General features: G+C 43.8%; 1 protein-coding gene, 1 long non-coding RNA gene and 1 other non-coding gene across 5 annotated transcripts; all 3 read left to right on the top strand.

Moving 5' to 3' along the window:
• The first annotated feature begins 65,765 nt into the window (after positions 1-65,765).
• Positions 65,766-104,475, top strand: LOC117358738. Its single transcript, XR_004539070.1, has 3 exons — positions 65,766-65,884; positions 66,934-67,007; positions 103,955-104,475. It is a non-coding gene; the product is annotated as an uncharacterized LOC117358738 (long non-coding RNA).
• On the top strand, positions 65,866-65,945 carry LOC117360175. Its single transcript, XR_004539382.1, has one exon. It is a non-coding gene; the product is annotated as a small nucleolar RNA SNORD45 (small nucleolar RNA).
• A 20,516-nt stretch (positions 104,476-124,991) lies between the features above and the next one.
• On the top strand, positions 124,992-261,859 carry EXOC3L1 (exocyst complex component 3 like 1). Of its 3 annotated transcripts, XM_033942399.1 has the most exons (14): positions 124,992-125,273; positions 145,844-146,004; positions 155,803-156,022; positions 164,230-164,905; positions 176,114-176,231; positions 194,007-194,132; positions 194,442-194,542; positions 194,622-194,732; positions 214,841-214,982; positions 238,240-238,362; positions 246,028-246,183; positions 257,409-257,533; positions 260,153-260,225; positions 261,110-261,237. In XM_033942399.1, the coding sequence occupies exons 1-13, from the start codon at positions 125,237-125,239 to the stop codon at positions 260,181-260,183; spliced, it is 2,127 nt and encodes a 708-aa protein (XP_033798290.1). In that variant the 5' UTR covers positions 124,992-125,236; the 3' UTR covers positions 260,184-260,225; positions 261,110-261,237. The 3 variants fall into 3 exon arrangements, with proteins under 3 accessions (XP_033798290.1, XP_033798287.1, XP_033798289.1); XM_033942396.1 differs by lacking the exon at positions 260,153-260,225 and having other exon boundaries at positions 261,110-261,859; XM_033942398.1 differs by lacking the exons at positions 194,007-194,132; positions 260,153-260,225 and having other exon boundaries at positions 261,110-261,859.
• Positions 261,860-283,180: the final 21,321 nt, after the last annotated feature.

The following is a 283,180-nucleotide window of genomic DNA, read 5'->3' as shown; positions in this document are numbered from 1 at the left end:
GCAAGCAGGTAGTGTGCATAAGCTGAGCAAAAGTTTTAGTCTGTTCTCCCAGAGCTCCCAGTAGCATGGCCTGCTGCCTCAGCATGGCTTCCTGACTTCCTTTCCAAAGTTCATGGTTTGCCTTGAGGATTTCCTGCAGGTCATCACTCTGTCTCTGTCTTTCGCCTGCCAGAACCGCTCTGAGCTGCTGAGGATCCATGATGGTGACCTGAGGACAGAGAAACAAAAAGAAACACCACCAAGTTTGATATCTTTGGACCAGGTTCACCCACTCCTATTAGGCCCAGCTAAAATAGCAGCTGAATGGGCACTAAGGACAGAGGAAGGAGGAACTTTGGGCACTAAGGACATGGGAAGGAGGCACTGTGAGCACTAAGGACATGGGAAGGAGGCACTGGGGGCACTAAGGACATGGGAAGGAGGCACTAAGGACATGTGAAGGAGGCTCTGGGGGCACTAAAGACACGGGAAGGAGGCACTGGGGACACTAAGGACATAGGAAGGGGTACTAAGGACATAGGAAGGAGGGAGGGAATAGAAAGTGACAATTGGGCCTGAATGCAGAAAAAAAAAAAAGAAAGGCTGCACAGTCAGAAGGAAAACAACCAGAGACTCATGAAATCACCAGACAGCAAAGGTAAGAAAAATGATTTTATTTTCAATTTAGTAATCAAAATTTGCCAGTTTTGAGAATTTATATCGCTGTCTATATTTTGCACTATATTTGCCTACTCTATCCCTGTTGCAAAGGGATGACAAGCTCAGGCTCTCAGGTAAGTTTGCTACCAGCAGGCCTCATTATCCTGCTAGCAGAAAGCAAAAAGAAAAAAACAACCCTGGCTTTTAAACATTCAGCCAAGACTGCAAGTTCCAGAGAGTTCAGTTCTTTCTGGGCTGCTTTCACAGTCTAAGCAGGCCCAAAGAGAAATTATCATTAAGAAAAAAATAAATCACAAAAGAAAAGTCCAAACACTAGCACTGACAAAAAGGTCACAGCTCAACAAGGTGCCTGGACTTTAGTAGTCCAAACCAAGTCCTCTTCACCTAAGGTGACCATACATCCCATTTTGAACGGGACTATCCCATTTTTAGATCGTCTGTCCAATTGTCCCCACACACAGCTTCGGGATGCCGAAATGTCCCGTTTTTTAGGGACAGTCCCGAAGCTGTTCGCGGGGACAACTGGACAGGCGATCGCTTCCTCTCCCTGCTGCACACAAAAAAATAAAAGCCTCCCTCTAGCGCCCAATTCAAACACCCCCCCCCCCCTCCGGTCCGCCGCCGCTGCTGCTCTCCTTACCTCTCTTGAGCGCCGATTCAACACCCCCTCACTGTTGCTAATTGCTGCCCATAAGCCTTCTTCTCGATGTCAATTCTGATGTTGGAGAGGACATTCCGGCAGTGATTGGCTGGCCCAGAACTTCCTCTCCAATGTCAGAATTGACATCGGGAAGAAGGCTTCTGGGCGGCAATTAGCAGCAGCGGTGGCGGGTTTGAATTGGCACTAGAGGGTGGTAATGAGAGAGGCTGGCAATCAGCAGTAGCGGCGGACCGGGGGGGAGGTTTGAATCGGGCGCTGGAGGGGAGAGAAGGAGGGAGGCTTTTTTCTTTTGCGCAACAGGGAAAGAAGGTGGTAGGCAGGCAGGTAGGCTGGCTGGCTTCGGGGTATGGGGGTGGGACACAGGCTGGAAGGCAATGAGGGGGACATAGGAAGGAGGCACTATGGGCACTAAGGACATGAGAAGGCGCACTAAGGATATGGGAAGGAGACCCTGAGGGTACTAAGGACATGGGAAGGAGGCACTGGGGGCACTAAGGACATGGAAAGGAGGCACTGGGGGCACTAAGGACATGAGAAGGAGGCACTAAGAACTTGGGAAGGAGGCACTGTGGACACTAAGGACATGGGAAGGGGCACTAAGGACTTGGGAAGGAGGCACTGGGGACACTAAGGACATGGGAAGGGGGCACTAAGGACACTAAGGACATAGGAAGGAGGCACTAATACATATGAAGGAGGCACTGAGGGCACTAAGAACATAGGAAGAGGCACTAAGGACATAGGAAGGAGGCACTGAGGGCACTAAGAACACAGGAAGGGGCACTAAGGACATAGGAAGGAGGCACTGAGAGCACTAAGGACACAGGAAGGTGCACTAAGGACATAGGAAGGAGGCACTATGGGCACTAAGGACACACAAAGGGTCACTAAGGACATAGAAGGAGGCACTTTGGGCACTAAGGACACAGGAAGGGGCACTAAGGACATAGGAAGGAGGAACTTTGGGCACTAAGGACATGGAAAGGGGCACTAAGAACATGGGAAGGGGCACTAAGGACATGGGAAGGAGGCACTGTGGGCACTAAGGACATGGGAAGGAGGCACTAAAGACATAGGAAGGAGGCACTGGGGGCATTAAGGACATGGGTAAGAGGCACTGGGGGCAATAAGGACACGGGAAGGAGACACTAAGGACATAGGAAGGAGGCACTGAGGGCACTAAGGACACGGAAGGAGGCAATGGGGCACTAAGGACATAGGAAGGAGGCACTAATACATACGAAGGAGGCACTGAGGGCACTAAGAACATGGAAAGGGGCACTAAGAACATGGGAAGGGGCACTAAGGACATGGGAAGGAGGCACTGTGGGCACTAAGGACATGGGAAGGAGGCACTAAAGACATAGGAAGGAGGCACTGGGGGCATTAAGGACATGGGTAAGAGGCACTGGGGGCAATAAGGACATGGGAAGGGGGCACTAAGGACACTAAGGACATAGGAAGGAGGCACTGAGGGCACTAAGGACACAGGAAGGAGCACTAAGGACATAGGAAGGAGGCACTTTGGGCACTAAGGACACAGGAAGTGGCACTAAGGACATAGGAAGGAGGAACTTTGGGCACTAAGTACATGAAAAGGGGCACTAAGGACATGGGAAGGAGGCACTGTGGGCACTAAGGACATGGGAAGGAGGCACTAAAGACATAGGAAGGAGGCACTGGGGGCACTAAGGACATGGGTAAGAGGCACTGGGGGCAAAAAGGACACGGGAAGGAGGCACTAAGGACATAGGAAGGAGGCACTGAGGGCACTAAGGACACGGAAGGAGGCAATGGGGCACTAAGGACACAGGAAGTGGCACTAAGGACATAGGAAGGAAGGAGGGAGGGAATAGAAAGGGATAATTGTTAGGCCTGAATGCAGAAAAAAAAGAAAGGCTGCACAGTCAGAAGGAAACACAACCAGAGATTCATGAAATCACCAGACAGCAAAGGTAAGAAAAATGATTTTATTTTCAATTTAGTAATCAAAATGTGTCAGTTTTGAGAATTTATATCGCTGTCTATATTTTGCACTATATTTGTCTATTTTTCTATAATTACTGAGGTGACATAGAAAACATCAATGTAATGTAACGTGACATTGCATATTTTAAAGTCATCTGCCTTGACATCTTTGAAACCCCCCCCAAATATAAATGATAATTAACATTTTCTCTACGTATAGTGTACTTTGTGGGTTTTTTTAATTTTATGGTTACCATTATGAATTAATAAGATATTATGTGTACATGAAAAATGAATGGAAGAAATTAGGGGCGGGATTGGGGGGCGGGGCTGACATTTAATAGATGTCCCGTTTTGATGAAAAAAATAAATGGTCACATTATCTTCACCAGGCCGTTGCATACATTATCAAACAAACTTTCAACAAGCTAAGTCAGTTAATGGTCTCTGTCCAAAAGTTTGGAAGGAAATAGGAGATTCTGCTGTTGGGAGATTTCAACCTGTCGGATGCGGACTGGAATGTTCCGTCTGCGGAATCGGAATGAAGTAGGGAGATTGTGGATGCCTTTCAAGAGGCTCTGCTCAGACAAATGGTGACGGAACCCACAAGGGAAAAAGCAATATTGGATCTGGTCCTCACAAATGGAGACAGTATCTCTAATGTTCGAGTGGGTGCTCACATGGGAAGTAGTGATCATCAAATAGTTTGATTTGATATAACGGCTAAAGTGGAGAACGGCCGCACGATACTTAAAGTCCTAGATTTCAAACGTACGAACTTTAATGAAATATAGAAAAATGCAAAGTGATGCACTTGGGTAGGAGAGCGGATGTGGTCCCCATTCATAAAAGTGGTCACAAGGATGAAGCAGGAAACTACAGGCCGATGAGCCTCACTTCAGTTGTTGGAAAAATAATGGAAGTGCTGCTGAAAGAAAAGATAGTGTGCTTCCTTGAATCTTATGGGTTACAGGATCCGAGGCAATATGGCTTTACAAAAGGTAAATCATGCCAAACGAACCTGATTGAATTTTTTGATTGGGTGACCAGAATGCTGGATCGAGGACATATGCTAGATATAATTTACTTAGATTTCAGCAAAGCCTTTGATACAGTTCCTCATAGGAGGCTGTTGAACAAACTTGAAGGGCTGAAGTTAGGACCCAAAGTGGTGAACTGGATTATAAACTGGCTGTCGGACAGACACCAGAGGGTGGTGGTTAATGGAAGTCGCTCGGTGGAAGGAAAGGTGAGTAGTGGAGTCCCTCAGGGTTCGGTGCTGGGGCCAGTCCTGTTTAATATGTTTGTGAGTGACATTGCTGAAGGGTTAGAAGGAAAAGTGTGCCTTTTTGCAGATTATACCAAGATTTGTAACAGAGTAGGCACCACAGGGGCATCAACACCTTCTTCTTTCTACTGGCTATGCCTCTCTTTATACAGCCCAGCATTTTTCTGGCAGCAGCCACTTCCTTGTCACACTGTTTTTTCGCCTTTAGATCTTCGGACACTATCACCCCAAGGTCCCTCTCCCTGTCCATGCATATCAGCTTCTCTCCTCCCAGCATAAATTTGGGGATTAATAATCAGAAGGAACCGTTTATGCTGGGAGGAGAGAAGCTGATATGCATGGACAGGGAGAGGGACCTTGGGGTGATAGTGTCCGAAGATCTAAAGGCGAAAAAACAGTGTGACAAGGAAGTGGCTGCTGCCAGAAAAATGCTGGGCTGTATAAAGAGAGGCATAGCCAGTAGAAAGAAGAAGGTGTTGATGCCCCTGTACAGGTCATTGGTAAGGCCCCACTTGGAGTATTGTGTTCAGTTTTGGAGACCGTATCTTGCGAAGGATGTAAGAAGACTTGAAGTGGTCCAGAGGAGGGCGAAGAAAATGATAGGAGGCTTGCGCCAGAAGACGTATGAGGAGAGACTTGAAGCCCGGAATATGTATTCCCTAGATGAAAGGAGAGACAGGGGAGATATGTTTCAGACGTTCAAATACTTGAAGAGTATTAACGTAGAACAAAATATTTTCCAGAGAAAGGAAAATGGTAAAACCAGAGGACATAATTTGAGGTTGAGGGGTGGTAGATTCAAAGGCAATGTTAGGAAATTGCGAACGACTGGCTGCGAGGATGGTGCTAGGAGATGAACTTCGGGTTTCTGCACCATGGAGAAGCATTGCAAGGACTACAGGGACAAGATGGGCTACACCTAACCAGAAGAGGGAAGAATGTCCTTGGACACCGCCTAGCCCGCCTACTCCACAGGGCTTTAAACTAGGTAAGTCGGGGGAGGGTACAGGCACAAACAACATACCAGGCGAACTAAAATGCCAATACATTTATGAGGCTGAGGAAAGTAGACACCGAAATTCTGGGTCAGGGGTGAGTGCACACACTTTTGAGTCGGGAGTAGGGTCACATCATATTTATGGGTCACATTGTAATTCCGGGTCTAGGGGGAGTACACTCTGTAGTTCTGGGTATATGGGGAGTACACATTGTGGTTCTGAGCCTCAGGAAAGCACAAATAACACAAACAATGCTAAAGGTGTTCAAATAGCTCAAACAGGAATATCCCCACTGAGACATAACAAAAATATAACATGGAGGGCTATGTACGTCAACGCACACAGTTTAGGAAACAAGATCCTGGAATTGGAAACAGAAATAAGGAATGCCGACCTGGATGTGGTGGCGATATCCGAAACCTGGCTCACAGACTCCCACTGGTGGGACATGGTCATACCAGGTTACAACTTGCTTCGCCGGGACAGAGAGGGTAGAAAGGGAGGGGGTGTAGCATTATATACTAAAGATGACATTAAGGTCACGAGAATCTCAGATGTCCAGTATACTGGGGAATCCCTTTGGGTTAATTTGGCCAGAGGAAAGGACAAATGCTTGTATCTTGGCGTAATTTACAGACCCCCAAGACAACAGGATGACCTGGATATGGAAATAATCGAAGATATAGAAAATATCACCTTGCGTGGGGACACAGTATTGCTAGGTGACTTCAACATGCCTGATGTGGATTGGGTTACACTTACCTCTGCTTCCGACAGCAGCAGGAGGCTATTAAACTCTATGAAAGGAGCAAGCCTCAGGCAACTGGTGTTGGAACCGACAAGGGATCAGGCAATACTGGACCTGATACTTACCAATGGAGAAAGTGTCACAGAGGTCTCGGTGGGCGACACATTGGCCTCCAGTGACCACAACATGGTATGGTTCAATATCAGGAAAGGTTTCACTAAATCTACTACACTAACCAAAGTCCTCAAATTCAAGGACACAAATTTCAAAGAAATGGAAGACTTCGTTCACCAGGCGCTACAAAGCCAAGAAGAAACCGATAACGTGGAAGACATGTGGTCGACTTTGAAAGCAACCATACAAGAAGCAACAAACCGCTATGTAAAATCAGTAAGTAAACGGCGAAGGAACAATAAGCCACAGTGGTTTACTGCGGAGATCTCAGACCTGATCAAGGAGAAGAAAAAAGCATTAATCTCTTACAAACAATCAGGGAAGCAGGACTCTAGAGCAGACTACCTGGCCAAATCAAAAGCCGTCAAAACAGCAGTCAGGGAGGCTAAATTCCTCATGGAGGAGTCTCTAGCAAAGAACATCCAGAAGGGAGATAAATCCTTCTTCAGGTATATCAGTGATAGAAGAAAAAACTCAGGCGGGATTGTACGTCTTAGGAAACCAGACGGAGACTATGTGGAAAAGGATTCGGAAAAAGCCCAACTATTAAATGAATACTTCTGCTCAGTCTTCACCCGAGAAGCGCCAGGGCTCGGCCCTCAGCTACAGACAAGGGTTGGCTCAGTTGACCCGTTTAGTAACTTTGAGTTTACGCCCAGCAGTGTCTACGGTGAGCTGTCAAAGCTCAAGGTTAACAAAGCAATGGGGCCGGACAACCTGCACCCCAGGGTGCTTAGGGAGCTGAGTGATGTCTTGGCGGAGCCACTGTCCGCGCTCTTCAACCTCTCCCTTAGTACAGGCAGCGTCCCGTTGGACTGGAGGACGGCTAACGTCATTCCACTCCACAAGAAAGGCTCAAAGATGGAGACAGCAAACTACAGACCAGTGAGTCTAACATCGATAGTGAGCAAACTAATGGAAACTCTAATCAAACACCAATTAGATAAGATCCTGGATGAGGAGAATCTACGGGATCCCCGACAACATGGATTTACTAAGGGGAGATCCTGCCAATCCAACCTGATCAGCTTCTTTGACTGGGTAACGGGGAAGCTGGATATTGGGGAGTCCCTGGACATCATGTACCTGGACTTTAGCAAAGCATTCGATAGCGTACCACACCGCAGGTTACTGAGCAAGATGAGTTCTATAGGATTAGGTAACACATTGACGAAATGGGTTGGGAGCTGGCTTGGAGGTAGGCTCCAAAGGGTGGTGGTGAACGGCACCCCCTCCGAAATGACGGAGGTGATTAGTGGAGTACCACAGGGCTCAGTCTTGGGCCCAATCCTATTCAACATCTTTATAAGAGACTTGGCAGAAGGGCTTCGAGGTAAAATAACATTATTCGCCGATGACGCCAAACTGAGTAATGTAGTGGGCAAATGCACAACAGACGAAGATTCAGTGCCCGACAACATGATGCATGACCTACTCCTACTGGAGCGATGGTCTAGGACATGGCAACTCAACTTCAATGCCAAAAAATGCAAAGTTATGCACCTGGGCAGCCAGAATCCATGCAAGTCTTATACCCTTAATGGCGAGATCCTAGCAAAAACGGTAGCAGAACGAGACTTGGGGGTAATCGTCAGTGAGGACATGAAGTCTGCCAATCAAGTGGAGCAGGCTTCGTCCAAGGCAAGACAAATCATGGGCTGCATACGAAGGGGTTTCGTCAGTCGTAAGGCGGAAGTCATTATGCCATTGTATAGATCCATGGTGAGGCCCCACCTGGAATACTGTGTGCAATTCTGGAGGCCGCATTATCGCAAGGATGTGCTGAGACTGGAGTCGGTGCAAAGAATGGCCACCCGGATGGTCTCGGGACTCAAGGATCTACCATACGAAAAACGGCTTGACAAATTACAGCTATACTCGCTCGAGGAGCGCAGAGAGAGGGGGGACATGATCGAGACGTTCAAGTATCTTACGGGCCGCATCGAAACGGAGGAAGATATCTTCTTTTTCAAAGATCCCACGACAACAAGAGGGCATCCGTTGAAAATCAGGGGCGGGAAACTACGAGGTGACACCAGGAAATTCTTTTTCACTGAAAGAGTGGTTGATCGCTGGAATAGTCTTCCACTACAGGTGATTGAGGCCAGCAGCGTGCCTGATTTTAAGGCCAAATGGGATCGGCACATGGGATCTATTCACAGGGCAAAGGTAGGGGAGGGACATTAAGGTGGGCAGACTAGATGGGCCGTGGGCCCTTATCTGCCGTCTATTTCTATGTTTCTATGTTTCTATGTTTACTTTACGGAGAGGGTGGTGGAGAGTAAAACTGTGACTGAGTTCAAAGAAGCGTGGGATGAACATAGAGGATCTAGAATCAGAAAATAAGATTAAATATTGAACTAAGGCCAGTACTGGGCAGACTTGCACGGTCTGTGTCTGTATATGGTCGTTTAGTGGAGGATGGGCTGGGGAGGGCTTCAATGGCTGGGAGGGTGTAGGATTTAACGAAGATTTCGGCAGTTGGAACCCAAGCACAGTACCAGGTAGAGCTTTGAATTCTTGCCCAGAAATAGCTAAGAAGAAAAAATTAAAAAAAATTTAAATTGAATCAGGTTGGGCAGACTGGATGGATCATTCGGGTCTTTATCTGCCGTCATCTACTATGTTACTATGTATACCTGCCTCTCACCAGCATTGGCAGGTGTCAGCTCCACAGAGCTAATTGTGTGGCCTAAAGTTGCTGTGTAGTTTTTATAACTTTTTCTTCAGATAACAATACAAAAAAAAGAAGCCCACAAAAGAAATATATCCCACCCGGATTACACAGCATACACAACCACAACTTTATGCACTCCCTAGCATTACCAAAATACTGCGAGGCTTTGGATAACCAAAAAATGAAACTCCAAAGAAACAGTTCAATGCTACCAGCAAGAGGAAATACTGCTAGCAGCACAAGTCTTTCAATCAGTTCAAAAGGTTTTAGCAAGGAACCACAAAACAAAATCATACAGAACTCAGTCTTTCTTTCTAAGGCAGGGGTCTCCAAAGTCCCTCCTCAAGGGCTGAGTCCAGTCAGGTTTTCGGGATTTCCCCAATGAATATGCATGAGATATATGTGCATGTACTGCTTTCAATGCATATTCATTGGTGAAATCTCAAAAACCTGACTGGATTCGGCCCTCGAGGAGAGACTTCGGAAAGCCCTGCTCTAAGGCAACAAAAAAAAAACACAACTCCAAAATGGTTATTTGCCCACTGTGCATAGGTTTATCATATTGTTAGTTTTTATTGGTCACTTACAAACGTCATTACATTTATCAGTTTATTAATTTACCAGGTTTACCAGAAAATCTACCTTTTCCCCGCATATGCCGTTTTAATCATCACTGTCAGCAATTTCAAGCCATCGGCCAGTAAAAGCATGCCCATCACAGGATATTCTTGCAAAATAATGTATTTTTATATTCTTGGTCTTAATCCTTTTATGATATCATAGCAGATGTGGCGCTTGTTGTCATGTGGAAGGATAAGTTTCGCTTGACTTGCTTCAGGGCCGCCATCAGGGCAGTACTACCAGTCCTGCATTCAGGGGCCCGGAGCTGACAGGGGGCCCAGGCTCCCCAGTGTTCTCCCCAGCGCTTTTCAGCCGGGCGCAACGCCCAGCAAATTTAGATGCCCGCCCGGCTGTCATCTGCCAAATCCTGCTGCCGCCACTGCTTAATGCGCAGCCTGAAGAACCGCCGAAAAACCCGCTGGACTTTAAACAAAAAAACCCCCCAGCAAGCTACTCGAACCCGGCTTCCCTCCGAAACCGGAAGTTACGTCGGGGGGGGGGGGGGTAGAGAAGAGAAGCCGGCACGGACCATTAGAGCCCCGGAGCATGCGGGAGATAGGCCAGCCAAGGAGGGAAGCTTACTTGCTCTTGCTTACTTCGGGCCTTTCTTGCTGCCGGGTCCTGCCTACTTTCTGTTTCCGTGAAGGCAGGACCCGGCAACGAGAAAGGCCCGAAGTAAGCAAGAGCAGCAAGTTGTAAACTTCCCTCTGTCGCTGCCCTTTGGGAGATAAGTCAGCGACCAAGGGAAACTTGCAACTTGCCTTTGTCTGTAGCGAATCTGCCGGGTGTGTGAGATGGGGGGGGAATGGGAGGAGTAATGCTGCTGCACCCAATTAGGGGGGAGGGGGAAGAGAAATGCTGCTTCTGCTGTACCCAATTGGGGAGGGGAAAGAGAAATGCTGATGATACTGCTGTGCCCAGTGGGGGAAGGGGGAAGAGAAATACTGCTGCACCCAATTGGGGAGAGAGAGGGAAGGAAGGAAAAGGAAGATCAGGAAAAGGAGGAAAGAGATGCAAAGACCATGGGAGGGAGGGAAAGGAGATACCATACAATGGAGTGGAAGAGAGAGATGTCAGAGCATATGGGGGGGGGGAAAGCAGGGCCAGATTAAAGGATAGGCCCAGTAGGCACAGGCCTAGGCCCGAAATAGTCAGGGGGGGCCTGCCAGTGCTGTGCTTTGGGGCCTCACCTTTTCTGGATTCGCTGGCAGCAGCAGCAGCCTCATCATCATCCCGAGCGACCCCCAACCCGATCCGACCCTCCTATCTCCCTCCTTCCCTCATCAGTGACGTGCCAGAGGAAATCACGGCAGGAGAAAGCCCTGAAGCAGCCTGCTTAGAGTAGAACAGTGCTGTTTAGAGTCTCGTGATGGGAGGGAGGGAGAGATAGGAGGGTTGTGGGGGGGGGTTGAGTAGCAGTCTGCCCCGGGTGTTCGATCTGGCGTCATGAACTTCTTCGGCTAACATCAGCATTTACAATTCACTGCTGTTGCCAGCTTCAGGCCTTCCTCTCTGCCGGGTCCTGCCTACTTCTGTTTCCATGAAGGCAGGACCCGACAGAGAAGAAGGCCCGAAGCTGGCAACAGCAGCGAATTGTGAATGCTGCTGCCTGAAGAAGTTCATGACGCCAGGTCATGGGTGACAGAAGGAGGAAAGGGAGCAGAGGGGGAGAGACTTGCTGCATCCAACTGGAGGGAGAAAGAAGATGAGGGAGGAATGAAAAGAGATGCCAGGGATTGGAGGGAAGGGAGGGAGGAAGAGATGCCAGGGCATGGAGGGAAGGAGGAAAGTATGCCAGACCAAGGGAAAAGGAAGGGGGAAAGGAAGGAGGAGATGTCAGAGCATGGAGGGGGAGGGGGAGATGGAAGAAAAGGAAAGGAGATGCTAGAGAATCAGGTAAGGGAAGATACCAGACTGTGGGGTGCGAAGGAAAGAAAGGAGAAGAGAGAGAGATGCCAGAGCATAGGGGACGGGGTGGTGATAGAGAGAGAAAAATGGAGAGGTGGCAGAGCTGAAATCAATCATGTACAAAGGAGAACAGAAGGGGCACAGGATAGACAGTTTATTGAAGGAGCATAAAAAGAGGGAAGATGCCATATTGGACGGGGAGAGGGCGGACAGTGGATGGAAGGGGCTGATGCTGTATGGAAGATAGAGCAGACAGATGCTGGCTAGAAAGAAGAGTGAAGACAAGATGATTAAAGCAAAAACGACAAAAGGTAGAAAAAATTGTTTTGTTGCTTTACCTAGAATCAAGTAGTATTGTATCTATTGATTAAAGTTTATAAATAGGAAATGGAAATAAGGCAGTTTTTTGGGGACTAAATCCCTTTCCTCAGGTCAGGACAGGATACCATAACAGCAGGGGTGCCCAAATGGTCGAGTGCGATCGACCAGTAGATCGCAAAGGTAATGTGAGTCAATCGCGTTGCCTTGGCAATCTTTTTCTTCCTGCCTCCCTGAGCCAGGCCAGGCGCGTAGAAGCGCCGGACTCACAAGACTTCACTTCCGACGTCAATTCTGACGTCAGAGATGAAGTTCTGGACCAGCCAATCGCTGCCTGGCTGGCCTGGAACTTCCTCTCCGTCGTTAGAATTGACATCAGAGGTGTAATCTTGTGAGTCCGGCGCTTGTACATTCCTGGCCTGGCTCGTGGAAGCAGGGAGAAATTGGCATGGTGGCTTAGGGGGTAGGGAAAGAATCAGGGAAGTGGAGAAATTGGTGCGATGGCTTGGGGGGGGCAGGGGGAGAGAGAAAGAAAGAGAGACAAAAAGAAAAGGGGAGGGACAGAAAGAAAAAAATATTGGATTTATAGTCAGAAGAAGGAAGTGCAAACAGAGACTCATGAAATCATCAGACAAAAAGGTAGGAAAAATGATTTTATTTTCAGTTTAGTGATCAAAATGTGTCTGTTTAGAGAATTTATATCTGCAATAGCGGTTTTTAGCGCAGGGAGCCTATGAACATTGAGAGCAGCACAGGGCATTCAGTGCATCTCCCTGCTCTAAAAACCGCTATTGCGATTTAGTAAAAAGGGAGGGGGTATATTTGTTTATTTTTGTATAGTTGTTCCTGAGGTGACATTGCATAGAATCGTCTGACTTGACCTCTTTGAAAACCCGCGGAATATAAATGATAATTAACATTTTCTCTGCATACAGTGTGCTTTGTGGTTTTTTAAAAAATTTTATTGTTGGTAGATCATTTTGACTTGGTCATTTTAAAAGTAGCTCGCAAGCCCAAAAAGTGTGGGCACCCCTGCTGTAGAGCCATTTCTTGTATGACTGGATGAGCTATATTTATCTTTTTTTTAGTTGTTTAAATTCATGCAGAAATAAATGGCTAGATTGAACCTAATGACTTCATTAATGCCTGTCCCTTTTTTTAACTTCTATACCATTTGAAAGAGGGCAAATACTTCTTAAATTTAGTAAAAATATTCTGGCACAAGTGTCAAACCTTAAAAAAGGAAGTCATATTGAGCATTGGAAAATAATAATAATAATTAACTAATAAAAATAGGGCTCCTTTTACTAAGTTACGATAGTGGCTTTAGCGTACGCCACGCGCGCTAGATGCTAACACCAGCATTGAGCTGGTGTTATTTTTCCCACGTAGAGCAGGGGTTTGTGCGCGCTAGACATATGTTAGTTTAGAATAGATAGATATAGATTAGTTTGTTATTAGTTCAGTATTAGACATATGTTAATTTAGAATAGATAGGTATAGATTAGTTTAGTTTAGGTTAGGTTAGGGCCCTGCTGAAAGAGTCTACCTTGACGTGGTTGCAGGCTTACAAATCTTTTGGTCAAAGAGTGCGGTGACAGAGAAAAGTATGTGTGTATTCGGCCCATGGAAGAAGGGGGGTCGGGGGGGAAGGGGTGCGTGGGGGGCCCAATAGGATTGCTCAGTAAGGGGCTCAGAAATTTCTGATGGCGGCCCTGACTTGCTTATCTTAGCATAAGTTTTGCTTCACTTGCTGCTCTCAGCAGGTTATTTTCCATATTTTGTGTAACAACTGAACATTATAGTCAGAATCTTTTAAATCATTTTAGACCTTTAATAAAATGGTTCATTATATCAGGGGTTGGAGGCAGGGGCATTTCTTCCATTTCTTCACCTTTAGTTCTACCTAAAGGGCTTATTTCTTCACCTGTATCAGTACAAGGACTTACCTTTCCCCCTCCTCTTCTCAGTAGGGGGGGCCTGCTGTAGATACAAGTAGCAAGACCGACTCAGCTTTTTTTTTTTTTTTTCAAACAGTGACGGCCCCCCGGCATCCATTGAAAGCAAACCCTGGATCTCCTCCCTCAGCTTTGACTCTTCTTCGTTCGGTGGGAAGGGGGAGGGACACAAAATGCACATTTATGCGCATAACAAAAACAAAGCATCCCAACGCTCTAACACGACACATTTACCCCCCCCCCCTAATCTGAGGCGGGACTCATCCCACGGATGTCCCAGTTGCCCAGTATCATTGCGAACTTTGGTTGTGGCGTCCGAGGCGAGGAAAGTTTTTGGAGGAGGAGCCACATTCCACCCCGCCCCTTCCCCTCCACCCGGCCGTCGCTGCTGGGGTAGGCCCAGTATGCATGTGCCTAGGGCCTGAACTTGCCAGGGGAGCCTGCTGAAGAAACAACAAATAATAAAACGAATTAGCTTTTTTTTCAAACAGCGATGGGCCCCCGGGAAAGATCAGCAGCATGGGCACCCACCCTGATATCGCCCCCCTGACATCACCCCTCCCCCCAGCTTCGGTGGCAACTGTTCTGTTGCAAGCGGTGCTCATCCCAAAACTTCCCCTTTGACGCAGCTTCCTGTTTCCGCCTGGGTGGTTTGCATCAGAGGGCAACTTTGGCCAAGCAGCAGCACCGCTTGCAACAGAACAAACGGTTGCCTCTGATATGTGTGTGTGTGTGTGGGGGGGCCCGTGTTGCTGAATTTACGTCAATGCTGGGACCTGTCCCTGTTTTAAGAAAAAAAAAAATCAGAAAGGTGAGTGGTGACTGATCCATGCAAAGGAGAGGGAGATGGGCCTGGGGTGGAGCCGGGAGAGAGAGACAGTGGCACTGGCAGTCAGTCGGGAAGATGATGGAAGTGGAGAGAACTTAAAGGAGAGAAAGAAGGGGGCAGGGCAGATGATGGAAGTGGAGACTGGAGAAGGGGGCAGATGATGGAAGTGGGGAGAAGAGAGAGAGAGAAGGAGGTAGATGATGAAAGTGGGGAGAACTTGTGCCGTCAGCATCAGGCACATATGGGAAAGCAACAGCAGTAGTAAGGAGGTGAGGGGCCCTCACCTCCTCACCACTGCTGCTGTTTTCCCACATGCTGGATGCGGGGAATAAGATAGAGTTAGAGAGATAGTGGAAGGGTGAAGGAAAGGGGTGGCAAGCTGTGAGTAGACATAGTGAAAAGAGGAAAACTGAGGACTGAATAGTAAGAAAGAATTTTAGACGGAGTCAGAAAATAGAGAAGGAAAGGGAAGAGAGAGGAGAGAGATGCTAAAAACCACAGGAGGGAGGGAAGTAGATATGGAAGGAGAGAGATGCCAGACCATGAGGGGAAGGGGGGCAGGGAGAGACAGTTTCTGGAAGGAGCAGACTGGATGGAAGGAAGAGAATGACAAGAAGATGAGGAAAGCAGAAACCATATGACAAAGGTAGAAAAAAATCTCTTATTTTATTGCTTTAGAATAAAGTAATGTTGTAGCTGTTTTGATAAATGGTTAGAAATAGAAATATTGATCCTTTTATTGGACTAATTTTAATACATTTTTTACTAACTTTCAGAGACCAAATTCTCCTACCTCAGGTCAGGACAGGATACACAGCAGTAGACTTTACTGACCTAAGTAAAGAGGGTTTGACTCTGAAAGCTAATTAAAAAATGTATTCATCCAATAAAATCGTATTATCTTATTTTCCATTTTTTGTTTTATTTTTATTTGTTAATTTGGTAAAGTGATTTGTTATTTTTCTTTTTCAAATTTACATCAGCTATCTTTATATTTTGTTCAGTATTGGGGGATATGCACCACTGTTTCTTCACCCCCTAAACTGTACCGTTCCGTCGGTTTGTAGCACAAGCCAGCATGCTGAATGCTCTGCACTGCTTCGATGGTCATAGAATTCTTATAATCGTCAGAACAGCGCATAACATTCAGCCCACCAGCCAGTGCTAAAAACTTCTTCTGTGCTTTTGTAAAAAAGGGAGGGGGGAGTTTAGTTTGTGATTACTTATTCCATACTGGGTGAGGGTGGTTCTGTGTGTATGAAAGACATGGTTTTCTGTTAGCATTGACCAACCTTGTTTAGTGAAATACATCAGGCACGGTTCCTGGGAGTAGAAAATGACACGGTGACAAAATTCATCACCGTTCCCGTCCCCGCGGATAACCGCAGGAAATAATCCCATGTCATTTTCTAGTGTCTATTTCAACCTCAGTCCTTCTACACCAGCATTCTTCAAAGCAAAGCTTGTGGGTCAGTGGTTGTGGCCATTCATACTCTGATTCTTCCCTCTCTCCTTAAAGAATGACATGAAGATGGTTTCCCGAAGTTATCCGCGGAGACGGGAACGGTGATGAATTTTGTCACCATGTCATTCTCTACCTGGGAGCACCTTGAATAAACCTGTTTTAAATCTTCTTATTGTCAGTCAATCTTCTTTTGTTCCACGTTGGATTCTTTGGTGGACCTTGTTGTTTTGTTACAAATTAACATACATGGAGTGGAACATACCAGAGAAGTTACAGATTTGGCTGTTTATACATACATATGGGTTAAAGTTGGACGACATAGAGTGAGGCAGTTGAGAGGAGTTGCAAACTTTGTTATTAATATAGACTTATGTTTCGGATAGTATTACTGCTTTACAATGCATTTGAACACTTTTATATATGTATGGAAAGGGTTCAGAAGTCCTGGGCAAGTAGGTGGGAAGGGAAGGAAGGGGGGATTTGTTCAGAGATGTTTGGTGCATGCATAGAACTAAAACTGTACACTGGCACGGGTTTGATAATGTATGTTGTTTGTTTTGAATTTAATAATAAAAGAAAAAAAGAAATTCAAGTGGAAATAAAGAAGTAAATAAGAAAACGGGTAAATAATTGGGGGATGGAGCAGGGGGAAGGGGCATGAGTGGGGCTAGGGGGCCCTGTGTACTTGTGTGCCTAGGGGCCCTTGAAGAATTAATCTGCACAAGGGGATGGGTGAGGGGAGGAAAGTTGCTGCATATGTGGGGAAGAGAAAGGAAATAGGAATAATTGGGGTGGAGGAGAGGAAGGGAGAGATAATCATTGTACATAAAAAAAAATAAGACCTCCCCGAAAATAAGACCTAGTGCCTTTTTTTGGGCCCAAAATTAATATGATTGTATCTTATTTTCGGGGAAACACGGTATGTGTTTGCTGTTTTACTCTCCTGTTCAGAGTATTGTTACTGTTGCATTTTAGTTTTTCTTAGTTCTGCTTGGCTATTCCGCAGACTGGTTTAGGAGGGGAAGTCTCAGATAATATATTATAACCAAAGTTTTGGTCTCAGTCTCCACCTGCTAGTCACAGTAAGATAATACCCATCAATAAAGAACTGTACCTGTCTAGAGAAGCTAACAGAAAATTAGCAGGTAAGAACCTAATTTCTCCTTCCTTTAATTTGCTTATATTCTTGTCATCTTCCCCTCCATCAGATTGTGGTTTAATGGAATATGCCATGCTAATTAGCATGTATTTAATTTTTTATTACACCCTCTCACCAAAACAGCAATAGGAATCTTGCTCTCAAAACCTCCAAGAACACACCTGACAAAGCCATCCAATTTAAACTGACCACTTAAAAATGTTTGCATCTACATATTCCAGAATACAGTACCTAATTTGATAGGGGGGGGGGTTGTAAGAAATTTTTATGCTTTTGACAATGGTTTTCAGACTAAGGAGGACTAAGTCCAAGGTACCTTTCTGATCTTTTGATATCTTTTGTATCATCACACAAACAGCACATAAAGAAGGGCAAAGCCATTGCTGACAAACTGAACATGCATCTGTGTTTACCAAAGAGAATATGCGCAACATGCCAGAAGCCAACAGGCTATACACAGGAAATGAAGATGGGAAACTGACAGGGTTGACGGTCAGACTAGAAGAGGTATGCCGGCAGATTGATAGGCTTATAAATGATAAATCCTCAGGACTGGATAGCATCCATCCGAGGGTAATCAAAGAACTGAAAGGGACTATAGCTGAACTGCTTCAACTGATAACCAATCTGTTGATCAAGTCGAGTAGGGTTCCGGAAGACTGGAAGGTGGCGAATGTTACACCAAACTTCAAGAAAGGTTCAAGGGGAGATCCAGGAAACTACAGACCGGTGAGTCTGACCTCGGTACCGGGAAAGATGGTAGAGGCACTGATAAAGGACTGCATCATTGAGCACCTTGACGGACATGATCTGCTGAGGACCAGCCAACATGGCTTCAGCAGAGGAAGATCTTGCTTGACGAACTTGCAGCACTTCTTCGAGGGAGTAAACAGGCAGATAGACGAGGGTGACCCGGTCGACATTGTATATCTGGATTTTCAGAAGGCTTTCGACAAGGTTCCACATGAACAACTACTTTGAAAAATTGCGAGCCATGGAATCAAGGGTGAAATACTCACATGGATTAAAAATTGACTGGCAGATAGGAAACAGAGAGTGGGAGTAAATGGACAATACTCGGACTGGAAAAGCATCACCAGTGGAGTACCACAGAGTTCGGTGCTTGGACCCGTGCTCTTCAACATATTTATAAACGAACTGGAAATTGGTACGACGAGTGAGGTGATTAAATTTGCAGACGATACGAAGTTATTGAGAATAGTGAAGACGCGGAGGATTGTGAACATCTGCAATGTGACATAAAGACGTTCAAGAAATGGGCCACGATATGGCAGATGAGGTTCAACGTGGATAAGTGTAAGGTGATGCATGTTGGTAACAAAAATCTTATACATGAATACAGGATGTCCGGGGCGGTACTTGGAGAGACCCCCCAGGAAAGAGACTTGGGAGTACTGGTCAACAAATCAATGAAGCCGTCCGTGCAATGTGCAGCAGCGGCAAAAAGGGCGAACAGAATGCTAGGAATGATTAAGAAGGGGATCAAGAACAGATCAGAGAAGGTTATCATGCCGCTGTACCGGACCATGGTATGCCCTCACCTGGAATATTGCGCCCAGCACTGGTCACCGTACATGAAGAAAGACACGGTACTACTCTAAAGGGTCCAGAGAAGAGTGACTAAAATGGTAAAGGGGCTGGAGAAGTAGCCGTACAATAAGAGATTAGAGAAACTGGGCCTCTTCTCCCTTGAAAAGAGGAGACTGAGAGGGGACATGATAGAAACATTCAAGATACTGAAGGGAATAGACTTAGTAGATAAAGACAGGTTGTTCATCCTCTCCAAGTTAGGGAGAACGAGAGGGCACTCTCTAAAGTTAAAAGGGGACAGATTCTGTACAAACATAAGGAAGTTCTTCACCCAGAGTGGTGGAAAACTGGAACGCTCTTCCGGAGGCTGTTATAGGGGAAAACACCCTCCAGGGATTCAAGACAAAGTTAGACAAGTTCCTGCTGAACAGGTAGGGCTGGTCTCAGGGCACTGGTGTGCCTCCTGAGATTCCAAGTGTGCCATGCCTCACAGGAGGAAGAGAAGCGCCAGCAAGCTGACTTGCCTCTCGCTGCAAGGCACCTCCTGTAGTGCCAGCACAGCATCTTCCTACTGCCGTCGTGTTTCTCTCTGTGCGCGAACCCCCCCTCCCCAGCAGCATCTTCCTACTGCCGTCACTTTTCTTTCTGCGTGCGAACCCCCCTCCCCGGCAGCATCTTTCTGCTGCTGTTGCGTTTCTCTCTGCACCCTCTCCCACCCCATGACCAGCAGCGGCAGCTCCGTGTGCTTTTTAACTTGGTTACACAGCTGCCACTAGGATTTAGATGTGGTTTCATCCAGGATCCTTGGGGCCTTTGCTAGGCTGGCTGGCATCATCGAAATGGGCTGGCTTAGCAAAGGCCTCGAGGCTCCTGGATGAAACTGCATCTAAATTAATCCTAGCTGCAGCTGTGTGACCAAGTTAAAAAGCACACAGTGAGCTGCTGCTAGAGACGGGAGAAGTACTGCTGGACAAGGGAGGAGGGAAAGGGAAGGGAGAAGGGGTACTGCTGGACCTGGTAGAAGGGGAGGGAAAGGAAAGATGCTACACACTGGAGAGAAGGGTGAGATGGTGGATGGGGAGAGAGCATATTAGCTGTGAGTGGGGGTTAGGGGGAGGGAAGGAAGGAAAATTGTTACAGGATGAATGAGAGAGGGAGAAATGGACATGGGGTGGAGAGGGAGAAATGATGCATGGGGAAAGAACATGGGTTGGGGAGTGGGAAGGAAGGATGTCACTCAAGGGAAGAGACAAGGAGAGAGAGAAAAAGTGTGCAGGAGGCAGAAAAGGTTGGACTCATGGAGAGGGCGAGATGGATGGGGAGGACAAAGGAGGGAAGGAGAAATGCCACACTCGGGGGGAGGGAAGAAGAGGGAGAGGACAGAGAGTGAAAAGTTGGACTCAAGGAGGGAGAGAGAGAGATGTTGGTTAGGGGAGGGAAGGAGGATGGGAGGAGAAGCATGCAGGAGGAAGAGAGAAAGAAATGTTGGACTGGTGGAAAGGAGGGAGAAATGTTGGACTGGGGGGGGGAGAGGAGAGATGACTAAAGAAATGGAGAGATACCAGACCAGGGAATAGAAGGGAGGGAGGGGAGTCTGGTAGCGCAATAGAAATAATAATAGTTATAGTAGTAGTAGAAAGAGATGCCAAATTATGGGAAGGAAAGGAGAGAGATACCAGACTGGGAAGGGGGACCGGAAGGAGAGAGATGTTGGACCACTGGGAGGAGGAAGGGAAGGAGAGAGATGTCGGACTACTGGGGGAAAGGAGGGGAGAGAGATGTCAGACCATGGAAATGTTGAGGGAAGGAGAGAGAGAGAGGAAGGGAAAGTAAGACATGGAAAAGTAGATTTTGAGAATAAAGCAGAAAATTGGAAAAATTGAATGTTAAGTTAATGTCAAAGATGGATACAAGGCAGAAAGTGAAGAAGGAGAGAAAAACAGTCAATGGATAAGAAGGCACTGGAAACATAGTTAAAAGCACAGAAAAATAAAGTCACCACATAAGAAAAGTAGGGAAAATGATTTTATCTTCAATATAGTGATAGAAATGTGTCAGTTTTGAGAATTTATATCTGCTGTGTATATTGTGTGTATATGAAAAATGAATGGAAAAAATTGCATTACAATCAATAAAGGGGCGTGATCTGGAGAAGAGCTTGGGTGGGTGTAGGGTGGAGCTTGGGATGTCTGTGGTTGGGATACTCAGTTGATATTTGTTAGACTTCCCTGCTGGCATACCCTACTGGCTTTTCAGGGCCTGTCTGGAGGGCCTCTGAGCATGCGTGGATGTCGACGTGATGATGTCATGCATATGCATGATGTCATCATGATGATGTCTGTGTACTTCCGGGTGCCTCAAGCCATGGCCACTACCTTTAGTGTGCCCCGGCTTGAGAAAGTTTGAGAGACACTTTACTATTAAAATACCTTATTGACTGCAGTGACCACAAAATTGGAAGAAAAGCGCAGATACCAGCAGATACTCCAAATTTACCCAGCCCAATTAGTAATATTGAATCTCCTATCCAGTGATTTGGGGGGGAGGGGGTTACTCAGTTGTGGGAAGCAAGCTTATAGATTTGAACACTGTGCACAAAAATCTAAAACTAATCTTTTTGTTGCTTGCTGTTATTTTTTTTTTTTCTTCCTAGTCTCACCCCTCCTGCCACTTCCATCCCTTTCTTCACCCTATAGTGCTTCTTCCCTGCAACTTGATCATCTCAGAAGTTTTCTCAGTACCTCTCTCCAATCAGCTTCCTCCTATTTGAATCCCACATAGAAACAGAAAAATGATGGCAGAAAAGGGCCATAGCCCATCAAGTCTGCCCACACTAAAGATCCCCTTCCCTAAATTTATTCTCCCAGATATCCTATATCTCGTCAAGTCTGCCTATTCTGATGATCCTCCCCCCACTTTTACCCTCTTAGAGATCCCACATGCGCATCTCATTTATTCTTAAAATCTGGCACGCTGCTGGCCTTGACCACCTGCACAGGAAGTCTATTCCAATGATCAACCACTCTTTCGGTGAAGAAATACTTCCTGATGTCGCCATGAAATTTCCCGCCTCTGATTTTTAGCGGATGCCCTCTTGTGGCCAAGGGTCCTTTAAGAAAGAAAATATCTTCTTCCTCCTCAATATGACCGGTGATATACTTAAACTTCTCAATCATGTCTCCCCTCTCCCTACGTTCTTCGAGAGAGTACAGCCGCAATTTATTCAGCCTCTCCTCATATGAGAGATCCTTGAGCCCTGAGACCATCCTGGTGGCCATACCCTGAACCGACTCGACTCTCAGTACATCTTTATGGTAGTGTGGCCTCCAGAATTGCACACAGTATTCCAGATGAGGTCTCACCATGGTTCTGTACAATGGCATTATGACCTCGGGCTTCCGGCTGACGAAATTTCTACAGATACATCCCAACATTTGTCTAGCCTTGGATGAAGCCTTTTCCACTTGATTGGCAGCTTTCAGGTCTTTACTAATGATTACTCCTAAATCGCGCTCTGCTGCGGTCCTAGCTAAGGTCTCACCATTTAGGGTGTAATTCCTGCACGGATTTCTGCTGCCAAGGTGCATGACCTTACATTTCTTAGCGTTGAAGCTAAGTTGTCAAGTCGAGGACCAACGTTCCAACAAGAGTAGGTCTTGTGTCATACCGTCGGGCAAAGTGCTATTACCTACTATGTTACACAGTTTGGCGTCATCGGCGAATAATGTTATTTTACCTTGAAGACCCTGAGTCAGGTCTTCTACGAATATGTTGAAAAGGATCGGGCCCAAGACTGAGCCCTGCGACACTCCACTGGCTACCTCCGACGTTTTGGAGAGGGTGCCATTAACCACCACCCTCTGAAGTCTACCACTTAGCCAATCGTTGATCCATGTAGTTAGGGTTTCCCCTAATCCCACCGATTTCATCTTGCTTAATAACCTACGGTGTGGAACGCTATCAAAAGCTTTACTGAAGTCCAAGTACACGACATCTAAGGACTCTCCCAAATCCAGTTTTCTGGTGACCCAGTCAAAGAAACTAATTAAATTGGATTGGCAGGACCTACCCTTGGTAAATCCATGTTGGTGGGGGATCCCGTAGATTCTCTTTGCTCAGGATCATATCTAATTTGTGTTTAATTAGTGTTTCCATGAGTTTACTCATTATCGATGTGAGACTCACCAGTCTGTAATTCACAGCTTCTGTCCTGCAACCCTTTTTGTGCAGTGGAGTGACATTGGCCGTTTTCCAGTCTAAGGGGACTCTTCCCGTACTTAGGGAGAGATTGAAGAGCACGGATAACGGTTCTGCTAGGACATTACACAACTCTCTGAGCACCCTGGGGTGTAGATTGTCCGGTCCCATGGCCTTGTTCACCTTGAGTCTTGATAATTCATGGTAGACAGCGCTGGGTGTAAATTCAAAATTCCGGAATGGGTCATCCGAGCTTTGCCTTTCCTTCAACTGTGGACCGGCCGGTGCCTCGCAGGTGAAGACTGAGCAGAAGTATTCATTTAGAAGTTCTGCTTTATCGGAATCTGACTCTACATAATTCCCTTCTGGTTTTCTAAGGCGTACTATCCCGTCTGTGTTTCTTTTTCTGTCGCTAATATACCTGAAGAAGGATTTGTCCCCTTTCTTAATGTTCTTTGCTAGATTTTCCTCTATTTGAAGTTGGCCTCGCTGACTGCCATTTTGACTGCTTTAGACCTGGCTATATAGTCTGTTTTAGCCTCCCTTGTTCCAGATTTTTTGTAGGAAATAAATGCTTTTTTCTTTCTTTTGACGAGGTCCGAGATCTCTGTGGTGAACCATTGGTGTCTGTTGTTTGTTCATCGTTTGCTCACTGTTTTTATGTAGCGGTTCGTTACTTCGTGTAAGGTAGATTTCAGGATTGACCACATCGCCTCCACGTTATCGGTTTCAGCTTGGTTTTGCAGTGCCCCAGTTCTCATGTTTTTCTTCAGCCTGTTCTTCACCCACTTCTCTGTCACAGCCCATGGCCCCTCCCCTAGCTTCCATTCATTTCAGCTCTATTCTCTCTTTCACAGTCCATAATAATAATTTTATTTTTAATAATAATAATAATTTTATTTCTTGTAAACCGCTATACCGTGAGGTTCAAAGCGGTTTAAATAGATACAGAAGAGATGCAATTAAATAAGATAATTAAAATGAAGAAAAAGTACTTAGAGTTCCCTGACTGTCCCAAAGGCTCACAATTTTGCTAAAGTACTTGAGAAAAATAAATAAATTAGGCTAGAAACAAAGAATAGAAGAAGGCAGGAAAACAGTACATAGTAAAATTAATTTAGAATATATTATATAGGAGTTTTTTTTCGGATACGATATATGGGAAGGATTTAACATATTAAATATAATAAATTATGTATCATTAAAAAATTAAATCTAGTAACATTACAAAGATGCTAAACTGAATTCCTTACATTGATTGAGTAAATGGATTAGTAAAAGATTTTAGAAATTGAAATTGGTTACATTAATTAAGAAAATTGAACCAGGTAGTAGACTAAACTTGGGAATATAAAGAGGAGATAGAAGGAGAAGAGTTTAGGTAGATTGAATATGCTTAGTGAATAAGTGGGTTTTGTTTTCTTTTCGGAAGGCTTTGATATTAGATGTTGTGATCAGCAATTTAGAGATTGAAGGATCAATTTTTGCTGCATGTGTTGCTAGGAGGCCATCATAAAATTTCTTACGCAGGGTGCCTTTGAATGATGGGTAGGAGAATAGGGTCTGTGACCTCCTTGTTCTGATTGGAAGTAGACGATTTAGGCGATTGTAAAGATAGGAAGGTGCCGTACCGTAAATTACTTTGAAGAGCATACAGTATAACTTGAAATGAATTCTGGCTCGGATTGGTAGCCAGTGTGAATCTAGATAAGCGTTAGTTATATGGTCAAATCTTCCAAGAGAATAAATCAATCTAGGAGCAGTATTCTGAACAGTCTGGAGTCGTTTGATCATATAAATGGGGCAAGGTAGATAGAGAATGTTACAATAGTCTACTAGTCCTAGTACAAGAGATTGAACCATAATCCTGTATTGGTCTTTATCAAAGAATTTTCTAAATTTTCTTAAATTGCGCATTGTGAAGAATGCTTTTTGGGTAGTTTTTTTTAATTGAGTCTGCAATGTGCAGCATCTGTCTATTAATACACCCAAAATTTTAAGGGAGACCTGTATTGGATACTTAATTGTTTTGAATTCCAATTCAGTTATGGATGGTTTTTTGTCTGTTTCAAGCATAAGGAATTTGGTTTTATCTGCATTTAACTTCAATTTATGGTTGGTCATCCATTTTTCTACTTCCTCCAGAATTGTTTCCAGATGACCTAATGAGTCTTGGGTATCATAAGGGAAGAAAATGGTAATGTCATCTGCATAGCTGAATGATGTTACGTTTAGGTTATCTAAGTGATGCCCAGAGAGGATATAAAAAGATTAAATAAAATGGGTGATAGAGGGGACCCCTGAGGAACTCCACAAGAGTTAGACCATGGGTCTGATTTAAGATCTTTTTGTTTGACTCTATAAGTTCTTTTTTTAAGGAAACCTTGGAACCAGTTATGGACCTTGCCAGAAATCTCAATATCATATAATATCTGCAGCAAAATAGAGTGATCTACAAGGTCAAAGGCGGTGGAAAGATCTAGTTGTATTATAAGGATCTTACGTCCTTGGCTGAGGTACTGTCGAGCAATGTCAAGCAGAGTTGCTAGTAGAGTTTCAGTGCTATGATTTGTTCTGAATCCTGATTGAGAAGAATGTAGTATATTGTGGTCTTCTAGGTAATTGGAGAGGTATTGTGTCACAAGACCTTCAATCAGTTTGATGTACAGAGGAATTGAGGCAATGGGTCTATAATTATTAGGAGTGTCAATAGGGCCTTTTTGATCTTTCAATAGAGGGGTAATTATAATCTCACCTAGGTCATGTGGGAATTGACCTTAATTGAGTGTAGTTTGAATCCATTGCATGAGGCAAGTTTTGAATTTGAGGGATGCATTTATAAGTAGATAAGATGGACAATTATTCAGGTCACAAGATGTGTGGCTATATTTTTTGTAGAGATGGTTTAAGTCAGACCATTGTAGAGTTGGAAAGGTAGACCAAGTTCTATCTGCAATTATGGCTCCTTCTATTGAGGGGGATGATTGTATCTCGTCTAGGTTGGTTGAGGAGTTGTTGAAGGTAGATCTGATTGAAATAATCTTATTTTTGAAATAATCAGCTAATTGAAAGGCAGATGGTGGTTTGTTACCTTGGGTAGCCAGGAAAGGTCTAGTATCGGTAAGTTTTTTTATTAGATTGAAAAGAATTTTAGTATCTGGAGAGTTAGTGCCGATTAGTTTAGAATAATATGCTTTGCGTTTTTCCTTAAGTTTGATGTTATATTGTTTGATTAAGCTTCTCCAAGCCGTTCTGGTTTGATCTAGATTATTTTTTCTCCAGGCTCTTTCAAGTTGTCTGCACTTCCTTTTTAGAATAAGAAGTTCGGAGTCAAACCATTTATCTGAAGGTCTACATATTCTGTGTTTGATTTTTTCTGGAGCTAACTCATTCAGGGTTGTTTCATTTAAGGTACGCCAATGTTTTATAAAGTCTATATGGACATTGGAGTTAATTGCAGGATCCACCTTATCCCAAAATGTGGCAGGATCTATTTTTTTCCTAGATATGAAAGTTGTTTTTTGGGTCTCAGTTTTTAAGTTTTTATGAGGCCATTTGATGGTAAAAGTATATTTATAATGGTCTGACCAAAGTGAAGGATGCCATTTGCCTTTAATGATGTGAATTTTTGGTGTATGAAGGTTATCAGATGTGAAAGCAGCAATATCAAGTTGGTGACCTTTTTTATGTGTGGGTTCAGGATTGAGAACCTGGTGAGAGAATTTCCTCTACTTGTTTGGAAGTATGATCCTCAAGGAGCAGATTTATGTCTCCGAGGAGTATATTATATGTAGAGGTTAAAGAGAACTGGAAAATAAATTCTTCAAGTTCATGTTTAGAGGTGTAATATAACATGTTTCCTGGTGTAATATAACATAATAGACAGTTCAAAGTACCATTGAGTGTATCATCAGAGAGTTGACAAGTGAGAAGATCTAAATGAGGTGTATGTTTATGTAGGACTTTTAGAATTCAAAGGTTTTTTATTAAGTTTCCAAAAACACAATACAAAGGAAAACAAACAGAAATATAATTACAAAGTACATGGTCCAGGCATACAGAACAAATGACGTTGAAGTCGTGAGACAAGTAAGCAGCTATGCAAGCATGTAAGGAATAATGCAGATTACATCAATAGTAGTACAATGCAAGCAGTTCATCATTTCACAAGAAATATATAGGTCTAAGAAGGAGAACTGATTCAAATTTATACATTCAAACAGTAATGGTGTATGGGAGACCAAACAGAATTATATTTGCCAAGGGCATTTCTTTTTTCAGCAAGCACCTGTTCATATTTACCATGAAGGCACACAGTGTTCCACCAAGCATGGTATTCAACTTTATCCAAATTTTTCCAACAAAATAGAACATTTTGTATTGCTAAAGACATCATAATGGTCAGAAGGTGTCCTTTATGTTTATCTATAGGTAAGGTCAAGCCATGAGACATTAAAATCAGGATTCTGAAAGTTATTGGTTCAGAGATATCTAAAATAGTACATATTGTATCCCATATTTTATTCCAGTAAATACCTAGGTGTTTACAATTAAACAACAAATGTTCTAAGGAGCCATCTACACTGTCACAAGACCAACATTTAGGTGAAGAGGAGGGGTCTATTCTGTGAGATAATGAGGGAGTCCAGACAGCACGATGCATCAGAAAGAAAATAGACTGTAGCACTGAAGCGGATCTGATGGATTTGTGTATGGTTAGCCATACGGAATTCCAATCAATGGCGTCAGAAGGTAAATTCAACACATGTTGCCATTTTATTTCAGAAGACAAAGGAACTTTAGCAGGGGTAGATTGGATCATCTTATACCAGAATGAGGCTTTACTGGTGAGTACTGTAGGCTTTTCTAAAAATGTACTCAAGCTCAGTTTCTCAACCATAGACTGCAGATCTGGGATAGCAACCCGTAAGCAATGAGTGAGCTGGATCCATGCATAGAGCTGATTTTTGGGAAGCCCCCAAGTAGCAGACAGCTCAGGGAAAGACATCCACCCCTTGACATTCGTCAAGTCCTTAACCATCTCAATGCCTTTTGCTCGCCAAAGGGGCCAAAGGAAAGGTTTGGACTGTATCAGAAACCTCGGATTGTTCCATATCGGTAGGAGAGTGGATTGTTCCCAACTATGAGACATGGTGGATTCAAGGACCTGAAGAGCAGATTTATACGACAGTAGAATGCGATCCTCTTTATCCAGGCGAGAAAGAGTGTGGCCAGGGAGGAATTTCATTCGGGACACTCCATATAAGAAATTCTCCATATCAATCCATCCTGGCCTATCCACATATCTGTTGTCAATATGGCCATGCATCCATTGTCGAATGATAAAAGCACTGTGGTATTTATAAAAATCAGGGAAATTCACCCCCCCTTCTTCCTTTGCTAATTTTAGTTTTCTAAGTGCAATACGAGGCTGTTTCTTGTTCCAAATAAATTGTGTGAGGATAGAGTCTACCTTATTGTAAAAGGAGCGAGGCAAGAAAAATGGCAGCATGTTTAGAACGTAATTAATTTTTGGTACAATCATCATGCGCACCGACTCCAATCTGCCCCACCAAGAGAGGTTTAGGGGTGACCAAGTAGATGTTGCGTGTCGAGCAATCTGTAGCAAGTATTCAATATTGAGTTGTGTAGTTTCTTCTAAAGAGGGTCCAAAATAGACACCCAAGTATTTCATTTTCGTGGCGGACCATTGCACTCCAAATGTTTCCACATCAGATTTAACTTCTGGGCAGTTAAGAGGCATGACCAGTGTCTTATTCATGTTCAATTTGTATCCGGACATGGCCGAGTATTGCCGAATCGATGTTAATAAGTGTGGAAATGAAGCAGGGGTGATGTAGAGGAGTATGTCATCAGCATAGGCCGAGATTTTAGTCTCAGCGCCTCTATATTTGAACCCTTGAATTAATTTATTATCACGGATCGATATTAGTAGAGGTTCCAGTACCAGATCAAACAGCAGGGGAGATAAAGGGCACCCCTGACGGGTACCACGAGACGGATGGAATGTAGATGATAGTGTTCCATTTATATATGTTCTAGTTGACGGAGATGAGTATAGTAACTTGACCTTCTTAATGAAGTCCGCAGAGAATCCATACCAATCCATGACTAAAAAGGAAACCCCATTCGACACGATCAAAGGCCTTCTCAGCGTCTAAGCCCACCGCCATAAGGTCTTGGTGGCGATCCTGAGTTTGTGCAATGATGTGTGAGAATGTTCTCGAGTTGTCTGTGGCAAACCTCCCGGTGATGAAACCACTTTGATCCGTCTTGATTAATTTGGCTATAACTCCTTGCAGCCTATTAGACAGAAGTTTAGCATAAATCTTCGCGTCCACATTTATGAGAGAGAGAGGTCTGTAGTTTGAAACAGAACGTGGATTTTTATCCGGTTTTGGGAGGACTATGATATGAGCTTCAGTAAATGAGCCATGTATTTGTCCTGAATCAATGACAGAAAGAAGAAATCGTAGATAGTAAGGGTTAAGTACATCCTGAAATTCTTTATAAAACTCTACAGTGAGCCTTATGTGATGCCATAGAATCTATCACCTGGGAGAGCTCTGTTAAATTCAAGGGTTCATCTAATTTATTATTATCATCCTGGGATAATATGGGATGAGAGAGGTCGTTCAGGAATTGTGAATCAGGCTCCTTATCGGCCAATTCAGAAGTGTATAATGTTTCGTAGAAGGATTTGAAAGCTTGGGAAATATCTTGGTTGGTGGTTAAAATATCGCCATTATCTAGTTCAATGGCAGCAATATTCTTTTTATCCGCTCTTTTTTTAAGATAAGAGGCCAGCAAATGCCCACACTTGTTGTTGTCCGCAAAATATGAGGCAGATTGCTGAAACACCGAGTAGGACTTTTAGATTGAAGTTATTTTTTACTAGGATGGCAAGTCCTCCCCCTCGTTTATTTTCTCTGCAAACCAGCTCTAGTTTATATCCATTGGGGCAAAATTCTGTTATGTAAGGATCAGAGTACGATGATAACCAAGTTTTTGCTAAAAAAAGACAGCTTAAGTTGATCTTTAACCAGCCAATCTTTAATTAGATTTGCTTTAGGGCCAATTGATCTTATATTCATATAGGCACATGTTATTAAGTTGTGTTTTATGGTAGTTTTAGGTATACAGTGTGGGTAAAGAAGATTTATTGGTGGAAAATGTTGATTTTGAGCATTAATATTGGGTTTTGTTTTTGAGCATTTGTTTAGATGTTTTTTTCCCCAGGATATTGGTAATGTGTTCTTGGCTAGTCAATTGGCAAGGAGTAAGATATTTGGAGTTGTGCATATTTCTAGAAGGAAAAGGTAGTATATGAATTGATTTATGAATAGGGATATAAGATATGTGAGATTCTAAAGTTAACATTTGCTATTACTATATTATCTTTAAACATCTATTAGAGTCTGTAGATTAGGTATTAAGTCTTAAATTTTTTCAAACCAATGAAAACTGATCCTAGACAAGATCTTGACACTTGTGTATAGCGGATTAACTCTCCATATTGAGTCGTTTCATCAGATTTTATACTGACTTGGGTGAAGGAGATATCAAGTCTCAAGACGCTCTCTTCTAAGGAGATGTAAGTGACTCCAGTGATTAGACCCTGAATTGAAGGAGTTTAGACAATGTTATACAAGTAATATTCCTAATAAGCTTCCCTACAGACTCTTCACAAAGGTGCTCATTAAGGCGCAATCGCCTTTGTCACATGCCTTCGTCTGCGCACCGAATGGCTGTGCGCTGTTAGCGCTGTTTAAATTTAAATGCCGGGTCCCCCGCTGGTCGGGAAGAGGGGCGGAGCAGAGTTCCCACGCTGCCTCTTCAATAGCAGACTCCAAAGTGAGTTGGTTCAGCTGTTCAGTTTGAGGAGTCTGAGCCGGGCGTCACGCGCCTCTGGCACTGTTTAAATTTAAATGCCAGGTCCCCTGCTGGTCGGGAAGAGAGGCGGAGCAGAGCTCCCACGCTGCCTCTTCACTAGCAGACTCCAAAGTGAGTTGGTTCGGCTGTTCAATTTGAGGAGTCTGAGCCGGGTGTCACGTGCCTCCGGCGCTGTTTAAATTTAAATGCTGGGTCTCCCGCTGGTCGGGAAGAGGGGCGAAGCAGAGCTCCCATGCTGCCTCTTCACTAGCAGACTCCAAAGTGAATTGGTTAGAAACATAGAAACATAGAAAGATGACGGCAGAAAAGGGCTATAGCTCATCGAGTCTGCCCACTCTAATGACCCCACCCCATTAAGTCTGAGTGCTAGTGACCTAGTTCCTTAACACGACCCTCGTAGGGATCCCACTTCCTATATTTCATAGCTTCCACTTACTATATTACATAGTTTGGCATCATCGGCGAATAGTGTTACTTTTCCCTTATGAATATGTTAAAAAGGAATGGACCCAGGACTGAGCCCTGTGGCACTCCGTTAGTCACCTCCGATGTCTCAGAGAGGGTGCCGTTGACCACCACCCTCTGAAGTCTTCCACTCAGCCAATCATTGACCCATGCAATTAGTGTCTCACCTAACCCCATCGATTTCATTTTGCTTAATAGTCTGCGGTGTGGGACACTGTCAAAAGCTTTACTGAAATCCAAGTACACTATGTCCAGAGACTCTCCCGAGTCTAGCTTTCTTGTTACCCAATCAAAGAAGCTGATGAGATTGGATTGGCATGACCTACCCTTAGTGAATTCATGTTGACTGGGATCCCTTAGATTCCCCTCATCCAAAATCTTGTCTAATCTACCTTTAAGTAGTGTTTCCATAAGTTTGCACACTATTGATGTGAGACTCACTGGTCTGTAGTTCGCAGCCTCTGCTCTGCAACCCTTTTTGTGCAGAGGAACGACGTTAGCTGTTTTCCAGTCCAGGGGAACTCTCCCCGTACTTAGGGATAGATTGAAGAGCATGGCTAACGGTTCCGCCAGGACATCGCACAGCTCTCTGAGCACTCTTGGGTGCAATTTGTCCGGTAGCATGGCTTTGTCACCTTGAGTCTTGACAGTTCGCTGTAAACATCAGCTGGCGTGAACTCAAAATTCTGAAATGGGTCTTCCGTGCTTGGTATTGCTTCCAGCTGTGGCCCGTGCCCTGATGCCTCGCAGGTAAAGACTGAGCAGAAGTAATCATTCAGTAGTTTGGCTTTATCGGAATCTGTTTCCACATAATTCCCGTCCGGTGTTCTAAGGCGTACTATCCCGTTTGTGTTTTTTTTCCTGTCACTAATATACCTGAAGAAGGATTTGTCCCCTTTCTTAATGTTCTTTGCTAGAGTTTCTTCCACTCGAAGTTTGGCCTCTCTGACTGCTGTTTTGACCGCTGCAGACCTTGTCCTGTATTCAATGTTAGCTTCTTTTTCTCCCGTGCGTTTGTGTGAACGAAATGCTCTTTTCTTCTCCTTGACTAGGTGCGAGATCTCATCAGTAAACCATTGGGGCTTCTTTTTCCTTTGTTGTTTATTTACCGATTTTATGTAGCGGATAGTTGCCTCGTGTAGGGTCGATTTCAGGGTTGACCACATAGCTTCCACATTATCAGTTACTTCTTGAACCTGCAGCGTCTGATGGACGAAATCTCCCATGCGTGCGAAGTCAGTGCCCCGGAAATTGAGTACCCTCGTTTTTGTTTGCGATCTAGGGAAGCCCTTTATAAGGTTGAACCGTACCATGTTATGGTCACCTGTGGTTAGCGTTTCTCCCACCGAGACTTCCGAGACACTTTCCCCGTTCGAAAGTACCAGGTCCAGGATGGCATGGGCCCTAGTGGATTCCAGTACCATTTGTTTGAGCTGTACTCCCTTCATGGACGTTAATATCTTCCTGCTCCCGCAAGTTGTCGCTGAGAGTGTGTTCCAGTCTACATCAGGCATGTTGAAGTCCCCTAGCAGGACAACGTCCCCCCGTAAGGTGATATTCTCAATGTCTTCAATTAATTCTGCGTCCTTGTCCTCCGATTGTCTTGGAGGTCTGTATACCACACCAAAGTACAGGCATTTTTCTCCGCCTCTGGCCAGGTTTACCCAGATGGATTCCCCAGTGTACTTGACATCTGTGATCCTGGTTGTCTTGATGTTCTCTTTGATGTAAAGTGCTACCCCTCCTCCTAACCTACCCTCTCTGTCTTGGCGAAGCAGGTTGTATCCTGGTATAGTTATATCCCACCCATGAGAGTCTGTGAACCATGTTTCGGATATTGCTGCCACGTCCAGGTCTGCATTCACTATTTCTGTTTCTAGTTCTAGGAATTTATTCCCTAAGCTGTGTGCGTTAACATACATAGCTCTCCACTCTTTGTGTTTGCTAAACCCCTGTAGAGAGTTACCCATCTGATTTAAAGTGTCTCCTAGCAAATCTTTTGCAGTAAGGGTACTTACCTCGGATTTAAAAGTGGAGTTTTGGTTCACCACATCAGGATTGTTACTTACTGCTCTGGTATATAAGTGGGTACCCTCCCCCAAATTACTTAGTTTAAAGCCCTTCGAAACAGGCGGGCCAGTCGGTGTCCGAAGACGTTCTTACCTCTGTTGGTCAGGTGGAGACCGTCTGGTCCCTGGAGTCCCTGTAGTGCCTCTTCGTGATTCAGGAATCCGAAGTTCATTTCCCGGCACCATCGTTGTAGCCACTCATTCGTCTTCAGGATATGTTCGTCCCTGTCCCTTCCCTTGCCGCTAACAGGAAGAATTGAAGAGAATACTACCTGTGCTCCTGTCTGCTTCAGCCTCTCCCCCAGAGCTCCGAAGTCTCTAGCTATGCCTTCCAGGGTGTTCTTGGCAGTGTCATTCGTTCCGATGTGGATGAGCAGCATGGGGAAGTGGTCCTGGGGTCTGAGAAGTCTATCAAGACAGGCGGTCACATCTCGTATTCTGGCTCCAGGCAGACGTGGGAGCTCTGGTTCAGCTGTTCAGTTTGAGGAGTCTGAGCCGGGCGTCACGCGCCTCTGGCACTGTTTAAATTTAAATGCCGGGTCCCCCGCTGGTCGGGAAGAGGGGCAGAGCAGAGCTCCCACGCTGCCTCTTCACTAGCAGACTCCAAAGTGAGTTGGTTCAGCTGTTCAGTTTAAGGAGTCTGAGCCGGGCGTCACGCACCTCCGGAGCTGTTAAAATTTAAATGCCGGGTCCCCCGCTGGTCGGGAAGAGGGGCGGAGAGAGCTCCCACGCTGCCTCTTCACTGGCAGACTCCAAAGTAATTTGGTTCAGCTGTTCAGTTTGAGGAGTCTGAGCTGGGCATCACGTGCCTCTGGCACTGTTTAAATTTAAATGCAGGGTCCCCCGCTGGTCGAGAAGAGAGCGGAGCAGGGCCAACTGCTTCTTCAAATTAACTCACAGTCCAACTGCCGCTGTCAGCACTAAGCCTCTTCCGATCATTTGATATCAGCCGACTGCTTCTTCAAAATAACTCAGAGTCCAACTGCCACTGTCAGCACTAAGCCTCTTCTGATCTGTCCGTACTGTTCAGTTTAGCAATAAAAGTCACACCTTCAGGCGATCACTGGAAGTATTTACTCCAAGCTCTCATTCACAAAGCTTGGCACTGGAAGAAATACCACCGAAGATGCATTTGACCATCTTAAAAAGAAATATACACAACTCCAAATATCTTACTCCTTGCCAATTGACTAGCCAAGAACACATTACCAATATCCTGGGGAAAAAACATCTAAACAAATGCTCAAAAACAAAACCCAATATTAATGCTGAAAATCAACATTTTCCACCAATAAATCTTCTTTACCCACACTGTATACCTAACACTACCATAAAACACAACTTAATAACATGCCTATATGAATATAAAATCTCTTCTTTCAGCACTTTTTCTCTTTTTTTAAATTTATTTAAACAGTTTTATAGAATTACCAAGCATAAACATCTTGTACAGAAAAGTGCGATGAAGAACCAAATTAACTTAGATTGATTTTCAAAAATTTATTGAGGACTAGTGTGTGATCAAGTGAGTCTATTTTATGTATTTTTCATTTTTATGACTTGTGTTTTTCAAATTTTGAAATTCAGCACTTTTTCTCAAACCTATTAGTGCATGCCTGTACTATGCTTTCCTTTCCCAGTGCCTTCATCAGCACTTCTCCCCCCTCTCTATAATAGACCAAAGACAGGAAGCCTGTCTGACATACGTTGCTGTTCCTATCTTAGGAGACGTCAACCTTCCGTCCTGTTGCCTATTGGCTGGCTAAGGATTGTCTGTCTGACCAGTGGTGTCTCCTAAGTCACTAGTCCTGCCTCCTTTACAGCTTATTAGCTGGCTCAGGCATGTCTGACCAATAAGCTGCAAGGAGAGGCAGCTGAAGTAGCAGCTTTACACCTGCTTTCCCCTGCAGCTCTACATCGGGCTTTGATGTTTGAGCAGGGCTGCAAAAAAATATTGGGGCTGCTCGAATACCCACAGAACTGGCGCCTATGCTTGCCATCCAAACTGCAGAACAGTTACTTGAGCGGTAATTGGTCCCCCATGCTTCCTTATGGGGCAGCTTCCTAATGGATACGGGGGACTCCCAAGTAGGACAAGCGTTAGGCAGGAAGGTGCCCTTCAAACCGAGTGGAATAAAGTGGTTGGACCCGAACTTCCGGTCCCAGATCAGCTGTTTGGGACGAAGTTTGGTCCAGATCAGATGCAAGCTAGAGGGGAGAAGCAGAGGTAAATACTTTTTTTTTAAACTTTACAAATTAATACTGTTTACTAGGTGCAAAAGTACGGCTTCATTGTTACAAGTGGAAAGTATGGCAGAAAAATATAACTTGCTATATGTGAAAGTACTGACTTTTGTACTTAAGTATTGTAACTAAACAATTGTGCTTCATTTTTACCCAAACCTGTCGTCAGCAATAGAGCTAAAGTGATCTCTATTTGCATTATTTTTGTTTCTGTTTTTAGCCTTTGCAATTCCAAGGCCTTTAAGAATACACTTTATATGTTTGTTTTGATCTACATTGGTTTTGTATTTATTTTGAAATGTTACTGATTTGTATGTTTGAAGTTTTATCATTATTTGTTTGCTGCTAATTTGAATGGTTAAAACCTGGTTGTGCTGGGTCTCAGCTTGGGTGATACCTAATGATGCCACCCCATCTCCAGCCTGGTGTGGTGACTTTGGGAAATTCTATGAGCCAAATATTTATCTATTCAAGAGGACTTCTGGTGTAACAGATGGTTTATAGAAAGTATGACTTCTGTTTTTGTGCTGTTACTGTTTTGTGTTATTACTTATTTACTTCCCATGCTGAGAGGCTTTCTCTGCCACAACTTATTATCTGGAAAAGAGATGGCTCAGGGGAGATATGATTGAAGTCTACAAAATCCTGAGTGGAGCAGAACGGGTACTGGTGGATTGATTTTTCACGCTGTCAAAAATTACAAAGACTATGGGACACTTGATGAAGTTACAGGGACATACTTTTAAAACTAATAGGAGGAAATTTTTTTCACTCAGAGAATAGTTAAGCTCTGGAATGGGTTGCCAGAGGATGTGGTAAGAGCGGATAGTGTAACTGGTTTTAAGAAAGGTTTGGACAAGTTCCTGGAGGAAAAGTCCATAGTCTGTTATTGAGAAAGACATGGGGGAAGTCACTACTTGCCCTGTATACATAGCATGAAATATTGCTACATCTTGGGATTCGGCCAGGTACTAGTAACCTGGATTGGTCATTGTGAGAACGGGCTACTGGGCTTGATGGACCATTGGTCTGACCTAGTAAGGCTATTCTTATGTTCTTATGAACTGTCTCAGTTTTTGGCTCCTCATTGTTTTCAGTGGGATGCCTCTTCACATGGAATCACTTATCAGAGCTAAGTACTCTTACTTATGTGGCCTTCCCTGGATTTTTTTCTTGCTTTTTGGCAACACTGGTTTTGCCTGCAACCTTGTAATATGCAAGAGGTTTTTTTTTAATGTCTGGGAGTTGTTTTTTTTCCTGTTGACAACTGCATCATGAGATTAGAATTTCCTAATCTTTTCAGGTTATGCTTGGCACTGCCACTAAAAATGATTTATTTTTTTTTAAGGTTTGGGTGGAGTTCTCTCAGTGCTAACATCAGTGGTTGAGCACAATGGCATACCTGCTTCAGTTCTATGTCTGGTAAAGACAAAGACTGTGTCTGAATTCAAGAAAGCATGGGACAGGAACTTTGAGATCTCTTAGGGAGAGGAGGAGATAGTGGATGGGAAGACTGGATGAGCCATTTGGCCTTTATTTGCCTTCATGTTTTTATGTCTTCAATCTAGCTGTTCTGGCCTCAGTTGGTGCTATATTTTGGCCTGCCTTCTTCCTTACAGCTGGTCTCTTTAAACTGTCCAATTTGCTTGACCAGCCAGCAACATTCCGGGTAGTGCTTCTAGCTATCTTCTTGGTTGAGCTGTGGTAGCTGTATTAACCTCCCTGCATTTGGTTAGTTCTTACAGTTTTAAGATTGTGCTGTGAAGCTAATTATTTTTTTATTAGCGCATATTACGCACTGGTGACAGCTTTCTCAAATGTATTGTGGTGTCTGTCTCACAGAGACTTGGGTTATGTGGTACAGTGCTACTGTCCACATTCTTCATGTTTAGCTCTAGTGCCTCTACCAGTGTTCTTTAGTTTTGTTTTGGACACTTGTATCTGTTTTGCTTATACTGACACCTTTTCAGCGCGTCTACCCGAATGCACGTATACACTGTGCCACATTCAAGCCAGACTTTTGATAAAGGCACAGATGCCGAAAACTGCCAGTGTTGAGTCTATTGAACCATTGCGGCATACCCATCAATAAAGTGATATTTTGAACTATACACCCTTGGCTGATCTTTTGACATCCTGCCCTCACGACTCCTTGGTTGTGTACTTCATCTCATCGTTGTGGCCTGTCCTTGGCTTCCAAATCAGTGACTAAAAGAAGTCAAACATGAAATTGCTGACCTGCTGCTAGTGATCTGTAACCTGTGACTAAAACTCATCTGTAGTACCTGAAGATTGGAGGGTGGCCAATGTTACGCCATTTTAAAAAGGGTTCCAGGGGAGATCTGGAAAATTACAGACTGGTAAGCCTGACTTCAGTGCCAGACAAAATGGTGGAAACAATGATAAAAAATTAAATTGTGACACATATAGACAAACATAATTTAATGGGACAAAGCATGGATTCAGCCAAGGGAGATCTTGCCTCATCAATTTGTTTGACTTTGACAGTGTGTGGGATAGGAGGAGTGTACTACATGGGGAAGACAAAAAGGAACAAGAGAAAGGGAATGAACATAAAGAGGAAAAGTACCACGTACCACAAGGGGAAGACAGGAGAGACAATAAACAAAAGTCTGCAGAAGGAGAAGGGAATGGAAAGAATAATGAATCGCAAGGGAAAATAACAAGAAAACAAAAATGTCGAGACTTAAATTGCATGTACACTAACGCAAGAAGCCTGAAAATGGGGGAACTAGAAATCATGGCCAAAGATGAGAACCTAGACATCATAGCAATCACGGAAGCATGGTGGAATGATGAAAACAAATGGGACACAGTACTGCCTGGGTATAAGCTCTATCGAAGAGATAGGACACATCAGAAAGGAGGAGGAGTAGCACTCTACGTAAGGGACAGCATTCAATCGTCTGGAATGGATGCAACAATGACAAATGACCAACTGGAATCAATATGGGTTAAAATATCAGGAAGAAAGGGGAACCGAGATAAAGATGGGACTATATTACCGCTCACCTGGGCAAACAGAAGCAAAGGATGAAGAACTGAGAGTCGAGTTGAGGCGAGAATGTAAAAACGCAAACACCATAGTTAGGGAGATTTCAACTATCCTGGGATAGACTGGAGCCATGGAGTTTCAAAGTGTTCAAAGGAATCGGAGTTCCTAGAGGCTGTAAGGGACAGCTACTTAGAACAGCTTGTCAAGGAACCAACGAGAGGGACAACTATTCTGGATTTAATCCTCAACGGGCTGAGAGGACCTGCCCAAGAAGTGGAAGTAGTGGGACCATTAGGAAACAGCGATCACAACATGATCCAATTCAAAGTGGAAATAGGTATGCCACAGGGGAAGCGAACCATTGCAACAACGTTCAATTTCAGGAAAGGAAACTATGATGCCATGAGACAAATGGTAAAGAGAAAACTCAGGGACAGTTCCAGAAAGGCACAGACGGTGGAGCAAGCCTGGACTTTATTCAAGGACAAGGTAAACGAAGCGCAAAACCAGTATATACCCAGATTTAGAAAAGGGTGCAGAAAGAATCGAGCAAAAGACCCAGCATGGTTAACCAATGAAGTTAAGAAGGTGATAGGAGGCAAGAAAAAATCTTTCAGGACGTGGAAAAAGGATAAAACCGAGGAAAATTGGAAAGAGCACAGGATGCATCAAAAAGAATGTCACCGCATGGTCCGAACAGCAAAGAAAGAGTATGAAGAGAGACTTGCCAAGGAGGCACGGAATTTTAAACCATTCTTTCGATACATGAAAGGAAAACAACCAGCGAGGGAGGAGGTGGGACCCCTGGATGAGGGAGACAGGAAGAGAGTGATAGTGAAGGAAAAGGAGGTGGCGGACAGATTAAATACATTCTTCTTGTCGGTCTTCACAAAAGAGGACACATCCAACGTTCCAGAACCGGAAAAATTCTTCAAGGGGGATCAAGAGGAAAAATTATTGTGCATGGAGGTAAGCTTCGAAGATGTACTCAAACAGATAGATAGGCTAAAAACTGACAAATCTCCGGGCCCAGACGGAATCCACCCGAGAATACTAAAGGAACTTAGAGATGAAATAGCGGAGTTACTACAGCAGATTTGCAACCTATCCTTGAAAACAGGGGTAATCCCGGAAGACTGGAGGATAGCGAATGTTACACCTATCTTCAAGAAAGGATCCAGAGGCGACCCAGGGAATTATAGACTGGTCAGCTTAACCTCAGTTCCAGGGAAGATGGCCGAATCACTAATCAAGAACAGTATCAATGAGCATATTGAAAGAAATAAACTGATGAGAGCAAGCCAGTATGGTTTCTGTAATGGAAAATCATGCCAAACGAACCTACTGCACTTCTTTGAGGGGATAAGTGAACAATTGGACAAAGGTGACCCCATAGACATAGTATACCTGGACTTCCAGAAAGCATTCGACAAGGTACCTCATGAGCGCCTACTAAGGAAACTGTGGAACCATGGGGTAGAAGGGGACATACACAGATGGATCAGAAACTGGCTGGCGAACAGGAAACAGAGGGTAGGAGTAAAGGGACACTATTCTGACTGGAAAGGAGTGGCGAGTGGCGTCCCGCAAGGGTCAGTGCTGGGACCACTGCTGTTCAATATATTCATTAATGACCTGGAAACAGAACATAAGAATTGCCACTGCTGAGTCAGACCAGTGGTCCATCATGCCCAGCAGTCCATTCACGCGGCGGCCCTCTGGTCTAAGATCAGCACCCTAACTGAGACTAGCCCTACCAGCGCACGTTCTTGTTCAGCAGAAACTTGTCTAACTTTGTCTTGAATCCTTGGAGGGTGTTTTCCCCTATAACAGCATCTGGAAGAGCGTTCCAGCTCTCTACCACTCTCTGGGTGAAGAAGAACTTCCTTACGTTTGTACGGAATCTATCCCCTTTCAACTTTAGAGAGTGCCTTCTTGTTCTCCCTACCTTGGAGAGGGTGAACAACCTGTCCTTATCTACTAGGTCTATCCCCTTCAGTACCTTCAATGTTTCGATCATGTCCCCTCTAATCTCCTCTGTTCGAGAGAGAAGAGGCCCAGTTTCTCTAATCTTTCGCTGTACCATCTTAGTCGCTCTTCTCTGGACCCTTTCGAGTAGTACCGTGTCCTTCTTCATGTACAGCGACCAGTGCTGGATGTAGTACTCCAGGTGAGGGTGTACCATGGCCCGGTACAGTCGCATTATAACCTTCTTTGATCTGTTTATGATCCCCTTCTTTATCATTCTTAGCATTCTGTTTGCCCTTTTTGCTGCCGCCGCACATTGTGTGGACGACTTCATCGACTTGTCGATCAGAACTCCCAAGTCCCTTTCCTGGGAGGTCTCTCCAAGTACCGCCCCGGACATCCTGTATTCGTGCATGAGATTTTTGTTACCGACATGCATCACTTTACACTTATCCACATTGAACCTCATCTGCCATGTCGATGCCCATTCCTCGAGCTTGATTATGTCACGTTGCAGATCTTTGCAATCCCCCTGCGTCTTTACTACTCTGAATAACTTCGTATCATCTGCAAATTTAATCACCTCGCTCGTCGTACCTATGTCCAGATCATTTATAAAGAAGTTTAAAGAGCATGGGTCCAAGCACCGAGCCCTGTGGCACCCCACTGCTGACGCTCTTCCAGTCCGAGTATTGTCCATTTACCCCCCACTCTCTGTTTCCTATGCTCCAGCCAGTTTTTAATCCATGTGAGAATTTCACCCTCAATTCCATGGCTCACAATTTTCCGAAGTAGTCGTTCATGCGGAACCTTGTCGAACGCCTTCTGAAAATCCAGATATACAATTTCAACTGGATCGCCCTTGTCTATCTGTCTGTTTACTCCCTCAAAGAAGTACAGCAAGTTCGTCAAACACGATCTGCCTTTGCTAAAACCGTGCTGACTGGTCCTCATCAGCCCGTGTCCGTCAAGGTGATCAATGATGCTGTCTTTTATCAGTGACTCTACCATCTTTCCCGGTACCGAGGTCAGACTCACCGGTCTGTAGTTCCCCGGATCTCTCCTCGAACCTTTCTTGAAGATCGGTGTAACATTTGCCACCTTCCAGTCTTCCGGTATCTTTCCCGATTTGATCGACAGATTGGCTATTAGTTGAAGCAGTTCAGCTATGGTCCCTTTCAGTTCCTTGATGACCCTCGGATGGATGCCATACGGTCCCGGGGTTTATCGCTCTTAAGCCTATCAATCTGCCTACATACCTCTTCTAGACTGACCATCAATCCTGTCAGCTTTCCGTCATCGTTTCCAGCATACAGCCTGATGGGTTCTGGTATGCTGTGTACATCTTCTTCAGTGAATACAGATGCAAAAAAATGTGTTGTTTGTCAGCGATAGCTTTGTCCTCCTTTAGTGCTCCCTTTATTCCATGGTCATCCAACGGTCCCACCACTTCCTTTGCGGGTCGTTTCCCCTTAATATATCGAAAGAACGGCTTGAAGTTCTTCGCCTCCTTGGCTGTTTTTTCCTCATAGTCTCTTTTTGCCCCTTTTACCGCCTTATGGCACCTGCGTTGATGTTGTTTGTGCTTGTTCCAGTTTTCATCCGTTTTTGACCTTTTCCATTTCTTAAATGAAGTTTTCTTGTCTCTGATCGCTTCCTTCACCTCTACAGTGAGCCACGCTGGTTCTTTGTTCTTTTTCCTCTTGGATCCCTTATTGATACGCGGTATATATATATTTTGCGCCTCGGTGACTGTGTCCTTAAAAAGGGACCAAGCTTGCTCGAGCGTTTTTACAGTGCTTATCCTCTTCTTAATCTTCTTCCCTACCATGAGTCTCATCCCTTCGTAATTCCCTTTTCGGAAGTTCAGTGCCGTGGCTGTCGTTTTGGACCGATGTTTCTCCCCTGCGTCCAGATCAAAGCGGATCATATTGTGATCGCTGCTTCCCAGTGTCCCTTCTACTTCTACATCATGTGCTGGTCCTCATAGGCCATTTAGAATTAAGTCCAGAATTGCATTTCCTCTAGTATTTTCCTTGACAAATTGTTCCAGGAAGCAATCGCCTACAGCATCCAAGAACTTGGTCTCTCTAATGCAGCCGGAGGTGCTTAAGTTCCAGTCTATTCCTGGATAGTTGAAGTCACCCATGATAACTGTGTTGCCTCCCTTGCAGTTGCGTTTAATCTCATCTATCATTTCTCCATCAATTTCTTTGGACTGCCCTGGGGGTCGGTAGTAGATGCTGATCTTCGTTTCCAGGCCATTTGTTTGTGGAATTTTGACCCATAGAGACTCTAACTTATCCATCAGTTGTGGCGTGTTCTCTCCAGCAGATTCAATTTCCTCTTTGACGTATATGGCAACGCTCCCACCTTTTTGAGCCACTCTGTCTCCGCGGTATAGTTTGTATCCTGGTAGCACAGTGTCACTGGGCCACTACGGGAGCGGACTGCTGGACACGATGGACCTGTGGTCTGACTCGGCAGAGGCAATGCTTATGTTCTTATGTGGATAAAGGTGAGCCGGTTGATGTAGTGTATCTAGATTTTCAGAAAGCTTTTGACAAAATTCTTCATGAGAGGCTCTTGAGAAAATTAGTTATGGGATATGTGGCAAATTTCAGTTGTAGATTAGGAATTGGTTATTGGAGAGAAAACAGAGGGTAGGGTTGAATGGTCATTTTTCTCAATGGAGGAGAGTAAACAGTGGAGTGCCACAAGGATCTGTACTGGGACCGGTGCTATTTAACTTATTTATAAATTGGAACAACGAGTGAGGTGATTAAATTTGCAGATGACACTAAACTGTTTAAAGTTGTTAAAACATATGCGGACTGTGAAAAATTACAGGTAGACCTTAGGAAATTGGAATACTGGGCGTCCAAGTGGCACATGAAATTTAATGTGGATAAATGCAAAGTGATGCACATTGGGAAGAATAACCTGAATCACAGTTACCGGATGCTAGAGTCCACCTTGGGGGTTAGTGCCCAAGAAAAAGATCTGGGTGTCATCGTAGACAATATAATGAAACCTTCCACCCAATTTGCGGCAGCAGCATCCAAAAAAGCAAACAGGATGCTAGGAATTATTTAAAAAGGGATGGTTTGCAAGACTAAGAATGTTATAATGCCCCTCTATCGCTCCATGTTGTGACCTCACTTGGAGTATTGTGTTTAATTCTAGTCTCTGTATCTCAAGAAAGATATAGCGACACAAAAAGGTTCATGGAAGAGCGACCAAGATGATAAAGGGGATGGAACTCCTCTCGTATGAGGAAAGACTAAAAAGGTTAGGGCTTTTCAGCTTGGAAAAGAGACTGCTAAGGGGAGATATGATTGAAGTCTACAAAATCCTGAGTGGTACTAGTGGACTAAGGGACATTCGACGAAGTTACAGAGAGATACTTTTAAAACCAATAGGAGGAAATATTTTTTTCACTCAGAGAATAGTTAAGTTCTGGAATGCATTGCCAGAGGTTGTGGTAAAAGTAGATAGCGAAGCTGGTTTTAAGAAAGGTTTGAACAATTTCCTGGAGGAAAAGTCCATAGTCTGTTATTGAGAAAGACATGGGGGAAGCCACTGCTTTCCCTCGATCGGTAGCATGGATTGTTGCTACTCCTTGGGTTTTGGCCAGGTACTAGGGACCTAGATTGGCCACCGTGAGAAGAGGCTACTGGGCTTGTTGAGTCTTTGGTGTGACCCAGTAAGGCTATTCATATGTTTTTGTGCTCTAACCCAACAGCCAAAGAGATTTTGATAAGTAGAGGGGTATTGCACTCATTTTGTTTTGTTTTTAAATAATTTAATTGATGACAGTTACAAAAGCTGGAAAAAGACCTTAAGCCATTAATCCAAATAGTTTGTTATGTTTAAATCTTTTTATTAAACAAATGCACAAAATACAACAATTGCTTACAATGCCAAGCATATAAGGTTATACTGCTCTTTCAACCACCATTCTACCCTCCTGATGAAAGTGTACAGCAAAACTCAGACAGGTGAATGAATACCATAACAGATAACCATTTTAAATGTTCTGTAACCAAATATGTATTCTCAGAACAAGGGAGTCTCAAAATGCTCTCCAATATTGCTTTAAACTTTCTTCCAGGTGGAGAATCCAAATCTCTGACTTGTACCCACTCTGCTTTAAGCAAGGAAATCTGCATCCTTCATTGCTGCATTGATGGAGGTCAGGTGTCAAGCCAATGAAATAAGATCACCTTCTTTCCTCATAAAGAGGCGATAACCTCTCGGAGTAGGTATTTGCAAAGTAAAACTATCAAATAAAATTAGTGTCCAACTTTACTCCACAGTTCCAAAGGGAGGAAATATAAAAAAGCAATTTCTTTCAAAAAGCATTTATTAAATAACAAGACCAAAACATGTGTCCTAATGTAGCAGATGAGTGATGACATTTAGAACAGGCTCCTGTCAGGGAGAATCCCATGTGCCTAGTTCTCTGAGAAGAAATGTAGAATCTTAATGTGAATTTGCAGTGTTACTCCCAATGTAATACATTGTCTGACACAGAATGAAAATCCAGAAGATAGCCATTTAGCTTCAGGCAGAAGATTATAAAAAAATCCATTGTAAGCCATCCCACATTTATTATAATCCAGTTCTGTGGTAAAATCTTAGAGGAGCTTTAATTTGAGCTCCCCAAAGTATAGAAAGAAGCCTCCTGAACATCCTCATTCAAGACTTCCCAATGGAAACTTTTTGTATAGTGTTTAAATTGAAGGTATGGAAAAATATCTTTAGGTGCCAGAGAACATTCCTGTTTTAGAGCATTAGAGGACTTCATATGCCCCTCATCAGTGATCACAAGTCAAATATTGAATGCCTTTGCTCCTCCACTAATGAAACACAGAGCTCATCTGGCCTAGTAGAAAGGCTTCAGGCCTGCTGGTTCCCACCCTCTTTGGGATTCTCAAACCAAGTCCAGCAAGCCTTGAGCATGTGCAGACGCTCAAGGCCCTTCAGCCTAGCATAGAGCATCAGTGTTGGCTTCCAGAGCATCAGGACTGTAAGTGTGATGTCTGGGGCAGGTAGTGGAGGATAGCAGTGCCTAAGCCACTGTTCTTCAATTCTCCAGTGCTGCTGGTGGCCTCCTCTGTACTTTCCTTTTCCAGGGTCCACCCACCTCTGATGCAACTTCCTGTTTCCGCTTGGGTGGACTACAGAAAAGGAGTGGTGCAGAGGAAGCTGCTGGCAGTGCAAGAGAATCACTCCCACACCGGTGACCTCTTTGTAGTTTTCTTGGTGAGGAGAACATTTGGTGAACCAGGGGGCAGGGAAGAAGAAGGGAAATATGCTGAATGGGAGGGGCAGAGAGGAACAGGGGCACATGGATGGAGGGAAGGAGAAGAGTTGAAGAGATGGAAGAAAACTGAATATGGAAATCAGTGCCAAAGATGAATGTAGTGCAAAATGTGAAGGAGAGGAAAGAAACAGCAAATGCATAAGGAGGCCTTGGAAACAGAGTTAAGAGCACACATTGAACAAGATGATCAGAAAAATAAATTTGCCAAATAAAGGTAGGAAAAATGTTTTTAATTTTCAATTTAGTGATTAAAATATGTCAATTTTGAAAATTTATATCTGTTTTATATTTTGGACTCTTCAGGAAGAAGTGCATTTCTTTCTATTTGTCTTGTGGTGTACTGTGTGCAGAGTCTGGCATATTATGATTTCATTAGATAGTACTTTTAATTTGTGGGTTTGTATTTGAAAAGGGTTTTCTCTGCTTTCTGCATGTATGACTGAGGCCAGGTATTCTGGTGGGGATAGAAGTCAAGAAACTTTGGGTTGGTGTTGTGGCCCAAAATAGAAAAATATTTGTTTGCTCTCCTTCAGCTTTTTTGGACTCAACTGAAAAATTAGTGATTACTTATAATAATAATAACTTTATTTTTATATACCGCCAACTATCTTGCGACTTCTAGGCGGTTTACAATAAAGAGGAGTGGTTTACAATATAGAGAAACTGTAGTTACAATATAGATAAACTGTAGTTACAATAAAGAGAGACTGTACATACAGCGGATTAAAGGGTATAACATTGTACATCTGGTAGTTCCAACATTTATAAATATTAACAGCAGTTTGTGTGCCGTGCTGCTTACACATGATTAGAAATGTTCCTTAAATTGAATATAGTGTTCATGGTTGGTGATTGGGTTGGGGTTTATAATTTAATGATTTGGGTATGTTGTGGTATTATAAAGGGGGCTGATGTTCTGGTTCGTTATCTAAGTATTTCAAGAACAGGTATGTTTTTAGGTGTTTCCTAAATTCACCATAATTGGTTGTATATGCAATTAGTTTTTCTAAGTCTTTGCCCCATGTGGCTGCTTGGTACGATAACAGTTGTTGATGGTATCTCTTATATTTACACCCTCTAGCCGGTGGGGAGACAAATTTCAGGTGTGTTTTTCTTTCATGTCTGTTGGTTGGGAATGAGAAGAGGTCTGTGATGTATTTAGGGGCTAGACCGTTTAATACCTTGAAACAGAGACATCCTAGCTTGAACTTCGTGCGTGCCTTCATCGGCAGCCAGTGTAGGAGTCTGTAGGAAGGGGTTATGTGGTCGTACTTCTTCAACCCAAAAATCATCCTGACTGCTGCGTTTTGTATGAGTTGTAGTCTTTGCATTTGCTTCTGGGGGATTGTCAGATGGGTGATGTTGCAATAATCCAGGTGGCTTAGTATAAGGGATTGTACTAGAATTCTGAAGGCTGAAGTGTGGAAGTAAGCCTTAATAGACCTAAGTTTCCAGAGGGTGAAAAACCCTTTTTTGATTAGGGAGTCTATATGGTCTTTCATGGTTAGACCTTGGTCCAGCATTACTCCCAGGACCTTCATCGTTGGTTGAATAGGGTATTTAAGATTGTTAATGTGTAGTGATTTTGTCGTGTTATGTGCCTGTGGCGAGGCTATAAAGAATTTAGTTTTCTCTGAATTGAGCTTCAGTTTGAAGTCTGTGGTCCATTGTTCCATCATGTTTAGTGCTTCAGTTGCTGTTGGGGTGATTTCGGAGGGCGATGTATTAAACGGGATAATGATTGTGAAGTCGTCTGCATAACTAAATACTTTTACACCTCGCTGTGTCAGCTGCGTACCCAGTGAAGCTATGTAGACGTTGAAGAGTAGTGGGGATAGTGGGGACCCCTGTGGAACGCCTGATGGATTTCTCCATATTTTGGAGAGGTTACAATTGGAGCGCACTTGATAGGTGCGGGTCGTAAGGAATCCTCGAAACCAGTCCAGCACCTCGCCTCCGATGCCGATTGCGTCTAGGCATTGTAGTAATTTTTCGTGGTCTACCAAGTCGAAGGCCGAGCTCATGTCGAATTGCATGACTAAGGCTTTGTGGCCTTTGCTGAATAGGTTGCGTATGTAATCTAGGATCGCTGCAATCACCATCTCCGTGCTAAACAGCGGTCTGAAGCCTGATTGGGTTTCATGTAACAGCGAGAACTTATCTAGGTAGTTCATCAGTTGGATTTGTACTAAACCTTCCATTATTTTTACGAAAAATGGGATGGATGCTACTGGTCTATAGTTAGTTGCTGATGTTAGAGGTAGTTTATGATTTTTTGGAATTGGGGTGATTATGATGTGACCATTTTTTGATGGGAATTTTCCGTTTTTGAAATTGTTCGATATGTGAGTCCATAGTGTTATTTTAAAGTCTAATGGGGCTGCTTTCATTATGTTGGGAGGACAGGGGTCTAGGATGCAGTTTGATTTAGTGTATTTGTGATAGAGTTTTGTGAAGTTATTCCATTCTGGGTCCTGAAAGGAGTTCCAAAACATGTCAACTGGTGTTTCATTTTCATGTAGGTTGGCTATTTGCTGTTCATCTGTGTTGTTTGTTGGGCAGTTGTTCCTTAGGTTCACAATTTTTGAGTCCAAGTGTTGTGCTAGATCGTCTGCTGTTGGGAGTTTGTTGTCGAGCGTGGATCGTCTGTGGCGTGTGGTGTCGAATAGATTTTTAACTAGATTGAACAATTCGTGAGTGTTAATTCCTTTTGGACTTGTGTTGGATATTTGTATTATGGATGAGTAGAATGTTTTCCTTTTTTCTTTTATCAGTTGTTTATATTCTTTTACGTTTGATCTCCAATTGTTCCTGTCAGTCTTATCGTTTGATTTTTTCCAGATCCGTTCTAGTCTTCGTGTTGATTGTTTCATTATTAGTAATTCCGAGTCGAACCAGTTATTGTATTTGTTTGATCGGTTTGTTCTGTTTCGTTTAGGGGCTATTTTGTCTAGGATGGTTGTGCTTGTTTTTGACCATTGTTCCCAGAATTCACCCTCTTCGTTTGTCTCCTCGAGCGCTTCATAGTGGGCCCAGTATTCTTCTGGGTTGATGTGGCCCCTTGTAAGATGTTCTTTTCTTATCTTTGGGTGAGGTTTTTCTTTTGGTTGGTTCCAGTTTAAATTGAAGTAATAGGTGAAATGGTCGGACCAGATGTCATGGTTCCAGATGCCGTTCGATATGGAAATAGCGGGGTTTGGGATTTCTTTTGAGGACATAGCTACCAAATCTAGCTGGTGACCTTTTTCATGGGTTTGTGTGGGTGAAGGGAGAATGTAGTTGAGTGAGGATAGGAAGTGTTTAAGCTCGTTTGCGTCAGGGTTGTCCTCATTCTCTAAGTGTAGGTTTACGTCTCCTGCTATAATATTGTAGGATGGAGTGATTGAGTTATGTAGGATGAATTCAAAGAGGTCTTCTTTGGCCTTTGGCCAGCATTTTGGTGGTACATAAAATAGAATGCAGGAGAGGTACTCTTCTAGGTCTTTGTTGCTAATTTTGCATGTTAGTATTTCCAGTTGGTTGGTTATCCTGGAGTCTACTAATTTAAGTTCGAGTTCTTCCTTGAGAATGACTGCTAGTCCTCCCCCTCTACGGTCTTCACGATTTAACATGTGGATTTTGTAGTTATCCGGTATTAGGTCGTTTAGTATTGGATCTTCTTCGGACAGTAACCATGTTTCTGTTAGAAAGAGGCAGGCTAGCTTCTTGCGTTCGATCCAGTCTTTGATTAGGAAAGCTTTGTTCCTTACTGATCTAGTGTTGAGGTAGGCGCAGGGAATGGAGGTAGTTGTGATGGGTGTGGTGAGTGCAGTGCTTTTGATGAGTTTTATCTCTCTTGGTCTTTTTTTGAAGGTATGGCGGGGTCTATTATTGCTTGTGATTATATTAATATGATTTACTCTTTCATCCTGTTGGTTAATTAGGAGCCTAGTGGGTGTGTCAGGTTCGTGAGCAGAGTGAGGCTTTGGATAGAGTGATATAACATTTTTAACATTATTGCATAGCAAATATATCAGTAGGATTAGTAGGAGCTTCATGTTTGCTGGTTGTTGAAGTCCTTCTGGTGTTGATTTTGTTGGTTTTTTGGCATGATCCCTGACAAATGACACTCATAACCTAAATTTCTAACCTTGGTTTATATTCAAGTCAACCTTATTTCCTCCTTTTTTGGGGGGGAAAAGGTTACCTCAATTTATATTCAGATTGGTTTATATTTGAGTATATACAGTTTATCCCAGGACAAGCAGGCAGCATATTCTCAACATATGGGTGATGTCACCGACGGAGCCCTGCAGCGGACAGCCTCGAAAGCAGACTTGCTTGAAGATCTTAATAAGAGCTTCCGAGTGCTGCACCGTGCATTCGTGCGTGCCTTCCCGCCCGAACTAGGGGGCGCATCTCCTGTGAGGATCCTCAGTTCGTTATTTTCTGCGGAACCAAGAAGATGTTTTTTTCTTCAGCTCTGCAGCGAAATTTGCCTTCTTTCACCGCGGCTGTTTCTTTTATTTTTAAAGTTCGGTCGCTGTGTCTCCCCTTTCTTAGGCCCAACCGCTCACTTTGTTCGACACAGACTTTATTTTTTCTATGTCCCGGCCTCTTACCGGGTTCAAGCGCTGTCGTCAGTGTAATCGGTTGATTTCTGTCACCGATTCTCACTGTTGTTGTTTACAGTGTTTAGGTTCAGCTCATTCACCAGAAGACTGTCACCGCTGTTTCATTCTTACACCTCGAGCTTTTCGTCGTAGGTGTGCCACTTTTTGGTGACATGGAGCAATCTTCGGACAAGACTTCGGCTTCGACCCCGGCGGTGGCCCCGGCCTCGAAGGCTTCGACTCCGACGTCAGTGGCAGCTCCGGTCTCGAAGGCCTCGACCTTGGCGTCGGCTGGAGCTTCGGTCTCGAAGGCCTCGACCGTGACTTCCACTCCTGCACCGGCTTCGACACCTTTGAAAGTCTCAACAGTGACCTCGGTAAAGACGTCCTCGGTGGGTAAGGCTCCTGTGTCTCTTTCAGGTGCCATACCTAAAAAGCCGCCAGAGTCCTCCTTACGCCCTTCTTCTAAGCGTGCCTCCAAGATAAGGGAATACTCACCTTCGAGGTTGCCCTCTTTGGAGCGCACTGCTGCACCTACGAGATCAGATCCTTCTGTCTCGGTGCCAGTGCTTGAGGACATGCTCAAGTCCATCTTGACCACTCAGATATCCTCCATCGTAGCTCAACTGCTTCCAACCTCGACTCTGACTCGGGTAGATCATCCTGACATCCAACCAGATCCTCCAGTCATCGTGTCTCGAGGCAGGTCTCGTGCATCGAAGCGGTTATCCTCCAGTGATTCTTCACCTGAGTTACATTGTTCGAAGCACTGCTCGAAGCATTCGAGGCATCTTGCTTCCAAGCTTCGTCTTGAGCCCTCTGCAGTGCACTCTTCTCTAGATACCGAGACTTCTCTGCCTCGCTCTTCCACCTCGAAGCACAGGTCTCGACTGCACTCAGCCTCGACCCGAAATCCATCCAGGTCGAGGACTGCTCCTTTGAAGCCGGCTCGCCGGGACTCTTCTCCTCCTGCTTCGGCTCATTCTGTGCCTCGCACTCCGGGTGCTTCTCCATCACGGAGCCTGAAGCGAAAACATTCCATGACTCCACCTCACAGTGCAGCTTCTTCTTTGACAATGCAACTCAAGTCTGAACCAGTCTCTCAATACTCTAGGGAGGCTTCTCCTTCCTACTCGGTGGCTCCAAAGTCTCGTAGTCCTTCTCCTGATGAAGCCTCTGATCCCAAGTCAACTTCCTTTGCCAAGTTTGTGTTTGACGTGGGACAAGCTCTTAAACTGGATCTTCATTCGGACTCCAAATATACTCCTGAATATTTGGATGACATGGAACTTCTTCATCCACCTAAAGAGTCTTTGAGATTGCCCATGACTCCAGTTCTTAAACAGACTTTCATTCGTAACATGGAGACTCCTTATTCCATTACTGCTATCCCTTCTAAGCTGGAATCCCGTTATCACATTGTTCCCTGTAAGGGGTTTGAGAAGTCCCAACTCTCTCATCAATCCTTGGTGGTGGAATCATCTTTGAAGAAAGCCCATCCTTCCAAGATCTATGCTGCAGTCCCTCCAGGCAGGGAGGGTCGTACTATGGATAAGTTTGGTCGTCGTTTATACCAAAATTCGTCGTTTATACCAAAATTCGATGATGGCAAATCGAATTCTTAACTATAATTACATTTTCACCAATTATTTCAACCATTTTCTCAAATTGTTGCCTTCCTTTTATCCAGATATTTCAAAGCCGCGTTTTTCTGAGTTCAAGCAAATCTTCAAGACTCTCTCAGTTGAGACTCTTCATGTTGCAAGCCTCATATGATGCCTTTGAATTGTCTTCCCGAGTCTCTGCCTTTGCTGTAGCCATGCGTAGACTGGCATGGCTACGTATTGTTGATCCCAATCTCTAGGATCGTTTGGCAAATCTGCCTTGTCAAGGGAATGAGTTGTTTGATGACTCTATTGAAGCAGCCACTAAGCATCTCTCAGAACATGAACGCTCTTTTGCTTCTCTCATTCGCCCTAAACCCAAGACTACACCAGCTAGGGCGTATAAACAGACTCCACGTCGTTACCCTCGGAAAACGACTCCTGCTTTTTCCAGGCCTCCACCTCACCGTCCTCAGCAACAGCAGCGTCAACAGAAGTCACAAACTCCTGCTACCACCAAGCCAGCTCAGCCTTTTTGACGTTCTCAGCTTGAGCATTCCAATCTCCCTATTTCAGAATTCTCCTCTTCCCATAGGGGGGGGTCGCCTGTCCATTTTTTATCACCAGTGGGAACTCATCACCTCAGATCTCTGGGTTCTCACCATCCTACGCGAGGGATCAAGTTTATCAAGTTTTATCAAGTTTATTAATAAAATTTGATAAATCGCCTATTAGAATCACTAAGCGATGTACAAATCAAAAATATAGTAAGATAAAAGAGGTACACATTTAACAATACTCTTATGTCGTAAACAAACATGAGATTGGGAAGGAAAGGATAAAAGTTACAATTTTCAATTGGGGTAGAAGAAGGGAAAAAACAAAAGGAAATGGGAAGTAAACCACAGCATTCTTAGGAATCTAACTCTGCATTTAAATATTGAAAGCGTCTTTAAATAAATAGGATTTTAAAAGTTTTTTTAAATGTTAAACACATCTTTTTCGTTACGAATGTATTGTGGAAGGGCGTTCCACCATAGGGGACCCGTCACGGAGAATATGTCTGCTCTTCTTGTACCAATGATTTTCAGGGAGGGGACTGAAAGAAGGTTCTGACCAGCAGAACGAAGTGAGCGTTGGGAATTGTAGGGTATTAAGAGTCTAGATATGAATTGGGGTTCATCGGAGGCCAAAGTTTTGAAGATGAGCAGTATTATTTTAAAGGTGATTCTGTGACTAATTGGGAGCCAATGAGAATCTATCAGTAGTGGAGAGACATGGTCATATTTCCTGTCATTATATATTAATTTAATAGCGGTATTTTGGATCAATTGTAATCTCCTTTTTTCTTTCTGTGAGATATTAAGAAAAAGTGCATTGCAATAATCGAGTTTTGCTATTACTAGAGAATGGATTAGTATCTTAATGGAATTAGGGCTCAGGAATTTGGATATCGACCTAATAAGACGTAGTTTGAAAAAACAGTTTTTAATAGTGAGGGAAATATGATCATGGTAGGTAAGTTTTTCATCGATTACTACTCCGAGGATTTTAACTGAAGGGACTAAGTTTAGTGTAGTGTTATTGAGGGTAAATGAATTTAACAGAGTTATATCTTTTCTCCAAGTAAATAGTACAGATTTAGTCTTTTTTTATGTTGAGAGCTAATTTATTTGAATTAAGCCAGGTATGTATTATTTCCAGTTTGTGATTAATGGATTTGATTTCTTTGTCACATTTTGGATCTAAGGGATGTATAAGTTGAATATCATCAGCGTAGGCGAATGGGGTGAAGCCTATGGATTGGCAAATGCTTAGCAGTGGGGAAAGAAATAGGTTAAACAAAAGAGGGGACAAGATGGATCCTTGAGGGATACCAAATGTAGCAGAATAAGTTTTGGACATATCATTATTGAACTTAACGGAAGAAGTACGATTAGTGAGATATGAAGTTAGCCAATTTAGGACATTGTCTGTAATGCCTATTGATTCTAGCCTACGTAACAGTAAGTCATGATCTATGGTGTCAAAAGCTGCTGAGATATCTAGAGAGAAAAGGATGACGGATTTGTGATGGTCCAAATGATATTGAATGTTTGAAGTTAGTCCTATTAGTGAATATTCTGTGTTGTGAAATTTTCGAAAACCTGTTTGGTTTGGGTGTAATGCATTAGTGCTCTCTATGAAGTCAGAGAGTTGATTAAATATGAGTTTCTCTGTTAATTTCCCCAAGAATGGCAAGTTAGCTATTGGCCGATAGTTTTTTTATTTTATTTATTTATTTATTTATCAATTTTCTATACCGTTCTCCCAGGAGAGCTCAGAACGGTTTACATTAATTTATTCAGGTACTCAAGCGTTTTTCCCTGTCTGTCCCGGTGGACTCACAATCTGTCTAATGTACCTGGGGCAATGGGGGGATTAAGTGACTTGCCCAGGGTCACAAGGAGCAGCGTGGGTTTGAACCCACAACCCCAGGGTGCTGAGGCTGGAGCTTTAACCACTGCGCCACACTCTCCTCCACGTGGAATCATTTATGCTAATTTTGTGATCTTTAATGATAGGGGTAATGATAGCGGTTTTCCAGAGGGAGGGGACAATAGCTGTGATTAGACTCTCCTGAATTAGTGAGTGGATAAAAGGTCCAAAATACTCTCTTACTCAAAATATTCGCTTACTTCAGGTACCTCCAGATCACCATCCTTCCAAACAATGTCCTTCCAATCAGTCACAACTTCCCCTTCTTCTTATTCAAGAGGCCCGGGCTCTTCTTCACCTTCGAGCTGTCGAGGAGATTCCTCTGTCCCAGTGGAACTTAGGGTTCTGTTCCAGCTACTTCCTGGTTCCGAAGAAGACGGGGGATTTGCGACCTATTCTGGACCTCAGAGCTCTCAACAAATTTCTAGTCAAAGAGAAGTTTCGGATGCTCTCTTTGCCGATCTTGTATTCCCTGATGGATCAGGGAGATTGGATGTGCTCGCTGGATCTCAAGGAGGCTTATACTCATATCCCCATTCATCCAGCCTTTCGCAAGTACCTCAGATTCAAAGTGGGGGATCTTCATCTGCAGTACAGAGTTCTTCCTTTCGGCTTGGCCTCCTCCCCCAGAGTATTTATAAAATGTCTTGGTGGTGGTAGCTGCAGCTCTTCGCACCCAAGGTCTTATTGCAGCAACCCAACAGACTATTGTATTCCTCCAAAGTCTGGGGTTCCAGATAAACTTTCCCAAGTCTCAGTTAATCCCATCTCAATCTCTCCAGTTCATTGGGGCAACTCTGAACACTGTCCACCTCAGAGAGTACCTTTTGCAACCACGTCAAAATACCCTCATTTGACTTTGTCATCAGGTCTCTCGTCTTCCATCCATTTCTGCACGGCAAATGATGGTCCTGCTCGGTCACATGGCTTCTACAGTTCATGTGACTCCTTTTGCCAGACTTCACCTTCGCATTCCTCAGTGGATCCTGGCATCTCAATGGCAACAAGCCACGGACCCGCCATCTCAACAAATTACAATAACTCCTTTGTTGCAGAAGTCTCTCCGTTGGTGGATGCTCTCTTCCAATCTTTCCAGAGATTTGCTGTTCCACAATCTCCCTCATCAGAAGGTTCTCACAACCGATTCATCCGCCTACGCCTGGGGAGCCCATGTCGACGGTCTCCGTACTCAGGGTCTATGGACTTCAACAGACTGTCAGTGTCATATCAATCTGTTGGAACTCAGAGCGATCTATGCTCTAAAAGCCTTTCAACATCTCCTCCACGACATGGTGGTCCTTGTTCGGACGGACAACCAAGTGGCCATGTATTATGTCAACAAACAGGGAGGTACGGGGTCTCACTCCCTATGTCAGGAAGCTCCGAAGCTGTAGCATTGGGCAATTCTTCACAACATCTTCCTCAGAGCTGTCTACATTCAGGGTCAATGCAATTGTTTAGCGGACAATTTGAGTCGTCTTCTACAGCCTCACAAATGGACACTCAATTATCCCACACTTCGTCAAATCTTTGCCCGCTGGGGGACCCCCCAGATAGATCTTTTTGCATCCCCCCCTCAACTTCAAACTGCCTCAGTTTTGTTCCTGCATTTACACTCCTCAACGTCTGAAAGCGGATGCGTTTCTCCTGGACTGGAGGGCTCAGTTCCTTTATGCATTTCCTCCATTTCCTCTGATTCTCAGGACTCTAGTCAAACTAAAGTCAGAGCACGCCACCATGATTCTGATAGCTTCTCGGTGGCCCAGACAACCGTGGTACTCCCTTCTACTTCAACTCAGCACCAGGGAGCCTCTACTTCTACCAGTTTTTCCTTCTCTGCTCACTCAGAGTCAAGGATGCTTGCTTCAATCCAATCTACAGTCTCTACACTTGACAGCTTGGTACCTTTCTACATAACAGACGCTTCTCAATTTTCTCAGTCTGTCCACAATATTTTACTTGCTTCCAGGAAGCCGTCCACTTGACAGTGTTACGGCCAGAAATGGACTGGTTCTCTGTTTGGTGTTCCGCACGTCAGCTGCAGCCAATGTCTTCCTCCTTGGCATCTGTTCTGGACTATTTGCTTCACTTGTCACAATCTGGACTTCAATCTACATCTAGTCGAGTCCATCTCAGTGCTATTGCTGCTTTTCATCAGCCTCTTGATGGGAAACCTCTCTCTGCACATCCCCTGGTTTCCCGTTTTATGAAAGGACTATTTAATCTTCATCCACCACTTAAACCACCTCCAGTGATTTGGGATCTTAATGTTGTTTTGGCTCAACTGATGAAACCTCCTTGTGAACCAATTGACAAAGCTCACCTTAAATATCTCACTTGGAAAGCTGTATTCCTGATTGCCCTCACGTCTGCTCGAAGAGTCAGTGAGTTACAGCTTTGGTTGCGGACCCACCTTTCACAGCTTTTCACCATGATAAGGTGGTCCTCTGTACTCATCCTAAATTCTTACCTAAAGTTGTTTCAGACTTTCACATCAATCAATCTATTGTTCTGCCAGTATTTTTTACAAAGCCTCATTCTCATCCTGGAGAAGTGGCACTTCATACTTTGGACTGCAAACGGGCCTTGGCTTTCTGTCTCCAACTCACTCAACCTCACAGAACATCTCCTCAACTTTTCATCTCCTTTGATCCGAATAAGTTGGGCCACCCTATCTCGAAGCGTACCATTTCCAACTGGATGGCTGCTTGCATCTCTTTTTGCTATGCTCAGGCTGGTCTTCCTCTGCAGGGTCGAGTGACGGGCCACAAGGTTCGAGCTATGGCGGCGTCTGTAGCTTTCCTCAGATCAACTCCAATTGAGGAAATCTGCAAGGCTGCCACTTGGTCCTCGGTTCATACTTTGACCTCTCATTACTGTCTGGATACTCTATCCAGGAGGGATGGCCATTTTGGCCAATCTGTTATGCAAACTCTTTTTTCTTAAATTACCAACTTTCCCTCCATCCCATTTTGCTTAGCTTGGAGGTCACCCATATGTTGAGAATATGCTGCCTGCTTGTCCTGTGATAAAGCACAGTTACTTACCGTAACAGTTGTTATCCAGGAACAGCAGGCAGATATTCTCGCAACCCTCCCACCTCCCCTGGTTGGCTTCTTAGCTAGGTATCTGAACTGAGGATCCTCACAGGAGATGCGCCCCCTAGTTCGGGCGGGAAGGCATGCGCGCATGCGCGGTGCAGCACTCGGAAGCTCTTATTAAGATCTTCAAGCAAGTCTGCTTTCGAGGCTGTCCGCTGCGGGGCTCCATCGGTGACGTCATCCATATGTTGAGAATATCTGCCTGCTGTCACTGGATAACACCTGTTACGGTAAGTAACTGTGCTTTATCCCAGGACAAGCAGGCAGCATATTCTCAACGTTAATTCACCCCACCCACAATTGCAATCAATCAACTACCCTGATCCATCTATTTTACACATCACAAACCCACAAGAAAACACAACAAATCACATTAATGACATCTCAAATAAAAGAAGACATCAACGAACCCTCAAAAAATGAATAAGGCAAATAAAACCCATCAAAACCACTACCTCTACCGAACCTACCACATCCGCATCTATTCCCTGTGCATATCTCAATACTAGATCTGTCAGGAATAAAGCCTTCCTAATTAATGATTGGATCATTAGCAAGCAAATAGCCTGTCTTTTTCTAACCGAAACATGGCTACTATCGGAAGATGATCCAATAATAATTGACCTCCTATCAGACAATTTCAAAATCCTTACGCTAAACCGCCCAGGAAAAAAAGGAGGAGGATTAGCAATTATTCTTAAAGAAGGTTTTGAGTTCGAATTACTAGATTCCAAAGTGACGGACCAACTAGAAATTTTAGCCTGCAAAATTAGCAACTGCTAGTTAGAAGAATCCCTAGCCTGCATATTAGTCTATGTCCCACCAAAAAGCTGGCCAAAAGCCAAAGAAGACTTCTGTGAATTTGTCTTACATAATTCAATATATTCATTAACGACCTGGAAGCAGGAACAAAATGTGAGGTTATTAAATTTGCAGATGACACCAAACTATATCGCAAGGTCAATAACATGGAGGACTTCGAAGATCTCCAAAAAGATCTGACAACACTGGAAAAATGGGCCAAAAATTGGCAAATGAGTTTCAACATAGGGAAATGCAAGGTCATGCATATAGGGAAAAAAACCCCGATGTTCACTTACAAAATGGGGGGATCAGCGCTAGGGGTGAGCGACCTTGAAAGAGACCTGGGAGTGATGGTAGACACAACATTGAAGGCGTCGGCGCAGTGTGCCACGGCCTCAAGGAAAGCAAACAGAATGTTGGGTATCATTAAGAAGGGTATCACGACCAGGACAAAGGAAGTCATCCTGCCACTGTATCGTGCTATGGCGCGCCTGCACCTGGAGTACTGTGTTCAGTTCTGGTCGCCGTACCTCAAGAAGGACATGGAGGTACTTGAGAGGGTCCAGAGAAGAGCAACTAAGCTAATAAAGGGCATGGAGGACCTCTCATATACTGACAGACTGAAAAAGCTAGGGCTTTTCTCCCTGGAAAAGCGGAGACTTAGAGGAGACATGATAGAAACCTTCAAGATCATGAAGGGCATAGAAAAAATAGACAGGGACAGATTTTTCAAATTAAGGGGATCAATAAGTACAAGGGAGCACTCAGAGAAATTGAAAGGGGAGAGGTTTAGAACAAACGCCAGGAAGTTCTTTTTCACACAGAGGGTGGTGGATACATGGAACGCGCTACCAGAGGATGTGATAAACAGGAGCACGCTACAGGGGTTCAAAGAAGCTTTGGATAGGTACTTGGAAGACAAAGGGATTGAGGGGTACAGATAAGAGTAAAGGTAGATTATAGGGATGGGATTAGAGGTAAGTTACAAAATTAATCACCACTGTTCAGGCACTAGGCCTGATGGGCCGCCGCGGGAGCGGACCGCTGAGCAAGATGGTCTGACTCAGCGGGGGCAACTTCTTATGTTCTTATGTTCTTCCTACAATATCATTGCAGGAGATATAAACATACACTTAGATGAAGAGTAACACAAACGCGAAAGATTTTAAACACTTTCTATCCCTACTCAACTACAACCTCCCTTTACCCACACAAACACATGAAAAAGGTCATCATTTAGATGTGGCCATGTCCATAAAGGAAATCCCAGACCCTGTCATCTCTCTACTGCAAGGTTCCTGGTGCCAAGATATCTGGTCTGACCATTTTACTTATTATTTCAAGTTAATCTGGTCTTATAGTAAAACTAAAACACGTCCAATGATAAAAAGAGAACACCACACAAGAGGCTATATTAATCCAGAAGAATACTAGTCGCACTACGAACTGCAAACAGAGATAGAAGGAATCGATTTCTGGGATCACTGGATGATAACCAGCACATCCATTCTAGATAAAATTGCCCCCAAACGTAATAGCAAAAGCAATGGAAACAAATATAACAAATGGTTCGATATCGAACTTCTAAAAACGAAACAACTAGCGAGACGATTGGAAAGAACCTGGAAAAAAACAGGAGAATCAGCAGACCGTAACAAATGGAGAGCTATTATAAAAATATACAAACAAATGATAAAAGACAAACATAAAGCATTCTACTCCACTAAAATTAACTCATCTTGCAACTAATGCAAAATGCAGCGGTCAGATTAATCTTCAGACTAAAGAAATTCGATTATGTATCACCCTACTACCGGCAGTTACATTGGCTACCGATGGAAGCACGCATAAAATTTAAATTCGCCTGCTTCTGCTTTAAAGCGCTAAACGGACTTGCCCCTAAATACATAATTGACCTTTTCTCCTTCTCTGCCATCAGACACAAGAGAAGCTCTCATTCCTACTTCGTTTCCCCCCCAGTTAGAGATTGTAAACTGAAAAAACACCATGAAAACCTTCTTTCACATCAAGCAGCATTATGGGATAAAGACCTAGATCAACTGCTTTCGCCCACTACTTATGAGGAATTCAGAAAACGTCTAAACACTCAACTGTTCCTAAAGTATCTAGACAACTGACCCACTCATCTTCTTTCTCCTCCATAGTGATTCCTCTGTCTTATTAATCTCTTTCTTCTCAACAACGCATTTCCGGTCTTATTAACTCTCCTCTTTCCCCCTTTTAAATTCAATCAATTTGTACCTCGCTTAATCTATTGTAAACCGCATAGAACTTAACGGTATTGCGGTATATAAACTGTTATTATTATTATTATTAAGTAACTGTGCTATACGGTAATCCTGAGGTATTTGAACAAATGATCTACCCATTGCAGGGGGAAGATCCCTTCCCACATTGTGCAAACCTCAGGAATCAGAGGAAGGGCTTTAAATTTGGATAGAATGAAAAAAAAAAACAAGAAGAGTTTGCCATAATCAACTATATGGGGTACCAGAGTAGGGAGTGATCTACAAAGATCTGTCAGTGCCACTAACAAATCTGCATAAGCTAGTATTTTAACCTGGTCCAATTGCACTGAGTGTCTTGAAACAACCCCTGAGGTCGCAAGGACATGCAACAAGGGCTTCAAGGATAGAACAAATAACAATGGCAGTAGTGGACAGCCCTGCCGGGTGTTACTAATGACCAAAAATGAAGGTGTGCGACCCCATTAACCAGCATCCTTGCCTGCAGAATAGTCTATTATATTAATTGTGAGACCATCTTTGCAAGATGGCTATATTTTTTTTCTGGATCCTGAAACCTTTCCATTTAATGTTTTTTGAGACTTTAAATCTTTATTTGTGGACATTACCACAACACAACATATCCATTGAATAAATGAACATATTAAAAGGAGGAAACACAGTTATCATGGGTGACTTCAATTATCCGGGGATAGACTGGAACCTAGGCACCTCTGGCTGCGGTAGGGAGACCAAGTTCCTGGATGCTGTAGGCAATTGCTTCCTGGAACAACTTGTCAAGGAAAATACGAGAGGAAATGCAATTCTGGACTTAATTTTAAATGGACTACGAGGACCGGCGCAAGGTGTAGAAATAGAAGGGACGCTGGGAAGCAGTGATCACAATATGATCTGCTTCGACCTGGACACAGGGGCAAAACATCGATCCAGAACGACGGCCAGGGCACTGAGCTTCCGAAAAGGAAATTATGAAGGGATGAGACTCATGGTGGGGAAGAAGATTAAGAAGAGGAAAAGCACTGTAAAAATGCTAGAGCAAGCATGGTCCCTTTTTAAGGACACAGTCACCGAAGCACAAAATCTATATATACCGCGTATCAACAAGGGATACAAGAGGAAAAAGGACAAGGAACCGGCGTGGATCACTGTAGCGGTGAAGGAAGCGATCAGAGACAAGAAGACTTTGTTTAAGGAATGGAAAAGGTCAAAAACGGATGAAAACTGGAAAAAGCACAAACAACATCAAAGCAGGTGCCATAAGACGGTAAGAGGAAAAAATAGCCAAGGAGGCAAAAAATATCAAGCCTTTCGATATATTAATGGGAAATGACCCCTGAAAGAAGTGGTGTGGCCATTGGATGACCATGGAATAAAGGGAGTGCTAAAGGAGAACAAAGCCATCATCAACAAACTGAACACATTTTTGCGTTTGTATTTACCGAAGAAGATATACACAACATACCAGAAGCCGAAAGGCTATACACAGGAAACGAAGACGGGAAACTGACAGGGTTGACGGTTAGTCTAGAAGAGATATGCAGGCAGATTGATAGGCTTAAAAATGATAAAACCCCAGGACCGGATGGCATCCATCCGAGGGTAATCAAGGAACTGTAAGGGGCTATAGCTGAACTGCTTGATCTGTCGATCAAGTCGGGAAGAGTTCCGGAAGGCTGGCAGGTGGCGAATGTTACACTGATCTTCAAGAAAGGTTCGAGGGGTGGTCCGGGAAACTACAGACTGGTGAGTCTGACCTCGGTACCGGGAAAGATGGTAGAGGTGCTGATAAAGGACTGCATCATTGATCACCTTGATGGATACAATCTAATGAGGACCAGCCAGCATGCCTTCAGCAAAGGAAGATCTTGCTTGACGAACTTGCTGCACTTCTTCGAGGGAGTAAACAGGCAGATAGACAAGGGTGACCCGGTCGACATTGCATATTGGATTTCCAGAAGGAGTTGGACAAGGTTCTGTATGAATGACTTCTTCGAAAAATTGCGAGCCATGGAATCGATGATGAAATACTCACATGGATTAAAAACTGGCTGGCAGATAGGAAACAGAGAGTGGGGATAAATGGACAATATTCGGACTGGAAAAGCATCACGAGTGGAGTGCCGCAGGGTTCAGTGCTTGGACCCGTGCTCTTCAACATATTTATAAATGACCTGGAAATTGGTACGACGAGTGAGGTGATTAAATTTGCAGACGATACGAAGTTATTCAAAGTAGTGAATATGCAGTAGGATTGCGAAGACCTGCAACATGACATAAACACGCTGGAGAAATGGGCTGCGACATGGCAAATGAGGTTTAACGTTGGTAAGTGTAAGGTAACAAAAATCTTATACACAAATACAGGATGTCCGGTGCAGTACTTGGAGAGACCCCCCCAGGAAAGAGACTTGGGAGTCACCAAGTCAATGAAGCCGTCCGCACAATGTGCGGCAGCGGCGAAAGGGTGAACAGAATGCTAGGAATGATTAAGGCGGGGATCACAAACAGATCGGAGAAAGATATACCGAGCCATGGTACACCCTCACCTGGAATACTGCTTCCAGCACTGGTCGCCATACATGAAGAAGGACACAGTACTACTCAAAAGAGTTCAGAGAAGAGCGACTAAAATGGTTAAGGGGCTGGCGGAGTTGCCGTACAGTGAGAGATTAGAGAAACTAGGCCTCTTCTCCCTTGAAAAGAGGAGACTGAGAGGGGACATGATCGAAACATTCAAGATAATGAAGAGAATAGACTTAGTAGATAAAAACAGGTTGTTCACCCTCTCCAAGGTAGAGAGAACGAGAGGGCACTTTCTCTAAAGTTAAAAGAGGATAGATTCCATACAAATGTAAGGAAGTTCTTCTTCACCCAGACAGTGGTAGAAAACTGGAATGCTCTTCTGGAGGCTCTTTTAGGGGAAAATACCCTCCAGGGATTTAAGACAAAGTTAGACAAGTTCCTGCTGAACCAGAACGTACGCAGGTAAGGCTAGTCTCAGGGCACTGGTCTTTGACCTACGGGCTGCCGCATGAGTGGACTGCTGGGCACGATGGACCACTGGTCTGACCCAGCAGTGGCAATTCTTATGTTCTTATGTCATTTCCATTCAATCAATAGTCCGGAATGGAGGGGTACCTCAGTGGTTAGAGCAGCAGGCTTATAACCAAGGTAGCCTGGTTCAAATCCAAGTGTAACAGCTTGTGATCTTGGCCAAATTGCAACCCTTTGTTGCCTCAAGTACAAACATAGATTGAGCCCTCCCAGGGACAGAAAATCACTTAGGCCCAAATTCTCTAAACGGCTCCATAAGTTAGGCAATGATAGGCGCCCTACCGCTGCCTAACTTAATTGGTGTTAATCAGTGCAGTAATTGACTACATCATAATTGAATGCAGGCCTGCAAAACCATGACCTAATTTACCGGCGTCTATGTTAGACATAAGCCTTGATTCTGTTAACAGTGCCTATGCTTGATTGCTCCCTGGCTGGTGCCGTTTCTGGAAGTGCCTGCCACTGTAAGTGCCGTTTATAGAACCTAGGCCTTACTATACCTGAATATAGAGTTTCTTATATACTTCCTCCAAACTCAAAATCTAACAAATTAAAATGGTCTCCAGCTCATCACTCAAAGTGGGGCATCTATGTAACACTAATATGGGTGTCCAATCACTCTGATGGCCAGTCAGTCGTCATTTCAGCATTTCTCTCCAAGTTTTAGCCCACAAATGGTCAGTTAATCTTAGTTTTACAAGGAAATTTATCTCCTATAAATGGTGCATTTGGTTTTCCTTGTAGGTTATCTTAACAGGTAAGAAATTTAAAGCTTTTCATGATCTTGACAGGAAAAGGGGTTCAACTGATTACTCGTAATTGGAAAAACCATGATAGGATTAATTTTACTTTTTGGTGGGTAGTTTTGTGTACTACGTATAAGTATGAAAGGATGATGGCGGAACGTTTGGGGACCAATAAGTCTTTTAATGATGTAAGGAGTCCATTAACTAATTTTATTGCATTATAATTAGGATTATGTTTCTTTCTTTCTTTTTCCATTAGAGTCCTTGCACATCCAGGGAGGGTGGGGGGAGGGAAACGTATTTTGAGGAGTTAAATTATTTCATTATAATAGTGAAATCATATCATATGTATTATTGTTTTAATAATTAAGATAAGGGGAGAAAATTATTTTTTTATGTAATAATTGTATAGTTAATAGTGTGTTTTTATGCAGTTTGTATGCTTTACCATTTGCATTGCACTATCAAAGTTTAAAAATCAATAAAGATTTACAAAAAAAAAAAGAAAGAAATTTTAAAGCTTTAGCCAGTTTCATTAGGGATGTGTGAGGGTCAGTGATATGTAATTGGTACATATTGTCTGATTTACATGGTAATATGTCCTCAGTTCTGGTAAGGCTTCAAGGCCCGCTGTTCCTCATTGTGTGAGTGTTTTCCTTTTTCTTTTTTTTCTTCTTCTCCTTTAATAGGGCAGCAAAAGTGAAGGAACCATGCTATGGAGATTCCTCTCAAGATGGGTAATCCTAAGTGACTGAAGCATCTAGGCTGCCAACAACCCTGCAGTGGTTCAGTGCGTATCTTGGCATGCCAGTGAAAGCTTCAGACTGGTTGTGCTGACGAGCTGTAAGATGATTTATGGAACCTGGGTGACCTTATTTGGTGATAGAGTTCATTAATTTGAGTGTGAGTTTGATCAGGGTAGAGTCACTTCATTTTATTGGTTATTGCTGTGCCAAAGTCAGCACCTGCAGGGAAGATGGAAGAGTAAGAGAGACTTGAGAAGGGAGTGGAAGGTGGAGTTCAAATTCAGCTCTTGTCGATGATGAGTGTTTGGTATGTATTATCTGACCAAACTGATGTTGTTACTTCAGCTCTAGAATTACTCTGAGACTCATGAGCTGCCTTCTAGTTTGTGGAATAGAAAGCAAGTACATAATATTTATTCCCCTCTTGCAGAATAAGTATGGGTGATGTAACTTTTGAAAGGAGACAAGGGGGTAGTAGATGACTAGTTTTTATATCATGCTGCATATTTTGGGAGTCACGATAAATACTGTAATTTCAATAATCTAGTTTGAACTGAGTTACTTATTTGCATATGAGCATGAATTTGGATATCACATTTGAATTCTATTTTCCCCCAAACAAGTGACTGTATATCCTGAGGAGAAGGTGAGAACAGTATTAGGTGAGAGAGGAATCTTTTTTGGGGGGATGAGGTTGGGGGGGTTCTTGGTTTGGGGATGACAGCAGGCATCCTTTAGACTAGGATAGAGAAAGTTAGGGGAGGGCCTTTGTGTAGAACACTGGTTCTCAACCCAGCCTTGGGACACCCCTAGTGAACAGATTTTCAGGATATCCATAATGAATATGCATGATAAATTTTGCATGCATTACCTTCTTTGTATACAAATTTTTTCATGCATATTTGAGGATTTCTGAAAACCTGAAAGGATGCATCCTGAGGACTTGGTTGAGAACCTCTGGTATAGAAAGAATTCTGGGAAGAAGAGTCCCATTACTTAGATCAGAAATGAACAAACATTTGGCATGTATTATCTGACAATAATATTGATGTATTACTTTGATTCTCTGAGAATCTAGAATTACTCTGAGATCTGGGAATTACTCTGAGAATTACTCTGAGATCTGGGAATTATTCCCTATCCCCATTTCTAGGGTTGGGTCAAGTTTTCAGTACATATTTTGCTTATGTGTACTTTATGAGGACCAACATTTTTTTTTTCCTTCATATTATTTAATAATTGAAAAATCTGGACTTTTATGGCAGGAGGAAGGCATATCAGTAACTTATTTCCCCACAAATCCTAAAATCCAGATATTCCCTACATTTCAAGCCCAATATATACTTATATTTTCAGGTTTCTAGAGCAGGCAAGGTGGGCAAGAGAGGACACACATGGCGAAAAGAACAGACTGGAAAAACTTAGAGGAGGTAAGAAGAGGGTTAATATTATGCAGTTCAAATTGAATGCATTCTTCTAGTTTTTGTGTGTCATTTCTCATGTTTTCTACTCAAGGGTGACCACTCTTGTAAATCTTTGTGTCTGTAAAATGGCAAACCTTTTTTTTTTCTTTTTCTTTTCCTAACATAGTAGATGACGACAGATAAAGACCCGAATGGTCCATCCAGTCTGCCCAACCTGATTCAATTTAAATTTTTTAATTTTTTTCTTCTTAGCTATTTCTGGGCAAGAATCCAAAGCTTTACCCGGTACTGTGCTTGGGTTCCAACTGCCAAAATCTCTGTTAAGACTTACTCCAGCCCATCTACACCCTCCCAGCCATTGAAGCCCTCCCCAGCCCATCCTACAACAAATGGCCATATACAGACACAGAACGTGCAAGTCTGCCCAATACTGGCCTTAGTTCAATATTTAATATTATTTTCTGATTCTAAATCCTCTGGCAATGTCACAGATATTGAATAGGGGAGAGTGTGGCGCAGTGGTTAAAGCTACAACCTCAGCACCCTGAGGTTGTAGGTTTAAACCCACACTGCTCTTTGTGACCCTGGGCAAGTCACTTAATCCCCCCATTGCTCTAGGTACATTAGATAGATTGTGAGCCCACTGGGACAGACTGGGAAAATGCTTGAGTACCTAAATAAATTCATGTAAAACCATTCTGAGCTCCCTTGGGAGAACAGTATAGAAAATTGAATTTAAAAAAATAGAAACAGCCCCAGTGAACTCCCATTTACCACTACCCTACTTTAACTACCATTTATGTAGGAATGCCACAAAAGAAACACACATGCAATCTTAGAATCGGGAGGAGGCGTTAGTAAGGACTAGCTCCGAGTCCCTATTTATTATGCTTCTAAGCTTATGACATCATAGTAACTCCCTCATTTACACATCTTATGATTGGTGGGTACAAAGGTACATGGTTTTACATTGGTGGATACAAAGATAGGTACGTGCTTTTTACCTCGTGATTACCTCGTGATCATCCTCCAACTCAGCACTTAGACAAGGGCCTGATTAACACGTGGACAGGGCCTGAGTCTATGCACATATGCAATGCCTGTCAGCTGATGTCCTTACCATACCAAATAAGGACAGCTCAAATAAGATAAGCATGTGACAGTCCAAAGGTTATAATACATGCTCCTTAGCCTTAAGCTGTAGGCAAAGTCTGATTGTTGCCCATATAAGGAATGCTTAAACAAGATAAGAGAAAAAGGGTAAATGTCAGGTTAATATGTGACAAAAGTCTTCTGACAAGATGCTAGTATTTTTCCTTTACTTAGAATGGCTGCATGGCAAGAAGGGAAAGGGAATGAGAAACAGGGCCTCAGATCCAAACACAGGCCTAGATCCGCACACAGGGCTTAGGTCGGTGTGCCGACCTGGCCTGTGTTCAGAACTGCCTGTGTGTTGACCCTGCCTGTGTTCTGATGCCCTGGATCAGAACTTATCAGATCTCCATCCCTACACATTTAACAATTTCTGATCCAGTTTACCAACTCTGAAACCATCCCCAAGTTGCTCAGTTTATGTAGGAGCCTCTTATGAGAAACAATATGGGTGGGATGGAGGATAGGGAGGTCTTTTGTCATGTAGTATTATGACATTGAATTCTCTTTTGGAGGGCAAATTTATTAGAACTACATGGCTCTTATTAGTGACCATGTAGGCATAACTCAGGTTAAATCAGGGTTGCCCACATGGCTCCTGGGTCCCAACAGGAAACCAGTGCAATAAGGAACATGAAGGTATAATGGAATTTAAATGTAGCACTCTTGAGTTTTGTATCAACATTCCTTCTTAAATCTAAGTTCTAGCCCCTGAACCACAATACAATACAGATGAGCAATGAACCAGATCAGGTATTAGAAAATAGAATTAGTGTATTGCTAAAACAAGTAGCAACTGAAGTGGTCAAATAGTATGATTGAGGTGTAAGATTTATGAATTGAACAAGCTAGGATGCTTAGGAAATATAGTTTCAAGTTTATTTCAGTCTTGATGTATGTCTGAGCTGTGTACAATTAAAAAATTAAAAGGGGGCATATGAAATCAATAACAGCAAAACAAAAAGAAATAAAAAGATTAAGAAGGACACAGTGAAGCAAAAAGATAGAGGGAAGAGGGGAGGAACTACAATGTTGTGATAGGAAAGAAACTAGGGGAAATAACGTAAGGAAAGTGGGCAGGGGGTAGCATAGGCAATTTGATGTTGCAGGCTGTAAAATAACTGTATTCTTAAAAATAGCCTATTATATCTTAATGTATGCATCTTTAAAGGCTTTGAGGCTGGATTTGAATTTGACTAGAGGTTTCATGCGAAAATATGATGTACAGAAAATATGGTTTCATAGATGGTAATGTAGGTAATGTGATAAACGGAAGGTATGGTTAGGAATTTTTTTTGCTAGAATGAACTGTCTGTATGTGTTGTAGGAGCATACCCCCAGATTCTCTAACTGGCACTGAAGTCAGCAGCCTCCAGTTGCATGTCAGTCACGTGATTGCACTGGTTAGAGAATCATGCCAGGGCCTGCCATCTGCTGATCGAAGCAGGGGAATCCCCGATCAGATGACCTGGCAGGACTTCCTAAAACTGCAACTACAGGGAGTCCTGCTGGCTCAGCTAATTGGGGATTCCCCTACTGCAATCAGCTGAACCAGCAAGAAGATCCCCATTTCCTCTCTCTCTCTCCAGACCCCTTCTAAAGAGAGCCCCATCCACACCCCCGTGCCCGACACCCCTCCACACCCCAGCAACCCCTCAGCCCCCTTTCCGATATCCCCACACACTGTCCTGCCAGGTCATTTGATTGGGGATTCCCCTGCTTCGATCAGCTGATGGCAGACCCTGGCATGATTCTCTAACCAGTGCAATCACATGACTGACATGCAACTGGAGGCTGCTGACTTCAGTGCCAGTTAGAGAATCTGGGTGTATGCTCCTACAACACATACAGACAGTTCATTCTAGCAAAAAAAAACTCCTAACATAATGTAGGCCTGGGTTTTCCAGGTCTACATTTCTGATGCCTATCTTTGCATAAATCGTGCTTACAAAGGCGTTGGCCAAGCCTGCTTTGGCATTCGGTTTCCTAAATTGCCTACATAGATAGGATTACGGTGCCTTTTATTTAGGCACCGGTAGGTGCTCTATTCTTCCCATTTTAAATGGCGTTTCTCAGTTAACTTAGGCACCAGTAGGGTGCCTACAGATGCCTAAGTTTTGGCCCATTTATAGAATGTCCCCCATAAGGAATAAATAGTCTGTCTATGAGAACTGGAGTGTGGTCTTGCCTAACTTTTAAATGTAAAGTTAAAATTTTGAATGTTAGCCAGTGTGCAATTGGTAACCAGTGAGCCGAAATTAAAAGTGGGGTGACATCATATTTTTTGGCTTTTGATAGAAGTTTTATTGTAATGTTCTGTAATTTCTGAAGCTCTCACTTCTAGAGTAAACACATGATCACCCTACCTACAGGCTGAAATTCTGCCTCCAAGCATTTCCCCTAGGTATAACAGAACTACAGATGCTTTCCTGGAGAGGTGATACAGGTTAGCAGAGGAATTCTGAAGATGCAGAGCAGAGTCAGGTGAAGTAGCCAAGCAGTGGTACAAGCTGCTGAGGCAGAAACTGGAACACTTTGCAGTCCAGGTCAGACCTCTGGGATTGACAGGAGGATCAGACCCTGATGCACTCTGGAGATTGTTCCTTTATGCCCCTTGAGCAGAGGCTTATCTCAGGAAATAAGATGTACTCTCCACTACCTGACCTTGGTCACTCCAAGAATAACCACGTTATATCACTCATGGTTGCATTTCCAGGAACTTTTCTCCTCCCTAGTTCTTGAGTGGCTGGGGTTATCTTGCCTTTAGTACATGCCTGGGCAAGAAGTGTATGTTGTAATGCTGGTCTGAAGTTGAATCAATTGAGTGGCCTTAAGCAGGGCATTGCAATATAGCAGAAACATCCAATTGTGTATTTTCAGCTACTAAAGTAGTAAATTCTCTGTATTGGGGGGGAGGGGGGAGACTTGATTCTGATACCTTTAAGACTGTTAACATAAAGTTCTTAAATAGTTCCTGTGGAGACATAAACCTAGCTATCGGAAAATTAAGAATCCTTAAATTCAAATGTTATCCCAGGACAAGCAGGCAGCATATTCTCACTGATGGGTAACATCACCGATGGAGCCCCGGTACGGACACTTCAAGAACTTGGAAAGTTCTCGATAGCCCGCACTGCATCGGTTGGCCTTGGTGGGGCCTTATGGATCGCCATTTTGTTTTCTCCCCACTTCATGGCTCTTGTTCTGTGCAGGTTTTTCCTGCTCAATTTTATTCCACGCGGTTGTTTTGTTGTGGAACTTGTCTTCACCGTCATCCTTCTGTTATTTTGGCAATGTCAGGAACTCGGCCTTGCCGATTTTTTTTTTTTTTTCCCCTTCCCTTGCTTTCTTCCTCTTCAGCGCATTTTCATGTGGATCCTTCAGAAGCAGTTTTCCGTTGGCGCCGCCAAGAATCTGGCACCAGCTGTCGTCGGTGATCCGGTGCCCAGCGTCCTTTCGGCCTACATTGCTGGCTGGCTGGCCTACATTGTAAGTAGACGCAGCCACTATTCTTATTGCGGCAAGGGATCTCCCTGCCGCAATAAGTATAGCGGCCGCGGCCGCCTGTCCGATCACCAACAGGAGGGTGCCGAACCCTTCCTGCCGGAACCTCCCCAAACTCCCAATCGCCGGCAGGAGGGTGCTGAATCCCTCCTGCCGGAAAGTCGCCCCCGCCCCCCGAAACTCTAGATCGCCGGCAGGAGGGTGCCGGACCCCTGATGCTAACGACCTTCCCCCCCATGACTCCCCTAACCTCCCCCCAACTAACTTCCCCCCCAACTAACCTTTAAATGTTGGCCGACTGGACGGGTCTTGCTGCCGTCCAGCCGACAGGCCCGCCTCGTCGAAATGAGACGGGCCCATTCCTTCCCGGCCCATCCCCACTAAGTCTAAGGCCTGATTGGCCCAGGCTCTAGAAGCCTAGACCAATCAGACCTTAGGCATAGCGGGTCCGCCCATCCCCACTAACCCTAAAGTGTGATTGTCCCAGGTTCGTAGGCACCTGGGCCAATCAGGCTTCCTGCCGGAAACCCCCCAAACTCCCAATCGCCGGCAGGAGGTGTTCGGCACCCTCCTGCCGGCAATCTAGAATTTCGGGGGCAGGGATGGCTTTCCGGCAGGAGGGGTTCAGCACCCTCCTGCCGGCGATCGAACAGGCGGTCGCTATACTTATTCCTTGCCGCGATAAGTGTAGCAGCCGCCTCTACTCTAACCTGATTCTCTAACCGGCGTCTGTAACATGGATGCCGGTTACAGAATCGGGGTTAGTGTAGGCCCGATTCTGTATAGGACACCTCTCCCGGGCGTCCTATACAGAATCAGGGCCTTAATGTTTTCACCCTGCTCTCAGACTCTGTTTTATCTTGAGAGTCTAAGTGGGATCTTATGCAGTCCTTCCTGGTTTCTCCTCCTGATTTTCCTTGAAGACTTGTCTTCGCTTACTGGAGTTGGGGATTCTCCTCCCTTCTTTCTATTGATTTTCAAAGACACTGGACGACTGCTTCCTGGTTTTCCAGGCAGCCGCCACATGCTCCAATTCATATGGCTTTCAAGCTCTGCTTTTCAGTTCTACTCAGCCGTTCTATTTACCAGTATAGGTTTTGGTTTTTTTTTTCTTTCGACTGGCATTTGCTCCCAGATTCTTCAGGAGGTGTCTGATTGTGCTGGCCACATCTATTCGATTACAGGGCCTTCTCGTTTTTTCCTTTTTTAAACATCTGGTTTTTCCCCGGCTGTTTTTTCCTGAGAAATGGTTCAGACGCTTTTCTCAACCATCTCATTTTCTTTAGATTTTCAGTTTACATACCCGAATTCATGTCTCTGTTTCATTGGGGTACTCCTTGACACCACTCTTGTGAGAGTGTTTCTTCTTATCCGTTTGGGTCTGCAGTTGTTTCTTTTTTTAATCCTTTCCTGCCAGACACATGATGGTTCTTTTGAGCAACAGGGCTTTTCCTGTTTCTATTTTGCCACGGGTCGGACTACATTCTTGTACTCCTCAGTGATCTTTTGTTTTCCAGTGGTATCAGGCAAGGGCTTGTCTCTCAAAGCATGTATATCTTTGATCTGCAGTTGCTTCTATTATGGCTGATCTCCTCTGGTCTATCCGGAGGTCCCCTTTTTTATTTGTTCCCTCCTTGCCTGGTCATCATGCCTGATGCTTCTTTTTTCTGCATGGTGGGGGGAGTCCATATGGGCAGTCAGCAGCCTCAGGGTCTTTCGACTGTCAGGCCTCAAATTCCCCATCCTTTTCCTAATTTTTCAAGTTATGTTTGTAGGCCCTCATGGTTTTTCTTTTTTTGTTTTAATCAATTTTTATTAGAATTTTATAATGATGATAAACAATACAAACACCATTTGTAAACCAATCCGTAATATTACAATCTTTCAATAAAGCGTATAAAAAAAAAAAAAAAAAAAAGGGGAGAAAACCCCCTAACATAAATATATCTCACTCCCGCCACCCTACATAAAGTAAACCAATATAATCAATAATATCCCCCATCGAATAAACACCATGAGGGAGTCCTTTCGTTGTTCCTTCAAAAAGACTCCCAATGAACCACACCTCCCCTCACCCTCTATCCCACCCTCCCACCCCACATGAGGAAATAATTAAATGTACTGAAATATTTTGTCCCAAGTCCGCCTTTGTAAGTCATAATAACCATAATGCTTAGCAGCTATACATTCCATCTGTGCAAGTTTTCGCAATTTCTCTAACCATTCCTCTTCTGGTGGAGCGGCTAACTTCTTCCAATATAATGCTATTAAACATTTGGCCGCCGCCAACCCCATTCTGACCAGTTTTGTCTGCCAAGGAACTTCTCTAACATTATGTAACCCTAACAGACAAACTTGAGGTGAAAGTTGCAATGGATCCTGGATCCACAATGTCAAAGATCGTGTAACAATAACCCAAAATTTCTGAATCACCCCACAGTCCCACCAAATATGCATAAAAGATCCAGGGCTCTTACCACATCTCCAGCAAGAGTCTGAAACTTGAGGGTACATAATATGTAACCGTGCAGGTGTGAAGTACCAGCGTGTTAAAATTTTATAAGCATTTTCTTGGACCAATATACAATGAGATGCTTTCTGTACCTCCATACAAATACGTGACCAATCATCTGCAGAAAGATGCAGCTGGAGGTCCCGTTCCCACTGTTGTTTAAAAGGAAAGGAAATCACCACTCTACCGCGCAAGAACTTATAAAGAATGGAAATCGGTCTCGGTACTCTACTCAACAAAAGCCATAAGTTTTCCAAAGATTCAGTCCCCTGGGGATTCCCTTTATCCCAACTTTCCGAGATCATAAAATGTCTCAATTGCATGTATGCAAAAAATTCGCCTCTTAACCCAGGCTTCTTAGTCACCAATGCATCAAAAGTAGGTAAGCATCCCCCAACTAGTACATCTCGAAATGTAAGAATCCCCATAGATTCCCATTTCCGAAACGCCCTCCTTTCCAATCCTGCCATAAACCGCGGTTCCCCCTTGATAGGAGCCAGCGTGGAAACTCCCCTACCACTCTTTTCCCTTTGATATAAAGAACCCCACATCCGTACTAAATGACAAAAGAACGGGTTCCCTTGCCCCTGCAATCGCTCTGACAGCGAGGAAGAGATCCACAGCCAATTATTCAGTGTACAATGCGGAACATAGCTTTGTTCTATTTGAACCCCAGGTTTAAACACTGCGATCTTCCAATCCAAAATAAAACGGAGTTGTGCAGCCTCGTAATACCAGTGCAGATTGGGCACTGCCTGTCCCCCATCTTCCCTAGCAGACCAAAGTACTTGTTGACTCAACCTGGGATGTTTCCCTTGCCAAATAAAATATCGAAATTCCTTATGCAATAGCTTCAAAAGCCCCCTCGGCACCGCTATGGGCAGCGTTTGGAATAAAAATAATAGACGGGGTAAGATATTCATTTTGACAACAGCTATACGCCCCCACCAGGACAACCACAAACCCTTCCAAGCTTGCAAGTCTCTCCGCACGAAACGCACTATCTTAGAGTAATTGAGATCATAAAGACACGATAAATCAGATGGAATCAAAATACCAAGATACTTAAGATGCCCCAGTACCCGCCTCACCGGAAAGGTGTCAGCCAACCTCTGCGCCTCCCCCTCCTCCAAAGAAATATTCAAAAATTCGGACTTGTCCATGTTGATCGTAAAACCAGATAGACCTCTAAATGTCCCAAATACCTCCAACAACCCAGTCAGAGTAGTCTCCGGGTCCGTCACATAAAAAAGAATATCATCTGCAAATAGCGCCAATTTATGTTCCCGATCTCCAATATGAATTCCTCTAACTGCCCCCAAATCCCGAATATAACAAGCCAAAGGTTCTAAATACAAAGCAAACAGTAAAGGGGAGAGAGGACAACCCTGTCGGGTCCCTCTTGTAATAGAGAAGAAATCTGTATAAAGCCCATTAATTTTAATACAAGCCCTCGGTGTCAAATAAAAATTCCTTATCCATTTTTCATACATTCCCCCAATTCCCATCCGTTCCATTACTGCCCATAAAAAGTTCCAATTGACCTGATCAAAGGCCTTTTCAGCGTCTATGGATAATAGGACCATTTTACTATTTTGTTGCTGTGCCTCCCAGATCAAATGTAAAGTTCTACGTATATTGTCTCCCACTTGACGCTTCTGGATAAATCCAGCTTGATCAACATGGACAAGTCCCGGTAACACTCGTCCCAATCTCAATGCTAACACCTTCGCCAAAATTTTAGCATCAACATTTAATAATGAGATGGGACGATATGCTCCACACTGCTCCGGGTCCCGTCCCGGTTTCAACAATACTGTGATCCCTGCTTCTCCCATAGTAGATGGCAAAGAGCCCCCGTCTCGCACTCCATTACCAACCCTCACCAACAGTGAAACAATCTGCTCCCTAAAGGTCTTATAGAACACATTCGATAACCCATCTAATCCCGGAGATTTCCCTCCTTTCAAACCCCGTATGACCCCAGACACCTCCCCCTCCGTTATGGGAAGATCCAACCTCTCTTGTTCCAAATCCGAGAGCTTTGGCAAAGGGACCATATCTAAGAAATCTGAAATCTTAGATCCCTCACTCAAGTTGTCCCCACGATACAACTCTGCAAAAAATGTAGTAAACTGGTTATGTATATCCTTATCAGTCCTATACCTAACTCCATCAGTTCCACGAATACTCTGAATAGTAGCAGACATCCTTCGAGCTCGCAAATAGCGGGCAAGCATAGCACTAGACCGATTTCCATTCTCAAACATAGCCTGTTTCAATTGTGTCTTTCTAAAAGCTAAATCCTCCAGTTGCATTTGGTGTAATTCCAATCGAACTTTACTCAAGGCCTCATACACCCTAGGCCTAGGATCTAATTGATGTTGTTTTTCTAAATCCACCAATTGCACCCTCAATCCCAAAGAGCGCTTAGCTTTGTCCCGTTTTTTACAAGCCCCCCATTTAACAAAAATACCCCGAATAACAGCTTTCAGTGCATCCCAAAGTGTCCCATCCCTTACTTCCCCATTGTCATTTATATATAGATAGTCTACAATAGAATCCTGCACTTCTTGCAATACAATAGGGTCCCCTAAAAGTGATTCATTTAAACGCCAAAATCTGTTACCTGATTGTATCCTAAGTCCCTTGCATACCACCCAGACAGGAGCGTGATCGGAGATCTGAATGTTACCAATCTCCGCCTCTTGAATCCCGCCCCAAAGATTTCTATGTACCCAAATACCATCTATTCTCGTGTAAGTCTGAGTAGCATTAGAGAAATGAGAATAAGTCTTCTGAGTACCATGTAGCAATCTCCAACAATCCACCAATCCCAATAGATGCATAAACCTAATCAAGGCCTTACTATGACGTCGGAGAACCACTCGTCCCCCTTTGGAGTGATCTAATGATAGATCTGGGCACACATTAAAATCCCCTCCACAAAAAATCGCTCCCCTTGCGAAAGCAGTCAAGTCATCTGTGAGACCAGAATAATAATGTGATTGATCAGTGTTAGGCCCATATATATTAATAATAGTAGTCATTTTATCCTGTATCTTACCCCGTATAGCTAAACAGCGTCCCTCCCTATCTTTGAAAACCTCATCCACCTCCAGCCCTATCCCCTTACGAACCAAAACAGCTAAACCCCCCACCCTCTGTGTGCCTCGAGCCCTATGAGTCCACACTTGATCATAATGTTGAGTGTGCAGTAACCGCTCGTCCCTCGATCTTAAGTGAGTTTCTTGCAGCAAGCATATATCCCACTTCAGCCGATGCAGTTCACGAAAAACTATACTACGCTTTCCAGGATTATTTAATCCATTAACATTCCACGAGCCTAGGACAAGAGAACTATCATTCCTCAAGTGACCCCCCCTAACCCCCCCCCCCTACCCCCTCTCCCCCCCTCCCTCCCCCCCTGCTGTCTATACGACCCTGACATGCCCAAGATCTGGGCAGCCAAGGAGAAGAAGTAAGGTCTCCCCCCCACAGAAGGCAACTGAGCCCTTTTATACTAGCGTCACTCATCCATACCCCAAAAACCACAAATGCCCATTACAATGAACAACATCCGTAATAGTATAAGTAAAATAATAATAATCCCACAGACAATAATTCTTGTCATGGAAAACTCGTACTAAATTCTATACATAACCTCTTTCTGAATATGCAGAATCAAATTAGTCATTTCAAAAATCAATCTAAAGAACCCCTGGCAAATGCCAGACTCCCCTAAACTAGGACCGAACGTCCTAGAGAAAAACGGGGAGGAAGCAAAGAAAAAATGGGTAATAATCCCCTCAATCCATCAGGTCTGATCCTTTAAATGCCGCTTCCCCGCACGTCCAACAGTGGACCAAACTCCAGTAGAACGCTTCTCCGCCTTCTTAGATACAGGCACTGGAACCTCAGGAACATTCTTGCACCCCATTTCCTTCAGGGCTGCCCACGCCTCATCCACATCACCAACACGTTTGGATTTGCCATCAATCGTGATCCATACTCCAAAGGGAAATAACCAGCGGTAGCGATGGCCCTCAGCTCGCAGCAATTGCGTTATCTGTTGAAAGTTCCGACGTTTTTGCAGAGTGGTCCAGGCTAAGTCTTGAAAGATGCCCACCGAGATATTATTCCAGCGGTATTCCTGCTTGCGCCTCGCTATTTGTAGAATGCTTTCTTTAATCCCAAAATCCTGGAAGCAAGCAATAATGTCCTTAGGCCCTGTGCTTCGTGCAGGACCTAAACTGCGGTGTGCCCTCACCAGCACTATTGGATCAGTCAGGGAGCCATGTGCTTCAGTGAGTAAATCAGCACAGATCTTTTTCACCACTGCAGCCCCATCCTTATACTCCTCCAGCTCTGGAATGCCCTTAAAACGCAAGTTGCATCTGCGTGATCTATTTTCCAAATCCTCCACCTGAGATTGCAACATCTGGATGGAGGATGGCATTTGATTCAATTCAGCTCGCATATTCAGCAGATCTTGTGTCATCTCCGAAACGCGATCTTCCGTGTCTCCCACCCGACCTCCCAACTCGGCCACCTCAGACCGCAGTTCCGTCATTGCAGCTTTTAAATCCTGGCGAACACCCACCATTTCCTTCTTAAGATCTCGAAACCACTCTTGTAATACTTGGGGGGTGATCGCTTCAACTGGTGCGCTCTCGATGGCAATCTCTTCCTCGTCCGATTCCACGTGCGCCGGCGCCATTTTTTTTTTACATCCCGGCAGTCCGCTACTGCCCGCGGTTGCCGATTTCTCCCCTTCAGGCAAAGGGAATCGAAATTTGTCCAACTTCTTACGGGTCTCCATCTCCGCTGTTGTGCCACAGTATCATAAAGAATATAACTCCTTCGGTCAGAACGCTGCAATTTTAATATTTCTCCCGTGCCTCCACGGAGCTCTCTGTTCAAGCAGCCATCCTGTGAGCTGACGTCACTTCCCCGCCCTCATGGTTTTTCATCATCTACTCTGTCCTCAAGTCCTTCTCCCTTGGACTGTCAATTCAGTGGTTATTCACTACATGTAATTGAGCAAGGAGACTAGGGTGCTCTCCTGTTATCAGGCGACCCGCTTGAGGGGCAATTTGTTATCTGCTCATGCTGCTATTCATGGGGAGCTGAATTTCCTAGCAGACAATTTCAGCAGGATTCTTTACTCTTTTTTTTCCTCCTTCGCCTGGCCACAGTTATTTTTCTCCTGGATTGGTCGGACATATTTTTATATGCATTCCCTCCACTTCTTCTCCTGTAGAGCATTTTATTCAAGCTCACAAGAGATGTACCCACCATCCTGCTCTTTACTTCATGGTGGCCCAGGCAACATGGGTTCTCTCTTTTTCATCAACTTAATTTTTAGGGAGCCCTATTTTCTTCTAATTTTCCTACTCGGTTCACTCAGACTTGGGAATCTTTGATTTATTCCAATCTAGAGAATGACACGGTGACAAAATTCATCACCGTTCCCATCCCCGCGGATAACCGCGAGAAATAATCCCATGTCATTTTCTAGTGTCTATTTCAACCTCAGTCCTTCTACACCAGCATTTTTCAAAGCAAAGCTTGTGGGTCAGTGGTTGTGGCCATTCATACTCTGATTCTTCCCTCCTTAAAGAATGACATGAAGATGGTTTCCCGCGGTTATCTGCGGGGACGGGAACAGGGATGAATTTTGTCATCGTGTCATTCTCTATTCCAATTTTCATTGGTTTTTCCTTGGGCTGCATCCGTTTCATTTACATCTTTCTCAGCCCGTTTGTTGATTTCTGGATGTCTCCAGGACACCAGCCACTCAACCTTGTTAATATCAAAAGTGGATTCGTATTTTTTCCTGGTGTCTTTTTCATCTGCCTATTTTCACCTTCCTAGCCAGTGGTATTTTTTCTTTGTTTGATTTAATCTCGAGTCTATATCTCTGACTTCTTTTTAATACTATTGCAACCTCTTTCTGCTTCTCCTCTGGTTTCCAGATTCATGACGGGGGTTTTTAATGTGTGTAACCACACCTCATACCTTCTCTTGTCATTTGAGCTATAGTTTTTTCTTCTGGGTTTCCAGGTATATTGATGGAATTTCTTTTTCCCTGTGAAACCATCTCTACAATCTCCTTCTGTCATCTGGACTCTTCCTATAACTCTTTCCTGTTTGTTGATGCTCCCATTTTTAACAATGGTGTCAGCTCAACTTGAATTTCTTACCTGGAAACTTGATTTTCCTTATGTCTCTCACCTCTGTCAGGAGGGTCAGTGAGTTTCCTGCAATGCTAGCAGATTCATCCTTACCAGTATTTCATCAAACCAAGGTGATTCTGTGTTCATGTCCACAGTCTCTTCATCTCGCTCAGTCAGTCCTTCTGTCTGTGTTGTTTCCTGCACCTCGCAGCGATTTTCTCCCAAACTTTTTTTTCTTTTGGTTCAACCCAGTTTGGGTATCCTATATTCATGAGAATGTTTTTCACCTGGCTGATTGCCTGTCTCTTGTTCTGCTTTACTCAGACAGGCCTGGCACGGGGATATCGTCCCAGTTCCTGAGTTCGAGTTCTGGCAGCTTTGGTTGTTCTTCCTTTTAACTACATCTTTGGGGAACTCTGTACAGCTGCCACTTGGTCCTCAGTTCCTTCTTTCATTTCTCACTACTGTCTGGATTTTTTCTCCAGATGGAATGGGCACTTCGGCCATTTTGTATTTCAAATTATATTTTCTTTGGCCAACACTCCCTCCATCCCATTTCTGTTAGCTTGGAGGTCATCCATCAGTGAGAATATGCTGCCTGCTTGTCCTGGGATGATAATAATAATAATAATAATTTTTATTTTGTATACCGCCATACCCAGGGAGTTCTAGGCGGTTCACAACAGATAGATTCAGTAAAAACAGTGCAGTTGACAACAAAACGAGCAAAGCAATTATAAACAGTAACATGCTGGTTATACGTCTACAATTTAAGTAAAGGGAGCAAAAAAAAAAAAAAAAATACATGCAACATGTACAAAGAGAATAAAGTACAATAAGGACATGCATAAGTGCATGCTGTAGTACATGCAGCAGTAAGTACATGCAGCAAAATACATGTAATAGATACAATAAGTACGTGCAGGAGAACTGTATACACGCCATGAGGAAAGAGCCGATAAGGAAAAAGTATGCAAGCCGTAAGGAGGGAGCCACAGTCTTAGAAGCATGAGAGGGGTAGGTCATGTGGTATGGTTGGGATTCGGACTGTTGAATAGCTGAGTTTTAATTTGCTTTTTAAAATTGAGATATGAAGAGGCATCAAGTATAGTTTGGGCGAGCCATGAATTTAGTGTAGCCGCTTTAAAGGAGAAGGTTCTTTTGAAGAATCTTTTCAGGTGGCACGATTTTAGTGAGGGAAAAGCGAACAGGTTTATTCTGCGGGAGCTCTTGTTGTTGTGGCTCAGGTTGAAGTGAGGGTAAAGATAATCCGGCGACATACCAAATACTGTTTTATAACAGATGCATGAGAACTTAAATAGAACTCTGGATTCGAACGGCAGCCAGTGCAGCTTGTGGTAGAAAGGGATTATGTGTTCCCATTTCTTCTAGCCAAAGATGAGACGGACGGCAGTGTTTTGGACCAACCTCAGCTTCCTGGTGATTTTCTTGAAGGCGCCTAAGTATATGATATTACAATAGTCCAGGACACTCAGAATAGAAGATTGTACCAGCAGACGGAAGGAGGCGTCATCGAAGTATTTTTTTATGGTGCAGAGTTTCCAGAGCACTGAGATACTTTTCTTGAATACTAGGTCGGAGTGTTTCTCCAAGGTGAGATGCTTATCTAAAGTGACGACTAGTGTTTTTAAGGATTGCTCAGTACAGTAGTCCAGCCCATTCACATGTAGTGTGGTTTCCTTGATTTTGTCATTTGGGACTGCTAAGAAGAATTTAGTTTTTTCTGGATTTAACTTTAAACGAAACGCTGACATCCAAAGTTCGATCTGATTTAGAATAGATGATAGAGAATTTAGCAGCTCTGATGTAAAGCAGGATAGTGGCATGACAATGGTGATATCGTCTGCGTAGATGAAGAATTTGAGCCCTAGACTCTGTAAGAGGTTTCCTAGGGAGGCGAGGTAGATGTTGAAAAGGGTGGGGGACAAAGGGGAGCCCTGTGGGACCCCACAGGGGTTGTCCCAACCGTAAGAGATGATATCGTCCTTAAACACCTTAAAAGATCTATTTCTCAGAAACCCATGGAACCAATTGAGAACGTGGCCTGAGATTCCAATGGATGTCAAACATTCCAGCAGAATAGCATGGTCAACCAAATCAAATGCGCTACTCAGATCTAGTTGCAATATCAGAGCACTTGATCTTTGGCTGAAGAGAAGGTGGAGGTAATCAAACAGCGAGGCTATAATTATTTCGGTACTGTGCCCTGATCGGAAGCCGGATTGGTTGTTGTGTAAGATGTTGTGTTTCTCCAGATATGTAGTGAGTTGGGTGTTTACCACTCCTCCAGATATTTTGGTTACCAGAGGGATATTGGCGATGGGTCTAAAGTTAGAGGCAATGTTGGATGGTTCTTTAGCATTTTTTATGATTGGATTAATCATAATGTGGCCTTGCTCGACGGGGAATTTCCCTGAGGATAGAAGAAAGTTTACCCATGTCAACATCTTGACCTTAAACTTGATAGGGGCAGATTTCATGACGTTTAGAGGGCAGGTGTCCAATTTGCAGTAGGAATTAACATACTTATTGTAGCATTTGCAAAAAGTTTGCCAGTCGACGGTTGGGAATTTGTTCCAATAAAGATCGGTTCTGGCATCGTCAGAGTCTTGCAGAATGGGGTAACACCAGTGGGGCTTGGCTGGGGCTGTTAGAGAAGATCTCAATTTTTGAATTTTGGAATTGAAGAAATCAGCCAAGCTGTTTGCGGTTAAAGTAGGTTCCTCGGGAATGTCGGTGAATGTTTCGATATTGTATAAATCATTTACCAGTTTAAAAAGGCTGCTACTATTGTTTGAAACGTTACCGATTTTATGGGCATAGAAGTTTCTTCTTTTTCTATGGAAAGGTTTTTGTAGTTTTTTAATTTTGATCTCCAGGCAATTCTATGCTCTTGTGCTCCTGATTTTAACCATAGTCTTTCCGATTTTCTTAATTCTCTCTTTGTCATCAGCAGCTCTGTATCAAACCATCCCTCTAGATTTCTAAGTCTCTTTCTACGGATTTTGATGGGAGCCATTTCATTTAGAATGTTAGTGCTGTCATTAGTCCATGAGTTCATAAATTGTTCGGTTTCTTCATTTTGGTCAGATGCAATCTCATAGTGAGACCAGAACTCAACAGGATTTATCTTACCTCTGCTAGTTTGAAATTTTTTGTTTCTTGTTTTGGAGTTATTGTGTGTTGGTTTAGTTGTCTTTAATTGGCAGTCAAGTTCAAAATTGCAGAGTCTGTGATCAGACCATAGTGAGTCGGTCCAGTGTTCTTGTTTCCAGTAAATTTTGGGATTGGGCAGTTCTCTAGTAGAGAAAGTAACTAAGTCTAACTGATGGCCTCTTTGGTGGGTTTTAACTGGAGGAGGTTTGAAGTAGCCTAATGAGATGAGTGACCAAAATTCTGTAGATTCCGGTTGGTCTGTTTTCTCGAGGTTAATATTAATATCTCCACATAGTAAGTTGTAGGGGCTTAATAAAGAATTGGATAGTAAAAATTCAGAGAATTCCTCTTTGGCTAGGTTCCATTTTTTTGGTGGAACGTAGAACAGTATTGTCGTTAAAGCAGCCGCTAGGGATTTGGATGAAAGTGAGAGTGAAAGGAATTCTAGGTTGGAAGTAGATTTTGAGCTTAGAATAGAGCAGTTTAAGTGGTCTCTAAAAATTATAGCTATACCTCCTCCCCTTCCCCAAGCTCTAGCTAACGATAGTATCTTGAAGCCTGGGGGAAGGCAGTCTTGGACAATAATATCATTATCAGATAGCAGCCATGTTTCTGTGAAAAGAACAAAGTCAGGGTTGAGTTCTTTTAACCAGTCCTTAATCAGTATGGATTTGTTCCTCATGGATCTTATATTTAAGTAAAAGCCGTGTAGGTTTTGGTAGTTGGCAGGGTCAATTGGAAAAAGGTGGGAATAGGCTAGTTTTTTGTTTTTTTTTTAATCAATAAATCTTTATTGAAAAGTTTTGAAAATATACAAACCATACCATGAATATCATGGACAACAGAACATACAGCCATCAATCAGAGAGCACTGCAATAAATGTACAAATCACAGAAGTACCCCCACCTATACAATCAAGCCCCTGATACCCAGCAACAACCAGACCTCCACAAATCCCTCCCCCCCACCCCCAAGCTCCACCTCCAGCAAAGAGGGCCCCCAGTTGGTTCTTCAGGAGAGCCCCCTCAGTCCTCAACCCTCCCCCCCCCCACAGAAATAAGCTCAAGACAAAGATGTAATTTTATCAAGGATTCGTGTCCAAGTCCGGGTATAAGTATAATAATAACCATGACGCTTTGCTATAGACAGTTCCATATTACAAATAAACTGAAGTTTAACAGTCCATTCCAATTGGATGGGCGCCTGCCCCTGTTTCCAATGAGCAGCTATCAAGCATTTAGCTGCCGCCAGGCCCCAACGTCGGATCTTAGTTTGCCATGAATATAAACATACATTGTAAAGGCCTAGCAAGCACCCCTGCGGAGAAAAAGGTAACAATATTTGTAACAATTGTGATAAACACCCCACCACCTGCCTCCAGAAAGGCTGTAAGATGGGACAGGCCCACCAGATATGCAAAAATGTCCCCAAGGCCATCCCACATCTCCAACACAAAGCTGAAACACCGGGATACATATGGTGAAGACGTTCCGGCGTATAGTACCACCTCAGCACCACTTTGTAAGCATTTTCCTTAATGAGAGCACACGAGGTGGCCTTGCCTACCTCAGTGGTAATCAGAGCCCACTCCTGAACAGAAAATGTACAGTTTAAATCCAACTCCCAAGCTCACTGATAAAGAGACGGAAAGGAATAGGAGCCCCGAATATATTGGTAAAGAACAGAGATAGGCTTAGGAAGGCTCTTAAGAGTGAACCACATATGAGCAAAGGGATCATTAGACTGAAAAGATCCCCGATCCCACTCCCGAGAATGAAGAAAATGACGTATTTGAGAATAGGCTAGAAAGTCTCCTCTGGGCAAGGCAGCACTAAGCCGGAAGGTTTCAAAAGACATCAGGACCCCATTTTGAAGCACATCCCGAAAAGTATGCAACCCTAAATGTGCCCACCGCACAAATGCAGAACTCTCCCCCCCAACGGGGAACAGGGGCTCCTCCCGCACCGCCCCCAAAATCGACGGAACCACCCCCCCCCCCCCCCCAACGGCGACGGGTATCACACCACACTTTCAAAAGATGTTCCAAAAATGGGTTTCCCGGAACCACGAACCTCCTAGTACCAATGGAAGATGACCAAAGTAAATATTTCAAACAGGGGCGCCCCACAAAGTGTTGTTCCAGACGGACCGCCAACTTAAACTCTGCAATCTCCCAATCCAATAAAAGTCGCAATTGAGCTGCTCGAAAATACCAAAATAAATTCGGTACCACCCGCCCCCCACTAGCCCTGGCCGCCCACAGCGCGGCCCTAGAGATACGAGAAGGCCTCCCCTGCCAAATAAAGCGAAAAAAGCAGAGTATGCAACTGCTTCAAAACTAGAGTAGGGACCGAAATCGGTAATGTTTGGAAAAGAAAAAGCAAGCGGGGTAAAACATTCATTTTAAGAACTGCTATGCGACCCCACCATGACAACCAAAACCCATTCCAGCGTTGAATATCATTCCTAATCTGTTGAATAAGCCGCGCATAGTTAACAGTAAACAATTGGGATAAGTCCGCAGGTAAACGAATCCCCAAATAACGAATAACCCCCGGCGCCCAACGGAAAGGAAACCGGACAGCCAAACGACGTTGGTCTTCTTCTCCCAAGGTAACACTCAACAGTTCAGATTTATCCATACTCCAAGAAAAGGGCAACAAGAATCGGCAATGAATCCTCCGGGTCCCGAACATACAACACATCATTGGCAAACAGTGCTAAACGATGTTCAAGATCTCCCATCTTCACCCCCAATAAATCCCCATGTTCCCGTATACGAATGGCTAAGGGTTCCATAGAGAGAGCAAACAACAAGGGAGATAAAGGACAGCCTTGTCGAGTGCCTCTCCCTATGGAAAAAAATTCGCTATAAATCCCATTAATACGCACAGTAGCCTTAGGAGCCCTATAAAAGGCTTGCACCCAAGCCAAAAAGAAAGAGCCCAGCCCCATCCGATGCATCACCTGCCATAAAAATTCCCATGCCACTTGATCGAAAGCCTTTTCAGCATCAATCGCCAAAAAGGCAACTTTTGCAGAAGTCCGCTGTGCAGCCCACAAAAGATGTAACATTCGTCTAATATTATCACAAACCTGCCGCTTTTGAACAAAACCAGATTGATCCAAATGTACCAGAGAGGGTAGTACCTTTCCCAAACGAAGAGCCAAAACTTTCGCTAGAATTTTTGCATCAGTATTTAATAACGAAATCGGTCTATACGACCCGCACCCAATAGGATCTCTGCCCGGCTTAAGCAAGACCGAAATCCCTGCCTCCCCCATTGAATTGGGCAACGGGGAACCTCCCCGTACTCCATTCGCTATGTGGACCAATAATGGAGCCAAAATCTCACGAAAAAGTTTATAAAATTGATTAGTATACCCATCTAGCCCAGGCGATTTACCCAACTGCAAATTAGCAATGACTCCCAGAACTTCCCCTAATTCAATAGGCTCATTAAGCAAATCTCTATCAGTGTCCGAAAGCTGCGGCAGCCGCAACTCAGAAAGGTACCCCTCAATGGCAGCGGAATCTTGCCCCACCGATGGCCGATACAAGTCTGAATAAAAAGCGAGGAAGACGGAACTAATAGCCGAATCGGTACAATGCACAGTGCCCGCAGTATCCCTAATCTTTGTAATAGTCGCTCTCGCCTGCTTCAGCTTAATAAGTCGAGCTAAGCGAGATCCAGGTGTGTTATTATACTCATAAACAGTGTGGCGTAGGCGCAACCGCAAGAACTCGTACTCCTCCATCTGTAGTAAGGAGAGTTCCGCACGAACCTTAACAAGATGTTCATATACTAAGGGGTCCTGATGTCTCTGATGCAACTTCGTCAATCGCTTGATCGAAAGCCTTTTCAGCATCAATCGAGCAATGGTGCGCCCACATCTGGAATACTGCGTCCAATACTGGTCACCATACCTCAAGAAGGACATGGCAATACTCGAGAGGGTCCAGAGGAGGGCAACGAGGATGATAAAGGGTATGGAGAACCTTTCATATGCCGAACGGTTGGACAGGCTGGGGCTCTTTACCCTGGAGAAGCGGAGACTGAGAGGGGACATGATAGAAACCTATAAAATCATGAAAGGCATAGAGAAGGTGGAGAGGGACAGATTTTTTAGACTAGCAGGGACAACTAAAACAAGAGGTCATTCAGAAAAACTGAGAGGAGACAGATTCATAACAAATGCAAGGAGGTTCTTCTTCACTCAGAGGGTGGTGGACACCTGGAACGCGCTTCCCGGAGAGGTGATAGGACAGAGTACAATTCTGGGGTTCAAAAAGGGACTGGATGACTTCCTGGAAGCGAAAGGGATAACAGGGTACAGATAGAGATTTACCTTACAGGACATTGAGTGAACAGGGTATGGGTATTTTAAGTTAGGTAGGGAACACTTTCAGGTCATGGACCTGGGGGGCCGCCGCGGGAGCGGACTGCCGGGCACGATGGACCCCTGGTCTGACCCGGCAGAGGCAACGCTTATGTTCTTAAGTTCTTATGCTCCAGTTGTTCATGAAGTGCTAAAGAACGCTGCGCCCGCAAACGCTTTCGGCGAGCACCCCATTTAATAAAAACGCCCCGTACCACCACCTTCAGTGCATCCCACAGAGTCGCATCTGTGACCGTAGAGTTATCATTATGTTGAAGGTACTGAGCCACGGTCGCACCCACCTCTCGAATTACAGCTGGATCTTTTAATAAAGACTCATTAAGTCGCCAAAAGCGACGTCCCACCCCCTCCCAATAACCCGCGCAGGCTACCCACACTGGCGCGTGGTCAGAAATTTGGATAGCACCAATTTCGGCCTGTCGAATCCCGCCCCAGGAATTACGATGAACCCATACCCCATCAATGCACGCATACGATCTATGTGCATGAGAGTAGTGAGTGTAAGAGCGCTGCGCTGGATGAGACAACCTCCAACTGTCTACCAAACCCAGAGAAGAAAACAAAGATAGAAGAGCTTTTCTAGCGGCCCTAGTCGGAGAACGAGTCCCTCCCATAGAGTGATCCAGATGAACATCTGGGGTAACATTAAAATCTCCACCCAGATAAACAGAGCCTTTCACAAAACCCACCAATTCAGTTCTAAGGGACCCAAAATATTTTGCTTGACCAGTGTTGGGACCATACAGATTTATAATAGTGATGGAACGGCCCTGTAAGGTAGCCACTAGAGCCAAACATCTCCCTGCCCCATCCCGAAAGACTTGTTGAACCACTAGACCCAGTCCCTTTCTAACCAATATGGCCACCCCTCCCACCCTCTTCCCCGGCACCGACCCCTGGTGGGTCCAGATTTGATCAAAATATGGAGATTGTAGGACTGCTACATCTCGAGGCCTTAAATGTGTTTCTTGGAGTAAACAAACATCCCATTGCAAGCGTGCCAACTCTTTAAATACAATACTGCGCTTACCCGGACTATTAAGTCCATTAACATTCCACGAACCTATAATGAAAAGCTTGTCACCCTCCTTCCCTGTCCCTCTCCCCACCCTAACCCCCCCAGAGCCCACCCCCCTCCCCCCTCCCCTGCGCTATTTCGAATCCCGGACCTCAGGATTCGCCAGCGTGTAGAAAGTGCAATCCTCCCCCAAAGGCAATCATCACTCATCCATAAAGTCAATGAAACTTCCAACAAATGAATTCCCCCACTGTCACAATATGCCACTCCACCCCTCTCTATCCTGCACTCATCTTCCAAGCACTCCCCCAACCCCTCACACCCCATACTTGCAAACACTGAACCCACCGGATCCCAGACCCCAACAACCAGAGTACCATACAACTTCAAACTTATACCATGAGAACAGTACGTAATAAACCAACAAGCCCCATTCAAAGGGAGCAGTGTCAAACCAATGTCTCCAATTCTCCCACGAGGCAGATCAAAATAGTTGTACCAGTGTCCAAACACGTTCAGGTCTGGGATTTCGCAGATTTCTTGCCAGAGCGCAACGCTGTACTCCAAGGCTCACTTTGCGCAGAAGTGGATGCTACTGCCGGAGGTCTGTCCCCTTCCATCAGAGTTCCGCAGCCCAGAGCTCTCATCTCCGCCCAAGCTTCCGACACTGTGGTCACTCGGCGAGATGTGCCGTTAATGGTCATCCATATGCCAAAGGGGAATAGCCACCGATATTTATGGCCCCCAGAGCGCAGCACTTGTGTGACATCTTTAAACGCTCTGCGCTTCTGCAAAGTAGACCACGCCAAATCTTGGAAAACCCCCACTGCCAGATCTTTCCATCGGAGAGCTGCTTGTCTGCGGCCAGCCAATAAAATACGTTCCTTCAGTGTAAACTCTCCAAAGCAGGCTATTATATCTCGTGTGCCCTGGGCCTTGGGAGCTCCCAGACTGCGGTGGGCCCGCACCAAAACGATAGACTCAGGGACTTCAGCTCCATCAGCCCTCAGTAGATGTGCACAAAAGGCTCTCACCACCTCTTTACTGTCCCGAAAAGCTTCCATTTCAGGGATGCCTTTGAACCGCAGGTTGCATCTCCGAGAGCGGTTCTCCAAGTCTTCAACTTGTGCCTGTAGTTCCCGGAGCTCAGTCGATAGGCGACCCGTAACATCGGAGGTAGTGGATACTGTGGTAGTAAGAGCAGCCATGTGGTCCTCGGAAGCTGAAACACGAGTTCCCAGCTCACTGACCTCCGTACGGAGCTCTGCAATCGCCGCCCGCACATCTCCCCTCACCCCGATTATTTCAGCTTTCAGCTCCGTAAACCAGGCAGCCATGGACTTTTTCGGTGCCTCTCCAGCCTCCCCCCGCTGATCGGAGATGCCTTCATCTTCCGACTCTGACTGAGTCGCCGGCCCGGCCGCCATCTTTTTTTTTTCTCCCATGCCACTCACCACCTCCGGGCCCGATTTTTCCGGCGGATTGCCGAAAAATTTAAATTTGTCCAAGCGTTTTCGAGTCGCCATCAGCAGGGGGACCCCGGCAGCCGAAAATAGTGGCAAAGAAACAACGCTGTGGAAGCGCCACTCGCAATTGTTCACAAAAGCCCGACGGAGCTTCTGCTTCACGCTGCCGTTCAGCGAGGTGACGTCACTTCCTCTCGAATAGGCTAGTTTTTTTTGGTTTTTTTTTAATGATCGTTTCTTTGTGTATGGCTTAGTTGGTCTGCGTAGTCGTGGTAGAATTGGTATTGGAAATGGGCCTGCCTCCGTGTAATCATATAATATGCGGTGTGAGATTGGTGAGTGTTTAATCTTTGCTGTGCGAAATGTGGAGTAGAGGACTGGGATTGGGGCAGGGGTAAGTGAGTTGATTATGCAGAGTCTGAAACTAATCAAGTAGAATAGAACTAGTAACAAGCACAGTCGAGGATTTGGGTAGGCCATGATGCAGTTCTTTCGGTAAGGAGGGTTAGATTATTGATTATAGTTGTCAGCTAATTTACTTGGATTGGTCTGAGGTGACCTATGGTAGCTGTTTGGAATGTAGCTTAGACAATTAACCTTAAGAGGTGTCATTCCATTCGTGGTTTCATAAGTGGCGGCAATTTAAACCATCGAACCGTAAAGACATAATCGTATAACAAAGAAGGAACAAGAGGGGCCTACTTATTGTCTAGAGATCCGGTCTGTATGGCCTAGTCCGGATGATGAAGACGTCCACAGGAAATACTAAAAGAGGGTATACAGTACTATCAAGGACATGCAAGGCTATACTGAAAGAGGATATACAGTACTTACTGAAGGAGGATATACAGTACTACAAAGATATATAAGGATATCGGTTATGGCAGGAGCAATATGGTAATACAGTACTATCAAAGATATACGAGGATATCATAGTAACATAGTAGATGACGGCAGATAAAGACCCGAATGGTCCATCCAGTCTGCCCAACCTGATTCAATTTAAATTTTTTTTTTTTTCTTCTTAGCTATTTCTGGGCGAGAATCCAAAGCTTTACCCGGTACTGTGCTTGGGTTCCAACTGCCGAAATCTCTGTTAAGACTTACTCCAGCCCATCTACACCCTCCCAGCCATTGAAGCCCTCCCCTGCCCATCCTCCTCCAAACGGCCATACATAGACCCAGACCGTACAAGTCTGCCCAGTAACTGGCCTAGTTCAATCTTTAATATTATTTTCTGATTCTAAATCTTCTGTGTTCATCCCACGCTTCTTTGAACTCAGTCACAGTTTTACTCTCCACCACCTCTCTCGGGAGCGCATTCCAGGCATCCACCACCCTCTCCGTAAAGTAGAATTTCCTAACATTGCCCCTGAATCTACCACCCCTCAACCTCAAATTATGTCCTCTGGTTTTACCATTTTCCTTTCTCTGGAAAAGATTTTGTTCTACGTTAATACCCTTTAAATATTTGAACGTCTGAATCATATCTCCCCTGTCTCTCCTTTCCTCTAGGGCAGGGGTGCCCACAATTTTTGGGCTTGCGAGCTACTTTTTAAATGACCAAGTCAAAATGATCTACCAACAATAAAATAAAAAAAACCCACAAAGCACACTGTATGCATAGAAAATGTTAATCATCATTCCTATTCCAGGGTTTTTCAAAGAGGTCAAAGCAGATGACTCTAAGCACTATCACCTCAGTAACAACCATACAAAAATAGACAAATATACCCCCTCTCTTTTTACTAAACCACGATAGCAGTTTTTAGCGCAGGGAGCTGCGCTGAATGCCCAGCGCTGCTCTCGACACTCATAGGCTCCCTGCGCTAAAAACCTCTATTGCGGTTTAGTAAAAAGGGACCTTAGTGTAAAATATAGACAGCAGATATAAATTCAGACACATTTTGATCACTAAATTTAAAATAAAATCATTTTCCCTACCTTGTCTGGTGATTTCATGAGTCTCTGGTTGCACTTTCTTCTTCTGACTGTGCATACAATCTTTCTTCCCTTCTTTTAGCCTGTATGCTTCTTCTCCTCCAGACCTCATTCCTTCCCCCCAACTTTTCCTTCCTCTTCCCTGCCCTTTCTTTCTCTCTGCCTCCCTTTCTTTTTTTTCTGTTTCTCTTCTTTCCTTCTTTCTCCCTGCCCTCCCCCAAGCCACTGCCATTACCATCGGGGACCAGGACCCAAACGCCACCAATAACAGGCCCCAAGCTCTCCCTGCTTCGACCAACCAGCATTCCTCTCCCCGACGTCAATTCTGCCGTGGGGAAGAGGAAGGCTGATCAGCCCAAGATCGTGATCAACCTATTGGGGGAAATGCTGCCGGGTCCTGCCTTCGCGGAAACAGAAAGTAGGCAGGACCCGGCAGGAAGAAGAACAAATGCTTCACTAACCTGTCTCCCGCATTAGCCCGTAGCGAACGCTTGCTTCAGGGCTCTCAACATGTGCGTGCAGGCTTCCCTCCTCCCCCCCTCCCCCGGACATAACTTCCGGTTTCGGAGGGAAGAGAAGAGAAGCCTGCACGCACACGTTAGAGCCCGGAGCATAAGTTCGCTAGGGGCTGAAATTTCCAAGCCGGTTTTTTTGGGGGGGTTTTTAATGTTCAGCAGCGGCAGATGACAGCTGGGCGGACCGCCCAGCTAAAAGGCCCTAGGGAGAACACTGGAGAGGAAGGCTGATCGGCCGGTAGATCAGGACGGCAACACGAGTGCGATCGACTCGAGTTGCCTTCCTGAGCTACTGGTCGATCGCGATCGACGCGTTGGGCACCCCTGCTCTAGGGTATAAGAACATAAGCAGTGCCTCTGCCGGGTCAGACCACAGGTCCATGCTGCCCAGCAGTCCGCTCCCGCGGCGGCCCAAACAGGTCAAGACCTGTCTGAATCATCAGAAGGGGCTCCCTTGCCACCTTGGTTTCCCATTTAAGTCCTGCCTTCCTATCGAAGTCCTAGCCCTCCGGTCTTGCACATGCACGACCTGGTTGGTTTATACCGGTATACATATTCAGGGCTTCCAGTCTCTCCTCATACATCTTCTGGCGCAAGCCTCCTATCATTTTCGTCGCTCTCCTCTGGACCTCCTCAAGTCTTCTTACGTCTTTCGCCAGATACGGTCTCCAAAACTGAACACAATACTCCAAGTGGGGCCTCACCAATATCGGCTATGGCAGGTGCAATATGGTAATACAATCAGGATATTTTGGAGTCCAACAATACCAGCAGCTAAGCACAGGTGCAATACTGTAATATATTTGTTATACTTGGATATTTTGGAGACTGACACGATTGTCGCTTCACAAGTCGTCGCTTCACAAAGGCACGCACTAAGGCGCATGCACCTTTGCCGGTGCGCCGAATGGCAGTGCGCCGTTGGCGGTGAAGGTTTTAAAAAGAGGCCCCCACTGGTTCGGGGGGAAAGGGGGGGCGGATCGACTCCCACGCCTGCAGGATCGGTCTCCTGCTCTCCCTGCTTGCCTGCCCGCTGGTTTCAGTGCAGGAGAAAGGCAATTCCCGCTGGCGGTGATGGTTTTAAAAAGAGGCCTCCGCTGGTTCAGGGGGAAGGGGGAGGGGCGAATCAACTCCCACACCTGCAGGATCAGTCTCCTGCTCTCCCTGCTTGCCTGCCCGCCGGTTTCAGTGTGGGAGAAAGGCAGTTCCCGCTGGCGATGAAGGTTTTATCCAGGGACAGCAGGCAGAATCAACTACCTGCTTTCTTTTAAAAAGAAGCAGAGGGACTATATAACAAATACTCTAAATCCTATTGCGTTCTGGACTCATGCCCCCCAGAAATCATGAAAGCAGCACCTTTAGTATTTAAACTATCGTTGATGCAATATTTAGCTCATAACCTAAAAACTGGGAAGTTCCTCTCTAATAATGGTCACAAAATAATAACCCCAATTCTAAAAAATTGAAAAGAATCTTCAGCTATAATATCCAACTACAGACCAGTAGCATCCATTCCGTTTATTGTAAAAATTATGGAGGGATTGGTACACACCCAACTGATGGATTATCTGGATCAGTTCTCTCTCCTACATGAAACTCAATCCGGTTTTAGACCGTTATTCAGTACTGAGACAGTAATTGCGGCTATTTTAGACAATCTACGCCTACTGTTTAGTAAGGGCCTTAATGCCCTGGTTATGCAATTCAATATGAGTTCTGCCTTTGATCTAGTAGACCACAAGAAACTGCTGCAATGCCTAGACGCCATTGGTATCAGGGACGAAGTGCTGAATTGGTTCCGTGGCTTCCTTATTTCCCGCAGTTATCAAGTACGTTTTAATTATGAACTTTCAGATACCTGGAGCAATCCATCCGGTATGCCACAAGGGTCTCCGCTATCTCCATTGCTCTTCAATGTCTACATATCCTCACTAGGCACGCAGCTAACCCAGTTAGGGATAAAACTATTTAATTATGCAGATGATTTTACGATCATCAATCCCATTCGTTAATTCTATCTCTGAAACTATTCCTAAAGCTTCAGAAGCCATAAACGTGATGGAGCACTGGATGACAACCTTTAGGCTCAAACTTAATTCAGAAAAGACAACTTTCTTCGTTGCTTCACCACATCTGCTTGACACCAAATCACCACTATGTATCAATAATCTTAATTACCCTATCCAACCTACCATAAAGATACTAGGTGTAACTTTGGATCAGTGCCTAACCATGAGAGACCAGGTGGACTCCTTGATCAGAAAGGGATTTTTCACTCTCTGGAAACTCAGATCCATTAAAGCTTATTTTGATACAGCGGCATTCAGAACCCTAGTCCAATCCCTTGTACTGAGTCTACTTGACTACTGTAACATCGCCTATTTAGCAATTTCCCAAAAGAACATGCAGCGTTTACAATTGATGCAAAATGCAGCGGTCAAACTGATCTTTGGGCTGAGGAAGTTTGACCACGTGACACCCTACTACCGGCAGCTGCATTGGCTGCCAATGGAGGCGCGCGTAAAGTTTAAATTTGCCTGCTTCTGCTTCAAAGCACTACACGGACTTGCCCCTAAATATATAACTGACCTTTTCGCCTTCTCAGCCAACAGACACAAGAGAAGCTCACATTCCAATTTCGTTCCCCCCCCCCAGTGAGAGGTTGTAAACTGAAAAAACACCATGAACATCTTCTCTCGCACCAAGCAGCATCATGGGGTAAAGACCTAGAACAATTGCTTTCGCCCACTACTTATGAGGAATTTAGGAAACGTCTGAAAACACACCTGTTCCTAAAGTATCTAGACAACTGATCCTCTCTTCTCTCTCCCCTCTATAGCGATTAACTTGTTCTATTGATCACTCTCTCCTCAAAAATGGATTTCCTGTCCTATTAACCCTCTTTCTTCCTCCCCTCTTAAAGTCAATCAATTTGTACCTTTGCTTAATCTTTGTAAACCGCATAGAACTTCATGGTATTGCGGTATATAAGCTGTTATTATTATTATTATTATAATTATTATATTCTCACAACCCACCCACCTCCCCGAGTTGGCTTCTTAGCTGGCTTATCTTAACTGAGGGACCACGCGCCTACGGGTGGGAAGGCACTCGCGCATGCGCGGTGCAGGCTATCGAGAACTTTCCAAGTTCTTGAAGTGTCCATACTGGGGCTCCGTCGGTGACATCACCCATCAATGAGAATATCTGCCTGCTGTCCCTGGATAACACCTGTTACGGTAAGTAACTGCTTTTTTGTTAGTTTTCTAGGTTTTCAATCTTCCTTAAGAGCATCATTTTATCAGTCATTTGTTTGATAACCAAATTCTTTGTCTCAGTTGTTAACTTCTCTAAATTATTCAAGACTACCTGCTACTGTTGAACAGAAATCTCTAAAAGACTTATCCTAGAGATGGAGTTTAAAGTAATAGAAACAAAGTTAGTGCATACCGAGTGTAAGTTCTCATTCACCAACCAGATAGAATCCAGTGTTACTGCCTGTGGTCTCACAAGCGGCTTGAGGGGGGAGATAATTGCTAGATTTTCTTTGGCTTCTTCCCCGGAGGATAAACTCCGGGCTCTGTTGACTTCACCACCGCTGGTTCCCACTGGCTCCATGATCCCAGGAATCAGCGGCTGCAACCCAGGAGTCAGCGTTGTTGAAATCACTTCCGGGTCTACTTCGGCTGCAGAACGTGCCTCACTCGATATGCATGGTAAGCCCTCCTGCAGTACCCCTGCTGATGTTTCTCCAGGCATTGGGGGCATCCAAGCTGTGGGCTTCCCCACTCAAAGCAGCGGATACGCCCAATGTAGAAGGTTGGACTGTAAAAGCTGTTCATAAGAACATAAGCAGTGCCTCTGCTGGGTCAGACCGGAGGTACATCACACCCAGCAGTCCGCTCACACGGCGGCCCATCAGGTCCAGGACCTGTATAGTAATCCTCTATCTATACCCTTCTATCCCCTTTTCCTTCAGGAAATGATCTAATCCCTTCTTGAACCCCAAAACCGTACTCTGTCCTATCACACCCTCCGGAAACGCGTTCCAGGTGTCCACCACCCTTTGGGTGAAGAAGAACTTCCTAGCATTGGTTCTGAATCTGTCCTCTTTTCATTTTTCCGAATGCCCTCTCGTTCTTGTAGTTTTCGAAAGCTTGAAGAATATGTCCCTCTCCACTTTCTCTATGCCTTTCATGATTTTGTAAGTCTATCATGTCCCCTCTAAGTCTCCGCTTTTCCAGGGAAAAGAACCCCAGTTTCTCTAATCTTTCAGTATATGAAAGGTTTTCCATATCTTTTATCAATCGTGTTGCTCTTTTCTGAATCCTTTCGAGTATCGCCATATCCAATATTGGACGCAGTACTTCAGATGCGGGCGCACCATCGCCCGATACAATGGTAGTATAACTTCTTTCATTCTGGTTGTAATACCTTTTCTTGATAGTACCCAGCATTCTATTTGCCTTCTTAGAGGCCGTTGCGCACTATGCCGACGGCTTCATTGTGTTGTTCACTATTACCCTCAAGTCCTTTTCTTGGGTCTTTCACCCATTACCAGCCCTCCCATCGTATAGCTGTACTTCAGGTTTCTGTTTCCTACATGCAAGACTTTACATTTCTCTACATTAAACTTCATCTGCCATCTCGTCGCCTACTCTTCTAGTTTGTTCAGGTCCCTTTGTAAATCTTCACAGTCCTCTTTAGTCCCAACTCCACTAAATAGTTTGGTGTCGTCTGCGAATTTTATTACTTCGCACTTCATCCCTGTTTCTAGATCATTTATAAATACATTGAACAGCAGCGGTCCGAGTACCGACCCCTGCGGAACACCACTTAGACCTCTGTTCCCTCTAAGCTGGGCGAGAGTCCTCCAATTGCATTGCTACCATTAGGGGGCAGTGCTTCAATATTGTGTCTTCATCACTAGGTACAGGAAGTTTGCCTGGCATTCTGCACAGCATGCCTATCTCTCACTATTGAAAATGTGATAGTGAAACAGTACCATCCACTGGCACGACGACAGGTGGAGGACTGCTGCTCAGCTTAGAGGGAACAGTGCAAGTTGTGACCCTCCTCCAGTCTGAGTAGTGGCCCTTCACTCCCACCCTTTGTTTTCTACCTGCCAACCAATTTTTGATCCATCTGTGTACATCTCCTTCCATCCCATGGTTCTTAAATTTCTGTAGTAGGCGTTCATGGGTACCTTGTCAAAGGCTTTTTGGAAATCTAAGTATACGATGTCTATGGGGTCCCCTTTGTCCATCCGTTTATTAATTCCTTCGAAGAAATGCAATAAGTTCATTAGGCACGATCTTCCCTTGCAGAAACCATGTTGGCTTGTTTTCATCAGTTTATTCCTTTCTAGATGCTCGTCGATGCTGTCTTTTATCAGCGCTTCTGCCATCTTCCCCGGAACAGAAGTCAAACTTACTGGTCTGTAGTTCCCTGGGTCACCTCTCGATCCTTTTTTAAAGATGGGCGTAACATTAGCTATCTTCCAATCCTCTGGGATCACGCCTGTTTTCAGGGATAGATTACAAACCTGCTGTAGTAGTTCCGCTATTTCCTCCTTTAGTTCTTTCAATACCCTAGGGTGGATTCCGTTCGGGGCCGGAGATTTGTCAGTTTTTAATCTATCTATCTGCTTGTGTACGTCTTCAAGGCTTATCTCCATGGATGTTAATTTTTCTGCTTGATCTCCTTTGAAGATTTTTTCAGGTTCCGGCACGTTGGATGTGTCCTCTTTTGTACTGACAAAAAGAACATGTTTAGTCTATCCACCACTTCTTTTTTCTCCTTCACCACTCCTTTCCTATCTCCGTCATCCAGCGGTCCCACCTCCTCCCTAGCTGGCTGCTTCCCTTTAACATATCTGAAGAACGGTTTGAAATTTCGTGCTTCCCTGGCTAGCCTCTCTTCATATTCTCTTTTTGCTCTTCTAACCACGAGGTGACATTCTTTTTGATGCTTCCTATGCTCTTTCCAGTTTTCCTCGGTTTTGTCCTTTTTCCATTTCTGGAATGAATTCTTCTTATCTCCTATCGCTTTCTTTACTTCTTTAGTTATCCACGCCGGGTTTTTTGTTCAGCTCTTTTTGCATCCTTTTCTAAATCTGGGGATATACAGATTTTGCTCCTCGCTCACCGTGTCCTTAAATAAAAACCAGGCCTGCTCTACAGTCTGCGATTTCTTTGAGCTGTTCTTAAGTTTCTTCCTCACCATTATTCTCATTGCTTCATAGTTTCCTTTCTTGAAGTTAAAAGTTGTCGCTGTGGTTCTCTTCCCCTTCGATACTCCTACTTCAACTTTGAACTTGATCATATTTTGATCGCTGATTCCCAACGGCCCCACTACTTCCACTTCTTTTGCAGGTCCTCTTAGCCCATTGAGGATTAGATCCAAAGAGGCATTCCCTCTCGTTGGTTCTCTGACAAGCTGCTCCGTGAAGCAGTCCTGTATAGCCTCCAGGAATCCGGTCTCCCTAGCTCATTTCGAGTTTCCAAGACTCCAGTCTATCCCGGGATAGTTGAAATCTCCCATAACAATCGTGTTACCGCTTTTGCATTCTCGCTTCATCTCGGCTTTCATTTCTTCATCGTTTGCTTTGGTTTGCCCAGGTGGACGATAGTACAGACCCATTTTTATCTCTGGCCCATTCCTTCCTGGTATTTTAACCCATAGTGATTCCAATTTTCTGGTCGTCACTGCTGTGTCCACTCTGGTTGAGTGTATGTTATCCTTTATGTATAGGGCTATTCCTCCTCCTTTCTGACCTGACCTGTCTTCGTGATAAGAGTTTGTACCCCGGCAGTGCTATGTCCCATTTGTTTTCTTCATTCCACCATGTTTCAGAGACTCCAATGATGTCTAGGTTCTCTTTTTTGGCCATACTTCTAGTTCTCCCATTTTGTTCCTTAGGCTCCTTGCATTAGTATCCATGCAATTTAAGTCCTGGTATTTTTTTGCCTTCATTTTCTTTTCTTGTGCTACGATCTTCCTATCATCCTCTTCTTGATCTGTCAACTCTTGTTTTTTGCCCGTTGTGTCTTCCCAGCATTTTTCCCACTCAGTATCCTCTCGGGATACGTTCTTCCATATCGTCGACATTTGGTCGACTGTTGGCTTTCCCCTTCTTAGTTTAAAACCTGACGTTGTTTGCTAGAAGTCTAGTTCCCGCCGCGCTCAGGTGCAGTCCATCTCTCCTGAAGAGCTTGCTCTTGCCCCCAAATGTTGTCCAGTTCCTCACGAAGTGGAACCCCTCTTTCTCGCACCATCTCCTCATCCATGCATTTATTGACTGTAGTTCCGTCTGCCTCTTCACATCTGCCCTCGTACTGGTAGAATCTCTGAAAACGCTATCTTCTGAGTCCTCATCTTCAACTTTCTTCCTAGAATCTTGAACTGTTTGATCAGTGCATTTCTACTGTAGACATCATTTGTCCCAATGTGGATCATCACTGTAGTCTCTCATCTCTGCTCCTTCTAGGATCTTTTCAATTTTGTCGACAATGTCTTTTGCTCTTGCTCCTGGAAGGCAGGTCACTAGTCAATCCTCTCTCCCTCCTGCTATGTGGCTATCTAATTGCCTTAGGATTGAGTCTCCACTAGGATTGCAGACTTTCTTCTTCAGTTTTTGCTCCGGTCGCAGGTCTATGTCCTCGATGTGCCTCGCTGCTTCTTCTTCTAGGCATCGGCAAGACCTTGCCTCCCCTTCCTGCGGGATTCCTCTGTGGGTTTCTTCTTCCTTGGAGTCAGCTTCCTCTTGTTCTCCATTCCATGTGGGTGTATCTTTGTCTTTCCTCTGATGATCGTGTTCTTCCACCCTCCTCCTGTAGGCCTCCTCAACGAACTCCTCGAGCTCCCTGACTTGTTCATTGTGTGTCTCTCTCGTGAAGTCTTCAGCTGTCCTGTTGGGTCTTCTGCGATGTGAAGTCCTTCCAGTTCCTGTATCCTGTCCTTCAGTTGCCTAACTTTCTTCTTCAAGCTTTTCAGCTCCTGACACAAACCGCATACATATGACTGCCTCCCCGAGGGGAGGTAATCATACATATATGACAGACTGTGCAGAACACTGGAAAGCTTATCTTCTGGATTCTCTCTCTCTGTCTCTCTCTCTTGCAGTGACTCGCCCTTTCGCAAAGGCGCTCTCACTAAGGCTGAGCGCCGTTGGCCCCTCCCATTTTAAGGGGTGCTTCAATAGATGATGTTGGGGGTGGGCGGAGCTAACTCTCGCCGCTGCCCCTGCTTCTCCTTCGCTCCTTCTCTCCTGTTATTACAGTCTGTTGCGGTGTTGAAGAGCCAGAGGTAGGAGAAGGGAAAACTCTTGTTTCCCCCTTCTTTTAGGCATAAGAAAAAGTTATTCCCAGCAATATTAATTTAGAAAAGTTTGCCCTCAGAATGGGAGCTCTCTTCACAGCAAACTGCTCAAGACACCATCTTGCTCCAATTGTCTGAGACCCAGATTGTTGTGTTTTTTTTTTTGTTTTTTTTTGGGGGGGGGGTTGTTTGGTTTTTTTGGGGGGAGGTTAGGGGAGAGGGAGGTACAGTGGGGAGTTTTTGATGGTAGATCTTCTGAATGATTGACCTTTGTACTAGAAAAACTGTTTACAAACTGTTCCTTTATGCAGTTGTGCTTCTAGCAGTACAGTTTTTCAAGGTGAAAAAAAATGAGTGGCTACTAGTTTGCAGTTTTATTCTGTGCATCTGTACAATAAAGAATTTGTGCAGAATTCTATGCAGGCAACAGTGTCGCCTGCTTGCTCTTCACTGCCCCATTGAGATGGAGATTGCAATGGTAGGAGAAAAAGTGTATTGCCGCATATTGGATTATATTCTTCTCCTCTTCCAGGCTAGACCCTGCTGCTCATTTCAATCACGGAGCTGTGGTCAGGTCTAGGATGGCAGAGGAAGAGTTTGCAGCCTGATGCACAGCCATTCACCTTCTCATCTTACTGCTGTGATTGAGAAAAGAAGAAAATTAGTAAAACAAGGGCCCCTTTTTCGCTACCACAGTAAGTGCACCAGCCAAATACCGTGGCTTTATAAAAGAGGCCCCAAGGTAGATCATGAATGGAGGGGAAGGGAAGCAATGTTTCTATAGTTGCAAAATTTTCGAGTATGCTAATATTCTTGAGGTATCATGTAAATGAACAGATTTAAAAAAGTAAAACAAAAAAACCCTTGTTTCTTGCTGAGGAAGGGGCAGGTGGTTGCTTTTTCAGTCTCACTAAAATTTTATAACCACCTGAGAGCACTGAACTGCTACCAAACTTTCCAATGGTACAAGACCCACATTGCATCTGGACTTTGGTTCCATCCACCTCAGCCTACTTTTCGGCTATAGATTTAAGCCCCACCTTCTCAGTAGCTTTAAACCCTGACTTGCAGAAATTTTTCACCTTCTGCTTTTGACGGAGCAATTCACAAAGGGGAGGTCCTGGGCCCAAAAACTGCGAATAACCAAATTCGTGAGTAATGAAACCGCAAATCCGGAGGGAGAGCTGTAGATGATTTATTGTTATGTTCAGATAACTTAGATCAGGGGTCTCCAAAGTCCCTCTTTTGGGCCGAATCCAGTCGGGTTTTCAGGATTTCCCCAATGAATATGCATGAGATCTATGTACAGCACTGCTTTCAATGCATATTCATTGGGGAAATCCTGAAACCTGACTGGATTCGGCCCTCAAGGAGGGACTTTGGGGACCCTTGACTTAGATGCTTGTAAACATGCTGCAAAAGAATTGTTATAGTACTTACACCAAATAGGACTTAAGGTGAATAGGAGTAAACTATAGTATTGTAAAAATAAATGTCATCTTTCTGGGGCGTGTGCCTGACTAAGGAAGAGAAAAAGATAATTCCTGACAGAATTACTGCCATGTGTCTACTTTGCGCAGGTTCTTGGGGTTAAATTGTGTAGGCATTGGGTCCCTAACTTCACACAAATAGCCGAACCACTCTATGCAATGTTAAAAGATACTGAAGGGGAATTGCCAACCCCAACTAAAGAATAATTGTCAGCCTTGTACACCATACTAAAACTGTTGTAACTTGTATACTAGTGCAGAAGTTTCTGACTGGTTTGAAGCCTTTGGGGTACTTTTCCAAACAATTTGATTCTTTAGTGAAAGGGATACCACATTGTTTACAGAGTCTAGTGGCTACTGCATATGCTGTACAAATAACTGATTTCTTGGTGTTGCAACATCCCCTCAGCGCACATTGAACACACAGTCTCACAACTTCTAGCATATTGCGAATACTCGCCTTATGCATATCGAGCTTGCTCTGACTAAATAATATATTACTATTGAGAAATGTGTGGTAATGAATCCTGCCACCTTTCTCCCTACAGATGAGGGAGTGGGATTAGCAGAAGGAGATGATTGCCTGCAGCATATTACATTAGATACAAAGTCACAGGCTACTTTGTCTCCTGCGTTTTTGACTGATGCTGATCTAATATTATACACTGATGGGTCTGCTTTGAGAGACCAACAAAGGAATATAAGAGTAGGTTATGCTATGTGCACCCAGGATAGTGTCCTGGAGAAAGGGGCTCTGTCTTTCTCCAGCACACAACTATCTGAACAGTTTGCTATGAACAGAGCTTGTGAATTGAGACAGTTTAAAGCTATAGACATTTACATTGATGGTGCTTATGCTTTGGGAATTGTTGTGGACTTTGGACAAATTTGGGCACTAAGGGGATTTTTGACTTCCTCCAATAGGCTCATCAAGCATGCTGAATATGTTCAGACTATTGAAGGCCATTAAGCACCCAGCCCGGGTTGCTGTGTTAGTGTGCAGTGCATACTAGAGGGCTGGATACAACCAGTAAGGGGAAACAGTTTGCAGATCAATCTACTAAAGCAGCAGCCCTTGGGAAACTAACTCCAATTTATTTGTTACCTTTATGCCCCAAGCTGCCCCCGGAAATAACTGCGTTGGAACAATTAAAAGAACATTTCACCTCAACTGACCCCCATTAGAGAACCCTACAGTGGAGGGGTATTGAAAAAAGGGCGAGTTGGTTATTTGTCCTGATAAATTGCTTTATCCACTTGCTTTCTATTTGCATTCAGGTGAAATACTTCAGGCTACCAACAGGTAAGCCTTCCAACTGTATCTGCCTGCAACCTGGGGATTACGTGCATATGAAGGTACCCAGACCACGCACATCACTTTTGGATACCTACCATGGGCCATACATTCGACAGTAAAGCTACAAGGACTTTCCACATGGATTCATCTCTCCCAATGCAAGAAGACTGCTTCACTACCTTTCCCTGTAGCATCTAAAGATCCTGTGGAGTCAGCTACCACATCAGAAGCTTCTGTTGCAGCCACACCTGAAGCATCTGCAGCTGTAGCACCGGATGGCAGAAATTAAACTTTGTAAGCAGAATACTAGTGAGTCAGCCATTGTTTTGGATACTGTGAAGGCTGGCCCGAGGACACTGTTAGACTGGTGTTTCTCCCTCATCTGTGCAAACATAGTGCTTATAGTTCTTTTACTCAAGAATTTGATGCTTATCCAGCTACTTGTCATGATATTTTCACTGGCCACAGTGTTATGGAGAAATTGGGCATCATGTATGATCCTGGGGAGGGGGGGGAATCAGAGGGGGATTTTTTTTTTTTTTTAACAAGAGCAGTTTTGCATAAGCTGTGAAATTTTAGACATAAGAGCAGAGTTTTGCTGTGGAAATCAAATCCCTGGCAATTAAATGTTATGCTTACAGCTTGATTGTCCCTGAGAATGAAGTGTTATGTTGATTAAATTGTTTACAGTTTCATTGCTCTGTGCCCTGATAAGAAGCAAGTAAAAATGCTTGCTAATGAAATGCCCATTCCGGACATCTGCAGCAACCTTGAGGCTAAAGAGAACAAGGGTTATTAAGCAATATAGAAAGCGAACAGGGAACTAAGAAAGGGTACAACCTTTAGATGCAGAGCAGGTTGATGGGTAAACAGAATCAAATATGCTCTATTATGTTATGCACTAGTGATAACTTTTATGCATCTTCTGTGGAACATCATCACATCTGATTGCATCTAGTCCTGGTGCCTATGTTTGTTTGTTTTTCAGGCATGGGAATGGGGGTTTTTTGACATGAAAATGACGTGATTAATGACTTCTTTTATCAGATAATATGTTTATGCAATTTTGATCTAAATCCTAATAAAAGGCATGAGGCTGGCAGAGATTCTTGGAGACAGACCTGAGGATTCAATTGTACTTAAACTAACCAGGTTCTCTTTTCCAAAAGCTTTCATGGTTATTACATTGATCCTCTATATATGTGAAGTTCTTTCTCTCTCTCAACATGGGAAACCAAGGCTCTGGGTTGCTTGTGTTGCTATGATTACAATGCTGACATCCCAATATACCAGGTTCTCTAGGAAAGAAACCATATAAAACCAGACATTCAAGTTATTGGAGAAAAATCTTCCTCTGATGTCTGAATTTCCTTCAAGGCTGCACACTATACCCTATATTAATACAAAATAATGGGGCTAATTTTACTAAGTCTGTTAATAGAGGTGTCTGGTGTGTTAAGCTATGTCCTTTCACCTGTGGTCAGAAATTTGAATTTTGTTGTGAAAGTCCATAGAATGGAAAAGTCTCTGTTAGGTTTAAAGATGTTCCCAATCAGGTCAGTGAAACCACTATTTCCAAAGTCACACTGCAGACTTCAGAGCATACCCTGAAGAAAGCCACAACAGGATGGCTGAAACGTCAGTTTCTACCTGACAAAGATGCAGCGAGACTCGTAAACCTGCAACAAGCACAATGCCAGCTGCCGAAACCCTGAGAGAACATCTAACCCAGCTCCACAGGGAGAACATCTTTAAGCCTACCAGAGACTTTTCCATTCTATGAACTTTCACAAAATTCAAATTTCTGACCAACTGACTTTCCTACCAAAATTCAAATTGGTGGACTGCCCTGTTCCCAATCTGTAGGGATGAGGCTTCACACAGGACTCAGATTGGGATGAGACGTCCTTAAATGGAAAGCCTCTAATCCTTTTATTGAGTATCTTAACTCCCTTATTTACTTATCTAATGATTTGCAAGGTTACAGTCTCAACATGCATTTACAGCGCTGATTACGCCAAGGTAACTCCCTTGTTTACATGTCTAATGTAATTCTCAAGGCTACCATCTCACGTGACATCTGAATACATTATAAAGGTTACAGTAAAGTGATTCCCTTGTTTACACATCTAATGATTCTAAAGCTTACCATCGCATATGACATTCTAAAGGTTATAATGCATGCACCTCGTGATCACCCTTAAGCTCAGAGCGCGACAGAGGCCTGCTTCTGCAAAGTCTGTCTGCTGAAGTAGCTTTCCATATAAGGACTACTTAAATAAGATAAGGGTTAATTTGTGACAAAGGGGAAGAGGAAACGATTCAGCATTCTTCCACAGGGCTTAGAAATCAGTGTGCTGATCTTGCCCTGTTTCAGAACTGCATCCCTTCATTTCCCCTTTACTATTTTTAAGTTTCAAGTTTTATTTTGGTTTGATGAATCGCTTATTTAATTTACTAAGCGAAATACAACTTTAATAAAAAGTATAGGCATGCGATTAAATATGCCATTTAATTTTTAAAATAATAGGTTAGACTGACGGACTTACAGACTAATAGAAACATAAGGTAAGAAAGGGCAGAACTACAATTCAATCTTTTAGAAAAAAGAAGAGAACATGAATGGAAAGAACTTCAGGGAGGGGAGAGTGAAAACTGAGGAAAAGCTAAAATAAACTTTGAACATAATATAGAGGTAAGGCAAATCTGCTCGGGATAATTTGCGGTATCGACCATGACATGGACTTATGCATAAGTTAAACAAAGAAGACAGGCATTGAACAAAACAACAGAGAGTAATCGAGACCTATTCCAATGAGTAGATATTGCAAAAGGACCCGGATAAATTGGCCAGATGGAATCCAGGACCATACAGCATTTCACCACTGAGGTAAGATGTCTTGACGCATATTAGAGTCCAATTCATGTAGTTGCTGAATTTGTTCATTTATACTGTTTCTGTTATCGGTGAGATTGAAACAACACATTTTTAATGGTTTCGCAGCCGTGATGATGTAATAGTAAGAGATAATCTATAGCGGCTCTGTTGTTTAACACAGCTGTCCGTATTTCATTTTGCTCTTGATTTAGCAAGCTAAGTGCGTGTGAGGTATGATTTAATGTTTTTAGCTAATGCACAAGCTAATCAGGCTAAAGTTTTTTGATTATATAATGCTAACCCAGGTACACCAACTAAAGAGACAGCCAAAGAGACAATTTCAGCTTTTGAGAGCAAGTTGACATTTACTATCACACTGGTTATTTAAGGCATAACTATCAGAGGTTATAGAGACAGAGTATCTTTCTTTAGTAATCCTGGGATTAATCAATTGCTTTTTATTTACTAAGGCTGCCGCTAATCTACTCAGGCAGCATTGGGTATTGTGTGTTAAATTAGCGGGAATATAATTCCATGTTTGCTTTCCACATGTCCAAAACCATCCTGAAGGAAGAACAAGGTGAGCATTAATATATGAAATATTTACAAAATGCGAACAGTTCCATAAAGCTAGTCCATTGTTAATGCAATTTCTAGTACAATTTTGTACCCTAGCACATGACAGATTTTTGTGATTTGCTACTATGGGGGTATAAATGATCATGGCATCCCAGGATAATTTTCGGGCTACTTGTCCCCATGATGTAAACATGGTATATGATACTTCATCTTCAGTCATAAAATTGGTTAGTTGGGAAATATTTCCTATTCCCCCTGGTGCTTTACATACTGGAATTAAACAAGAACCTAGCAAAGTGTGTGCATCTATGCTTTGCTGTAAGCAAAAGTTGTCATTCTCTGAGATATCTGCTATTTTTTTCCCAAATGTTATATTGCATTCTTTGCTCCCATGATTCCCCAGCAGAAGGTAAAGGAAGACTAAGAAAAGTTAACAAACAAATAACAATCATTAAAGAATTATAAGTTAATTGTGCAAAAATAGCAGTAAAATTTTCAGGAGTCATGTTCTTGTCATTTTGTTTCAATGTGAGAATGGCTTGGTCACTTAAGCTTTTAATGTGTCCCCAAGTCACAGGATTAGTCTTAAATAACGCTTTCTTTTCCGGTCGTCTTGCTGTGGTATGGGAACTTGTGGTCGCCTTAAGATGAAATCAAACTCAGGAATGGGGTTCTGCAGATGCTTGTGTCACGACATTTCTTTCTGCTGCTGTAGCTTCTGAGATATGAACAGGCGGCGTATTAGCAGCTTCTGCTGTAGTTTCGGAGATAGGAACAGGAGGTGTGTCAGCAGCTGCGCATGCAGGTCGGACGTGTCTGCTCGGTACCCAAACCGGACCTGTAGGAGTTGAAACAGCCGCATAGCACCTCCCCCAGGTTATTAAGGGAGCAGGTCCATGCCAGACAGGATTAGGAGACAGTTTATATTTAACCAAAGGTTGTGGTAATAGAACTGCCTTTTGATGATGTTTATCATATGCAGAGTACTCTGAAAAATAGTTCAAATGGTTAATAGTGAATAAAACAATGGATAAAGACATTTGAACCTGTCTCATATTAGGAACGGCATATTTCACTGGTTTCTGTTTTAATAGATAAGATTTTAGTGTACGGTTTGCACGTTCTACAAGGGCTAATCCTGTAGAATTATAAAGCAAACCGTGAATCAATTGGATATCCCATTGTAAGCAAAACTCAGAAAAAGCATTGCAGCACCATTATCTGTTTTTAAAGTTTTCGGGTTTCCCATAACAGCAATGCATTGTAACATATGATTAATTACTTGATTAGTTGTTTCTCCAGTTTGTGACGTTACCCAAAGATAACCAGAATAGGTGTCAATAGTAACGTGTAGATATTTCCATTTCCCGAAAGGGGGATATTGTGTGACATCCACTTGATTTACTGCAAGTTCCCTGAGGTTTACACCATACTCAGCAGCCGAATGAAGCTGTGAGCATTGTGGGCAAGATTGAACTATAGTTGTAGCTTGATTTAATGTAATTTTAAACATTTTTACCAAGGCTTTAGCATTTTTGTGAAAGAATGCATGATTTTTTTTATGGGGGTAGTAAATTGTGCAAAAACCTTCCTGGTTGCAGCGTCCGCAATATTATTTCCTGCAGAAATGACTCCAGGAAGATTTTCATGCCTACGAATATGAAACACGCTAAGAGAGTGTTTACGTGTCGACAATAACGAGAGTAATTCAAGAAACAATGATAGTAAGTTGTCATCAATTGCCGAGATGACGTAGGCACCAGGAAGCTGGTAAATTAAATTACGAATGTACAGACTGTAATCAGGTTCAATGGACAATGGGAAAAGGTTTGCAGTGCAAGAATAAGCGGCTACTTCTGATCACTGAGCGGATTGTTGCGGGGGAGTGAATAAGACGTGAGAAGTTTTTTCTTGGGTCCAGTGCACGACTCCACGTGTCTTGCTGCCATCTGTATAGACAGAGCGTCAATTATAGGTATTAAGCTTAGTGCAGAATGAAAATCCAAAACGCCTTCTGCAACTAGAATTAATCGTTTATCTTTAGGATAATGATGACAAATATGACCAGTGTAATTTGTTAAGGCAATTTGCAGTTCATCATTATATTTAAAAAGAAAGTCCCATTGATCTTGTGAAATGGGAACGGTGATAGATACCAATTGCAGATGACACCAAACTCTGCAGCAGGGTTAGAGCCATGGAAGACTGTGAAGACCTGCAAAAGGACCTAACGAGACTGGAAGAGTGGGCAAAAAAGTGGGAAATGAGCTTTAATATAGAGAAATGCAAGGTCATGCATGTAGGAAAAAGAACCCGATGTTCAGCTACAAAATGGGGGGATCATTGCTAGGGGTAAGTAACCTTGAAAGAGACCTGGGTGTGTTGGTGGATACAACAATGAAAGCATCGGCACAATGTGTGACAGCCTCAAAGAAAGCAAACAGAATGTTGGGTATCATCAAAAAGGGTATCACGACAAGGACGAAGGAAGTCATCATGCCGTTGTATCGTGCAATGGTGCGTCCTCATCTGGAGTACTGCGTCCAGTACTGGTCGCCGTACCTCAAAAAGGACATGGCAATACTTGAGGAAGTCCAGAGAAGAGCGACTAAATTGGTAAGAGGTATGGAAAACTTTTCATATGCTGACAGGTTGGAAAAGCTGGGGCTATTCTTCCTGGAAAAGCGGAAACTTAGAGGAGACATGATAGAAACCTTCAAAATCCTGAAAGGCATAGAGAAGGTAGACAGGGACAGATTCTTCAGACTGGGGAACCACAAGTACAAGGGGGCACTCGGAGAAATTGAAAGGGGACAGGTTTAGAACAAATGCTAGGAAGTTCTTCTTTACTCAGAGGGTGGTGGACACATGGAACGTGCTCCCAGAGGTTGTGATAGGACAGAACACGCTGGGGGGGGGGTCAAGGAAGGTTTAGATAAATTCCTGAAGGATAAGGGGATTGAGGGGTACAGATAGAAGTAGAGATAGGTTATAGGAAAAGTCAGGGACCACCTAACAGGTCATGGACCTGATGAGCCGCTGCAGGTGTGGACTGCTGGGCACGATGGACCTCTGGTCTGACCCAGCGGAGGCAACTTCTTATGTTCTTAATCCCATAATGTCTAAGGCTGTATTTCTTGCCTTACATATTAGCGAACTATACATGTAGGGAGGAGAGCTGATATTTTTAGGGGCGTATGTGGTAAATAGATCCATTCCACTATATGTAAACGATTATCTGGGGTTAGTTGGCCTAAAACCACAATAGGTTGGTGTTTCTGCAGAAGGATTAATAAGGAAAGTGCTATATTATTCTGAATCCTATCAATATGAAAATGATTATCTGGGGTGTAAAGCCCTACAGACTATAAAGCTCTCCGTTGAGCTTCCCTTTGATATTCACTATCCCACATAACATATTGACCCGTAGTCAATACCATGCATATAATGTCTTTCCAATCTTGTGGTATTAAAGTATGCGCCCCAGCCAGGGTCTCAAATAACCCAGCTGTGAAATTACTTTGTAAATCTGTCTCTGAAATAGATTTATGAATTTCTCGCAACATTGCAAAGGATAATGGTTGATAAGTAGCTATCTATCCTTGGACAATTAGGATCTTGGGCATATGTGACTGGGTAGGCTTGAATTAAATCTTTCATATCCTCTGCCTCTAATTGCCCTTCCTCTCTGGCCTTTTTCATCATTGCTTGAAATGGTATACCCATAGCCATACCTGCACATCTTTTAGAATGAACTACAAACCAAATAAATTTACTATGAACTAGCAAGTGCAGGTATTATGCCAGTGCAGGAGAATTGTTAATGAAGTATGCTTAAATGTAGAAGTGTAAGAAGGCAAGAGAGGGAAGAGGTAGAGAGAGAAATAAGGAAAACCAAGTTTCCAAGTTTATTATAAGATTTGATAAATCGCCTATACCAGGGTCTAAGCGATGTACAGCTATAAATTACAAAGTTAGGGTAAACATACAAATTAAAAAGACTTAATATTAAAACATGTTAAAATATCATAAAAGTACATAACATAAAATCACATGACTAAACATAAGCAACAGGACTGATTAACATATATGATCAAAGAAGGGTAAAATTATGGGGAGAAATACAATTCAATATAAAAGAAACAAGGTTAAAAACATAAGGAAAACAAGCATTGACTTGGTAGTACATTATAAGTTTAGCTGTTGTGGCCTCCTCATCTCCCCATATAGCCAAACCCATACCTCCGATGACTTTTAGAATGAACTACAAACCAACTAAATTTACTATGAACTACCAAGTGCAGGTATTATGCCAGTGCAGGAGAATTTTTAATGGGGTAAGGCAGAAGTGTAAGAAGGCAAGAGAGGGAGGAGGTAGAGAGAGAAATAAGGAAAACAAGCATTGACTTGGTAGTACATTATAAATTTAGCTGTTGTGGCCTCCTCATCTCCCCTTATAGCCACATCCATACCTCCGCATCTTTTAAAATGAACTACAAAGTTGGAAAAAATCAGTGCAGTTTTTATGCCAGTGCAGCAGAATTGTTAATGGTGTGTGTTAAAGAGAGGAGTATAGTAAGATAAGAGAGGGAGGAGGTAGAGAGAGAAATAAGAGTTCAATGTACAAATCAACCACAAAGCAACTCAATGTACATACAAAGCACCTAAATGTACACAAGAACCATAAAGCACCTAAATGTACCCAACAACCACAAAGCACCTAAATGTACACAAGAAGTACAAAGCACCTAAATGTACATATGAACCACAAAGCAGCTAAATATACAAATGAACCACAAAGAAAGCTTAATGTACACAACAACCACAAAACACCTAAATGTACACAAGAACAAGAGAGCAACTAAATGTACATATGAACCACAAAGCAGCTAAATATACAAATGAACCTCAAAGAAAGCTAAATCTACACATAAACTACAAAGCAGTTATATGTACACATGAACCACAAAGCAGCTAAGTGTACAAATGAACTACAAACTAGGAACAAACCAGAACAGGTTTTATACCAGTGCAGGAGAATTGTTAATGGGGTGTGCTTAAAGGCAGGAGTGTAGGAAGATAAGAGAGAGAGGAGTTAGAGAGAAATAAGAGTTCAATGTACAAATGAAGCACAAAGCAGCTCAATGTACACATCAACCACAAAGCACCTAAATGTACCCAAGAACCACAAAGCACCTAAATGTACATAAGAACCACAAAGCAGATAAATGTACATATGAACCGCAAAGCAGCTAAATATACTAATGAGCCACAAAGAAAGCTAAATGTACACATGAACTACAAAGAAGCTGATTATACACATGAACCACAAAGCAGTTAAGTGTACAGTGAACTACAAAGTGGGATCAAACTAGAGCAGGTTTTATACCAGTGCAGGAGAATTGTTAATGAGGTATGCTTAAACGCAGAAGTGTAAGAAGGCAAGAGAGGAAGAGGTAAAGAGACAAATAAGGAAAACAAGCATTGACTTGGTAGTATATTATAAATTTAGCTGTTGTGGCCTCCTCATCTCCCCTTATAGCCACACCCATACATCCGATCACTTTTAGAATGAACTACAAAGCAACTAAATTTACTATGAACTACCAAGTGCAGGTATTTTGTCAGAGCTGGAGAATTGTTAATGGGGTGTGGTTAAACGCAGAAGTGTAAAGAAGGCAATAGAGAGAGAAATAAGGAAAACAAGCATTGACTTGGTAGTACATTATAAATTTAGCTGTTGCGGCCTCCTCATCTCCCCTTATAGCCACATCCATACCTTCGCATCTTTTAAAATGAATTACAAAGTTGGAAAAAATCAGTGCAGTTTTTATGCCAGTGCAGGAGAATTGTTAATGGTATGTGTTAAAGGCAGGAGTGTAGTAAGATAAGAGAGGGAGGAGGTAGAGAGAGAAATAAGAGTTCAATGTACAAATGAACCACAAAGCAGCTCAATGTACGCAAGAACCACAAAGCCCCTAAATGTACCCAACAACCACAAAGCACCTAAATATACACAAGAAATAGAAAGCACCTAAATATACATATGAACCACAAAGCAGCTAAATATACAAATGAACCACAAAGAAAGATCAATGTATACATTAACCACAAAGCAGCTCAATGTACACAAGAACCACAAAGCATCTTAGTGTACACAAGAACCATAAAGCACCTAAATGTACCCAAGAACTACAAAGCACCTAAATGTACACAAGAACCAGAGATCACCTAAATGTACGTATGAACCACAAAGCAGCTAAATATACAAATAAACCTCAAAGAAAGCTAAATCTACACAAAAACTACAAAGCAGCTAAATGTACACATGAACCACAAAGCAGCTAAGTGTACAAATGAACTACAAACTGGGAACAATCCAGACCAGGTTTTATACCAGTGCAGGAGAATTGTTAATGGGGTGTGCTTAAAGGCAGGAGTGTAGGAAGATAAGAGAGAGAGGAGTTAGAAATAAGAGTTCAATGTACAAATGAAGCACAAAGCAGCTCAATGTACACATCAACCACAAAGCACCTAAATGTACCCAAGAACCACAAAGCACCTAAATGTACATATGAACCGCAAAGCAGCTAAATAAACACATGAACTACAAAGAAGCTAAATGTACACATGAACCACAAAGTAGTTAAGTGTACAATGAACTACAAAGTGGGAACAAACCAGAGCAGGTTTTATACCAGTGCAGGAGAATTGTTAATGGGGTTTGCTTAAAGGCAGGAGTGTAGCAAGACAAGAGAGGGAGGAAGTACAGAGAGAAATATGGAAAATACGCATTGACTTTGTAGTACATTATAAGTTTAGCTGTTGTGGCCTCCTCATCTCCCCTTATAGCCACACCCATACCTCCGATCACTTTTAGAATGAACTACAAACCAAATAAATTTACTATGAACTAGCAAGTGCAGGTATTATGCCAGTGCAGGAGAATTGTTAATGAGGTATGCTTAAACGCAGAAGTGTAAAGGCAAGAGAGGGAAGAGGTAGAGAGAGAAATAAGGAAAACAAGCATTTACTTGGTAGTTTATTATAAATTTAGCTGTTGTGACCTCCTCATCTCCCCTTATACCCACACCCATACCTCCGCTTCTTTTAAAATGAACAACAAAGTTAGAAAAAAATCAGTGCAGTTTTTATGCCAGTGGAGGAGAATTGTTAATGGGGTGTGTTAAAGGCAGGAGTGTAGTAAGATAAGAGAGGGAGGAGGTAGAGAGAGAGAAATAAGAGTTCAATGTATAAATGAACCACAAAACAGCTCAATGTACACATCAACCACAAAGCAGCTCAATGTACATAAGAAACACAAAGCACCTAAATGTACTCAAGAACCAAAAAGCACCTAAATTTACCCAACAACCACAAAGCACCTAAATGTACACAAGAACAAGAAAGCACCTAAATATATATATGAACCCCAAAGCAGCTAAATATACAAATGAATTACAAAGAAAGCTAAATCTACACATAAACTACAAAGCAGCTAAATGTACACATGAACCACAAAGCAGCTAAGTGTACAAATGAACCACAAAATGGGAACAAACCAGAGCAGGTTTTATACCAGTGCAGGAGAATTGTTAATGGGGTGTGCTTAAAGGCAGGAGTGTAGCAAGACAACAGAGGGAGGAGGTAGAGAGAGAAATAAGGAAAATACTGATTGACTTTGTAGTACATTATAAATTTAGCTGTTGTGGCCTCCTTAACTCCCCTTATAGCCATACCCATACCTCAACATCTTTTAAAATGAACTACAAAGCAACTAAATTTAGAATGAACAACAAAGTTTGAAAAAATCAGAACAGATTTTATGCCAGTGCAGGAGAACTGTTAATGGGGTGTGCTTAAAGGCAAGAGTGTTGGAGGATTAGAGAGGGAGGTGGTAGAGAGAGAAATAAGAGTTCAATGTACAAATGAACCACAAAGCAGCTCAATGTACAAATGAACCACAAAGCAGCTCAATGTACACATTAACCACAAAGCAGCTCAATGTACACAAGAACCATAAAGCACCTAAATGTACCCAACAACCACAAAGCACATAAATGTACACAAGAACTAGAAAGCACCTAAATGTACATATGAACCACACAACAGCTAAATATACAAATGAACCACAAAGAAAGCTCAATGTACACATTAACCACAAAGCAGCTCAATGTACACAAGAACCACAAAGCACCTAAATGTACCCAAGAACTATAAAGCACCTAAATGTACCCAAGAACCAGAGAGCACCTAAATGTACATATGAACCACAAAGCAGCTAAATATACAAATGAATTACAAAGAAAGCTAAATCTACACATAAACTACAAAGCAGCTAAATGTACACATGGACCACAAAGCAGCTAAGTGTACAAATGAACTACAAACTGGGTACAAACCAGAGCAGATTTTATACCAGTGCAGGAGAATTGTTAATGGGGTGTGCTTAAAGGCAGGAGTGTAGGAAGATAAGAGAGGGAGGAGGTAGAGAGAGAAATATGAGTTCAAAGTACAAATGAACCACAAAGCAGCTCAATGTACACAAGAAACACAAAGCACCTAAATGTACCCAACAACCACAAAGCACCTAAATGTACACAAGAACAAGAGAGCACCTAAATGTATATATGAACCACAAAGCAGCTAAATATACAAATGAACTATAAAGAAAGCTAAATCTACACATAAATTACAAAGCAGCTAAATGTACACATGAACCACAAAGCAGCTAAGTGTACAAATGAACTACAAAATGGGAACAAACCAGAGCAGGTTTTATACCAGTGCAGGAGAATTGTTAATGGGGTGTGCTTAAAGGCAGGAGTGTAGCAAGACAAGAGAGGGAGGAAGTACAGAGAGAAATATGGAAAATATGCACTGATTTTGTAGTACATTATAAATTTAGCTGTTGTGGCCTCCTCATCTCCCCTTATAGCCTTACCCATACCTCCACATCTTTTAGAATGAACTACAAACCAAATAAATTTACTATGAACTAGCAAGTGCAGGTATTATGCCAGTGCAGGAGAATTGTTAATGAGGTATGCTTTAACGCAGAAGTGTAAAAAGGCAAGAGAAGGAGGAGGTAGAGAGAGAAATAAGGAAAACAAGCATTGACTTGGTAGTACATTATAAATTTAGCTGTTGTGGCCTCCTCATCTCCCCTTATAACCACACCCATACCTCCGCATCTTTTAGAATTTACTACAAAGCAACTAAATTTAGAATGAACAACAAAGTTGGAAAAAAATCAGTACAGTTTTTATGCCAGTGCAGGAGAATTGTTAATGGGGTGTGCTTAAAGGCAGGAGTATAGGAAGATAAGAGAAGGAGGAGGTGGTAATGAAAATGCCGCATCACTCTGTGGGCCTCATAAAATGGCCAGGTGGGCCAAATTCTTACCGCAGTCCTTGAGTTTGACACTTGTGATATAAAGCATCAAATAATCAGAACATGACTTGAATGAAAACATATTGTGAATAAAAACAGTGTAATTTGTAGCATGTTCAAAGAAAGTATGTATAAAACCAATCAAAATCAAAAAAACATATGACATTTAAAGCATAACATGAATAGAAGCATGGCATAATTAAACACACAATAAAAGCTTATAAACATAACAAAGAGGAGCTCAGTTATTACAGGTGAATACAACAGCGATAAAGAAACCAAAATCAAAACAGATATTAATCATCCGCTATAATAAAACCCTTAGCACGCATGCACACTTCAAAATCTGTGCATCTATGCTCCACATGAACAGTACAATAATTCGCCTGCTGCCGATCACCTGTGCCTGCTTCAGCTGATCTTCTGCTCCAATGTCTGACGCCGCTAACTTCCTGCCTTCTGCCTAAGCTGCCGGGACGCCACTTCTTAGCCCCGGACCAGCAGCGATAGCAGCCTCTGTTTCATCAAGCAGCTTCCGGGTCTTTGCTAGGCCGGCCCACTTTGATAATGTGAGATGGGCCGTCCTAACAAAAGCCGAAAGACTGCCTGATGAAACTGGACAGGGGGAGCAGGGAAGGGGTGTTGCTGGACAAGGGGAGGTAAAAGAAAGGGAGAAGTGCTACTGCTGGTCAGGGGGAGATAAAAGGAAGAGAGAAGGGCTACTGTTGGACAGGGGGGAATAAAAGGAAGGGAGAAGGGCTACTGCTGGACAGGGGGGATCAGGGAAGGGGTGCTGCTGGAGAGGGGTAGGTAAAAGGGAGAAGGGCTACTGCTGGACAGGGGAACCAGGGAATGGGTGCTGCTGGAGAGAGGGCGGTAAAAGGAAGGGAGAAGGGCTACTGTTTGGCAGGGAGGGGGTGCTGCTGGATAGGGGAGGTAAAAGGAAGGAAGAAGGGCTACTTCTGGGCAGGGGAGGTAAAAGGAAGGGGGAAGGGCTACTGCTGGACAGGGGGCAGGGAAAGGGTGCTGCTGGACAGGGGAGCAGGGAAGGGGTGCTGCTGGAGAGGGGGTAGGTAAAAGGAAGGGAGAAGGGCAACTGCTGGACAGGGGTAGCAGGGAAGGCGGGCAACGTTCCAGAATGTAAGGTAACCACTGGAGGCAGTGCAATTTGTGCATGTGTACGTAATGTCGTGAACTCTTGCAAAATTTGGCACCTCTCCTTGCGGTGACTGCTTGATATAAGATGGTGGTTGTGTCCTGGTGCTGGAGGAGGTGAGAGCTGAAGGCGGTTGCAGATGCGACCACCAGACACTTAAGGCACAAGTTTTCCAGGCACAAGTCGGATATTGATTCTCTCCTCTACAGAAAAACCTTAGAGGACTACACCAAAATCTTGTCTCTTGCATTGATACTTTAGAATCTAAATCACAATTTTGCATGAGGTAAACTCTTTATAGTTTATAAATCTTTCCTTAATTGCTTCTGATAATTTCAGCTATACACGGCTGAAAGCAGTGCAACATGCAGAAAGTGGAAAAACTATCTAAATTTCACTTTCTGCATGTTGCACTGCTTTCAGCTGTGTATAGCTGAAATTATCAGAAGCAATTAAGGAAAGATTTATAAACTATAACAAGTTTTACCTCATGCAAAGTTGTCATTTCTATAATATGACATTAACTATTTTTTCTGTGGCCCTCCAAGTACCTACAAATCTAAAATGTGGTCTTGCAAAGGGTTTGAGTTTGAGACCGCTGCTCTACACGGATGGGAAAAGGGGCAATGTCTGGAAAGCAGTATATACTAATGTTTGAAGTATGGAAAACAGGATTCTGGATCTAGAAGCTGTGATTAAAGATGAGTTGGATATAGTGGTGATCACGGAGACCCATGATTGGGATGTAGTTATACTGGGCTATAATCTGTTCATGAAGAAAAGGAGGGGGAGTAGTTATATGTTAAAGATCTTATTAAAGACTATAATCTGTTCATGAAGAAAAGGAGGGGGAGCAGTGTTATATGTTAAAGATCTTATTAAAGCCACACAATTGCAGGATCTGCAGGGCAAGGAAGAGGCAGGGCAGAATTCTTTGAGGGCCCCTAGGCACACAAGTACACTGGGCCCCCTATCCCTGGCCATGCCCCACCCATGCCTCGCCCCCAAGGAAGAGACTAGTTAATCTAATCATGGATTTGGTATAACTTAGGGGCAGACTAGATGGACCGATCAAGTCTTTATCCTCTGTCATTTACTATGTTACTATATTAAACACAACATCCCCATCCACCACCCCGTTTGCAGCCAGCGTTCCCTAGACAGGAGGATCACCTACCTGCCTGCAGCTCCCGCCCTCCCCGGATCACATGACACATTCCCTGGGTAGAGCCTCACTGACCTGCAGCTTGCCTCATTCTCCAGGCAGTAACCAGCCAAAGACACCACTGCAAGATTCACTTTAAAATCTAGTATTCCCCAGAGCAGCCCGCGGAACTGCGTCCTGTGCCACTTCCAGCCACCGCCTCCTTCTTCTTCTCCTGCCCTGCACGGTAGCCACTGCCCCCCTTCTCGCTGCTGCCACTCAATGGTATTACTATTTATTATTTTTAATTAGTAGCACAGAGAGAGAGAGGGGAGACACTGATGTCACAAGTGTGTCATTTTTTTTCCAAGGGAAAAAGCAAAACCTCAGCACAGTGACGTGCTCAGCATATGGGACACCTGGGGCCCATAATTTTTTTTGACATCCCCCCACCTGTATGAAAAACATGATTTTTAGAAACAATCCACATGTCGCACAAGAGTGTACCTAGAAAATCTGCAGTGATCAGTACATCAATACACCCATTGTAAAACTGAACAAGCCACACTAGTACAGATCAATCCTAACAGAAAACCATGTCTTTCGAACACACAGAACACAGAAAACACCTTCGCCTAGTATGGAATATGTAATCACAAACTAACCCCTCCCCCTTTTACAAAATTGTAGTGTGGTTTTTAGCCTCGGTGGTAACATAACATAAGAACATAAGCAATGCCTCTGCTGTGTCAGACCTGAGATCCATCGTGCCCAGCAGTCCGCTCACGCGGCGGCCCAACAGGTCCAGGACCTATGCAGTAATAGAATTCTGAGCGTTGGAGCTGTTACCACCATGGCCAGCAGTAAAAAATGCTCTACAGTTTTGCAAAAGTGGGGATAAAATAGAAATATGTAGGCAAAGGTTAAATTGAACCACCTGGAAAAATAGCAACACCACAGAAACAGCGATGCATCTCCCCTAAAGCAAAAAAAATAAAAACATTTTTTCTACCGTGTCTTCTCTGGTTTCTGCTTTCCTTATCTTCTTGTAACTCTTCATTTCATCCACTGTCTACCCTCTTTCTGCCCCTTCTATATGGCATCTTCTCTCCCTTCACCCCCATTGGTCTGGCATCCATTTTCTTCACTTCCCTTGCATGTCTTTCCTCTCCTCTTCTTCCCTTTCCTCTTCCACACCCCCAAGGTCTGGCATTTCACTTTTCCTCTCCCTTCTCCCCACTTCCATCAGCATCTACCCCCTTTCTTTCCCGCCAACCCAATTCCCTCCAGTATCTTTCCCCCTTATGTCTTTGTCCCCTTTCCCTACACACCAATTCCATCAGCATATGCCCCTTTCTCTCCTACCATCCTTCCATACCACCCTGCCCCCTTTCTCTCCCTCCACCACCCTTCAATGCTCCTTTCTCTCTCCCTCCAAACAAATGCAAGGTCCCATGCTGCCGGCTCTGCTCTCTGATCTCCTTGGCAAAAGGAAGCCCGAAAGCAGAAATCATTAGAACAGCTGGTGGCATGGACAGCAAAGCTGTCGACTCTGCTCCAGGAAGGTCCTGCAATGACTGAGTCTGCCAGTCCATCCCCTTCCGACGTCACTTACTTACTTCGGAAGAAGTGATGTCGGAAAGGGATGGACCGGCAGACGCAGTCATCGCGGAACCTTCCTGGAGCAGAGCTGGCCGTATTGCCGTTGATGCCGGGGGGAGGGGCTGTCACTGTTGATATCGCCGGGGGGGGGGGGGGGGGGCTGTTTCCATTTGAAAAAAAAATTGCAAGGTGAGTTGACTTTTTACCTTCCTTTAGTGGCGCCCCCTGACAGTTTTGGGCCCTAGGCCATTAATCCGGCCCTGGGAAGAGGCACTGCGGATCAATTTGGAAAGAAGGAATGGTAAATATAATTACATTAATGGGAGATATGATAGAGACATTTAAATAACTATTTATTTGGCATAAATGTGAATGAGTCAAGTCTCTTTCATTTTAAAGGAAGCTCTGGAATGAGAGAGCAACGGATGAAGTTAAGAGGTGATAGTCTCAGGACTAATCTAAGGAAATACTTTTTTACAGAAATGCTGGTAGATGCATGGAACAGTCTCCTGGAAGAAGTGGTGGAGACAGAGACCGTGTCTGAATTAAAGAAAGCGTGGGATAGGAACGTGGGATCTCTTAGAAAGAGGAAGAGATAATGGTTACTGCGGATGGGCATACTGGAATGGACTTTTGGGCCCTGATTCTGCAAAGTGCTCCTGATTGTAGGCAGCTGTATGCATCCTACAGTTGTCTAATCAGCCAATCGGGAGGCACTTTTTCTAAAAAAAAAAAAAAATGCTCCTCAGGCAAGCTGCCTATATTAAAGGCGCCTCCAGGGAGCCTAGAGAGGCCCGCAAGCCCGCCTAAGCTCACCTAATTCTAGGCGGTAGCCTTAAGCGAACCTAGCAGAATGGGAGACGCTTACAATGTAGGCTTGCAAAATGCTGGCCTACATGGTAAGTAGACGCGGCCGCAATACCTAATCGTGGCAAGGATCTCCCTGCCATGATTAGTATAGTAGCCGCGGCTATGGCTGCAAGTCTCCCCTCCCTCAAGCGATCGTGGCAGGAGGGCGCCCAAGCCCTCCTGCTGACAGAACCTGCCCCCCGACAATCGTGACAGGAAGGTGCTCAACCCTTCCTGCCGACAGAACCCGCCCCCCCGACAATTGCAGCAGGAGGGTGCCCAACCCTTCCTACCAACCCCCCAATGGCCCTCCCATGGGAGATTTAACTCTAGGAGGAGACTGGCATGGAGATTTTTCCTCAGACATGTCACAAACCTCAGTAGAGGAAATGGAGAAGTCAGCATCTGAATCAAACTGAAGATGCGGACTTCTCCATGCGGTTATGAAGATGAATTGTGATGATGTCTGTGTTTGCACCGATACCCATCAGATGATGAAGTCGAAGCTGAAGTTGGGGACCGTGGACATTTAGAAGCGTGGTCAGGAGGATGCTTCTTTTTGGATGAAGTCAGTGTGGAAGACTTGGTATGTTTACAAGCATGATGAGAAGAGTGATGTTTCTTACAAGGGATCGTGTCAGAGACCTGAGACATTGGGAAGTATCTGCAAGAGAATGGTGTTTCCTCTTGGAAGAACATTTGCTGGAATGAGAAGGCGATGATCGACGATGCCTTGATGAACTTGAATGACAAGAAAATGATGTGCAGGATTGATGAGATGATCGGTGTTATGAGGTGCTTCGATGAGGTACCGAAGAGCAGACCTCACAGTGTCATGCTCAGGCTGAGCCGGTACCAGAGCAGTCAGTGCAGAGGTTATAAGGTGAAACATGTCACCAAATTCTAAGCGGAAAAGCACATCCAGCTTTTCCCAAAAAGACAGCACCGGTACCGTCGGCTTTTCTGCCGGTACCAAAGGTGCCTCAGCTCGCCTCGGAGAGGGTGACTTTCGATGGAAAAGAAGCGAGTCATAAGAGAGGTTATCACTTGGCTGGCATGATTGGACTCAATGCCATAGTGGCCTGCAACACAGACCAGGAAGCTGGTGGCTTCTTAACAGGCTTACCAGAGGGAGCGATGTCCTCCGACACCAGTGTCGGTTTTGATGGCTGGGAAGTTTTATCGACGTTCATGCTGGTGCCAAATAACTTTTCCTGCTTTAATTTGTGGTTTTTGATGGTATGTTTCTGAAGCAATGAACAACATGAACAGGACTCAACATGATGTTCCAGGCCCAGGCACCATAGACACCAACAATGTGAGTCGGTGAGAGATATGGGCTACACCTGCTAAAGTTCTTATAACCCATCAATGGATGGGACATCGCTGGGAAGAGCACCTCAGGCAAATCAAACTCAATGACTGAGATGGACATGTGACACTCTGCTCTCTAGACTAGCCCACAAGCAAGTTTCTTCCCTGTTCCTCTTCCTCCTTCCACTGTTATGATTCCCTTACTCCCCCTCCTGCTGGTATTAATGATCACTGAATCCCTTAACACCTCACCACTCACTCTTTAAACCCATTGCCTCTCCCTTCCTCTTATCCTCTTCTCCACTCTCTAAAGATCCAACACTTTCTCCCTCTCATTCGATCATCCACTCTCTCCCTGCTTGAACCTCACCCACATCACAGCAGCAGGTGCCCCCTCACTTCTCCTACTCTCACCCATACCACCTTCACCTCCTCTAGCTCTCTGCCTGCAAGAGGAAAAAAATAAACCCCGCTTTATTATTTTTTTAAAGAAAGAAAAAAGGGAGAAAAGAAAATAAATGAGAGCGGGAAGGCAACAAGACAAAATTGAATGACATTCAAAAAATACAACTTAGCTCTGCGGAAAACTTAAAACTGAGGAGTCGCAAGCCTAGGTAGGGCAGGAAGGCACTCTCGCAAGTGTGGTGTGGTCAGTCGTGAACTTTTTAAAATTCTTAATGTGGCAATACACTTTTTAAGCTGTCTTTACCAGGGCTCCAAGGATTACGTCACCCACATGTGAGAATATGCTGTCTGCTTGATTGGGATAATGGATGTTTCCTGTCTTATAGGTGGTTGAGGGTGCTGAAACCAGATAGATGCAGCCCTTCCTGAGGTCAGAATTGCAGGATCCTGGTACATCCTGAAACATCCTGACATATCCTGTGCTTTTGATGGGGAAAGAGAGCATGAAATGGATGTTTCCTGCCTTGAGGATGTTTCTTGGTTGAGGGTGCTGAAACCAGATAGATGCAGCCCTTCCTGGGGTCAGAATTGCAGGATCCTGGTAGGTCCTGTGCTTTTGATAAGGAAGGAGTACAAAATGTGGATGTTTCCTGCCACTGTCCCCCCCCCCCCCCCGCCACCCCTTCACTTTATTTTGTATGCTATTTTTATTTCTTCTTTCTGGAACATATTGATTGTATTTAATGCCTCTTTCAGACCCCCACAATCACTCCCTGCCACAGCTTCCACTATTTAGCTTTGCAATTTGTACCAACTGTGTTGACTGATTTTCTGTCATTCTGCAGGAAGTCCCCTCCCCTTTTGCTGACATCATTGTCTTCTGCCAAGCCCACCCACAGAAGAATAGAACTGCATCATAGGGGGCGGGACTTTACAGAGAAATTCCCCACTGAAAGACAGCCTGTTGCAGTCATTAAAAAAATGAGCATTCCATTCTTAAGGTGGTCTGCCCTACATCCTGGAGATCCTGAGAATCCTGCAAATCCTGGTTTTTACCATGTTCCGTAGTATCTACATATTTCAGGGAGTCATTCTTATTTTAAAACGTTTTGCAGCACATTGTGCAGTGCAGCAAAAAGTATCTGTCTTGTGCCAACAGAACACTAATCAAGAGACTGAAAGCTTTACAAAGGCCAGCATTCAGCAGCAATGTGCTCCATTTTACTGATTTGCTGAATCATCATCATCTTTTTTTTTTTTTTGCAGGATTTTTTTTCTCTGGCCATTAGGAAGAGGAAAAGAAAAACATTAGTAGGACATCAGTCATTGTCCCAAACAGGATCACCAACTCAAAGCTCCTTTTTTTCCATTCGTCCCTCTTCCTTCCTGCCCTCTCATGCCTCTCTTGCTGGCCAATTTTCCACTATTTCACCCCACCTTACCCCCAAACTGCAGAAGTCTTGCCTTGGTCTCTAGAACTCCATAGCCAGTACCCCCTACTCTGCCTTTGCCCTTTCTGCCCTCTACCGATGCACCATTATAGGAACAGAGAATGCAGTTGTAGAATTCCTAGGACTTGCCACTCCCATGTTCCAGTTGCTTTTCTCAGCTCTGGAAAACAGCAACACCCCATCAATAATTGAATCCGCGTAATCTCTGCTCTCTAGTTCCCGCTGAAGGACAGTGCATGTAGTTGAGCAGTGCAGATGCAGCCAGCGCATGCATGCTCTCATCACACCCAATTGCATAGAACACAATGCCAGGCAACTTCCTCTCGGCATCCTGAGTATGAGGCTCTTCTCTGGAATACAATGAATCTTAGAGGATGTTTGTGTGCAATTGGTAAAGGAAGCCACATTCTCTCTCCAGCCCTTCCCCCGCCACCTTGTGCTCTGAGCCCCGGACACTGGCTGCAGAAAGCAGACTGAGAGCCGCTCTTGGGCATGTCTGCAGTGGAAGACTTCGCAGGAAGCAGGAAAGGTTTGTGAACCCACGATCCTACTGCTCGTCTCTGTTAACTTGGGAGGGGAGGAGGGGGTGCAAATAGAAAGGAGAATCTGCTCCAGCACATTTCCCTCTATTCTCTAGAAATATTTTGCTCAAAAAAGTCCCATTCTGCCTACTATTATGTTCAGTGTGCAAGTGATCTTGGTACTATCTCCTGAACTTTAGAAACATGTTTTCCAGCATCTGGAGTTATTGGGACAGGTGTTCAGACTTTGGCTTTGGGATTTGTCAGTTCTAATTTTGTTTAGTATTGTTTTAAATAATTATTGTGTTCATTTTTGCTACCTTTCCACTCCTTTATGATGTACAATGGTGTGCGTAAAAAAAAAAAAAGGAGGGGAAAAGGTAAATATTATTTTGTTCACAAAAACAGACAGGGTGATGGGTAAAATATGTCCCCAGTCAGTGTCCTCCTTTATCAGCTAATTTGTGAGCACTAGCCACAATAGAGTTAAGAACAAAACTGGGGGAGATCCAGGAATGTAATAGGCAATCTGTTAGCCATGCAGGATCACTGTGATGGATCATGGGAGGAATTTATGGGGTTCTTCTTCTTAGTCATGCTAATGATCCCTGTTCTAAACAGGGGTGTAGCCATAAAGACAAATTTAGGTGAACCAGGAAGAACACAACCCCAGAGGTGATCTCACCACATGTGCTGCCCCCTGCACTCTGGTCTCAAGCTGCTGCCCCCTCCCCCTTCCAGTATCTCATACCACTGCCCTCCCCTCCAGAGTCCTTTTAGAAAGTAGCTCTTCACCCCCAAAGAGTAACATGACTAATTAACACTGCTTGTGCTGGCCCCACCGCCTTCCGTCTGACGCAACTTCCTGTTTCTGCATAGGTGAAGTCAGAAGGAAGGTTATGGGGCTGGCACAAGCAGCGTGAATCAGTCATGCTGCTCACAGCCGATGAAAAGCTGCTTTTTAAAAGATATATGGCTTTGGTGGCAGCAATGTAGCTTGAGATTCTGGAGCTGGAGGTAGTGGCAGTTTAAGGGTACATGGGAGGGAGAGGCATCAGAATCTTTTAGCTGGTGGGGCTCGGGGCTTCTCATCAGCTAATAATAATAATTTATTTCTTATATACCACTATACCAGAAGTTTGAAGCGGTTTACAACAAAAAAAATGCATACAGTCAATGTTTAGAATGCACAATAAAACAATCAGTCTAAAATACAATAAAATAGATTGGTTAAAATATATTAAAGTTAAAACAGTGGCATAATTAAGAATATAGACAGCTGTAGGAATTCATAAACCTTAAGATAGTGACATAATTTAAGATTTAAAACTTGTCGAACAAACGAGTCTTCAATGATTTTCTGAAGTCAACATAAGAGGTAGCCTCGAGTATAGATTTTCCAAGCCATGTATTTAGTTTAGCTGCCTGGAATGTGAAAATTCTGTCAAAAAACTTCTTATATTGACTTGATTTCAGAGAGGGATAATTAAATAGATTTATTCTACGAGTGCTCTTGTTGGAACAATTCAAAGTAAACTGAGAAGCAAGGTAATCTGGTAAGCAACCCAAAAACTGCTTTGTAGCTAAAACGGGCAAACCTAAAGAGAACTCTAGACTCCACAGGCAACCAGTGGAGTCTTTGAAAATAAGGGGTGATGTGTTCCCATTTTTTCAAACCAAAGATAAGATGAACTGCAGTATTCTGAATTAGTCTCAGTTTTTCTGAGAGTTTTTTGTAGGCTCCTAGATATATAATATTACAGTAATCCAAAATACTCAAGATGGATGATTGCACCAATAAACGAAAAGACGATTCATCAAATAATTTTTTGATGGTGCGAAGCTTCCATAAGACCTATATATATTTCTTAAACAGTAGATCTGTATGTTTTTCCAGGGTTAGATGTTTGTCAAGAGTTACACCTAATATTTTTATAGTATGTTCAATTTTGTATTCTTGTTCATTCGCATGAATCGAATTTTCAATTTGAAAACTATCATCCTAAGCTCAATTTGATTCAAGATATTAGCTAAGAGATTAATAAAGTCTGACAACAGGCAGGTTAGAGGGATCACTACAGTGATGTTGTCTGCATAAATATAAAAATTGACCTTTAGGCTTTGTAGCAAATTTCCCAATGAGATTAGATAGATATTGAACAGAGTCAGGGATAGGGAGGAACCCTGTGGTACCACAACAGATATTATTCCAATTGTAAGAAAAATTGTCATCCTTGAATACTAGGTAAAATCCTTTACCTAGGAATCCCTGAAACTAATTGAAAACATTTTCTGAGATACCAATGGATTCTAAACAATTCAATAAAATAGTATGATCTACTAGGTCAAAGGCACAACTTAGGTCCAGCTGCAAAATCATAGCACTGGTACCTTGACTAAAAAGGGAATATAGATGGTTTAATAGTGAGGCCATGACCATTTCAGTGCTGAAACCAGGACTGAAACCAGATTGGTTATTATGTAGTATACTGAACCTATCTAAATAGGTAATTAGTTCAGCATTTATTATCCCCTCCATTAACTTAGCAACAAGCGGAATGTTTGCTATAGGTCTGTAATTGGATATATTCAATTCTGACGTCGGAGTGGATGTTCCGGGCCACCCAGGCACGATTGGCTGGCCCGGAAGGTCCTCTCCGACGTCAGAATTGACGTTGGGAAGAAGGCTTCCGGGTGCAAGTAGTGGCAGCAGAGGAGCAGCGGCGGTGGACTGGGGGGGAAGTTTAAATTGGGCCTGGAGGGAGGCTTTTTTTTTTTTTTTGGTGCAGCAGGGGAGAGACAGGAAGCGATCGCCTGTCCCGTTGTCCCCATGCACAGCTTCGGGACACTGTCCCTGAAAACGAGACATTTTGGTGTCCCGAAGCTGTGTGTGGGGACAACAGAAAAGGCGATCCGAAAACGGGACTGTCCTGTTCAAAACGGGACGTATGGTCACCTTACCCATAACTGGAGTCGGTTTCTTTGCAGAACTTTTGATCTTCCTCTTACCCATAGAGACCAGCTTCATCTGCTTCTGGCTCCTCAGCTGGCTCTGAAGGGGCTCCAAAGGGGCGGGACTTGCCCCTTTGGTCATGCCTCTTTGTGTATTCACCAATGACCACATGCCCATGGCCACGTTCTGCAGTAAGGGCTTCCCTAAATAGTAAGGTGGTCCTTAATTCAGCCTGATGTTATAGCTGCCCACATTGGTGCCTTTACCACACTCAAAACACTTGCATCTTCATCTTTATCATCATCGTCATGCTTTCCAATTATAAAGAAGGTTTTTACAGAGTTGGAATCACTGTCTGTTATGGTTTTAACAATTTTTCATCTGATGGCAATCTCTGTGTGATTATCTTTTGAGAATTGATTCAAGAACATTAAAGATGTGGGAACCCTTCAGTCTTAAGGTCAGACAAGCAGACTTCCTCCCTAGAAGTAGGGCTATCTTCTAATTCCACTTCTAATGCAAATGATAAAGACAATAATATGAAAAAGTATTTTTTTGCTACATGGGAGTGTTTCAGAGATTCCCTTGATTTATAACCTGCAGACCCAGTCATCAGACATCCGTAATATTGCAACCTGGCCTGATTTGAAGGAACTTTTTATCTCCATTTTCTGCTAGTACAATTGTTAAACCTTTATAGCGGTGCTGGATTGACTCACAAACACACCACATGAGTAACAGTCATTTTCAAAAAAGCAATGTGGATTTTCATTTTCAAAAAAGCAATGAATTGTAGAGTTGTTGGAATAAAAATAGTAACAAGTTTTTATTCTTTGTATTTGCAGTATTTTCACTTTTTACTCAAAAAGTATTATTCCCCCCCCCCCCCTTTTTACAAAACCGTAGCATGGTTTTTAGTGCTGGCCGGGGCGGTAACAGCTTCAATGCTCATAGAATTCCTATGAACATTGGAGCTGTTACCGCCATGACCGGCGCTAAAAATCGCACTACGGTTTTGTAAAATGAAGGTATATTAGGCAATAACTATTTTACTTTTAATTAAGTAAAATTTTGAATATTTTCTGTACTTTTACTTAAATATCAAAATATACATTTATTTTTACTTAAGTATTGTACTTTGACTTAGTACTTTCAACAACACTGATAACAGAGAGGTTCTGGCGAGTCCTATTAAAGACTTGTTCAACAAATCTCTGGAGACGAGAGTGATTCCTGGGGATTGGAGGAGAGCGGATGTGGTCCCTATTCATAAAAAGTGGTCACAGGGATGAAGCAGGAAACTACAGGCCGGTCAGCCTCACTTCAGTTGTTGGAAAAATAATGGAAGTGTTGCTGAAAGAAAGGATAGTATACTTCCTTGAATCTAATGGGTTACAGTATCCGAGGCAACATGGCTTTACAAAAGGTAAATCATGCCAAACGAACCTGATTGAATTTTTTGATTGGGTGACCAGAGAGCTGGATCGAGGACATATGCTACATGTAATTTACTTGGATTTCAGCAAAGCCTTTGATACAGTTCCTCATAGGAGGCTGTTGAACAAACTTGAAGGGCTGAAGTTAGGACCCAAAGTGGTGAACTGGGTCAGAAACTGGCTGTTGGACAGATGCCAGAGGGTGGTGGTTAATGGAAGTCGCTCGAAGGAAGGAAAGGTGACTAGTGGAGTCCCTCAGGGTTCGGTGCTGGGGCCAATCCTGTTCAATATGTTTGTGAGTGACATTGCTGTAGGGTTAGAAGGAAAAGTGTGCCTTTTTGCAGATGATACCAAGATTTGTAACAGTGTAGACACCGAAGAGGGAGTGGAAAATATGAAAAAGGATCTGCAAAAGTTAGAGGAATGGTCTAATGCCTGGCAATTAAAATTCAATGCAAAGAAATGCAGAGTAATGCATTTGGGGATTAATAATAGGAAGGAACCGTATATGCTGGGAGGAGAGAAGTTGATATGCATGGACGGGGATTATAGTGTCCGAAGATCTAAAGGCGAAAAAACAGTGTGACAAGGCAGTGGCTGCTGCCAGAAGGATGCTGGGCTGTATAAAGAGAGGCGTAGTCAGTAGAAGGAAGAAGGTGTTGATGCCCCTGTACAGGTCATTGGTGAGGCCCCACTTGGAGTATTGTGTTCAGTTTTGGAGACCGTATCTGGCGAAAGACGTAAGAAGACTTGAGGCGGTCCAGAGGAGGGCGACGAAAATGATAGGAGGCTTGCGGACGTATGAGGAGAGACTGGAAGCCCTGAATATGTATACCCTAGAGAAAAGGAGAGACAGGGGAGATATGATTCAGACGTTCAAATACTTGAAGGGTATTAACGTAGAACAAAATCTTTTCCAGAGAAAGGAAAATGGTAAAACCAGAGGACATAATTTGAGGTTGAGGGGTGGTAGATTCACAGGCAATGTTAGGAAATTCTACTTTACGGAGAGGGTAGTGGATGCCTGGAATGCACTCCCGAGAGAGGTGGTGGAGAGTAAAACTGTGACTGAGTTCAAAGAAGCGTGGGATGAACACAGAAGATTTAGAATCAGAAAATAATATTAAATATTGAACTAGGCCAGTTACTGGGCAGACTTGCACGGTCTGTGTCTGTGTATGGCCGTTTGGTGGAGGATGGGCAGGGGAGGGCTTCAATGGCTGGGAGGGTGTAGATGGGCTGGAGTAAGTCTTAACAGAGATTTCGGCAGTTGGAACCCAAGCACAGTACCGGGTAAAGCTTTGGATTCTTGCCCAGAAATAGCTAAGAAGAAAAAAATTTAAAAAAAAAAAAATTTAAATTGAATCAGGTTGGGCAGACTGGATGGACCATTCGGGTCTTTATCTGCCATCATCTACTATGTTACTATGTAACAGGGAAGCAACTGGGGTCAAAAAAGGAATAAAGGAATACATATTTCTCTTAAAGTTGAAAAGGTTTTTAAGATCATTGAAGAATGGATGTCTGAGTTTAAATTAAAGCTCAATTTGGAGAAGACAAAATTCTTTATTGCATCACCTTGTCAAAATCACACTGAGACTGCCTTGATATTAAATACTACAGCTTACCCAATTCAAACCACCATTAAGATCTTGGGGATAATCCTGGATCAGAATCTAACCATGAGTAATCAAGTTGATGCTTTAGTTTTCAAATGATATGGAAGTTGTGTAGCATAAGAGCATACTTTGGCATTTCATCTTTCAAATTATAATTATTATTAGTCCAATCTTTAGTGTTAGGCCAGCTGGATTATTGTAACATTGTACATTTTGCAGGCATTCAAAAGAATCTTTCCAGACTATTGTTCAGAACGCCGCCGTTTGATTAATATTTGGTCTGAAAAACTATGACCATGTCACCCCTTTTTTTGTGAACTTCATTGGTTACCCATTGAGACTTGATTAAATTTGGCTGTATTTGTTATAAAGTTCTAACTGGCTTAGTAAAAGAAAATGAATCTAGTAAATAATTAGGTGCTAAGTCAATGCGTTCCCATGCTTTTTTTCACTTTTCCATCAGTTAATGGTTGACAGTTTAAAAAATATCATCAACGTCTTTGCTCCTTTCAAGCAGCTTCCTGGGATAAAGATTGAAAGCCTATGATATTTAGCTTTATGTCTTACCAATATTTTAGGAAGCAACTGAAAACATATTTGTTTTCTAAATTTTAGGATACAGATATTTTTACTTAACTGTTGATTCTTAATTTTGTTAACCACATAGAACTTAACGGTTATGTGGTATAAAAATTGATTTTTATGTTTATATTTATAAGAATGAAAGGGGTTAGACATTGGACAGGGGATGAGAAAGGGGGAGAGATGCTATATATGGGGAAGAGAAAGCTATTGAAGACTGGAGAATAAGAAGCTCTGGATGGAAAGAGAGATGAGCAACAGGGGACTGGAGTGAAAAGACAAAAAACTGAATAGTGCTGAGGTGGTCAGAGGAAATATTCAACAACAGTATCTACTTAAGCCCCAATTTTATAAATGATGCCTAAAATGTAAGCTGAGCAATGCAGCACCTAGCAGCTGTCAGTCTTAAGTTAGGCACTATTTGTAGAATCAAGCCTATTGACACCTAATTGGACTTAGGCACTGGTAGGCATCAAAACCGTAGGCGCCCCCTATTTATGCCAGGGTTACCTTGACCTAAATACTGAAGCCTACAAGCAAAACATGCCCAAGATCCGCTCCTAGCCAGGCCTACTTTCTGGTAGGCACCTCAGTCTAGGTGCCTACCTGGAAGATGTAGGTGTCTACCAAATTAGGCGCCTACCATTTAATTAATGATTTTTAATCATTCTTTAATTATGATTTCAATTATGGTGCTAATTACCTAACTGAATAATTAACCCCCCTTTTGTATCAAGCCATGCTGCTAAGCAACATAAATTAAATGCCGAGCCACCCATAGGATTAGAATGAGCAGCTTGGCATTTAGCTTGTGTTGCTTGGAAGTGCAGCTTGATAAAGGGGGGTTAAGTTAGGTACCTGGATCAGCTATGCACACCGATCTAGGCACCTAACTTTAGGCATCATTTATAGAATCAGGCCTCTAAAAATCCTTCTTGCTAACTGAATAAGTACCTTTGAATATCAGCCACATTATAGCTAATTATATTATAGTGTAATAAACTGTGCTGTCATTCTTAACTTTTCCTTTTTACTCCTTAATATTTGAGCATTTTACATCTCGTATGTATTGTTGCAGAAAAGCAAATTAAAATATATGAACTAGGATCTATTGTTTTGTTTTGAGTACAACTGCTCTTTGCTTTCCCTGCCCCCTCCAAAGAATCAGCTGCCCTAGGTAACTGCCTAGGTTTGCCTAATGGTTGGCATGGCCCAGCATTCACCCCAATTTGTGTCAGGCATCAGATTTCCCCCCTTCCCTTTATCTATCTATCTATCCCCACTACTAATTAGGAGTTTACAATCTTAAAAGGTCCTATTGAAGCTTTGAGCTAAATTTAAAACCGTAGGATGTGTTTTCTTTCAAATTTCAAAATAATCAAACAACTATAAACAGTCCCTTAATGAATATAAATGTGAAGTGTTCAGTTCCCAGAACTCCTGCAAACGAGCCATTAAGCAGTTATCAAGGGGACCATCATTACACTCCCACGTCCCCTGTAATTAGAATGACCAAATTGAGGTTGAAGCTAGGCACTTATCTAGGGAGAAGGGAGAGAGAGAGAAGGGGGCAGGGCAGATGATGGAAGTGGGGAGAACTTGTGTGCTGTCAGCATCAGGAGCATGTGGGAAAGCAGCAGTAAGGAGGTGGGGGGCAGGATAACATGATAGAATTGCCTGGGGTGGAGGGAGAGAGAGAGAGAAGGGGCAGATGATGGAAGTGGGGAGAATGGAGATAGAGAGAAGGGTGCAGGGCAGATGATGGCAGTGGGGAGAAGGGAGAGAGAGAAAAGGGAAAATGGATGTCAGTTGAGATGAGAGGGGAGAGCAAATGCTGAATGGAAGAACACATACTGAATGGAGCAAATGCTGAATAGGGAAAGAGAACACATACTGAATGGAAGCACTCATACTGGAAGAAATGAGAACACATGCTGGATGGAAGGAGGGGAAAAAGAAAAAGGGCATATGATGGATGGGGGGAAGAAGATAGAGTTAGATAGTGGAGGGGTGTCAATCTGTGGATATACACAGTGAAAAGAGGGAAACTGAGGACTGAATAGTAAGAGACAATTTAATTTAGACAGAAGCAGAAAATAGAGAAGAGAGAGATGCCAGAGCAGGGGAAAAAGGGGGAAGGAGACAGAAATATCAGATTTGAGTGGAGAAAATGAGAAGAGAGAGGGGGAGGGAAGGAGAGAGATGCCAGACCATGAGGGGAACAGAGAGAATAAGATGGATGCCAGACCAAGGGGACAGGGGAGGACAAGAAGAGAAATGGAAAGATGGAAGAGGGTTAGCAGACAGTTTCTGGAAGGGGCAGACAGTGGATGGAAGGAAGAAAATGACAAGATGAGGAAAGCAGAAACTGGGAGACAAAAGTTGTTAAGTGCCATCAACTCGTGCTCGAGTCCTAGTCCAATATTAGATGAATATTGGAGAAGAGCAAAGAATACCAAAACCCTCTATACCTTTGCTTCATCAACTACAGCAAAGCTTTTGACTGTGTGGATTACAATAAACTATGGAGAACTCTAGTGCAAATGGGAATACCCAAACACATAATTCAGCTGATAGAGAGCTTATATGAAAATCAAGACGACAAAGGTAGAAAAAAATTATAGTTTTTTTGCTCTAGGATAAAGTAGTATTGTAGTTGTGTTGATATGTTTATAAATAGAAAATGGAAATATGGTGATCGTTTTATTGGACTAATTTTAATACATTTTTGACTAACTTTCAGAGACCAAATTCTTCTTCCTCAGGTAAGGACAGGATACTGTAACAGCAGTATACTTTACTGACCTAAGGAAGGAGGGTTTGACCTCTGAAAGCTAATTAAAAAATGTATTAGTCCAATAAAATGGTATTATCTTATTTTCCATTTTTGTTTTATTTTTATTTGTTAATTTGTAAAGTGATTTGTTATTTCTCTTTTTTCAAATTTACATCTGCTATCTTTATATTTTGTTCAGTATTGGGGGATATGCACCACTGTTCCTTTGGTTCGTAGCACAAGCCAGTATGCTGAATGCTCTGCACTGCTCCAATGGTCATAGAATTCCTATGATTGTCAGAACAGCACAGAACATTCAGCCCGCCAGCCAGCGCTAAAAACCTCTTTCATGCTTTTGTAAAAAAAAAAAAAAAAAAAGGTGTGTGTGATTACTTATTCTATACTGGGTGAGGGTGGTTCTGTGTCCTGTGTTTATGAAAGACATGGTTTTTGTTAGCATTAACCAGCCCTGTTTGGCAATATGCATCAGGCATGGTTCCTGGGAGCACCTTGAATAAATCTGATTTGAATCTCCTTATTCTCTGTCGATCTTCTTTTGTTCCACGTTGGATTCATTGGTGGACCAGAGGAGTTACAGATTTGGGTTTTTATACATACATATGGGTTAAAGTTGGATGACATAGAGTGAGGCAGTTGAGAGGAGTTGCAAACTTGGTTATTAATATAAACTTATGTTTTGGATAGTATTACTGCTTTACAATGCATTTGAACACTTTTATATACGTATGGAAAGGGTTCATAGTTAAAGTCCTGGACAAGTAGGTGGGAAGGGAAGGAAGGAAGGAAGGGGGGATTTGTTCAGAGATGTTTGGGGCTTGTATAGAACTAAAACTGTACACTGGCACTGGTATGGCAATCTTTGTTGTTTGTTTTAAATTTTATAATAAAAGAAAAAAGAATACAAGTGGAAATAAAGAAGTAAATAAGTAAAAAGGTAGATAAATGGGGGCAAGGCAGGGGTGGGAGTGGGGCATGGGTGGGAGTGGGGCATGAGCGGGGCAGGGCTAGGGGGCCCAGTGTACTTGTGTGCTTAGGGGCCCTCAAAGAATTAATCCTGCCCTGGTTACATTGTCTAAGTCTGGATCACAGTGTTATTTGTAAACAAATAGTGGAGATGTCCAGAGAAAACAGGTAAGCTGGTGTGTGTCACGGCTCTACTTTATCCACTCAGTGACTCGACATGTACATACATGTTTCGGCCCAACTGACCTGCATCAGTAGTCTATAACCTAAAAACACACAATTACAATCAACAAAAAGTATGCATACGAGGCTGGATCCAAGATGGCCGATGGTCCCGGACGCTGAGTAGCACGCCGGAGAAGTCTGATTTGAAAAAATTTTCTCTTTGGAGCGATTACCTACTTGAGATGCCGAAGAGGAGAGGCCGCAGCGCCGCTGGAGCCTCGCGGCGTTCAGCGGTCCCCTCTTTCGGCAATATTGAAGAGCTCCTGCGTCGGATGCAGGATATCCCGGCAGCGTCGGCACCCCCCCCGCTGGAGACGCCTCAGAGAGGCGGAAATGAGGTGATCTCCTTGGGGCTAGAGACTACGCTCAGCCCCGACGCTAGGGCACCTCCCCCACCTCCTCAGGTTACCAGCTCCCCACGAGTGGAGGAGCTCCCGGAAGGAAGCAAGCACCTACCCTCGGAGGCCAGGAAGAACAGAGAGGGGAGCGTGGAGATGGACTCCCTGAGTTTCCAGGTGAGTCCAAGAAGTACAGAGGATTTGGAAACATCAGGGATCATTTCAGCCCAGCAGAAGGATTGCCAGAATCAACTGATAACCGGTGAGACTATTCAAATTCCCAATCTTTCATATGTTATTGAAAAACCCAGAGAAGTAACACTGGACTCAATCTGGGATTTAGTTGCTGACCTAGCCAAGTCTGTTAAGCCCCAGCTTTTGCAGCTGGAAAATAAAATTACTCTTCAAGAAAATGATATAAAAAATATAAAAGTTGAAGTTGATGAATCCAAGAACTCAATTCTGAATATACAACAGGAGTTAAAAGCATCAAAACAGCTTAATGAAGCAATGGTAAAAGATAACACGAGTTTGCGCAGAAAATTGGAAAATTTAGAGAACTTTTCTCGTAATAATAATCTCCGCTTGATTAATTTTCCTAAGATAGCCTCTGTGACACCTAGAGATATGATGAAACGTTATATGGTAGAGATTTTGGGTATTCCAGAGGATACATTACCACCACTTACTCAAGTATATTACTTACCAATGAAAACTACTAAATTACCACTTAAACAACAGGAGGATAATCAACCACTTAATGTTTCTGCAATCTTGGAACTTTCGGACAGAGAGCTAGCATCTCCGGCAACATTGCTTCTTACGGTGGCCCTTGCACCAGATAAAAACTGGTTGCTTAGAATGTACTTTAGGAATAAAATGAAAGAATTTCTTGGACATAAAATATTAATGTTCCCAGATTTGGCACGGGAAACCCAGAGAAGAAGGCGAGAGTTTCTTTTGATGAAGCCAGGTGTTATATCTCTTGGAGGGACCTTTTTCCTACGACACCCTTGCAAATGTGTAATACAGTACCATATGAAGAAATATGTATTCTTTGAGCCATTCCAGTTGACAGCTTTTCTGGCAGGAACTCGACTGGATGAAGGGAAATCAAGCGAGGTCCAATTGAATAAATGATATCCTTCCTCAGCTAAGGGACTTTGTTTTCCTAATACTTGATTTGATATTTGTCAGCATCTGTTAATATGTCCGCCTCATCCATTTTGGATCTAATTTAGAGGACTTGAGCTGAATTTAAGCTAAACATTTATTTTTATTTAGTTGATTATTATGTATTTTACCTATGAGTATTATTTTTCTGCTTTTCTTCAACTTTCTGTACAAGTGGATACTTGATTTATAAAATGTAAAATTTGATAAATATAAAATAAAAAAATAAAAAAAAAAAGTATGCATACATATTCATATGAACTAAGAGTAAAAAAAACAATATAACATTAAAATTGAATTAAAAGAATGTAAAAAAAATTATAAATATACCATACATACCTTATTAAAAAACAAATCTAATATAATAAAATGCTAAGTGCACATGCGCACTCTTACCACTGTGTTGCCTGATCTGTAGTTCCGTGGCTGGCAGAGTGCGCATGCGCGCTTAAAATGACCCCACGCTTGCGGCAGCAGAAACCAAATAGCGGCCCGGGAAGAGAAGCACTGAACAAAAACACTCCTTTGCTGGCTCCCCACTCACTCGGTATGTTTTTTTCGCAGTCTGACCCTCCCATCCCTTCCCGATGTCTGACAAGCTCCCGTAGTCCCTTACCCCCCCCCCCCTCCCTTCCCGCGGTCCCGACTACAAACCTGCCGATTCCAGCAGTGTCTGCAGCACTCTACACACGCTGCTTCGGGGCCTTCTACTATCCTGATTTGCTCTGTCACATCTCTAATGATGTCATCAGGGACATGCCAGAGTAAATCAGGGCAGTAGAAGGATCCGAAGTAGTGTGTGTAGAGTGCTGCAGACACTGCTGGAATCGTCAGATTTGTTGGGACCGCGGGAAGGGAAAGGGGGGGCGGTAAGGGAATAAGGGAGCAGGCCAGACCGCGGAAAGGGGGGGTAGGGGAAATGCTGCTGCTGCTGCACAGGGAAGTGGTGTGGGGGGAGGGAAATGGAGGGGAGTGAATGCTGCTGTTGTGGCTGCTGCTAAAGATTTATGCCAAGATCACAGCAGAGAGACTGAGTGGAACTTTGGGACAGTTATGGACATAATTTTACTTAGAGGAGCTTGGCTAATATAACAAAAGAAGGATGTTTCATACATAGACTTCAGAGTACAGGTTCACATCCTTTATCCAAAACGCTTGGAATCAAATACATTTTGAATTTTAAAATTTTTCTGGTTTTGGAATGATATGTCACCAATGGCCATAGATTCATATTCGTTGCCTACTGCAGCCCTTCAGGCTTCTCTCTGCTGCCTCCTGCCTTGTTGACATCATTTCCTCTTTCCTTTCTGACTGGATGTGACAGAGAGAAGTGTGCGGAGCCACAGCTGAGCAGAAAGAAAGACAGACAGCGGAAGGAAGGGAGACAGAAAGAAAAGAAGAAAGACACAGGGGCAGGGATAGACACAAAAAAACAGACAGACAAAGGGGGCCAGGGAGAGAGACAGACAGAAAGAAAGACAACGGGAGGGAACAGACATATATTATAGCACCCGTTAATGTAACGGGCTAAAATACTAGTAATGAATATAAAACATAATATCTAAAACACAGGGAAGAGAAACTGCATTTACAAAGAAAAGAGTTTTCATACCAAAGTGAAGATTGCAAACAGAGCAAATATAAGAAAACTATTGTGTCAAAACAAAAAATAAAAATGAAAATAAAGATAGAAATAAAAAATAAAAGTTAAAAAAGGAAATGTGCTAATGAAGCCACATGCTAATGATTAGATCTGTGTATATCTCACATATAGCTGCAGTTATGTAATCGTGGGAATGCATACACATGGCAAATACTATTGCCACATTCAACATACAGAAATACAAACTAAACAATTGGAGAAAACCAGTTATGACAAAACTGAAATTTGCCAGTAGTGGCCCTGGGCAGTGGCGTACCTAGGGTATGTGGCACCCGGGGCCCATCATTTTTTGACACCCCCCCCCCCCCCCCCCCCATGTAAAAAATTTTTTTTTTTTTTTTTTTTTTTTTTTGCAATAACCATGAAATGGAATAAATGGTCAGAATAGAAACAGGCAGTGAAAATTTTCTTTTATTGAACCTCATATATGTAACCATTATTCCAAACATAACATAACATAAATTATGTCTAAATTGTCATGACATTAGAAGTACATATGGAGTAGTTGCAGGTGATGCTTGGGACAGTTCTGATTGTGTTAGTTCGGTTTTATGTGTTTTTTGAATAGAAGGGTTTTTATTTATTTTTGAAGGTTTTGCAGTCTATGGTTGATATCAATTGGTTGTAGAGTTGGGGGTCGAGTGTTGCAGCTCGAATGGCTAGGAGGTTGTCGAACAGTTTTTTTCTTTTGACGTTTTTGGTTGGAGGGTGTGTGAATGGTGCACAAGTTCTCCTATGTCTGTTTGAAGTGGATTGAATTATTTAGCTGAAGAAATTAGTTACCCCCCATTCCACACACATTAATTCTCTTCCATTTTTGTTCCCATTATAAAAAACACTGATAAGTTCCCAGAAAAAAAATACATTAAAATAAGAAGTGAAAACAAAGGCCCCTACAGATGAGAACATAACATAAGAATAGCCTAACTGGGTCAGACCAATGGTCCATCATGCCCAGTAGCCCATTCTCATGGTAGCCAATCCAGGACACTAATACCTGGTCAAAACCCAAAGAGTAGCAACATTCCATGCTACCGATCCAGGGCAAGCAGACACTTCCCCCATGTCTTAATAACAGATTATGGACTTTTCCTCCAGGAATTTGTCCAAATCTTTCTTAAAACCAGCTACACTATCTGCTTTTACCATAACTTCTGGCCACTTCATTTTTAAGTTTAGATCTTTCCTTTCAAACAGAGACCTTGCTAGATGTCAAATACAGCACAAGGTAACTTCACATGGACTTAGCTGTGCAGGAAATGTGAATCTCCTCATACACCCACCATATAGTGCAAAAATGTGCAAAGGTCTGTTTTTTTCTTTCGATCACTACATAGCCTAATGCCACACAAGCAGCGCTGTTACAAACATATTCTGTAGGTCAATGCTAAGGATAACAAAGTTTCCTTCCTTGGACCAGAAGGAGATAAACCACTGGAAGAGATCCCAAAACAACACCCAAAGACCCACTCAGTGTGTGAATCAGTTGAGTGGAGTGGACTAACTGGGGGGTGGAAATGGGCCCGGAGTTTGCTCAGCAGAATTTCCCAGACCACCTCTTCCTCTCAACACATTGACACGCTGCCACCATCACCACTAGGAACACCTCACTGGGTAGGCCAGCTATGCTATAAACTTTATAAAACACATTATTATATTTTCTTATAAAGCACATATTTTAACTGACCTCTCTGACATCCTCAGCCTTTCCATTCACAAAAATAGAAGGAAGAAAAGTTCCCATTTCCTGCTGTCTCATGTCCCCGGCCTATACAATATTTTTTTTCTGCAGACCCTTCAAAAGTCTGACCAAATCCTCGTTTCACTTGCATTATAAAGTACTGAGGATGCCATCTCTCCCCAATCCCAGGTCCTAAAGTCTAAGACAGTAGCGCAAACTAATGCTGACAGATACAGGAAAAAAAAATTTTGATTCGATTCAGCCCTATTGAATTGGTTTTTCAATTCGATTTTCCTGCCCAGTTGGGTGATTTTTTTCAAAACTCCTGGTGGGTTTTATAGCTTTTTCACCCCCTTTGGCTTCTCCTAACCACACTGGCGCTGTGGTGTAAATAAAATAAAGAAACAAAAAGGACTTTTCCTCTTTCTGTTAAATCCTAGCTCACGTTTGCAGTCCAACACCAGCTCTGGCAGGATACACATTTCAAATCTGACATGTTATAATCACAAAACAGAAAATAAAATTAATTTTTCTACCTTTTGTTGTCTGGTTATATTTCAAATCTTGTTGGTCCAAGGCTCTGGTTTTCTTCTGATAACTTGCTTGCCAGGGTCTCCTTCTTTCTGCATGCTAACCATCCATCTGCCAACTCTGTCCTCCCTTTCCATTTCCCTTCCCTTCCCAGGAAGTCTGGTATCTTTCCTTTTTTTCATCTCCCTCCACAGATCCACCTTTTCTTAAATACCCTTTCATCCGGCATCTCTCCCTCCTTCCCCACCATCCCAGAGTCCACCATCTCTCCGTTTCTTTTCCTAATTACCCTCCTATCCAGTATCTCTATCCCTCCTCCACACCATCCCTTGTGTCCAATTTCTCTCCCTTTCTGTTCCTTCCCTCCCTAAATCCCATGGTCCATCATCTCTCTCCCTCTCCTCTATTTTCAGACCCATTATTTCTTCCCCCCCCCCAAAGTTTGGCATATGCATGTCTCTTTGAACACCCCCTTCCCTCCGTGTACTTCTAAATCATGGTCCCCCCCCAAAGGCCTGTCCCCCCTTAAAGGTCTGCCTGTCCCACCTTGAAGGCCTGCACCCCCCTTGAAGGCCTGTCCCTTCCCCTTGTAGCTTCTCCCCCCCCTTGTAGGTCTGTCCCCCCTTGAAGGCCTGCCTGCCTGCCTTTCCCCCCTTGAAGGCCTGTCCCCCACTTGAAGGCTTGTACCACCCCCTTGTAGCTTCTCCCCCCCTTGTAGGCCTGTCCCCCCCTTGAAGGCCTGCCTGCCTGCCTTTCCCCCCCTTGAAGGACTGCACCCCCTTGAAGGACTGCACCCCCCCCCGAAGGCCTGCACTCCCTTGAAGGTCTGCACCCCCCCGAAGGCCTGTCCCCCCCTTGAAGGCCTGTCCCCCCCCCCCCTTGTAGGCCTGTCCCCCCCCCTTGTAGGCCTGTCCCCCCCCTTGAAGGCCTGCCTGCCTTTCCCCCCTTGAAGGCCTGTTCCCCCCCTTGAAGGCCTGCACCCCCTTGAAGGTCTGCACCCCCCCAAAGGCCTACACCCCCCCCGAAGGCCTGCACCCCCCTGAAGGCCTGCCTGCCCCCCCTTGAAGGCCTGCACCGCTTGAAGGTCTGCACCCCCCCCGAAGGCCTGTCCCCCCTTGAAGGCCTGCCTGCCTGCCTGTCACCCCCTCCCCCTTGAAAGCCTGCTTGCCTGCCCGCCCGCCCCACCCTGAAGGCCTGATGCCCCGACCCACCCCGAAGGACCGCTCGCCCCCCTGGCCTCCCCGCACCACCTATGAAGCAGCCGCAGCAGGATCGCGAAGTCAGCGTCAGCGATCCCTGCGCTGCTTCCTGCGCCACGGTCCCGCCCCTCCTCTGACGTCAGAGGAGGGGCGGGATCGCGGTGCAGGAAGCAGCGCAGGGATGCTGACGCTGACTTCGCGATCCTGCTGCGGGCTGCTTCACAGGTGGTGCAGGAAGGTCAGTGGGGCGAGCGGTCCTTCGGGGGTGGCGGGGGACTGAACGGCAAGGCCGGGAACACCCCCTTAGGGCTGGTACCCGGGGCGGCCCGCCCCCCCCCCCCCCCCCCCCTAGGTACGCCACTGGCCCTGGGACAAGTGTATATGTCACATAAAATGTGATAATTGAAACACTGACAAACTTAGGGCCTGTTTTACATAGCCGCGCGGCAACATCCCCAAAGCCCTTTAAATCTCTATGGGCTTCGGGAACGTTACCGCACTGCAGCCACTAGTGCGGCTTTGTAAAACAGGCCCTTAAATAGCTGTGCACTGGTATGTTAATCTTTGTTTGTTCAGAATTAAAAAAAATACAAGTGGAAATAAAGAAGTAAATAAGAAAAAATAAATGGGGTGGGGCAGGGCCAGGGGGCCCCAGTGTACTTGTGTGCCTAGGAGTCCTTGAAGAATTAATCCTGCCATGGTTCTGACTGCTTCCGGTACCTACTACTACTATTATTTATTATTTCTACAGCGCTGAAAGGTATACGCAGCGCTGTACATTTTAACATACAATAGAGAGTCCCTGCTCAGAAGAGCTTACAATCTAATTTAGACAGGACATTTCAGGGTTGGGGAGATTTGAACACTGTCAGGGACGGAGCACAATGTATTGATTCAGGCAGCCTGTTCCAGGCATACGGCACTGCAACAAAGAAGGGACGGAGTCTGGATTTGGCAGTGAAAGAGAAGGGTATAGATAAGAGGGGCTTGCCCAATGAGTGGAGATCTCGGGGGGGGGGGAGCATAGGGGAAGATGAGTGAGGAGAGATATCGGGGGGGCTTCAGAGCGAATGCACTTGTAAGTCAGCAGGAGGAGTTTAAACTGTATTCAAAAATGGACGGGGAGCCAATGAAGTGTCTTGAGGAGAGGGGTAATGTGAGAATAGTGGCTCTCACAGAATATGAGTCGTGAGACGGGTGCACGGAAGGCCCGAGAGAAGTACATTGCAATAGTCTAGGCACGAGATGATGAGAGTGTGGATAAGGGTTTTGATAGTGTGTTCAGAGAGAAGAGGACGGATTTTGGTAATATTATAGAGGAGGAAGTGACAGGATTTGACGGTTTGTTGGATCTGAGCAGAGAAGGAGAGAGAGGAGTCAAAGATCACCCCAAGGTTGCAAGTCGACAAGACAGGGAGGAGGATAGTGTTATCCACCGAGATAGAGAACGGCAGGAGGGGGGAGGCGAGTTTAGTTGGAAAGATAAGGAGTTCAATTTTAGCCATATTCAGTTTGAGATGGCGACGAGACATCCAAGTGGCAATGTCGGACAGGCAGGCTGAAATTCAGGCCTGAACTCCTGCTGGTCACTCGCCAGTCACCATCAGTCAAGGGTCTCTAGTTCTTCTGGCTGCTTCCCTCTGGGTCTTCTGGCTGCTTCTGGTACCATTACCAGTCTCTCTGCTGGTTGCCACCAGTCCTCTCGGTTCTCTCCGCCAGTCACTTGTCAGTCACCAACAGCCTAGGACCTCTGATTCTTCTGGCTGCTTCCTTCTGGGTCTTCTGGCTGATTCCTCTGGTCCCTCCATTGGCCACTCGCCAGTCACCATCAACCATGATACCCCCAGTGCACTGGTCCTCGCAGACCTTCCCACCACCAGTCACTCAGAGCCACAATACCCCCGGTGCATAGGTCCTCTGTGAACCTTCCTGCCACCGGTCACTTAGTCTCCCTGAGGACTCTCCTGGTCACTCAGTCACCACTAGGCATGGCTGATTATCAAGCATGAGCACTCTGGTCCCTTGGTTTCCGGGGACTTTCCGGTCACTCCAAACTCTACCAGGCATAGCTGGTCAAGGTTAGTCTTACCGAGGGTTAGGCTTTCATCAACTTTCCTCACCTTGAGGGTCGCCTGGGCTCCAGAATGAGCTCTACTGTTTTAGGTTCTTTGTCTTGTTTTTCAAATCCCTTTTTCACTCAGGGTGAGTACAGAGCTCCCAGGTGTCTTTGCAGCATCCATATGCAAATGAGCTCCTTCTTCTGATACTGAGTCTTCCCTCTTCTGGCTGGTGAAGGGACATATACCTCGTCACAGTTATTCTATAACATACATACATGTATCTGCATTCAGTGGATGTATTTTCAGGAGCAGCAGGGATTTTAAAATGTAATTTTGCATTTCCCAAACTACTTCCATTGTTTTTGTTGGAAAAGTACCTGCAGAAAAATTTAGTGCAGTTCTCTGTGAGTACTTTTTATTGCCTTTTTGCAAAGAAAAGAGTATCAGTGTCGTTTCACTTTGGAACTGATGGGAGTGTGTGGTGCAGTGGTTGAAGCTACAGCCTCAGCACCCTGAGGTTGTGGGTACAAACCCATACTGCTCCTTGTGACCCTGGGCAACTCACTTAATCCCTTATTGTCCCAGCTACATTAGATAGATTGTGAGCCCACCGGAACAGCCAGGGAATAATGCTTGAATACCTGAATACATTCATGTAAACTGTTCTGAGCACGCCTGGGAGAACGGTATAGAAAATTGAACAAATAAATAAATAAAAAGCAAAATGCATAAAGAGTACCCAAGGACTTTTCAGTGATGCAGGCAGCTTCTTAAAGGATAGTTATAACTGCCTGCTTGAAGAAAAATACACACTTTCTTTTTCCTCCACAGACTTTGGAAGCTACGCAGAATAAAACCGAGTGCACTTTTACAGTACAGCTGATGATTGCACAAATTGGTTTTCTGAGTAAAAACGTGCATAGTTTTGGAAAATTCTGAAAAGTGGATGTAGTTCCAAATCCTGACCCCACAAACAGAGTAGGCACATAAGCCAGCCATGAGGATGCAGTGGGTGCTCAGCATCCCCCAATATTGAGCATACTCCTTTATTTGTATCCAGGGAGCAGTAATTTGTACTATGTTTGGCACCCCCAATTATTTTGAAATATTGGCTCTTATAAAAGCAGGCAGTTTTATAAAATCCCATTCCTACAAGCTTATTTCTGGAAATTGCTTTGAAAATTACCCTCCCTATGTTCAAACATTTTCCCAGCTCATCACTTATAACATGATTTTTCAACTTTCAGAGCTCAAAACATGTTCCAATATGTTTGCTTTCATATCAAAGCACAGACATGAGCCTTCCCCTTTTGTGTCTCCTGGTATAGCCTCTGCTGACTTATGTTCTTTATCTGCAGATGAGAAGTGGCCAGAATTAGAGAAGGCAGAAAAGTTAGCGAGGGGGGCTGCCTTAAAATGGGCTTCTGGGATCTTCTACCGCCCAGACCAGTTGGAGGGACTTGGATACTATCGGAAACGAGAGACCCAACGTAACAATTCCATACAATCCCGATTAAAGGTAAGGAGGAGTGAGCACAGCATAAAACACACTATGGGCTCCTTTTACAAAGCTGCGCTAGCAGTTTTAGCGTGTTCTTAGCGCGCGCTAAATTGCCATTCCCATTAGACGCTAACTCCACCATTGAGCTGACGTTAGTTTTTGGCGCATAGTGCAGGGTTAGCACGCACTGAAAACGCTAGCGCAGCTTTATAAAAGGAGCCCTATGTGAGGATGCAGTGGAAGTGAGAATTTTAATCATATGTGGCCCAAAATGTAAGATGTTATATAGTTCCTTTGATAAATATACAAGTATGCTGTATTTTAATGGATTATGTCCATAATGTTTCAAGTATAATGCAAATTTGATAAAATCACTTTTTTCATGGATTACAAAGCGATGAACAATAAACAAATTTTTAAATTGGGGAGACAAACAATATTGGGGGAAGACAGACATACATTCCATAAGAGGGAGATGCGGGAAGGAACTACAATTTAGTATAGGAAAGAGAACAAAAAAGGATAAAACAATAGGAGTTATATTAGATCAGTGTTTGCCTACTTCGAGTGGAAATGGTAACTGAGCTACAAAGGTAAATTAATTAAAGGCGTCCCTATATAAGTGATTTTTTAATTTTGATTTAAATTTTTCAAGGGTCTTTTCTTCTCTTACCGGCATAGGCACAAAGTATATAAAATGCTTATGGTGTATATATTCTTATCCTAATAAATAACACCTAAATCACAAAGAAAAAAAGTCAGTTACTTTCAAAAATCTTTTTGGAGTAATGCAAATTGTATGAGCTGACCACTTATGTTAAAAAAAACTCCTAAAATATTAATGTAGAAAAAGATCATCAGAAATTATATCACTGTTTACCATGTGTGACTGAGCTTAGCATTAAGGGCTCCTTTTACTAAACAGCGCTAGAGGTTTTTAGGGCGGACCAGCGAAGTAAATGCTCCAATGCTCATAGAATTTCTTTGAGCATTAGAGCATTTACCTTGCCGGCACATGCTAAAAACTTCTAGAGCCATTTTGTAAAACCCAGTGTAAATTATCCTGATAAATGCAGAAAATTATTTTCAAAGCTCACATCACCATCATCAATTTTCTTTTTTTAAATTTTTAGTCAAGGTTTGTTTGTTGAAAATTTTTTTATATAGAAATACATATAAACATGAACTCGAAATTGTAAGTTATACATAAAAGTAGTGCAAACGTAATATAATAACAGAGAGACAAATTTAAAAAAAGTATTGATTAAAGTGACAACTGTATAACCTTGGTATAGCTTACGATAAATTCAACAGTAAATGAAAGGTCATCAGGTAGCACGAATCTAAACAGTAAAATATATATCATAAGAAAAAAGAATAGAGAATAAAGGAGGAAGGAAAACAATAAAGGTATAAATAAAAAGAAAAGAAATCAAGGGGTGGAGCAATGCAAATAGACCTTAAGAGTTCCATTTTCTCTGAAATTGAGGAAATGTTGGATGTTTTGGCTAAGTATGCTTCAAATCTATCTGTTAAACAGACTAAGTTCCACCATTGTAGATGAGAGGCCTTAGATAGGTCTTTCCAGGAACTGAAAAGAATCTTAAGAGCTAAAGTGAGTATAATATCCATTAGCGACGTATCATCTGGAAATAACTCACTTATAAATGCAGTAGATTTCAATAACAGCATCTGATATGTTAAAGATACATTAATATGAAATAAGGAGCATATTGTATTCCATACAGAGTTCCAATAGGTTTGAATGGAGGGCAGTGGCGTACCTAGCATATGTGACACCCGGGGCCTATCATTTTTTGGCACCCCTCCATCTATACGAAAAACATGATTTTTAGTAACAAGCCACATGTCACACATGAGTACCTAGGAAAAGGTAGCATCTTACATACTGCAGTGAGCAGTACAACATCAATACACCCATTGTAAAACTAAACAAGCCAGACTAGAACAGATCAATCCTACACTGTCAATCCTAACAGAAAACTATGTCTTTCGAACACACAGAACACAGAAAACACCTTCGCCTAGTATGGAATATGTCATCACAAACTAACCCTTCCCCCTTTTACAAAACTGTAGTGTGGATTTTAGCCACAGTGGTAACAGCTCTGACGCTCATAGAATTCTGAGCATCAGAGCTGCTACCACCACGGCTGGCGCTAAAAAATGCTCTACAGTTTTGTAAAAGGTGGGATAAAATAGAAATACATAGACAAAGGTTAAATTGAACCAGCAAGAAGCTGGACTCTACATACAATGCAACATCACAGAAACAGTGACTCATGTCTCCTAAAGCAATGAATAGAAAATTTTTGTTCTACCTTTGTTTTCTCTGGTTTCTGCTTTCCTCATCTTCTTGTTACTCTCTTCCTTCCATCCACTGTCTCTCTTCTCTCTGCATCTTCCATTTGCTCTGTTACTGTGCTTCTCCCTTTCTCCCTCCTTCCAAATTGGTCTGGCACCCATCTTCTTCCCTCCGCTCCTCCCATAGTCTGGCATCTCTGTCTTCTTCCCTGCCAGCGTCTTCTCCCAACTCTCTCTTCCCCATTTCCCTTCAGCGTCTTCTCCCCACTCTCTGTTCCTCATTTCCCTTCAGCATGTTCTCCCCACTCTCTGTTCCCAATTTCCATTCAGCATCTTCTTCCCACTCTGTCTTCCCCATGTGCTTTCAGCGTCCTTCTCCCCCCTCTGTCTTCCCCATGTGCTTTCAGCGTCCTTCTCCCCCCTCTGTCTTCCCCATGTGCTTTCAGTGTCCTTCTCCCCCCCCTCTGTTTTACCCTGCTTTCCTCTCCACCCCACCTTTTCTTCCTTTCTCCCTCCCTGCCCCTTACCTTCGTGGTGCTTTCTCCCTCCACCCCCGGCCCGGACAACAGGCCCGGTCTGACAAACCTCCCTGCCCTGTGGCCAGTGATGTCTAAACTGCCTTCTTACAGCAGCCGGACCATTGTAGTTTCATGTGGCTGCCATAAAGGTCGTCTCTGATGCAACTTCCGGTTGCGTCAGAAATGACCTTTAGGGCAGAAACACGCAGCTTCAATGCTGTAGCTCAGGGGTGCCCACACTTTTTGGGCTTGCGAGCTACTTTTAAAATGACCATGTCAAAATGATCTATCAACAATAAAATTAAAAAAAAACCCACAAAGCACACTGTACGCTGAGAAAATGTTAATTATTATTCCTATTCTGGGGTTTTTTTCAGAGGTTAAGGCAGATGACTCTAAGCACTGTCACCTCAGTAACAACCATACAAAAATAAACAAATACCCCCCTCCCTTTTTACTAAAGCACAATAGCAGTTTTTAGCGCAGGGAGCTGCGCTGAATGCCCAGCGCTGCTCTCGATGCTCATAGGCTCCCTGCGCTAAAAACCGCTATTGTGGTTTAGTAAAAGGGGGGCCATAGTGCAAAATATAGACAGCAGATATAAATTCAGACACATTTTGATCACTAAATTTAAAATAAAATCATTTTTTATACCTTGTCTGGTGATTTCATGAGTCTCTAGTTGCACTTTCTTCTTCTGACTGCGCATCCAATCTTTCTTCCCTTCTTTCAGCCTGTATGCTTCCTCTCCTCCAGATCTCATTCCCTCCCCCAACTTTTCTTCCTCTCTCCCTGCCCTTTCTTTCTCCCTGCCTCCCTTTCTTTTTTTCTCTCTTCATGCCCCCTTTCTTTTTCTGTTTCCCTTCTTTCCTTCTGTCTCCCTGCCTGCCCCCTTTCTTTCTTTCTCCCTGCCCTCCCCCAAGCCATTGCCGCCACCATTGGGGAACAGCCCCCCAAGTCACCGCTATCGGGTAACATGCCCCAAAGCCGCTGCCACCCCAAGCTCTCCTTCCCTGCGTCTTCCCTGCATTGGGTCGACCAGCATTCCTCTCCCTGACATCAATTCTGCTGTCGGAGAGGATGTTCCGCCCAGCTAGGCAGCGATTGGCTTGCCCGAACTTCCTTTCTGACGGCAGAAATGACGTTGGGGAGAGGCAGGCTGATCGGCCCGGTAGAATTTTCCGGACATGGCCAGCTGTGCACCCCCCTAAGGCTGCACCCGGGGCGGACCTCCCCCCACCCACCCCCGCCCCCCCCTTGGGACGCCACTGATGGAGGGGCAATAGAAAACTAAATGTTTAAGGGGTACAATCTCTACTTTGAAGGTCCAACAAGTTTGCGGGAAGGAGGGATTAATCCTATGAGATTTTAACGGGGGTCCATTGCGCCCTATGCAAAAGGAAAAACATGCATTGCATGAGAGAAGCAGACCTAGAGGTATGGAATGTGGATTTTAAGATATGAGACCAAGTACTATCCGAGATGGAAATACCGAAGTCATCTTCCCATGATCTTTACAAAGATATGGTTGGGCAGGAGTGGGTACATTTAAGCAGTTTGTAAAAGTTGGATGCATTATGAATGATTGCCAGGTATTGCTTAGAGAGGAGAAGAGGGGGGGAGTGAGTTGAGGCTATAGGGTTAAAATCCAACTTTTTGATAGAAGACCTCAGCTGTAACTACTGATAAAACTGAGTTAGTATTTTTCTATCAAATCATTGAAGGTAAGCCAGGTACCATCTGGATGACACAAGGAAGAGGTATCCCATATATGGTGTTTGTACCAGGACCATAATATGGGTTTCTTGTCTATCAAAAAGTTACATTAGCGCCATAGTGGGCATAAGGCAGATTGAAGCCAGGGGTGTTCCAAATGTTTATCAAGTTCCATCAGAATTTTAAAAGTGGTATTGATTGGAGGGTTGTGTAAGAATTGTTGTATGTGGGAGGAACCTAGCAATCTGATAAGAGGAATAGGCTGCATATAAGACACCTTGAGGCATAGCCAATTCGGGATGTCAGAGCAGTCAGGGGAGCAAAGCCATTCCGCACCTTGTGTCAATATGAATGCTTTATGATAAAGGCTAAGGTCAGGGAAATTAACTCCCAAGTCTTTTGGGGCCTTCAATTTTTGAAGAGATATTCGATGGGGTTTATTATTCCAGAGTAAAGTAAGCATTAGTTTTTTCAGTTGTTTGTAAAATGAAGCGGGAAATAGGAGAGGGAACATATTGAGCATATATGTAATTTTAGGGACTATCATCATTTTCAGCGTATCTAGTCTGCCCCATCAGGATAGGTGTAGGGGGACCATGAGGACAGTAAATCTCTAACCTGGGTGATTAATTTGGAGATAATTAGATTAGAAGTAGTTTTAATGTCTCTATAAAAGGGTATGCCTAGATACTTTATACCTGAGGTGACCCATGTGAATGGATGCGAGGAGATGGTAAATGGGGTGCAAGTATCAGTAAGGGGCATGAGTTCCATTTTGTCCCAGTTGACCTTGTAACCAGACATGGTGGAAAATACAGAAATAAAGTGAACTAAGGACTGTAACGATGTTTCAGGTTCTGAAAAGTATAGTATAACATCATTGGCGTAAGCTGATAGTTTGAATTCTATGTTAGCTATGGTGATACCCTTACTATCAATTTGGCAACAGGTTGGTTGTATAGCAGTGAAATCATATGGCTGAAGACTTCAGGAAGGCCAAATCTTCACAGCACACAGAACAGATACTTCCATTCTACCCTGTCATAAGCTTTTTCAGCATTAAGAGAAGCTACTAATAAAGGGTGGTTAGTAGACAGGGCAGAGTGGAGTATGTGGCACAACAACCTAGTATTATCTTCTCCGTATCTTCCCTTTAAGAATCCCACTTGATCCTTGTGAATCAGAGTTGGCATGATGTTTTCCATTCTATAAACAAGTATTTTAGCAAATATTTTATAGTCCAAGTTTAGTACAGAGATTGGACGATCATTTTTCACCAATTTTACATCACTGTTCGGTTTTGGGAACACAATGATGTTAGCTTCATGTTGGGAAGACGATGAGGTCCTGATAGTAGGCCAAGAGATGTGGGGTGAGTAGAGATGAGAATGATTTATAAAATTCAGATGGCAGACCATCAGGGCCTGGAGTTTTTGCAGATGCCATGGAAGAAATGGCCCAGGAAATTTCAAGAAGGGAGATTGGCTGTTCAAGTTTCAAGTTTATTAGGTTTTTTATATACCGCTTATCAAGGTTGTCTAAGCGGTTTTACAATCAGGTACTCAAGTATTTTTCCCTCTCTGTTGTAAAGTCGAATTACACTGATAGTAATTCGATTGACTGAAGAAAGTCCATAATCTGATGGTCCGAAGATGAGGATTCAGATGTATAGAGAGATTCATAGAAGGTATGAAATTCCTCTAGGATGTCACACATGGTTGTGTGTAGCTTCCCCAAAGAAGATTTGATGTGAGACACTCGATGTTTCACTCGGCCTTTGAGGTACATAGCTAACTAGTGAACAGATTTGTTAGAGGAAGTGGATCGGCGAAACAGAGAGACAGAGGCAAGGTTGCTGAAGATCTCATTATATTGGAATTTGAGATGCTGTAAATTTATGTATTCCAATGGATCAAATTTGTCATACAGTTGGGTCTCTTGCAGATGAAAGTCTGTTTCTAATCGGCGGAGATCACTCTTCCGTTGTTTAAGACGGAAGGCGGAGTAGCTGATGGACTCGCTACACAGCCATGATTTATGTGCTTCCCACAGCAAAGAGTATTCGGTAACAGAGTGAAGATTGATGGAAAAGATAGCCGCTGATTCCTTGGTGATATGAAATATAAAATCTTCGTCTTGTAGTAGTAAATTGTTCATCCTCCAGAATCTATGAGCGGATTTGTCTGACCAATTAAATGAACATGAAATGGCCGCATGATCAGAAATGGTAATGTCATGTATCTTGGCAGAGGTGGTGACGTTCACAATATCTTTGAAGCCTAGGATGTAGTCAATCCTAGAAAAGGTTTTATGCGGCGCTGAGTAGAAGGTAAAATCTTTTGTAGTAGGATAAAAGATTCTCCAAATGTCAGACCAGCCATATGTGTTCATCAGTTTGGATAGCGAGGACTGAACCCTGAGTTTGGCTGGCCGGCAGGAAGAAGATCTATCAATGAACGGGTCCATAGGAAAATTGAAGTCTCCTGCAAGAATAGTGCTGGATGACAAAGAAGATTTGCAAACAGTGTGAAAAGAGTGGAAAAAGAATGGGTCATCTGCATTAGGGGCATATATGTTGAAAATTGGTTTTCCAGCGATAGAGCCGTCAATATATGACCAACCATTAGGGTCAAATTTGTGAGAGGAAAGTTGAAAGTTGAGAGATTTTTGCCCATTTACTGGAGCTGCAAAGCAATGTTGGACCCATCCACCAGTTAGTTTCTGTGCTTCTTCAAGACTGAGGTGTGATTCCTGGATTATGCAGATGTATGCTCTGAGGTGTGTTTCCTTTTGATAGGGCTAATGATGCTCTTAACATTAAAGTTAACTAGGGTGATGAAAGCCGATGGTGAGAGGATCTCTCCAGCTGATGGAACCAAGTTTCAAGTTTATTAAAATTTTGATATAAATGCAGTATCAAATATTTCAATGCGTATAACAATAAAGTTTTTTTGGGGGGGCAAAATAAAACAATTTATACAATCGATGTACACAATTAATTAGTGATACTTAGTGAAAGAGGGGTGAACTACAATTGTTAAAGAAAGTAGAAGAACATTTAAGGAAAAACATCAGGAAGATAATTAAAAATGTTTTACAAATAAAGCTAGGTCTAAAAGTGAAAGGGAGAAGTTGTGCCTATATAGAATAAAGGTAGAGAGTAAAGAATAAAGGTATAGATTAAAGGTAGAGAGTGCAGCAGTATAGAATAAAGGTAGAGAGTACAGCAAAAAGCTCCAAAAGTGAGGGTAAGGAGATAAAGAAAAGAAAAAAAGATTCATGCTTGCATCGAACAATCTCAGTTGAAAAACAAAGATTCAAAATTGGGATTGCATACTGACAAGGTGTACTCAGCACACCTCTCCCCAGCCCAGGAAAGGAAGCAAAATGAACTACGCTTAGCCCACGAGGCAAAATTAAATAGAGATCATAAGTTCAGGTGTTTCAGTTCATGTCACTCACGTTGTCATCCAGAAATTTCTGTAGATCTGCAGGCTCATCAAAATTTCTTGTGTTACGGTATGTGATTCTCATTTTGGCGGGGTAAAATAATCCGTATTGTGCTCCAATACTTTTGAGGTGAAGTCACATTGAAAGAAAATTCTTCCGATTTGTGCAGACTTTTTCGATGGATCTGGAATGAAAAGGATCTTTTTTCCCTTCACCAATAATGAAGATTTAGTTTTCGTGGCTTGCAAGATCTGAAGAGTATCATAGGATTTTAAGAACTATTGGTCTTGCAGATTTCGTTAGGGATGGACCGAATTGAAGTTTCAGAATGTTGGGAATAAAGGTGTGCAGATGTGAAATAATATCATTACCCTCGATTCTCTCAGAAAGCCCAATTATGTGCACATTATTGTGGCACATTCTATTCGATATGTCCTCCATATCTCGTTGTAGTAAGGACATCTTGTGGAGACCACGCTGCATGTCGAGAAACTGGGTATCATGTGTTGAAAGTCTCTCTTCGGTAAGATCGATGCGTGCACTATGTTGTTTCAGTTGTAGCATAATATTACTGATTTCGGATTTGATATCAGCAGTTGCCGCCAAGTTTTCTTGCATGAGTTCGAGCAGTATTTGCAAGTCGTTAGTGATAGAGGCTTCATTATCTTTAGAGCCAGAGGAACAGGCCTTCTCAGGTGAGGGTGGTTCATGCTTAGATCATTTAGACGCATTATGCGTCGTGGTTGAACCAGATGGAAGGGAGCCCTCCAGTTTTGTTGCTTTCAAGGACATCACTAAAGATATATATATAGTCCATTGACCTGAAATGCAGGAAAAAGAGGGCTAAAATTGAATTTTATGGAGTGGGCTGGAGCGGAGAGATTAGCTAAGCAACCATCTTGTAACCAGTCACGTGATATCCCATCATCAATTTTCTTTAACTGTATATTTAACCAGTCACATGACGTCCCATCATCAATTTTCTTTAACTATATATTTAGAAACAAAAAGAATCCAATAGATACTTTTTTTTAATTGGATTAACTAGAGCTAATCTAACTATGCTCCAGTTAGTCCAATAAAAAAAGGTGTCACTTGGATTTTTTTGTTTTTGTTTTTTTTCTTTCTATTTCTACATATCTTTAAGAATGGACTAACATGGCTGCCACACCATTAACTGTGTATGAAATAAATATGTAAATGATACTAAAATCAGTGTGTATCAAAATAATAATAATGGTGATACTGGTGAAGTTCACTGAAGTATGACTGAACTTCACCAGTATCACCATTATTTATTACTTTGATAACACACTGATTTTGGTGTTATTTACACAATTATTTCATTCACAGATAAAGATTGATGATGGTAATGTGAGCTTTGAAAATGAATTTTGCATTTTCATTTACAGGAAAATTCTATAATTAGCACCTAAACTTAGGCATCGGTAGGCGCCCTGGCGAGGCCTAAGTTAATTGAAAAATGCAACATTCCATTCTACCAATCCAGGGCAAGCAGTGGCTTCCCCCATGTCTTTCTCAATATCAGACTATAGACTTTTCATCCAGGAAATTGTCCAAACCTTTCTTAAAAACCAGCTACGCTATCCACTCTTAACACCTTGTTAATTTTGGAGATGATTATTTTTTTCATGTTTTTGGAAGCAAAAACAAACAACATCCTTCAAATTGATACCCAATCAATACTCAAACTTTGAAGCCTCTATCCTGTTAGCCAATAGATATATTTCACTGCATTATGACTGCCTAGTGCTAATCATGCTTGATCATGTGTTTCTGTTTGCAGTCAGCTGTCCAATCTTACCTCGAGGGGGTCAACATTGGCCTGGGGCAGCTACGGTATGCTCTTGATGACGTGCGAGGCATTCGCCATTCTCTAGGTGAGGTGCAAGAGGAGTGGCGGGGAAAGGGCAACAACTTCCAGGGACTGGAGCAGCTCCGAGAAGTGGTAACAGAGCATGTGCAACTTACTGCAGTGGTTCACAACCTGCCTCATGTTTTCTCAGGTGAGGAGCTGCTAGCAGGACCAAAGTATGCCCTGTCTAAGAATGTTTCACAATCAGGTCCTGGAGACTCACCTAACCATCCTGGTTTTCAGCCTATGCACAATCAACATACACGAGAGATATTTTCATACATTAGAGATAAAGAGCATGCCAATATCTCATGAATATTCACTGTGACTAATCTGAAGACCAAACTGGTTAGGTGAGGCTCCAGGACTAGATTGGAAAACACCGTTTTAGAACATTCTTTCATACAATCAGATCTGTCACATGTTGCATTCCTTCTAAAATACTATATTGGGGATCATAGGCTTTAGTTAACAACCATTTGTACATTTTTTAAATTAAATTTAACCTGCATCTTTTCAGATGTAGCTGAAGGTAGTTGCATTCAGATATCCGAGTATTATGGATTTTTCTCTATACCTAATGGGTTTACAATTTAAGGCAAAGTGCAGAAGAAAGGGGAAAACTCTGCCCGACAGTCTTAGGGGCTGATTCTGGAAGCGGCGCCTGCCATGGCAGTCACCTACAAAACAGACACATGCTATGTGTCAATCACAGACAGGCGCTGCTTCCAGAATCACAGTGAGCAGGGCCCTAGGTGTCAGAAATGTAGGCCAGGGTTTAATAGGTCAGCACTTCTGGCACCTAGGGTCCTTTCATTTATTTATTTATTTATTTTAAAAAATGTGTTACCATATGCTAGATGTAATTTACTTAGATTTCAGCAAAACCTTTGGAACAATTCCTCATAGGAGGCTGTTGAACAAACTTGAAGGGCTGAAGTTAGAACCCAAAGTGGTGAACTGGGTTAGAAACTGGTTGTCGGACAGACGCCAGGGGGTGGTGGTTAATGGAAGTCGCTCGGAGGAAGGAAAGATGAGTAGTGGAGTCCCTCAGGGTTCGGTGCTGGGGCCGATCCTGTTCAATATGTTTGAGAGTGACATTGCTGAAGGGTTAGAAGGAAAAGTGTGCCTTTTTGCAGATGATACCAAGATTTGTAACAGAGTAGACACCGAAGAGGGAGTGGAAAATATGAAAAAGGATCTGCAAAACTTAGAGGAATGGTCTAATGCCTGGCAACTAAAATTCAATGCAAAGAAATGCAGAGTAATGCATTTGGGGATTAATAATCGGAAGGAATCATATATACTGGGAGGTGAGAAGCTGATATGCACGGATGGGGAGAGGGCCCTTGGGGTGATAGTGTCCGTAGATCTAAAGGCGAAAAAAACAGTGTGAAAAGGTGGTGGCTGCTGCCAGAAGGATGCTGGGCTGTATAAAGAGAGGCGTAGCTGTATAAAGAGAGGCGTAGCCAGTAGAAGGAAGAAGGCGTTGATGCCCCTGTACAGGTCGTTGGTGAGGTCCCACTTGGAGTACTGTGTTCAGTTTTGGAGACCGTATCTGGCGAAGGACGTAAGAAGACTTGAAGCTGTCCAGAGGAGGGCAACAAAAATGATAGGAGGCTTGTGCCAGAAGATGTATGAGGAGAGACTGGAAGCCCTGAATATGTATACCCTAGAGGAAAGGAGGGACAGGGGAGATATGATTCAGACGTTCAAATACTTGAAAGGTATTAACGTAGAACAAAATCTTTTCTAGAGAAAGGAAAATGGTAAAACCAAAGGACATAATTTGAGGTTGAGGGGTGGTAGTTTATATAAAACCAAAACCAAAATCAAAATAAAATACAAACATAACTCAAATACTTCAAACTCCCCCCCCACCCCCACCCCCACCCCCCGCTCACCTCTGGTATACTTCAGACTCCTAGAGAGCACTGGTGGCAGCAGTGATTCACACATGCTGCCTGTGTCTAGTCCAGTGTTTCTAATACAGCAGGGACAATGTATCAAAGGAGTCAGAAAAGACGTTAGGCTGTAATTAAGAGACTGACTCAATAAATAACACCACCCACAAGTTATTTATTGAGTCAGTCTCTTAATTACAGTGTGTCTAGTTCAGAGCATTCTCTTTGCTGCATCCTGCCCCCTCTGACAACTTCCTGTTTCCAGTGGGGTGGTATATGGCAGAGGGAAGGCTCTGGGCCTGGCTCAGGCAGCATGTGTAAATCACTGCCACTGCTGGTGTCCCCTAGGAGTTTGAATATAGATGAGGGGAAGGAATGGGAGGCTTGAGAGACAGGTGAGAGATGGGATGCTGGACTGCAAGCAGGGGGAAGGGATTGTGGTGCCTTTTATCACTGGCAGAGTCAAAGGAGGGTAAGGGGGGCTTGAGAGAAAGGGGGAGATTCTGGATTGTGAACAGGGGAGGGAGCGGTATTGGATCGCAGGTGGAGAGGGGAGGGACAATGCTAGGGTTACACGATTTTACTATTGTTAAATCCGGACTCATGGTCCCCCAGGCCTGCCCCATTCTACCCAGTCCTGCTCCATTCTGCCCCAGCCCCATCTCCTCAACCTGTTCTCATGTTTGGAGCTGCATCAGGAGGGCATCTGCGCATGAGCAGGTGTGACGTTATGATGTCACATGCATGTGCGCGACATCACCGTGTTGCATCCATACATGCACAGATGCCATCCGACATCCTGAGCTGGAAGCTTTTCACAACCCAGACAAAGTGCCAGGTTTTGAAAAGCCATCTGGACATGTCCTCTAAAAGAGGACATGTCCAGGGCACCACAGTTCCTTGAGTTAGCTCGACATCTGCTATCTGTACAGACTACCTTGTCTGGATGGTGCTGGCATCTCACCATTCTGTCTGAATATTCAATGGCAGCCACTATCTGGATTCTCCACTAAATATCCAGATTTTTTTGGCTGTGGCAAGTAGCATTTAAAAAATGCTGACCACTGTGGGTATAGTATTGTGTTTGTCTTTATTAAAATATTTGATATCCCACTAAAGCTGAAAAAGTCTATGCAAGTTACAATAAAATAAAACATAAAGGCATAAAAAGAAAGGCATGCAAATGGAAGACAGGAAAGAAAAGAGTCACTCAGAATAAAATAGGCAAGATCAGTCAAGTGCTACACTGCAGGTGACTGCCCCCCCCCCCCACCAGCAACCAGCTCCATGTAAAGAAGGGAACGGTTCAAGGCAAGGTGGTGTTAAATGCCTTTTGAAAAAATATGCTTTTAACAGATCTATGAATTTAGTGAAAGCCAATTCAGAGCGAAGGTACAGAGGTAGGTGGGGGATGGGGGAGATTATTTCAAAGAGAAGGAGACAAAAAAAAATAGGCTGCAGAAAGGTAGATTCATAGTGAACCATTTTGGCAGAAGGAAGGACAATCTGGGAATCTAGTGAATGTAGACTGCGAGATGGTATGTAGCGAATAGTGACAGTGGGCCAATATGATAGCACTCCCAAATGTAAGACTTTAAAAGTCAAACAAAAGTTTTTAAACTGACACCCATATTGAACCAGTAGCCAATGTAATTGGATCAGAAGTGGGGTAATGTTATTATGATGCTTGGCTTTACACAAAAAACGAGCAGTTGAGTTCTGTAGTGTTTGGAGACATCAAAGTAAGGGTGTAGTGATTCCACAATAAACAGTTGAAATAATCGATGCAGGAGATAATGAGTGCATGGAGAAATGTGTGAATGGAAGAGAAATCCAAAACAGAACTAATAGAACAAATGCATCACAACCAAAAGAAACACTAGGATGAGCCTTAGGTGCCTGGGCCAATCAGAGTCTTAGGCTCCTCCCAATACATCCCAAGGTACACCAGGAAGGGGGAAGGGCTGCCTTTTTGATGAGTCGGGCCTGCTGCAGGAGGGAGTGGACACCTCTCCTGCTGATGTTCCATCAAAGGTACAAGAGTGTGTGTGTGGGGGGGATGTTGGGCTCGGGGTTTCTCCTTGGAGGGGTACTGGGGGCGTCTGTCAGTGGGTGGGTGGGAGGGAGAGAGAGGAATCGGATTTCCCTGCTGGCAGTGGCGTACCAAGGGGGGGGGGCGGGAGGGGCGGTCCGCCCCAGGTGCCAGCCCTGAAGGGGTGCTCCCGGCCTTGCCGTTCAGTCCCCCCACACCCCCGAAGGACCGCTCGCCCCAATGACCTTCCTGCACCACCTGTGAAGCAGCAAGCAGCAGGATCGCGAGGTCAGCTATCCCTGAGCTGCTTGGGCGCTGCTTCTTGCGCCGCGGTCCCGCCCCTCCTCTGATGTCAGAGGAGGGGCGGGAACGCGGCGCAGGAAGCAGTGCCTAAGCAGCGCAGGGATAGCTGACGTCGCGATCCTGCTGCGGCTGCTTCATAGGTGGTGCAGGAAGGTCAGTGGGGCGAGCGGTCCTTCGGGGGTGGTGGGGACTGAACGGCAAGGCCGGGAGCATAGGTAGTGCTGCTTCATAGGTGGTGCGGGGAGGCCAGGGGGGCGAGCGGTCCTTCAGGGTGGGGCGGGTGGGCAGGCAGGTAGGCATTCAAGGGGGAGAGGGGTGACAGGCAGGCAGGCCTTCAAGGGGGGGGACAGGCCTTCGGGGGGGTGTGCAGACCTTCAAGGGGAAGGGACAGGCCTTCAAGGGGGGGGCAGGCAGGCCTTCAAGGGGGGACAGGTCTACAAGGGGGGACAGGTCTACAAGGGGGTGGGCAGGCCTACAAGGGGGTGGGACAGGCCTTCAGGGGGGGTGCAGGCCTTCAGGGGGGTGCAGGACTTCAGGGGGGGTGCAGGCCTTCAGGGGGGGTGCAGGCCTTCAAGGGGGGGGACAGGCCTTCAAGGGGGGACAGGCAGGCAGGCCTACAAGGGGGTGGGACAGGCCTTCAAGGGGGGGACAGGCCTTCAGGGGGGTGCAGGCCTTTGGGGGGGGTGCAGACCTTCAAGGGGGGGGACAGGCCTTCAAGGGGGGGACAGGCAGGCAGGTCTTCAAGGTGGGGGGACAGGCCTACAAGGGGGGGGGGACAGGCCTACAAGGGGTTGGGACAGGCCTTCAAGGGGGGTGCAGGCCTTCAAGGGGGGACAGGCAGACCTTTAAGGGGGGACAGGCCTTTGGGGGGGACCCTGGTTTAGAAGTACACAGAGGGAAGGGGGTGTTCAAAGAGACATGCATATGCCAAACTTTGGGGGGGGGGGAAGAAATAATGGGTCTGAAAATAGAGGAGAGGGAGAGAAATGATGGACCATGAGATTTAGGGAGGGAAGGAACTGAAAGGGAGAGAAATTGGACACAAGGGATGGTGTGGAGGAGGGATAGAGATACTGGATAGGAGGGTAATTGGGAAAAGAAAGGAAGAGATGGTGGACTCTGGGGTGGTGGGGAAGGAGGGAGAGATGCCGGATGAAAGGGTAGTTAAGAAAAGGTGGATCTGTGGAGGGAGATGAAAAAAAGGAAAGATACCAGACTTCCTGGGGAGGGAAGGGAAATGGAAAGGGAGGACAGAGTTGGCAGATGGATGGTTAGCACGCAGAAAGAAGAAAGATGGAGACCCTGGCAAGCAAGTTATCAGAAGAAAACCAGAGCCTTGGACCAACAAGATTTGAAATATAACCAGACAACAAAAGGTAGAAAAATTAATTTTATTTTCTGTTTTGTGATTATAATATGTCAGATTTGAAATGTGTATCCTGACAGAGCTGGTGTTGGACTGCAAACGTGAGCTAGGATTTAACAGAGAGAGGAAAAGTCCTTTTTGTTTCTTTATTTTATTTACACCACAGCGCCAGTGTGGTTAGGAGAAGCCAAAGGGGGTGAAAAAGCTATAAAACCCACCAGGAGTTTTGAAAAAAATCAACCAACTGGGCAGGAAAATCGAATTGAAAAACCAATTCAATAGGCTGAATCGAATCGAAATTTTTTTTCCTGAATCTGGCAGCATTAGTTTGCGCTACTGTCTTAGACTTTAGGACCTGGGATTGGGGAGAGATGGCATCCTCAGTACTTTATAATGCAAGTGAAACGAGGATTTGGTCAGACTTTTGAAGGGTCTGCAGAAAAAAAATATTGTATAGGCCGGGGACATGAAACAGCAGGAAATGGGAACTTTTCTTCCTTCTATTTTTGTGAATGGAAAGGCTGAGGATGTCAGAGAGTTCAGTTAAAATATGTGCTTTATAAGAAAATATAATAATGTGTTTTATAAAGTTTATAGCATAGCTGGCCTACCCAGTGAGGTGTTTCTAGTGGTGGTGGTGGCAGCGTGTCAATGTGTTGAGAGGAAGAGGTGGTCTGGGAAATTCTGCTGAGCAAACTCCGGGCCCATTTCCACCCCCCAGTTAGTCCACTCCACTCAATTGGTTCACACACTGAGTGGGTCTTTGGGTGTTGTGTTGGGATCTCTTCCAGTGGTTTATCAGTATCTCCTTCTGGTCCAAGGAAGGAAACTTTGTTATCCTTAGCATTGACCTACAGAATATGTTTGCAACAGCGCTGCTTGTGTGGCATTAGGCTATGTAGTAATCGAAAGAAAAAAACAGACCTTTGCACATTTTTGCACTATATGGTGGGTGTATGAGGAGATTCACATTTCCTGCACAGCTAAGTCCATGTGAAGTTACCTTGTGCTGTATTTGACATCTAGCAAGGTCTCTGTTTGAAAGGAAAGATCTAAACTTAAAAATGAAGTGGCCAGAAGTTATGGTAAAAGCAGATAGTGTAGCTGGTTTTAAGAAAGATTTGGACAAATTCCTGGAGGAAAAGTCCATAATCTGTTATTAAGACATGGGGGAAGTGTCTGCTTGCCCTGGATCGGTAGCATGGAATGTTGCTACTCTTTGGGTTTTGACCAGGTATTAGTGTCCTGGATTGGCTACCATGAGAATGGGCTACTGGGCATGATGGACCATTGGTCTGACCCAGTTAGGCTATTCTTATGTTATGTTCTCATCTGTAGGGGCCTTTGTTTTCACTTCTTATTTTAATGTATTTTTTTTCTGGGAACTTATCAGTGCTTTTTATAATGGGAACAAAAATGGAAGAGAATTAATGTGTGTGGGATGAGGGGGTAACTAATTTCTTCAGCTAAATAATTCAATCCACTTCAAACAGACATAGGAGAACTCACGCACCATTCACACACCCTCCAACCAAAAACGTCAAAAGAAAAAAACTGTTCGACAACCTCCTAGCCATTCGAGCTGCAACACTCGACCCCCAACCCTACAACCAATTGACATCGACCACATACTGCAAAACCTTCAAAAAGAAATAAAAACCCTTCTATTCAAAAAACACATAAAACCGAACTAACACAATCAGAACTGTCCCAAGCATCACCTGCAACTACTCCATATGTACTTCTGATGTCATGACAATTCAGACATAATTTATGTTATGTTATGTTTGGAATATAAGAAAATTTTCACTGCCTGTTTCTATTCTGACCATTTATTCCATTTCATGGTCATTACAAAAAATATTTTTTTACATGGGGGGGGTGTCAAAAAATAATGGGCCCCGGGTGCCACATACCCTAGGTACGCCACTGCCTGCTGGTTCAACTAATCATGGCAGGAGAATTCCCAATCAGCCGAGCTGGCAGGACTACTCAGGGAGTTCTGCCGCTCAGCTGATTGGGAATTCCTCTGCTACGATCAGCTGATGGCAGGCTGTGGTCTATTGTCGGGATCCCCAAGCAAAAATAGGCCTATATTTCTGTCGCTTATCTTTGTGTGGATTGTGTCTATGTAAGTGCTTTAGGCCGCCTAATGCTACTTCCAACATTGGTCATGCCTGCTTTGGTATTTGGCAGCCTAAAGTGCTTACAAAGGTGCACTTCAGCCTGGCCGATTTTTGCCGTTTCTAACGGCGTTCTTCAATAATTTAGGCATCGTTTTTAGAATTTCCCCCCTAATTATTTCCACTTCTCTGAGAGAGAGACTGCAGTGTGCAGGAAGGGGCTGCACATGATCAGAACCTTATGCTGAAGTACTGAGCATTGGGAGAGCAGTTCTGTTCTGGCACCATTAGTTGACATCAGCTACTTGTGTGTCTTACTAATCCAGCTGTATATAGAAAATATCTGTTATGGATTATCAACACTGCTTTTTCACCCAGCTTTCTGAGAATGTAATCAAACTTTCTAATGTTATCAAGTGCTTTGTTTTTTTTCACTGATTCTTTAGGGGATTACAATAAGCTAAATCCATATGTAGTGCAGTGCAGTTTGATAACTGTTTTACATAAAGAAAATTCCCTCATTACTTGTAGGTGACTCTGGAATCACAAACTACTGCTGATACCTTTTGATTTTTAGTGCTGTATAGAATCCCAACTCTGTGTACTTATCTTTCTCCCTCTCTTCCATAGTGCCTGAAATAGTCTCTCAGACTCATGGTCTCATCGACAGCCGTCAGCTACTGGAGGCTCATGCAAAGCTCATGGAACTAGAGTGCTGGCGGGATAACATTCTCTACCAGTTTCACCGTGGCAGTGGTACCTTGAGTTCTGAGGATGCAGACACTGTCCTGTCCTACTTCAGTGGGGTGCAGGAGCTCAGCGATGCCCTGGCTCGGGAGCTATGGGATGTGGTAGGGTGTGGATTGACCTTTGTTCGCAAGGACCCGGCGCTCTTTGTCTCAGCTGTTCGTATCATTGAGAGAGAGGAGAGGATCGACTCAACCATGTTGGAAGGCAGCAGTCAACATCACTTTCTCCCTCCCGGACGCCCCAAAGGCTGGAGGCAAAGATTTTTTCAAGTGATCCAAGAGGCTATTTCTGCACAATTTCGGGCAACCCAGATGGACATTAAGGGTCCAGGTTTGGCCAGTCATTTAGCTGCCCTGCAGAATAACATTATGGATGAACTGTGCGTGGTGAAGCACCTCATGGTGCAGTGCTGCCCTCCACACTATGACATTTTCTATGCCTTTCTAGCCATGTATCACCAGAGCATCTCTGGACACCTACAGGACATCATCAGCTGGGACCTTACCAAAAATGAGATGTTCACTGTGCTGAACTGGACTTTGTGTGTGTACCACAGGTCAGTATAACACGTGTTATTGATGGATAGTACTGAATTGGACATTATTACAGCAATTTCAGAATGGTGGTTCTGAAAGCAGATTTTCTTAAGAAATTCTATTCACATTCTTCATGGGAAAATTGAGTCCTCTGGCCTGTTTTGGTTGTACTTTGAAGCAGGTCTAACTACATGCAGAAAATATGCACAGGGCTTTCAAAATAAAAACCTACTGCATATTTTCCCTCCTGACCTAATCTCACCCGTTTTTGCTTCAGGTAGGGCAGAGTATGATTTTGGGTTTCAAAATGGGATTAAATGATTTCTTGAAGGAAAAGGGGATAGAAGGGATAGTTAGAGGGTTACCATACAGGATATTAAAGGATTAAGGAATAGAATGTTTTAGGTATAAGATCACTTACAGGTCATGGACCTGGGGGGGCCGCCGCAGGAGCGGACTGCTGGGCATGATGAACCCATGGTCTGACTCGGCAGAGGCCATGCTTATGCCTGTGACAGTGTGGTCCACTGTAAAGTGTGTGTGTGTGTGGGGGGGGGGGGCAATTTTCATCAACCCTATTTATGCAGGTGAAAAACTGTTTACCCATATGAAAGGACTGAAAATTGCTTACCTGTGTATTCAACAGCTTACTGCACAAGAGAGGTGACAGGAAGGAGGGGTGGTGAGACAACAATACTTAACCTTAAGATTATGGAGTCAATTCATGAAAATGCTTACTGCAAATATTTGAGTATGGAGATGCTAAATCTTGTAATATGCCTGCCATCATTACATTACATTAGGGATTTCTATTCCGCCATTACCTTGCAGTTCAAGGCGGATTACAAAAGAATTATCCAAGATGTATTACAACAAGAACTTACAAAAAAAAATAAAAATTGGTCATTTTCAAAAAAGAGTAAGAAATGGGTAAGGTTATTTGTTTGTGGTAGTTGGCTTTAGTGAGAGGTGGAGTTTGAGACTTGAGGTATTATTTCTTTTTTTCAGAGTTTTCTTGAAGAGTATGGTCTTTATTTCTTTTCTAAAAGTCTTGTAGTCGAGGGATGCCGTCAGTAGATTGGCGATTTGGTTGTCTAGTTTGGCTGCTTGAGTGGCCAGGAGGCCATCATATAGTTTTTTTCCGTTTGACCTCCTTAATTGGGGGGTATGAGAATGGGGTGTGAGTTTTCCTATGTCTGGTTGCGGTGTTGTGGATGAGGCGGTTATTCAGGTAGTTTGGACTGTCTCCATATAAAGTCTTAAATAGTAGGCAGTAGAATTTAAATTGTATTCTTGCTGGGATCGGAAGCCAGTGCGATTGGAGATATGCTTCCGTAATGTGATCATGTTTCTTTAATGAGTAGATGAGTCTTAGTGCTGTGTTTTAGATAGTTTGTAGTTGTTTTGTTATGGTTGTAAGGCATGGGAGGTAGAGGATATTATAGTAGTCAAGTAGGCCTAGTATTAAGGACTGAACTATGAGCTGGAATTGAGTTTTCTCGAAGAATTTCCGAACTTGTCTTAAGTTTCTCATGACTAAGAATGACTTTTGTATTGTTTTATTGATTTGCGGTTGCATGGTGCAGCATCTGTCGATAGTTATTCCTAGCAGTTTTAGGGTGGTTTGTATGGTGTAGTTGATTGCGTTGATTTCAATGTTGGTTATGGTTGGTATTTTGTTGTTTTCTAGGAGGATGAATTTCGTTTTATCTGGGTTCAATTTCAGTTTGTGATCTTTCATCCAGGTTGGTATTGATTTTAGTGTTTGGTATATTGTGTTCGTCATGGAGAGTTCAGGTTGATCGAAGGGTATGAGAATGGTAATGTCATCGGCATAGCTGTAGGAGGTTATGCCTTGTTTGTCCAGGTGAGAGCTGAGGGAGGCTGTATAGAGATTGAAGAGAGTCGGGGATAGAGGGGATCCTTGGGGAACTCTGCAGGGGTTTGACCAAGGTTCAGATTTTTGTTTGTCTGATTTTACTCTATAGGTTCTTGATTTAAGGAATCCTTCAAACCATGTGTATACTTTATCTGTGATACCTATTGTATCCAGGATTTGTAGTAGAATGTTATGGTCCACCAAGTCGAAAGCAGCGGTAAGGTCTAGTTGTATGAGCATCATTTTTTTTCCTGTGCTGAGATGTTGTCTGGCTGTGTCCAAGAGAGATCCTAGTAGTGTTTCCGTGCTGAAGTTGTTTCTGAAGCTGGATTGTGTGGGATGGAGTATGTTATGGTTTTCTAGGTAATTGGAGAGGAGTTTGGCAACTAGTCCTATTATTTTGACGTAGAATGGAATAGAGGCAATGGGTCTGTTTGGTCTATCGGTCCTTTGGGGTCTTTGAGGATCGGGGTGATGATGATTTCGCTGAGGTTGGTAGGGTAGTGGCAGTTTATTAGCGAGATTTGTATCCAGTTTGTATCCATCTGATTCCTAATATAAAGATATGCAGAACATACATATGCTGACAGGCTCATAGTAAAGGATGCAAACTATGCATATTATATAGGGACATGCATGTTTGTGACCATTCAGCACCTTAAATAACAGTACATTCAAAATCAATTAAACTTGTGTTAACCTGAAGCAGTGACATAGCTAAAATGGAATAGGCCCTGAGTGGAAAAACAACTACCTATAACTTCAGATTTTCCAAAGTGGTGGTGGGAGCTGGGAGGGGGGTGGGGACCACATAAGATAAGATACTCTTTCAGAAATCTAGTAAACAAACCCTGCAATAAGTAAAAACATTTTAGGCCCAAATGCTAATTGTCTAATTCCATTCCACTGTCTTCACAGATCTCTAACTTTTTGCCATCCCTGTAAGAATAAATCAGGGAATTGGTGCAAAGGGAGTTAGCTGACATGTTACATCCATAACTACTCAATCTCCCCGGAATCCGGTACCAGCCCAGTTCAAGCAGTGCTCCAAGCTACCATCGAGACCTAGAACTCGAACTCCTCACTGTCAACATTCGCGTTCCAGGAGAGCTACATCATCGAGACATTGAGGTTCTTTTTCCAAGTCCAGACACTCATCGGATTGGCATCATAGGTCATCTCAAAGTGTGTTTCTCAACACTCTCTTGCTCGCTCACATCGAAGAACATCTTGACACTCCATCTCTAAGGCAGGACATTGAAGAATATAGCTCTGATTTATCTCACCATCCTTCCTCTAATTACCCAGAGCTCTCTGCTGAGGAGTCTTATGGGATTCCATCAGACCTATCTCCTTCACCTCCTCACAGAAGATCACCACCAGAGAGTCTCTCATTTGCCAAGTTCATCAGGCAGATAGGACAATCTCTGCCAATAAAAATGGAATCAGAGTCACTATAAAGGAAACTGCATACCTTCACTCCCCCTCCAAACGCACTACCTACTCCGCTAATCCGATTCCCACCCACCTACTTGGCACTATTTCTCCCACTAACGTCCCTCTATCTGTCACATCCTTAACCTATCACTCTCCACTGAAACTGTTCCCGATGTCTTCAAACATGCCATAGTTATACCTCTCCTCAAAAAACTCTCATTAGACCCCACATCCCCCTTCAACTATCACCCCTCCTTCCCTACTTATCCAAGCTACTTGAACATGCTGTTCGCCACCAATGCATTAACTTCCTTTCATTCTAAAGCTATTCTTCATCCACTTCAATCAGACTTTCACTCACTCCATTCCACGGAAACTGCCATTGCTGAAGTCTCTAGTGACCTGTTCCTAGCCAGATCCAAAGGCCTTCTATTCTCATCCTTCTATATATCTATCTGCTTCTTTCAATACTATTGATCACCACCTACTCCTTGATTCGCTGCCCTTGCTGGGATTCCAGAGTTCTGTTCTCTCCTGGTTTTCTTCCTATCTCTCTCATCACACTTTCAGTGTATGCAATGGGGGATCCTCCTCCACTGCTATCCCACTGTCAATCGGTATACCTCAGGGTTCTTTATCTTGGGACCTCTCCATTTCTCCATATATACCCATTCCTTCAGTACACTGATCTCCTCCTATGATTTTCAGTGTCACTTCTATGCTGATGGCTTCCAGATCTATCTATCTGCACCAGATATCTCTACAGCAGTGGTCTCAAACTCAAACCCTTTGCATGGCCACATTTTGGATTTGCAGGTACTTGGAGGGCCTCAGAAAAAAATAGTTAATGTCTTATTAAAGAAATGACAATTTTGTATGAGGTAAAACTCTTTATAGTTTATAAATCTTTCCTTTTGGCTGTCTTAATAATAATATTGTAATTTATAGCTAAAGAGACATATGATCAAGAAACTGTTTTATTTTACTTTTGTGATTATGATAAACATACCGAGGGCCTCAAAATAGTACCTGGCAGGCCGCGTATGGTCCCCGGGCCACGAGTTTGAGACCACTGCTCTACATGAACACACACCCAAGTCTCAGCCTGCCTGTCTGCTATTGCTGCTTGGATGTCTCGCTGCCATCTAAAACTGAATATGGCTAAACCCGTCTACCCCCCCCCCCCACACACACACACATTCTCTATTTCTTTGGACAACACTCTCCTCCTCCCTATCGTCAGGTCACAATCTTGGGGTCATATTTAGCTCCTCTCTCTCCTTTATTGCTCAGATCCAACAAATTGCTAAAGCCTGTCACTTCTTCCTCTATAATATAAAAATCCATCTTCCCCTTTCTGAGCACATAACCATAACTCTCATCACCACTTGCTTAGATTACTGCAACTTGCTTCTCTCAGGTCTTCTAGTCAACCATCTCTCTCCCTTCCAATTCGTGCAAAATTCTGCTGCACAACTTATATTTCCCAAGAGCCTCCATGCTCACTTAGGAGACTGGAAACCAAAATGGCAGATGACATTTAATGTGAGCAAGTGCAAAGTGATGCATGTGGGAAACAGAAATTCAAACTATAGCTACGTGATACAAGGTTCTATGTTTGGAATCACTGCCCAGGAATAGGATCTAGATGTCATTGTTGAGGATATGTTAAAACCCTCAGCTCAATGTGCGGCGGCAGCTAAGAAAGCAAATAGAATGTTAGGAATTATCAGGAAAGGAATGGAAAACAAAGATGAAAATGTTATAATACCCTTGTATCGCTCTATGGTACGACTTCACCTCAAATATTGTACACAATTCTAGTTGCCATATCTCAAAAAAAGATATAGCAAATTAAAAAAGGTACAGAGAAGGGCAAAGAAAATGATAAAAGGGATGGGATGACTTCCCTATGAGGAAAGGCTAAAGCTAGGTCTCTTCAACTTGGACAAGAGACGGCTCAGGGGTGATATGACAGAGGTCTATAAAATACTGAGTGGAAAGGGTAGATGTGAATCACTTGTTTACTCTTTCCAAAAATATTTCTTCACACACCGTGCAATTAAACTCTGGAATTTATTGCCGGAGAATGTGGTGAAATCAGTTAGCTTAGCGTGGTTTAAGAAAGGTTTGGATAAATTCCTAAAAGGGAAATCCATAGGCCTTTATCGAGATGGCTTGGGCTTAGGATAAGCAGCATAAAATCTATTTTATTATTTGGGATCAAATTAGGTACTTGGGACCTGAGTTGACCACTGTTGGAAACAGGATACTGGGCTTGATGTACTTTCGGTCTGTCCCATTATGGCAGTTCTCATGTTCTTATGTACCCCTCTCCACAAGTCACTTCACTGAATCCCCATCCATTTCTGAATCCAATTCATACTCCTCTTACTGACCTTCAAGGGCACTCACTCTGCAGCCCCTCAATCTCTCTCCTCACATAGCTCCCCCTATGCTTCCCCCATGAACTCCATTCATTGGGCAAGACCCTCCTAACTGTACCCTTCTACTCCACTGCCAACTCCAGACTCCATCCCTTCTATCTTGCTATGCCATATGCATGGAACAGACTGCCTGAGTTATTACGTCAAGCTCCATCTCTTGCAGTATTCAAATCCAAGCTAAATGCCCACTTTTTCAAGGCTGCTTTCAACTCCTAAGGCACTGGCACCCCTTCTCCTTTCTGCCCCCCCTCCTTCCCATTCTTTTCCCTGCTGCGTGCGCGCTTTCATTTTCCCCCACCATACCTCTAGCTTTTTACTGACATGAGAAGCAACTCCAATCTGCTCTCTTCTTCTGGTGTCACTTCTGGATCCCGCACCTAGGAAGTGAGCTGCCGCGAGCAGCAAGTTGGTGATTCTGCTCGTATATCCCCCTCCTCTACACACATTTCCCAGCATTGCTGGACCACCCCGACATCCCTGGACCCTCCCTGACTTCCCCCCATATCTCCCCAAAATCCCCGGGCCCTCCCCAAAATTACCCCACATTCCCCAATACTGCTGGATCCCCCTGACATCCCCGGACCCTCCTCAACATCATCCCAGATCCCCCAACCATGCTGGACCACCCCTGACATCCCACCAAAACCCCCAACATTGTTGGACCCCCCATCCCACATCCCCGGACACCCCAGACCTGCCGACAGATTAGCAGGATGGAAGCCCACTCCCTCCTGCCTACAGGGCTGCGTGCTGTGAATGAAGGGCCTTTCCCCTCCCAATGTATCTTCGGATGCCTTAGGAGGGGCCTAATGCCCTGATTGGTTCAAAATGGTGATGGGGGGTGCGGGGGGTACGGGGATGTTTGGGGGGAGGGGTTTAGGGCTCCACGGCTCAGCTGATCTTGGCAGGGGGAATCCCCATCAGCTTAGCCAGCAGGAATCCCCAAAACCGGCTCAGCTGATGGGGATTTCTCTGCCGTGATCAACTGATAGCAAGCCTTCAATATGCTGGGTTTTTCTCCATCTCTGTGTGGTGGAGTGGATTGTGACCATTGAGGGAGTTAGGCGGTGGCATGCCTGGCTTAAATCCTCCAGTGGTCATCTTGTCAGTTTGGTCACTTTGGGGCACTTAGACCTGTTTTACTTTGGTCTAAGTCCCAGCTTGTACTTTCTGCCTAGAATATCCTGGAAAATCTTTGCTTATTGCTTTAGGACATCCAGGTGGAAGCCCGCCTGATTCCCGCCCATAACATACCTCCCAACATGCCCCTTTGAGCTCTGGACACACAGCAGCTTAGAAGTGCTGCTGAACATCCAGAAAGTTTGTTTTGATTATTAACACTTAGATATCCCTGCTATTAGGACGTCCAAATGTTGACATAGGCAGGGTTTTTGGACATTTTAAAGTTTTGATTATGCCCCTCAACATGTTTAAGAATACACTTCTACAAATAAGGTTGTTTTCAGCAGCTTTTTAAAATTTTGTATATTGTCCATCATCCTTAACTGTCCAACTAAGATGTTCCACATTTTCACCCCTGCCATCGAAATCGCCTTTGGCCTAGTCTCAGCATATTTCACTCGCTGCGTTCCATCTAGTGACATGTCTGTTTTTTCCTATTTATTTTAATTATGTATGTATGGTTGTAATCTGCCTTGTTTAAAGGCAGAATATAAATAATAAACTATCTCAGATTTTAACAGGCAATGTGGATGATACAATGTCATAATAATAATAATAATAATAATAATAACTTTATTTTTGTATACCGCAATACCACAAAACAGTTCAGAGTGGTTTACAGGAGAAGAGACTGTACATATACAGCGAAGTTACAGAGTATCAGAAAACAGTTCAGAATAGTTTACAGGAGATAAGAACTGTATTTATGCAATGAAGGTACAGATAATTAGTTATCAAGTGTATGGTATAAACCAGTGGCCATTACAAAATGATCCAATAACTGTTGCAAGGGGGGGTGCAGAAAGGGGATGGGAACAATAACCGGGGAAGAGGGGGAGGAAGGGTAGGGAGGGAGGCGAGGTTGAGATTAGTAGTTTGGTTGGGAGGGCGGGAGTTAGAGGAATTTATCAAAGAAGTATGATTTGAGAGATTTCCTGAAGGATAGATAATTTGGGGCAAGAGAGATGAGGGTGGTCAAGCAGTCATTCCATTTGCCAGCTTGGAAAGAGAGGGTTTTGTCCAAGAATCTTTTGTAGATGCATCCTTTAGGGGAGAGATAGGCAAAAAGGTGGACATTGCTTGTACAGAAGATGAAGTGGCGTGACAGGTATATTGGGGCTGAGCCAGATAGGGGTTTGAAGCAGAGGCAGGCGAATTTGAAGATGACCCTTGCTTCAAACGGTAGCCAATGAAGTTTTCTGTAGAAAAGGCTGATGTGGTCTGACTTTTTAAGCCCATAGATGAGGCGGACGGCGGTGTTCTGGATGAATCTTAGTCGTTTAATGGTTTTCTTGTAGGAGCCCAGGTATATGATGTTACAGTAATCCAGGATATTTAGGATTAGGGATTGGACCAGCAAACTGAAGGTGGGGAAATCAAAGTAATGTTTGATAGAATGGAGTTTCCAAAGGGTGGAAAAGCATTTTTTGACCTGGGCATTGGTGTGATCTTTCAAAGTGAGGCATCGGTCCAAGGTGACTCCGAGAATTTTTATAGTGGAATTGATTGGATACGTTAAACCATTGAGATGCAGGGTGGTGGTCGTTAGTTTGTGGTTGGGACTTGCAAGGAAGAACTTGGTTTTTTCTGGGTTTAGTTTCAGTTTGAAGCGTGTGGTCCAGTTTCCTACCATGGTGAGGACGGTTGAGATGTATTGTTCTGTCTCATGTGACAGTGAGGTGATAGGTATGATGATTGTAATGTCATCTGCGTAGATATAGGATTTCAGGTTACGGTTAGATAACAAGTGTCCCAGTGATGCCATGTAGATGTTGAATAACTTGTGATAAATATCCTGATAAATTTCCTGAAAAATTAACACAATTCTACATTTAAAAGGAAGCCTGTGTAATTGTTGCGAAAGGGGGGGAGTCACATGTCCCGACCTATCACTTCCAAAAATCATTCGTTCAGCAGCATTCTGGACTACCTGCTGTGCTCTACACTTAGAGGATCTCATCCCCAGGTACAAGGCATTGCAATCATCCAATTTCTATAATATCATACGTTGAACTACTATCTGAAAATCATATTTTGATAACATTGGCTTCAGTCTGTTCAATAATTGCATTTGGAAAAATGAAGATGTCACTGTATGTGGGTTATAATTTTCCTTTGTAGTTGTAATTAGTGTAATTGTAATTAAACTCCTCAAAGTGCCAGACTTAAGATCAAGTTACCATATACTCTTTGAGTAGTACTGGTTTCCTATCTTTCCTGACTCAAGCACATTGCATTTTTCTATTCTGAATTTCCTCTTTATATCAGTTCCTAGTTACTCCCTATTGCCTTCCTCTGCCATTATGGTCAACCCAAGTGAACATTTTGGCAAGTCTGTACATTTGTGACATGTCTCAAGGTTACTAATGCACAGTTACGGCTGTGTGTCTAACATTCCAAGAAACAAGATGTCAGGAGAGTCCTCGTGTGAATCAAGTAAAAAACTGCTAGATTTGGAGCACCATTCAGTGATAAAATTTCTCACAAAAGAAGGGAAAAAGCCTAAGGAGATCCATGAACACATGACTGCAGTTTAGGGTGAATCTGGCCCATCACCCTACAAAGTAAAAGCAGTTAAGTGGGGTAGAGTCCATTGAAGATGACCCTCACACTGGACGGCCTGTGGAAGCAACTTCCACAGAAATGTGAAAGAAAATCGAGGATTTAATTTTGTCGGACAGATGAATTAAGGTTTCCCAAACAGCTGAAGAAATGGGGATCTCAGCAGGTACAGTTTGGAAAATAATTCATGAAAAGTTGGACATGTCCAAGGTTAGTACAAGATGGGTTCTAAGAATGCTGATGCCATGTCAGGGCCACGATGTTCTAGTGCTGTCAGGAGAACTTGGAGATGCTCCGTGAAGACCAAGTACATTTTTTTCATCATTTGGTGACTGGAGATGAGACTTGGGTCTATCACAGAGATCTTGAGTCCAAATTGGAGTCAATGCAGTAGAAGAACAAGTTATCCTCCACCCCCAAAAAAGTTCAAGACAAAAAAATCTGCAGGCAAAATCATAGCAATTGTCTTCTGGGATGATGAAGAACTTTTGCTTCTGGAGTTCATGCCACATAAGACAACCATAACTGGGGAAAGACGAGGAAAACTCACAGCAGGCATGCTGCTTCTTCACTACAATGCACCAGTGAACATGTCACGACAATCACAGACTGCCATTTAAGAATGTGGGTTTCAGCAACTAAACCATCCACCCTACAATCCTGAACTGGCTCCTTCGGAATATTTTGTGTTCCAAGTTTTGAATAAATCTCTCCATGGACAATGGTTTTCAAGTGATGAAGACATCAAGGAAGTTGTGACATCCTGGTTTGAAGGTCAAACAGAAAAATTATTTTCAAAGGGGTTAAAGTCATTGCAGGAAAAGGATTTGTTTATTGAGAATGGCAAACAGCCCAGATGGGCAAGTACAACCATTATTAAATGCCTCTCATATATGGAGCTGCCTAAAGTGAGATGTAACATAAATGCCAGTATTCTAATCATTTCCAGGTGGGTATTCACATAGGTGAAGTCTGAGTAGTGCCACACTTACACACACAACTTATAGAATAGGCACCAATTTTCCTTTACCTAATACCGGTAGGCGCAAAATAGGTGCTGCTTTTTAGAATCACTCTGAGTGGATAGTGCTGAAGTAGTTAGAGTAGTTTTTGCTGGTAAATATATAACTCCTTTGGAAAATTGGCCCCATGTGTACAAGAGAAGAGAGGGAAGAATGTGTGTGTGTGTGATAGAAGGGAGGGGATGTGTACGTACTACTACTATTATTATTTCTAGAGCACTACCAGATGCAAAAAGTGCTGTACAAAGTCACAAATGAGACTGTACCTGCTCAAAAGAGCTTACAATCTAAACAGACAAGACAAACAGGATGCCAGGGTGGGGGATACAGTTAGGGGGTGATTAATCTGCTGGCTAGGGTGGTGAGCAGTGGGGAATAGGGCTAGATTAAAGTTTATATCAAAAAGGTAGGTTTTCAGGTTGTTACTTTTAAACAAGGTAAGGGAAAGGGCATGATGGACGAACTCAGGTACATGTCAGTCACCCAACACAGAATGAGGAACAAGAATAAGAGGGAGCACACAGAATGGATTTAATGAGCCAGTACTTTGTGTAATATCATAGGCAATGACTGTAACAAATGGAAGAGTCTATCCTTGTTATTGTGCAGAGACCTACTTATAATGTACTCTATGACAGAAACCTGAAGCTGAAAAACTCTTTTTTCTGTGATTTCTTGTCTCAACCAAACTTGCTGTAGTGCAGAGATGATGGGTCATCCTGACCTTTGCCCCGATGTGGATATCACCTCACTTGGGCCTTTGCTCGCTCCCGAAGTGATAGAACAACTTCAGAGAAAATACGTTAGTAAAGTTAAGGTGAGTATGAGAGAGTGAAAAAGACCCAGAGTAAGATATGGACAAATTTATGTGGCATGAAGAGGGCTGGATGGGGGAACAGAAGAACCAACTGTCTCAGGGAAATGAACAACTCTAAATCACCTGCTCATACAAACCTCCAGTCAGCATGCTTTGTGATCTTTGTAACTCCCATTTTCCAGTGGATAGATGTCCATATTATTCAATTTGGAAGTAAATGTACAACAGGTGGTAGTATCAGCATGAAGATCAAAGATTGAACAGAAACGGGGGCTGAACTATCCTCTTTCCCTTACAAGTAGTCCCGCGGGAGGACTACCAACTTTCTGGTTTCAAAAATTGGTACACTCAACTCTGTTAACATGCATAGCAGCATTTATCCAATACAAAATGTGATCCTATTGATAATAGGGACAGATAGAGAAGTTCTAAGTACCTGTATTTTATTGTAAACTGCTTAGATCTGTAATATGCTTAAGTGGTATATCAAATGTTAATAAAACATAAACATTACATTACATTACATTACATTTGTGATTTCTATTCCGCTTGTGCCTTGCGGTTCTAAGCGGATTACAATTTAGAAGACTGGACATTTCCAGTAGCTTTACAGTACATATAATCAAGGATGCGTTAAGTTACAATTGTTATTCTGGACTTTTCCAGGAGAAATTGGTAATGGATAGTAGATAGTGATAGGTTGTTTAGACGAGTAGAGTTAATAATGTCCGGGTTCTGTTGTTTAGATGAGTGGAGATAATACTGTCCGGATTCAAGGTGTTGCTGGTGGTGGTGTTAGGGTAGTCATGAGCGCATTTTCTAATACTTTTGTGAGGTTATGATGATGGGAAGTGTTTTTTGAAGAGATGAGTTTTGATTTCTTTTCGGAATGCTTTTATGTCTATTGATTTGGTCAGTAGATTGGTGATGTTAATATCGATCTTTGCTGCCTGTGTTGCTAAAAGGCTGTCATATAGTTTCTTTCGTCGTGTTCCTTTGAGAGGGGGATAAGTGAATAGGCTCTGAGTTCTCCTTGATCTGTGTGAGAGGTTACGGTGTAGTCTGTTGTTTAGGTAGATGGGTGCTGTTCCATGCATTACTTTGTATAATAGACAGTAGATTTAGTACATGGTGCTCAAAAATGTGCACTCAGCACTATTCTGCTATATAATGGGTACTCAAAGATGAGCACCCATTATAGAATAGCATTGAGTGCCATAACTTACACCTACTGAAACCAGGTATAATTCCCAGTGCCCAATTTGGGCTTACATCACCGGTATTTTACAGTGGTGTACAAAAGTCTGGAACCACTTGTGAATTTTGCTTTCTTTCAATTTTCTGATCTTTTATTTTAATTTTTTGTTGAGACAATTGATTTATCTGTGTACCACATTATAAGAGATGCATTTGGCTATTAGAATCAACTTTTTATTCTAGCTTGGCATTAAATTTCTAAGTACAGGCAGTCCCCGAGTTACAGATGCCCGACTTAAGTACGACTCATACTTAAGAATGCGGTTGCGGCTTCATTTGATTTCACTGGGCAGTGTTTCCAGTGGCATAGACTCCTATACCTCTCCTGTAACAGATTCAGGAATTATGCATGGCCACATTAAAAACAGTGTGTGGTTGTACATGCTGTACCTTAGAGGGAATACTGGTAGGGATAGTTGGCCATTTTGTCAGCCTGGAGCAGAGGTAAGCAGTAAGAATCTTAAAATCTACAAGTTCTGAGTTACATACAAATCCGATTTAAGAACAGGTTTAAAAACGTAACCTGTTCTTAACCCGGGGACTGCCTGTATGTTTGTTAAAATTGCCATGTTAATCATTTTTCTCTGTAAATTGAGTAATGCACTTCACTGGCCACAAAAGTACATACTAGAGACATCAATCCCTCATATTCATGTAGATGGCCTTGAAAAAAACCATTTTGTGCGTCAGTGATGGCTCAGTATTTGGTGGGCCACCCTCTGTTCTTGATCACCTGTCTGCACTGTGTCACCATTGAGTGAACCAGTTTAATGAGGTGATCATGGGTAACAATGTTGTTCCAGGCTGCAATGAGTGACTTAATTCAGGTTTTGATGTTGGATATTTCTTGGATATCTCCTGTGTCACCTTGTACTACAAGTTCTTGATCAGATTCAGATCTGGAAATTGGGCAGGCCAGTCGATTGACTCAATGTATTGATGCTTCCAGTTGATCACCTGTTTGGAAAGATGGCAAGGTGTCTTATTGAAACAAGAACTGGCCTGCAAATAGCTGCTGAGCTGATGCACTTTTGCAGTATTGTGATGTACTTCGTCCCGTTGACCATCCAGTTGTGCCAGTCATCAGTGGCTTGTTGCATGCTTTGGAGATCAAACTGCAGGCACCGGTGATGAACTGTTGATGAACTGACACTGACATGACACTCGTCTGTTAGTAGCTGAGGTGAGGTCAATTCGCAATTGATCAATGAAATGTTTCAAAGTGTACGGTTTTGGCGTAATGTTGATACACATGGACAACCAGATCGAGGCTTACCTACCACTGAACCCGTAAGGTTTTTCTTTTGTACAATCTTTACTACTGCACTGTGAATGCAGCCGACTTTGGTAGCACAAAAATCCTTCTTCACTCATCACTAACACATGAACAAGCTCCTCCAGCGTCAGGTTCCAAGTCTTGTTCATGGTTGATGTAGAAAGTAGAGAATGACACGGGGAAAAAATCTGTCCCTGTTACTGCCCCGTCCCCGGCCCACTGTCCCCTTCACTGCCCCGTCACCGCCATTCCCGCGGGTAACAACCACCATGTCATTCTCTAGTAGAAAGTGTATGAAACCCAAAAAGCCCACACTTTTTGAAACTTCCATGTTACCTTGACATCTGAACTGTGATTAGCTGATAAAAGCAGTCTCCTGATTGGTCAGAAATAATGCTTGCTATTTGGACAGTCTTGATCCAGTTTTGAAGCATGATCTGTAGAAGCTATGTTCCAGGATCAACTAAAATGTAAATTAGAAACAAGTGATCTTAAAAAGTTGATTCTAATAGCCAAATGTATCCCTTATAATATGGTACACAGACAAAACTATTGGGTCAACAAATAAAAGGTCAGAAAGTTGAAAGAATGCGAAATTCATAAGTGGTTCCAGACTTTGCACATCATTGTATATTACTGTGTACAAATTATAGGTATGCCCCTGATCCATTCATGTATCTCTCTTGGCCACACCCCCTTTAGAGTTGTGTGCCATGGGATTTGGGTGCACATTGTTACAGAATGGCGTGTAGCAAGATATGTGCACAAATTCAAACTTGTGCCAAATAGTACCAATTAGCACCTAATTATTAGCTTGTGAGCCAATTTAGTTGGGCACACTTCATGGATCGGTGTCGTTTTGGGCAACATATATAGAATCTGGGGATGAGTGCATAAAGTAGTTCAAAATATACAATATGTTGCCAGTGATATTTAAATGGCCCTAGATGATCTGATGGTTTCCTTTGCCTGTGGACTCTGCACTGTTTTTCAAACAAAAAGCATGCATATGCATGTTTGTTTTGAAACTTACCATTGGTACAAAGTACTCACCGATATTTGTATCTGCTTTTGGTGCAATCCGCTAAGAAGATCGACTGTCGGCTCCGGGCGGCTTTCCCGCAGAGGAGAGAATCCTGCATTCACCGTGGGCCTCATCTGGGGCAGCCTCCTTGGAGCGGCTGGGGCACGGGCAGTGTGTCTGGGAGGGAATGCATGGATGGGAGAACATCGCAGGGGAGGAGACATAGGCATCTCCCCCTTCTGCTTCTTTTCCTTTCTCTTCTCTCTTCTACCTTCCAAATTATTTAGATCAATGCTGTCTTGTTAAAATATTTATTTTATTTTTATTTTTCCTCTAACTCTACTTTTCACTTCTCTATTACCCTCCAGGTACTTTAGTTAGATTGTGAGCCTTCGGGACAGTAAGGGAATTTTTCAAGTACCTTTCTTATTTCTAATCTTAATGTATATTTTCTGTAAACCGCTTAGAACCTAACGGATGTAGCGGTATATAAGAAATAAATTACATTACATTACATTACATAAGCTTTTTATGGCAAATAGGCATGTTTCAAAATGCAATCTGTAACTGCTTGTGCCCTTGTAAATGCCTCCTTTAAATATGGCTGAAAGTAAGTGAGATGTGGAACAATGCAGAGTTTTAGCCATATTGAGAGAATGCAGTTTTCATAGCCTGCTTTGATACCCAAATTCCTGTTTACCTAGGCAAATGGGTTTGATAATTGCCCTTTATAAAGAAAAATAGACAAATATAGTACAGATATAAATTCTCAAAAAAGACACATTTTGATAACTAAATCCTATATAATAAAAGGCTAGCCGCGCATGCGCACTCCTATTTGCGTGCTTCCGTGATCAGTAGGTCTGTGGTCGCAGGAGTGCGTATGCGCGTTTATACCTCACCAGCTGCCTATCGCCTCCACAAGCCGGGACCGCAGCCAGCCGCTGATCTCCGTTCCTCCAGCGGGGAGGGGGGGATGGAGGGGTCTGGGAGGAGAGGGATCACGGCCGCTTAGCGCCCCCACCGAGGAGCCCAGCAAGTTTCCGCTGCCCGGGACCCGAGTCCTTTGCCGCCGCCCCCTTCCCTTCCCGCGGGCCCGACTACAAACCTGGCGATTTAAGCAGCATGTGCAGCAGTCTTCACACGCTGCTTCGGGCCCTTCTACTGCCCTGATTTGCTCTGCCACGACTCTGATGATGTCATCAGGGACGTGCCAGAGTACAGCAGGGCAGTAGAAGGACCCAAAGCAGTGTGTGAAGACTGCTGCACACGCTGCTTGAATCGCCAGGTTTGTAGTCGGGCCCGCAGGAAGGGAAAGGGGGGTAGAGGAAACGCTAATGCTGCTGCAAAGGGAACTGTTGTGGCGGGAAGGAAATTGAGGGGGAGGGAATACTGCTTTGGACAGACAGACAGACAGAGGGAGGAAGGGAGACAGAAAGAAAAGAAGAAAGACACAGGGGCAGGTGCACAGGGAACTAGTGTGGCGGGAGGGAAATGGAGGGGGAGGGAATGCTGCTTTGGACAGACAGACAGAGGGAGGAAGGGAGACAGAAAGAAAAGAAGAAAGAGACAGGGGCAGGTGCACAGGGAACTGGTGTGGGGGGAGGGAAATGGAGGGGGAGGGAACGCTGCTTTGGACAGACAGACAGAGGGAGGAAGGGAGACAGAAAGAAAAGAAGAAAGACACAGGGGCAGGTGCACAGGGAACTGGTGTGGGGGGAGGGAAATGGAGGGGGAGGGAACGCTGCTTTGGACAGACAGACAGAGGGAGGAAGGGTGACAGAAAGAAAAGAAGAAAGACACAGGGGCAGGTGCACAGGGAACTGGTGTGGGGGGAGGGAAATGGAGGGGGAGGGAACGCTGCTTTGGACAGACAGACAGAGGGAGGAAGGGAGACAGAAAGAAAAGAAGAAAGACACAGGGGCAGGTGCACAGGGAACTAGTGTGGGGGGAGGGAAATGGAGGGGGGAGGGAATGCTGCTTCGGACAGACAGACAGAGGGAGGAAGGGAGACAGAAAGAAAAGAAGAAAGACACAGGGGCAGGGAGATACACAGAAAGACAGACAGACATAGGGGGCCAGGGATAGAGACAGAAAGAAAGACAGCGGGAGTCGCGTCAGGAGGGGTGCGGGATGCGGCAGAGGGAACCTTTCCAATGGGTGCAACTGGGCGGCTGTCGGGAACCTCTGATCAGGGGAAGAGCAAGGTAAGTGTATCATAGGGATAAGAAGGAGGAGGGGGGAGAAAAAGGAAGGGACGCCTACTGCTGGACAGGGGGAGAAGGAAAGAGGTGCTGATGGACAGGGAGGGTGAAGAAAAGGAACGGAGGCCTAATGTTGGACAGGGGGAGAAGGAAAGAGGTGCTGCTGGACAGGGGGGAGGTAAAACAAAGGGAGAAGGGCTGCTGCTGCATAAGGAGAACAGTGAAGGGGTGGTGGTGGACACAGGGGAGGTAAAAGGAAGGGACAATGGACAGGGGGAGCAGGCAAGGGGTGATGATGGACAGCCAAGGAAAAAGAAAGACAGAAAGAAAGAAAGCGGCTAAGGAGAGAGAGAGAGAGAGAAAGAAATAAAGACAGACACACACATATATTCTAGCACCCGTTAATGTAACGGGCTATAAGACTAGTTGAAAATAAAATCATTTTTCCTACCTTTGCTGCCTGGTGATTTCATGAGTCTCTTGTTGCGTTTCCTTCTGACTGTGCATCCTTTCTTTCATTTCTTTCTTTCTGCACTCAGGCCCAACAGTTGTCCCTTTCTATTCCCTCCCTCCTTCCTTCCTATGTCCTCAGTGCCCTCAGTGCCTCCTTCCTATGTCCTTAGTGCCCCTTCCTGTGTCCTTAGTGCCCCCAGTACTTCCTTCCTATGTCCTTAGTGCCCCTTCCTGTGTCCTTAGTGTCCTCGGTGCTTCCTTCCTATTTCCCCCTCACTGCCTTCCAGCCTTTGTCTCCACCTCCTCCCCTATGCTCTGGCATCTCTCTCTTCTCCTTTCCTTCCTTCCCACTCCACCCCATGGTCTGGCATCTCTATCTCCTTCACATCTCTCTCCTCTCTTTCCATCTCCCCCTCCCACTCCATTATCTGGCATCTCTTCTTCCTTTCTTTCATTCCTCCTGGTCTGGCATCTGTCTCCTCCCCCTCCCTCCATATACCCTGATATCTTTCCCCCCTCCATGGTCTGGTAGCTCCTTTCCTTTCCCTCTCTCCCATGGTCTTGGCATTTCTTTCCTCTCCTCTCCCTGGTCTTCCTTCTCCCCTCTCTCTCCCCAATTGGGTGCAGCAACAGCACTTCCCTTCTCCTATCCCCTCCCCAATTGGGTGCAGCAGCAGCACTTCTCTTCCCCTATCCCCCCCTTGGGTGCAGCAGATGCAGCTTTTATCTTCCCCCCTCAGGTGCAGCAGCTTTACTCTTTCCCCCTCCCCCTTTGGTACAGCAGCAGCTTTTCTATTCCCCCCTCCCCCCCTTGGGTGCAGCAGCATCATTTCTCTTCCCATTCCTCCCAACGGCAGAGTCGCAAGCTTCCCTCCATCGCTGACCTATCTTCCATAGGTCAGCGATGGAGGGAAGCTTATAACTTGCTGCTTTTCCTTGCTTCGGGCCTTCCTTGTTGCCGGGTCCTGCCTTCGCTGAAACAGAAAGTAGGCAGGAGTCGGACCCAGCAGCGAGGAAGGCCCGAAGCAAATTGTAAGGTTTCCTCCGTGTCTCCCTTAGCTTCCCTCCGTCGCTGCCTGTAGTGAACTCCTGCTTCGAGGTTCGAATGTGTGCGTGCCGGCTTCCCTTCTCTTCTGCTCCCCCCCCCCCCCCGGGGACGTAACTTCCAGTTTCAGAGGGAAGAGAAGGGAAGCCGGCACGCACACGTTAGAGCCCCAGAGCGTGGGTTCAATTTGAATTCTGGAGTCAGCCCAGGAAACTAAACTAAACTAAACCTTAAGTAGAGCTCGGCACGGCACGGTTTACATGAATTGATATAGAAAGGAACTCCAAAGAAAAGTAGAAGAACTTGGTACAGAGAAGTTTAGAGACTTAGTATATCGAAGAGGGAGAGGTCGTTACATTTTAGAGAAAAGCCATGTTTTAAAATTTTTCGGAAGAGTTGGAGGGAGGTCAGACTCCGAAGCGGGATAGTAAAGCTAAACGGAAGGAATATCAACAGCAGCAGCAGGATTAGGGTCCGGAGAAAATGGCGGCAAGCAGGCACAGAGAACACTGTGGGGGTTTGGCGCTGGACCGATCGTCCCCTTGTCCCCGCGCACAGCTTCGGGACGCTGTCCCTGAAAACGGGACATTTCAGCGTCCCGAAGCAGTGGCTTGGGACAACGGGACGGTCGGTCCAATAACGGGACTGTCCCGTTGAAAACGGGACGTATGGTCACATTATCAATGACCCTCTCCCATTCCTCAAAGATGTGAAAGTGATAGTATGTACCAGGCTCTATGATGAAAATGACCATCATGTCTGAAACTATTAGAGCAGCAAACTGGTCCCAGGAGTAGCCTAGTAGCCAATACAGTAGATTGTAGAGAAAGGGACCCAGGGCCACACTGTAATTGATACATTTGTGGTAGCAGCGGCATGTGGTTAGGGCCTTCAGTGATTGCCCAACCCTATAGCTATGCTTTTTTTGTTTTGTTTACTTTTTGCTTGATGTGGTTTGATTGGTTGAATAGGCTGCCAATCAAACTGCATCAGCAAAAAGTAAACAAAAAGAAACCCCCCCAAAAAAGCATGGCTGGCTGGGAATTCTATAAAGTAAAAGTGGCCCACCCTCAGGGGATTCAGAGGGAAGTTCTGAATCAGGGGAATGCTTTGGCAGCATTGCTCTGACTGGAACAGAGAGGACAGAGCTCAGCTCTCCTCTTCTTGACCGATCCCAGTCCAGCCCCGCTGCTGACTGGGGCAGGACAGGATGCTCCCTGTCCTCACAGACTGGGAAAAACAAAACTGTCAGCAAGTTTATCTTTTTGGTTCTGTGTTCTTTCTGGAAGGCTGCACATTTGTTCTTGAAGCCACTTTTTACCTGTGTGTAACAGGACATGCAGCTGTTTGAGGGCAGCAATGTGGTTTCTGCCACTTTCCCTCACTGTACAAAGTAAGCATTAATATTCTAATGTTACAAGTCATTGCATAAAGATCTGTAGCTTGTACAAAAATGCATTCAAAAATAGGCAATAGTTTTAAATACATATTTAATCCTTTTCCTGGAGCAAGAACATTGCAGTTGTTTTCCTGGCATTTACTGCACAGTGTTAATTGCATCAATTCCGTACTGCAGGGGTACCCACACATTTTGGTCTTGCAAGCTACTTTTAAAATGATCAAGTCAAAATGATCTACCAACAATAAAATTTAAAAAATCACAAAGCACACTGTACGCAGAGAAAATGTTAATTATCATTTATATTCCGCGGGTTTTCAAAGAGGTCAAGGCAGATAACTTTATGCAATGTCACCTTAGTAACAACTATAGAAAAATAGACAAATATACCCCCTCCCTTTTTACTAAACCGCGATAGCGGTTTTTAGTACAGGTAGCTGTGCTGAATGCCCTGCGCTGCTCTCGATGCTCATAGGCTCCCTGCACTAAAAACCACTATTGCGGTTTAGTAAAAGAGGGGCCACAGTGCAAAATATAGACAGCAGATATAAATTCTCAAAAGGGACACATTTTGATCACTGAATTGAAAATAAAATCATTTTTCCTACCTTTGTTGTCTGGTGATTTCATGAGTCTCTGGTTGCACTTTATTCTTCTGACTGTGCATCCAATATTTCTTCCCTTCTTTCAGCCTGCTGTAAGCTTCCAGACCTCATTCCCTCCGCCAACTTTTTCTTCCTCTCTCCCTGCCCCCTCCCCTTTCTTTCTGTCTTCCTGTCCCCCCTTTTTTTCTTTCTTTTTCCTTCTTTCTTTCTGTCTCCCTGCCTGCTCCCCAGCCACTACTGCTGCCATCGGGGAACAGGCCTCCAAACCACCGCCGCCCCAAGTTCTCCCTGCTTCCCGACACGGAAGCGTCATGCCGACCAGATTTCCTCTCCCCGACGTCATTTCAGAAGTTGGAGAGGAAGTTCCGGACCAGCCAGGCAGCAATTGGCTGGCCCAGAACTTCCTCTCCGACGTCAGAATTGACATTGGGTGGGGAAAGTTGGTCGGCTCGGCGCTTCTGAGTCGGGAAGCAAATAGAACGCGAAGGCAACGCGATCAACTCGCGTTGCCTTTGCGATATACTGGTCGATCGTGATCGACCTTTTGGGCACATCTGCTGTACTGCATTATCATTTATTTATTTTAGTGTAAAATCTGGTTTTATATAGTAAAAATAGTCAAACAGCAATACAAAGCACAGGAAATTACATTCACAACAAACAGCAGAAGAACCAACCCCCCTCCTAGTAGAATATTTATTACAAAAGGCAATAAAAGGGAATCATAAACAGAGATCAGTACCAAAATGTAATTGCAAACTGAAAAAAAAAAAAAAAATCTTCGAAACCTGCATCTCCAACATCCATACCCCCCAAACTTTCCCGCAGATATCAAACCTAGAGTCCAGGAACACAATCTAGAAAAAGAAAAAGGGATTATAGAAGATTCAGAAAACATGTAGGGGGACAACCAAGTGTATAAGAAAAAACTGAAAGATTAAGAGATTCAGAGAGAATATGACCTGACTCAATTCCCCTAGGGCAGGGGTAGGCAATTCCGGTCCTCGAGAGCCAGAGCCAGGTCAGGTTTTCAGGATCTCCACCATGAATATGTATGAGATGGATTTGCATGCACTGCCTGCTTGAGATGCAAATCTATTTCATGCATATTTATTGTGGATATCTTGAAAACCTGACTTGGCTCCAGCTCTCGAGGACCGGAATTGCCTACCCCTGCCCTAGGAAGATGTAGCCCCCAACCTATTCATTATCTGACTTCGGGATCTCAGTGCTAGGGATTGCAAGTAAGGCTCCCAAAGGGACAAAAATAACTTCCTTCTCTTATAAGTTGTCTTAGTATCCTGTACCTCCCAAATGATCAACTGAGAAATGTGCGCCCTCCAAGTCCAATAAGGTGGTCCAGACCTGTAGTATTGTTTTATGACCCAATAGACTAAGCTTCCTAATTTATTGTAAGGTCCCCCACCCCCAAAAGATACAGTCTCCGGGCAGTCCCAGTAACAGCAGCTCAGGGGTACAGGGCACTACCTGGCCCAAGATCTGTCACATATATGCACATGTCTGCTTCCAAAAGAGGCGCACACCCGGACAGATCCAAAAAACATGAATAAAGGTAGCACTCTCAAAAGAGCACTTTATACACAAATCATTGACTAAATAACCCATGTGATGGAGCTGTGACGGAGTTATGTACACCCGATTAATAAAGCAGTACCTACATTCTCTTAAGGAGGCATTGAAACAATAGTAGGTATGGTTCGCAAACTAGCCCCCACATCCCAGTGAGCTACAGAAGTTCCCAAATCGTGTTCCCAACTAGCTTTTAAGGAAGAAAATTTTTTTTAGAGGTCTACTAGAAACTAGGGCCCGAAATTGAAGGACAATCAGGAGTAATAGCATCAAAACTGCCCTGTAATTTAGCAGCTAAATGAAAGACAACTGCAACAGAGTCTAAGGAAATAAAATAGTGTTTAAGTTGGTGAAAGGCAAAACAATGTCCCAACCCGGAAGAGCCCACTGAGAAAATTCTTGAAAAGAAGGAAACGCATCCTCAGGATCTAACAAGTGTTCTAAAAGAGAGATCCCTGAGGGCTCCCATAAAAAAGCTTTGTTCTCCATTCCCAGAGGGAATTCTAAATTCCCCCGAATAGGCAAAAGTTCAGAGACCCATGGGTTACCTCCCAAACAGAGGACCAGCATTTGCCAAGCATCCCGCAAGGGCTGTACCATCCAACTGGATCTAAAATGGGGCGGAAAAAGGCTTAACGGGGCCTGCAATAAAGAAGTGAAATGATAAGGAGCCAAAAATGCCCATTCAAAAGATAAATAGCCATAGTCTTGACTCCTTCAATCAATCACAAATATGGCTCTAAAGCAGGCATCTTTATAAGTCTGAAGACCAGGTAGTCCCAACCCACCTATCTCCCAACCTCCAAATAACTGGGACAATGGGAGCTTAGGTTTTCTACCCGCCCAGCAAAACTTGCGAAGCAGTTTGTATAAACCAACTGGATCCCCCATCCGCAGTCTCAAAGGAAGCACCTGTAGCAAATACAGCTACTTAAGGAATATAGACATCTTATAGAGACTAATCCAGACAGCAAGTGATAACGGGAGGGATGTCCAAGTCTCCAACTGCCTCCTGGTACCATTCAAAAGTATACAAATCAGCAGTCTGGCACAGGAGCAAAATTCCCAAATACCAAAAAGAGTCTGTTGCCCATCTAAGTGGGAAGGAAGGGCCCACTCCCTACATAAGTTCTTCATAAGAGACATAGCTTCTGATTTATCCAAGTTTAACTTAAAACCAGAAAAATCCCCATATTCTCAAAAAATCTCCAGTAAAATCTCAAGAGAAAGCTGGGTTCCAACAGATGCACCAGCAAATCATCTGTGAAAGCAGCCATCTTAAATTCATGATCTCCCAAATGCACCCCCTTAATTTCTAGATTGGCATAAATATCCTGGATAAGTGGATCAAGTGTAAGTATAAAAAGCAAAGGAAATAGGGGGCAGCCCTGCCTGGTGCCTCTACAAATAGGAAAGGAATCAGAGAGATGGCCACTGACCCAAAGATGAGCACAAGAATTTCAATAAAGAGTTTGAATGCCCTGCACAAAATAGCCTTGAAACCCATATGAATGAAGCAACACATAAAGGAAATCCCTGCAGACCTGATCAAAGGCCTTCTTAGCATCAAAACTAACTACAAGAGAAGGCCTGTGAGCTCTAACCGCCATCTCCATAGCCACAATAAGTTGCCGCATATTACGAACAATATAGCCTTTACAAAACCAACCGGCGACTCATGTATCAAATTAGGCAACACCCGCATCAATCTATTAGCCAATACTTTTGCTAGAAGCTTAGTTTTGTAGTTAAGAAGCAAGATGGGCCTATAAGTGGCCAGATACAGAGGATCTCACTCCGGTTTTGGCAGAGACACAATATGGGCCTCCTGAAGGCTCTCTGGCAGAGCTCAACCCTCTATACATTGGTTATATCTATTTTAAATATTTATTATCTGCCTAAACCCTATGCAGCTTACAATAAAACCATTCTTAATAACCCAAACTTATATTAAAACCAAAAAGACATGATCTGCATCATGCATACACTATAATAAATAAAACAAACAGCTCCCTTAATGCCCAGATTTTCTATGTTCAATAAAATTCCTGCACAAAGAATTACAGTCATGTGAAAAAATTAGGACACCCCATGAAATATTCAGTTGTTTCTTAAGAAATGTTCACATATCAATGTCAAATCTTTTTTTTTAATTTACCAGTATCTCTGGAAAAGAAAGTGATGCACAGGTAAACAACAAAAATTTTCCTTGATTTACTCATGAAACAAAAGATATCCATAAAAATGTGTATTCTAACTGAGGAATAAATTAGGACACTCCCACTTATCCTCCCACTTAAAGTGGCTCTAATCACACACATATGTATCACATTAGGTGCACATGATTATAACATCGTTACTCAGCATTTTGAAGATTTGCCATACTTAAACCTCAGACATTTAGTTTGATGTGCTCATGACTGCTGTGGTGAAAGTGAACACTATGGTGGGATCAAAAGAGCTGTCTGAGGTCTTCAGAAAGAAGATTGTAGCAGCTTATAAGTCTGATAAGGGATTTAAAAAGATATCAAATGAATTTGACATTAGCCATACCACGGTCCGGAAAATAGTGTACAAGTGGAGGACTTTCCAAACAACTGCCAACATGCCCAGGTCTGGCCGTCCAAGCAAGTTGATCCCCAGAGCAGACCACAAGATGTTAAAAGAAGTCTTCCAAAATCCCTAAAGTGTCATCATGGGACCTACAGCATGTTCTTGCTACTGTTGATGTGAAAGTGCATGTCTCCTACAATCTGAAAGAGACTGCACAAATTTAACTTGCATGGGAGTGTGCAAGGAGGAAACCTTTGCTCTCTAAGAGAAGCATCAAGGCTAGACTGAAGTTTGCCAGAGAGAACTTAGACAAACACCAAGACTTCTGGAATAGTGTTCTATGGACAGATGAGTCTAAAATTGAATTATCTGGACACCAGAAAAAAGGACATGTTTGGTGTACACCAAATACAGCATTCCAGGAAAAGAACCTCATACCAACTATGAAGCATGGTGGTGGAAGTGTCATGGTTTGGGGATGCTCTTTGCTGCAGCATGACCTGGCCAGCTCACCATCATAGAATCCACCATGAATTCTATCGTGTATCAGAGGGTGCTTGAGGAACATGTGAGACCATCTGTAAGAAAATTAAAGCTGAAGCGGAACTGGACCCTGCACCACGACAGTGACACAAAATATACCAGTAAATCCAACCAAGGACTGGCTGAAAAATAAGAAATGGAAAGTCCTGGAGCGGCCGAGTCAAAGCCCTGATCTTAATCCCACTGAGATGCTGTGGGGGTGATGCCATTTGACACACAGTGGTCAGTAGTATCACAGCCTCGCATAGGATGCCTAAATGGCAACCAGTAATTAGCTTAAATACTGTTTTAGTTTGTTGAATAGATTAACCAAGATTAATGAATTTTCCAGTCAACAATGAACTTGATCTTTCATTTATTTAAAAAAGAATATGTATTCCCTAGAGGAAAGAAGGGACAGGGGAGATTCAGACGTTCAAATACTTGAAGGGTATTAACGTAGAACAAAATCTTTTCCAGAAAAAGGAAAATGGTAAAATCAGAGGACATAATTTGAGGTTGAGGGGTGGTAGATTCAAGAGCAATGTTAGGAAATTCTACTTTACGGAGAGGGTTGTGGATGCCTGGAATGCGCTCCCGAGAGAGGTGGTGGAGAGGAAAACGGTGACTGAGTTCAAAGAAGCATGGGATGAACACAGAGGATCTAGAATCAGAAAATAATATTAAATATTGAACTAAGGCCAGCACTGGGCAGACTTAAACGGTCTGTATATGGCCATTTGGGGGTGGATGGGCTGGAGAGGGCTTCAATGGATGGGAGGGTGAAGATGGGCTGGAGTAGGTTTTGACAGAGATTTTGGCAGTTGGAACCCAAGCACAGTACCAGGTAGAGCTTTGGATTCTTGCCCAGAAATAGCTAAGAAGAAAAAATTTAAATTGAATCAGGTTGGGCAGACTGGATGGACCATTCGGGTCTTTATCTGCTGTCATCTACTATGTTAAAGAGGGAAAGAAGAACAGTTTTTTCTGTGCATAAAGTAGGAGAATAGGGTGCTATTAAATAAATACATTCTGTCCCAATTTGTACTTATTTTCAACAGCATGGATGATTATTATGGTACCGGGAGAGTCTCCCATACATGCGCAAACACAGCCACATTGCTTCCCTGTATACTTCTGATCAGTTTGACCAGAGGAACGTCAAAAGAGGGGGTGATTCTGTTATTTTGCAAGAAAAACAAAATCAGAGGCAGTGAACTAGTGGACTGATCTTTAAAGCACACACTTACATATCAAATATATCTGGTTTTAGCATACACAAATTAATACTTATGCTAAATTGTTAAAAACATAGTTGTGAAAAAATTAGGACACCCCATGAAATATTCAGTTCTTTCTTAAGAAATGTTCACATATTGATGTCAAATCTTTTTTTTTTAATTTATCTCTGGAAAAGAAAGTGATGTACAGGTAAACAACAAAACTTTTCCTTGATTTACTCATGAAACAAAAGATATCCATAAAAATGTATATTCTAACTAAGGAATAAATTAGGACACCCTACACCCTAATAACTAGTGTTACCCCCTTTGGCTGAAATAACTGCAGTGAGACGCTTCTTGTAGCTATCTACACCAGTCTTTGGCAAAGGTCTAAGGAAAGATTGGCCTACTCCTCAATGTAGAATTCTTTCAGCTGTGAGATATTTGTGGGGTTTCTTGCATGTACATTTTCTAATGGATTAGTGAAATTATCCTCCCTCCCATTTTTTTTGTGGACTATAATAGTTGTATATTTTGTCCTTTTGAAATATTTATTTATTTGAATTTATTTACTTCCTTTTTGATGAAATTCACTCAATGCAGTGTATAGCAAGAATAAGTCAAATATAGACAATAGACATTTACAACAGTAAAAATATTCAAATAACAATACAAACATAGAAAGGCTCTACTGATTTTATAGAAACGTAATGGCAGATAAATGCCAAATGGCCCATCCAGTCTGCCCATCTGCAGCATCCATTATCTCCTCTCCATAAGAGAATCCACATGCCTCTCCCACGCTTTCTTGAATTCAAACACACTTTGTCTCCACCACCTCTATTCCATGCATCTACCACCCTTTCTTTAAGAAAGTATTTCCTTAAATTATACCTCAGCCTATCACCTCTTAATTTCATCCCATGCCCTCTCACTCTGTAGTTTCCTTTCATTTAAAAGAGACTGGCCTCATGCCTATTTATGCTTCATAGGTATTTAAACATCTTATCATATCTCCCCTCTCCCACCTTTTCTCCAATGTATACATATTGAGATCTTTGAGTATGTCCTTGTACATCTTATGATGTAGACCACCAACCATTTTAGTCGCTTTCCTCTAGACCGATTCCATCCAGAATTGTACACAATATTCTAAATGAGGTCTCACCAGAGTCTTATACAGGGACAACAATACCTCCTTTTTCCTACTGGCTTTTCTTCTCCCTATGCACTCAACCTTCTAGCTCCCTATGCACTCTTATCCTTCTAGCTTTCGCCGTCGCTTTTTCAACCCGTTTAGCCAAAGTATGGCATAGTAAGCTATAGTACAATGCCAATACAATACACAATAAATGTTTTAATGGATAGCATAGGGTTCATGCAGAGTTGGATGATATAGATAAACATAGAATAATAGTATATGAATATAATCTCAGCTAGGGTAAGAATGGGTAAGCGAGGCCTGCTACAGTAGGTGAAGCCAGTGTTATCCAAGGACAAGCAGCCAGTATATTCTCAAAAAGCTGACTGTCACTTTAAGTCTTTTGAAAACTGTGTGTACCGCACATGCACTGATACCTTCCTGCCCAACATCGGCTCACAGGACCATAAGTTCTCAGTTGTCTGAGAAGCTGTTCTATGGAGTTTCTCCAAGCGCATAAAACAATGAGACAACTTCTCTATGAGGAAAAGGTAAAGTCTTCAGCATGGTGAAGAGATGGCATCTAGGGTGATATGCTAAAGGTCTATAAAATACTGAGTAGAGTAAAAAGGGTAGCTGTGACTTGCTTGTTTACTCTTTCCAAAAATACTAGGCATGCGATGAAGTTAATAAGTAGTAGATTTAAAACAAACTGGAGAAAATATTTCTTCACACAATGTGTAAATAAACTCTGGAATTTGTTTCCAGAAAATGTGGTGAAATCAGTTAGCTCAGCAGGATTTTTTAAAAAAAGGTTTGGATAATTTCCTAAAAGAGAAGTCCATAGGCCATTATTCAAATGGCTTGGGGAAATTCACTGCTTATTCCTAGGATAAGTAGCATAAAATATGTTTTACTACTTGGGATCTAATTAGGTACTTGGAACCTGGGTTGGCCACTGTTGGAAACAGGATACTGGGTTGATGGACCTTCGGTCTGTCCCAGCATGGCAATTCTTATGTTCTAAATGTAACTCCTTCCTGCTCAGACAATACAAAAAAACAACCCTTCTAAGTAAAGGATGTCTATCAACAGCCTATGATAAATATATTTCAAATAACCATGTTTTCAAGAATTTCCAGAATAATAAGTAACCACTTAGATATCTAAGTTTCATAGGTATTGTTGCACATCTTTACTGCTACAAAAAAATAAGAAGACTGATAAAACTTTGTATATCTAGTTCTTTTAACTGATGGCAGATGCAAAATCATAAGGTGTCTCATTCTTGATATACTGTTGTAAGCTGGAAAGATAATCAATGACATGTACTGTGGAGCCTAGCTATGTAATATCTTGAAAACTGTAGCGCATACTTTAAAATGAATCTTGGCCTGTGTTTCTAGTTCAGCTTGCACTTGCAGGATATCAGTCGCTCACATTATTTCCTATAGAGGCCAAGAGAGGTTTGTGTCTTCCACAGGCCAGCATGACAGAATGGATGCAGAAGGCATTAGAGGCCGAGTCTAGTGACTGGCACCGTGATCAGGAGCCAGAAATGGATCATGAAGGATTTTACCATTCTACCCTTCCAGCCATCATCATGCAAGTAAGTGACAATTGTATCATCCCCAGAGAATGACTTTGTTTGCTATATGAATCTTATTCTGCATGACATTTTTAGTATTTTAGAACAAAACTGGGAAAACAGTCATTGAAATGTCCATTTATTTCTGCAGCTTGAGTCCAAACACTTTTCCAAAATTTTGCAGTAAAAAATGAAGTGTGTTGTCTTCATGGCTACAGCAGAGAATTAATTTTTTTTAAGGCATATGATATGAAAAGGAAGAGGTAATTCACTGTCAAGAGTATATTCATAGTGAAATATAGGATCCTTCCATTGTCTTTTACTCCACAGATCCTAGATGAGAATATTCAGGTAGCTTCCTTGATAGGAGACTCACTACAGCATAAGATGATCTCCATGGCTGTTCATGAGTTTGATTCCTTTTTTTGCAGGTGAGTAAAGGCCCTAGCCTCACCTTGTTAGCCTCTATCCTGCTGCTCATTCATTGTATCCCTTTCAATTCATTTGCAGGTTGCGTGAAACACTGGTGGAGTATGGGAAAGAGCACCTCAAGATAAGATCTGTACCAAAGTTTTATGTACCTTATCTACTGGCAACAATAAACAACTGCATTGCTCTAAGGTAATAAATCAGGGATAATGTTTCTTCTGAAGTTACCATGTAATTTACCATTTAGTCCTAGTGCGAACACTCCTTTCTGTGTAGCCAGTTCATTGCTTTATTCCAGTGAAGCCCTGTGCCATTGTACACATTTCCTTCTATAGAACTTGTTTCTCCTTAGACAAGCAGGAAAAGTCAGCCACACACGTATGATGTCATCTGATGGCACAGTAGATAGATTAACTCTCCTTAAGGTCCCCACCCATTTCCTCTGTCTATTCTATCCTCCCGACATGTGAACGGATCTTCCTGTTCTCTTATATTTTACCTCTTCTCTTCAACTATCGTCTTCGTCTCTTGCCCATTTTCTTTTCTGTTTTTAGGATCATGTCTGGATTGAAAGACAGGATCAGCTGAAAATGTCTTTAGAATGGAGAAAAAGAACCCCTTTCTGAGGAAGATGAGGACCAGAGGCGTAGCTAAGTTGGGTGTAAGGGGAGTGGCTGCTTCCCCAAATGAACTCCCAAACAAAACGGTGCCTATGCGATTTTTATAAATCTGCATGTGCTAGCGCCTATGTTTTTTTACATTGTCTGGTCCCCTAATTCCAAAACCTGGCTACGCTTCTGGTAAGGACATGACACTAAGCCCCAGAGAACCCTCTTCCACAGTCTTTGACTAAGGGGACTTGGAGTTTTGCTGACCTTCTCTGTGACCTATGCCCAGAGAAGATGCATCTGTGTTGCAGAGTACATCGGGGCAATGAAATGCAGCTGGCCTGCTTTGCTGATGGTACAAGGCCTTCAAATCACTGTTAGATACATAGAGTATGATGGCAGAAAAGGGCTGACGGCCCAACAAGTCTGCCCACTCAAAAAACCCTCCCTTTAAAAGAACCCTCCTCCTAAGTATTTCCCCGGAGTGAACCCACATGTTTATCCCATCATCTCTTGAAGTCGAGCACGTTACTGGCTTCGACTACCTGACGTGGAAGACCTTTCGGTGAAGAAGTACTTCCTGATGTCGCAATGAAGTCTCCCATCCTTGAGTTTGAGTGGATGCCCTCTTGTTGCCATGGGACCTGCAAGGAAAAAGATATCTTTCTCCACCTCAGCACGGCCTGTAAGATATTTGAACGTCTCTATCATGTCTCCCCTCTCTCTGTGTTCCTCGAGAGAATATAACTGCAGCCTGCTTAGACGTTCTTCATATAGGAGATCCTTGAGTCCTGAGACCATCTTAGTGGCCATTCGCTGAACCGATTCCATTCTCTTCACATCCTTTTGATAATGTGGCCTCCAATACTGAACACAGTACTCCAGAGGAGGTCTCACCATGGACTTGTACAACGGCATTATAACTTCAGGCTTTCGGCTGACAAAACTTCTTCGGATGCAACCCAGCATTTGTCTAGCCTTGGTTGAAGCTTTCTCCACTTAATTGGTAGTCTTCATATCTTCACTAATGATTACACCCAGGTCCCGTTCTACGACAGTTCTTCTTAAGGTTTCACCATTCAGGGTGTATGTTTTGCAGGGGTTACCGTTACCAAGGTGCATAACCTTACACTTTTTGGCATTAAAACTCAGTTGCCAAGTATTTGACCATTTTTCCAGTAAAAGTAGGTCCTGCCTCATAGTGTCAGGAACGGTTGCGCTGTCCACTACGTTGCATAGCTTAGCGTTATCGGCAAATAATGTAATCTTACCTCGAAGTCCTTGGGGCAGGTCTCATACAAAGATATTAAATAGTATCGGACCCAAGACCGAGCCCTCCGGCACTCCACTGGTCATTTCCAACGTTTCTGAGGGAGTACCATTTACCACCACCCTCTGAAGTCTACCACTGAGCCAGTCTTTAACCCAAGCAGTCAATGTTTCTCCTAGTCCCATTGTATTCATTTTGTTCAATAACCTACAGTGTGGGACACTATCAAAGGCTTTACTGAAGTCTAAATACACTGTATCCAGGGATTCTCCCCTATCTAGTTGTTTCATTACCCAGTCCAAAAAAGCTTATCAGATTGGATTGACAAGACCTTCCCTTCGTAAATCCATGCTGTTGGGGATCCCTCAGCCTCTCGTCATCCAGAATAATATCCAATCTGTGTTTGATCAACGTCTCCATACATATATACGTCTCCATAAGTTTACATACATACTATGTTATTCGCTGATGACGCCAAACTATGCAATATAGTAAGAGACGGCAATTTACAGGATACTATGGTGCATGACCTGCGTACATTAGAAAGTTGGTCCTCGACCTGGCAGTTGGGCTTCAATGCCAAGAAATGTAAGATCATGCATCTCGTAAACGGAATTCCATGCAGAGCTTACACCTTGAATGGAGAAACCTTATCCAAAACTACAGCAGAACGAGATTTAGGAGTAATCATCAGTGCAGACATGAAAACTGCCACTCAAGTGGAGAAGGCTTCATGTAAGGCACGGCAGATGATAGGTTGTATCAAGAGAAGCTTCGTCAGCAGGAAACCTGAAGTCATAATGCCGTTGTACAGAGCCATGGTGAGACCTCATCTGGAATACTGTGTGCAATTCTGGAGGCCGCACTATCGTAAAGATGTGCTCAGAATTGAGTCGGTTCAGCGGATGGCCACCAGGATGGTCTTGGGGCTAAAGGGTCATTCGTACGAAGAAAGACTGAACAAATTGCAGCTCTACACTCTCGAAGAACGTAGGGAGAGGGGAGACATGATTGAGACATTTAAGTACATTACGGGACGTGTCGAGGTGGAAGATATCTTTCTTCTCAAAGGACCCTCGACAACAAGAGGACATCCACTCAAACTCAGGGGAGGGAAGTTTTGTGGAGACACCAGGAAGTACTTCTTCACGGAAAGAGTGATTGAGCATTGGAACAAGCTTCCAGTGCAGGTGATCAAAGCCAGCAGCATCCCAGACTTCAAGAACAAATGGGATACCTATGTGGGATCCCTACGAGGGTCAAGCAAAAGAATAGGGTCAGTGGGGTATAGACCTGAAAGAGCGGGTCAATAGAATGGCAGTATAACTATAATCAAGGGGGGTCAGTAGACTTAAAAGGGTGGGTCAACAGTGTGGGCAGACTAGATGGGCTATAGCCCTTATCTGCCGTCATCTTTCTATGTTTCTATGTTTCTACTATTGATGTGAGACTCACAGGTCTGTTGGGCCAGATGCTGCTTAACTGTTGGGTCTTGCTCCCTGATTCAGCTGCTACTGTCTGCCTTCATTCCTCACTACCAAATATGGTGGTTCACACCCTGCTCCATGGACAAGCAGAATGAGCCAGCCACACGCTAGTGACATCATATGACAGCATCATGGATAGAATAGCTCTCCCAGAGGCTAGAAAAGCCAAAGAAGCTTTTTTGAGCAAGCCACCCATTAATCAAAGTGCACACCTTTTTCAGTCTGTTCTATCCGCCCAGCCCATGTGGACCTATCCTTTTGCTCTCCTACTCATCTTTTAGTTAATGTTTTATTGTGTTTGTCTTGTTGAAACGTGTTTAGCATTTTTAAATATGTATGCATGTAATTTTGTAAACCACGTAGTTTTTATGTGGTGTATACATTTTTAAATAAATAAAATTAATTAATTAATTAATTACAAGGGCGAATTAAAAATTAAAGGCAATTGTTAAATTATGCGATAACTGGAACAGAGCTAGTGATATGAAACATATGTACTCATACATTGCCTTTTTGATAGTTCATCCACGCACAGTGCTGCACTTGGCCTTTAGTCATGTAGCAGCCACGAGGTCAGAAACATTGACGCGCCATTGCAAGATTGCACCATCGAAGAATAACATGCAGTAGTGCGCTTTCTTTGGGTAGAGGGAGTGAAACTTGTGGAAATTCACCATCGGATATTGACTCAGTATGGACATAGCACTATGAATCAATTAAAGGTTTATGAGTGGGTAAAAAGTTTTAAAGCAGGAAGAACAGGTTTAACCAACGAAGGTTGTTCTGGTCACACATCAACATCACATACACAAGAGCACATTGATAGAGCTGATGCCTTGATTAGAGAAGACTGACTGATAACAGTGTCTCAACTGACTGCAAATTTGGATATCAGCTATGGATCTGCATTTGCCAGAATGCATGATGACTTGGGATACAGGAAAGTCTGTGCACAATGGGTTTCCCAAATAGCTTACTGATCTGCACAAACAACAGCGTGTGGAGGTTGTGACCCAGTTCCTGAGACAGTATGAAGGTCTGAGTATTCTGGAGAGAACGGCCACTGGCGACGAGACATGGGTGCATCACTGCGACCTAGAGAGCAAAAGACAAAGCTGATGAAGTAAAGGAAGCAGTGTTCAACCGGCTTCAGGAGCAGAGAAAAAACTTCTCTGCAGGAATGCAGAAGCTAGTTGAACGATACAACAAATGTGTCGTCTTACATGGGGATTGTGTGGAAAAGTGATATGCTCAATTGCTCACAGTTACTTCTATTAAAGCCATTAAATTTATTTGCTTTACTCTTTGATTTACCCTCGTAATTTATTTTTTGAACAACATTACAAGGAAACAATAACATTCCAATGCAAAGAGAAACATAATAGAAAACAATACAAAAGATAAGAATGCAGCATGTTACAAATCAGCAGAGATAAAAAACTTCAATTAGGTCACCATCAGCTACTCTTCTCTGTACTATCCAAAAGTCAGTTTCCCAGCAATGCGCCCTCACACATCAGTTCTTAGCCATCAGTGTACTAAGAACCATCAACTCATTCATAAACACACTCCCACCCCACCATCCCCACATTCACGAATACAGGATGTCCAGTGCGGTACTCAGAGAGACCGCCCAGGAAATAGACTTGGGAGTACTGGTCGACAAGTCAATGAAGCTGTCCGCGCAATGTGCGGTGGCAGTAAAAAGGGCGAACAGAATGCTAGGAATGATTAAGAAGGGGATCACAAACAGATCAGAGAAGGTTATCATGCCGCTGTACCAGGCCATGGTACACCCCCACCTGGAATACTGCTTCCAGCACTGGTCACTGTAGATGAAGGGGGACACAGTACTACTCAAAAGGATCCAGTGAAGAGTGACTAAAATGGTTAAGGGGCTGGAGGAGTTACCGTACAGTGAGAGATTAGAGAAACTAGGCCTCTTCTCCCTTGAAAAGAGGAGACAGAGGGGACATGATCAAAACATTCAAGATAATGAAGGGAATAGACTTAGTAGATAAGGACAGGTTGTTCACCCTCTCCAAGATAGAGAGAGGGCACTCTCTAAAGTTAAAAGGGGATAGATTCCATACAAATGTAAGGAAGTTCTTCTTCACCCAGAGAGTGGTGGAAAACTGGAACGCTCTTCTGGAAGCTGTTATAGTGGAAACCACCCTCCAGGGAATCGAGACAAAGTTAGACAAGTTCCTGCTGAACCAGAACATACACAGGTAAGGTTAGACTCAATTAGGGCACTGGTCTTTGGCCTAAGGGCCACCACGGGAGTGGACTGCTGGGCACGATGGACCACTGGTCTGCCCAGCAGCGGCAATTCTTATGTTCTTATGTATAAATTCTAGGTTTCCCTGGAACATAGTTTGGAAGGTACGCCAAAGGATCATATAGTGCACTCTTTCTAGCAAGTGCCATTATATTATATTACCATTAGTATTCCGCCAAAGCCCTTATGAGTTCATTGCGGATCACACAATAAATTCAGCTACTGGAAACAGACCCAGTTAAACATACTATACTACCAAATTCCTTAAAATGCAACGAACATACATCATAATCAATTTCAGATAGAAATTTCTTAAATAAAAATGTTTTTAAAAGCAGTGTAATGAACGTCTGATCTAATAAAAAATGGTACATCATTCCAGATTTATGATGCCTGAAAATAAAAAGATGCATTCCATTGCGTAAGTGACCTAATTTGTTTCGGAGAAGGCAATTGAAGGTAAAACTTCTTCCTTAAATCATGTCCTGATCTACCTACTGATAAGAAGAGTAGTTCCAGCAGTTACAATGGTCCTTGATCATAATTAAAAACTGTCACACAAAGCTTAAAATTAATCTTGCATGTATTGGCAACCAATGTAATTTAATAGTACATGATGTAATTCTGTCATATTTAGAGATTGAAAAGATCACCCTAACAGCAGTATTCTGTACTGTCTGTAGTGTCAACAGCCCTTTTGCACATCCCAGGAATACTATCCTATATAATAAAAGGCTAGTCGCGCATGAGCACTCCTATTTGCGTGCTTCCGTGATCAGTAGGTCTGTGGTCGCAGGAGTGCGCATGCGCTTATACGTCACCAGCCGCCGATCGCCTCCACAAGCCGGGACCGCAGCCAGCCGCCGATCTCCGTTCCTCCAGCGCTAGGCGAGAGTGCGTCACCACAGCCTCTCTGCTCTCCACCTTGCGCCGCTGCAGTAACGGCCCCACACTCACAACTCACCTTCGTTCTGGAGCCGGCAAATAAGAGCTCTCCCCAATCAGAAAAGCTGCCTGGACTCTTTCCTCCTCCTCCTTCCTTCCTCCCTGTGCGAGTTTGAGGTCATCAGTTTCCTGCTACTGCTGCCGCCGATACCGCTGTTGTGTGCACGCTTTGCAGCCTCCGCCGCTCGCATTTCTGCCACCGAGAGGGATCTTGAACTTTTTCAGTGTTTGCAGGGCTGGAGCCCCCCCCCCCCCCGACTGCGCACGCCAAATCTGGTCATGCAGGCTCGGTGAGAGGCAGCGGAGGGGGCCGCAGCTCAACTCGGGCAAGTCTTGCTTCTTCACTCTGCCCGCTTTCCCTTCACCCCACCCCACCCAGCCTTCCAAACTTGCTATATTCACCAGCGGCAATTAAATCAGGCTGCTTCTAGCTTGCCATGGGGACCTTCACTTTGTCACAACTTTCTGTGGGCAGTATATTTCAGAGGAAAAGTCCCAAACTGACGACTGTGGGCTAGGGAGAGGAAGAAGGAGGTAGAGAGAGATGCCGGATCTGCAAGGTACAAGGAAGAGAATAGGTGAAGGGAAGAAAATAGAGAGACTAGACTGGACAGACAGGGGAGGGCTGCAGGGAATGAGAAATCAGGTTTCAAGTATTTACAATGCATCCATCACATAGGATTTCTACTCGATGTACCATTCAGTGTCCCAGTGCTCCAGAGCAGGGGGGAAAAGGAAGGGAGGCCTACTGCAGGACAGGGTATGTAAAAGGAGGGGAGAGTGGACAGGGGGAGCAGGCAAGGAGTGGTGGTGGACAGCCAAGGAAAAAGAAAGACAAAGCGCAAAGAAGAGACAGAGAGAGAGAAAGAATCAAAGACAGACACTCACACATATATTCTAGAACCCGTTAATGTAACGGGCTATAAGACTAGTATTACAATAATACAAAGAAAGTATAAGTGATTGAACTATAATTGCAAACACTGCGGTAGGTGCTGATTTTAAATTTTGTCAGTTCTTGCAATCTCGGATATCATATATGAGAAGGGGCCCTTCTGTGGATGGCCAGAACTGCAATATTACTTTTTTTTGGTATATAAACCAACTGTCCCCGTGGGAGGGAAAGCCCTTGGTTAATCAATGATCTATTGGAAATATTGCACTGTAATCCCATTCTGCCTGCTTTTGTATTGTCTTTTCAATAGTGTGATAGTTGGACATTTTAGGAAGTAATGAATCAAAATTATCAAAGTCTTAAGATTCTTAGAGCATTCCCTTCCTTTTCATAACCCCAATATGTGCCCCTCGTTCTTTGGTAATATAAACTCTATGAAGTATTTTAAATTGAGTTTCCTGGAGGTTCACCAAATTAACTATAGCATATATGTTAGAGAATAAGGTTGTTGTAGTTTCCTCTGGGAGATGGTAAAGGACATTAATACGCAGAATAAAAAAAAAAAAAAAAGACTAAAGCACGGTATACACGTTTCCAGCTTTCTGCTACATGCTGCACACCAATGCTGCTTTGCTACAAACTGCTTTCTTTTGGCTGATGAAACAAGATAAAAGAAAAAGGATTCCACCTTAAAAATCTAAATTACACAGAAATTTTTTAAAGATCCACTATTCACAAGCAGCATTTGTTTGTGTACCCTCCACTACCTTTACCCTAAGATCTGTGGGTGGGTGTATGTCCTCCGTAGCTTCCTGTTTCATAGTCACTTCACCTTGTCCATATCCATTAATAGGTCAGTGGTTTTTAATAGTTTTTATCAAATGGATAGTTAATATTTTTCAGTAAATGTGTAAGGTATGAATCTAAGGTCTCACTAGTCCACCCTCTCCCCATTGACATTGTAGACTCCCAATAGTGGTGCACTTGAAAGTACATAAGAATAGCCTTTCTGGGTCAGACCACTTGTCCATCAAGCCCAGTAGCCCATTCTCACGGTGGCCAATACAGGCCACTAGTATCTGGCCAAAATCCAAGGAGTAGCAATATTCCATGCTACCGATCCAGTAAGCCCAGAAATGATTATTAGGAATATGCCTTTTAGTCTGAATTTGTGCAAATGAGAGGAATTGCCCTTTGGAAATGCTGTTAGCAATAACCCCATGATGACATAGGGCTAGATGCACTAAAGTCAGCGTCATCGCTAAACCTGCTTTAGCGACGATCGCTTTAACTAACTCAATGCACAATGTTTCTCCCCTCAATCGACCATTTTCCGATCCAGCCATGCAAATTAGCTAAAACCCCATCCAAAGTAGCCAAGTGATTGATGCACTAACATCACTTGGTCATGCAAAAAAACAAACCAACAACCCAGGGGGGTTTTAGCTATCGGAAAAAAATGACAGGAGTTACTGACAGGTCTGCCTGGGGTTTTTTTCATTTTTTTTCAATGGCACAGATATTTTGCATGTGAGAAAATTGGCAGGATGGATGCCCACTCCATCCTGACATGATGTCCCCACCACCTCACACAAGAGAAAATTGTAAGGAGGAATGTCAACTCCCTCCTGCCAATTGAGGCCCCCCCCCACAAACTAGCCCCTAAGCTCCTGAAAAGAAAAGGCAGGAGGGATGCCCACTCCTTCCTGCCAACGGAGACCCCCCTTCCTCCTGAAAAAAAAAGGCAGGAGTGATGACCACTCCCTCCTGCCTCTGGATGCTCCCCACCCTGGTGCACCCCTTGGGAGGGGCCATAGGCGTCTGAGCCAATCAGGGCCTTAGGCTCATCCCTTTGTATCCCATATGATGCACAGGGAGGGGCCTAAGGTCTGACGTCTGAGCAAATCAGGACCTTAGGCCCTTCCCCATGCATCACATGGGATACAGAGGGAGGAGCCTAAGGCCCTGATTGACTCAGATGCCTAAGGCTCCTCCCCTTGGAAGGAGCCTTAGGCATCTGAGCCACAGGGCCTTAGGCTTCTCCTCTGTATCCTATGTGATGCACAGGGAGGGGCCTAAGATCTGATGTCTGAGCAAATCAGGACCTTAGGCCTCTCACCATGTATCACATGGGATACAGAGGGAGGAGCCTTGGCCCTGATTGGTTCAGACACCAATATGGGCCTTAGGCTGCTCCCTCTGTATCCCATGTGACACATGGTGAGAGGCCTAAAGTCCTGATTTCCATGGGCGGGCCTTGGAGCTGGAGGGACCATGCTTCCCTCCAGCTCCCAACGCCTATCAAAGTTACACGGGGAAGGTGTTCAGGGAATTGAGGGGGGGGGTGCATCCAATGGCAGGAGGGAGTGGGCATCCCTCCTGCCTTTTTTTGGGAGGGTAGGGGATGGTTTGGGGGGGGTCAGTGGTGCGGGCATCCAGGACTGGGTGGGGGCATGGCGCGGAAGTATTCAGCCAGGCAGCAGGAAGAAGGCATTCCTCCTGCCATTTTCGCTGCTGTGGGGTATTGCGGTACCAGTTTGTGGGGGGTCGTTGGAGAGGGCCATCAGCGCAGGGGGGCTTTTTTCTTTTTTTTTAAAAATGGGGCATAATGTGCATGTGTAACACATGCACAACATCTGTGCCATTAAAAAAAAGAAGCCCTAATAGCAGTGACAGAAGGCTGCTTCCCCTATCACTGCTGTTAGGGCTCTGCGCATGTGTCAATCGCTCACTGAGTGATTGATCTACATAAGAACATAAGAAGTTGCCTCTGCTGGGTCAGACCAGGGGTCCATCGGGCCCAGCAGTCCGCTCCCGCTGTGGCCCATCAGGTCCATGACCTGTAAGTGATCCTTTGTCTAAAACCCTTTAATCCCTTTTTTTTTTCCATCTATACCTTTTCATGATCCTATTTCTACCTCTATCTATATTCCTCAATCCCCGTATCCTTCAGGAACTTGTTCAATTTCTCTTTGAATCCCCTTAATGTACTCTGTCCTATCACATCCTCCGGAAACACATTCCAGGTGTCCACCACCCTCTGAGTGAAGAAAAATTTCCTAGCATTGGTTCTAAATCTGTCCCCTTTCAATTTCTCTGAGTGCCCCCTTGTCCTTGTGGTTCCCAATAGGCTGAAGAATCTGTCCCTATCTACCTTCTCTATGCCCTTCATGATCTTGTAAGTCTCTATCATGTTTCCTCTGAGTCTTCGCTTCTCCAGGATGAAGAGCCCCAGCCTTTCTAGCCTCTCTGTGTATGAAAGGTTTTCCATACCTTTTATAATTTTTGTCGCTCTTCTCTGGACCCTCTCAAGTATCTCCATGTCCTTCTTTAGGTACGGCGACCAATATTGGACACAGTACTCCAGATGTGGTCGTACCATCGCACAGTACAGCGGCATGATGACTTCCTTCATTCTAGTTGTAATACCCTTCTTAATAATACCCAACATTCTGTTTGCCTTCTTTGAGGCTGCTGCGCATTGTGCCGTTGACTTCATTGTTATGTCCACCAAGTCTCTTTCAAGGTTACCTCCCTCTAGTACTAATCGCCCCATATGGTGGCTGAACATCAGGTTCTTTTTCCCTATATGCATGACCTTGCATTTCCCTACATTGAAGTTCATTTGCCATTTATTCGCCCACTCCTCCAGTTTGTTCAGGTCCCTTTGTAGGTCCTCACATTCTTCCACAGTTCTAACCCTGCTACAGAGTTTAGTGTCATCCGCAAATTTTATCACTTCACACTTTGTCCCCGTTTCCAGGTCATTTATAAATACATTGAACAGCAGCGATCCGAGTACCGACCCTTGTGGAACTCCGCTCATGACCCTCCTCCAGTCCGAGTAGTGACCCTTTACTCCAACCCTCTGCCTTCTGTCTGCCAACCAGTGTTTAACCCATCTGTGTACGTCCCCTTCCACCCTGTGGTTCCACAACTTCCTAAGTAGCCACTCATGGGGTACCTTGTCAAAGGCCTTTTGGAAGTTGAGGTAAATGATGTCTACGGGTTCCCCTTTGTCCAACTGGCTGTTTATCCCCTCAAAGAAGTGCAGTAAGTTTGTTTGGCATGATCTTCCTTTGCAGAAGCCATGTTGGCTCGCTTTCATTAGCCCATTTCTTTCGATGTGCTCACAGATGCTGTCCTTTATCAGTGCTTCTACCATCTTGCCCGGAACTGATGTCAAACTTACCGACCTGTAGTTTGCTGGGTCTCCTCTCGACCCCTTTTTAAAGATAGGTGTAACATTCGCTATCTTCCAGTCCTCCGGGATTTTGCCAGTTTTCAAGGATAGGTTGCAAACTCGTTGGAGTATTTCCGCTATCTCATTTCTTAGTTCCTTTAGTACCCTTGGATGGATTCCGTCCGGGCCTGGTGATTTGTCACTTTTCAATCTATCTATCTGTTGGAGGACATCCTCATAGCTCACCTCTATTGTCGACAGTTATCTTTTTGGTCTCCATTGAAGATCTCTTCGGGTTCTGGTACACTGGATGTGTCCTCTCTTGTGAAGACTGACGAGAAGAACTTGTTTAACCTATCGGCTACTTCTTTTTCCTCCTTTATCACCCCCTTTCTGTTTCCTTCATCCAACAGTCCTACTTCCTCCCTCGCCGGTTGCTTCCCTTTAACATATCTGAAGAACGATTTGAAATTTTTTGCCTCCTTGGCTAGCCTCTCTTCATATTCCCTTTTCGCTCTCCTAACCACTCGATGACATTCTTTTTGGCATTTCCTGTGTTCCTTCTAGTTTTCCCCGGTTTGGTCCTTTTTCCATTTCCGGAACAATTTTTTCTTGTCTCCTATCGCTTTCTTCACTTCAATGGTTATCCATGCTGGGTCTTTTTTCGGGTTTTTTGCACCCTTTTCTAAAACTGGGGATGTACATATGTTGTGCTTCATGCACTGTGCCCTTGAATAGGGACCAGGCTTGCTCTACGGTTTCTGTTTTCCTTGAGCTGTTTCTGAGTTTTTTTCTTACCATTGCTCTCATAGCATCATAGTTCCCTTTCTTGAAGTTGAACGTTGTCATTGTGGTTCTCTTCCCTTTTGCTGTACCTACTTCTAATTTGTACTGGATCATGTTGTGATCGCTGTTTCCTAGTGGTCCTACTACTTCCACTTCCTTTGCAGGTCCCCCTAGTCCGTTGAGGATTAGGTCGAGAGTGGCATTCCCTCTCGTTGGTTCCTTGACGAGCTGTTCCATAAAACAGTCCCTCACAGCCTCTAAGAATTCTGTGTTCCTTGCACAGTTCGAGTTTCCAATACTCCAGTCAATCCCGGGGTAGTTAAAATCCCCCATACCGTCATGTTCCTGTTTTTGCCTTCCCGCCTCAATTCTGCTGCCAGTTCTTTGTCGTTTGCTTCCGTTTGTCCAGGCAGACAATAGTACAGTCCCAATTTTATGTCAAGGCCATTTTTTCCTGGCAATTTAACCCATAATGACTCCAATCCTTCCGCCTTTGTTTCCATATCCACTCCGGACGAGGGATTGGTGTCTTTTATGTATAGTGCTATTCCTCCACCCTTCTTGTGAGTCCTGTCTCTTCTATAGAGTTTGTACCCTGGCAGTACTACGTCCCATTGGTTATCCTCATTCCACTATGTTTCCGTGATTCCAATGATGTCTAGGTCCTCTTTTTTGGCTTTGACTTCTAATTCTCCCATTTTGGTCTTTAGGCTCCTTGCATTTGTATACAAGCAATTTAAGTCCTGGTCTTTTCTTATCCCTGCTGGTTTTTCTTGTGTTTTGCTCCTCTTGCCATCCCCTTTTTGAGTTGCCAGTCCCTGATTTCTGCTCCTTTCTTCCTCATTTTTTGGTGCATCTTTTTCGTCCGCAACCTGATTTTTCGATTTCGCCTGATCCTCTAATGTTATCTGTTTGCCTCTCTTATTGTTCATCAGTTTCATATGTTTCTTGGACTCCTGTTGTTCATCCTTTGCTTGTTCGCAGCATTTTTCCCGCTCAGTATCTTCTTTGGATACTCTTGTCCGAATCATCAATGTCAGGTCGACTGTTGCTTTCCCCTTTTTCTTAGTTTAAAGCCTGCTCTATTCCTCTCTTGACTTTGTTCGCTGGCAGCCTCATTCCTGCTGTGCTCAGGTGTAGTCCATCCTTTCTGAAGAGCTTGTACTTCCCCAAAAAAGTTGTCCAGTTCCTCACAAAGTGGAATCCCTCTTCTTCGCACCATCTCCTCAACCATGCGTTTATTGCTTGTAGCTCTGTCTACCTCTTCACGTCTGCCCTATCTACTGGCAGAATCTCTGAGAATGCAATCTTCTGTGTCCTCAGCTTCAGTTTCCTTCCTAGGATCTTGAACTGTTCAGTTAGCTTAGTCCTGCTGTAGTTTCTCCTGTTGACATCATTCGTTCCAACGTGGATTATCACTGCTGTCTCTTCTGTTTCTGCGCCGTCCAGGATCCTTTTGATTCTGTCAGCGATGTCCTTCGTTCTTGCTCCTGGGAGACAGGTCACTAGCCGATCTTCTCTCCCTCCTATTACGTGACTGTCCACTTCTCTCAGAATTGAGTCTCCCACTACGACTGCAGATTTCCCCTTCTTCAGCTTCCTCACTGGTCTCGAGTCTGTATCCTCAGTGTAGTTCAGTACTTCTCTTTCAGGGTACCGGCCAGTCTTGATGGTTCCTGTCTTCCATCTGTTGGTCTCTGTCCTCCATCTCGTGTGGACGTAGCTTCCTTGCTCCAGCGCTGCTGATGATCCTGCTCTTCCACCTGCCTGTAGGCCTCCTCGATGAATTTCTCGAGCTCCCTTACTTGCTCCTCAATGTGGCTCTTTCTTGTGGGGTCTTCAGCTGTCTTGAATGGTGCTTCCGAGATATGGAGCCCCTCCAGCTCCTGAACCCTGCACTGCAGTCGACCAACTTCCTTCTTCAGGCTTTCCAGTTCCTGATACCGACCGCATACGTATGCCTGCCTTCCTGAGGGGAGGTAGTCATACATATGACACTCCGTGCAGTACACTGGGAAGTTCCTCCGGGTTCCTGCTGCTTCCATTTCCCTTTCTTCACAGTCCACTAGATGCTCTCTCCCCTGCCTTTTGCGGGCTTGTGTGTGCTCTCTCCTGTGCTTGGCTCTTCCCTGCCTACTTCTTCTGTCGCTTTTAGCTTTGTGGGTCAGTTGTCCTCTCTTGGGCCTTTTTCTTGTCTCTGGAGCCTGCTGCTTCTTTATCCTTTCTTGTCTTGTGTGTGTATTTTTGTGTTGTTTTCTTTTGTGCTCTTGTGTGTATGCTCTCCTTACGTGTGTGCTCGCTTCTTCCTTACCTTCCTGCAGATCTCTGGTGTTCTGAAGTCCTTGGCTGCCTTTGCTCGGCCCTTCTCAAGGCCCTTCGCAAAGGCGCTCTCGCTAAGGCGAGCGCCTTTGCCGCTCGCCTTCGCCGCGCGCCGAACGGCTGTGCACCATTGGCTCCTTTCCTCTTAAGGGGGAGCTCGGCCTCGGCATGCTGGTGACGTCAGAGGGGTGGGCGGAGCTATCTCTCGCCTCTGCCCCTCTTTCTCATGTGCCTGCTCTCTGCTGTCCCCTGCTTATCCTCCTGCTTCCGACTCACCTCTCTCCGCTCCTGCCTCTCCCTTCTACCAGTCAGCCACCTCCGCACTCTCCTAGGCTTCCCACAGTGATCGCCACGCCGTTGACTCCTTTCCTCTTAAGGGGGAGCTCGGCCTTGGCGTGCTGGTGATGTCGGAGGGGTGGGCGGAGCTATCTGTCGCCTCTGCCCCTCTTCCTCACGTGCCTGCTCTCAGCTGTTCCCTACTTACCCTCCTGCTCCCGACTCTCTGCTCTCCGCTCCTGCCTCTCTCCGCTCCTGCCTCTCCCTTCTACCAGTCAGCCACCTCCGCACTCTCCTAGGCTTCCCGCAGTGATCACAGCGCCGTTGGCTCCTTTCCTCTTAAGGGGGAGCTCGGCCTTGGCGTGCTGGTGATGTCAGAGGGGTGGGCGGAGCTATCTCTCGCCTCTGCCCCTCTTCCTCACATGCCTGCTCTCAGCTGTCCCCTGCTTACCCTCCTGCTCCTGACTCTCCGCTCTCCGCACCTGCCTCTCTCCACTCCTGACTCTCCCTTCTGCCGGTCAGCTGCCTCCGCACTTTCCTAGGCTTCCCGCAGTGTTGGGTTTGCATGCAAACTTGGTAGCGCATCGATCGCTGGTCCACAGTCGGCCAGAGAATCAACCAACAGTGATTTAGTTGATATTACCGACTGACTTTAGTACATCTAGCCCATAGTCTTTTTGAGCCCACTGGTGAAACCAGATGCGCCCCATTTCTGGAGGGAAATTCCCATTTCCCAGCAAACATAGGATTTTTTTTCTTTTTTTGCCACCATTTCCAAACTACCTTTAAAGGTTTAAAAAAAAAAAGAAGTTTCTGGGTGTGAGTTGCTGTATAATTGTATTTCATAAATGAAAATGAAGCACTCCACCCTTTCATCCATCCCGATGGAGTGAACTGATTCAGAACCGTGACGCCCTCATGTATCAATCACATCAATGCTGCTATATTATAAAGGCCCATGTCTGGGACTCCCAGGAACCCTCCAAAGTCTTTGTCCAAAGTAAGTTTTTAATAACTCACTCAGACATATTTATATTTCCAGATAAAAGGCCCAATAATTGAGTGTAAGGATCTTTTATCCTTCTTCTCAGTTCACACTGGGATAATCTGCAATGGATAGAGTAGCTTAGATACCATAATTAATTTGACCAGAGCTATCCTACCTGGCAGGGACAATAGCAAATTCCAACAATGAAAACAAAAATCTTAGATTTATTTTCTGTTGATTTAAAATGTTGTATTTATACATAACCTTAAAGCTAGCACTGAGAAATATGCCCAGAAAACACATTGGCTTATCAACCACGTTAATAGGAAGAGTTCTATACCAGGGTTCATTCTTGACTCCCATCAAAGATAGGAGTTCAGACTTGTCGCAGTTTACTTTCAATCCAGATTTTTTCCTAAAATCTTATACTAGGATAAGAGCTATCTCAGTATGTCTAGGTACCTATCATTATGCCTTTGAGATATTTATAATGTCTTATTTTTGGCTAAAAATTCAATGGTCAGGAGAAGAAAGAGTGGTGATAGAGGACAACCCTAATGGATGCCTCTTTTCAATCAAAATACTGTTAGTTTCCCATTGGTCATTAAACAGGCCTGAGGTTGTACATATAATCTCTTCACCCAGTCCACAAATGTGCCTTCTATACCATACTGTCCCAACACCTATAATAAGTACTGCCAACAAATGCTATCAAATGCTTTTTCCTTGTCTAAGCCTGCTATAGATGATGTGCCTCCCCTCCTCCAGTGTTCATGTAATACAACAGGTCAGATTCACTGAGGCATAAGTGTTCAGTCTGCGTGCTGAATTGTCATGAAAAAGCAAAATTTTTGCATTATTTATATGAGGGCCTTCTTGGCTTTGCACAGTTCCATGAGTTTGGCCTTGACAGCATAATTTAATATGTGCACTGGATACCAATCTGGGACTGCCACCAGTTAACTTTTTCTTTTATTATAAATTCTGTACAATGTACACCGCTTTGGTAATTAAAGCAGGAGATCAAGCTTAAATAAACTTGAAACAAATTTAAAATGCAACCAGAGACTGGGAAAGAATGATTAGAAAAAAAAAAAAGTCACCAGACAACAAAGGTAGGAAAATTATTTTATTTTCAATTTAGGGCTCCTTTTACTAAGCTGTGATAGTGTTTTTAGCGCGTGCAGAATTGCCACGCACGCTAAACCCGCGCTACGCGGCTAGAACTAATACCAGCTCAATGCTGGCGTTAGCATCTAGTGTGCTAAATGCGTGCCAAAACCGCTATTGCAGCTTAGTAAAAGCAGCCCTTAGTGATCAAAATTTGTCCATTTTGAGAATTTATATCTGCTGTCTATATTTTACAGTATATTTGTCTATTTTTCTGTAGCACTTACTGAGGTGACATTGCATATTTTAAAGTTGTCTGTTTTTACATTACATTACATTAGGGATTTCTATTCCGCCATTACCTTGCGGTTCAAGGTGGCTTACAAAAGATTTATAAACGGGGGTTACAATGGGAGAAAAATTGATTTACTAGATTAGTAAAGAGTAGATCTTTTGTAATTTCTCGGGTAGTTGAGAGTAAGGCGGCTTACAAAAGATTATAAAAGGGGGTTACAATGGAAGCACAATTGTCATTACTAGGGTAGTAAAGAGTAGATCATTTGTCATTTATAGAGTTGTTAAAAGTACGTGAAGCTAGGGCTGTTTCAAGAATTTCTTGAAAAGTATAGTTTTTATTTCTTTTCTGAATGTCTTGTAGTCTGGGGTGGTCATCAGAAGGTCTAGTTGTTTAGTTTTGTGGCTAGGAGGCCGTCGTGTAGTTTTGATCGTTTTACTTCTTTGATCGGAGGAGGAATGAATGGGGAATGCGTTTTTCTGTGTCTGGTTGTGGATGCTTGGATGAGGCGGTTGTTCAGGTAGGATGGGCTGTCTCCGTTTAAGGTTTTAAATAACATGCAGTAGAATTTAAATTGTATTCTTTCTTGGATTGGTAGCCAATGTGAGTTGATGTAAGCTTCTGTGATATGGTCATGTTTTCTCAATGAGATGAGTCTCAAAGCTGTATTTTGGATTGTTTGTAGTTGTTTGGTCATAGTAGCAGGGCATGGGAGGAAGAGGATATTGCAGTAGTCCAGCAGTCCTAGGATTAGGGATTGTACTATAAGCAGGAATTGTGTTCTTTCAAAGAATTTCCAGACTAGTCTCAGATTTCTCTTGATTGCGAAGGATTTCTGTATTGTTTTATTTATTTGCAGTTGCATGGTACAGCATCTGTCTATTGTCATTCCTAGTAGTTTTATGGTGGTTTGGATGGGATAGTTGATTGAGTTGAGTTCTTAATTGGTTATGGGTTTGACTTTGTCATTTTCGAGGAGGATGAATTTGGTTTTGTCTGGGTTAAGTTTAAGTTTGTGATCTTTCATCCAGGTTGATGTAGTATATTTGTCATGGTGGACTTTGGCTGATCATATGGTATGAGAATGGTAATGTCATCCACGTAACTATAGGTGGTTATGCCTAGATTGTTCAGAAATGTTCCAAGAGAGGCAGTGTATAGGTTAAAGAGGGTAGGAGATAGTGGGGATCCCTGTGGTACACCACAGGGGTTTGACCAAGGTTCTGATTTTTCTTTGTTTGATTTTACACTGTAGGTTCTGGATTTTAGGAAGCCTTCAAACCAAGAATATACTTTATCTGAGATACCTATTGCATCCAAGATTTGCAGAAGGAAGTTATGGTCAACTAGGTCGAATGCTACAGTCAGGTCCAGTTGTATGAGAAGCATTTTTTTCCCTGTGCTAAGGTGTTGTCTGATTGTGTCCATAATGGAGCCTAGTAGTGTCTTTGTGTTGAAGTTGGTTCTGAAGCCAGATTGCATAGGGTGGAGTAGGTTATGGTCGTCTAGATAGTTGGTGAGGAGTTTGGCTACTAGGCCTTCTGTAAGTTTGACGTATAGCGGTATTGAGGCAATAGGTCTGAAGTTGGATGGTTGGTCTGGTGGTCCTTTTGGGTCTTTTTGGATTGGGGTGATGATGATTTCGCTGAGGTCAGAAGAGAAAATGCCATCTGTGAGCATGGTTTGAATCCATTGTAGAAGTAGAGTACGGAATTTTACACTGGAGGTAGTAAGAAGATATGATGGGCAGTGGTTGAGGTCACAGGAGGCGTGGCTGTATTTTTTGTAGAGTTTATTGAGTTCGGACCATTGTATGTTGGGGAATTGAGACCATGTTCTGTCTGCTGAAGTTGAATCTTTTTCTGTGGAGTGAATTGTGATTACGTTTAGGTGGGATGGGGTAAAATTGAGGGTGGCTCTGGCGTTAGTAATTTTGTTCTTGAAGTGATCTGCTAAGAGGGTAGATGAGGGGGGTGGGATATTGTTAGTGGTTGTGTAGGGTTTGGTGTCTGTTAGATCTTTTTTTTTTTTTTAAAGAGGTCAAGGCAGAATATAAATGATAATTAAAATTTTTTCTGCATACAGTGTGCCTTGTGCAGTTTAATTTTGTAGTTACCATTATGTATTGTTAATAAGATTATGTTGTGCATATGTGAAAAATGAATGGAAGAAATTGCATTACAATTAGTACTATTATTATGGGGGTGGGGTATGGGACAGAGCTTGGGCAGGGTACTCGGTTAATGTTTGATAGACTTAGAGGGTACTTGGCTTGAGGAAGTTGAGAAACACTGGTCTAGATGATAGAGGCAGCTTTTGTAGGTTGCTTGGATACTGACAGCAACCATGTATTTTTTAAAATCTTTTTCGTAATTTGTTTATTGTTAGTAGTGATTTAAGTAATTTGAAATCATTCCTATTTAAATACCTCTTATTTTAAATCCACTTGAGCTAATTCAACTTTTTCCACATACTCACTATCAGAACTGTCCCAAGCTGGAAATACACCACATGTGACAACCCCCCTAGAGCTCCTATCCTGCACATTACATCGCAGCCAAGCAGAAAGGTAATGAATACAGTTCTGGAGCCCCCAACTCCCTTGCATCCTGTGTGGCCGCATTACACACACATAGCTCGCTACAGCCTTGCTCACTATCAAGAAACTAATTTCCCTGTTTTAACTGTACCTTATTAAAGATTCCTCACTCGGAATCATGAACTCCTGAGTGACTATGGCTTTCCCCATCATTCTGCTTCTCAGTGTAAATGTTAAATTACCTTATAAACTTATTTTTACAGCTGTTTTACTGCACCAGCATTTCCATAAGTCTCAAATTATTTATTCTCCTACCAGTTCCTCCATCTCTTGTCTGAAGCAAGAGAGGTCAGTCAGCTCACCATTTGAGAAGCCACTGCCTTCTCTTCAAGCTACTTTAGACAAAACTCAGAAGAAAGCTTGCCGTCTCCTGATGGATGAACTACTTCTTGATATGCAGGTACCAGTACCCCAATTTCATAGTTATGGTATATTTCAGTGAAGCCATTCATTTTTTCCCATTGCTAATTTAATGATATAAGTACATGAAATACTTGTATAGAAAAAAATATCTAGTGTTTACAAAATACAAAATAAGAAAAGAATACTTATTATTTGTTACCCTTGTAAACCCTCCTCCAGCCTTTTCCTCTCCTCAGCATAGTATAATACAATACAATAGATATTTAACAAGTAAGAGAATAGAAAGTATCTGTACAGGCAGACGTGATGACCTAATCCATAGCCTTCCCTTTGCCTCCTACTCACGTGCCCCCTGAACCAAAAGCCAAACCAATCAAATGGGTTTTAAGTGAGGTCCTAAATTTCTTTGAAGATCATTCTGAATGGCAGGAAGGCTGCAGAGCATTCCAGAGAAATGGGGCTAAGTAGTAGAAATCCAGTTGAGAGAAGACCCAAAAGTTACAGTCAAAATTTCTAAGATTAGAGAAAACAGACTGAAACATAGGTAATTAGCAGTGAGGAGAGAGAGCATTTGAAATCCCTGAATAAAAAAAAACAACTTATGAGCAAGTATGAGAACCTTAAATTGAATTTGCAATAAAAATAGAAGCCAGTGATATTGGTAAAAGAGTGGCATGACATGATCATACTTGCATGCATGATATAATATTTGATTAACAGTATTTTAAACTGACTACAGCTGCTTGATTTGTTTATGTGGGTAATCCCTGCATAAGCAATATTGCAGTAATCAAGTCCTGCTCTGCCATTCTGCACTCACCATGCTATGTCTCACCATACCATGTTTTTGCCGTTTTATGTTTTACCATGCTTTGCTATTTTCTACCATATGATGTCTGAGAGTGTGGTGCAGAGGTTATAACTACAGCCTTGACACCCTGTTGTTGCAGGTGCAAGCCCACATTGTTTCCTGTGACCCTGATGGGGGCCACCTGGTCGCCCATTGCCCCAGGTACATTAGATAGATTGTGAGCCCATGGGGACAGATAGGGAAAAATGCTTGAGTACCTGAATGAATTTATGTAACCATTCTGAGCTCCCTGGGAGAAAAGTATAGAAAAATATAAATGAAGCAAATAAGATATATAACAGTAAAATTATGATGCTTTATCAAGATAGGTACTCTATACTAGAGAGTTGCGCGGGGACAGAAATCCCACCCGTCCCCGTGAGGAATCCCAGCCGTCCCCACCCGTCCCCGTGAGGAATCCCAGCCGTCCCCACCCGTCCCCGTGAGGAATCCCTCCGTCCCCACCCGTCCCCGCGAGGAATCCCCTCCGTCCCCACCCGTCCCCGCGAGGAATCCCCTCCGTCCCCGCCCGTCCATATAAACTTCAGAAATAGTTATTTCATTTAATTATGCTACTGAATTAAAGGCTCTGGTAGAAACCCATTTACAAATAAGCAAAAAGACTTTATTAATTTGAAAATATTAATTGGGAAGAATACATACTTTGCAAATGGGTTTCTACCAGAGCCTCTAATGTTTATAAATTTTTATCAACACAACTAATATACTACTTTATCCTGAAGCAAAATAAAAAAAAAGAAATATAATTCTTTTCCTACCTTTGTTGCCTGGTTTCTGCTTTCCTCATGTTCTCATTCAATTCCTTCCATCCACTGTCTCTCTTCCTTCTGCATCTTCCATTTGCTCTGTTACTGTGCCTCTCCCTTTCTTCCCCCTTCCAAATTGGTCTGGCACCCATCTTCTTCTCTCCGCTCCCCCCATAGTCTGGCATCTGTCTTCTTCCCTGCCAGCGTCTTCTCCCTACTCTCTCTTCCCCATTTCCTTTCAGCGTCCTTCTCCCCCCATCTTCCCCATGTCCTGTCAGCGTCCTTCTCCCCCCTCTGTCTTCCACATGTGCTTTCAGTGTCCTCCCCCCTCTGCTTCCCCATGTCCTTTCTGCGTCCTTCTCCCTCTGTCTTCCCCATGGCCTTTCAGCGTCCTTCTCCACCCCCCCGTCTTCCCCATGTCCTTTCAGCGTCCTTCTCCACTCCTTTGTCTTCCCCATGTGCTTTCAGCATCCTTCTCCCCCCTCTGTCTTCCACAAGTGCTTTCAGAGTCCTTCCCCCCCGCCCTTCCCATGGCCTTTCAGCGTCCTTCTCCACCCCTTTGTCTTCCCCATGTCCTTTCAGCGTCCTTCTCCCCCCTCTGTCTTCCACAAGTGCTTTCAGAGTCCTTCCCCCCCCCCGCCCTTCCCATGGCCTTTCAGCGTCCTTCTCCACCCCTTTGTATTCCCCATGTGCTTTCAGCGTCCTTTTCCCTCCTCTGTCTTCAAGTGCTTTCAGAGTCCTTCCCCCCCTCCTCCCGTCTTCCCCATGGCCTTTCAGCGTCCTTCTCCCCACTCCTTCTCTACCGCCCCGGGTGCAGCACAGCCGGCCAGGTCCCCTTACTTTTGTGGCACTTCCCCGACCGACTGACAACAGCCCCGGTCCGACAAACCTCCCTGCCCTTAACTGCGAATCTAAATTACCTTATTACAGCTGCTGTAAGAAGATAATTTAGATTCGCGGCTACAGGGCAGGGAGGATTGTCGGACCGGGGCTGTTGTCGGTCGGTCGTGGAAGTGCCACAAAAGTAAGGGGACCTGGCCGGCTGTGCTGCAACCGGGGCGGGGTGTGGCGGGGCGGACCGCCCCCTCCCTTGGTAGCCACTCGAACCGCGAGGCTACTCTCCTCCTTACCTGCACTGCCTGCAGCACAGAGCCAAATGGAAGTCTTCCCGACGTCAGCGCTGACGTCGGAGGGAGGGAGGGCTTTGTTTAAGCCCTCCCTCCCCTCCGACGTCAGCGCTGACATCGGGAAGACTTCCGTTCGGCTCTGTGCTGCAAGCAGAGAAGGTAGGGAGAAGAGCCGCGCGACTGAGTACATCCAGCCCCGCAGGAACCCCGCGACCCTCGGAGGCGTCCCCACGGGATCCCCGCGACCCTAGGGGGCGTCCCCATGGGATCCCCGCGACCCTAGGGGCGTCCCCACGGGATCCCCGTGACCCAAAGGGGGAACCCGCGGGATGCCCGCGGGTCCCGCGGGATTCCCGTTGTCCCCGTTCCCGTGCAGCTCTCTACTCTATACCAGTGTTCTTCAACCTTTTTACACCCATGGACTGGCAGAAATAAAAGAATTATTTTGTGGACCGGCAAACTAATAGGACTAAAATTTAAAAACCCCGTTTACGCTCCATCTCCGGGAGCTCGGTCCCCGCAAACCATCTGATCCCATCTGCACAAGCCGCAATTATGATTTTATATTGAACGTATTTTATTAAAGTATAAAAAGAAACAATATTCTGAACAATTGTGATTTTATAAATACAAATATACAGAGCACGGACCAACAAAACCCCTGTCTCCCCTCCCCTTCACATATATCCCCTCTACTATCAAGAAAACTGAACAAGCCAAGTTCATAGAAATATCATGCTAACAGAATACTGCAGCCCCAGTTATGTCTCTAGCAGGATATATATTTCAAATCTGATATATTCTAATCACAAAATAGAAATAAAATTATTTGTTTCTACCTTTTGTTGTCTCTGGTTTCTGCTTTCATCTTCTTTTCACTCTCTTTCTTCCAGCGTCTGCCCTCTCTGTCTCTTCAATCCAGCATCTGCCCCTTCCATCTACTGTCTGACCTCTCCCCCTTCCATATGGTATTTGTCTTCTTTCTATGCCCCTCTCCCCTTTCCATCCAGCCTATGCCCCTCTCTCCTTTTTACACAATTCACTCCAGCTTCACTGCTCTCTTCATTTTTATCTCTCCTACACGAGATCTAGCATCTTTGTCCCTCTCAATTTCTCTGCTGACCCCCCTTCCCATCTCATTCCTATCTCTCCCCTTCCCTTCCTCTAATCTCCCTGCAAGCTGTTTCCTTCCTTTTTTCTTCTCCCTTCCCTCCTCCCCCTGTCCAGCAGTAACTCTCTTCCTTTTCCTTTCCCTCCTCCCCTCCCAGCAGCATCTCTCCTTCTCCCTCCCTCCAGGTCCAGTAGCAGCTGTCCTTTTTCCCCCCTTGCCCAGCAGCTTCCTAGACTCCTTTCTCTCCTCCCCTCCCAGCAGCATCTCTCCTTCTCCCTCTCCAGGTCCAGTAGCAGCTGTCCCTTTTTCCCCCTTACCCAGCAGCTTCCCAGATTCCTTTCCCTCTTCCCCTCCCAGCAGCATCTCTCCTTCTCCCTCTCCAGGTCCAGTAGCAGCTGTCCCTTTTTCCACCTTACCCAGCAGCTTCCCAGACTCCTTTCCCTCCCCCCTCCCAGCAGCATCTCTCCTTCACTCTCCCTCCAGGTCCAGTAGCAGCTGTCCCTTTTTCCCCTTGCCCAGCAACTTCCCAGACTCCTTTCCCTCCTCCCCTCCCAGCAGCATCTCTCCTTCTCCCTCTCCAGGTCCAGTAGCAGCTGTCCCTTTTTCCCCCTTACCCAGCAGCTTCCCAGACTCCTTTCCCTCCTCCCCATCCAGCAGCATCTCTCCTTCTCCCTCTCCAGGTCCAGTAGCAGCTGTCCCTTTTTCCCCTTGCCCAGCAGCTTCCCAGACTCCTTTCCCTCCTCCCCTCCCAGCAGCATCTCTCCTTCTCTCTCTCCAGGTCCAGTAGCAGCTGTCCCTTTTTTTTTTTCACCATGCCCAGCAGCTTTCTCCCCTCCCAGCAACTCTCCTTACTTGCCAGCGCTGCGATTCAGTAAGGCAGCCTCAGGTCCTTTGTTGGGTCGCACCGCCTCTGAGGAAAGTGGAAGTTGCATCATCAGAGGTGGCCCAACTCAGCAAAAGCTCCAAGGCTTCCTTCCTGAATCGCTGCGCTTGTAAGGAGAGCCGCTGGGAGGGAAGAAAGCACAGTCTGAGGCTCCCCATTATCTCTCCGGCCCTGCGCTCCTTGATCTTGCCGGTCCTGCGTGGACCGGCAGGAAATTGAAGAAGTTGATCTCTGCCTGATTCAGGGAAAAAAAATTTGATTCGATTCAGCCTATTGAATCAATTTTTCAATTTGATTTGATTTTCCTGCCTAGTCGGACATTTTTTTTTTTTTTTTTCAAACATCCTGGCAGGTTTATTTTTGAACACCACTCAGGATTTTGAAGACTTCATTCATATCTCCCTTCAGCTGCCTCTTTTCCATGCTGTAGAGCCCTAACCTTTTTAGATTCAAACAATTTTTATTGGTGATCACAGTACAAACAGTATATAACACTGCACAACCATAGAAAAGAATGTATAAAGCACCACCAACTTTACAATAAGAAGCCCCTCTACACTTCCCACACCCCTTAACCATTGCACAGTTGAACTATTTTGTATTGATGACCATCTATCAACAGAGCAAAATAAACTGTACAAACAAGATATTGAATAATCAGTGCGATCAACCAGCCCCCTCCCCCATTTTAATGGAAAGAAAGTAAATCCTAAAAAAAACCCTTCATCTAGCAACCCAAAAACGTAAACTAAAGAATCATAAAAATCAGGTCTCAAAATCCCAACATAGAACAGCGGAGCAGCAGCACCAACTGTATCAAATCTCGAGGAGTGACAAGGATAGAAGGAAGCGGCATAGAGAGACATGGCAGTGAAAGGGAAAAAGAAATAATAATTGCAGGGAATCCATGGCAAGCCATCACCGAATCCACCAGACTCACAGGGAATTCAAGACTAGACTGCGAGCTTTATAAGGTAGAGAATCAATATACAGACACCAAATTTGTAGAAGGAGCCCCTCACCCGATTCTTCTCCAGAAGCATGAGAGAGTGGATTCTGTTACGCCATGTCCTAAAGGATAGTAGTGCTGCGGAGGTCCACATCCCTAAAATAACTTTCTTGGCTAGAAGCTTAGCTTTCTAAAGGAAAAGCCTAGGAGAACCAGCAGGTGGCCTAATGTTTTTAGTCTTTCCTCATACATGAGGAGTTCCATCCCTTTATCAAACTTTTTCTAGCATTGCTATATTTTTCTTTAGATAAGGAGACCAAAATTGAATGCAATACTCCAGGGGCATTATAACATTCTTAGTCTTGTTAACCATTCCTTTTTAAAATAATTCCTTGCATCCTGTTTGCTTTTTTGGCCGCCGCCACACATTGGGTAGAAGGTTTCATTATACTGTCTACGATGACACCCAGATCCTTTTCTTGGGCACTAACCCCCCCCCCCCAAGGTGGACCCTAGCATCTGGTAACTGTGATTCGAGTTATTCATACCAATGTGCATCACTTTGCATTTGTCCACGTTAAATTTCATCTGCCACTTGTACACACAGTCTTCCAATTTCCTAAGGTCTGCCTGCAATTTTTCAGTTTAGTGCCATCTGAAAATTTAATCACCTCACTCATCGTTCCAATTTCCAGATCATTTATAAATAAGTTAAATAGCACCAGTCCCAATACAGATCCCTGCGGTACTCAACTGTTTACTCTCCTCCGTTATAAAAAAAAAATGATCTATCCGATAACCAATTCCTAATCCACAGATGATCTTTGCCACCTATCCCATGACTCTTTAATTTTCTCAGGAGCCTCTCATGAAGAATTTTATCAAAAGCTTTCAGAAAATCTAGATACACTACATCAACCGGCTCACCTTTATCCACATGTTTATTCATACCTTCAAAGAAGTCAAGCAAATTGGTGAGGCAAGATCTCCCTTGGCTGAACCCATGCTGACTCCGTCTCATTAAATCATGTTTGTCTACATGTTCCACAATTTTATTTTTTATAATTGTTTCTACCATTTTGCCCAGCACTGAAGTCACGCTTACCAGTCTGTAATTTCTTGGATCTCCCCTGGAACCATTAAAAAAAAAATCGGCATAATATTGGCTACCCTCCAATCTTCAAGTACTACAGACGATTTTAGCAACAAGTTACAGATTACTAACAGCAGGTTGGCAATTTCATGTTTGAGTTCTGTTAGTACCCTGAGATGTATACTATCTGGTCCAGGCAATTTATCACTTTTTAACTTGTTGATTTGGCTTAGTACATCTTCCAGATTCACCGAGATTTCTTTCAGTTCCTCCACATCATCACCCTTGAAAATCATTTCTGGTTCAGGTAGATCTCATACATCTTCTTCCATAGAGGCCAAAGCAAAGAATTTCCTCTGGTTACTTCTAAGTCTATTTTATCTATTTATTCAATTATCTATACTGTTCTCCCAGGAGAGCTCAACAGTTTACTTGAATTTGTTCAGGTACTCAAGCATTTTTCCCTGTCTATCCCAGTAGGCTCACAATCTATCTAATATACCTGGGACAATGGGAGACCAAGTGACTTGCCCAGGGTCACAAGGAGCAGCATGAGTCTGAACCCACAACCTCAGGGTGCTGGGACTGTAGCTATAACCCCTGTGTCACACTCATATATAGTATGGTAGGAGATAGCATGGCAATCATTGTCTGACAGAGATGGCAGACATAGTTATCAAAACATGGAAAACATAACATGACAAACATGGTATGGTGAGACATAGCATGGTAAGCATAGTACTGCAGAGCATATCATGGTATTATGGCAATCATAGTATTATGAACCATGACTAACATAGTATGACATGACTTAGCAGAAATGGTAAGGCAAGCGTGCATGATGAAGTATAGCTTGGAATACATAGAATAGCAAACATTGTGTGGCAGACATGGTATGAGAGATTGTAACATGTAAACATAGTATGGTAGATATGATATATAGTATAGTATAGTGTAGGACAAAGATGGCGAATAGTATGACAGAGTATGGAGGAACATTGTATGAGAAAACATGTTATGGTCAGACATAGAATGAAGCACATAGCATATGAGACTCGAGACAGTGGAGGTCAGGGCATTTTATCAGAAGGTTTGGGGAATTTGGATCAGTATACTCTCACAGAGGGTCAGGGGAAGAAATGAGTTTTATTGCCTTCCTGAAGGTCAGTAGACCTTCTAGTGATCTTATGCAGGCAGGTAGTTTGTTTCAGAGGTGTGGTAGGTAGTGTGAGTAAGATCTTTTTCTGGCATTTTCAAGGCAGAGAGCACTTGTAGTCACTTTTCTTCTTGCAAGCGAAACGGTCAATTTGGGGTGTAGGGTTGAAGTTTGGAGGCCATATAGGCCAGTACCATGTTGTGGAAGAGCCTGTTGGTCATTACTAGGCCTTTGAATATGCATTGTTTGTTCCAGAGCTTTCTTTCAATTGAAAGATTTCCCTGCTATGTATTTATGCTATATAGGTATTTAAACGTCTCTTATATCTCCCCTCATCCACCTTTCTTTTGAATTTGCTAAAATCTAACTACACCACATCTACTGCTCACCTTTGATCCAATTCTCTGGTTACCCACTGAAAGAAATTAATCAGATTTGTCTAACAAGACCTGCTTCTAGTGAAATCTTGTTGCCTCAGATCCTGTAATCCATTGGATTATAAACTTTACTATTCCCTGTTTTAAAAGCATTTTCATTAATTTTTCTTACCACAGAAGGCAGACTTACCGGCTTGTAGTTCCAACCTCTTCTTTATATCCGCTGCTTCTGTGGAGAGGGACCACATCTGCTCTTCTCCAGTACTCCAGGACTACTCTTGACTCTAGAGCAGGGGTGTCAAAGTCCCTCCTCGAGGGCCGGAATCCAGTCGGGTTTTCAGGATTTCCCCAATGAATATGCATTGAAAGCAGTGCATGCAAATAGATCTCATGCAGATTCATTGGGGAAATCCTGAAAACCCGACTGGATTCTGGCCCTCGAGGACCGACTTTGACACCTGTGCTCTAGAGCAGTGGTTCCCAACCCTGTCCTGGAGGACCACCAGGCCAGTTGGGTTTTGGGGATAGCCCTAATAAATATGCATGAGAGAGATTTGCATATAATGGAGGTGACAGGCATGCAACTGCTCCATGCATATTCATTAAGGCTAACCGCAAAACCCGACTGGCCTGGTGGTCCTCCAGGACAGGGTTGGGAACCACTGCTCTAGAGAAACATTGAAAATGTCAACCAGCAGAGCTACCAGAACTTTAAGTTCTTTCAGTACCCTCGGATGTATGCCATCTGGCCCCCTTGCTTTGTCCATCTTTGGTTTAGCTAGCTCCTTACAAACACAGTCCTCTGAATATCATTCAAGGACTACCACACCTCCATTCCTATTGTGTTTGTCATAAGAACATAAGAATAGCCTTACTGGGTCAGACCAAAGGTCCATCAAGCCCAGTAGCCTGTTCTCACGGTGGCCAATCCAGGTCACTAGTACCTGGCCAAAACTCAATGAGTAGCAACATTCCATGCCACCGATCCAGAGCAGACTCAGTCAAATAAATATGTAGGGCAAAATTCTCTCAAAAAATTAGAGTAGAGTGATCAAATGGCAGTAGTATACATCAAACAAAAACACTCTATTGAATAAAGATCAAATTGAACAAAACTAATCAACTTATAGTGAATTAAACGTGCTCATAGATATGGAGGTGATAACAGGGCGGACCCAACACTACCACCTCACCACCCAATCATCGCTTAATTCAAAGCACCAGTTGTAAATAGTTATTAAATGTATGGCATAATTTCAGGTGCATTAAGCTACCAAACTTTTTAAAAAATAACAAAATCAACGATCTGAAACAGCAAACTTATCTTGAGCTTGCAGGTTCTGACGTGACCTAGACATGTTTTGCTCCTGTCTCAGGGAACCAATGAGAATTTACAGGGCTACTTGTACCGTGTGGGTGAGATAGAACTCTAAAAGTAACAAAAACAGATAAAACATTTAATACTTTATTGTCACTAAGAATTAAAACCTTAAACAATACTAAATATGATAAAAAGATTATTCCAGGCTATGGACAAGACTTATCACATTACTAACATATATCATTCAAATGAACGGCATTCAAAAGGAACAACTCTTAATGGGATAGCCTCCTCACAGCGTGTTGGCTAATACACCGACTCCATACCTAAATTTAAAGAACTATCGCGTCAATGCGTCATGACGCCAAGAGGAGCTTAACCAATAACATGAAGCTAACAAGGCAGGGAGATAATGACAAAGACCAAACCCAAACCAGGGCAACCAAACCACGTCAGCTGATACACTGACTCCCTACAAATGTTTAAAGACCTATCACTTCATTGCATCATGACGCCAAGAGAAACTTAACCAGTAACAAACAATTAAATTAAATTAAAAGAGCAGGGAGTGAATAACAGTAACCAGACCCAACAAAAGGAGAACCCTACTACATCCTCATATATCAAAACACCATCCATAAGAATCATAAAAACGCACGCCACTCAATTTCACTATTAAGTCCCATGAGTTGTAGTGTATCTAACTTATAGATCCAATGTTGTTCTTGGGCATAAAGCCTCGCTTTCAAGTTACCCACCCTGAGATAATCTAGGGGTATCCAAAACTGAGTACTGTAAGGTAGACACAAGATGATTCGCTTGTAGCCAGTGTTGGGTAAGTGGGGCTTCTAAGACATGCGTGGTAATTCTTGATATGTGTTCTCTAATGCGTACTCGGATAATTCTTACTGTGTGCCCTATGTATAACAACTTAATGGGCACTGGATCACATAAACAACACCGCTAGTGCTACTTTGTTTCCCCCCCAGTGAGAGGTTGCAAACTGAAAAAAACACCATGAACACCTTCTCTCACACCAAGCAGCATCATGGGGTAAAGACCTAAAACAATTACTTTCGCCCACTACTTATGAGAAATTTAGGAAACGTCTAAAAACACACCTGTTCCTAAAGCATCTAGACAATTGATCCACTCATCTCTCTCCCCCAATAGCGATTAACTTGTCCTATTGATCACTTTTTCCTTAACAATGAATTTCATGTCCTATTAATTCTCTTTCTTCTACCCTCTTGAAGTCAATCAATTTGTACCTTTGCTTAATCTTTTGTAAACCGCATAGAACTTCACGGTACTGCGGTATATAAGCTGTTATTATTATTATTATAAACAACACCGCTAGTGCTACAGTCAATAAATGTGATAGATGTACAACGATGTACCCATGCTGGCACAGATAACTCGTGTAAAGGGACTGTATATTGACATACATTACACGAAGTGCGTGGAGAATGAACACCCTTCGTAACAATACCCACAGGTACTGAACTGAACTGAGATCTCATAAGTTGTTGTTTTAAATTGCGGCCCCGATAATAAGCGAATCTAGGGAGCTCTTGGAAAGTATCATGATATTGTAGAATATGCCAGTGGGACTGAATAATGTGTTTAATTTTAAATGCATACTGTGAATAAGGTACAACGCACACTATGGAGGTTTCACTGGAAACATTTTTGTTGGCTGTAAAAGGAATATCCTGTGGGGCATAATAAACTCTTTTATAAGCCCTTTTAATAACTTTGTCCGGATACCCTCTTGCTTTGAACTGGACCTTCATGTCTCCTGCTTTATTGACAAAGTCACTGTGGGAAGAACACAGGCGATGCAAACTTAAAAATTGTTCAGTGGGGATATTATCCCGTAAATGCCTAGGATGATAGCTATGATATTGAAGCAGATTATTTCTATCAGTGGGTTTTCTATATATGGTAGCATAGAAACTACCTTCCTTCAAGGCAATATTTATGTCCAAAATTGGTAAACTATGAAGACTTGAATTAGCTGTAAAAACTAAATTGGGATCACCCTGATTTAACCATATCACAAACTCAGATAACTCAGCAGCTATGCCTAACCACACTGCAAAAATATCATCAATATACCGCTTCCATAGGAGGAATTTGGAGAAACATTCAGCTGGATAAAGGTATTCTTCTTCAAATGATGATACATATAGACAGGCAACTGTGGGAGCCATCTTAGAACCCATCGCGGTCCCTTTAATTTGAAAGTAAAAAGATTGGTCAAATTGAAAATAGTTTTTATACAAAGCTACCTGTGCTATAGTGATAAAAAAATAAATTCGCTGAGCAAAAAATAAATTCGCTGAGAAAAAATCCATTTTCTGAAACTGTTTCCTTATGATGTTGATAGCGGCCTCCTGAGGTATGTTGGTATATAAGGCTGTAATGTCAAACGTTACTAATATGGCATGAGATGGAACATTTATGAAGGTGTCCAAAAAGGTAATCATGGTCCCGTGTCCTTAATATAGGATGCACTCAAAGGAACTTGATCTTTCAACTGAAGGTCAATATATTCCGATAATGGTTTCAATACTGAACCTATTCCAGCCACTATAGGGCGTCCCGGAGGATCTACCAACGACTTAAGAATTTTCGGAACAAAGTATATGACTGGAATCACAGGGCAAGGACATCTCAAAAACTTGTACTCCCCCTCAGTAATAATACCAGACTCTAAGGCTTGCAAAAGTATATGTGAAATGCCTTCAGCCAATTCGTCCGTAGGATCATATTGCACAAGTTAGTAATAAGTCCAATCAAGAAGTTGGCGTTGCGCTTCTTGGATATAGGAGGAGGTGTCTAATATCACGATGCCCCCACCTTTGTCAGCAGAGTGAATGACTATACTCTTATCAGATGATAGTGACTCTACCGCTGCTCTATGGCAGCGAGTTAAATTATCCTTAGCAGCAAGGTTCTGAGATTCCAACAAAATTATGTCCTTTTCCACCAACTGTTGAAAGACTTGTATGTGCGGGTCAATCACTCCCGGAGGGTACCACATTGATTTAAGTCTTTTAGACGTAAGACTCACTTGTCTGTCAGAACTATCCTGAGTAGCGATATCCACATCAGCTCCAAGTCCTTGGGTAGCAGTATTTATATTGACATCCTGAAAAAACTGCTTCAATCTCAATTTGCGTATAAACTTGTGTAAACAGATACGTGTGTCCAAAGAACTATATTTCGAAGTAGGTACAAATGAAAGTCCATTATTGAGAACTTCAATTTCAATGTTAGTAAGAACCCTACTGGATAAATTAAATACGTTGGACTGTTTTATGTTTTTAGGTTCTTGTGTCTGGAAGGTCTCAAACTCCCCACTTTGAGGTTGATTGGTAAAAAAGGCTTCTTCTGAGGGACTGTAGCACTACCTGTGGAGATGGTGATACTTCTAGCAGCTTGTTGTATATCTTTTTCAAAAGATTCACTAGTAGTTTGAGCATAAGTAGGACATTTAACAGGTCTCCTTCGGGACTTGTCCATCCAACTATACACATACCCACGCTGATAGTCTACTCGTCCCTACGTAATTTTTTAATTTTAGAGCCTCTCAACTCTGTTTTGAAATCTTCAAGTTTTTTTACCAGTTTTTGAAATTGGACTGCATATGTATCCTCTGATGTAATACTTTTAAGATAATCCTCATGTGAAAGTACATCTATTTTTTATTGGTCTAATTCCAATTTTGTTGTTTCTATAATCAACAACATTAAGTCATATGAGCATGAGCATTTATTAAGAATAGCGTTCCATTTTTGTATGAAATTAGCATTGTCCAAAAACAAACACGGTTCAGTTCTCATCCGTAGCCCCCTAGGGACACGTTTTAACCTAGCCGACACGCTGTGAGGAGGCTATCCCATTAAGAGTTGTACCTTTTGAATGCCGTTCATTTGAATGATATACGTTCGTAATGTGGTAAGTCTTGTCCATAGTCTGGAATAATCTTTTTATCATATTGTTTAAGGTTTTAATTCTTAGTGAAAATAAAGTATTAAATGTTTTATCTGTTTTTGCTACTTTTAGAGTTCTATCTCGCCCACACGGTACAAGTAGCCCTGTATATTCTCATTGGTTCCCTGAGGCAGGAGCGAAATGTGTCTAGGTCACGTCGGAACCTGTAAGCTCAAGATAAGTTTGCTGTTTCAGATCGTTGATTTTGTTATTTTTTTACAAAGTTTGGTAGCTTAATGCACCTGAAATTATGCCATACATTTAATAACTATTTACAACTGGTGCTTTGAATTAAGCGATGATTGGGTAGTAAGGTGGTAGTGTTGGGTCCGCCCTATTATCACTCCATATCTCTGAGCACTTTTAATTCACTATCAGTTGCTTAGTTTTGTTCAATTTGATCTTTATTCAATAGAGTGTTCTTGTTTGATGTATACCGATCCAGAGCAAGCAGTGGCTTGCCCCCATATCTTTCTACCTTTATTTTCTGGACAGTTTCATGTTCTATTATGTTGGTTCCAATTACTTGTCTGCTTTCCTGTCTTTCTTCTGTTTCTAGTGGCTGTTGTCTCTTTTTCAATTCTACTCTCTCCTCCTGTTCCTGGGCCTTCATCTGTGAACAAAGAACAGAAATATTTGTTAAACAATTTCACCTTATGTTGTGCTTATTTAAATCTTGATATCCCGCTAAATGCTAAAACTGATCATATCTTTATCAATGGCTACATACTCGTCTCCTTCACCTTTGAGCCCCACAATGCCACTTTTGCACTTTATCTTATCACTAACATCTGAAAACAGTCATGTCCCCCCATTTTACAGTATTGGTTGACAAAGTCTCTACTTCTGTGATGAGAGGAGGAAGCCATGTGGGCCTCCCATCCCATCAGTTCATGCAGTTTATTTCTCCAATACCAGAAGGAGGGATGAACATCTGCCAACCAATAGTTCAATATACATTTTTTCCCCCAAAATATAACATTTACTCAAAAAAAGTTTTTCAGCAGAGGTATACACAGAAAACATGGAGAAGTGAACAAACAGCATATGGAGCGCAGAGAGAGGAACAGGAACATGCAACAGTTCCCGCAGAAAAGAGGCCATATACCCCCCAAAACCCTGCACACTCTCACAAAGCCAAAAGCCATGAAAATAAGAATTCACTTCAGTAATACAGGTAGTACAAAGTTGGGTGTCAACACAGCCCATATGGTAAGCTTGACTCTGGGATGTGTACGCTCTCAATATAGTGGCATTCCTGGAGCTCAGCATTATGTACTAGAATGAGGATATGTTTAAGAGGTCGGAGCAAAAGATCCGTCCCAAGTTCCCTCCCCAAATCCCGCTGCCAAGCCTCCAATATAGAAGAAAAATCTCAGGAGGGACCAGCTACTTATAAAAAAAGGAAATGGAGACTCTGGACCTGGGATCCGCTCCCCCCTCCAGAAAGGCATGGAAATGGATCCCAAAGGCCAAAGATAAAGAGCCCCTGGGCAAAGATGCCACGTAATATAACAATTGACAATGAGCATAAGCAAGCCCTGGAGGGGAGACGCCATGTTGCTGCAACTCTTGACAGGATAGGAGCCTCCCATCATCCCGTAAAACATGGAAAAGACACTCAAGGCCCCTAGCCCACCACTTACCAAAAATAGAAGGGACTAACCCCAGGAGAAAAGAAAGATTACCAGTCAAAGGCAACATAACACTAATATGGGGGTCCTGACGCCACAGCACCCAAAGGGGTCAGAGCAGCACATCACCCCTACCGGGAGGAAGCACCTCTGCTAAGTTAGCATGGAGAATAGAAAGGAGATGTACAGGATAGAAATAATCCCTTTCAAAAGAAATGTCAGTATACAGATCAGTACCCAACACCCAATCCCAAACGTGTCGTAAAAGGCAAACCTGATTATAAGAACAATATTCGACACCCCAAAGGCTCCCCGATCCCAACAGGCCAACGCAATTTAGGCTTCTTGCCTCCCCAACAAAACTTTGATAACAAAGAGTATAATGCCCGAACATCTTTCTGCAAAAGTAGCGGAGTAGTGCTGCCCGATTTCCAATTCGAATCAATTCATTGATTCACGTCAGGTGAATCGATTTGAATCGATTCATTTTATTTTTTTAAATCGGCCTGGCCAATTTGGGGCCAACCCTCATCCCCATGTCTTCAGGTCTCCTAAAGCACGAGCGGCAGCACTGCCTCTTGTTGGCTGTCCACTGCCACTCCTGCTTTAGGGGATGAGGGGGGAGGGTCAGTCGTGTAGTGTGGTGGCTGTGGGTTTCCTGTTTCGGTTTCATTTATTTGCTAATTAAAAGGGACCGAGCCTGCCTTAGAGCCGCCCATAGGAATTCATGCGCCGGGCACGGCGTTGAAGGAAAAACAACAGTAGTAGGCCCAGGAAGCGGGCGCAGGATTCCCCCATCCTATTGCACTGAGCAATATGGAGGAACTGGTGGTGGAGGTTCGGGGACCGAATGTAGGCTTTTACAAGGTATCGGAGATACGCCTACCATTTAGTTGGAGTGTTTATTTTGGTTCCTGCTTTCTGGTGGCTGCTGCTCAGGTCCCTTTGCATTCTCGCACCGCTTAGCTTGATTATAAGTTCAGCCGCTACGATCCCAGTCACATTATACTTGAATCCACAAGAGGTCCTAGAAGCCCGGCACCCCCAGGAATCTGCACATGATGAGTTGTCAGAGGATGGTGGAGGGAGACCTTCAGAGCCCCTCTCCAAACCTCAGGGGCATGTGGATGTGACCCTATACAAGTAACATTCTCCTTTTTGTAAAATTCCTTCATTCCTTTTTAAATGTGCACCATTCCACTTTCACTTTCCGTGTACTGCTATTGTCTTTTGGAATAAGACTAGAGCAAGATTAATCAAGGCAAAAGGGAACATATAAGAGGCACTTAGGCCTGGTCATAGAAGTAGGGGAGGGTGGGGGCAATAATCTCTAGCTTTGCCACAGTCATAAGGGGAGGGAGATGTATTTGAAACATAAGAAGTTGCTATTCTATCTGTCTAATAATTCTGTCATTTCTTGAATTTTTCTGCTTTGCTTTCACTCTAGTAGCTCAGGTCTAGAAGTGTATTGGCCTTTAGATGAATTGTAACATGATATGTTTCTGAGGTGGAGCTCTTTTGTGTGTGTTTCAGATGAGTTGAGTCAGAAAGAATTTACCAGACTGCTGAAGTGCTGCCATTTGTTGCCTTTGTGACATAGTAACATAGTAGATGACGGCATATAAAGATCCTAATGTGTTATGGGATATCTAGATTTTAGCTGCACTGACTTTACCTATGAAATGTTAGCACTGCAAATCAGTAACTAAACTAGAAGTCCATTTTTTTTTTTTGGGGGGGGGGAGAGGGAGGCAGCCAAGTAGAACAGCCTGCAGAGGATTGCCAGCGCTGTAGTGATCCTAGCAGGCTGTTGTGATTTGAATAATGACCAGACAACAAAAGGTAGAAAAATAATTTTATTTTCTATTTTGTGATTACAATATGTCAGATTTGAAATGTGTTAACCTGCCAGAGCTGGTCTTAGACTGTGAACGTGAGCTAGGATTTAACAGAGAGGAAAAGTCTTTTTTGTTTCTTTATTTTGTTTACACCACAGTGCCAGTGTGGGTAGGAGAGGGCAAAGGGGATGAAGAGGCTATAAAATAAACCCATCAGGATGTTTGAAAAAAACCCACCCAATTGGGCAGGAAAATCAAATCGAATCGAAAAATCGATTCAATAGGCTGAATCGAATTGAATCGAAATTTTTTTTCCTGAATCGGGCAGCACTAGTCTGGAGAACATAGAGCCACTTTGGGAACAATACCATCTGAAAGAGGTGTATCCTCCCCATCAGCGAAAGCGGCAACTCCTGTCAGGCAGTCAGAACAGAGCCAGTGATAGAAAGCAAACAGTCCACATTCTAGCGGTAAAGCTGTTGAACATTCATGGACAATTGGATCCCTAAGTACCAAAAAGAAGACCAAGCCCATTGCAAAGGAAACTCCCCTCTCCAGCACCTCCGATTTCTTCAGATTCAGAGCAAAACTGGAAAAGTCCCCATATTCCTGTATGCTCTCCAAAAGAGCAGGCAAGGATCGATGCGGGTCGGTCAAAAAGACTAAAAGGTCATCAGCAAACACCGTGACCTTGAAATGAGTAGCGCCCAACTGAAGGCCACGGATGTCTCCATTAGATTGCAACTCTCTAATCAAAGGGTCCAAGGATAATGCAAACAAAAGCGGTGAAAGAGGGCAGCCCTGGCAAGTGCCCTGACGAATCGCAAAGGGGGGGGGTCGAAAGACCTCCATTCACCGAGATCTGCACTACCGAATCACTATACAACGCCTGGATAGCACTACGCCCGAAGCACATTAAACAGGAACCCCCACCTCACCCGGTCAAAAGCCTTTTCGGTGTTGAAACTGATAAGGAAGGGGTTCCGTCCGTACCAACTTTCTCCAAAGCCAACAAAATACGTTGAATATTCTTGGATACTGGACGATCCCGCACAAATCCCACCTGCTGGTTGGATACCAAAGAGGGCAACATCCGGGCCAGACGATTAGCAAGGACCTTAGCCATCAGCTTCGTCTCAAAATTCAGCAGGGAGATGGGTCTATAGGATTCTGGCAGAACCGGATCCTGGCTAGGTTTTGGCAGGACAATAATCTGGGCCAGATTCAAATACCGAGGGAGGAAGCCCTTAGCCATACTTAAATTAAAGATCTCCACCAGCACTGGAGCGATCTCCTCAACAAGCAACTTATAAAATTCGCCACGGTATCCGTCCGGCCCTGGCGCTTTGCCCAAATGGCAGGCACAAATCGCCCATTCCACCTCTTCAGCAGTAATAGAGCACTCCAACATGTCGCGAACATAAAGATGAGGCAAATCTAAACTATCTAAGTATACCCTCCTATCCAGAAGGTCTGGGCCCAGTGAGTCATACAGTGCAGCAAAAAAATTCCGTAGAATAGTACTAACTTCTTCCGTCTTATGACGAAAAGAACCCTGAGAGTCACGTAGGCCGTAACACTGCCAGACCCACGATGGGACCGAATTAAGCGAGCCAACATACGACTACTCTTGTTAGTAAACCAAAATAGCTGAAACTTATAATGGTCCCTAGACCTCTGCGTCCCCGCAGTGAATAAGCTCATTCAGTTCTTGCTGCACCACCAGCAGCTGTGACTTGAGCGCCAGCGAAGCCCAACAGGCATAATGCCGTCTCAAAACCATTACTCCAGCGCAAGAATTGCTCTATAGTGCGCTTTAGTCTCAAAGGACACAAAAGCCATGATTTACCCCCATAACACAGCTTTTGCTGTTTCCCAGTAAAGGATGGGATACTCTCTATGAGCCTGATTGGTATGCATAAAGTCCCCCCACTTGCACAACAAGAAATCCTGAAAACACTTATTCTTATATAAATGATAAGGGAATTTCCAATGGGCACCCCCCCTGAAAGGCCCCCAACACCAACCAAGTCCCACCCACGCATGATCTGAAATTTAATGGGGCCCATCACTACCTCCTGTATAACAGGAAGCAGTTCTCTAGAAATAAGAATAAGATCAATTCGACACAACGTACCAAGGGCTCGAGAGAGATGAGAGTAATCCCACTCCACCAGGTGCAAAACTCTCCAGACATCCAGAAGATCCAAAGAAGAAGCCAACCCCCATACAAGCCTTAAGAGCCTCCCTCCCAAAGGAGGCAGAGCGATCCAACCGTGGGTCAGGAACCTCATTAAAATCCCCCCACCCCCCAATGATCTGGGGAATATTCCCAAATTGCAGCAATTGGTTACACAGCGTCTGAAAAATTTTTTTGGGGGGGGATTATTAGGAGCATAAAGATTACATAAAAGTAAGGGCTTATTATTAAGATTAGGTAGCGCCCCCCAGGATTCCAGATGACCTTATGAGTCTGCAATTGAAGACCCTTACGGATCAAAATCACCACTTGGCCCCAGAGCCGGGGCCTCCAAATGGTCACCCAACCACTAAGTGCACAGTTAGCGTGTTCTGCAGTGGACAGTCTAGTTTCCTGCAAAAAAGCCAAAGATGTCCTAGTACGGTTCAACAACTGAATAATTTTATACCATTTAATAGGTGAGTGAATACCCCCCCCTCCCCATTCCAAGAAGTTAATTTATGTTCTAGAAAAAAACAAGCGGAAGGAAAATATGCAGATACAGAAAAACCTGTATCAAGATACCAGAGGGATGTCCCAGCCCCCACCCCCTAGTCACCAGAAACTCCAAGGAGCAAGCCACACTCACACCTGAAACCAAATAGGATCTTAAATGCAACACAGATACACTTGAATCGAATTCTAAGATAAATAGGAAGCCAATGTAATTCTTTGAGCAGAGGAGAAACATGATCAAATTTACTCTTACCAAAAATGAGTTTGGCAGCAGTGTTTTGAATCAACTGGAGTCTTTACAAGCTAACCTTAGATAAACCCAAGTACACTGCATTACAACAGTCCAGACGAGCCAAGATAACCGATTGAACCAGGACAGAAAAATGTTGTGGGAGAAAACACCCTCTTAATCCTCTTACTCTCCTTAAGATACGGAGGCTGAAAAAGCTTTTTTTTTTTTTTTTTTTTTTTTTACAAGAGAATTGATTTGATCCTTAAATGTGAGTGAGAAATCAATAATGACATATAGTATCAATGATGTGAATTCAATTTTCAGGGATTCGCCCGAATCTAAGATCACAGCGGGAGTCTAACTGGAATAAGCATAAACAACATCAACGCAGGTGCCATAAGGCGGTAAAAGGGGCCAAAAGAGACTACGAGGAAAAAATAACCAAGGAGGCAAAAAACTTCAAGCCATTCTTTCGATATATTAAGGGGAAACGATCTGCGAAGGAAATGGTGGGACTGTTGGATGATCATGGAATAAAGGGAGTGCTAAAGGAGGACAAAGCAATCGTCGACAAACTGAACACATTTTTTGCGTCTGTATTTACCAAAGAGGATACCATACAAGGTAAAGATAAACTCAAAGAATGGAAAAAGGATTTGAAATCCAAGACATTCTTATTGGTGGTATCCTCAAGGTGTAAGTTAAAATCACCTATCACTAGCAATCTCTGAAATTTGACTATTTTGAAATTTGAAATTTGACTAAAGAGCTTTAATTTCAGTTACAATAGAGCAGGTTCTGTTCCATGGAACTGGAGGGTGATATAATAAAAGGATGCCCAAAGGGTACTGTGATAGTTCATCTTTAACAGATGCCAGAAGGTACTCCAATTCTGGAGTACTAGCCTTGTCAATTAGTTGCACCTTAAAAAAGGATTTAAAGATTACTGCTAATCCACCACCTCTTTTATTATCTCTAAAAGACATAAGACTGCTAAAACCAGGAAGGCAAAGCTCATTCTGTGAGAAAGTATCATCTTAAGATATCCAGGATTCAGTAATGCACATGAATCCAGGATCCAGATCACATAATAAGTCCTTAATCTGTTGTTTATTACAAACTGATCTTGCATTACAATAAAGGACAGGGACAGGCGTAAGAGATTCCAAAAGTGCTTCCAAAGCCTTATTAACAGGTAGGATTTGTTTCAATGCATTAGGGTTCCTCGAGAGTTATTTTCTTACAGTAAGATTTCCTATTGCCTATAATGACACACAACTAGAAAGGGCAATCACTTCATCAGCTAAAAACATCTCCAGAAACAGTTTTTAAAGATTCTTAGAAATACTTAAAGAATATAAAGAGCACTAGATGTTATGGCACGTATCTTATGAAAGCACTGACACAAGATTCGGCCCCACCGATGATGGCCAAGCGTTTCGCCTTGTGGCTGCTTCAGGGAATTAACAGGACCAGACCTGCAAAAAGTGTATATCCACAAACTGTCACTTATAGTACTAGAAACCAGACATCTCAAAACATACCTCATACACTTGAATAAAAATCATTTGTATCGGCACAGTTTCGTGCTCAGAAACACCACACAAAGATGGCTGCTAGATGTTTAAAGACTGCTTTATTTCCAGTGAAACCATCACGGTGTTAATGATAATTTACTAAAAAAACTGAAAAAGATTAGAAAAAGATAATAAATTTTTCTGTCAAAAAAGTGACATCACTCAATTTTTATTTAAACGTTGCAGTTCCTCCATATTCAAATTGTAAATCTACTGTTGTTCTTTACATTGCAGGCAAGCTTTTCTGTCACCTCCCCATCAACAGGGGGACATGGTCAACCACAGTATATTTCAAATCCTGCAAAAGATGGTGTTCTTTTACCCAGTGGTGTACTAAAGGTTGCTCTACTTTCTGACTAGTAATGCTGCTTCGGTGTTCCCCCAATTGGGTCCTAAATTAACGCAAAGTTTGTCCCATGTACATCTTCAAACAAGGGCAAACTATAACATAGACCACATGGTCTGTGCCATAATCAGTCTTATGCTGTAACTTAAACCTTTTATTATTGGATGGATGTATAAAATCATCAATGGTTTCCAGGGTGGATCTAGAAGCTGTCATGGAACAGGCTAAGTTGGATTTAGTGGTAATAACAGAGATGTTATTTATGGAGAATCATGACTGGGATATAGTTATACAGGGCTATAATTTGTTCAGGAAAGTCAGAGTAGAAAGAAAAGGAGGGGGAGTGGTGTCATTGTCAAATAATTTTTATTGAGCTCAGCACATGAAAAATACAGCAAACACAACCTCAAACACAAGCTCAAGTTTCCAAAACAACAGGATAACACCACCAAACCCAACCCCTCAACATCCCCCCTTCCCTTCTCCCCCCAGGGGAGTGGTGTTATATTTTAAAGATCATATTAAAGCAGGATCTGCAGGGTAAGGAGGCAATGTGAGTCAATCTGGAAAGAGGAAATGGAAAATGTATTTACATTGGTGTGATATACAGGCCTCCTTCTCAGATAGTAGAAGTGGACATAGATTTAATAGTAGACATTCAGAATATAGCTGTAAAAGGGGAAGTATTACTAATAGGTTCAGAATCTGGAGTGGATGTAACAGAATGGAAGATTAGGTTCTTACTGTTGGTAATCTTTCTATTAATCCACTACAGATTCTGTACGACCTGTCCTGTCTATTCTGAACCACCTGCCTTTTCTGCCTTGGATATTTCTCATTTCCAGGCTTGAGGTTCATCTACTGCCAGCCAGACAGCCATGTATAAGATGGTCCTGAATATGTAAGTGCATTAGTCAGCCTTTGATTCCTTTAATGTTAGTGCTTATTGCACATAACAGGTTGGTTCTTATTGCTGCTATGTTTCTTGAATGTTACTGAGCAGAGCAGAACAGAACTGTTTGATGTTGGTGGGGAAGTTCTCCATACCCAATCTTCTTTGTGTTTTGTTCCGGTGATGATCGATTGCTTTGGGACACAACTGAAGGGGGGCACTATTTTTCACTGCAATGTGGGAGGTGCTGAAAGCTGTGAGTGTCACTTCTACAATACCGATTCATGGGTTGGGATTGACCACCATTTTTACAGAATCCGTAGTGGATTAACAGGCAGAATTAATGACTGAATGGACCCTAGCAAGTAAAAGAGTCAATAAGAGAACATGAGGCAAATATTCTGTTTTCTTTCCTGAGGAAAATATTATTTTATCTTTGTACAGCCACTGTTTCTACAACTGCCTTCCCGGTCCTGGCTCATGAATTCAGAGTTCATTGACTGTGTCTGTCAGTTGATGGACCACTACTACATATATTTTTCCCGGGCCCGAAGCCCCATGTTTAAGGTAAGATTGGAGGGGTAAGGATTGTTGAGCTCTAGCTCTCATTCATTAAAAATCTCCTTCGATCTATTCCTCTTTTAAGAAATTCACTCTATGATTCTCTAAAAATTAGAATGTTTGAAACTTTCAGCCAAAGTTGTAGAGGGATATCTGCTTTTCTAACAAGTACGTTTGCATTCAGACTCTATCAAACTCAAATCCAGAAGTTTTTGTAAAGTAGAATTGATGTTTTTGTAAAGTAGATTGATGTGTGTTCATTAACTAAAATCCATTTGCTATGATTAAATATGCCTGCAACTGCCATAATTCATAATGAGGTTAATGAGGTTAATCATGTATTCCACTATCTGTATGCAGTCTTCTTTTTTTATGTTACCTGCATTGAACTGCAAGGTATTGGGGGATAGAAATGTTATATTGTGACATGACAATTCTGTCCTCAAGAGCCCCAGGCATCTCAATTTTTCAGGTTATCACAATGAATATGCAGGAGATAGATCTGAATGCATTGCCTCCTTGGTATGCAAATTTATCTCCTGCTTGGGGTGCTCAAGAACCACAATTACCTATTCTGGTCTTAGGGTGATCAGTACTGAAAAGGTTCCATGTATGGAATTTTATTTTATTTACCGTATATACTCGAATATAAACCGAGATTTATGGGCCAAAAAAATGGCCCAAAAATAAAATGGGGGTCTTGGTTTATATTTGAGTCTACCACTGTAGTTTAAAAAAAATATCCAAATTTAAGCCTATTGGGCTTTGGGGAATGGAGTCATGGGTCAGGGGCAGGCCCGACATGCAAGGCAGGCAGCTGATTCCTCCTGGTGGCTGCCGCAGTAGTCCTCCATGCTGTTTGCTGGCCACTGGGAGGAAGGGGGAGTGAGGAGTCAGTGGCATATCCAGATTGTGAGCAGCCCTGCCTTCAGTCCTGTCCTAGTCCCGCTAAACTGGCTGGGAATAACGAAGACAGACGCTGCAGGAGCCTTCCCTCATGCCAAATCACTTAAGGCTCTGCTGGTTTCAATCATGCCCCCCTCTGAAGTTACTTCCTGATTTTGAAGGGCGGGTTCGAGACTGACAGAGCCTATAGGGTGCTGAACATAAGAACATAAGCCGTGCCTCTGCTGGGTCAGACCAGAGGTCCATCATGCCCAGCAGTCCGCTCACACGGCAGCCCATCAGATCCAGGACCTGTATAGTAGCCCTCTATCTATACCCTTCTATCCTCTTTTCCTTCAGAAAGTTGTCCAATTCCTTCTTGAACTCCAATACCATACTCTGCCCTATCACGCCCTCTGGAAGCGCGTTCCAGGTGTCCACCACCCGATGGGTGAAGAAGAACTTCCTAGCATTGGTTCTGAATCTGTTCCCCTTTAATTTTTCTAAATGCCCTCTCGTTCTTGTAGTTGTTGAAAGTTTGAAGAAACTGTCCCTCTCCACTTTCTCTATGCCCTTCGTGATCTTGTAAGTCTCTATCATATCCCCTCTAAGTCTCTGCTTCTCCAGCGAAAAAAGCCCCAGTCTCTCTAATCTTTCAGCGTATGAAAGGTTTTCCATACCTTTTATCAAACGCGTCGCTCTCTTCTGAACCCTCTCGAGTATCGCCATATCCTTCTTTAGGTACGGCAACCAATATTGGATGCAGTACTCCAGATGCGGGCACACCATCGCCCAATACAATGGCAGGATAACTTCTTTTGTTCTGCTTGTAATACCCTTCTTGATTATTCCTAGCATTCTAAGTTGTAGCTCTAGCTACTGCACCACACACTCTGCATTTGCTAAGTGGGAAAAGGGGTGCAAGAAGGACTTGCTGTTCCACCAGGTCTGGCATTGTTCTGTGCTTATCCTGATCTTGAAAAGAAAAACAAAGAAGAGAGTATATAAGAAACCCAACTAACTATGAAAATGAAACATACAGTATAGCTGACAAGATATATTGGTTCTGTGGCAAAAGAAGACATTTTGTGAGAGCTTAAGAAGATAAATGTATTTATAAAGTGGCTGAATGGCCCAGTCAAGTGTGTGGGAGAGAGGAACCCACTGTACACAGGCGTTTAGCTGACAGTGGTATCAAGTTTAGGAATACAGGCCCTATAGTAAGAGAGGAGGGAAAAAGAAGACTGAGGTGTCATGGTTGGCATTATTGTTGTTGTTACATTGAAATCCTCTGCTTAGTTTACAATGGTGACCAAAAAAGGCAAATAGAATGTTAGGAATTATTACAAAAGGAATGAAAAACAAAATACAAAATATTATAATACCTTTGTATTGCTCCATGGTGCGACTGCACCTTGAATACTGTGTGCAATTCTGGCCACTGAATCTCAAAAAAGATATAGTGGAATTAGAAATGGTACAGAGAAGGCAACCAAAATTATAAAGGGGATGGAATGACTCACTTAGGAGGAAATGCTAAAGGAGTTAAGGCTTCTCAATTTTGAGAAGAAATAGCTGAGGAAAAATAAGACAGAGGTCTATAAAATATTGAGGAAAATGGAACAAGTAGATGTGATTTGCTTGATTACTCTTTTGTAAAATACAATACAATAAATCAATTTCTAGACTGCATAACCAGGTATTTCAATGCGGTTTACAAAAGATTAGTAATACGCACCGGATGAAATAGTTAAAGAATTAGTTGCCTATGTAAAAGTACTAGAGGGCTTGCAATGAAAATTACTAAGTACATTTAGAACAAAACAGAGAAAATATTTCTTCACTCAACATGTAATTAAACAATGGAATTAATAGAGATCTAAACCTCCAACTCGAAGACCATACCTCTAAGCAAGTAGAAAACTTACTTTCTTACCTCGAAGCCTTAACCTACAAGATCTTAGACCCACAAACCACACACGAGAAAGGTCACCAACTAGACATTGCAGCCTTCATGACCCAACAGCCCATTCTACCAGAGATTCAAACCTCAAATGGAAAATGGTCCAGGTCCATCTGTTCAGACCATTAAACATACACCTTCAATATCAACTGGGCCAAAGTCAAAACAAAACCAAAATCCCAAAGATTAACCTACAAATCAAGTACAGTCAAACCTCGGTTTGCGAGTAACCCGGTTTGCGAGTGTTTTGCAAGATGAGCAAAACATTCTCACAAAACTTGTCTCGCAAACCGAGTGTTGATTCGATATGCGAGCACCCCCCCCCCCCCCGAGAACCAGCATCGTGCCCCACCACTCACAAAGACCCCCCCGCTTGAACCGGCACTACCCCCACGCGAACCGGCACCCCCCGCCTGAACAACTTGAAACTTACTCAAGCCCTTCTAATTCTCCCTCTCGCCGAGATTATCGGAGATCTCTGAGAATTTCAGCGAGAGGGAGAATTAGAAGGCCTTGAGCATGCGCAGATGCATGCTCATCAAGGCCTGGCAGAGGCAGGAAGTTCTTCAAGCGGCACCGGCACGTCCTGTGGGCTGCGTGCCGGTGCCAGTTGGGGGGTAAGTTTCAAGTTGTTTGGGCAGGGGGTGCCGGTTTGCGTGGGGGGGGGCTTTTGCGAGCGAGAGGTGGGAACGTATCAAGCGAGTTTCCATTATTTCCTATGGGGAAACTTACTTTGATATACGAGTATTTTGGTTTACGAGCATGCTTCTGGAACGAATTATGCTCGTAAACCAAGGTTCCACTGTACATATATCGACCCCTCCAAATTCTGGAATAAAACAGACACTACAATCCAAGAATGTGACCCCAAAGACTTCATCTCACAATGGTGCAATATAAGTACAAGTACCCTAGACGAGCTAGCCCCAATAAAAACAAAAATAAGAATCAGCAGACGATCAGACAAATGGTTCGACAACGAACGACTCCTACTCAAAAGACAATGCAGACGACTAGAAAGAAAAGTAACCAAGAACACACAAGAGCAGCATGGAAAAAACTAAACCAACAATACAAACTAAAACTAATATAAAAAAGAAAGACATACTACACAAACCAAATAGGCATAGAAGCCCAAGACACAAAAAAACTATTCCAATTACTAAAAGAACTCACAGACTCCAGACCCTACCTAGCCAAAAACGACAACCCTCCCCCTTCAGCCACCCTTTTAGCTGAATACTTTAAAAACAAAATTACAACTGACAGGACAAACTTCGCAGGAACCCCAACCTACCTAGACGAGATCACAATGCCCCCCAAAGAAAAAGAATCAGCTGCAGCAGATAAAACCTGGTCCCACTTCTCCACAATACAATGGTCCGACCTTAACAAACTCTATAAAAAATACAGCCACGCAGCTTGCGACCTAAACCAATGCCCTCCATACCTATTAAAAACCGCCAGCCTAAAATTCTGCACTCTCCTCATGCAATGGATACAAACCATGCTCACAGATGGCCTTTTCCCACAAGACCTCTCCGAAATCATTAACTCACACTGGTTCCCAATTCAAGCAAGAATACTATTTAAACTATTATTTAAATCCATAAATGGTGACAGCCCAGCCTACTTGAACAACCGCCTAATCCAAACTACCACAACCAGACACAGGAGAACCCAGATACCATTCACATACCCTCCAATCAGAGACATCAAACGTAAAAATTGTACGATGGCCTTCTAGCCAAACAGGCAGCAAAACTAGACCACCAACTCTCCAATCTACTAATTGCGACCCCAGACTACAAAACTTTCAGAAAAGAAATAAAAACCCTGCTATTCAAGAAATCCAATCCTCTGAAGCAACCCGCTCTACTCTGTTACACCTCTGGACATGTCCAGAAATCCTCTTATGTAATTCGCCTTAAACCCCAAGATAATGGCGGAATAAAAATCACTAATGTAATGTAATGTAACATGGTAAAAGTGGTTAGTGTGTTTGGAGAAATTCCTAAAAGAAAAATCCTTAAACCATTATTAAGATGATCTTGTGGGAAATCCACTGCTTACAGTCTCTGTTTTACTCTTTGGGGATTGCCAAGTACTTATGACCTTCACTGGCCACTATTGGAAATATGATACCGAGTTTGATGGACCTTTGCTCTGTCCCAGTATGTCAATAATTAAATACTTATGACACTGGTGTGTGATGGGGGAGGGGGAAGATACCTTTCTTTCTTGCATTCTCAGCATCCCTCACCATGTATTATGCCACTGCCAACCCCTGCAAGAAGGCTATGTGGCATAACTGAAGAACATAAGAATAGCCTTACTGGGTCAGACCAATGGTCCATCTAGCCCAATATCCCGCTTTCACGGGTGGCCAATTCAGGTCACAAGTACCTGGCAAAAACCCAAATAGCAGCAACATTACATCCTACCAATCCAGGACAAGCAGTGACTTCTTCCATGTCTGTCTCAATAACAGAGTATGGACTTTTCCTCCAGGAACTTGTCCAAATCTTTTTTTAAACCAGCTACATTAACCACTCTTACCACATCCTTTGGCAATGCATTTAAAACAAATTTGAAGAAATATTATTTTACTCAAAGAATAGTTAAGCTCTGGAACTTGTTGCCAGAAGATGTAGTTACAGTAGTTACTGTAGCTGGGTTTAAGAAAGGTTTGGACAAGTTCCTGAAGGAAAAGTCCATAGCGTGCCATTGAGACAGACATGGGGGAAACCACTGCTTGCCCGGATTGGTAGCATGGAATATTGCTACTATCTGGGTTTTGCCAGGTACTGTGATCTGGATTGGCCAGATCTTGTTGGAAACAAGAAACTGGGCTAGATGGTCCATTGGTCTGACCCAGTTTGGCTGTTCTTATGTTCTTTGAAGCTTTTCTAATTCTGCTATATCTTTTCTGAGATACAATGGCCAGAATCACATGCAATACTCAGGGTGAGGTTGCATCATGGAGCACGATAATATTGTTCTTCATTTCCATGCATTTCCTAATAATTCCTACATCTAATTTGCTTTTTTAGCTGCCAGAGGATTTCAGTGTATTGTCTACGATATGACTTGGATTATTCTTCCCAATGTGTCTCACTTTGCACTTATCCACATTAAATTTCTTCTGCCATTTGTATGCTCAGTCTTCCAGTTTCCTAAAATCTTCCTGCTGTGTTAAAAATGCTCACTATTTATGTATTTGATTTTTTAGTCCATCCTCCCATAGGAACTCAGAACAGGTTACAAATCAGGTACTCAAGCATTTTCCCTATCTGTTCTGGCAGGCTCACAATCTATCTAATGTACCTGGGGAAGTGGAGGATTACATGACATGCCCAGGGTCACAAGGAGCAATTTAGGGTTTGAACCCATAACCTTAGGGTGCTGAGACTGTAGCTCTAACCACTATGCCACACTCTCCTATAATCTGCAGTCCTTCCAATCAGTTTGTGAGTAGAGACAGGTTAATGCTCTAATATGAAGGGGGACATTTGTTTTTAAAGTCACTGGCAGTCTGCATTGGTGTCAAAGTCTCTGGTAGTCTAATGGCCTCCCTCCCTTTCCCCAGCATGATTTCCCATGCCCTGACATTAGATAGATAGTTGTGTGGCTGCTGGGCGTGAGGATCGCCTGGTCACTTGCCTGTCTGGTGTGAAGGTGGCAGACCTCACTTATCACTTAGATAGGATTTTAGATATTGCTGGGGAACAGCCAACTGTCTTGGGACATGTAGGTACCAATGACATAGGAAAATACAGTTTCTTTGATTTCTATCAGCACACCTTACTCCTCCCCCAGGCCCCTCATAACCACCTGTGGTGTATCCTGAAGAGGCAGGAGTGAAACCCACAGGTTCCCACTTCTGTGCCACCTTCTTGGGAAACAGTGGTCCTGACACTGCCCGATGCAACAGGGGAATGGCGGTCAGTTTGCCAAAAAAAAACAACAAATTTTTTCCATTATTTGGTGGTCTGGGCAGAGACCAGGAGAGGGGTCAGGATGGAGGGTGTTGTTAAAACATCAGGGATTTTTTTTTTTTAATGTCAGGATGAGAGGAGGGGGCTAGACTACCAGGATTGTGTTTTCTTTTTTTAATTTTGGGGGCAGGAGAGTCAGATCATAGGAAAGATATACTTCAAAACTACTAGGGATGGTTTGGGTTTTTTAAAAAAAATTTGGGGGACAGAAAGGCTGGGTCATAGAGAGGCAGGGAGTGCCAGACTATCAGGTTGTGTTTGGGGGGCAGGGAAGTCAGGTGGGAGTAGGGATGGAGGCCACTAGACTATCAGGGATGTTTTGGGGGAGATTGGGAATCAGGGTAGATGATTGGAGGATTGGGGGTCATCTCAGAGAGGGAGAAGAGACAGCATTGGAGGTCTGGGAGGCCTGGAGGTGCTTATTAGCTTTTCCATCCTAATGCAGAGTGCAAGCTAACTCTTCTATGCTGGCTCAGACCTAGTGGTAATTTTCTCAGATTGTGCTTGCATTGTGCTTCCTTTAATAAAACCTCTGTGCATCAGGGTGGAATAGCTAATATTCTACTTCCTACATTTTAATGTCTTGTGCTCATATCTACCACATGAGCTAACTCCTGCCCCAAACCGGTTTCTGCATTGTTTGCCCATTAACACTTGTGTATATCTCTCTTTAACCATGTGCTCCTGCTCATGGTAGTTTTCTGCACTGGTTCTTTAGATTGTAGCCCTCCAGGGAAATAGCTAAAAGTTACATGCCATGATAATAAATAAAGCTCAATTAAATTAGGTATCTATTTATGTTGAGGCTCTCTATTCCTGCTTCAGTTTTTGCTGTTGGAGAGTGAGCGAGTGGTCATCATTGAGTATGTGCGAGCACTCATGCAGAAGAGATTGCTGTGCAGGAACACAGAAGAGAGACTGCAGTTCTCTGATCGAATGTCTGAAGATGCTTTAGAGCTTACTCAGCTCTTCCTCAAAATGGTGAGAACATTTCTTCTGATGTCTTAGAATATTACTATATTCTGAGAGTCTGCTGTTCAAATCAAAGGATAGCTAGAAAAGGGCTGCTCTGAGCAGGGCTGGCATTAGAGAGGGGCAAAGTTGCCCTGGGCCCCATGTCTTTAGGGGTCTTCCCGAAGACTGGCATGTTTCCCCCTTGTCTCCATCCTCATCCAGCATTCCCCTGGCCTTCCTGGTCTAACTTTAAAATGTAGTTATGCTCTGCAGAGGATAAGACTGGCATGTTTCCCGCTTGTCTCTATCCTCATCCAGCATCCCCCTGGCCTTCTTGGTCTAACTTAAAAATGTAATTATGCTCTGCAGTGATTCTAACTGGCTGCCTGCAGCCTCTGCTGCACTTTCCCTCTTCCACAGTCTACCCAGGCAAAACAGGACATTGCGTCAGAGGTGGGATGGACCGAAGTAGAGAGAAAGCACAATGGAGGCTGTGGGCAGCCTGTTAGAATCGTTACAGCATCAGCAATCCTCTGAAGAACATAATTACATTTTATTTTATTTTTTTGAAAATATGTTTATTAGCGATTGCAACACAGAGTGTACAGGCATCCAACAGTACAAGGACGCAATGTGCGAAATAAGCACAGACTGTATGAGAAATGCAAAACAGGCATTATTCAGGAAAAATGGATATGGTATCCATATACAGTCCAGTTGCAATCTGTAATTTTTTGTACCATATAATCCCCCCCAATCGCAATTCACTTTCTCAAACTACAATCACACCATCAAAATCTCAGCTTGCGCACCACATACACACCACCATATACACTCAGGTACTCACCCCTCCCTAGGGAACCGCTCTGTAGGACCCAAAGAAAGAAATGGGGATATTCAAGATGGGTTGTCCGGCTGTTCCAGCTGATCACTGGGACACAATAACAAGGCAGCTTTCCAAAGCCCCACATAGCAACGATATTCCACCCTCTCCCCCTTGGGAGTTCATTGTATTTCATAGCGGGCCACCTGAGCAAGCCTATGGAGCCAATGAGTAAAGGAGTCCGTCTCCTCCAGTTCCCTCTGATCTCTTAGTAAGAGCATACCATAATCCCAGGGAATAGTGCATTGCACGATCTTCTCCAGGAAAGGAAGAACATGTAACCATAACGCCTTGGTTGAGCACTCTAGGAAGTGATGAACCAAAGTCCCAGAGGAGCGATGGCACTTATTGCAAATATCCCCCTCCCATAGTCCCATATTTGCCCCTTCTTTCCTAAAGATATACACCCTGTGTAGTATCTTGAATTGCATCTCCTGCAGATCTGAGAAGCCACTCATGGTCTGAATATGACCAAACAAATCAAGGAACTCTTTTTGCTCACCCGGAAAATCCAATTCCCTCCGCCACACAGAGGCCACTCTGTCAATAGGACCTAGAGACAAAGTCACCCATAGCACATGACACCAAGTAGAGAGTTTATTCATGGCAGGAAGGATCAGAAAAAAAATTGTGCATCCAGGGGACCACAGAGCCAAGCATCCCCCATCTCTTTTGTAGGGAAGTATAGTAGTGATGGACTTGGAGATATGCCCAAAAATGTTTTTATGGCATATCCCACCACTGCTGAAGCTGGGCAAAGGTGGGGAATGATCCATCCCCGCCCCCATCCCACACGTCTCGCAAGGTCTTACACCCCCTATGCTCCTATTCCCGAAACCAGGAAGGACCCATCCCTGGGAGGAAGGCAAGATTACCACACAATGGCAGCAGCACTGACACAGCAGGTGTTTTCTGTTGCTTTCTCCTCCACCACTTCCATGCTAACCAAAGCGGTTGTAGAAGTCACATTTTATGGGATCCCCTGGGTCCGCCGATGGTTGCATATGTAATAAAGCCAAAAGAGAATGCGGTACACACCAGGAAGCGAACCACCCCTCTGGGGAGTACTTGAAATGGCCTGTCCATCCCTCATGGATAAACCGAAACAAAACCGCTACACTGTAAAGTCTGATGTCCAGAAGATTCAACCCGCCCCGGGATCTATCCAACATCAGCTTATTGTAGCCAATGCGAGCTCTTTTGTGGCACCAAATAAACGTAGATATAATGGAGCGAAAGACCTTCTCATCCCCAGTGGAGATCCAAACAGGGAAGGTCTGTAATGGGTATAAGAGCTTCGGCAATAGGACCATTTTGGTCAGAGCCATTCTGCCCCACAAGCCCAGCGGCAGCTCCCGCCATCTGTTACAGAGATCCTTGATCTGCTCAATAGGACGATGGACATTATATTGATATATGAGGGATAAAACTGTGGCCTCAAATACACCCCAAGATACTTAATCGGCCCACTAACAGGGGGTATAGAGAGAGCCAAATGCCAGGCCTCCCTGCTAGTGGTATCCAAGGGCAAAAGCTCCGAGTTTGCACAATTGACTTGCAGACCAGAGATGTTGCCAAAGGAGCGTACCACCTCGAGTGCCCTGTCCAGGTCCACCTGGGGGTCTATCTAGATAGAGCAGAATATTGTCAACAAAAAGATTTATACGACTCTCCCTATCTCCTATCCTAATTCCCTGGATGCGAGGATCATCTCTAAGCTTGACCGCCAAAGGTTTGATAAGTGAGGGGGAGGAGAGAGAGAGTCCTGTACAGGTATACAGGTGGGTAGTACATGCACTCTTGGCATAATCAGGCCCAGTTTCTTTCTACTCCCACTTGAACATGGAACGAACCTAGGTTTCCAAGTGTATAAATCCCGAGGCAGAAGCAAACGTGCAGTAGATGTTACAAAAGGATTACAAATAGGTGAATGGAAAGATAATGATTGGCCCCCTTCACGTATCATTAACTACTATGGGCCAGCCACTTGGGCTGAAGACGGCATGTGGGGATACTGGACCCCCATCTATATTTTAAACAGACTTATCAGACTACAAGCTGTAGTTGAAGCCATCACAAATGCCACCTCATTAGCCCTTAACATTTTAGCCAGACTAGCTTTAGATTACCTATTGGCAACTGAAGGTGGCATATGTGGTAAGTTTAATTTATCCAATTGCTGCCTCCATATAGATGAAGTAGGTCAGGTAGTGAAAGACATTACAGATGGAATGAAAGAGGTAGTACATGTTCCGGGTCAAACCTGGAATGGAATTAAGCCAGATTGGTTCAGTTCCTGGTTTCCTAACATTGGAGCTCTTCGCCCTATCTTGATTTTATGGTTCAATTCCTGGTTTCCTAACATTGGAGCTGTTCGTCCTATCATGATTTTCTTAGGAATTCTTTGCCTTATCTTTTTGTTGGTCCCCTGTTGCCTTCCTTGCTGCATCAGTCTTATTAAGACTACATATATTGTGAGCTTGCTCCACGAACCACTGATCCTGAATATCAGATCATGCGTCCACACAAATGTTTAGTTGCCCGCTCTCTCTCAAATGCAGAGCCAACATCAACAATATACACTAACACTTCAGATATTCAGAGCACATCAGAGTCCCAGGATACACAGTTAAAAAATCTCATTTTAATCAAAGCAATTATTGAATAAGCATATTTACTTATGAAACTATATTACAAAGTATAATGAATTATTGTGGCATTATATCTTCTTGATTACTTGATCTGATTTCTTATGATTACTGAGTCATACTGTAACAATTGTCCCTATAGTTTAGTTTGGGTTGGGTTAGTCACTTGTCCTTTTAATACTTTATCAAGCTCAATTTTCGAGTATTTGGGCCCTATGTCTGTACTCCGTGATCAACATCAGAGTGACCTCCACCGACACCCTGACTTTGGGGTATCGAAGCCTTATTAGGCTTCGAAGAGGGGAATGATAAGGGAGGGGGAGGAGAGAGAGTCTCCTGTACAGGTATACAGGTAAAGATTTTAAGTCATCTATGAAACCAGAGGTGAAGACAAAACCCCCTGAAAATCCCCCAGAATAATAGACCAATAAACACTACTAAAGGCCTAAGATGGCTGAGAATGCTCTGACTAAAGCTGTCAGCCTTTGCACAATCTATGCTTGCTGAAATCAGCAAGCCAAGCAAAACTTATGCTAAGATAAGCAAGTCAAGCGAAACTTATTCTTCTACATAGCAACTGGTACCACATCTGCTATGGTGTCATCAAAACAGGAAAGCGAACATAAGAAGGATTAAGGATATGTCCTGACCAAGAATATAAAAACTCAATTGGAATATCTTACCTGCTGGCATTCAAACTTGGGAAAAGATGCCTTTCAATTAAACAATAGTGCCTGTTTAAAGAGAAAAGTCAAAAGGACAGATTAGTGAAGGGTGACTCATCCAGGAGGTATAGCTGACATTATTTACACTTCAGAAGCACAGCTAAAGAGGTGCGGAGTGAGGATCTGCTAAGGGAAAGAAAAGCTCCATTTTGGAATATCTTACCTGGGAAAAGATGCAAGTACTTCTGCAACCACAGTATGGCTGGGAAGCATCGGGTAACCAAAGCTGTTGCTCATGTTACAGCTTCTGTCTCTGTGCAGACAGAAAATGTTACTCAAGCAGAGGGAGTGGTTCCATTTGCAAGCTGTCTTCAGCTTGAATCCCTCCTGAAGGAAGTAAAGGAACTGAGAGAGGAGGTGGAAAGACTGAGAAGCATCCGTGAGAATGAGAGATACATTGATGGAATGCTCCATGATGCATCAAAGATTTCCAGCACTGGGGAAGAAGAGGCCTTGCTGAGGGAGGAAAGCTGGATTCAGAAGAACTGGTATACAGCCCTGAAAGTGGAGGAGATGAGAACATGCCAGGGAGAGGAAGGACCAAAGCTCGAAATCCATAAAGTTGCTGTATCCATGACCATTAAGAGGTGTAAAGTAGTGGTGGTTGGTGATTCTCTTCTGAGGGGTACAGAGGCGTCCATCTGCAGACCAGACATGATGTCCTGGGAGATGTACTATCTGCCTAGTGCCAAAATCCAAGATGTTATGGAGAGCTTGCCAAGACTCAAGACTAATGATTATAATCCAATGTTGCTCATCCATGTTTGCACTATTTATATTGCTAGGTACCCCTCCAAATGTATCAAAAGTGACTTTGTGGCTCTGGGAGAGAAGGTGAAGTAATCAGGTGTGCAGGTGGTATTCTTGTCAATCCTTCCTGTTGAGGGTAAAGACCCAGGCAGAGAAGCTCACATCCTGGAGATGAATGTGTGCCTCCGTGGATGGTGTTTTGGCTTCCTGGACCATGGGCTACTGAGCAGGGATGGTGTGCATCTATCAAAGGGAAGATGTGTCTTCAGCAGCTGACTGGTTAACCTGCTGAGGAGGGCTTTAAACTAGAATTGTTGGGGCAAGGTGATTAAAGCCCCCAGGTGAGTATAAGCCCTCAGGTAAGTGAATCACTAAATACCTCTGCACAAAAGGGAAAAGGGGGCAATATCTGGAAAGCTATATACAGTCAAACTTGGTTTGCGAGTAACCCGGTTTGCGAGTGTTTTGCAAGACGAGCAAAACATTCTCGCAAAACTTGTCTTGCAAACCGAGTGTTGACTCGATTTGCGAGCACCCACCCCGAGAACCGGCATCGCTCCTCCCCCCACCGCTCGCAAAGGCCCCCCCCACGCGAACAAGCACCCCCCGCCCAACCAACTTTAACTCACCCCCCGTCTGACACCGGCACGAGAACCGGCATCGCTCCCCCCCGCTCAAATCGGCCCCCCCGACCAACTTTAACTCACCCCCCTTCTGGCACCGGCACGCAGCCCACAGGACGTGCCGGTGCCGCTTGAAGATCTTCTTCCTGCCTCTGCCGGCTTTGAGCATGCATCTGCGCATGCTCAAGCCCTTCTAATTCTCCCTCTCGCTGAGATTCTCGGAGATCTCGGCGAGAGGGAGAATTAGAAGGGCTTGAGCATGAGCAGATGCATGCTCAATGCCAGCAGAGGCAGGAAGATCTTCAAGCGGTATCGGCACGTCCTGTGGGCTGCGTGCCGGTGCCAGTTGGGGGGTGAGTTAAAGTTGGTCGGGTGGGGGGTGCCTGTTCTTGCGGGGGGGGGTGCCGATTCGAGCGGGGGGGCCTTTGCGAGCGGGGGGGGAGTGATGCTGGTTCTCTTGCCGGTGCCAGATGGGGGGTGAGTTAAAGTTGGTCGGGCGGGGGGTACCTGTTCTCGCGGGGGGGTGCCGATTCGAGTGGGGGGGAGTGATGCCGTTCTCGTGTCGGTGCCAGACGGGGGGGATGAGTTCAAGTTGGTCGGGTGGGGGGTGCTGGTTCGCACAGAGGGGAGGGGGCTGGTTCGAGCAGGGGGGGAGCAGGGGGGAGCAGCGCCGCTGGCCTCGGGAGGGGGGAACGTATCAAAGCGAGTTTCCATTATTTCCTATGGTGAAACTTGCTTTGATATATGAATATTTTGGTTTACGAGCATGCTTCTGGAACGAATTATGCTCATAAACCAAGGTTCCACTGTATACCAATGCTCAAAGTATGGGAAACAGGGTTCTGGATCTAGAGGCTGTGATGGAAGAGGCTGAGTTGGATTTAGTCATTATCACAGAGAATCATGACTGGGATATAATTTATACCAGACTATAATCTGTTCAAGAAAGACAGGGTAGGAAGAAAAGGAGGGGTAGTGGTGTTATATGTTAGAGAACATATTAAAGCCACACAATTGTAGGATTTGCAGGGTAAGAAAAAGGGATTATGAGTCAATCTTGAAAGAGAGAATGGAAAATATATTTACATTGGCGTGATATACAGGCCTCCTTCACAGATAGAAGTGAACAGAGATTTAATAGTATACATTCAGAATATAGCTGTAAAAGGAGAAGTATTATTAATAAGTAATTTTAACATGCCAGATGTTGATTAGGGTATCCCTATAGTGGGGTCTTCTGTAAGTAGGGAGATCCTGGATTCTGTACAAGGAGAACTGTTCTAGCAGTTGGTAGTGGAACCCATGCAGGATGGGGCCATACTGGATTTAGTGCTTACAAGCGGGAAAAGAGTTTCTGATGTTACAGTGGGTAATCATTTGGCATCCAGTGATCACCGCATGGTGTGGTTTAATATTAAGACAGGTGTAGAGTTTTTTCAGAAGTAAAGCTTCTAGACTTTAAAAAGATTAACTTTGTTTAGATGGGGGATTACATCAAGGAATTGTCTAGATGGGAAGTAGGTTAAGCAATGGGCAAAACTGAAAGGAGCTATTGTAAGGTCAACAAACCATTTTGTAAGGAAAGTAAATAAAAGTAAGAGGAAAAGTAGGCCACATTGGTTCTCAAAAGTAGTAACTGAAAAGGTAAAGAAAAAGAGGTTAGCTTTCACAAACTACAAAAGATAGAAGAAAAAGGAATTCAGGCTAAAATATCTGGAAAAATTGAGAGAAGCTGGTTGAGTTGTCAGGAAAGCAAAGATATAAATGGAAGAAAAAATAGATGAAATGGTAAAATGGGAGGACAAGACATTTTTTAGATATCTTAGTGATAGGTAGAAGTGCAAAAGTGGCATTGGGAGACTCAAAGGTGAAAGGGAGAAATATATAGAAGCTGATAAGATATGGCTGAATTGCTTAACAAATATTTCTGTTCTATGTTCACAGCTGAAGTATCGGGAGCAGGATCGCAGAAGACAAATATAAATAGTGATAGAGGTTTGGTAGTCCCTGATCGATTTTCAGAGGATTGTGTTTTTGAGGAGCTAGTTAAACTGAAGATGGACAAAGCAATGGGGACAGATAGTGTACATCTGAGGATATTGAAGGAACTTAGGGAAGTTCTGGCTGCTGCGCTGGCTGTCCTTTTCAATGCTTCTCTAGAATTGGAAGTGGTATGGGAGGACTGGGGGACAGATGTGGTCCCTCTCCACAAAAGTGGAAATAAGGAAGAAGTAGGGAACCCACAGGCAGGTAAGTAATTAACTGAAACACTTTTAAAACAGAGTAGTGAAGTTTCTGGAATCCAGTGGATTTACAGGTCCCAAGGCAACATGGATTCACTAGAGGCAGGTCTTCTCAGACAAATCTGATCAATTTCTTTGACTGGGTGACCAGAGAATTGGATAGTGGGAATGCACTAGATGTGGTGTATTTAGATTTTAGCAAAGCCTTTGACAGTATTCCACACAGGCGTCTAATAAATTGGGTCCTCTCAGGGTATCAAAGTGACAGACTGGATCAGGAACTGGCTGAGTAGAAGGCGACAAAAGGTAGTGGTCAATCGAGATCTATTTGAGGAAAGGGATGTTACCAGTGGTGGGCCTCAATGTTTTGTTCTTGGATCTGTTCTTTTAACATTGCACTGCACTGAGCATCTCCTACCCTCGCTACACCACTGCTTAAAGATCTCAATATATATATTTTGGAGGAAAGGTGTGATAGCGGCAATATGATAAAGATGTGTATACACATAAATACACATGAGGAGAATCTCAATTGAAAAGAAGCTCTGGATTGAGGAAGCATAGAATGAAGGTGAAAGGGGAGAGATTTAGAAGTAACCTCAGAAAAAACTTTTTCATGGAAAGGGTAGTGAATGCATGGAATGGCCTCCTGATGGAGATGGTGATGGAAAATGTTTTTGAATTCAAGGAAGTTTGGGCTAACTGCACTGATAGCATGGATAGGCAGGCAAGATAGAAAAATGCAGTCAGATAAAGACTAAGGAGCTCATAATAAAAAAAAAAAGTCTAAAAAGTGGCCTAAATGGTTACTTGGGCGATCAAAAAGCCTGATCGTCCAACTGCCCATAATCAAAGCTGGTTTTAGATGTATCTAAAACCAGCTTAGGCCTTTCTCCTGCCTCTAAACGCACAGAGAGAAATGAGGCATTTTTAAAGGAGGGGAAAGGGCAGACGGTGGGCTGACCTAGACCTAGGCGTGCAGCAGGTATAACCAAAACTTTAGGCAGGTTGCCTAGTCGGCACTTATACGTTTTGACTTAGACCAAGTCAAAACAGGTATAAGTGCCGAAAAGGGGCTGCTGAGCTGATCGTGGCTGCTGCGATCAGCTCAGCAGCCCCAGCAACCTGCCTACTCCCTACAGCAATGATCGCGGCAGGAGAGATGGCTCATCTCCCCTGCCGCGATCCACCCTTCCCACTCCCACAACGATCAGGGCAGGAGGGAACCCAAGCCCTCTTGCCCCGCGGCACCCCCAAACTGCCCGACACTATCGGGGCAAGAGGGAGCTCAAGCCCTCTTGCCCAGTGGCACCCCCAAATTCCCCGACACTATCGGGGCAAGAGGGAGCCCAAGCCCTCTTGCCCCGCAGCACCCCCAAACTCCCCGACACTATCGGGGCAGGAGGGAGCCCTAGCCCTCCTGCCCTCGACGCAAGGGCCCTCCTCCGACCCCCACCCCCACCCTCCATACCTACAAAAACGTTGGTCAGACGGACGGGTGCCAAGCCCGTCCGTCCGATCTGATTGGCCCAGGCGACTCAAATCCCACCCACAGGTGGGGCCTGAGACACCTGGGCCAACCGGAGTTTGGGGGTGCCACGGGGCAAGAGGGCTTGGGCTCCCTCTTGCCCCGATCGTTGTAGGGGAGGGGGGATTCTGTAACCGGTGTTGTTTTTGACAGACACCGGTTACAGAATCCTCCTTCGCCTAAAAGTCCTTGTTTTGGACGTTTGGGACTTAGGCTTTTTTTTAGGTTGATTATATGATGTTAGTGTAGACGTAGTGGTGGTCTGGGCGTTTAAACAGCTGAACGAAGAGGCAGGCCATTATAAAAAAAAAACCTCCTTTTGGACATTTTTTTTTATAATGGACATTTTCCCTGCTTCTACTTTCAACGTTTAAGGCCTTAGGCCAAAAGGGGACTTAGACGTTTTTTTTTATTATGCCCCTCCATGAAAGTCCATGGGGAAGAATCTTCTAGCCTAACTGTGATGGTTTCATAAAGCCGTTTAGGTGGTGTGCTAAGAGTGACCAATGGTAAGTGTCTAGAAAATAGTATAGCTATACTACTAAACCAATGTCCATTACTGATGCAGTAGTATTTTCTGCTGCCCAGTGATGTACATGACAGTACTAAAATTCATTATTATATCAGTGAAGAGTAAAGATAGGTATCACTGATTTAGGTATAATTGTATCTTATGGGCAAGCTATGTAAGTGAAAATGAGCCCCCCCCCCCATCGTGGCTGAGGTGGGAGTAGACTCCCCAGCCCCCTGCCAGCCCTTAAAACTTAAAGGAGGCAGAGCGTGGCAAATATTCTTTTCAAAATAAGTTGCCATGCTACTTCCCACCAATTTTCTCTAATAAAATTACTTCAGCTCTACCTTTCAACAGCAGTGGCACGTCAATTGCATGTACGTCAATGGTATGCCGACAATGGCGTGCCAACACCTGTGCGCAGGAAAATTGTGCGCTGCCGTTTCCAGTGCTTTAATGGCTTACTGGGAGAATTTTGAGGGGCGAGTGTGGGGGAACCTCCCCACTATACTTATAAATGCTCGTGCTCCCGCTGGGGAGGGGTGTGCAGGAACCCCCCCCCCCAATACACTGAAAACTCCCAAACAGCAAGAGAATGGAAGTTTTAAGTGAATTGGGGAGGTTCCCCCTCCCAAACCTCCCCCCAATGGGAGCATGACCACTTACAAGTGGACTGAGGGATTCCACCCCCCAACCCCCTTCAAAATGCTCCCAGTAAGCCGTAAAACCGCTGGAAAAAGTGGTGCATAATCGTCCTGCGTGCAGATGTCGGCATGCCATTGGCCTGTGTGCTTTAGTTACAGAACCTTCAACAGCAAGAGAAGTGCATAAGCACCTCACCTCTTGCTGCTGAGCCAAAGTCTTAAATTAACAGCTATGTGATTTTGGTACCAGCAGTGAGAGATGAGAAGTTCATGTGCTTCTTTGGCTGCTCTGGAGTAAGATCTGAAGTACTTTCATTGAAGAAAGCCAACAGATGGTTGCACAGCAGATTTTTTTAAAAGGTAATTCGTGTTTACTGTACTCTACCTCTGTCACTGTTGCAGTGGAGAGTTGTTGGGCCCCTTTCTTCTCCCTGCACCAGAATTTGTCAATGGTGTAAATTCTGCTCAGCAATACCTGCAGTTTAGGGAGGCCCAAAGAAGGAGACTCAGTTGCAACTGCCTCTGAATCTTTTGAAATGAATCTTCCCATTGTGAGGATGCCTTATGAAATTTTTTCTTGGGGGCCCTAAAATTCAGTTTATTCCACAGATGTGAGCAGTGGATACAGAGGTACTCTTTATAAATATCTTTGTTGTGGTTGCATTATTATTATTATTTTTTTTGTTCCTTTCTGAAGGGCCTGGATAAGACTGAGCAGAGCGTAGAAGTTATTCTTGCCCTCCAAGAATTGATCCGCCTGAAGGACCCTTCTCTGCTCTCTCTAGAAGTTTCAGGGTTTGTAGCAAAGTACCCAGATATCAGGTAATATTTTTCTTAGAAGTTAATACCCACTAGAACAGGAAATACTCCTTACAAGGCAATATTTCAATACTTTACAAGTTAATATTCAGAAAGCAAGTAACACCTATTTAAGAACATAAGAATAGCCTTACTGGATCAGACCAATGGTCCATCTAGCCCAGAATCCCATCTTCACGGAGACCAATCCAAGTCACAAGTACCTGGCAAAAACCCAAATAGTAGCAGCATTCCATACCACTGATCCAGGGCAAGCAGTGACTTCTTCCACGTCTATCTCAACAGCAGTTTATGGACTTTCCTCCAGGAACTTGTCCAAACATTTTTTAAAACCAGCTACATTAACCACATCCTCTGGCAATGCATTCCTGAGCTTAACTATTCTCTGAGTGAAAAAAAAATTCCTCCTATTGGTTTTAAAAGTATTACTCTGTAATTTCATTGAGTGTCCCCTAGTCTTTGTAAATCTTGATGCAAAGATTAGGGGAAATCATCCCATTCACAAGACAATAGCCCAGTATCAGCCAAGGTACTTATACAAAGTTAGTCATACCAATCTATGACACTGAAGGAAAAGACAGCAATAATGGATGTTTTTTATGGTGGGGTTTTGACCAAGCAGTTGCCATTCTTTGTTTTGGACTTTCAGATCAGTCAGATCTGGCTTTGGGCTGTGATACCATAAGCCTTTATTTGCAATGTTCAGTTTCTTCTCTGTTTATAACCTCCTCTCATCTAGTACAACCATTACAGCAAAGGTCCTTAGCCAGGGCACCATAGATTTTGCCTCCTTGTGAATGATGGCATGTGTGCACCATGAATCTGGCCATTAATATTGCAGTTACAGCCTCTAGAGCAGTAGTCTTTATTGCAAGGCCCACGAGCCAATGGCGGCCCTCCGAGACCTCTGGGGCAGCTTGCAGAGCCTTTGCGGAATATTATCCTCCCTTTCCACTGTCGGGATCTGGTACATTTTTACCCTTTTTGTTTCTAGTGCTGCACTCTTCGAGCCATGGGCAGCGTGAGTAAAGTAAACACGCTGCCTTCGGTGACCACAGAAGCTTCCCCTTTGCTACAATTTCCTGTCCCCACAGTAGGAAGCTATATCAAAGGGAAAGCTTAATTTTCATTCACACTGCCCACGGCCTGAAGAGTGCTGTGCTGGAAACAAAAAGGATAAAAAAGTTCTGGATTCTGTCAGGGGGAGGGAGAGGGTAGTACAGAGATGCTGGACTGTGGAGATGGGGAAGAAAGGCTAAGAAGATGCCAGACCTCTGTGGGAAAAAGAAGGGAAGGAGAGGACAGCAATGCAGATCACTGGAGGGGAGCGAGATATGCCAGACTGCCAAGAAAGGAGAGATATAGCAGACCACAGGAAGCGGAGGAAGATGTCAGGGAAGGAAGGAGAGAGAGATGCCAGGGAAGGGAAGGAGGACAGAAAGATGTTAGACCACAATAGGGGGGAGGATGGAATAGAAAGGAAGAGATACCAGACCATAGGGGAAGGGAAGGAGTGAGAGGGAGGAGATGGTGAACATGGATGGAGAGGAGAAGAGCAGAGGGAGGGAGGAGATGGTGCAGATGGTTTTTCAGGTTTATTTAAAATTTGATATTGCCTATAAAAACTTCTAAGCGATGTACATGATAAAGCATACGAAGATATGAACTAGGCATTGCAGACAAGTTGACTCCCTAGTCTCCACAATGAATAAAATACAAACCTCAAATTTAAATTTTTGAAATGAGGAGCACCCTCAGCATGGGTTTGAAAGCTTTAAAGTGCAGCTCAATAAAGCAGCTCTAATGCTTAGAAACGCAAAAGCCAGCAAACACCGAGCAGAAATTACTATTCCTGCCGGCCGCACACCATCATCATATTACAACTTAAAAATTTAGACAAGGTCGAACAAGGACTGACTTGATACCAGAGGAATGGGGGTAGAACTACATTAGTTATAGGAGAGCAACATAAATGGAAAGTACAATTAGGATTGTAGGGGAAATAGCCATGGCCTCTTTTGCTTCAAATTTTAAGGCATTTATCCATGAGAAAAAGTCAACCAGAAATCTTAGATATCGAAGGCAGGAGAGGAAGAGTGGTGTAGTAGGAGGTGTGGTAAGAGGGGGGGGGGATGCTGGCACCTCTTCCCCCCCCAACACCATGCTTGCAACCTCCCTTCCCCCCATACCTCTTTAAATCTTCACCATTGTAAGCAATTTCTCCGGCCTGCTCCTTGTGCTGGCCTGGCTTCCCTCTGAAATCACTTCCTGGTCGCGGGGCCAGGAAGTGACATCAGAGGAAAAGCCAATGCCAGCTTTTCAATTAAGTTATTGAAATATGTCTGTTTTGAGAATTTACATCTGCTGTCTATATTTTACACTGCTCGGATAGAAATGCATTTGTTTCTATTTCTCTGGTGTTGTACTGCATGCAGAGTCTGGCATCTTAGGGTTTCATTTGTGTATATTAGGACTTTTAGTTTTTGGTCCTGTATTTGTATAGGGTTCATCTGTGTTCTGCATTGTGTGACTAAAGCCAGGTGTTCTAGTAGGAATGAATGTCAAGAAGTGTTATTGGCATCATGGCCCCAAGTAGCACAATAATTGTTGGCTCTCCTTTAGGCCTTTTGGAACCCAAATGATCCTCACTTAAAAATCAGCCACAGCAGAAACCAGACACAAGAATCAAACCCAGGTCTGCCACAAAGGCTAGCATTTATTACTGAGTTATCATGTTGATACTCTATCTCTTTGATTCACACTCTTGTTCCGTGTCTCATTTTTCTCTCTGTAATCTTGCTTTCTGATACATCTACTCTAGTCTGCTCTTAGTTAAAACACACTAATTTATTTTCTGCTATTTACATATTTTCAAAAAATAACGCACATTGTGATGTGTTTTTACATCCTGGGTGATTCACCTCTCCCCCACCCCTTTGAGCTATATGTGTGAGCGCATTATACAATTTTTTTTTTCTTTTAGATTTAACTCCACCTCTTTCCCTTCTCTATGCAAGTCCTAGTCTGTTTAATCTTCTCTCCCCTCCCTGAAAGTTCCATTTCTCCCTCTCTGCCTACCCTTACCCTTCTTATGGTCTCCAACTGTACAGCTCTACTAGGAGTGATTCAGCCAGGTGGTCTTCTGCTGATGCTGATGGAAGAATGCACCTGTGGATTGCTGCTGCATAGCTAGAGACCATAAGAAGTAAGAAAAACTGGGAATGAGAGTGAGGAGATAAGAGGAAATGCAGGACTCGCACAGTGGCAGCGGTGGGATTAAAGAGAGACAGGATTTGTGTAGAGAAGGTAGAGACACGAGGGTGGGAGAGATGGGAGAAAGGCCCCAGTGCAGTCAAAACCTATCAAATTTCATGCATATAATGTTCGTGTATCATGCATGTTTTTCTTACATGTACATTCAACTTATACATATGCATGCATTACATGTGTGAAAATATGGCAAATGGAATTGAAGGGAAGAATGTGTGTGTATTCATTAACTTATGAAGTAGATAGTAATAAAATGTCTTTCCATGGGTAGGATCATCACTTTCTGTCTGACTTCTTTTTTTGTTCCAGTGATGAACATATTTCTGTCCTGCTGGAGATCCGAGGTGATGTTTCCAAAGAAATTCAGAATTTGATTTTTGAGATGATGCAGCAGAGTCCTTCATCCCTGCCAGAGAATTACCATGCTATTTTTACCAATATCCTGGTTCCTGCCCGTGTGCTCCCATTCTGCCTTCGTACGGGCAAATGTGCCTGATTAAATCCAAAATTAAATGCTAAAATTAACCATGGAGGCAACAGAAGCTGGCTGCTCTTTGAAGGTCACAAAATGCGTTTGTTCCTCTGCTGAAGCCCAAATTGCTATAGTTGGACTGCTAATGTATTTAATGAAAATATATCTAACTGACCTATTTCCTAATCTCCTGAAGCTACAATTATTGCCAAATTTTTGGGAGACAGAAAAATGATCATAGTGTCTAGAGGACAAACTTATAACACCAAGGGGCCTATTTACTAACCTGCATTACATGTGCTAACAGCATGGCTGCCATGTTAAGAGTTAATGCATGTTGTTAACAATTAAAGCATTACAGAGAGTGGAATAGGTGGAGATAACTACTATGTATTGACAATTAATGGGATCAATATCATGGTGCAGTTTAACTGCATGAATTATATGCAATGCACTTACTGAGAGGTAATGACATTTTCTCTGTGTTAACTGAAAAGGAAACTGCTGGATATGCCCCAGACAGAGCCCTCAGAGGTTTCTTAGTTACCACGTGTTAATTTTGACAATTAATGCTTGGTAAATGCATGCAAATCTTATATCATTTTAGTAAACAAGGCCCTAAAAATGGACTACAATAGAAGCATCAAGAGGAAAGCAACTTTAAAACACTGAAGGTCAGAGAATCTAGGAATATAGCGCTTGCTAGAGATCACACTCAGGACAGATTAGGACAAATATTTTTCTTGTGTGGTCATTTTCCAGTTTGGGCAGAAGTATTTTTTCTATTAATAAGCAGGAAATTCTTTTTTACAGAAAGGGTGGTAGACATCTGGAATAGTATCCCAGCAGAGGTGATGGAGACAAAGACTGTCTGACTTCAAGAAAGGGTGGGACAGGCACATGGGATTTCTTAGAGAGGAGATAGTGAATGCTGCAGATGGGCAGACTGGATGGGCCATTTGGCCTTTATGTTTCTCTGACCAACTTGGGACTGTTCCCACAGTGGCTACCTGGTTAGCAGCCAAAATAGCCCTGACAATTGGATAGCACTATCCAGGTACCAGTACTGAATATCAGGCTTTACATTAAGCAAAATGCTGGAGACTGAAGTACTGACTGTCAAATGCTGTGAGGTAAACCCATTAGAAACATGTTTGGATTGTGGAGTACCTCTATAGCAACTGTATTAAGGACACCCAGTGGGGTGCCTGTGCCACCTAAAATGCTATCCAATAATTCACGCTTGTGTCTAAGTGGCCTGGTTTGGGGTTCAGCTGCATATCAAACCAAGTATTGAGCATATGTATGTAGTTAGCAACAAACTGTGAGCACTTGTATCTATGAATGACTATAAACAACTTTGGAAATAAATGCCAAGGAAATGGTTGGTATTCTACATCATATAAAACATCTGGGTGGTGCATCATATTTAATCTAGAAGGGCTTTCCTTCCTGAAACAGAATGATATCAGAAAGGTAGATTCTAGGAGGAGCTGAGGTACTGGGTGGGAGGAGTAGTAAGAAGATACATCAAAAAAGAAAGAAGTCTCAGTGTTATGCTGTTGATTACTCTGAACCCATGTATAAGAAATCTTCCAGGTACCTTTATCCTGACAAGTTTCAAGTTTAATAAAAATTTGATTTGATCACAAAATCTTAATTCAATGTGATTTACAAGTACTAGTAAAATTGGGGTAAAAAAGAAAAAAATATATAGCTCAAACCAGACAATTAAAACTACTGTGGACCGGACAAACACAAGAAGGAAAAAATAAAAAAGGATTAAATACAATTTATAAATCAAATCAAAAAGGGCAAGATATGAAACAAAAGGATAGGGGAAAGGTTACCCACTCAATTTTTGCTTAACCTCCTACTATTACTCGAACGAGCATCCAGGAAATATTATATATAATCAAGGCAGGGGGACCTAAAAAGAACTGCTCTAGGGGTGCTTTCAATTCTTGTGTTCTTTCTAGAGAAGTGGAGACAGGAGGTGTTCATTGGATCTGGTGATGTTTAATAAGTAGAACACTGGCTTGTCCTGAAATTAACCCAACCAATCATGTATATTCGGATGATAGTTCCTGTAATACGACTTGAGTAAAGGAGAGCAGATAGATACAAGACTAAAAGGGAACTATCTATAATAATAATATGCTAAGCGCACATGCGCACCCTTATCCCGTGTTCCCTGAGTCCTGATCTGTTGGGCTGTGGCGGTAAGAGTGCGCATGCGCGCATCTAAGGACCGGCCAGGTAACATGCTGCGACTCACCCCTCCCCTTCAACTCCCCCCCATCGCCTTCAACTCCCTTCCCAGCACACCGCGACTCCCCCCTCTCCCCCACCCACCGACCCTACCCGGCACACCAAAAACCCCCATTGACCCTCCCAACCGACCCTCCCACCGCTACATGGCCGACAAACCTCGCAGCTCCAGCAGCGTCCCAGGCTCAGTAAATACGCTGCTTCGGGTCTTCTACTGGCCTAATTTCCTCTGCCGCGTCCATGAAGATGCAAAATCTGCGGACTTACAAACATTACCTCTGATATGCATATGGACCAAAGGCAGTACCTGATCCCTGATTTTTCCAGTCAGATTCAGCAAAGGGCTGAGATAGGTGTTTATAGTTTAGTGCAGTCTTTCTACTTGCCCTGCTGCCTGTGGGTGGTATAGGATGTGCAATTGCTGTTCTATGGCTAGAAACTCAATTCCTTGATAAGCTGAGAAACAAAAGCAGGACTATTGTCAGAATCAATGGTTTTTGGAATTTCCGTGTGTAAAAAATTGCATAGTGAGAACTTCAGCTGTGGTCCTGATCGTCTGATCTGGTACCGGGAATGCTTCTACCCACTGTGAAAAGGATTTAACCACAGTAAATAAAATCTGTTTTTCTAGTTGCAGTCTTTCAAATGGGCCACATGGAGGTGCTCTCATTAACTGCCCCCTTCTCTTTTTAGGCTGTTTCCCAAATAAGGCAAAGATTGTACAGGAGGAAATATGATCCTGTATGTCATGTTTCATTTCTGTATTATCAGAACTAGTGTTGCCCGATTCACGATTCGAATCGATTCACCAATTCAAATCAGTTGAATCAATTTGAATTGATTCAATTTTCAAAAAAATAATCGGCCTCCCGATTCAATGACTGACCCTTCCCCCATGCCTTCCTAAAGCACGAGCTGCAGCACTGCCTCTTGCTGGCCGTCTGCTGCCGCTCCTGCTTGAGGGGGAAGAGTCAGTCAGAAAGGCCTCCCCCAGCTTCCGCGCTCTTACCTCCTTAAGGCTAACACGGCAGCCTGCAGGCTCGTTGGCGTTATAGCGATCCCTGCAGCTGCCCATCATCCTCAGCGGCACTTTCTCTCTGCTACGTCCTGCCCCTGTTCTGAAGACGGGCAGCTGTAGGGATCGCTATAACACCAACGAGCCTGCAGTCTGCCGTGCTAGCCTAAAGGTAAGAGCGGGGAATCTGGGGGAAGATACAGGCTTGTGGGGGGAGCAAGCGCTTGCGGCGGGGAGCAGGCCGAAAAGTGCCTTCATGGCAGGGGGGCAGGCCTTTGCGGGGGGAGCAGGTCTTTGTGGCAGGGAGCAGGCCGAAGAGTGCTTTCACTGCAGGGGGGCAGGCCTTTGCGGGTGGAGGTCTTTGCGGCGGAGAGCAGGCCTTCATGGCAGGGAGGCAGGCCTGTGCAGAGGGAAAAGGAGGAAGAGTTCCTTCACCGTGGGGAGGCAGGTTTGTGCAGAGGGAGGAGGAGGAAGGAGTAAGAGAGGGGAGGGGAGATGCCAGACCTGGGGTGAAGGGAAGAGAGAGACCAAACCAAAAAGAGGGAGGGGGAAGCAAAGTAGAGGTACTGGATTAAAGGAGAGAGGGAGAAGAAATGCAAGACCACAAGGGAAAGGGTACAAGAGGGACAGATACTTCTCCAAAGTAGGTGGGCAGGGTGCAGGATGGCAGGAGAGATAGTAGGAGAAAGCCTGTACCTGGGGAAGGGGATACAGGAGGTAAGGAAGAGAGAAAGAAGAAGCTGGATATGGGGAGAGATAAGATACTGGGCATGGAGGAAACATAGTAACAGGGACACAAGGGGGACAGTACTGCAGAGGAGAATAGGGACAGGGACACAGAAGAGAGATGCTAGATGAAAGGGTAGATGGTGGATCTGGGATGGTGGGGTCCATCACTGTAGCTGTGGGGGGATGGAGATGAACAAAAAAGAAAGATGCCAGACCTCTGGGGGAGGAAAGGGAAACAGAAAGGGGAGGACAGAGATGGAAGATGGATGGATAGCACGAAGAAAGAAGAAGAGCCTGATCAGAAGACAACCAGACCAACATGGGACCAACGTGATTTGAAAAATAACCAGACAAGAAAAGGTAGGAAAAATAATTTTATTTTCTATTCTGTGATTACAATATGTCAGATTTAAAATGTGTATCCTTCCAGAGCTGGTGTTGGACCGCGAACGTGAACTAGGATTTAACAGAGAGAGGAAAAGTATTTTTTGTTTATTTTGTTTACACCACAGGACCAGTGTGGGTAGGAGAGGGCAAAGGGGGTGAAGAGGCTATAAAATAAACCCACCAGGATGTCTGGAAAAAATACCCAATTGGGCAGGAAAATCGAATTGAATCGAAAAATCGAATCAAATCAAAATTTTTTTTTCTTGAATCGGGCAGCATTAGTCAGAACAAAGTGCCAATGCTGAAACAATAGTCATGTAAAATCCATTATTTAGATGGCAAAATTTATTAGGACACTTGCTGGAGAGATTATTTTGCACTTACTGATTAGCAAGAACTGTGTTTTGCACATATAAGAGAGAACATGGTCAAACAGTTAAGAATATAGTTAAAAATAACATGAGAGGTGATTTTATGATGTAACTGAAGCAATAGCAATTGAAATGTGGCTTGCAATGAGCAGCTTTGCTGCCAAAGTTACTGAAATATTCTCTCTTATAACAGAAAATATATATTTACGTTATTCAACAGATTCTTTTCTTTTCAGTTAGTGCCTTCATATGAGGGTGTATATCGGGAGAAATTGGTGGATGTTTCATTTCTGGCCATCATACCAACATAGCTCCACATGCACTTGGATAGACATCATTTCATCAGTTTTGAGCTCTGAAAATAGCTACAACTAAACCTGCCTCTCTTTTCACACATAGAATGCCTTTTTCCATAGTGAGTGTGATAAAGGGTGTGTGCTGGTATGTGTTATCTGAGGTGTCTTGCACTCCTACCAAGTTTACAGTGACGACTCCCATTCCGCCAGCTGGGCCAACACCTGCGGAGTCCCACAGGGCTCCCCCCTGCCCCCCACGCTGTTCAACATCTACCTGGTCGCTCTAGGTAATCTACTGCTAAACTTGAAGATCAAATTCTACATCTATGCCGATGACATCACCTTAGTCTTTCCCCTAACCAACATAACCACCGAGATAAATAATCACCTAGCTTCAATCCTAACGCACATTGAACTATGGATGGCCGACTTCAAACTGAAACTCAACTCAGATAAAACCAAATTCTTCCTGGCGAGTCCAAATGACAAAATCAATGACACCTCAATCTCCCTGAATGGCCAAGTCTTTCCCATAACAAACTCCTTAAAAATTCTTGGAGTGACTCTCGACCGCAACCTTACTTTCGAAGCTCACACCGACCTTCTGGTCAAAAAAGGCTTCGCCACCTTATGGAAGCTAAGATCCATCAGAAAGTACTTTGACGCTCTCTCATTCCGCCTTCTTGTGCAATCCTCCATCTTAAGTCTCCTCGACTACTGCAACATCATCTACCTGGGATCTTTCAAAAAAACCACACAAAGATTGCGAATCATCCAAAACACGGCAATCTGACTGATCTTCGGACTAGAAAAATGGGAACACTTAACTCCCTACTACCACAAACTTCACTGGTTACCCCTGGAAGCAAGAGTGCAATTCAAGTTCGCCTGTTTCTGTTTCAAATCCATCCTTGGCTCGGCCCCCCTTTACCTGGTATCCCATTTTATCCTAGACCGCCCATCCAAACTCCCACGTAGAACCCACCTGTTTAGCTATCCTACCCTAAAAGCCTGCCGTTACAAAAGATATCTAAATAGAACTCTTGCCTTCCAAGCAGGTCAGCTCAATAACTGGCTAGCCTACATCATCTCACGCACTTCATCCTACTTAAACTTCAGGAAACTACTAAAAACTAATCTTTTCACCTGATTCACGCCCTAAGACCCTTCACCCTACCCTGGCCCCTTCTATCTCACCATGTCCGGTTTCCCATTAAACTGCTTCCCTTTAAACCGCATCTTCACCTGCTGTTTGCTCCCCCTGTTTTTTTTACCTACATGCCCACTTCCACTTTACCCCTTTGTTATACCTACATTCTTGGATTAATCCTTTACGCAGATTGTCTTGACCTTCTTCCCTGTACCATTTTTTGCCCTGATTGTACCTATTTTCGTTGATTGTACCATTTTTTTCGCTGATTGTTCCTATTTTCTCGGTTTATACCATTTTTCTCTGCCACCATTTTCTCTGATTGTACCATTGTACCATTTTCGCTTCTTCGTTGTAAACCGCCTCGAACTACTATGGCTTTGGCGGTATATAAGAAATAAAATTATTATTATTATTAGTGTCTTCAAATTGGAAAGTTCAGGGCTATTTTTCTGAAGGTTATGAAATAGTCTGACAGTACCATATGATAATCTGTGGAACAGGTACCAATGGTTATCATACGAGTTTGTTTATATCAGGGCCAGATGGGCCTACATGGCATGCCAATCAGAGCCTTAGGCCACTCCCCGGTACATCCCAGGATGAATTGGGGAGGGGAAGGCCCGCCATTTTGAAGAGTTGGGCCTGCTAGCCGGAAGGAGTAGGCATCCCTCTGGCCAGCCATTGTAAACAAGGGGAGGGGAGGGGGGTCGGAGGCATGAGGGGTGCTGGAGGAGGGGCTGCATGTCAGGGGGAGGGGCTGCATGCAGTAGGAGGGAATGGGCATCTCTCCCGCTGCCGGTGGGGGGGAGGGTGTCATGGGGGGGCGTTGCTTGGTGGTGGGAGGGAATGGGCATCTCTCCCGCTGCCAGGGGGTATCGGGTGGGGGGTGGTTTGACAACAGCAGCGGGAATGGGCATCTCTCTTGCTGTTGGGAGGGGTGTTGGGGGGCACTGCTTGGTGGCGGGAGGGAGTGGGCATTCCTCCTACCCATCTTCAATTTGATTTTTTTGTCTTTTTTTGTGCATGTGCCTGTCAATCAAAATCGGGAAAGATTCCAGAAGACTGTAAGGTGGCTGCTTTATAATAAGAAAAATAAATCTGGCACTCTCAAGCCACCCTAACATCAAGCAAGATACATCCAAGCTCTCCGCCTCTTGGGGGTCTGTACCTCCAGATATAGGCAAACACTCTCCACTGAAATTTATAAAGATATATTTTAGGGAGAGGGATACTATGAAACAGATAAAGAAAATGAGGCAAGGCTGCCATCTTAATGGTACTAATTCTGACCACCCAGGACACACTAAATCCCTCCCACCTATTCAGATCATCTAGCACTCGATGGAGGGGAATAATTAAAATGTAAAACGTTTCTCCAATTCAGCAGGTATTAAAATCCCTAAATATTTAATATATTGTGTAGCCCACTTAAAAGAAAAATATCCATGAAATATTGATAACAAGGGATCCAGAACATTATTGGGAAGTAGCTTAGATTTAGTAGCATTAAGCTTAAATCACGAGAAATATTGATACAGATGTAGTGTATCCAGCACCGCTTGAAATGAAGACAGAGGATCTATGAGAGTAAACAAAAGGTTGTCCACATAGAGCAAAATTTTATGGTCCTGGTCTTCCACCGAAATCCTTCAAATATCCAGATGGTCCCATACTATCTGAGCCAAAGGCTCCATAACCAATGCAAAAATCAATAGGGACAAGGGTCATCCCTGATGTGTGCCTCTTCCCAAGAGGAAACAAAATCTTTATAGGTTCTATTAATGTGAAGATAAACTATAGGGTCCTTATAAATTAGAGAGTCATTGTAAAAAATTCCCAGAGAAACTAAAATGACACAGAGTAGCCATCTTAAAGTGCCATGAGACCCTATCATAAGAACATAAGAAGTTGCCACCGCTGAGTCAGACCAGAGATCCATCTTGCTCAGCGGTCCGCTCCCGCGGTGGCCCATCAGGCCTAGTGCCTGAACAGTGATCCCTGATTAATTTTATAATTTTACCTCTAATCCCATCCCTATAATCTACCTCTACTCTTATCTGTACCCCTCAATCCCTTTGTCTCCAAAGCTTCCTTGAACCCCTGTAGCGTGCTCCTGTTTATCACATCCTCCGGTAGCGCGTTCCATGTATCTACCACCCTCTGTGTGAAAAAGAACTTCCTAGTGTTTGTTCTAAACTTCTCCCCTTTCAATTTCTCTGAGTGCCCCCTTGTACTTGTTGATCCCCTTAATTTGAAAAATCTGTCCCTGTCTATTTTTTCTATGCCCTTCATGATCTTGAAGGTTTCTATCATGTCTCCTCCTAAGTCTCCGCTTCTCCAGGGAGAAAAGCCCTAGCCTTTTCAGTCTGTCAGTATACGAGAGATCCTCTATGCCCTTTATCAGCTTAGCTGCTCTTCTTTGGACTCTCTCAAGTATCTCCATGTCCTTCTTGAGGTACGGCGACCAGAATTGAACACAGTACTCCAGGTGCGGGCGCACCATAGCACGATACAGTGGCAGGATGACTTCCTTCTTCCTGGTTGTGATACCCTTCTTAATGATACCCAACATTTTGTTTGCTTTCCTTGAGGCTGTTACACACTGCGCTGACGCCTTCAACGTTGTGTCTACCATCACTCCCAGGTCCCTTTCAAGGTTGCTCACCCCTAGCGCTGATCCCCCCATTTTGTAAGTGAACATCGGGTTTTTTCCCCTATATGTACGACTTTGCACTTCCCTATGTTGAAACTCATTTTCCATTTTTTGGCCCATTTTTCCAGTGTTGTCAGATCTTTTGGGAGATCTTCGCAGTCCTCCATGTTATTTACCTTGTGATATAGTTTGGTGTCATCCGCAAATTTAATAACCTCACATTTTGTTTCTGCCTCCAGGTCGTTAATGAATATGTTGAAAAGTAGCGGTCCCAGCACCGACCCCTGTGGAACTCCGCTCGTGACCCATTGCCAGTCTGAGTAATGGCCCTTTACTCCAACCCTCTGTTTCCTGTCCGCCAACCAGTTTTTGATCCATCGGTGGACCTCCCCTTGCACCCCGTGGTTCCATAGCTTCCTTAGTAGTCTTTCATGTGGCACCTTGTCAAAGGCCTTCTCTGTGTTGACTCCCAGCACTACCACCGAATAGGGCTCCTGTCTCGCCACCAAATAAGATTGAGAAGTTAGTGAATATTATCACTCACCTGCCTAACTGGATAAATCCTGATTGGTCCCCATGGGTAAGATCAGGCATATACCGCTGAAGACACAGTGCCAGGATCCGAGTGAAGATCTTATAATCCACTCCCAGCAAAGAGATGGGCCTATAAGAGACACTACTGTCCAGCTCATGTCCAGGTTTAGGAATCAAATTTATTCCCACCTGTCTAAATGGGAGAGGGAGGCCCTCCTCCCCTAACAATAAATTAAACATCCTCATGAGTGGCTAAGCAATGAGGTTGGCAAACTTCTTATAGAACAGATTTGAGAAGCCAAGACTGGAGCTTTACGTGGGGAAAGATGTAAAATGGCCTCCAGCACGTTCTCTACTGTAGAGAATGACACAGGGAAGGGTCCCCATGTCATTTTCTAAAATCTTGAGACTAGAATCAATATGTAAACACTTACACACATCTTAGACATTTGGCAACTGAATTCAATGATTTAAAAAAAAAAAAAAAAAAAATGCAGAAGCTGCTTTAGGATTTCACTGAATTACTATTAAATGACATTAAATGAATTTTTTGATTGGGTGATCAGAGAGCTGGATCGAGGACATATGCTAGATGTAATTTACTTGGATTTCAGCAAAGCCTTTGATACAGTTCCTCATAGGAGGCTGTTGAACAAACTTGAAGGGCTGAAGTTAGGACTCAAAGTGGTGAACTGGGTCAGAAACTGGCTGTCGGACAGACGCCAGAGGGTGGTGGTTAATGGAAGTCGCTCGAAGGAAGGAAAGGTGAGTAGTGGAGTCCCTCAGGGATCAGTGCTGGGGCCAATCCTGTTCAATATGTTTGTGAGTGACATTGCTGAAGGGTTAGAAGGAAAAGTGTGCCTTTTTGCAGATGATACCAAGATTTATAACAGAGTAGACACTTAAGAGGGAGTGGAAAACATGAAAAAGGATCTGCAAAATGCAATGCAAAGAAATGCAGAGTAATGCATTTGGGGATTAATAATAGGAAGGAACCGTATACGCTGGGAGAAGCTGATATGCACAGACGGGGAGAGGGACCTTGGGGTGATAGTGTCCGAAGATCTAAAGGTGAAAAAACAGTGTGACAAGGCAGTGGCTGCTGCCAGAAGGATGCTGGGCTGTATAAAGAGAGGTGTAGTCAGTAGAAGGAAGAAGGTGTTGATGCCCCTGTATACAGGTCATTGGTAAGGCCCCACTTGGAGTATTGTGTTCAATTTTGGAGACCGTATCTGGTGAAGGACGTAAGAAGACTTGAGGCGGTCCAGAGGAGGGTGACGAAAATGATAGGAGGCTTGAACCAGAAGACGTATGAGGAGAGACTGGAAGCCCTGAATATGTATACCCTAGAGGAAAGGAGAGACAGGGGAGATATGATTCAGACGTTCAAATACTTGAAGGGCATTAACGTAGAACAAAATCTTTTTCAGAGAAAGGAAAATGGTAAAACCAGAGGAAATAATTTGAGGTTGAGGGGTGGTAGATTCAAAGACAATGTTAGGAAATTCTACTTTACGGAGAGGGTGGTGGATGCCTGGAATGCGCTCCCAAGAGAGTTGGTGGAGAGTAAAACTGTGACTGAGTTCAAAGAAGCGTGGGATGAACACAAAGGATCTGAATCAGAAAATAAGATTAAATATTGAACTAGGCCAGTACTGGGCAGACTTGCACGGTCTGTGTCTGTATATGGCCGTTTGATGGAGGATGGACTAGGGAGGGCTTCAATGGCTGGGAGGGTGTAGATGGGCTGGAGTAAGTCTTAACAGAGATTTCGGCAGTTGGAACCCAAGCACAGTACAGGATAAAGCTTTGGATTCTTGCCCAGAAATAGCTAAGAAGAAAAAATTAAAAAATTTAAATTGAATCAGGTTGGGCAGGCTGGATGGACCATTCGGGTCTTTATCTCCTGTCATCTACTATGTTACTATGTTATCTGCTATCTGTACTGTCCTTCCATCATGTGCCTAGCTGCTCAAACATCTTTTTTTTTTTAATCTTTATTGATTTTCAAACTTTGATAGTGCAATACAATTGATTGAACATAAAAAACTGCATAAAATGCACTATTAACTACACAAATAATACATAAAACAATCATTTTCTCCCATCCTCATCTCAATCATTAATACAATAATACATATGTGATTACAATATTATTAATAAGTAGTTTAATTCCACAAAATGCATTTCTCTCCCTCCACCCACCCACCCTGGATGTGTAAGGAAATCTAATGAAAAAGAAAGATACATGACCCTTATTGCACTGCAACAAATGCAGTCAATGGACTCCACACTTTATTAAATGACTTACTAGTCTCCAAACATTCCGCAGTCATTCTTTCTAACAGATTCATCCATCATTGCTGGCATCAAGGAACATTTCTAACATTTAGGGCCTGTTTTACAAAGCCGTGCTAGCCCTTTAAATCTCTACGGCTTCGTAAAAGAGACCCTTGATAGACATTTATTTTCCTGTTAATCCACTACACCGTTTAGGTTCTCTTCTACACCCATGTCTGAAAGACAATCCAATTACCTTCCTAGATTATGTTAAAAAATAAGCAACTGAAACTCTGGGAAGGTTGTACCAAAACCAGATAAAAATGGAAAGCTCTTATCTGTGATTTTTAACCAGTTGTATAGAATATTGCCCCTTTCTATACTTTAATAAAATTATCAATAATAATAAAATGCTAGAGGCGCATGCGCTCTTAAAAATTTGTGAGCGCTGGCGCCCTGAGGTGTGCTTCTGTGCCAGTCCTCAGGGCGCCTGCGCCAAAGACACCAGCGACTCCTCCCTCCCGCTCCTCTTCAAAGCGGCCTGCTGAGGTTCGCCAGCCGCTGTAGCGAACCTCGCAAGCCGCTCTCCACCTGCAGAAGAAGGAGTCGCCGTGTCACCTCCCACCCTCACTCGCCGCTGCCGCTGATCCTCCTCTTCAGAGCAGCCTGCGATCGTGGCCGGCTTTAAAGAACCTCGCAGGCCGCTCTCCAGGCTCAGTAGCACGCTCCCTGATGCACGGGATCGCATCAGAGGGAACGTGCTACCGAGTTGGAGAGCAGCCTGTGAGGTTCACTAAAGCCGTCCACCACGATCGCAGGCTGCTTTGGTGAAGAGGAGCAGGCCAGAAGACGCCTGGATGTTGGGAGGGTAAGAAGGGAATCAATACCGGGAGCCAGGGGGAAAGGGAAAGGGAGCTGCTTTGGGGGGAGGGGTGTGCTGGGGGAGACAGAAGGGGCCATGGAGAGATAGGGAGAGGGAAAGGGGGCTGCTTTGGGGGGAGGGGTGTGCTGGGGGGAGACAGAAGGGGCCATGGAGAGATAGGGAGAGGGAAAGGGGGCTGCTTTGGGGGGAGGTGTGCTGGGGACAGACAGCTTTGCTCAGGGGGGTAGGACAGAAGGATACAGACAGCGGCCAAGGAGAGAGAGATAAAGAAACAGACAGACAGACAGACACATTAATGTAACGGGCTTAAAGACTAGTTTAAATATAATATCATAAGTATTCAAGGTTTGTACAAATGAGGATAGAGTCTATGCGGATGAGACGGGGATGGAGATGGAGCCTGCAGGGTTGAGGATAATGCCTGCAGGAATGGGGACAAACTTTGTCCCCTTGCCATTCTCTACTCCACTGTAATAGGAGAAGAAAGGTAATCACAAGCACTGGGGGCCAAAGTGGGCAAAGAAATCCCTGTCAAATAGTCTTCCGACGGATAGTGTAATTGGTAACTACCTGCTCACTCTCATCTCACACCCACAGATTAACACTCCACGCCTGCGTTTTCTTAAGCTTATTGGCGAACATTCTTCTCACTTTATCTCCCCATTCAAAACATTCCTGTTGAACTTTTAAAAGAGTCTCTGCTATACCTTCCAACTCTAGCTCTTTGAGCTTTCTCCTCTTAGTTTCAAGGTTAGCCATCACCGATGCTCACTAGTGCTGCCCGATTCACCGATTCACTTCGGGTGAATCGATTTGAATCGATTTACCACAGCAACAAAAATCGGCCTCCCGATTCGTTGACTGACCCTCCCCCCTCGCCCCTAAAGCAGGAGCGGCAGCACTGCCTCTTGCTGGCCTGCCGCTCCTGCTTTAGAGGGTGAGTGGGGAGGGTCAGTCAGGAAGTGGCTTCCCCGCATCAATTTACCTAATTTCAGCAGCCTGCCCTGCATAAGATCGCTGGCTCTAGCAATCTTCGCAAGCTGCCATACGTCGTCTGAGTTGTCTTCTCTCTGCCACGGTCCCGCCCCTTCTCTGACATCAGAGGAGGTGTGGGACCGCTGCAGAGAGAAGACAACTCCGAAGACGTATGGCACCTTGCAAAGATTGCTAGAGCCAGCAATCTAATGCAGGCTGCTGAAATTAGGTAAATTGAACACGCAGGCCTTCCGGGGGGAGGGAGGGTGTAGGTAGGCAGAGAGAAGACAACTCGGTCTTCCAGGGGGGGGGGGATACATGCCTTTGGGGTGGGTGCAGCCTTCCAGAGGGGGGTACAGGCCTTCAGAGGAAACAGGCAGGCCTTCAGGGGTGGGGTATAGGCCTTCAGAGGTGGGGTGCAGGCCTTCAGGGGGGACAGGCTGGTCTTCAGGGGGGGACATGCAGGCCTTCAGGGGGGGTGTAGGCCTTCAAGGGGGTGCAGACGTTCAAGGGAGGAGGGCCCTGGTGCAGAAGTACACAGAGGGAGGGAGGGGTTCAAAGAGACGTGCATATGCCGGACTTTGGGGGGGAAGAAATAATGGGTCTAAAAACAGAGGAGAGGGAGAGAGATGGTGGACAATGGGATTTAGGGATGAAAGGAACAGAAAGGGAGAGATGGTGAACTCTGGGGTGGTGGGGAAGCAGGGAGAGATGCTGGATAAAACGGTAGTTGAGAAAATGTGGATCTGTAGATGGAGATGAAAAAAAGGAAAGATGCCTGACCTCCAGGGGAGGGAAGGGAAACAGAAGAGGACAGAGATGGCAGATGGATGGTTAGCATGGAGAAAGAAGAAAGAAGGAGACCCTGGCAAGCAAGTTATCAGAAGACAACCAGAGCCTGGGACCAACAAGATTTGAATAATGACCAAACAAAAGGTAGAAAAATAATTTTATTTTCTGTTTTGTGATTACAATGTCAGATTTGAAACGTGTGTCCTGCCAGAGCTGATGTTAGACCGCAAATGTGAGCTAGGATTTAACAGAGAGAGAAAAAGTCTTTTTTGTTTGTTTATTTTGTTTACACCACAACGCCAGAGTGGTTAGGAGAAGGCAAAAGGGGTGAAGAGGCTATAAAATAAACCCACCAGGATGTTTTAAAAAAATACCCAATTGGGCAGGAAAATCGAATCGAAAAATTGATTCAATAGGCTGAATCGAATTGAATCAAAATTTTTTTTACTGAATCGGGCAGCACTAATGCTCACTGTGGGCCTGCCTTATGTAATCCCTCTAGTCTACAAATTTCAGTGTGGAGACTAAGATGCAACTCTCGTCGAGCATGACGTTGATAGCTATTACGAGAGTTACACACTCCCCACATGTAGACCTTACAGCCTTCCCAGAGGGGTCTAGGATAATCCATTGCAGCTGTTTAAGAGTCGCCCATTCAGCACGGGCCTTTCATCGCAGCCATTTCAGCATGGCCCTTTCATTGTGCAGGATGAGTTCAGCATGGCCCTTCACATAATATGAAAAACTTATTTCAAGTCCAGCATATGATCCCTCCAATCTTAGACTCCCACTTGCTGTATCTGGACCAGGCTGAAAAGCACTCTGGCCCCCACCTGCTCCATGGTGTTCTGCACTACCACGCTGGGGCTCGCGATCCAGCATGTGGCACATATGGATCCTCACACCTCTAATCAGCACTCCACCTCAATCCACACCCCTCCCAACAGCGTTCCATCTCATTCCAGCAATGCCGCCCCGCCCTCCATCGGCACTCCACCTCAATCCAGCATTTCTGTGAAGGGCCGCACTGAACTTGTCCTGTGATGAAAGGGTCATGCTGAAATGGTAGCCATGAAAGGGCCATGCTGAACTGGTGGCTCTTAAATGGCCACAATGAAGCATCCCATTCCATCCTAGAGTGAAACTGGAGTAACCTCTCCTGTATAAAATATTCCTTAAGATCCTTCTCTAGCAACTCAAGTATATGGGGTCCATTAATAGCAAGCCAGATAAAGTCCAATAATGCATTCCCGATGAATCTGAACAAAGTAAAATATCTAGCAGCACTGGAAAATGATCTGATCAAATCTGAGCAGCTATACCAGGGGTGTCAAAGTCCCTCCTCGAGGGCTGCAATCCAGTCGGGTTTTCAGGAATTCCCCAATGAATATGCATGAGATCTATTTGCATGCATTGTTTTCATTGTATGCTAATAGATCTCATGCATATTCAGTGGGGAAATCCTGAAAAATCGACTGGATTGTGGCCCTGATCTACACGGACCCACCGTACCCTAGAGCAAAAACATCTCTTCAAGAACCACATATCTATCCGAGGAAAAAGAACCATGCAGGGCCAAATAAAATGTATAGTCTCACTCACCTGGATGAAACAGACGCCACACATCCTCTAGTCCTAACCTATCTAGAAAACACTTTATAGGCATTTTCTATCTTTAGCAGCATAGTGTATACCCCGAGAGGAGTTATCAACAGAGGGTTCACAAGTGAGGTTGAAATCGTCACCTATCAAAAGTCTCCTTTTTGAATTCCAACAGTACACATTCTAAATTGGCAAAAAATTCTCCCTGGTCTATTGTGGGCGCATATACACTAAAGTAAAAAAGATGTTCTGGAAGATAAATGCAATGATCTGGAAAACAGATCGTGAAGGTGAAACCTCCGCCTGGTTGGACTCGCTGAAAGTATAGTGGATATGGAGCTTCGGGGTGCAGACCCTAGCCTTGCTATCATCCACAGGACCAGTGCGAACAGAACAGGCACACAGACTGTCCGAAGATCTAAAGGCGAAAAAAAGTGTGACAAGGCAGTGGCTGCTGCCAGAAAGATGCTGGGCTGTATAAAGAGAGGCGTAGCCAGTAGAAGGAAGAAGGTGTTGATGCTCCTGTACAGGTCATTGGTAAGGCCCCACTTGGAGTATTGTGTTCAGTTTTGGAGACCGTATCTGGCGAAGGACGTAAGAAGACTTGAAGCGGTCCAGAGGAGGACGACGAAAATGATAGAAGGCTTGCGCCAGAAGACGTATGAGGAAGCCCTGAATATGTATACTCTAGAGCAGTGGTTCCCAAACCTGTCCTGGGGGACCCCTAGCCAGTCAGGTTTTCAAGGTATCCCTAATGAATATGCATGAGAGAGATTTGCATACCTGTCACTTCCATTATATGCAAATCTCTCTCATGCATATTCATTAGAGATATCTAATCTAATCTAATCCTTAGGTTTGTATACCGCATCATCTCCACGTTCGTAGAGCTCGACGCGGTTTACAGTAGGAGAAATAGGAAGGAACTACAACAGAGGGTTAGAGGTAGAAGTGTGAAGAAAATTTAGAGGACTTGGGATGCTAAGATATAAGAGTTTCCTTGATTCCTAAGATGGAGGGAGACTTACATTTTTTGAGAAAAGCCAGGTTTCCAGATGTTTGCGGAAAACTTGGAGAGAGCTCAAGTTCCGAAGAGGGGAGGTAAGGTTGTTCCAGAGCTCAGTGATTTTGAAGTGGAGGGAGGTCCCTAGCTTTCCTGTGTGGGAAATGCCTTTTAGCGAGGGGAAGGATAGTTTTAATTTGTGGGAGGATCTGGTGGTATTAGGGTTTGAGGAATTCCAAGAAAGAGGGATAAAGGGAGGGAGGATACCATATAGGATTTTGAAAGTTAAACAGGTGCATTTATAGTGGACCCTGGCGATTATCGGAAGCCAGTGGAGCTTGGCCAGGAGCGGGAAGACATGGTCAAATTTACTTTTAGCGAAGATGAGCTTGGCCGCGGCATTCGGAATCCGTTGAAGTCTGTGGAGGTTTTTCTTAGTTAGGCTTAATTAGATAGAGTTGCAATAGTCCAATCTGGAGAGGATGATGGATTGGACAAGGAGGGTAAAATGTTTTTGATGGAAGCAGGATCTAACTTTCCTCAGCATGTGAAGGCTGAAAAAGCATTTTTTTACCAAGGATTGGAGGTGGTCATTGAAGGACAATGTGGAATCAATGATGATGCCCAAGATCTTGCTCGAGAACTCAAGCTGCAGAGAAGAGCCAGAGGGTAGTGGGATGGAGGTGGGTAGGTGATCTAGTTTTGGACCGAGCCAAAGAAGTCTTGTTTTGGACTCATTCAATTTCATTTGCACAGTGTGGGCCCAGGATTGTAAGTTCATTATACAAGAGGATATGTTCTTAGACAGGTCGGTGAGGTTCGAATCGGTCTCGAGGAGGACGAGGATGTCTTCTGCATAAGTGTAAATTGTTTCAAGGGGGGATAGGTGAAGGAGTTTTAGGGAGGACATATAGATGTTGAAAAGGATAGGGGATAGTGGAGAGCCTTGCGGGACTCCACAATTCGGTTTCCAGCGGGAAGATGAGGTGCCATTCATGTTAACAATGTAAGAACGAGAGCGGAGGAATTTAGAGAACCAACCTATCCGAGTTGATACCTATCTCAGAGAGTTGGTAAACAAGAATATCATGGTGAACAATGTCGAAAGCAGCGGAAAGGTCAAATTGTAGGAGGACGGATATCTTGAAAACCTGACTGGCTGGGGGTCCCCCAGGACAGGTTTGGGAACCACTGCTCTAGAGGAAAGGAGACAGGGGAAATATGATTCTTGAAGGGTACTAACGTAGATCAAAATCTTTTCCAGAGAAATGAAAATGGTAAAACCAGAGGACATAATTTGAGGTTGAGGGGTGGTAGATTCAAGAGCAATGTTAGGAAATTCTATTTTACGGAGAGGGTAGTGGATGCCTGGAATGCGCTCCCGAGAGAGTGGTGGAGAGGAAAACGGTGACTGAGTTCAAAGAATCGTGGGATGAACACAAAGGATCTGAATCAGAAAATAATATTAAATATTGAACTAAGGCCAGTACTGGGCAGACTTGCACGATCTGTGTTTGTATATGGCCGTTTGGGGGAGGATGGGCTGGAGAGGGCTTCAATGGCTGGGAGGGTTTAGATGGGATGGAGTAGGTTTTGACAGAGATTTTGGCAGTTGGAACCCAAGCACAGTACCGGGTAGAGCTTTGGATTCTTGCCAGAAATAGCTAAGAAGAAAAAATTTAAAAAAATTTAAAATTGAATCAGATTGGGCAAACTGGATGGACCATTCGGGTCTTTATCTGCCGTCATCTACTATGTTATATTACTATGTTATGACTAGGCCCAAAACAAGCGCAAGTAGAGAAACCCCGCATTTTGATTTTCAAACTTTTAAACTACATAGAAAAGATGGAAGGGGTCACGTGATGACGCTGAGCTGAGCGGCGGCTCCTTGCTCGTGCTCCGACCCTCTCGCGCTTGAAACCCCGCTATTAAAAGCCTTTCAGCCTGGATCCTCTCACTCCTTAGGTGCAGGTTAGAGCGGACCGCTGAGGGGAGCTAACGGCTGCATCGGCGGCTCCTTGCTACAATTCTTGGGCAAGTTATGCCCGTTAAGACCCCGCGGCCGATTCGGGCTCAGCGTGCGCACGGAGCTCCCAAGATGGCGTCCGGAGATGCGACCCCGCCGCGAGTGTTCCTGCAGGACGACGCGGTTAAAGAACTGACCCGGACCATCTCAGCGGCGATAGACGAGCGGCTCTCTAAGCTCCAGGCAACGGTGGAGGATGTGAGGGATTGCCTGGAGCGTCATGGTCAACGTCTCCAGAACGCGGAATCCCGCATAACAGCCCAGGAGGACCGCTCTGGAGAGATGGAGACGCAGGTTAGGGCCCTGCAGGCCCAGTGCGCGACCCTCCATGAGCGGCTGGAAGACCAGGAGAACCGCGTCCGCCGCAACAACATCAGACTGGTGGGCCTGGCTGAAAATATCCGAGATGCTGAACTGCGCGAGTTAGTGGAGAGGTGGCTGCCTGGCGCGGTGGGTTTTACCCCTGAGGGATCGCGCACCTTGGTGGAGAGGGTGCATCGTCTGGGCCAGCGCCGTGAGGGCGCGGGCAGGCCCCGACCTGTCATCGCCAGGTATCTGAATTTTGCTGATAAGGCCCAGGTCATGGCTCTGTACAGGAAAAAGGGCGCGCTGGAGCGTGAGGGCGTTAAGATTCTACTCTTCAATGACTATTCTGCAGAGGTGGCTGCCCGCCGGCGTGCCCTGGCGCCTCATTGCACCGAGCTCCGCAATAGAGGCCTACGCTTCGTGGTGCAATACCCTGCACGGGTCCGGGTGTTTGAAGCCAGGGGACCGAAGACTTGCGAGGATGTGGAGGCGTTACAGGCTTATATCAGATCTTTGGCGCCTGTACCTCCGGACCCATGAGCAGCACTGCTTTGCTTTGCTGCCCTAAGACTATCTGTGACCTCTGCATATCTGGTACCTGAATCGGGGGCCTGACAGTCTTGAGCCTCTGCCTTGTGCTTCGCTTATGGAGGGACTCCGGGGACTAAACTGGTTCCCCACTCTGCCGAGTTCCTGGCTGTCCTGCTGGATGCTTTAGGGGTGTGCTACCCTGCTGTACCTGACGCTACCTCAGCTTTACCACCTGCTTTGGACATGCCTATCCGGATGCCTGGACTAGGTTGCTGCATTCTCATTTTCCACGCAGGGATCCTGGACTCTGGACTTTGAGTGTCTGGTATTTTCCTATATGCCCCTTGTTTTCTTTCCTGTTTTGTTTGGCTTCCTTGTCGCCCTTGGACATGTTTGTGGGGGGTGGTTTTGTTACTGGGGGTGGGGTGGATTTTCGAGGTTCTATGGGTTTTTTTTGCGTGAGGGGGTTGGGGGGGGCTTTCAGAAATATGTTTTTAGTTTGGGGGGGATGGTCGGGATGTTGGATGGGTGGGGGTGGGAATGGCGGGAGGAAGACTGGAAGGGGCTTGGTATGTATGGTGAGTTGGGGACTGTTTGTGTGGGGTGCGCTTGGGTGTGTATGTTTGTGTGCTGTGGATACGGGGCAGGGAGACGGGGTTTGGTTGTGGGGGGGTGATTCCCTAGTTCGGTGGGGGGTAGGGGGCTTCATCGCTTGTACTTGGGGGTTTAGCTGGGAGACCCTCGGGGAATTTGGGCTGCTTCGTTGGGACGGTGCATTGGTGCTGGGTTCTTCCCACGGCTATGGCTGACTTGGTGTGTCTTACGCTGAATGTGGCAGGCATCAACTCGCCGGTAAAGCGCACGAAGGTTCTGTTGTTCTTGAAGAAGGAAAAGGTCTCTGTGGCTTTTCTACAAGAGACTCACCTCACGGCTTGCGAACATCAGAAGTTGCAGCGTGATTGGGTGGGGGAAGTAGTGGCGTCCTCTTACTCATCTAGACAGAGGGGGGTGGTTATCCTCATACATAAGGCGGTGGTAGCGGTCACACACAGAGTTATCCGGGACCCTCAGGGCCGCTTTATCATCTGGGTGGGGACTTTGAATGGCAGGCCTGTGGTACTCTGTAATGTTTACGCTCCAAATGTCTACACTCCCTCTTTCTTCTCTACTCTAGTGGCCCACTTGATAGCATTACCGACTTACGAACTTCTGGTGGGAGGGGACTTCAATATCACCAGCGACCCTTCTATAGACTGTAAGCCTCCGAGACCAGTGGCGGCGGACAATGAGCGCCGGGGGGTGAATTTCCTGATGGGAGAACTGGACCTCCAGGATGTGTGGAGGGTGTACCACCCTGGGGAGGTGGATTTTACCTTTTTCTCAGGGGTTCACCACTGTCATTCTCGTCTGGACTATTTCTTACTTCCCTCTCGTACCATCGGACAGGTGGTGCGCACCCACATATTGGACGTCCCTTTTAGTGATCACGCTGCTGTGCAATTGACTTTTCAGTGGGGAAGTGGCTCTCAGGGTGATCGTGTTTGGCGTTTTAATCCCTCCCTGTACCTTGACGAGGAATTTCACACCTACCTCATCGAGGAATGGTCTAAGTATAAGCAGACAAATGAAGGGACTGAGGTCTCGGACACGATATTCTGGGAAGCGGCGAAGGCCTACCTCCGAGGCTGCATAATAGCCTACTCTATTCGTAAGCGTAAGCTCCGGGATGCTGAACTTACGTCGCTGGCAAAACAGATGAGGGAATGTCGGTTATATCATCTGCGGCACAGCTCCGAGGCAGCTCGACAATCTTATCTCCGACTGCGCAAACAAATTGACGCCATCCTTTCTGCGCGGGCTTTGACTCATCTTGACGTGTACAAGTTTCAACTTTATAGGTGGGGTAACCGGGCGGGGAAGCTCCTGGCCAACCTGGTTCGTCCACACCGTCGCGCTGCGTGTATTTCCCATATTCGGGATTCTTCGAATGTGTCACATCGGACAGAGACGGCTATCCAGACTCAATTTGTACGTTTTTATAGCAATTTATATAGCGCGGGTGCGTACGATACCGAGGTTCGTGATCTTTTCTTTAGAG

Source organism: Geotrypetes seraphini, chromosome 4, assembly GCF_902459505.1.
Source record: "Geotrypetes seraphini chromosome 4, aGeoSer1.1, whole genome shotgun sequence".
In the NCBI taxonomy this organism is placed as follows: domain Eukaryota; kingdom Metazoa; phylum Chordata; class Amphibia; order Gymnophiona; family Dermophiidae; genus Geotrypetes; species Geotrypetes seraphini.
This window is presented reverse-complemented; position numbering and strand designations above follow the sequence as displayed.

What these genes read in the sequence shown, in the direction of transcription:
- EXOC3L1 (XM_033942396.1), top strand. Translation starts at nt 125,237, where the DNA reads ATGTCTGCAGTGGAAGACTTCGCAGGAAGCAGGAAAG. An exon ending in ACTTTGTGTGTGTACCACAG is followed by an intron (nt 164,906 to 176,113) that starts GTCAGTATAACA and finishes AACTTGCTGTAG; the next exon opens with TGCAGAGATGATGGGTCATC. An exon ending in TTCCAGCCATCATCATGCAA is followed by an intron (nt 194,133 to 194,441) that starts GTAAGTGACAAT and finishes TTTACTCCACAG; the next exon opens with ATCCTAGATGAGAATATTCA.